Genomic DNA, 288,358 nt, shown 5'->3' on the forward strand with positions numbered 1-288,358 from the left:
TTAGTTTGTCTATACTTAAAATATTCTCTCCCTCTATTCTTATCATTTTTGCATTGGCATTTTAGAAACTATAAGAGACTACACTCTAATTATAATTATTTTGTGCTTCTCCTATGATCTTTTTTTTTTTTTTTTTTTTTTTGCAAACAGTAATTTTTCAAAGACTGTTTAGGGAATTTTTTCCCACTCTAGTTGCAGCAAAAGGAGATTCTTAAAAGGTGTTTAATGAGCTAAATCTGTACAGGCCCAAAATGCTATGGTAAATGGTAAATAGTTGGGCTTAAATTTGCAAAAGCTCCTTATTCTTTATTTTCTTAAATCAACCCAAAACAGCAGTGCTCTTGCATTCACAAGCACACCTCTGTCCTCCCAAATGCTATCTATTTATAAATAAATACCAATTTGTTAACTAATTTTTCCCCTGAAGCACACATGAGTAACACTTGTAAGTAATATTAATCATTGCATTAAGAGAAATGCAAATCAAAACCACCCTAAGATACCATCTCACTCCAGTAAGATTGGCAGCCATTATGAAGTCAAACAACAACAAGTGTTGGCGGGGATGTGGGGAAAAGGGTACACTTGTACACTGCTGGTGGGACTGCAAAATGGTGAGGCCAATTTGGAAAGCAGTATGGAGATTCCTGGGAAAGCTGGGAATGGAACCACCATTTGACCCAGCTATCGCACTTCTCGGACTATTCCCTGAGGACCTTAAAAGAGCGCACTATAGGGATACGGCTGCATCAATGATTATAGCGGCACAATTCACAATAGCTAGACTGTGGAACCAACCTAGATGCCCTTCAATTGATGAATGGATAAAAAAAATGTGGCATCTATACACAATGGAGTATTATGCAGCACTAAGAAATGACAAAATCATAGAATTTGCGGGGAAATGGATGGCATTAGAGCAGATTATGCTAAGCGAAGCTAGCCAAGCCCTAAAAAACAAATGCCAAATGTCTGCTTTGATATAAAGAGAAAAACTAAGAACAGAACAGGAAGAAAGAGCATGAGGAAAAGACTACAGTAAACAAAGACGAATGGGGGGAGAGAAACGGAGAGAGAAGGGAAAGCATATGGAAATGGTAGGAGACCTTCAAGGATACATAAAATTATAAGAGGTTATGAGGGGCAAGGGGGAGGGAAAAAAAAAAGGGAGAGAATTGAACAACAGCAGGGGAGGTAGAGAGGGAAGATGGGAGGGGAGGGGAGGGGAGGGGGGATAGTAGGGGATAGGAAAGGTAGCTGAATACAACAGTCACTAATATGGCATTATGTAAAAATGCGAATATGTAACAGATGTGATTCTGCAATCTGTATTTGGGGTGAAAATGGGAGTTCAAAGCACAATTTGAGTCTAATGTATGAAAGATGATATATCATGAACTATGTAATGCGATAAATAATCAATAAAAAAAAATAAATAAAAAAAAAATTAGAAACACAAGAAAATCAGGAAAAAAATGTTGATGAGAAGGTGAACAGCATTTTTTTAAGTGTAAAAAGCCCCTATATAATAAATTCCAGTACTTAAAGAAGAAAATACAACATTATTGATTCCACAATGCAGTATTGTTGAGATACTAACTATATTCTTCAATAAATGAACATAGACCATAAATCATTTTACCAGAAGAATAGCACTCACTATAGATCTAAATAGAACATATAACTGAAGTTTTTATAAATTAGCTGCAGTATTGTGTAAAGAATCTGAAGTCAGCTCCAGGCATCTATTCATGCCCAAACTTTCTACAACAGTCACAATGGAACACTTACACTCTTCCAATTGTTCCCCGATCTCTTTTCCTTTTGTTTTACCAATATCTGCTCCTAAAACTCTCCCATCCACTTTTACATATATATGAATGTTTACATATATTTTGATGCCTAGATAACTCTAACAAAGTCAATTCCAATAGACTCCCTGAGTCCCCTAGTGGAAGTGAGGCTATTTCTACTACTCTTTGTTCCTGTGAACTTGCATTTTTTCATGGGAGAGGGGAAAAAATAAAAATTTTAACAAGACCCAAGACTGCTTTCTTAGACTGATACTCAGATCCTGTCTATGGGTACTTTTGCAATGTGACTTTGTGTGAAATGTGGGCAGGAAAAATACAACATACATTCTTTAGTTCCTTAAATTATATCCCAGTAAGCTGGTAGAGATCTTGATAAAAACAACAAAACCCTAAGCTAACAGAAATAACTTATGATTGAAAAATTATAGAGATGTTATCTTCAGCTTTTAAAAAATCAGTCCAGCAACTCATGTTTCTAAAATGACAGCAGAACCAAGGAAGCGTGGTACCCCTAGGAAATCTCTCTTTGGTTCTATATTTCTTTGCTATTTCTAACACACCAAATTAAAAAGAATCATAAGTTAAATAAGAGGTTTTCTATTTGAACCACTTCTCAGACAAAGGAGTAAGCAGTTTCCTTCCAGATTGTACTCTCGTGATCTCAAAGAGTTAATCCCTGAGCTATTAAGGAAGGTGATTCTTAAAAGGTGTTTAAGAAGCTAATTCTATCTGGACTCAAAATTATATGATAAATGGTAAATCAATTGGGCTTGAATTTATGTGCTCTCATGGGCCAATATAAATAGACTGGAATTATTTCTAACATAAAAAAAGCCCTTATTTAATCGTTTTGTGAACTGGAGGAAACAATTTCCCACAACAAAAAATATTTAAAAATCTAAGAATAAAATTATATTAAAATGCCTTAATGCATGCATTTGGCAACTTGCCAAGGGTAGATACAGACTTCTGCAGATTTCTCTTTCAAGGAGACACCCAAGCATTCCGACATTTCTAATCATTTGATAGTCAACTGCTGGAGGCAAAAAAACTGTACCTAGTAATTCTGTACTGTCAATATATTTTAAACTATTTCATAAACAGTGCTCATACAGTATGTCTAATAGATTTTGCATACTTTTTCTTATCAGAAACTTCTTTAACACATATAATCTACTGAAATTCTCCAACTAAATTAAATCATAACAGGAACGAAACTGACAAAATCTTTTAGTTGGCCCATTTTACCTGGAGAAACCAGTAAAATGTAGCTCATGATTCTGAATCTCCATATACATTGCAAATAAACATGATTAATATTCAAGTTATTTAGTTAGACTTTGAGACTGATAATTTTTATAACTTTTCTATATGTAAAAATGCAAATGTGATACAGAAGCATAATAACATTTTTAAACACATTGTTTTAGAATTATGTACTTTCAATCCAAATCCACCAGCACCAAGGAATAAAGGCATCTAATTTACAGAACAGCGCTTCATTATTAAAATTTCACAAAAGTTTTTAAGAAAGTACCGAAAGAAGACCCAATTTTCCATATATTTTGATATTTTCTAGTCAATGATACCTACCAATGACGGACTGAGGAATATAATTTGTGATTTGAAAAATATGTATAATGTTTGGGTCATAGATTAGTGGTAGAGCACTTGCGGAGCATGCACAAGGCCCTTGGTTCAATACCCAGCACTACCGGTCAGATTGATTTCAACTTCTGTTATTGCCAAGTTAAAAACATACAACAATCAACATATAAACAAATGAGTTGGTAAGGGCAATCCATCTTATTGTCTCAGAGAAGCAATCTTTGAAAAATGAGAATTAAATCTTTCTTTGAGTCTCACAAACCCAGGCTTTGGGGTTGTAACAGCCAGACTTTAAAGGATCAAAAGCATTAAAAACTAAAGTTACATGGCTTAAGTAACCACACAAAAGATCCAGAAGACTTCTGGAGAATCAGTCATTCCTCCCATGCCTAAGACTTTCCCCTAAGCTGCCCCATAAGAGGAGGGGAGAGAAATTCAGCAAAGCAAGGTACTGCAGTGGTACACTGGAAGTGTAGGCTAGATACCCCAAACTGAAGCACAGGCCAGAAAAGAAAGGCCTTAGTCTGTTTCTATTGATCCACAACACCTTCAACTGGTTACTGTATAAATTTGTTTCTCCTAGTTCTGAGGCTGGAAAGCCTAAAATTAAGATTTGGTATCTGGTAGAGGCTCACCATCTGCTCTTCAGGTAGTGTCTTGTTGCTATTTCCTCACAAAGCAACAGGGACAGGGCACTCCCTTCTACCTCTTTTATAAGGGCAATAATCCCATGACTTAGTGATGTTCTCAAAGGTCCCACCTCTTAATACTATAAAATTGAGGAATAAGATTCAACCTACAAATTTTGGGGGAAAACCAATATTCAGACCAGGGCAGACAGTGAAGAGCTCAAAAGATTTCTGACACCCAACATGAAGTGGAAGTGGAAACAGTAACTGCTGAAACAAACACATACTCCTCTTTCTCCTACCACACTGCACCTCTCCTAGCATCACAGTAAACTGAAAGGACTGTGTTTAGAAAAAATTGGCATAAATATACTTTTGGTGACTTTCCTTCACAAGAAGATGGAAAAAAAACTCACTCTAACCTTTCATAAACAAAGTACAAACATTTACAATTTATTGAATTATATTTTTCATATATAGAATTCTTTTTTTACAAATATTACTTTTGGCACTATAAATTATATATTTTGGGAACTTATTTCTGACTTTTCTATATAAGTTTTATAGTTTTATTCTTTCTTTTAAAAGAATTTTTCTTAAAATGAAATCCATACCCACTGTTTTTATTTTTCTCTAAAGGATGTTCCTGTTTCATTCATTATATGCATTCCTGAAATTGAATTATTTTTTAAATATAAAATTATTCAGCAAGTCAAGTTTAATAAAATACAAATGTTTGCAATTTTAAATAAAGTGGTAAAGCTTTTTAGTGTAATGATAGTGAATGTGTTTGATCAAACAGATTAATATTACAGATTAATTTTAATAGTATTAATATTATTAATACTAAGAGATTATTTGACATAAAGTTACTTTCCTATCTAATACTCATTGAAATTTCCCATTAAAATTGAGAAGAAAGAAGATGGGAAAAATACATTGAGTTCACCTCCAATTGGAGGAGTACTTTTAAAAGATTTAAACTGAGATAAGAGATGACAGCTACATAAAAGGAAAAAGAGGTAAAGCTTTTAAGTTACCTTAATATTATCTAAAATTATTAATCTATATCTTAGAAAATAAGAGATTTGTTTTGCTTTTCAAAATAAAGCGTGATATAGGGCATTTTGTCAAACTGGTGTGTGGATTCAGCTTGCAATGTCTGTAGTCATCTTACACTATGATGACCCCAGCATAACTCATCCAATTTTCCTGCATAGTTTCCCAGCATACTAATTGACAGACGAAACCATGAGAGTGGTAAGTGCAGTTTTACCAGTGGACCCTGGCAACAGACATGTACTTGACTCTTTTTGGTATTAGCTTACAATAAACCAGGTCCATTCCAGCTAGGATAGAGTCACTTTTTTATTAATCAATACATACACCCTCTCCTTCTGACCCAAATTGTGTGGGTCCACCTGGTCTTGCTACCACACATTTCCTGCTTTTGTCAGCAAACCCTCCAACAAATTGAAATAGGGAGGGTAACCATTGAAAGAACACATAGAATGTATGGCTTCTAAACAGAGAAAACAAATCAATGTCAGAGAATACAAAACAAACTAGAAGCATGAAATAAATTAAATATGAATAACACAAATAATATAAATCTAATATTTTAGAAGTCCAGTATGTTAGAAGTTAGAAGTCACATAAATGCAAACTAATTAAACTACTCAGCTAAAATTAATATATCAAAACAAAAAATGATATGGTTTATTAATAGACACACACAAACACACACACACACACACACACAAAAAAATGCCTTGAATGCTGACATATACACTCTGCATAACCAATCTTTACTTAGGATCCTTTGAGTTAGGTCGTGACCTTTACCTTCCGTTGTCCATCCTGTCCTTCCTGGGCTTCCTAGTCTTAGCAAGAGTCCTGTTAAATAAGTGTAGCAAGATTCCTCTCACCCATGATATCTGATCACTCTTGCTATCTGATTGATTTTTTCATCCCCCCCACTACATATCTTCAGCAAGAATATCCATACCCATGATGTATCCTCTTAGTGATTTTCCTTCCACTGACCTCTTCACCCTTCTCCTTGGCTATAGATTCCCATTTGTCCTTAATATATTCAGAGTTGGGTACAATCCCTTTCCCCATTCCAATAATCTTAAATGAAGTCTTCTTTACCATTTTAACAAACATCAGAATAATGTTATTTAACAAGGCAAACAGCATAGGTTAAAAAAAAAGGATTACTATGTAATGATAAAATATTCTTAACAAAAAATTCAGAGATTCTAAACTTGTAAGAAAGTAATACCACAGCCTCAAAGTAAACTTAATTATGCAGCAATAGATAAGAAAAAAAAAACTGTCATCATTTACAAATGTTGTGGTTGTCTATGTAGAAAATCCCTCCAAAAAGCTACAAAAAAATAACTACATGAGGGGCTGGGGTTGTGGCTCAGTGATAGAGAGCTTGTCTAGCACATGCAAGGCCCTGGGTCCTATCCTCAGAACCACATAAAAATAAATAAATAAAGACATTGCGTCAAACTACAACTAAAAAATAAATATTTAAAAAAATAAATACATGAGTATAGAAAGTTGTTGAACATAAAAATAAACATTAAAATGCCCATTGGATTTGACATATCATCCACAGAAAAATCTTTTTTCAAAAAAATGCCATTTACAATAGCAAAGGGAATGATAAACGTGATAATTATTAGCTATTTATGAGGAAAATTATAAAAATTATACTGTTAAGACTTTTTTAAAAAAAGACCCACATAAATGGAAAAGCATGCTAACTAATCCAGGAAATGCAAATAAAATTACAGTGAGACTTCTTCAACCTCACTAGTTTGAACAATTAAAAAGCTAATCTCACAAGTGTTTATGGGAATACAGGACAAAGGGATTTTCATCCATTGCTGTTTGAGTATATATTTGTACAATCACTTTGGAAAACAGTTTAGCAATCTAATGGAAAATGGAACTTGTACAACCCTAAAATTCAGCTATTTCACTCCTAGATACATGCCCTTCAAGAAACTTGCAAATGTGCCTGGGAGACATAGATAATAATACAGTCATGTACCTCATAAAATTTTAGTCAATGACAGATGGTATGTATGATGGTTGTCCCATAAGATTATAATGGAAATGAGCAATTCCTATGTCATAGTTATAATATTGTTTCAGTGTACTGCAGTATTCATGTTTGCTGTGATGCTTGGGTAAACAAACCTATTGTGCTGCCAATCATATATAAGTACAGCATATAAAATTAATTACAGTACACAATACTTGATAATAAATGACTATGGTTGGTTTATGTATTTACTACACTATACTTTTTATCATTACTTTAGAGTATACTTCTACTTCCATAAAATAAAGTTTACTGTAAAACAGTATGCCCTGTTATACTTGCAGCAGCCTCATGCATTTTGCATTTACCAAGGCTCTTGATTACATCAATAGGCCATACTGAATGACTGACCTATACCATCTAGGTTTGCATAAGTACCCTCCAAGGCCAGGTGCATTGGCACACACCTGTAATCCCAGATATTCAGGAGGCTGAGACAGAAGGATCCTATGTTGGAGATTAGCCTGAGCAACTTAGCAAAACCTTGTCTCAAAATAAAAATAAATTAATAGAAAGAGCTGGGAAAATAGCTTACAGTACAGCAACTTGGAGTTTGATCCCTCACTACTGCAAAAAAAAAAATGCTTATTTATAGGTGTCCTCTAACATTTGAAAAACAATGAAATCAACTAAAAATGCATTTCTCAGAACACAGCACCATTATAAAACAATGACTATATTCATATGAGTAGCACTACTTATAATGGTTATATAGTTGGAAGTAATCCAAATATACTACAAAATTGTAATATGTTAATTCAATCTATCAATACCTAGACAACAGTAAACTCCCAATTACATACAAAAAGATGGATGGATACCAAAATATAATTTTGAGTGTGTTAAAATAATATTAGAAGGTTATTAGAATGAGGCAGTTCTAGTGCCCTGAGTTCTTATATAAGCAAACTAAAACCCAATTTTGTATAAATGGTTAGCCAAAATTTAAGCTTAACCAATCAGAAACCACCAACCAACCTTTAACTAGGGACTTCCACTACCATAATCAAAATAAGGTAAATGCTCCACTCTAACTAGTCAGATATTTTTCCTTTACTTGCTTCCACCTTCACCTACAAGAGCCTTCGCTCATGATCTTTTGATGGAACTCCAAAGCATCTGTGGTCTAGAAGTACCTAACTCATAAATCACTATCTCCTCAAATGAATTCTTTAAAATCTTAATGTATCTCAGTTTATTTATTATTAAGCAAAAGAAGCAAGTCATGGAGAAATGCAATAGGATTTCATCTTCATAAAGAAATAAAAAGGCAAAAATAAATTATTTATATAGGATTATGTATATAGTTGATAAAATGTGTGAAAAATGTGCCAGATTGAGAGTTGTGGTGAGGTTGAGGCAAACTTTGAAAAGTTAGGTAGGTATTCACATTCCAGGATTACAGACTAACATGTCAAGGAAGTCTCAAAGGAAACATGAGGTCAAACCATTTACTCCTCTACCTTAACCTATGTAATACTAATATCTGACACTAAATGACACAGATGTTATAGATTCTGGCCAAAATATGAAACTGAACTATGTAATATCATTAAAGTTGTCATAGTTATAAAATCTGAATACTCACTTAAAACTTTCTATCAAAATCTGTCTTAGAAGTATATAGGAGATGCAATGAAATGATTGTGGAAATAGATGGTCCAGGTGAAAATTCAAATATATTGCTACAATGCCCAACCAATCTTGCCTTGTGTTATGAATTAAGGATCTACCTACCATAAGCTTGTTAACAGGACAAGAATAATTTATTAAAAAGCTGAATGGCATGATAACTACAATATTATTTATCACTACATTCAAATGTTTTTATGTTTTATTTGTTCTTTTTAGATACACATGACAGTAGAGTATATTTTGACACATTTATATAAACATGAAGTGTATCTTATTTTAATTAGGATCCCAACTTAGGGTTGTACATGCTGTGGAAATTCATTGCGGTATATTCATATTTGTACATATAGGAAAGTTTTGTCAAACTCATTCCACTGTCTTTCCTATTCCTATCTTCCCTCCCTCTTCTTCATTTACCTTTATCTAATCCACTGAACTTCTATTCATCCCTTCCTCCCCTTTTTTGTGTGGTATCACCCACATATCAGAAACAACATTGACCTTTGGTTTGGGGGATTGTCTTATTTCACTTAGCATGACAGTCTTCAGATCTATATATTTACCAGCAAATGTCATAAAGATATTCTTTTTATGGCCAAGTAATATTCCATTGTGTGTGTGTGTGTGTGTGTGTACATACACACACTGTAGTATGCTAATATTAACTCCTTTGGACATATATCAAGGAGTGATATTACCAGGTCAAGTGGTGGTTCCATTTTAAGTTTTCTGAGGAATCTCCATGCTGCTTTCCAGAGTGGTTACACCAATCTGCAGACCCACCAGCTAACATTTAAACTTTAAGAGAAACTGTCATTTGAAAAATGTCTTAGCCATAAATTTTTGCTTCAAATACAATTTCTGACTGGTACTTAGTTTCTCATTGCTCTGATGTCTCACCACCTAAGCAGACTTCACATTTAATTTCCTTGGTCTCCACTTTGAAGTCTGACACACATGTGTGAAACATAAAAGAACTAAGCTCTAGACCTGGTTTCTTTTACTACCCTTGACACAAATCTCTTTGGATAGTCCATGGTAGTGGCTTCACAAATCCTCTCCCACTGTCTTATGTACCTTACATTACTGTGGGGACAAGTGCATGGAGTGCTGCATACATGGCATACTTGTTAAGGGCATCTGAGTGGCAGGCTACTTCCCTCCTGCTAGGTGGGTAGGTGGCAGGCCACTTATCCCATAGGCACAACCCTGAGCATGAGGCCATGTGTTGCAGTCCCTGTGCTTGCTCCATGGCCCACTCCTCAATTGGTCACTGCAAGGACAGTTAGCAGAAATTGCATTGTTGGCTGCCTGTAATCTGCTTAGCTACTGCCTGAGTATATATACATGGTAACTGCACAATAAAATCAGACCTGTTTCCTGCTTGGTCTCCTGAGGTCTTGATTAGCAACTCCACAACACACTCTCCTCTACCCTGTTCCATGGACCTCCTCGCTGGACGAGAGAGAGCCCATGCACATTATATGCCAATCTCAGTATAGTAAACCACACTCTTTATTTTGACTTTAAGTCACATTTTTTTTCCTTCTCATAACAAGTCCAAATTAATTCTGCATTAATTTACTATGAATGGAACAAAGCAGCCCTAACTTTAAGATACATATGTTTTCTGTTTTCTTATGTACCATGTAGCTTATGATTTTGAAATATTCCCTTTTATCTTGATTATTTTTTACTTCTATCTAAGTTCAATACATAAGAAAAAGAAAACTGCTAGCAGATTACTCTTGAGAGATTTCCCTTAATTTTCTGGGCCTCTTAACTTTGAATGTGGTTACAGACCTAATGCTTATTTCTTTGATTTTTAAACTTTTAATCTTGAAAATTTTCCAACATGCAGAAAAGAAAGAGTAGAATATATATTCAAGAATCTTTTTCCATTTTATCAATTATTAATATCTCACCACATTTGCTTCGTTGTTCTCAATATACATTTTACTTTGCAAAACAAATTCATAGTAAATTTCAAATATCATATAATATTTTATACCCATTCAATATGTAACTCCTATTTAATAAGACATTCTCTTATTAAATCACATGATACAGCATTATCATACCCAAGAAATTCAATTTTTGATATAGACATTTTAATATAGTCTATTTCTACTTGTTCCAATCATGTTTCCAAATAGGCTGTATTTGATGATGTTTGTTTTTATAGATCTAGGAACCAGCAAAGAACCATGCACTGCATTTAACTGCCATGGTCCTTTAACTTTTGTTTCTGCCTTTCATCACATAAACAATTTTAAAAAATCTTTAGTTATAGATGAACACAATATCTTTGTTTGACTTATTTATTTTTTTATGTGGTGCTGAGGATCAAACCCAGTTCCTCATGCATGTAAGGGGAGTGCTCAACCACTGAGCTACAACTCCAGCCCCTCAAATAAACAATTTTGAAGAATCCATATTAGTTGCCTTATAGGATGTCCACAATCCTGATTTATCTGATTGCTTCCTTTCGATTAAATTCAGATTACGCATTTTTGGCAAGAATGCTTTGGGAGATGCTATTCTTCCCACAGAATTATATCTGAAAGTACACAATATCCATTTTATCCAGTATTGGTGGTGATGTTTGGCCACTTGATTAAGGGGATAACTGTTGGATTTCTCTATTGTAAATATCATTTTGCCCCCCATAATTAATAATTTATGGGACAATATTTGATACTATGAAGCTATCTTTTCCTCCAATAACTTGGCACACATATTTTAGCATTGATGATGAATTTGACATTCTTAGTCTTTATCTGAGTCCCTTATCCATTCTGGTTATTATATTAACTAATCTGTCTTTCTCAGAATACTTGCTTAAGTTATATACCATAAGGCTCCCTGAATTAGAACTTCAAACACAATATTTTACATAATAGTTATCTCATTGTTCCTATAGGACAAATTCTAGTGTATCTGCTTGCCTTACTTTTTATGAAAAGAGAAAAATGACAACCAAACCAAGCAGAACTAAACTAAGCCCATAAAACTTAAGACTGTCTCATTGGTTAATAAAGAGAATTCTCTTTGCTTCATAAATTACAGGACAGTCTGTCACTCAAACTCTTACCTTGTCTCCTAAAAGATTTATATCAGGTTGTCTGTCACATCTTCAGTATTCTATATTTGCTATGGATCTTGCTTTATCAGCTCTAATGAATCAAACTACATAGGAAGGTGAGATAAGGTTTCTATCAAAATCTTAATTCCCAAATCAGAATTCAAGAGGACAATTCAATGAAGAACACAGCCATCTGTAGACACCTATAAGAAACTTTGCTAAGACAGATAATTATAACAGTGGAACTTTCCATGAAAGTATGATCTAGGCTCAAATGTTACTTATAAAAATCAAAACTAAACTTTCTATTATGCAAAATAGAAATGCCATTTAAATAAGAATACCTATTTTTCTGCTTGCATTTTTTTCTTTGTGAAAATCCTAGCAGGTTTTTTAAGTAAGTGATCTAGGATAAGTAATATGCATTAATGCTTCAAAGAATAAACAATTATGCTTCAAAGACATTTTTTAATCCTCAAGAATTTTGATATCAAAGGTAAAAAGAGTATTTGAGTTAAATGATGCATTCTTCCATAGGAAAACCTAAATGGCCAGCAGAAATCAAAGTAAACAACGAATTCTGCTCTCAACTTTGCTACTGTGATCATCTTACATTTATGAAGAAAAGAACTTGAGTTCAAGATATTGTATTCAGAGTTATCTGTATACCTGAATACATAGGCAACTAAAATATAAAAACATAAGTAGAAATTAATGTAAAATAATTTCACTTATTCCCCCCAAAAGATGTAATCAGAAGCACAAAATTAAAGGGAACATGAAAAACACTCAGAAAAAAAGATAATTAATGTTTTAGTAATATTTTTTAAAAATTAATACAAAAATTCATGATGGTCAAAATATAAAATTTTACATAAAGATAGGTCATTTTATTTGTTTTGTGATAGTACATTAATATGCAATGACAATAGTAATTTCTGAAAAGTTGGTAGCTCCCAATATACGAGGCTGTCAAGTCTCCAGCAGGAAAGTTTATAAGGGTTGACTAAGGGTTGACAAAAGGGCAATTTGGATCCTGATATATTGACATACTTTCTGATTATAAAGGTATTATGGTTTTTTTGTTTTTGTTTTTGTTTTAGGGGTGTTAGAGATTGAACCCAGGGGTTCTTAACCACTGAGCAACAACCCAAGCCCTTTTGAATTGATTTTTTATTTTGAGACAGGACCTTGCTAAGTTGCTGGGGTTGGCCTTGAACTTTGTGATCAGCCTGCCTCAGCCTCCCAAGGTGCTGGAATTGCAGGCATGCACCTCAGACCCAGATGACTGTAGTTAACTTTCACTGATTTATCCCCCAACCCTCCTCTTTTTTCTCTTTCACCCAGAGCTTTATTTATACATGTTAGGCAAGCACTCTACCACTGAGCCATATTTCCAGTCCTCCTTTTTACCTCAGGCTCCATTATGGTTCAGCAGGGCACTGAATTTAAGGATTCATCCTTTTAACTGATGGAGATCCAAGATGTTTAAAATTAAATGACTCTACATCAAGAAATGAAGATTCAGTTTTATAAACCAGTAATGTGAAATACAAAATATTATAAATAAAAAGTCCCGGAAGTCAAGGAGTATCAGAGATTTCTCTTTTGAGAGGAATGAGAATTAGGAAAGGATCCCTGAAAGTGATACAGAGCCGCCATAGTTAATAAATAAAAATATAAACAAATCAGATAAACTCAAAAGTATTTGAAGTTGGTCTGAAATTCAAATTGAACCAGGAATCCTATATTTTGTCTGACAATCTTCAAGTGCTACCATATAAAAAGAATCTTGAAATACAGATCTAAATAAGAAGTTCCTATTTTACTATTCTGAAACTACTATTCAACAAATAGGAAGCATTATGACACAGGCACAGAACTGAATTGAAATTATAATTGTGATCCAAACTAGATGGATAATACTAAATGAGTTACTTCTGTGAACTTCAATTTTTCCACTTAATATAATGTTATTATTTGTCCTACATATCTTGCTGAGTTGGTAGGCTCAAGAATACTAATAGTTATGGAAAATACCTATGGATGTTAAGTAATGATAAGTAAAAATTTAAAGTAAAGCAATGTTTTTATATTGCAGGTTATACTTTACCCTGCTCACTTATTAGATGATAACACCACAGTAATATATATATAGCACTTGGTTCAGGGACCATTGTATCTATGACTGAGAGTTGGGAAATTTCATTGAAAAAATAACAACATTGGGCCAGCTTGCTTCTTGAACATGGAGCTTCATTTAAAGTCGGGACCATCCTCTTATAAAGAGTTTAATTGAAAAGAAAACTCACCACACTTTTGTCAAGATTAGCTACAGATGATTAATTATTGTGTAAAAACTATTTTTAAAATATCCAAAAAAGAAAAAAGAAAAAGAAAAGAAAATATCCAAAGTGCTCAACTATATTTGATACAGATATTTCTGTGCCTAGTGCATGTGTCCATGTTAATTTGTGCAATTTTCTTCTTGCAGACAGTGTTTCCTTCTTGGGACTGTGTGGGAACTTCCACATATCCCAGAAATCTACTTGTCAAATCTGCTAACTGGAAAATCAGGTAAATGAAAAGGTAATGACAGTAACAAGTAATTTACTAACCTGTACTATGTTTTCCACCCAACATCAGAGAAGTGAACATTGATTTCAATTTTAGAAGACATGATGATCTTCACAATGGGAAGCAGACAAAGAGGAGATAAAGGAATAATACAGAAATAGAGAACAGAGATAGGTAATTTCAAAGTAGGAAAGAAGAAAATCGTATGAAAGGATCACAGATCATCTCAAAGAAGAAAGGCAGGAATTAGAAAAAAGGGATTATAAAAAGATGAAGATAAATAGATGGACTGAAAGAAAGCATAAAGGAGATGGAGCCAATCATAACCCCTGAACAAATCAAAGAATGCCAGAGAAACCAGGCACCTAATCCTTAGGGACTGCTCTAAAAGCAAGAAGCCAAGAAAGGAGTCAATAAAAAGAATTTCCAAAAATTTCAGCAATGAATCAGAGACTAGCAAGAAGTCAGTTCCTTCTTCAGACTTAACAAAAGACACCTAAATTTGCCACTTCTCTCTAAGTAGCTGCCAGTAAAATTAATCTAATAAAAATAGTATTTAGCTGGGCGAGGTGTAGCCTGCCTGTAATCCCAAAGGCTCAGAAGGATGAGGCAGGAGGATCTCAAGTTCAAAGCCAGCATCAGCAAAAGTGAGGCACTAAGTAAGGAACTTAGTGTGATCCTCTCTATAAATAAAATACAAAATAGGGCTGGGGATGTGGCTCAGGTAAAGTGCCCCTGAGTTTAATTCCCAGCACTCCCAGAGAGAGGGGGGGAAGGGGGGAAGGAGGGGGAGGAGGGAAGGGGGAAAGGAGGGGAAGGGGGGAAAGGGGGAAGGAGGGGGAGGAGGGGAGGGGGAGGGGGAGGGGGAGGGAGAGGGAGGGAGAGAAATGAACTAATATTTATATAAGCCAGTTAAATCCTTCTGTAACTAAGTAGAGAAATACAAATACACACACTCAATTACATATACAATAAATTCTCCATATCCATGTGTTCTGAATCTGCAGACTCAACCAATCACGAATTGAACATATTTTGAAAAAAAAGTACTGAGCATGTACGAACTCTTTTCTTGATATTATACTATACAATTTTTCTTGTTATACTAAACAACATAGTATAACAACTGTTTACATTGTACTTACACTGCTATGAGGTAGTATTAGTAACCTAAAGATAGGTTAAAGTGCATGGGAGGATGTGCATGTTTTATGTAAATACCTTACAATTTTACATAAGGTATTTTCGGTATCCATAAATTTTGTTATCCAAGAGGAGTTCTGGAACCAATCCCCCAGAGACATCAGGAGACAACTATATATATTTTAAAGATGCACTGAGGTAAAGTTTCCCAGAAAAAAACTGAGGGGGCAGGGGTCTTGGCTAAGTAGCAAAGCAAGGCTTTCCTAGCATACACGAAACACTGGGTTCCTGGGTTCTATCCTTAGCACCACATAACAAATAAAATAAAAGCATTCTGTTCAACTACAACTACAAAAATAAAAAAAAATAAGGAAAAAAACTGAGACAAATGAAAATAAAATGGGTTCTTACAGTTTGTGATTTCCAGGCACTCAGGTTTCAATTATAATTATTATCATCCTTTTCCTGCATTTTGTTTTTAATTTAATTTTTAGCTATTAAAATTACATAATTCTTAAGTTACTTCCTGAAAAGTTAGAGGATTGAAAATAAAAAGACTACTTTTTGTAAAAATTAATTAAGGATATACAATTCCTAGAAGAAAATGTAGGGTCAACACTCCAGCACATAAACACAAGCAGAAGGATATTCTTAATAGGACCCGAAAGATCAGAAAATAATGCCAAGCATACATACATGAAACGGCATCAAATTAAAAAGCTCCACACAGCAAAGGAAAAATTAAGAATGTGAAGTGAGAACCTACAGTATGAGAGAAAATCTTTAATAGCTACACTTCTGACAGAGGATTAATATCCAGAAACTATGAAGAACTCAAAAAAATTAATAAATGAGTAAATAAACCCAATTAATAAACAGGCAACTGTATTAAACAGATACTACTCCAAAGAAGAAATACAAATAGCCTACAAATATATGAAAAAAATATTCAACATCATCAGCAGTTAGGGAAATGCTATTAATCTCAGTGTTAAACAAAATAATATCGAAGGTCAATAGTTATATGTGGAAGCTAGAGAGGGAAAAGGAATGGGAGGGTATCAGGGAGATTTCATGAATATCGAAGGGAGAAGGATGAGGGAAGGGAAAAGGGAAATACTGGGAAATGAATTACACTGTTACATTGTGTGCACATATGCATGCACAAGGCCCTGGGTTCAATCCCCAGCACCATAAAACAGAAGTAGGGGAAGGAGACTGAAGATGGTGCATTTGAACTCTATTAAAATCCTTAGCTGGACTTGGAAAAGCACAGGGCAACCTCCAAAAGATGCAGAGGAAAATTTATGTGGAGACCAAAAAAGCTGAATCAAGATGTCAGAAGTTACCCACAGCAATGAGAATTTCAAGTTCCAGTTTACAATTGAGAAGGTTGAAGGAAACATGGAGATTTTCACTGAATACTTAAAGGATCTTACTTCAGGAGTAAGAAATGCATCTCAACAAAGAGCTGCACTAGAAGGAAGAGCACAATTAAAGCAGACCCTTGCTAAAGATGAAAAACCATGTCTTCCCAAGGTCAAAGTCATTATCCAATAATTTAAGTAACTGCTAAAACAAACTCAGTATTCTTCAGAAGAAAATAATGTACAGAGAACACAATATATAAACAATATCTTATATGCTATTAAAAATTCTTATTTTGACATAAATATATAACACTATAAAATTTCCCCTCCATGTGTTCATGTATATCTTAAAAAATTTTGCATATTCTGTTTTCATCATTGAGGACAAAATTAATTGAGGATGAAATCTTCTATAAAATGTAAAATGTAAATATATTCAATCCAGGAACAAAATCTGGGTCTTTAATATACACACATAATTTCTAGAGAAATAAACAGTAATGTGATATAATTACAAAAGCCTACTTGTATATGGTAGATATATAGACATTAAAAAAATAAAGAAGATAGTTGTATTTTACACAATGGGAATTAAAACTTTTTCTGGAAAAGAAAAAGTATCAAAGTTGCTGAGATTTTAGTGGAGTCAAATCCTAATTATTTTTTCCTTTGTTAAGGAAATGATAAATGGGGGTTGGGGTTGTGGCTCAGTGGCACAGCACTTGCCTAGCATGTGTCAGACCTTGGGTTTGATTCTCAGCACGGTATATAAATAAATAAAATAAAGGTCCATAGACAACTAAGTAATAATAAAAGTATTGTTATAAAAATGCTTGGTATCAACACATTTTAAGAATCACTTTATTATTGTATCTAAAATTATTCTTAAATATATTTCTAGTGCTATATATCAAGTAAAAAAGAAAAGAATAGCAGCAATTAAACTCTGGCTTTAATCTGAATTTCCAAGAATAATAATTTGTTTGTAATGCAAACATACTAGCTTTTTTGCATGGCAAACAGACACTGAAAAATTAAAATAATTAAAGTAACAGAAGCCAACAGAATTATACAAAGTATTAAACTAACAATCTTTATATAATTTTATTTCTAATCATTATTTAAATGATCTATATTATTCAAATTAAGAAACAAGATTTTTAATACATGTATTTTATTTGACAAATCCAAACATAAGAGTTAGATCTAGCTGTTAGATATGAAAATGCCCACCATCTGATAATATGCATCATCTAGTATCTGATTTTTTGGTTCATGCACTTCTATGCATGGCATTGAACAAACTAAAAAAAGAATAATCAAAGGACAACATACCAATTTGATATGATTAGTGGAAATCTTTTAAATAAATGAAAGGGGATAGGTTTATTCCCAAAGATTTTTCCATTTTAAATTCATTTTGTTTGGCTACAGAGGTGTATTTTACCATATATTATCAAAAGTATTCTAAAATTCTAAATTACTACTAAAGTACATTTTCCATAGATCTAGTCATGAAAAATATGCCAAGGTATGTCTCTCTTACAGGAAGTTTATTTCTTTTTACTTTTTAAAGAGAAAATACAAAAAACCCCACAAATAACACATTTTTATTTGGGAAAAAATCAGATATGCCATGTTCTATGAAGTTTTAGAAACAGTACATGAAGACTCCATAAGCAATGAACTCAATTTTTCTTTTAATCTGAATTTCCAAGTTTATAATAAGTTTCAGTTTATATAAGTTTCAGTACATTGTATGTAAAATCAATTCATATAATAGTACTTTATAAGAATAGCTATATTTTAATGTGGCCACTTAAAAGAATATAAATATTTTTTGAAAAACCCTAAAAGCCAAGAATTTATACTTGATAGAAATAAAAAAAACCAAAAAACAAAAAATATAGCTCAGTTTAGCATTTTAAATGCTCAATATTATGTAGAATGAATGCACCAATTATTTCTGTATACCATCTTTCAACCCTAATTACTCAAAGGTAACTTTCCACTAATAACTGTTGCTATTTTATTTCATTCTATATATCTGCTTTTAAAAAAAGAATAAAAAGAAAAAAGTGGATGAAAATTTACAGAAAAAGCAAGGAGTAGATTTAAAGAATTAGGCTGTAAGTACAAAATTTGTCTCTTGTAGTTTTAGAAAAACAGATATATAAAAAATATAAAGGCAAGATTTTTTTGGTTTTTTTAACATGAGCTCTATTATTATTATTATTATTATTATTATTATTATTATTAGCATTACAAATCTTAATGCACCTTTATACCACAATTTATCATATCTCTGTATACAAGATATGTTGACACCAAATTCACATCTTCATACATGTATGTATGAAGATACCAAATTTCTACATATAAAAGTATAGCTGTAAGGCAATAACAACCATTTCTAATATTGTGTATGTGTATGTGGGTGCACATGTACTCATGTACCCATGGGTGTGAAGATGAGAGGAGACAGGAATTCAAATATTGTTAAGTACAGTCAGGCAGAAAAAGCAGAGCCAAGCACTGTATACAAGATATGTTGACACCAAATTTACATCTTCATACATGTATGTACAATGGTGAGGGTCTCCTTCCACCATCCATGCAATTCCCCTTCTCCCTCCCTTTCCCTCCTACCCCTCTTCCCTATCTAGAGGTAATCTTCTTCCCATGCTCTTCCTCCCTACCCCATTTTGAGTCACCCCCCTTATATCAGAGAAGACATTTGGCATTTGTTTTTTTTTTAAGTGGGGATTGGCTAACTTCACTTAGCATAATCTGCTCTAATGCCATCTATTTCCCTGCAAATGCCATGATCTTATTATTTTTTAGTGCTGAGTAATATTCCATTGTGTATAAATGTCACATTTTTTTTATCCATTCATCCATTGTAGGGCATCTAGGTTGGCTCCACAGTTTAACTGCTGTGAATTGTGATGTTATAAACATTGATGTGGCTATGTCCCTGTAGTATGCTGTTTTTACATCCTTTGGGTATAGTCCGAGAAGAGGAATAGCTGGGTCAAATGGTGGTTCCATTCCCAGATTTTCAAGGAATCTCTATATTGCTTTCCAAATTGGCTTCACCAATTTGCAGTCCCACCAGCAGTGTACAAGAGTACAAAAGGCAAGAATTTTAGAGAGGGCAAATATATTATTTTCAGATGTCTATTTACCTCTAAATCCAAGACAATCATCTAGAGAACTATTAGAAACCATGTAAGTTCAGAAGGCCAATTATAAAATATTCAAAATTACACTTAAAAGTGCAAAATTTCCATTTTTTTAGCTACAAAATACTGAACCATCACCATTCCCAATAGCAATAAAATTGCTGAATACATAAAGCTAAATTTAGCATGAAATATATAGTATCTTTAACAAGAAAATAATAAACCTCAAAAAGAGAGGATTAAGCAAATAGTAAGTACTATCTTGTAAATTTTAAAGATATCAAATTTCTACATATAAAAGTATAGCTGTACGGCAATAACAACCATTTCTAATATTGTGTATGTGTATGTGGGTGCAGATGCACTCATGTACCCATGGGTGTGAAGATGAGAGGAGATAGAAATTCAAATATTGTTAAGTACAATCAGGCAGAAAAAACAGAGCCAAGCTCTAGTCCAGCGACATACAGATCCAGGATTAAAGATCCTAAAATCAACTCAGCACAAAATGTGATTTCTAGGGAGTCAGGATAGAAGTTATTGACTGTAGATAAGTAGAAATGTTTTAAGCTCGCATTTGACTTAGTGAATAAGGTTTAGGAGGGAGTTTAAGATAATGCACCATGAAATATTCAGATTAGGAAATTAAAGACAGTGGCATCTGGAAGCCAAAACAACAAAAAAGACTATAATAATATTTTTTAGTTTTCTCTTAGGTATAGAAGATACTGGAGGAGGCAAAGGTAGCTAGGAGGAGCTTTACAAGTCTCAAGGTACACCTTGAATCCTACTAAAACAAGGAAAAGGGAACCAAGAAAACAATGAAGCCCCCCAGGAAGTGAGTGGTGGTATTTCAATGTGTAAAGCAATCTTTTTGATGTATTTATTATAAGAGTAGCAGAGAATAAAGATCAGAATATCCCTGAACTACTATCACATATTACTACTCTGGATAGGAAAACCTACAACTTGACTATCAAGTTGAAGAAATTTTCTCATATCCCTTGCAAGTCTAGGCCGAACTCAATTTTTTCACCCTTTTCCTTGATTCAAAACACTATGAAATTTGATCCAAAAAATCCTAATGCAAAAGGACAACTTGGGAAGATAACCTTTCAAATTAAAAAAAAATCTGTTGACATGTGATATATCATGCATATGATATACTATGGTCTGAATGTTTATACCCCCCCTTAAAATTCATATGTTGAAATTCTAATTCCCAATGTGAAGGTATTAGGAACTGGGGCCTTTGGGACGTGATAAGATCACAAGGATAAAGTTCTTTCATTACTGCCCTTATAATAGAAGATCCAGAGTGCTAGCTCATCTCTCTTCCATGTGAGGATGCAGTGTGAAAGTACTATGAACAAGAAAGCAGACCCTTACCAGACTCCACCCAGAACGGCACCCTGATCTTGAACTTTCTAGACTCCAGAAAACTGTGAGAAACATTTCTGTTCTTTATAAGAAACCCAGTTTAGGGTGGTCTGTTACAGCAACCCAAATAGAATAAAACAGTGAGAAGAGTTCAAAATTTAATAATTAGTAAAATTAACAAAAATATTTCATTTCCATCATATTTTCTTAGCTTGTTTTAAGTCTATGATGTCTTTTCATGAGCTAAAAACCCTAAATACTATATAAAGATATAAAAGTGAAAAATAGCAACATTAAGTCAACTTCAATTGCAGCATTATTTTCTTATTAGGGTAGTAAAAGTTTATATACTTTTCAAAAAGAAACACAATTGCAATGAGAATTTTAAATAGAGTATCCCTGTTGGGAGGGGGAAGTTTATAAACTAAATTTCAATAGATTATTTTCTTTTGTCCAATTCCTAAAAATAGAAGGGTCAACCAGTGATTTGAAATTTCTATTTCTACTTATGGTGAGGTATTACAAAACCCAGAGTCCTAAAATCTACGAGGAGTCACAATGAAAGAATGCACAATTAATAAATGCTGCCTGCAATAATCTCTTCCAGACAGCACCAAACCCTTTAAGAGGGTAAGTGTAGCATAATACCAAGATTAGATTTATATATCGTAGAAAATGGTTACATGCTGATGAACAGCATTAAATTGACATAATGGTTCTTAGTGGTCATAAATGTAACTTTTCCCTACTTTAATTGGCAATGACTAGACTGACCTTTTTCTCTATAACTGTAACTATAGTACAGTAATTAGATAAACCACTACTTACTTGTGAAATAAAAAGTAGAAGGAAAAGGTCTCACTCACTGGTTTTGAGAATGTAAAATTGTGCTAGTATTGTGTTGGGGTAAAATGAGTTACCGAAGGAAAAACAGATTTTCATAAGTTATATTTTATGTTGGGTTGAATATCTAAATTACAGACCAAAATCCCATGGGAAAGCCTTTTCATATACTTAGAGTCAGTTCCCCTGAAGACAAAACTCAGATCTGAAAACAGGTTTGAAAGTTAAAACTGAATTGATGTTATTTGGGACAGCCTGATAAGAGGCCAGGAGTAGAGAGAATGTTTTCTCCAGAAGATCTAAAAATAGTAATAACAAAACTCTTAATTGTGATACATGTAAGCACATCTGCTCTGGTCCTATATATTTCCATGAGGAAGTAAGAGTATTGACAATATCCTTGGGGGAAAAGTCAACTTTCAGTCATCCCAGAGGACTCATGGTTGAGGCTGTGCAAGGAGACATTTCTTTTGCCTGAGTGCAAGAACCCTTCCCTCTACCTTTCTGTTGAGCCTCAGGGAAGTCAGCAGTCACTTGGCCTTTAAGACATCACATAGAAAAACACTAGATCCTTGGAGGAAAGGCAGGAGAAGTATATATTCTTTTTTAAAGAATTATTTTAAAATATTTTTGTAGTTGTAAATGGACATAATACCTTTATTTTACTTATTTATCTTTATGTGGTGCTGAGGATCAAATCCAGGGCCTCACATATGCTAGGCAAACACTCTACCACTAAGCTATAACCCCAGCCCAGGATATCTTTTTTAATAACCAGGATTGTGCAAAATGACTGCCTGCTAGAGACACCTTGGGAAAAACCCATACAAACTCAGACAGCAGGTTAGTTTTTGTCACAAATTGCTACCCACTGGCATCCCAAAAATTCTATGTAGTCCAACTCTTTCCTATCGGCTGCATTACTTGGCAGATCACATTACTGGGCAATTCAATTCAGGATCTAATACTATTTTCTCATTAGGATAATAAGAGATTTATCATTTCCTCTATCTATAAAAAGAAATATGATGACAATAGAAATTTAAGTTAAATAGAATACTTGTTAGGCACTGAAAATCAGTAAGAAGATATAAGTAAGAGCAAGGGATCATCTTCCATCAGCTAGAGTAATGAAATTAGGCATACAATAGCCAGATCAGGGAAGTTATTGTATAATATGTGAAAATTCAGGTTATATAAAAACACAATATATAGTAATTAAAATCTTCAGACATGCAAATTGGTGACCATTATAGAGACAGCAAATAAGATTTCAGAATATGTTCAGCAAAGCTAAAAATGGTGAGTAGAAATAATGAAAACAAAATATGGCAAAAGTGTTAACAAAATTATCCAGCAATCCCTTAACTATATCAAAGGCAAGTATTGCAAATCTATAAACTCTGTGAGTCAGGAACCCAAATGTTCTACTCACTGTCTATCCCAAATGTCTGGTCAGAGTAGGTGCTCAAAAAATATCTGGTAAGCCTGGTGTAGTGGTGCATGCCTGTAACCCCAGCAGCTCGGGAGGCTGGAGACAGGAGAATCTAGAGTTCAAAGCCGACCTCAGCAACAGCAAGGCACTAAGCAACTCAGTGAGACCCTGTCTCTAAATAAAATACAAAATATGTCTGGGGATATGGCTCAGTGGTCAAGTGTCCCTGAGTTCAATTCCTGGTCCCCCCCCACAAAAAATCTGTAAATGGGAAAATGAACAAAAAATGAAATTATAATCTGTTATTTTATCTCACATCTTCTTGGATCAGATAAGTAACTACTTCTCATAATGTTTATCAGACACAAAAATGTCAATAATTCTTCTGAAAAGCATTCACTTAGAATGGAAAACTATATTCGACCTATGTAACACTAGACAAGTTACTTAATCTCTTGCACCTTGGTTCCTTTATTTGAAAAACAGAAATAATAATAACTTCACAGGATTGCTGAAAATTTAATATATGTTAAGCACTTGGAACAATAACTTGCAGAGTCAATGCTAAAAAGTGTTAGTGGTTGCTGCTATTATTCTGGAATGATATTCAGGGAGATTTCTGAAATCCTAGGTAGCTATTCACTGGTTAAATTAACTCAGGGTAGAGTCCATTTCTGATTCAGTAATATGTCACCAGTACTAAACATAATACCTGGTATGTAAAAATGATTTTTTAAAGAAGAAATACAAATTGTATTGGATCAAACACCTATATTACAATGCTCTCAATTAAAAAATAAGTCATCTAGGCCCATTATGATTCACAGCATGAATATCCTATATAATAAATCCAGGTGTGACAAGCATTTACCTTCAGCTTTTGGTAATATCTAATTAAAAGACAGTTATAATAAAAGAGTTTTATATGTTTCATTTTTGCCAGGGCTCATCAGAGAGTCAGCCTCTCCACTTTCATATTCCTTCTTACCATTTATTTATAATTTTAAAACTAAGGTTTCAATTCTTTAAATGTATTATGTGACACCAAAGTTAAAGAAATACATAGGAAGGTTCAAATGACAATCAAATATTGGAAAATGGGATAAGATGTCAAAAATGAAGAACTTTAAAACATTTTTAAGAATATGTACTGAAGATACAGAGAGACCTACATATTGGTCAAAATGTGCTCCGCATTAAGAACATTGTGGGCAAAATCATATTAGAGCTCTAAGAAAAACTAGATTTGTTTTTGTTTATGAATTTAAAATTTTCTACCTAGGTGTCTTAAATATCTCTCCCTTTGGTTACAGAAAAATAAAGTTTCAATTTGTTATTTTGATGCAACATGTTGAATCATCTAGAACCTGACAATAAACTATTTTTCCAGACATTTATAAGAAACAAATAAAAGACAAAAATGAGCTTTCACCTAGTGCCTGGAAAGACATGGATTGAGTGTATCACATAAAAATTCACACGCTGAAAACCTGGTCCCAATAAGGTGGTGCTGAGGTGGCAGGATCTTAAGAGATGGGCCCTAGATTAAGGTGTTTAAGTCGTTGGGTCATTGCCCTCAGAAGGGATTAATGTAGCTTGCAGGATCCCAGCAGGTCCAGAGACAGCAAACATACCTGCCTGAATCACTCTGGTTCCAACTTCATGTAACCCCTTCTGCATCCCTTTCCTCTCCCCCACTGTGTTGCTGTAATAGAACTAAGGAGGCCTCACCAGAGGCCAAACAGATGGAGCTATTCGAACTTCAACTTTCAGCCTCCAAAACTATGAGCTAAATAAACCTCTTTTTTTAATAAAGTATTTAGCCTCAATGATTTTGTTATACCAACAAAAAACAGAATAAAATTTCCACTAAATTAAAATGCAAAATTAATCTAAAAATAGAATAAAGAAGCAAAGATACCTTTAAGATCAAATTAATTCCTGGATCAAAGCAAGAATTTGATATCACATTACCAACATAATGACATCCATAAAAGAAGATATCAAGCAGAAATAAGATAACTATATAATTTATCATCCAAACATGACATTTAACCAGATGCTAACCAGGACTATGCAGTACCAACTGGGACATAAAACTACACAAATCATAAGTGGGTTTGTCCTTTTAAGAAAGAAAGAATACAAAGCAGTAGAGAAAACTTCTGTATTGCTCTACTAAGTATAAAAGTACTGTTTCATGAATACTCAGTTGATAATTAATCAAATTTAGTCCAACACTGTTCTTATGCTATGTTTTATATGTTATTTAACTTGATTATATTATTTCTCCTAATGCATGGTAGATCTTTTGACCACTGATATAATACCTCATATTTCTTTTTAAACCCTATATTCTGACATTGTGTACCATAAACTGTAGATAGAAATCAATTCACACTGACTGATAATAATGATTGTTATTAGTTTTATAGCTAATATATACTAAGTAATTAATATGCTAGGAGCTATTCTAAGTAATTTACATATATAATCATATTTAAATCACACAATAACTTTATGAAGTAATATTACTGCTGCCCCCATTTTACAGATATGAAAATGAGACACAGGGAGGTTAAGTAACTTAACAAATGATAAATAGGTAGGAAGTGGTGGAGTCAGGATTCAAATCCAGATTGACTCCAGAACCTGTACTCATAACCACCATATTATACTGTTTCTTAACGAAAAATACATTGGGTCTGAATGACTTATTTTGGGTTTTTTAGTTCTTAAATCTTAACATCTTTTTTTCAGAGCTGGGAATATGGTTCAGTTGGTAGAGTGAGTGCCTTGAATGCACAAGGTCCTGGGTTTGATCCCCAGCACCACACATACATAAAAGAAAAGGAACTTAACATCTTTTTTCTTTGTGTGTGTTAGGGTTTAAAACCTGACCCTCATGCATGCTAAGTATAGACTCTAACACTGAACTACAACCCCAATCCAATATCATTTTTAATGCTTCAAAATTGTTGATAAATTTGGATACCAGCATCCAAAGCTGGCGTAGCTATGAAGAAATACAAACTCTTCTACAAAGATGTGGAAGACTATATTAGTATAATCTCTCTAGAAGAAATTACGCAAGATATATAAACATTCTCAAAAAGTATCTCCTTGAATGCAGAAATTCCATTTTAAGAATTTATTTCTAAGAAGACATATATAAAAGTATACAAAGAAACAGACTACAAAATATTAAGTCACATATGCATATGTGCATATCTGAAAAGATGGTCACATAAACATAAATGGTGGAAATCTTTAGATAATAAGATTTAAGTAGCCTCAATTTTATTTTTTAAATACTTACTAAAATCCTACTGTGTGTACATCTCTCTCTCTTTTTTTTTTTTTTTTTTGGTGTGTGTGTGTGTGTGTGTGTGTGTGTGTGTATTGTTTTGCCATTCAGAGGAGCATAAAAGAGATAAAAGCTTACAACCCAGAGAGACTACAGTCAATTCTAGGCCATAACAGAAAATAAGTGTTAATAAGAAATCCATGTCTGGTAAGGAAAGGTGAAAGAGGGACTAAAAAGTAGCATATAGCAGCTTCACAGTGGAGGGAAAGAAGCAGTCAATGTCCACTTTTGCCACTAACTGGCAGTGTGAACCTGGACAAGACACAGATTATCTTTGAGTCTAAGTTTCAAAACTGCAAAACAAAGGTGTTAAATGGATGTCTTCAAAAGTTCTTAACAATTCTGAGTCAGTGGTTAAAATTTTCAGAAAGTTTTGAATGTCACAAATCCATCTCCTGAGAGTCACAAGTGGATTATTCTGCAGTTCATCAGTTTATATTTTAATTGGCTTGTACAGGATGTGAAATTCTTTAGTCCAGAAAATATGAACAATAGTAGAAACCTCAAAACATGCTTGGGCAGTAGTTATTAGAACTATGATTCAAGGAGTAGGATAATACACTACCCTTTAAGGAAAGAGCACACATCAGACACCTCACTGTCCCGCTTAAAGTTCATTTCCAAGCAGTTGACAGTTCCCTTATAACAGTTCACTTTACACAGATTAAAAAAAATACATATGATCTCTCTGACACTGTGATATTTATCTTTCTACTGACAAAAATGTAAGGAAGGAGTCAAATGAGACTTTGATGGTGCATTCCACTGTGATTCAGACACACCAATAAATCAAATTTGGAGAGCTGTCAATAAAAATAGAATAAACATCATTAGCATGTTAATAACCTGAAAACCACAAGCCTGAAAAACCACAGCAAGATAGAGCAAAGGAAATCAACATCTTTCCCAGTCTTACCTCTAGGACTTTGCCCTTAAGCAGTCCACTGGGTCCTGCCTGCTCCACTCTAGCAAATATATATATATATATATATATATATATATATATATATATATATATATATCACCCGTGGATATCTCTGAATTTAAAATCTCTGTAATTTAAAATTAAGGGAATGTGTTGTAGTCTTTTTAAAAAATGAGAATAAATAATCTGATTTTAAAAATAACTTTTAAAAAGTGTTGATCTTTTAGTTATAAGAAACATTTTGAATGTGAAATAGTCAGAATGTGATTTAACATATTAACCAAGTGGACCCAGATGAGTTAAAGAAAAGTTCAAAGAAGATGAAAAAAAAAGTAAAAACAAAACCTCAAAACCATATGCCACACATGAAGAGTCCAAAGTTTATAGGTAGAAGGCTGAAAAGCTGCCTTTGCCATCACTTCCAATCAGATTACTAGAATACAAAAAAAAAAACTCAAAATTACATATAAGCACTGAAAGTAAGTGATTCATCTTCTCAACTAAACAAGAAATTAGAAATTAAAGCTATGCTTCCTGGACAATTTTTAATTTAATTCACTCTCCTATTACTTATTATGATTGTGTATATATGTAGAAAGTATGTTTTTAAAATCATGACTCATCAAAATATATTTTGAAGAAAAATCCAAGTGAAAAGCATTTCATAAATGTAAAGTAATCATACTGATAGATCTTATTTTATGGAAACATAAAATGTAAGTGCAGATTGCTGGATTTTTCTTTTTAATCTTTACTTATAAACCTGAATGTAGGTGAGGCAGAATACAACAATTACTAATAGGGCATTATGTAAAATTTTGGATGTGTAACCGACGTGATTCTGCAATCTGCATTTGGGGTAAAATTGGGGGTTCATAACCCACTTCAATCTAATGTATGAAATATGATATGTCAAGAGCTTTGTAATGTTGTAAACAACCAATAAAAAATAAAATAAAAAAAATAAACCTGAATGTACCTTATCCATTTAATCTGGGAACAAAGATGTTTATGAAAACACACAGTAATGAGTATACTGTAATTACCTTATTTTCCTCAGATAATTACCAACACGTCAGTGTTACCATATGTTAAGTAGTAAATAACCTTCAAGAATCTGCTACTGTCTTTACAAAGTTTGATTTAAGACCTTTACTGTCAATTTACAGGAAACCACAAGGCTAGGATGGTGATAAAGCACTGATGATGGATGCTTCCACCCAAGCCACCATTCTAATAATGAACTAATCATTCATGCTCAAGGTGCTTTTGAAACATGATTAAGTCTCCAAACATTTCACTAAGGTGGGTTCCCATTACCCTGATAATAAAAGAGAACTCAAATAAGTTTGCCAAGGTTATATAGTGAATGACCCAAGTTTGGAAAAGAATGAAAACAAAAACATAACAGACCCCAGCCTCCCAACTGCCATTGTAAGCTCTATTCATTAGTATTCAGAGAAGCCTTTCAGAGTAATTTATTTCCTTGCTCTGAGTCTATCTGACCTTCTCTGGTGGCCACTGGCAAGTGTTTGCCAAAATGTCACTGACCAAAAAGCTCTTCACAATGCCATGTTTTTTCAAATGAATATGTCGTGAATCAGATGAAAATGTCATCAGTGATTTTGACAACAATAAAAGAAAATATTGAATGGATTTAAGAAAGAGAAGATCTCAATTAAAGAAGTAAAAATTACCAGAGAAAATGTCATCAGTAACCATCAACAAATAAGTAAGCAGAGTACAGCTTTCAGAAAGCAAAGGAGCTACAACCTAAAGGGCAGGGGCGGGGGTGGGTGGGTGGGGAATCAGCCAAGAAGCAAATGTTCTTTACTGGATCAAAGAGGGAAGAAAGACTCTTTTTACAAAAGCTTGTGAGAAAATTACTCTTTCTTAGAGATCAGACTATTGTTCCTAGGGGAAGAAAGAATGAGAATATGGGAGGCAATGTGTCTAAGCACCTGTGAGGAGCTCTTCATTTTCTTATTTGCATGTCAAAATGAATGACATAATTTGTGTATATCAAAAGTAGTCATAGAAAATTAAGTAGAAATTAAATAAAAATTTACTCCTTGATGCCCTTAAAATAGAATTGTCAAAAGTTATTGATTTTTCACTTTGCAGTAAGTTTCACCTGTACAACTACTTAAAATCAAACAACCCAGTTGGATATATCTATTCTTTTAAATTTTAAAAAAAGGGAGAAGGGTGGTCTCACTGAGAAAATTACTTTTGTACTAAGTCTTGGGAGCTTTATCAAAAACGGACTTAACTTGCAAATTCTACTATTAAAATAAATAACTGCCACTTATTATTGATGAATAGAATATATTTTTTATGTTCTGGAATTTTCATCTGTATATAATTGGAAAATTTTAAATAATAGCTTTAATAGAACTTTCAAAATAATATATGCATAGGCTTTTCATTACCTGCCTGAGGATTAACTATTTTGAAAATTAACTGTGGTCCAGGTTTAGTCCTAAGCAGTTTACTTCACCTAAACATATAAAGAACATCATTCTTCGAACAGTCAGTTAAAGTGAAATCAATGTTAATATAAGCAGTAATAAAACAGACAGTTGCATTTTAGGATTTCCCTCTATATTGGATTATTATCCCATATTCTCCCCCATAAATTTTCCTAAGTCGAGATCAATATGGATCATCACAGATTCTAAATGTTTTATTAAATGCAATGTTCACATGTAGAGCCTACTTAGAGGACTAAAATACAGTGTACAACTAACAGTGATAAATTAGTAAAGATAAATACAACCACTGTAATTAAACATTAGAAAAATATTTTAGAAGAAAAATCACAAGGAAAATATATGTGCATATAATAAATAACAGGAGAATAGCACTATAAAATTACTGTGACTTTGTTTCTATTTAAAGTTATGTTTTTCACAATGGGAGGTGACCATCATGTAGCAACATTGTCTGTGTGGATGTCTAAATATCCCTCAGGGCCTGCTGGGTAATACTTTATACTTCTCCTCCTCTAACAAGCTTCCCTGTTATCTCCTACTTGGAGATGGATGGCTGCCAAGAGCTATCACACACACACACACACACACACACACACACACACACACACATACACACACATAAAAAAAGCTGTCTGAGTACTGTGAATAAACTTGTGAAAGAAAAATCTTGGAAACAAAAAGAAGACTGGTATCTATTTATAGATTAATTACTAAAAGTTTCTAATTCTAATGAGATAATACTATAAAAAACATTAACTGTATAGTAATGTATATTTCTTCAAAGATAGCCATCTCATAAATATACAGAAATCTGCAGAAAGAAAATTTTTTTCAAGTTCGTAACTAAATTAAATAAAAATGACAAGGCATTGTCTTATTTTGTCATTCCTCTTCTAAATAAATTGCTGCCACAAAAATATCATGTTACTTTGGGATTTTTCTCCCTCTGTTTGCATTCTATTTTTTTAATCCAGTAAGGTTAACATGTTGTCAGTTAAATTAAAATGACATTCATACCCACACCATGTACAATCACAAGAATAGGAAGTTATACTCCATGTATATATGATATATCAAAATACATTCTACTGTCATGTATAACTAAAAAGAACAAATTAAAAAATTGCATCCATGTACCTCACGCATAAACCACCATTCTATGTTGGTGAATTCAATGAGTGCCTGTTTAACTCCTGAATTACAATTATGGAACATTTTTAAAAGTTGTATCTACAGTGCTTAAATGAACTTGAATATTTTGACTCACTTATTTAATTTGTTCCATTTCTTATACAATTTGAGTAGATCTTTTCTGTTCACTATATTGCTTGCCATCCAACTAATCAATCAGTAAGCATTTCTCTAGCTCTGGGTAGGAGCTTATTACTATGGAAAAGTCACAATTTCTGGACATAATTTTAATTTCAATGTCACTAATATAATACTCTTAAGAAATTTGTGACCCATCTGAGTGTAAATCAAAACAAACAAAAATATGCAACTTATTCTTTTCCTCCTCTACTCAAACAAAAAATAAGACTCTTAAAATATACATTCCCCACATAGAAAAATATTTGTGTGTATGTGTATTATAAGCAATGCAATAAAATATTAAAATACATTGGCAATTTATTAAAGGAGAAAAGATTAAATCAAAACCAAAATAGAAATTCAGTTTAAATTCAAGTTAGAAGAAAAAATGAAAACTATTTCCCAAATGAAATCAGTTCTCAAAATACTATAATAAATCATGAGGAAATGCTCCAAGGCTTTATTCAACAGGCAATAAAAACCCAGAGGCTGGTCTGATTAGTGTGCCGCTATGGTAAATGGTAAGATGAGCAATGATATATATGTCAGAATCACCTACTCACTGTGACCGGTTTATTGATGCATGGTCAAGGAGCAGTTAGAATTAAGAATAAATGCATTTCAAAAATGAAAAGATTCCCACTTCTATTTGTAGGGTATTCTGGCAGATATCAATAATATTATTACCTATAAACCATAGAACCTAAGTCCTGCAAGACTTATTACTAAAGGTATAGATGTTAAAAGGCAAAAATAAAATGGTGATTAATTCTCAGCCATAACCACTCTAATGCAAAGTCTCCTTTCTTTATTTCTCCTTAATGTAACAATAGAGAAGAAAAGGACAGATATTTAACCTTTAGTATTAATATCTATTTAATATTAATATCTAGATATTTATTTCTAGTAACACTAGAAACAGCAAATGGGCATCATTTTATTGTAATACTTTATTTGATGATATTTATTTTACTGTTATGATATTTTAATGCTGTGTAGCTAATACTTGTATTCAGTAGACTCCATTGGTAGGCTTAACTGTTTATTGTAACCAAGAGTATCTTTATACTCAGAATAAGCTGTTGGTAGTTCAGATGGACATGCATTCAATCCTAACTCTACCTACTAGATGTGATCATCAGAAAGAGAGATTACCTCTTTGTGCCTTGTGTTATCTACAAAATAGGGCATGATGATAGCTATGTCACAGAAGAAAAACTCTTAGCACCTTGTCTGACTTAATATAAAGTCCTCAACACAGGGAAACCACAAAGTATCTTAGTCATCAATTGCTATATATGAACCACACCAAAATTAAGTAGCTTTAAAAGTGGGACTTTTATTTGCTTTCAGTTCTGTGGGCCAGTGATATGACTTTAGTCCAGCTGAAGTTCTGCTGATTTCACTATATGAGATTACAGGAAACTGAAGGCTTGACTAAGACTGGATGGTCGACAAGGATCTCACTCACATGTCTCACAGTTGGTCCTGACTGCTGGCTAGACTTCTGTCTTCATATGGTCTCTCATCCTTAGAGAGACTGGTCTGGGCTTATTCACATGTTGATGGAAAAAATCCAAAGAGGCAAGAACAGAAATTGAAGCCAAAGCTTAGAAATCCCATAACATAATTCCCACTATAGCTACTATTAGAGCAAGTCACAAAGCCAGCCCAGAAGCAAAGGGATAGAGAAACAGACTCTACTTCTTGATGGGAAAGCCGGCAATGTCACATGGCACAAGGGAAGTGCATATACAAACAGGAAAAACTTGTGGCTATATTTTGCAATCTCTTATACTTTGAAAAATGAGACGATTTTTTATAGCACTTAGGTTATCTTTCAACTATAAGTAATTGTGGAGTTCAAGTTGTAAAGGGCAAAAAAAGAAGTTGTAGGGCTGGGGATCTAGCTTATTGGTAGAGTGCTTGCCTCCCATGCACAAAGCCCTGGGTTCAATCCCCAGCACCACAAAAAAAAAAAAAAAAAAAAAAAAAAAAAGTACTAGTTTGTATTTTCCCCAAAATGGAACAACACTGTTCTGCTTCCTTCAGTGACAGATTTTAAAAGAAGACCAAGATCCAAAACCCATGACTCAGTGGTTGTTTGCTCAGTTTGTTGGGTGGTTTTTCTATATTCTAAAAGTCCTCAACACTTACCTATTTGATCTTATTAATATATTTATTCCTATCTGATTTGATAGTTTTACATTTAACAAGCAGCTTTCTAATTGAACATACAATAACAAATAGCATCACTAAGAAATCTAGATTGAGTATATAGTACTTCTAGAAACTATGAAATTCATAAAGTAGTAAACATATCATTGTAAAAAATCACACACTTTTGTTCTTCTCCATGAAAATGGTCACTAGAGAAAAAGTTGGCTTTTGTGATGCGGTTAATTAGCTAGGATGAACAAACTAGTCATACTGATTTAAGAAGATAAAACTTACAGTAAATAATTCTTAGGGCTGGGGTTGTAGCTCAGTAACAGAGTGCTTGGGTTCGATCCTCAGCACCACATAAAATGAATAAATAAAATAAGGGTATTATATCCATCTACAACTAAAAAATTTTAAAAAATTCTTTATATCTACTAACAAACAAAAAAGGAGAAAGCTAAAAACTTGAACTTTATCCTTAGTTTACTGTATCAAATATCATTTTCCTCAATATATTTCTAAATTTCTTGTCATAATCCCAGAAAGTTACAAAATGATAATTGTTACCAAGACTAATCTTTAACATGTGTGCCTCTGAAGGATTCATTTCTACATCACAGTCCTCAAAATAACTAATCGATTTGCTTTGGACAACCACACAGGACAGAATATACCACAAAACACACTACATAGAAAGAATCACTCCTTACAAAGGCAGAGAGGAAAAGGAAAAATCTACTCACTATCTGTCAATGTGGTGAACAGAGAAGCAGTTTGTGGAATGGTTAATTCCATCACTAATGGCATCTATAATTTTCAATGATTCCAAGAATTGCCATTATTTTCAACTTAGGATCTATTATAGCATTATCTTCATTGAGAAACAGTTGGAAACTGAAGTAGTTTTTAATTTTAAACAGTGCTGGCAAAATCATAATACTCAATAACAAGGAAAATCTCAAAAATGTTAAATGTGCCTAATCTGGTTTTTAAGTCATTTTAAATTTTTGATTATAAGAAGTCAAATAGCATTCTTCTAGAGGAAATGTCACTAGCCAGTGCCTCTTTTGGTGGCTATTTCTCTTCACATTGACCAAGGCATCTTGGCATGAATTACTGAAAGTAGATAATTCAAATTGATAATTAGTGGTTGTTAAGGTTTAGAGAAGAGGAGTCTCCCAAAAGCTCAAGTGTCAGACTATGAAAGAAAGTTCAGAAGTGAAACTGTTGAGTTATGAGTGCATTAATCAATTGAATGGATTACCTGGGTGATAACTATAGGCAGGAAGAGATTGGTTACTGAGGGTATGCCTTTGGGGTATATATTTTGCCCCTGGTGATTGAGAGTTATGTCTGCTTCCTGACTGTCATGTCCTAAGCTGATTTCCTCCTTCTGCTGTGATGTTCTGCCTCATCTCAGGCCCAGAGCAATGAAGTCAGCTATCTATCGACTTAAGACTTAAACTGTGAGCTCCAAATAAACTTTTCCCCTCCTCTAAAATTGTTCTAGTCAGATTTTTTGGTCAGCAGCAAAAAAAAAAAAAAAAAAAAAATTAAATTAGGGGTTAAAGGTTACCCTATCCTACAGTTCAGGAATAGGTAATCTACTCCTCAACTTATTTTGTAAGAAATCTTATAAATGTCTAAAATAGCCTTTTTGTTTAATTATTTCAAAGTTTTACATGGGTGATAAATACACTATATGTTATATGGAATAGTTACCACTTTTCAAAATAGTGACTATTCTAACATTTTTTAATTATATTCCTAACTAATCTTAATTGCAAGGATTCCAAAGAGCATCTTGAACAAACAGAAAAGCAATTAGCCTAAATTAATTGCTTTGCTGATGTGATTTGCAGTAGGTATGCATAGTGGTTTTTAAACTCCTGCCAGTGCTTTCACAACTTGATGTTTTGATGATTTTTTTAGCCTATTTTTGCACCAGAGCAATTAACCGGATAATTGTTCTAATGTGAATCTGAACTTAATCAGTATGTTTAGGTTCACAGTAGCAATTAATCAAATACTAAACATATATTTAAAGAACATTACTTAAAAGTACTACAAGAAGAGCTAAGAAAAAACTTCCAACATTTTTTTCATATAGCCATACCTTTCTCACCAAGGAGAATAGCAAATGCTGTAACTATTTCCTTTTCCTTTTTTCAATTAATAAGAAAGGCAAGTGAAGTTTCTAGTTCTTCATTTAAAAGTATTCCAGTCCCTAATGAACATTAAAATTCTATTTATTGTAAAAATAATGAGACTATAGCTTTCAAATAAAGAGCATACAATACATAAAGCAATCTCTATCTGAATACAGACAATGACACCAAATCCTTATTAAATATCAGCTTCATTTAGAAATAAATAAATCTGGAAGAAAGGGAGCATTTGAACCAACTCGCTGAATTTCAGCCAATGTTTGAAACAAATTTAAAAGAAGATTTATTCATCCTACAAAAGCAGAATTTATAATTCTCTTAATACAAATGTATAAAAATTACTTCTCAGAGCAGTGGCCCGTGCACAGTGTTGGGGGAGGGGATGAAATAAAAGTAAGAGGCCCAAAGATGAGGACACAGGACCTCCTTAAAAGGAGAGAGACTTGGGCTGGGTTTGTGGCTCAGTGGTGGAGTGCTCACCTAGCATGTGCGGGGACCTGGGTTCAATTCTCAGCATCACATAAAAATAAATAAAAAGAAAATAAGGTATTGTATCCAACTACAACTAAAAAATAAATATTAAAAAAAGGAGAGAGACTTAAAACGGCACATGGCTACACAATGATATATGCCACTAAAAGAGGGATGTGCAATGAATTCAGTTAGACAATAACATGATGCAGCACTTCATTATAATCACCATTATTATTTCATCTTTTCTTTAAATATAAAGTATTTCATATTCATTTTAACAGAGATTATTAGTTACAGTGTTCCTATAATCGTTAATGTTGATTTTGCTTATAATCATACTTCAATAAGTAAGGAGTTATTTTATAGTGCTTTAAAGTAAATATTTTATCAATTAAAGAATTATATACATGAGGCAAAGGGGTCCAAGCTAAAAGTATTCTGTCATTCTTCATGTTTTCAGGAAACCACCCCACATGTATGTCAGGTCTGCCATTTTTAATTATCACCAATCAAGTCCCAGCAATTTCTTTTCTGGTTAAACATGTGTGTACCTATTTTATGAGATATTTCTTTATGCCACTGTTCATAAACTATTTTAGGATGAAGTCAAATCTCTTGCACTAAATTAATAACTAATCACAGGAGATATTTATCATCTCAAGTCTTTTACATGAATTGTCAGATTTAATCACCTTTCTCATATTTTCACTATTTACTGGGCTTCATTTATCATACATTTTAAAATTTTGACAACAGTGAGTTATTTTAATTACTATTTCTAGTTTGAGGGATTAAGCATAAGAGAACTCCTAGAAGAAGTTGGGGTGGGAAAGATGGTCAAATTCATCCAAGCAGTCAATAATAAAACTACTGTTTTCATAAAAAAATGAAGATTTACTTCATTATTGACAATTTTAAAAAAGATTTGAGCCAAAACCATAGGCTCATAGTACTACATTCATTATCATATAAAATGCATCACATTCTTTCCCAAAATTTAATCATAATTTTTTATTTCATATCATTAGAAAACATGTTTTGTTTTCTTTTGTTTTAAATTCTGCAAACTTCACTGGAGGTGTAGTTTGTAGAAGAACACATGCTTAGTATTCATGAGGTCAATCCTAGCACCAAAAACAAACAAACAAAATTTTAAAAACAAACAAAAAAAAAACCCTCCTACTAATGCCCACTATGTCTGTTTATTCATGTTTATATTGCCTGGAAAACATAAAGTTAGTAGCAATATTTAAAGTAACACACTCAAGAATGCCCATAGTATAACTCAAGTGAAGCTCTATTATTATTGGTAGAGGCATTCACTTGCACATTATTGCTCACTAGATTCCAAAGAAATATAAAAATTAAAATTATCATTACAGGTTAGTACTATAATAAAAATTCACATTATTTTGTTAGACAACATAATATGAACATGGAGAAACACTAGACCAAATTCATTCACAAAAAATCTAATTTCCTTCCCATTTCCAGAACTGGAATTAAGAAATCAAGCAGGCTGGGATAAGATGCATCTTATATAGATTTTCCTTTCAAGTCATTTCCCTAGGTTAAATTCTTTGGGATTACAGGCTAATTAGTATTTCCTTAAAAATTATATTAGTAACTAGAAATACTGAAGGAATTGGTAACAACTGATATCCACTATTACTACTATTGAACAATTGACAAATTCCTTTAAATTCTAATACAGTAAGAATCTTACGTGAGAATAAATATATACATTGTTTTGTCAAAGAAATTTGACCTGTTGTAGAAAAATACCATCCGTTATTTGAAAAATCACATATAAAAGAAAAAGTGTATAGATTAGTCACATCAATCATTTCTTACCAAAGGTACTAAAACTATTAATGAAATTAACTTCCTTCTCCTTAATTGAAAAACAAAGTATATATCCAGTATTCTTCTTTAATTGGCAATGGTTATTTGCTAAAAGTGAAAAGAAATATTCACAGAAATCGAAATAAATGTGTGCCATTACATACTTAAATAAAGACCTGCACAAAATTCATGAGAAAATTTTGAGACCAACTGTGAGTTTAGGTGTGATATAAAAATGGACAAGACTTTCTACTTTTCCTCAAAAAATTTCATAAGAAATGAAGAATATTTATAAATGGAATTGTTTGAAAAAATACTTTTTATTACAAAATAAGCTGTTTAAAAAAATCTTCAACTGCGTGTATACAATGAAATATCCAAAATTTTTCACCTTTTATACATGCTATAGGGAAAAGAGAAGACAACCTTCTAGTGATGTTCAGAATTCTCAAGCATAGTCTGCTGAAGTCAGATAACCTTACTATTTAAGGTAAAACATTTAGAAATTCAGAAGGGAACAGCAGCAGCACAAATGTTAAAACTCAAAGAATACCAAGATGACAGGCATGGAGTGGGACTTTCCTGAGCCTACCAGGACATATGGTCCCCCTTAGGTTTGAAGGAGAATAAGGTACTGGAGACAATGAGCCCTTAGTGAATAGAGCTTGGATTTTGAAGGCATACAAAAATAAGTTCTGTTCCTGTCTTCACTTGGTGCGAGTGGTCCACATCTCTGGGCCTTAACTCCTTTGTCTGGGGTTCATAATTTCTTTCTCAGGGTATAGCTGAGATTAAATGGTACAATGTATATAGACACTCAGACCAATGTCTGATACTGATTGTAATAAATCGGTAGCTATTATTAGTTATTGTTATTATCCTTGCTCCAGAAAAGAAGAAAACTGTGGGAGAATATTACACACTCTGACCTCAACTGGCACTTCAAAACCAAGTACAGTTTTAAAGAGAGGGCTAATGGATAGAAGAACACAGAAGACATCACTTTTGCAGATGGGTTGGAAGCCTAGCTACTGGTTGCTTCAATACCATACTATCATTCTCCGTATGGTCTAACAAATAATTGTGAATATGTAAATATAAGACAATGTCAAAAGATGCCTACTTCAAACTAACATCACTTGCTCAGAAAGATGCCTAAAATCTTCCCAGGACTCAGTAAACTATATTTCATTATTCTTTTGGCATAAATATGAATGAATGTTATACAATAAATACAAAAAATATTCAGTAGATTATAGAACTAAGTCAAAACTCAGTTTTACTAAAGCTCCAACTAGCCAGCCCGGCCACATTATTAGGTACCAAAAGTATTCAGTCAGACAGCTCAGCCTTTTACTAAGGAAGGACAGTGCGACTGAAAATATAATCAGGAAGCTGCTTTAATAGTAAGCATTATTATTGTTTTGTTTTGTTTTTTCTTAATGCTGAGATCTCACTATGTTGCCCAGGCTGGCCCTGGACATCTGGGTTCAAGTGATCCTCATGCCTTAGCCTCTGGAGTAGCTGGATACAGGCAAGCACAACCATGCCCATTAAAATAATTAGCATTATTTTGCTTCCTCTTTATTTCCAAGTTTTCAGACTTTTATAGGAGAAAGCTGGCCATACTCTACTCTCTATACTCTAAGATGAAAAGTATTCCTCTCCTCTAGACCACTTAACTTTAACAGAAATCAAACTCAAATTCAACTATGCCTGCTGGATTCAATGGATAGGTTTGTCCCCCTTGGGCAATCTTTAAATCTGAGACTCTAGGAGAATTAAGTAATATTAGGGGATTGAAATGAAATAAAATTCTAAGTGCACTGTGACATGACATTCACTAGAAGATGGTAGATTATCTACCCAGTCCTGGAACACTTATAAATACAATATATAGCGTATGTTCACAAAACAATTCTGGAAATAAAACACAATGGGCACTCAGCAAATATTTTATTATACCAACACCTGCTCAAATCCTTTCTGAACTTTATTTCTAAATATCACCATTTTTATTGAATAAACGGAAATTTGAAGAAAGAAACAGAATAAACATTCAGAAATGATCAAGGGAGTTAGAAAAATCTTTATATAAAGCCTCATTGAGTTTTACATGAGCCAGAGTACTGTCAGTCTCACTGAACAAGGTGGAAGAGTAATCTGTCATGTTACAACAGTAACCTGAATAAACTTAAAAGACTAAACAGGGCTTTTCCTATAAGGAAAGAGAAAAATAGTATTAAGATTTTTAACACTAAAAACAAAGGAATCATGAATCAAATACTAAGTACCACCAATGAATTCATTTAAAAATAAACAAACTTAGGGGCAGAGGTTATAACTCAGTGGTAGAATACAAGCTTAGATGTCCAAGTCCCTGTGGTCAATATCCAGAACCAAAACAAATAACTTTAAATGACAGTTTTGAAGTTGAAGGAGTCTAGTAAACTAGTCCAACCCTCTTTATCTTACATGAGAGTGAGTTTTCCATCTTAGAATGTCATCAATGAAAATAAAAGCTTTTAACTTATTGTAAACTAAATTGTTTCCTTTTTTTTAACTCCCACCTATTGGTCAAAGTTTTAGTGTCTGAAATAACAAAAAACTAATTCAGGTAGATCAATTAACTCTCAGTTATCTGTCATACATCTTACTATACTCTAAAAGAACTATCTGGCTTAAAATATGAAATATCTAAAAATCTCTACATTCTGGGTTTTAAAGGAGAATTCAGGTTGTAGACTATGTGGAAGACAGCCAGATAATATGGAAGCATGGTCGTGCCTGGTGAGAAGAATAGAGAACTGGAGCAAATTCCAAGAAAACAGCCCATTCCTTGTCCTGCAAAATTGTGTTGCAAGATCCAAAACTTTTTCAACAGAAGATCCAAATTCAGAATTCTTATGTGCACTGTCCCAATTTTTAAAGTGCTAACAACTGTTTCAATTTTTAAAAACACTGTATATGCCAAACAAAACACCTTTGTAGACTGGATTCAGATGTGACCTATCAGTTTGCAACTTCAAATGGTCTTATTTAAAAATCTTTTAAAGAGAAAATATCTATAGTTATCACCCTAAACTTCAGCACATACAAAGGGAATTAGCAATATGTTGTTGACTTTATTATATAGTTAAACTATCCACAACAGTCTAAGATTTAAAATTGTCCAATTTTTGAAGTATACACTGATATAACAGCTCCCTGCACATAAAATATTCACACACCAAATTATGGCATCATAATCCACTTCAACAACAACTGCTATGGTTTGGATGTGGTTTAAGTATGTCCTCCAGAGACTCATGTGTTAGGAAATCGGTCCTCAGTGTGGCAGTGTTGAGCTGGTGGAACCTTTAACAAGTGGAGTCTACTGGAAGCTGGTTAGGTCTTTGGGGGTGGTGTGCTCAAACACACTATGGTGGTTCTCATGAGATCTCAGTTGGTTCCTACAAGAATACGTTGTTATAAAAAGGCAAGTCTGATCCCTGAATTTTTCTCCGGCTTCCTTTTCTCACCATGAGACCCCTTCTGAAGGTATGTCTCACACTGTGATTAGGACCTCACTAGAGACTAAACACATGGGCCACTTTATTTTAGATTTCCAACCCTAGCTAAATAAAATCTTTTTCATTATATATTACCCATCCTCTGATATTTTGTTATAGCAATGAAAAACCCTGGTTTTTGCTATGCTTTCTGATGTTAGCTAGTAGATGCTAAATAATCTTTCATTTCTCTTATATTATTATGCTATAATAATTGGTCCTAATTCATAATTAAGTATTGTCAACTTTCAAATGAAAAAATCATTTGATAATGAGTATACTGATAGTAGGACTGGATTAAGGTTCCCCTCCCCCAGGATCAATGTCAAAAATTGAAAATGGGGAGATTATCTTTTTGATAGTAGATTTAAAAATTAAAAGTAGCTTTTATAAAGATCTATTAAAGATAATTATATTTCTTTTAATACTTATTGTCACAAAAAGAGCTATTATAAGCATATTTCTATAAAGATGCTCAGAATCATTCAGTTTTCACATATCAGTTTTTTGCATACAAAACATGCTGCTTTGGGGCACTGTGTCAAACATACAAATATGTTAAAGATCAAATTAGATTTAAATTGCAAATGATTTATATCAAGTACAAAGAAACATTTGAATAAACTTATAGTCAGAGACAGGGAAAGAGACATAATAATCTTATGTTTAATTTAAATCACTGATAGAAATAGTCAGTGTTCTCTTTTCATATAACACTGGAATTTATTTGTATTCAAAAGCAATGGTAAATGTCAAATGACTATAAGACCATCCTTCTGAGTACAAGAAAATATCATGCTGTTTAACTCTCACAACACAAAAAGTGCCTTCAGAAAAACAAAAGATAAAGAACAGCATGTCTCAATCAAACAGATCAATTGCAGTACCACAACATGCTAGCAGATAACCATGAGCATACAGAAAAGTTCCTTAATTACTATATACTTTTAAACATTTGAACTTCAAAAATATTCAGATAAGAACTTTAAAAATCTATAAAAGTAACTGAGATTAGTATGGAAGTTAATCTTAATGTGAGGAATGCTTTATTAAAATTAGCAACATTTAAGATGAATCTTTAAAATTGCTATTATATAGGCTACTATGTAATAAATAGAATATAGGTTCTAGTGTTGAAAGAAAATAATGAGTTCAATAAAATAAAAAAAGCTAAATGTCAATTGTGTATGAATTTCAGCTATCAAATAAAAAAACTGACTCAATAGCCACTTACTTTTTGTTGTTTGTCCTCATTCACTTGTGTGTGTGTGTGTGTGTGTGTGTGTGTGTGTGTGTGTGTGTGTGTGGTGGGAGGGGAGGGGAAGTAGTGTTCTGGAGATTGAACCCAGGGCCTTATGCATCCAAGGCAAGCACTCTACCAACTGACCTATAGCCCCAGCCCCTCATTCACTTTTTACTTTATCAGTGACAAAAAAAAAAGCATCAAAAAGCCAAAGTCAAATAATTGGTCTAAATTTAATAAGACTAATCTGACCTTACTCTGAAAGAAAGACTTAAATGAAAACATGTGTAAAGTGCCTATCAATTACCTGGGTAATAAAGGTTACTTTTGTCCCCACTATCCTCATTATTACCATTAAGTCTTATATAACCTAAAAACAGCAACCTTTGAGAGCAGCAGGGTCTCAGTGTCCCCAGTCTGAGACATAGTACCAAGTATTTAGTAGGAGGTTAATAAATGCTTTCTTGATTTAATGAAGGATAATAATAATAAATGAATGTAAAAGAGAAGCTAATTGATAGTCTAAAAGCATTAGTACATTCCAGCGGCCTCTATATGAAAGGTTACTAACCCACCTCAGCTAAGTGGTGAAATTATAATTAGGTCTGATAGGAAGTCCCAGATTTATACCAATATAATTACAAATATTACTTAGCTTGGTAATATAGTATGGCAAGAACAATGAGATGAGTAATTTAGATGATACTGTAAAGTGGGTTTTAATGTTTAAAAGTTCTATTATAGTACACAGGATAAGTGCAAGTAGTATAATTAAAACCTAAAAGAGTCTGATCTTTAAAACTCTACTGGTCAACCTCATTAACATGCATGTTTTCTCAATTAATCCAAACTTTTCCATTAAAAACAAAAATATACTTTTATTCTTTGAGAATAAATCTGCACAGTATATATATTTAAGATCAAACACCAAATAACTGTTACAGTTAAATAGAAAAGAAATGATTGAAACTGCACAAGGTTTGAAAACATGAAGACTAACAAAGACAAGGAAAGGCACTGTGAGGGCTGCCCACGTTTTCATTCTGTAAGTCACCCTGTTACAGCTAAATAAGCATTTAAAGATCTGGAAGACTGGAAGTTCCTGGACTTCTTTGTTTCAATGATATAAACTTATGCAATCCATAAAATCATATATGGACTGCATCATATTTAACAATTATAGTATCCTTCAATTAATGACTCTCCTACACAGGACAGATACACAGAAAATTGTGGAATATAATCTTTTTTGCAGAAACAGTTTTTTTTCCCTTTAATTCAATGAATTGCTAAGAAAGTTATCTCAATAGTAAGCTAATGTTAAACAACTAAAACTACAAAATCATTTTATTTACTTAATTTTATTATTATGAAAAGCTTTTTAAAGATTATTTTAATCATTACATAATTGCCTATATAGAAAAATGTCAATTATAGAGAAAAAATTTAACTTTTAAACTACTATCAATTTTCCCCTAGATTTTGATATGCTTCATATAGTGAATATTACTAGAGAACAATAAATGCTTTTTATAAATGATGACCATATGTCCATGCTATATTATAAAATTTTTCAAGAAATTTGAATATTTGAAATATTAGTAAATATTATAAGAAAAATGTTATGGATTAAAGACTTAAACATAAGACCTGCAACTATAAAACCACTAGAAGAAAAAATTAAGGGGAATGCTTCATTCCACTGGAATGGGCAAAAATTTTTTGAACAAGATCCTAAAAGTACAAGACATAAAAGCAAAATCAGACTACTGGGATTATATTAAACCTAAAATCTTCTGCACAGCAAATAAAACAATCAGAGTGGAGAGATGACCTATGAAATGGGAGAAAATATTTGCAAACTACATAATTAATAAGGGGTAAATTCTCTATATATCTAAGATATATAAGGAACTCAAAGAATTCAATAGCAAAAAAACCCAAATAACCCAATCAAAAAATGGACAAAAGACCTAATTAGACATTTCTTAAAAGAAAACACACAAATAGCTAACAGGTATATTTAAAAATCCTCAATATCCCTAATCATCAGGGAAATGAGCTATCACTTCACTCCAGTAAGAATGGCTATTATTAAAAACAACAACAACAAAAAATAAATTCTGGCAAATTTGGGGAGAAGACAATCTTTTCACACCATTGGTCAGAATTTAATAGGTACAGCTGTTACAGAAAACTGTTTGGTGGTTCCTTAAAAAATTCAAAATAGGATAACCATATGATCCTATAATCCTACCACTGGATATATATCCAAAGGAAATGAAATCTATATGTCAAAAAGACATTTGCACTCCGAAATTTACTGAAGCCTATCATAATACCCAAGATATGGAAACAATTAAATGTTCACCAACTGATGAATAAAGAAAATATAGTATATATGTATGCATGTATTTATTTAAAAATAAGTACTAGCAAAATAAATACTAGTATATATATCTCCACTAAAAGTATTAAATCCTGTCATTTGTAGAAACATGGATGAATCTGGAGATCATTATTTTAAGTGAAGTAAGCAAGGCACAGAAAGACAAGTTCTGCATTATCTCAATTATATACAGAATATAAAAAAATTTGATTTCATATAAGAATCCTATGCTCATTGCCAGAAGCTGGGCAAGAAGTTGATCAATGGGTAATAAGTTACAGTTAGACAAGAATAAGAAGTTCTAGTGTGCTCTTGCACAGTAGGGTGATGATAAATAATGATAATGTACTATTTCAAAAATCTAGAATAAAAGGATTTTGAATGTTTTCACCATGAAAAAATAGGTTAATATTTGAAGAGACAGATATCTTTAACCTGACTTAAGCATTAAACAATGTGAACAGGTATCAAAATATCACATGGTACCCCACATATATGTACAATTATTACTTTATGTATCAGTTAAAATTATAAACATTAAAAATAAATACTAGCAAATATTTATTAAGAAGTAAAGGCTATCATATAATATAAAGAGTTATTTGGGATAATCTAAGAAAGTTTCACTAGAAATTCCCATAATTGGGGAAAATGAGATCTATATGATTTCATTATTGAAATATAAAATGAATTAGAAGTGGGGAGAGGGAGTCTGTAAATAATTATCTGATAAAAACAACAAATTATTTCTATTTATAAAAGTATTTCAATCTAAATAGGTTTTAATTTTAGCTAAAATAGTGCTTTATATTTTGAAAGCAAAATATATTTGGTGATCTATCTTTTAAAAAAAATTCTTGAGGGCTGGGGTTGTAGCTCAGTGGTAGAGCACTTACTTAGCATGTGTAAGATATTGGATTCGATCCGTATCACCACATAAAAATAAATAAAGTTATTAAAAAAATTCTTGAAAAGTTAGTGGGAAAGAATTCTGTCCCATGCCTATATTTACAAACCTACATCAACTAATTAGTATTGCCAATACAACTATGCAGTTGCTTTCAATATTAAAATCTACTCCTGAGAGTTTGTCTACATCTTTTTATTCCTTCAGGCAATATTTTAAAGAAGAATGGATTTATCATTATTTATAGGACTTTCCACTGTACACATTTTTACACTACATTTTAAACTGTTCATCAAATAACTTCCATTTTCAAAACAAATTATTCAAAGAACAAAATTTCTTCAAGAATAGGTCTAAATGTTTTATGTTTGGGATGATTTCTCAGAGTCGTTTTCCTTGGTAAATATACAGTAAAATCAACCACAAAAAAATGCAAAAATATTAAAAAGACAAACAATATATCCTAGACAGGTAACAAAGAAAAGAATGAACAGAAAACTATTGCAATTATTTAGGCAAACATTTCCATTAGAGCACATAAAAACCTGCTGTGTTTGTAAGCAATGGATGCATTAAAAGTATAAGCCTAGACAGTTTTCAAAACTTAAGCCTATCAATTTGAAAAGGCACAGCTGCAATCAGTTTTACTTAAAGTTGACATACCTTGGTATAATGGCAATTAGTATTTATTACATATTTTCCTCTGTTGTTAAGATGTTACAACAGTTACCTGTCATTTATGATCCAGTTCAGACAGAGATTGAGAGAGCTAAGATTTTTGCACCTCTTGACAATTTCCATCACAGTTTCATTATCCAGTTCAGTGATATGACGTAAGTCCAAGCTGGAAAGGTTTCTTAGCTAATAAGATAAATAAAATGAAAGATAAAAAGGTAAATGCTACATGCATTCTCAAAAACTATAGTACAGTTCATTACAAAGTAGAGTATCACTGTATAGTATTTAAAACAGATAATAACAGTCCAGAATTATCATCTACATAATATTTTACATACTAAATTAAAAATTAGTGTGGAACTCTATGATGAATATATAAATAGCATCAAATGCTAAAACAGATTTTATTGATAAAACAAAATCAAATATTAGAGAATTCTTATCTAATAGGTGAGGGAAAGCGTTGAATACATTATAAAAAGTATCTACAATTGGGTAAACTTATTCTTACAGTGTTAAATTTCAGATATTTATCTTCATAATTATAATGCCATTTCTGAATAGGTTTTCTCATTTTTGAAAGATGAAATATGAGTAAATGCTCAGGGGAAATAGGACTAACTTTCTTCCCTATTTTAGGCAGATTTATCTGTCCTTGAGTACATACCCACCATAAGAATGATGGTTGTATACCAGAAAATCTCAGAAATGACTGTCTCACAAATTAACAAGTGAATTACAACTCCAGAGGACACATGGAATGTAGCCTTTAATCACCTCTTTAAAAGCCCCTGTTGCTGCTGATGGGCAGAATCACAGCCTTTGGGACAGGAGTACCCTGTGTTTCTCCTCTGCTAGCAAAGCAATAAAATGTTTTTCCTTTTTAAAAAAAAAAGAAATATGATAAATGGTTAATTCCGAGATATCTTGGTGATATTTGATCAATGTACTCCAAATTGTACTATTTTATCAATATACTTCATCCTGAAACAATATAAAGCACTTAAGAAGCAAAATTTTCTCTACATTCCACCTCCCACATTTCTTCATTTTCTTGATTCCTTTCTTCAGGTTTCCTGTCTTCCCCTAATGCATACTCTCCAAAAGCAACTTAACAATATCATTTACTAAAAGGTGGAAAGATCTTAATTATCCTCTTCAGATAAGGTACATTTCAAATAGGTATTTTTGCTTAATAAAATGCAAAGAATCAATCTGGAGGAATGTGGTAGATAACATTACACTCTACCACCCTAGGAAAGATGTCTGTGCCCTAATATCTTACTTACTTCGGCAATACAATCATATATACATGATTGAAGTTATGGACCCAAAAATGAGAAGGTTATGCCAAATTATTCAAGGAGGCCCAATTTAATCTCATGATCCCTTGAAAAGATTCTCCTAGTTAAGCAGAGAAACTCAATGTTAGAGAGATATGACCAAAGAGATAAGAGTCATGAAAGGAATTTAATGAGACTTTTTGTTTCTTTTAATTTTTTCTTTTTAGATATACATGACAGTTGACTGTATTTTGACATATTATACATACATGGAGTAAAACTTATTCTAATTAGGATCCCATTCTTGTGGTTGTACATGATCCATGTGCCTTTTAAAAGCACTGAATGTGAGGGAAGAGAACCAGGAATCAAGGAATGTGAGTAGCTCAAGAGCTGGAAACAACACAAGCTTGACAGCCAGAAAGAAATAGGGACCTCAGACCTACAACCTTATAGAACTTAATTCTGTCAAAAACTTGAAGAGGAAAAAAATTTGACTATTTTCTTAAGTTTTCAGGAAGGAACACAATTAAGTCAACACCTGGAGTTCAGCCTGGTGAGATGGACGACAAGCAGATTTCTAATTTACAATGTTAACATTGAGATTCTAAATTTGTGCTGTTTTAAGCCATTGAGTGAGTGGGGACTTGTCACAGCAGCACTAGGAAACTAGTACACAACATTTCCAGCACCTTAAGGGAGCTTACCCAGGACTATATGTCTCACAGTTCCTGGTCTCTGATTTAGAGACCTCTGTCAAAAGCCTCAGAGTGGTGAAAGAGCCAAGACCTCCTTGGAGTCAGTTCAATTTAATCCCCCAAAGAAAAGCAGACACTTGAACCTTTACTGTAAATGTTCTTTATATCTGCTGTCCAATATGGTAACCATTAATCACATGTAGTTACCAAGTACTTCAAATGTGACCAGCATGGCAGGGACATAAATCTTAAATTTAATTTTAATTCCTTTACACAATTTTATATCTGTGTGCTGCCAGTGGCTACAATGTTGGACATAGCTCTCCTAAATATGAATGGTCATTGGAGGAATGGGAAGTCAGTCAGCCAAGTAAACTCTTTTCACCTCAGTTCAAAAAGGGAGAAACTAGTTCCCTGACACCCATGAAGCACAGGCAGGTCCAGATCAGTCCGGCTGACAGTGGCAGAGCCCCACAATGGGTCCAGAGACAGCTGACAGCCACAACACTGAATGCCACAGAGCTGTATCTTTGAACACATCACCCAATGCCACAGCCCGGTGTCCCCCATGGGACCTGAGACTCCATTACTGAAAGCAACCACCTCAAGCATGGGACACCTTCGTTGCCATCTTTAGTTGGGGAACTCCCAGCTTGGAACACTGGCTGGACAGGTAGTCCCCAACTCCTTCCTCTCCCTAGCAGCCACTAACTCCCCACAAATACAAAACAGCTCTTGCCAATAAAAAACATCTCTCCAAGACAGGTGTACAGCCCTTGTAGCGCAAACTACAAGACCTCTGGAGAGAAGGGTCCCTGATTAGGAAGTAGAAAGAGAGGGAGTAAATGAAATACAGTTTAGAGACTAAATTAGAGACCAGGAACTATGAGGTCTATAGGTGATATAAGGAGAAAAAACCAGGTACCCACATCACACGAGCAGGCCCAAAAGGAGATCCTTGGGAGTCTTTTATCAGAGACTGACTAGTGCCATAATTCCAGGTACACTGTACCCAAGACCAACCCTCCCATCCTGGTAACATTTACCATTCTGAGGGTGGAGATACCAGCAAATAGCAGACAATACCACCTATTATATGAGAAGGGAAGCAGGAAACTGCTGAACTCCAACCAAAACAATCCTTGTTTCTTCCTTTAAGACTTTTTTTTTACCCCTTACCTCTTTATTCTCCTGCCCTCTCATCCCCAACATTTGTGAAACCAAGTACTTTGCATGAATTAGGATACTGAAGACTAGGATGTCTGAATAGTATATTACTATTGTGTTGCATATTGTTTTATCTCCTATTTTTACATTTTTTATTTTTCTTAATATTTATGTGTGTTTGTTATATATACTCTATTGTCTTCCCAATTACTTGTCTCCTAAAATCACTTCCTCTCTCTTCCCCTGCTAATAACCATCTTCTTTAGATTCCTCTTTCACACTTCCTAAGATCTAATGACTCTATATCCTTACCTCCTACCCCTTCAACATCTAACTTTACACCTCACCCCTAGGTTCTTCTTCCACCATCAGAAATTGTAAACCCTTTTGCAAATCTACTGCTTATATTGTAGATAATAATTAAACTCACCATTTCTGTATGTTGCGACAAAACTGTAAACACCTTAATAATAACTATTTGGTTTAAAGTTGTATATTGTTTGTATTGGGATCTGTAAACATTGTTCTTCCCCTCAAAGGAGAGGTACTGGAACCCTGCAGGGGCACTATAAGCCTAAAGTATAAAAATGGTAATATCCTGGATCCCCAGAGCTAGAAGGGAAGGCACACGAACAACATGAAAAAACACAAGGGAAAAGAGTGCCTCAAACAAATCAAGACCCTAAATTATTAGAATCCATGTCTAGAACATCAGAAAAAAGGACAGAGAAGGAGTACACAATATACATAATTAAAATGTTCTGTGAATTAAAGGATGATATAAAAGAAAAATAAGGCAGCAAAAGATAATTTCAATAAAGAGCTACATAAACAAATACAGGAAACAAAAGATTATTTCAATAAGAAATGGAGGTTCTGAAAAAAAATCAAACAGAAATCCTTGAAATGAAAGAAACAATAAGCCAAATTAAAAGCTCAATAGAAAGCATCACCAACAGATTGGACCACTTGGAAAATAAGACCTCAGACAATGGAAAAATATATAATCTCCAAAAGAATGTAGATCACACAAAAGAATGTAGATCTTAGATGGTAAGAAACCATGAGCAGAACATTCAAGAAATATGGGATGATATAAAAGGACCAAATTTAAGAGTTATTGGGATAGAGGAAGGCATAGAGTTCCATACTAAATGAATGAACTATCTATTCAATGAAATAATATCAGAAAATTTTCCAGACATAAAAAATGAATTAGAAAACCAAATACAAGAGGCTTACAGATGCCAAATGTACAAAATCACAACAGATCCACACTAAGGCACATTATGATGAAAACATCTAGCATTTAGAATAAGGAGAGAGTATTAAAAGCCACCAGAGAAAGGAATCAGATTATATATAGCAGGAAATCAATTAGAATATCTGCAGATTTTTCAGCCCAGACCCTGAAAGCTAGAAGATCCTGGAACAACATATACCAAGCTCTGAAAGAAAATGGATGTCAAACAAAAATCTTATATCCAGCAAAATTAAGTTTTAGATTTTATGATGAAATAAAAACCTTCCACGATGAACAAAAGTTGAAAGAATTTACAGCTAGAAATCCTATAATACAGAACATCCTTGGCAAAATATTCCATGAGGAAGAAATGAAAAATGACAATAAAAATCAGCAAAGGGAGATATTATCTAAAGGAAAAATGAATCAAAGGAGAAACGAAGACAATACAAATCATGTCTCAATAATAACCCTGAATGTTAATGGCCTAAACTTACCAATCAAAAAACACAGACTGGCAGACTGGATTTTAAAAAATGACCCTCTGAAAGACTCATCTCATAGGAAAAGACATCCATAAACGTAAGGTGAAAGGTTTGGGAAATAACTTACCACTCACATGGACTGCGGAAACAAGCAAGGGTCTCCATTCTCATATAAAGTAGACTTCAAGCTAAAGCTAATCAAAAAGGATAAAGAAGGACATTTCATACTGCTCAAGGGAACCATACATGAACAAGACATAACAATTATAAATACATATACCCCAAACAATGGAGCATCTATGTTCATCAAACAAAGTTTGATGACTCAAGTTCAAGAGTCAAGTAGACCACAACACAATAATTCTGGGTGACTTGAACACACCTCTTTCACCACTGGATAGATCTTCCAAACAAAGTAACTATAGAATTTACTAAAACAAACAATAACTTAGACTGAACTGACATATATAGAATATTTCATCCATCAACAAGCGAATACACTTTCTTCTCAGCAGCATATGGATCCTTCTCTAAAACAGAACATATATTATGCCACAAAGCAACTCTTGGCAAATACAAAAAAGTAGAGACACTGCCCTGTATTCTCTCAGATCATAATGGAATGAAACTAAAAATCAATGTCAAAATAAAAAATGAAAGTTACTACAACACCTGGAGACTCTAAATATTATACTACTGAATGAACAATGGGTTGCAAAAGACACCAAAGAAGAAATTTAAAAATTCTTAGAGGTAAATGAAATCACTGATAAAACATCAAAATCTCAAGGAAACTCTGAAGACAGTACTAAGCTCTTATCTCTCACTATGCACAAAACTCGGAATTAAACCAGAGACTCTGCACCTAATAGAAGAAAAAGTAGCCCAAATCTTCACCATGTCTGATTAGGCCCCAACTTCCTTAATAAGACTCCTATAGTGCAAGAATTAAAATCAAGAATCAATAATGGGATGAATTCAAACTAAAAAGCTTCTTCTCAGGAAAAGAAACAATCAGTGAAGAGAGAATTTACAGAATGGGAGCTAAGTTTTACTACATGCACATCAGATAGAGCACTAATCTCTAGAATATATAAAAAACTCAAAAATCAAAAAATTAAAAAACAAATAACCTAATCAATAAATGGGCCACAGAACTAAACAGACACTTCTCAGAAGAAGATATACAATTAATCAACTAAAATATGAAAAAATGCTCAACATCTCCAGCAATTAGAGAAACGCAAATCAAAACTACTCTAAGATTTCACCCCACTCCAGTCAGAATGGCAGCTATTAAGAATAAAAACAACAATAAGTGTTGGAGAGGATGTGGGGGAAAAGGCACACTATTACATTGCTGGTGGAACTGCAAATTGGTGCAGCCAATATGAAAAGCAGTATGGAGATTCCTTGGAAAACTGGGAATGGTACCACCATTTGACCTAGTTATCCCACTCCTCAGTCTATACCCAAAGGACTCAAAAAACAGCATACTACAGGGACACAGCCACATCAATCTTTATAGCAGCACAATTCTCAATAGCTTAACTGTGGAACCAACCTAGATGCCCTTCAGTAGATAAATGGATAAATAAAATGTGGTATATACACAATGGAATATTATGTAGCATTAAAAGAGAATAAAATCCTGGAATTTGCATGTAAATGGATGAAGTTGGAGAATATAATGCTAAGTGAAATAAGCCAATCCCTGAAAAACAAATGCTGAATGTTTTCTCTGATATAAGGATGCTGATTCTAACAGAGATAGGGAGGGAACATGTGAAGAATATACAAACTTTAGATAGAGCAAAGGGGAGGGAAGGAAAGGGAGGGGGTATGGGGGTAGGAAAAGTAGTGGAATGAGATGGACATCATTACCCTAAATAGATGTATGAAAACACAAATGGTGTGACTCTACTTTGTGTACAACCAAAGACATGAAAAATTGTGCTCTATTTGTACAATATGAATTGAATTGCATTCTGCTGTCATATATAACAAATTAGAATAAATAAAATAATTTTTTTTTAAAAAAGGAATAAACTACATTCAGAGAATTCAGACAGGATCACTATTCTATTCTATTCACTACTCTATGAAGCATGCTACAGAACTATGGAGATAAAGAGAAATGGCTAAGAGACATAGAACAGTCAAAACTATAGACAAATTTTAATTGTGACAGTAAACTTCTGTAATGGCTTCTTCTAAGTACTAAATTCTGAGTATTTGTAAAGACAGAGCTGTGCTGATCTTGGTGGTATACATCTGTAATCCCAGCAACTCAGGAGGCTGAGGCAGGAGGATTTCAAGTTTGAGACCTGCCTCAGCAACTTAGTGAGGCCCTAGACAACTCAGAGAGACTCTGTCTCAAAATAAAAAGGGCTGGAGATATGGCTCAGTGGTTAAGCACCCTGGGTTCAATCTCTAGAACCAAAAAAAAAAAAAAAAAAAAAAAAAAAAAGCTGTAGGAAAACCTATCTATTACTGCTATCAGGTCATATGTTCAAGGAAGATCAACCTACCTATCAAGGGACTCATGAAAATAACACTCCAGAATGGAGGCAGGACTAGAAAAGAAGAAATGGGTTCTGACAAAATTGTTTTCAAGTCACATGGGTACTAATATGACCGGTATTTAGAAAATCAAAGCATATTGTTACAGAAGGGCCTCAACCCTTGTTAACATATTTTAGGTTGTCTCACTCTTAATCTCAGGAAGTGGATTTAACAGAAATACTTCAGAAAAAATGTTTGCACAGCGACTTTTACTGAACTCATATTTTGTCACATGCTCCCATATATATTTTAGTATTATGGTTAACTGTATTTTCATTTTCCTTAAAATTTTTATTTTTCACACGATTTTGTGAAAAAGCTGGAGAAGTGACTACACTAGTTTCACTGGTCATATTTTCTTATTCTTAATGAAGCAAGATGAACTCATATATAACAAGGATCAAAGCTAAATTTCCTCCTATTAATGTTTTCCTTGGTAATACTCTTGACATTTCTATTTTGTAACTAAAAAGTATTTATTTATTTATTTATTTATATATTTTAGTGCAGTATGATAAACCACACTATTTTTTTTTGAGTTTCACTCAAAATGGTTTATTGATAAAAATTTTCAAAAAATAAAATTTAGAAAACACAACTTTAGACTATGAAAAGGAAGACAAAATCAATGCCAGTGTAAAATTTTTTCTCCCAGAGTATAAGGGTAGCTATTCAGACATCTTGGCAGACTTCTGTACTATTAAATTTGTAGCAATGCAGTTCATGATATCATCTACATACTGAATTGAATTAATGTATACTCATAAAAGACTAATAGGTCATTGATCAATAAACCACACTATTTATATAGTTAGCCTTCTATACATTTTTTATTTCCACACCCAAAATATTTTTTACTGCTATTGGAGAAGTTCTGCTTTGAATATATATGAAGAGCTGAGCAGCTTCTTTGAGCTGCATGTGCTGGTGGCTTGTAAAGCTCATGTCCTGATAGCAGTGTGAATTCCTACATCTCTTAGCTTCCTTCTCTGTACAGTATGTCTTCATCACAATAGTGTGAATGTACTTAATGTCACTGAACTACACACTGAAAAGTAGTTAAAAAAGAAAAGCTGTTATATGTATTTTACTACCATGTAAATATCACTTCATCAACCAGAAGACAGTAAGCGCGCATGATAAAATGCTGTGGAAAAGAAAATTTAAAATTGTTTGTGTCAGTTCAGTCCTTGAAAGTAGGGAAGAAAAGTGAGGAACAACAAAGTCTGAATGAATATCTTTAATTAAAGTGCAGATAATCGGAAGGAAAATATTAGAAAATCTAAACTACTTCAGAGACTTATGAAAGAAGGTATCTAAAGATAGCTTCTAGAACTAATCTATAGCAAGAAGTAGCAACTAAAGCAACTATCTATCTATACGTGATAAATTTTAATTCTCATTGACTCTTGAACCTTGAGAAATCCTGAATTTAGGTCTGCTTAGTACAAAGTGAACCAGATGATGTCCTCAAGCCACTTGTGACTATCACTGCCCTTTATTTAGTATCCACATTGGAACACTTCTTACTCTTCCAAGGGAGCACAAATACATATATGAGGAAACAGGGTTACCTTGGCTCTCACACTACAGGATTTTACTGGAATTCTGAAGAGTACTCATTAGGTTTATTTTTTTTCATGAATTAACAGTCCTTGACTATGTTCACATGGCCTCTCCTGTGACCACTGTGGCTAGCAGAACAGAACCCAAAGATGGTTCCAGGAGACTAACACTCCCAGTAAGCAGAATCATTACAAGTTACAGACCCAGCTCCTCAATGAAATGTGGCATTTTCACTCAAAACTCCACAAACAGCTCTGTCAAATCCATTACATTCCTTCCCTTGCTATGGGAATATCATATTAGTGCCCTCCAGTGTTTTATATCCTTTTCAATCCTTCATTGTCTGAAACAGATAATTACACCTAGGAAACTGACATTTTAATTAAACTTACTTTCCTTGTAATTCACTGGTAGTCTTGGGTTATACAAATCACAAAGGATTTAAATAAGCAAAGCCTTACAACTAAGATCTTTTAAGTATTTCACTCTGGTTTTCACTTACTAAGGCATTTTAAAAGAAACCCGAGTCAGAATATAGAATGTAGGGAATCCCCTTTCAGTTTAATACTTCTCTTATTGGGGAAAAAAATATGTAACTTCTAGTCATTCATGTTAAAGACTAAAATTAGTCAATGATTGGTATGTCCACATATGTTCTTATATGAAAAATGAGACACTGAATATTGAAATGTTACATAAGAAACTCAGACTTGATGATTATTAAAAAAAAACCTCAAATGATTTCCAAGTCTTAAAATTCCAAAAAAGAAAAATAAAAAAGCCAAAAAACCAAACAATCAAACAAACAAAAACCAAACTGCTCAACTATACATTGCACAAGGTAACTACAGTGAATGAGTCAACAAAAGAGGAATCAAAGTGGGTTGGCAAAGGCAGGGATGAATGTTCCACAATTTCAAGCTAATAAGGAAAATTCATGTGAAACCAGTTGGAGGTGATGATTTTTGAAGAGAATAAAACTTATTTATGTTTAAATATGTTCAAATATCAGTTAGGACCCAAATTATTTCTAGTCAGCACTGCCAATACTGACTTTACTGTGATGAGTTGTAATCTTTGGGGAGCAAAGTCAAGCATTAAGATAGCATGCCTTGCTGATGAAGGGATTACTGGAGCTACAGAACAGTACCACAATCTGCCAGACATCCATCAAGCTGACAAAAGGAGAATAGCGAAGAGCCCAAAGGTACAGGAGGCCGAAGGGTCAGAGAAAGGCAGTTATTAGAAAACTAGGGGAAACCTCCTTTTAAGGAAGAGAGAGAGACTCAAAGAAAAAGGGAAAGGGGTTGTAGCACAGTTCTTGTAGAGTAAAAACAGAAAACAAGTAAAGAAACCAAGGCTTCTGGGAATGGAATGGGAAAAGGACAGAGAATTTATATTCAAGCAAAGGAAGACTTCCACATCTTGATAAGGTCTGATATCTACACTTAGAGAAGAACTTGGCTGGATAAGAGAAGGAACACAGTGCATCCTTTTTACTCATCCACTAGGATGGCACCTCCACTTAGCTAGGCATTCCTTCTTAGAAATTTTAATAAAAAATAAATAAGTCACATTTAGGACATCAGACAAATACTTCCCATCCTATGGAACATAATGGTGGAATTAGAAGGCTTTTACATTGCCTAAAAGAAGGGCACAGACAATAAAAATTATTGATACTAACCATGAAAACAGGACTCCTGTCTTGGAATCCAGAGTTAAGTATCATGTTAATTCTCAGGCACCTTCTCTATATGTTTCCTTTCAACAACCTCATTCTTTACTGTCCTGCTTCTCCTCAGAGCTATCCCTTTTAACGCCTTCTTGCTACCTCATTAGCCAGATTAATCTATCTTAAGTCATTCTGGTCCTATATTCCATAGTCGCCAAAGCGCCTAGGAAACGAAAATATTTTTCCTGCCAAGAGGAATCTAAGAACTTCCCTATCAAGGCCCATCATTTCCATCCCTACCATCCCCTGAAATCACTTAAGCTAGCTTAAATCTATTTCTCCAATTTTGAGAAGTTTTCTCACTGTGCAGAGTGAACTGTGTTTATTAGTTAACAACTGTCTCACTTCACTCACTTTACTCTGATAAATTAAAAGTTTCTCTTCCCTCTCTTCCATTTATTAAACTCTGATTCAAATCTTGTCCTCTCTCCAAAGCCTTCTCATTTACTTTACAGAAGAAAAAATATGTCTTGGAAATACAACATACTTGCCTTCATACAAATTATTAACTAGGAAGTTCCCAACTCTATGCCTTTTAAATGGGAATCATTAATTGGTAATAAGAGTTTTGCCAAGGACTAGGGCACAACCTTTCCTTTCTGTAATAACTATTTAGGAATCCCCTCTTTGACTTCATCTCCTTAACCTTCCTTTCCCCATTCCCTTCTTCCTTCCTACTATCCCTTCCTAGGCTGGTGCTGCTCAGACCAATGGCTCATCACAAATATTTGAAATATAATCTGAATGCCTGAGCTAGCTAAATCTAGGTCTCTGATCCAGTAGTTGTGGTACCTCTTCATTCATTCATTCATTCATTCATTCACACTTGTTTAAAGCTTTCTTGAGCTTCTGGCTCTAATTTTGGCCATACATTTGGATCACCTAAAGAACTTCAAAAATATTGATGGACAGGTTCCATTCTTAGAAGTTATGATTTAATTGACTTAGGATGGAGGTCAGCCATTAGTATTTCTGAAAAAAAAATTCAGTAAATCCTTGCCCCATCTGGGAACCATTTCTCTAGTGGAGAGTTTTATTTAAACCCAGTTACTGAAAACATAAAAATAATTAGTAAAGTTCAGCCTCTTTAATCACTCAAAAGAGAATCCATATAACATTCACATAGTCAATAACTATTTATTCGGCAACTATTATATACCAGGAACTTTCTAGATGCCAAAAATACAGCAGTGAAGAAGACAGACAAAAATCTCTGTCCCTAAGTGCTTACGTTCTTAATTGGGAGTGGAAACAATAAAATAAATAAGCAAATTATATACTATGTTGAAAAGTTAACAAAGCTTTCTCTATGTTAAGTACCATAAAGAAAAATAAAGCAAGGCAAGATGGATGGAGAGAGAAAAAAGGAAGATGGGTTGTAATATTAAATAGGCAGTCAAGAATGATCTAATTGAAAAGGTGATATCTGCACCAAAATTTGAAGGAGATGAAGGAGATAACAAAACCATGCTGATATCTGAGGTAAGAATGTAGTGCAAAGGTCCTAAGATGGACTCTGGCCTAGTTTTTGAAACATTACTAAGGAACTAGTGGTACTACAACAGAGTGAATGGAAGAAAGAGAAGCAGAAGACATGGACTAAGACATAAGCAAGAAAGGGCAGATGACATGGGGCCTTGTGGGCCACATAAAGGACTTTAGTTGTTGCTTTGAGGAAATGGAGAGTTGCTAGAGGATTCTGAACAATTGTGTGCGATGATCCTACTTATACTTTTAAATGATGATTCCTGTTCCTTATGTTGAGTCTAGAATAAAGAAAGAGCAGAAGCAAGCAGAGCTTAGTTGAATTAATCCAGTCAAGAGACTAGAAGGGATCTTCCTCACAATTAAGGCAGTTAGAGATGGTATAAAGTGATCAGATTCTGGATATATTTAAAAGTAAAATCAACAGTATTAGTTGACAAATAGATTATATGGCATAATAGAAAAAGAGAAATCCAAGATAATTCCAAGGTTTTTGGTTTGAGCAACCAGAAAGTACTGTTGCAACTAAGATAGCTTGAGATAAGGTAGAAAACACATTTGAATATACCATGTCTGCAATGCCTAGGAGACATATCAGATAAATTTAGGAGTCATCAGCACATAACAGTTATTTTTATTTCTTAATTTAATATATAATTGTAATATATATATCTGTGTGTGTTAAATTCATAAGGTTAGCTCAGTACAAACATTAGTCTCACATTATACAGTGAATAAAAATAACTGATTAACTTAATATGTAGAAATTCATACTTATTGTAATAAAATAGCACAATCCTAAAAATAATACATTAAGAGAAATAATGTCCCCAAGCCACCTGAGGTAGTTATAGGCTAGTTTTATGTCCTTACGCTAACAATGCATAATAATACAACTTTCCTATTCCCAGCACATCTTCTCTACTTAGGAACAGACACAAAGAACAAGAGACTTTGCTCTCTGTAATACTCATTGGTACTGTTCCTTCTTCTATCATAGTGTTAACCATGTGTTATGGTTTGGATGTGAGGTATTCCCTAAAAGCTCATGTATGAGACAATGCAAGATGGCTTAAAGGTGAAATGATTAGGTTAAGAGAGCCTTAACTCAAACTGTGGATTAATCCCCTGAGAGAGATTAACTGTGGCTAGAAGAAATGGGTCCCTGGAGGTGTGTCTTTGAAGTATATATTTGGTGAGCTGAACTCAGTCTCTCTCTTTCTTTCTATCTCTCTACTTCCTGATCATCATGTGAGCTGCTTTCCTCTCCCACACTGTTCCACCATGATGTTCTGCCTCACCGCACACCATGAGGGATGGATCCAGCTCTCTATGGACTGAGGCCTCTGAAACAGTGAACCACCAAATTTACTTTTCCTCCTCTAAAATTGTTCTTGTCAGGTCTTTTAAACACAACAACAAAAAAAGCTGACTAAAACACCATGCTACTTTATAATTTGGTTCAATATAGTGTATGTAGCTCCAATCAGACTTGAATTAAAAGAATATTCTGGCATATGCTTTTATCTTCTAACACTCCAAAAAATGTATACAAATGTTTTATCTACTCTCTAAAATAAACTGTTTGGGGCTGGGAATGAAACTTGTTAGTAGAGTATGTGCTTAGCACATGCAAGGCCCTTGAATTCTATCTCCAGCACCAAAGGGGGAAAATAATTACCTTTTCTTTCTTGGTTTAGAAAATGCAACTAGGACACACCTTCACATAAAAAATCTGTTAGCCTTACATTCTCATGTATGGGCCTCAGCCTAAAGCTGAGAGAAGTATAACTAGACCATGTCTTATTCATCTTTCTGTCACCATGCTTAACATAGGATTAGGTGAATCAAAAGCATCTATTAAATGAGTAAATTTGAAATGAGGATCAAACTTAAGAGATAATTTCATTTAATTAAGTTCCCACAAATCAGTTTTTCATTCTTTTAACTATATAAATCAAAACCAGGATCTATAACACTGAGTTAAATTCTTTTAAAAGTTGTCTATTTAAATATAAGCTTCAGTGATATGTAAATATTATATAAAATAAAACAACATTCTCATGCCAAACAATTAAAGGCTATTTGAGAACAAAAAGCATAATGAATTCTCTATTTACATATTTGCCCTTAAAATGCAAAACATTTAAAAAAAGCCTCTGTAAGTTGTCAGGATTTTGATGTGTGTGGCAGGAATTTTGAGCAGTTCACCAAAATTTTAATCACTGTCTTCTGCTGCAGAAATGTGAATTTGTTAATTGGATTTCTGCTTCTGAGTATACCAATTCAGAATGTATATTGTGCTCCTCTTTTTCACTCTGCCAGGCAGTACAGTCCTAATTGACTTTTTTCTAGTACTTTTCTTTCCACCAAATCCCTTTCTTTTCTCCACATAAGATTTCTAAAGCTTATAACAAAGTGCACTTAGAGTTAGCAGCACTAAGTAGCCCTGTCACACATTTCACTCAGTATGAACTAAGAAGCAGAAATTAAGTATCCACCTCACTAAGAAAAAAAAAAGTTTAAATAAATTAAAGGTGAAATAAAGTAAGCAAAGATAGACTGCTAGCATGCCTAATTGGACTACTTGTATAATTCTTTCATTTCCTCACACTAGGTCCAAAGAGGAAGGAAGGAAGGAAGGAAGGAAGGAAGGGAGGAAGGGAGGAAGGGAGGAAGGAAGGAAGGGAGGAAGGGAGGAAGGGAAGGGAAGGGAGGAAGGGAAAGGAAGGGAAGGGAAGGGAAGGGAAGGGAAGGGAAAGGAAGGGAAGGGAAGGGAAGGGAAAAAAGAGAAAGTGAAGAATGAAAGAAAGTTCATGGAATCTTGAACCAATTTCAGTCATCTGCATCCATGTATCACAGTTTAATGAGATGAAAACTTTTGAAAAATATATTCTAAATTAAAGTTTTACAATCTTATTCTTAAAAGTAATAAAATAACTAAAATGCCATTATCCCAGGACAAAAGTTTATTATATCCAAGCCAACTAACTTGTACATTGGCTTCTGGATTTCATACTGTCCATTAATACAAATAGTTTTATTCTCTATTTCTAAATGTGCTAAGTGGAAAAGCAAAGGAATGACATTAATGATTTTTAACTTAAAATAATATTCTGATTTATATTTTTATTTTCTAGCACTCAAAAAAATATACACAAGGGTTGCATCTACTGTCTAAAATAAAATGTCTTGGGCTAAGGATATACCTCAGTATGTGTTTAGTGTGTTCAAGGCCCTGAATTCTATCCCCAGCACAAAAGATAAAATTAATTATCTTTTTTGTTCTTTCTTGGTGTAGAATACGCAACTGGGATTCACCTTCACATTAAAAAATCTCTTAGGTGTATATTCTCATTTATGGTTCTCAGCCTAAAGTCAAAACTCAAAAAGTACCTGCACCTTACTTTCAAAAATTATTATTGTTTTATGACCAGGTACTGTTCCAAGAAATCGAATTCTATATTGATTGAGCCAAAAAGCTGTGGGTATACAGGATGATAACCACCAATTGAGCTGCTTCCCACCTTTGGGCCTTCTGCAATGCCAGGAAAAGATTCCATAATATGTGGAGAAATTCCAGGCCCCTGTCAACTGGTCCCTACAACTTTTCTCCACTTAACCACAGAGGTCTGGAGTGCCCTAAGTTATCCAGGAAGAAAACCAGATGACTTCGATTCAGAGACAGCTTTCTCTCCTTACAAAAGTTATTTTTTTTATGAGAGGAAACATTACAAAATGTATATATATATATATATATATATATATATATATATATATATATATATAATTCTTATCCCTATCCTTGCCCCAAAGTCTCCAAAGAAATCCATAAATCTGACATAACAGTCTAAAAATAAATCAATTAGATTGTCCACGCTAATGAGCAAAGAGTCACAGAACCTAGACTAAAAAAATAATAATTATTATATTTCTTCCATAATCTCTGGCATTTATATTTAATTTAACTATTCAGAGTTATTAAAGAAGTGCCCCCAATTACCTATAATAGTAAAGAAATGAACACTTTCCAGGTGAGAAAAATCTTAGAAGTCAAACTTTTGAAGGGCAAATGAGGATTCATATTATAATTCAAGTCAGGAACTTTCTGAATACTGAATTATCTTGTTTTATAAAACGGTTTCAAAAAAAGTATTTAAATTTGGAATTGATAAATTTTAGTTCCTGGTTCCTCTACTCACACTAGTGTTAAGAGCTGGAAGTAAATGAGTTAAAATTCTAGCTTAATGACCATGCCATAGGCAGTAAATAAAATATCAGTACAAAATGGTAATCAGAAAGGTGTTATGAGGTTTCCCTTGATATAAATAATGTGGAAAATGTAATTATGCTATCAGTATATAATAGAAATTTTTCAAAAATGAGTTGCAAAAATTTATAACTAATTTTACATATTAAAAGTACTACTTTCTACTAAGTTTGGTGGTGCATGCCTGTAATCCCAATGGCTTGGGAGGCTGAGGCAATTCGCAAGTTCAAATCAGCCTCAGCAATGGTGAGGCACTAAGCAACTCAGTGAGACTTTGTCTCTAAATAAAATACAAAACAGGGCTGGGGATGTGGCTCTGTGGTCAAGTGCCCCTGAGTTCTATCCCAGGTACCAAAAAAAAAAGCACTCCTTTCTGATACAAAGAACTGTCCATCTGAAATCCTGTTTACTCAACCAATTTTGCCCATCCATAAGTTCAAAAGCTTCAACTAACTGAAATAAAACTTAAAATGACAATATCTACTGATAATCTAGAGTAAAACTTTAAATTTCAATATTATGTATTTTGGGTTACATATATCATCATATCAATAAAAAGCATGACAAATGTTTTTGAAAACTAAGATATTAACAGAAGTACAGATATATCATATATATTGTTTAATTATTAACCAAAACTATCCAAGACACAATTTTAAATAATTAATACTAATAACAAATAACTCAAATAAGTAGATTATAATAGTTAACTTCTTTAGTGAGCTCTTTTTGAATTTGCCTCTGTGTATTGACATTATAGATCAAAGCAATAAAAATACAACTCAATTTTATACTTACAAGGAAACTATGTTAAAACTATCTTTCTATAATCAAGCAAAGAGCCATTCATCTTATATTCATCTTATTCTTGGAACTCAATAAAGCCTGTGACCTCATTATTCTTACTCATCATATAACTGGCCTCTCTTATATCTCTAATAACAGCCTATACAGATTTAGGACATAAAGATAGGCAGTAATACTCTAAAAAAGAGTCAAGTCTGATTTAAATTCTATGTCCAATTCTCTATTTTGTACTTTGATCTGAACTGTTACAAGACTCCTTGAAACAAATAAATAGTTCTATTCTCTTAAATATACTCTCATGTAAGAAATGCGGAATGATGGTGAAAGAAAGATGTTATCCATCTGATCAGGATCTAACCAGGAAAACAGAAACTATTATAGGGATTAAATTACATGAAGGAAATTTCATTGGTTATTCGAGTGAAGAAGATGCTAAGAAGACAAACCGGATTTGGCAATATAAGCTAGAGGTTTAGCAAGAAAAAGAAACCACCAGCACCAGCACCAGAAAGCTGGACAGACAAGAGGAAGAGTCGGTGTTATTTGAATCCCCAGATCAAAGTCAGCCAATATAAACTGAAGCTGCAGGAGTTCTACACAGGACTGGAACCAAGAAGGAAGTTGAAGGGTGAAGAAATGTCATAGCATCTCCTTCTCTTTACCTTTCTTGTCTTGACTAAACACAGACTGCCAAGTAAAAGCCCTTATGTGATATAGCTGTAGAAGCGCATGCGGAAAGAGAAGAAAGATCTTAGGGCAAACAGGCCTAGGACCAACTTAAGGTAAAAGAAAAGAAGAGGGAAGAGGGTGTGGATTTCCAACAATGAAAAGAAGTATAGCTTAATGAGAGTTCTTTATAAAAACCCAGAAGCAGGAATATTTGCCACAGTATTCCTGTACCTATACCTAGGCACCATGTGCCTAGAAACACATGGTGCTGACCAAGTTTGTTTTTTTTTCTTGAACCAGATTAAAGTTATCAAAGTTATAACTTGAGCAATTTTCTCAGGCACAGGGTATTTGTTTCATTGTTAAAGATCCAAAGATTGATGGCCAATTGCATGATGAAAAAGAATCTCTGATCAAACATAATAACCAAGCATTTCCTCTAGTGAAAATAATAGAGAAGCTCCAGTGGAAAGCTTGGGGGGGAAAAAGTTAATGGTCTATCATCTCACTGGGATACAATCAATTGCAGGGAAGTCTTTATGGTGAGGGACAGCTATGCTCCTAAAGGGTTTGTAAACACACTATGATCAACAGCTTATGTGCAAATGCCTGTGATACCTCTGGACAGGAGAGCAAACATATGTGGAGCTCAACTACCTTTAGACAATGTACTCTACTGGACTCCATTACTGGGTGAATGTGTCTGGAGAAGGGGGAACTCAGAAACAAACCCTAATCCAAAAATTATTGTGGAAAATAATAAATGATAAATGGAAGCATAAATTCTGGCTAAATGTTGAAGTTCCCAGCTAAATTTTCAGAACACCCTATTGTTTCTTAAGTAACTTAACTCTGACTAACAGAGAGCTACTTTGGAAATGAATTTCCCATTTTCAAAGAACACAACAACAAAAAGGACATAATATAATTTAGCTTCCTTTCTGCATCTAGGAGCACCTTAGAATCATTAATGTATTCTAGATCATCATTATAAATATCACACAATGTTAAAATTATAAAGAAAACTTAGATTCTCTGGAGTCTCTACAATTGACAATTGGCCCAGTGTGGGTACTGTGCCAAACCATATGTATATGTACACACACAGGCACTTCCCTGTGGCTGACAATTCCCACCCAAGTACAGTAAAAACAGTTTTTAAATTAAAAAGTTAAACTAATTAAAGTAAAATGCCATTAAGTTAAAATTTGAAACTATTAAATATAACTGTCCATTTTTAATCAATTTTTAAGACTGCTTTATTTATTTATTTATTTATTTATTTATTTATTTATTTTTAGTTGTAGATAGACACAATATCTTTATTTTATTTATTTTTATGTGGTACTGAGGATTGGACCCAGTGCCTCACACATGCAAGGCAAGCGCTCTACCACTGAGCCACAATCCCAGCCCTAAGCAATTATTTTTAAAATTAGTCTATTTAATTCTATAATTCTCAATGCTTACTTTAATCAATGAGACATGTTTCTTACTAAATTAATCAATTTTTTCTCATTATGCCCCATATCTTTTCTGCTGACTCAGAAACAGGACCCCACCTATTTTCAATATCACTATTTATGTATAAACCACACGACTGAGTGAATCAGAATCACACTAATCCTCAAATTTTTCTTCAAAAAGGGAAATGTAAATGAATTTGAAAGTATAAAAGAAATGAAAGCAACATCTCACAAGCTGTCTTGGATAAAGACTGACTTCATATGTGAGACCAGATAAAAGAAAACTGAAATCCTTTATATTCTATAAGAATATTTGCAACAAAACCCACAATTCACAAACAAGTATGTGATAAAAATTCAAGGTGTGAACTGAAGATATTATAAGCAAATAAAAAATATTTAAAGTATAAATTCAAGATCCAAGAAAGGCTTTTCAAAAAACACTGTCAACACTCCTCATTTGATATTTATATCTTTATATTAAAGCCTGAAGCAACCATTCTATCAAAGGATAGGTGCCACAAAGAAACTCATTTGTTCATTTTATTTGTTAGGACTTTCACAAATTGAGTCATCTGAAATGAATTCATTTATTTTACTAGTGCCATATTGATACATTTGTAATTGCTCTTGCTAAAATGAAAATGTAGCACAAATCTATATTACAACTAGAGTGTAAGAAATAAAGTTATAAAACATGAAGAGTAGCCTCATTGAGTAGGTATTACCAACTTAATGAAGTGAAAAAAATAAATGTGATAAATCAGTATAGCTTACGTAGACATTGGTTACACTCATAAAGAAGGAAAATCAAAGTCATTATTATTTGGACAATAATAATAACATTGAACGGTATATTCATTCCCTGATTCAGTGTACTGCCACAAGAATTTTTAAAATAAAATTTAAAATGCTATTTTAGTTTTCAGTGTATTAATTTAAACAAATCATTAAATGACCCTTAAGGGATCGGCAAGGAAAGGGAACAAAAACAACAAAGAGAATGCAAACATAGTTATTAATTTTAATGTTCACCACTGGCACTTAGGTAGAAATATGGTCATTGAATTTTTCAATAAGATTATTTTCACAAAAATTGTCTTACTTTACTATTCTAATGAAAAAATATGAGTAGATAGTGACTAAAGTGTTATAAGAAAATTTTGTACATCTAATAAATACTTTTCTCATTAATTTATTTATAACTTTAATTTCCAACTTCCTATTTAGATGTATGCCATGCATTCTTCCTTATAAAACTCCAGGGATAGGTAAATACTATTATTATCCTCATTTTACAAGTAAGGAAACCAAGGCAGTGGAATTAGGTAATTTGCTCAACTTAATATAATTAGGTGTCATACCATCAGCTTTGTTAAAAGCAGTAAATAGTTTGCAGCCTTTGTAAACTTCTAAGAAAAAAAATCAAAAATGGGTCATATCAGGCCTAAATAATCCTCACTTATATTCTCAATAATCAATTTATTTCTCAACTCTTTACTGGTGAAAGGTTAAGAAGAACTAAAAACACAGTAATCTAACAAACACCATTTAATAATATCCACTGAGTCACTTCATTAGGGAATATTTCAGAGTTGAATAAATTTTAAAATGTATTTTCCACATCTGAGACTTACTCAAGCAGCCACAATTTATTGAACATGAATGAAGTCATAATCAAAGACTAAACAGCAATCCCATCCTTAAGTAGTAAAATAGTATGTTCTTCTATTAGAATAAGATATTCTGACTGACCAATTGTTCAAAAATTTAGAAGGCAAAAAGTTCGTATTTCATTTCTAGACTCTTGTAAAAAAAGGAAGATGAAAATCGAGTTAACTGCATGAATGATCATTCTTTCAGTTACTTATGTTAAATCGACTGAAAAAATCAATTTTGTTTTTCTTTTAAAACATTTCATATTTCCAACCACAAGCACTTTTAAAATAATTGTTTTTATAAGTTCTTTAAATGTATTATGGTCCAAGTAAATATCAGAAGTTTGAGTGTTTTATTCAGCTGTTGATTATTTTCCTAAGAAACTGTTCTTTAAAATGAACAAAACTAGACCTATTCTCAATATATCTCAAGAATTCAATTAACACTTATAAACTGAATAACTGAAGCAATAAGATCTAATGTAGCACCAGAATTAATATTAGTAATAAATAAATACTTGCAACTTTAAAATACATCAACAGTGTTAAAAGGAAATACATATCTACCTCTAACTTAAGAAAAACATCAATTTTTTAAAATATCATATAATAAGCATTAATAAACTTTCTGATCCCTTAAAATGTATTTAATTATTATAGAAACTTTCAAATGTAAATAAAATTATTGAGAATAGTATAATGATCTCCCAGGTTCTATAACCCAACTCAAATATCAATATTTTACCATTTTTGTTTCCTTTCTTGGCCTACCCACTTTTTCTGTATCCTCTTTTTATCCCCTTTTGACCAAATCCCTAATATTGTACCATTTCTCTAATAAATACTCAAGGAGTATCTCTTACTGTTGAAGTTTTTAGAATCTAACAAACATGCCACTATCATCTGCAACAAAGTTAACAAATAATCCCTTAAGATCATCCGATGCCTGGTTCATATTCAAGCTTTCTCAAAAGTCCCAAAGATACATTTTTAATGTTTCTTTGCTTCAGTCAGGATCCACGCAAAATCTTATTACATTTGGTGGTTTTGTCTTAAGTGCTTTCTATCATAATTTCTCCATTTTTTTCCTTGGTGTTTTTTCATTGCCTTAGACAAATCTGGATTCAGTGGCTTGTCTTTCTGTGGTATCGCTTAAAATGTTCCGGTACTCTAAATCTACAAATTTCAGGTAAATGGGTAATTAAACACAGAGCCATATGTAATTTATTAATTTGTTATTAAGTTATTTGTTTGCATTATACTTTGGCTATACTATCCAATAAATCTTTGCATAATCCAAGATCATGAAAGTTTTCATCTCCTGTTCTTACAGAATTTTTTTCTGTAGAGGTAAAATTTACTTCCCATAAAAATCATCCTTTTAAAATGTACAGTTCAGTGGTTTTTAGTATAATAACTGAAGAGTACAACTATCATCAATTCCAAATTTCAGAGCTTTTAATTTTTTTTTGTTTTATTTAGTTATATATGACAGTAGAATGCATTTATTCACTTTGATATATAATATATAGTGTATTGTAGTGACACCCCCTTTCTCAATAGAAAAGTCTTAACTGGCTTCTCTAGACATCTTCACCATGGCTGATTTTAGGACTGTCAGCAAAAGAGTCTCTACAAAAGAATTCATTGTAGATAAACTTCCAATTTTCGTGTTTCCCTGGCCAGGAAGAAATCAGTACTCCAGGTGTTGAACATCCCCTTACTAGTTTTTCACAAACAAGTATCCAGTATAGTAGTTTGTAGAAATGTGTAAGCAAGGTTTCTGGCCTTCAGCTGGGGCTTCACAGAGATGTCTACATTTTTAAGATAAGAGAAGTTACCAATTGGGCTCCATGGTAATAGCTGGCAGGGGGAGGGAAGAAAGGGGAGAAGAGACTCTCCCTTTCTCAGGTATTGTACTTAAAGGGTTAACTTGCCCAAAACAGTGAAAGAAAAAGCTGCTTTTATGTGAACTTCTGAGCCTCTCCTCTTACATGTTGGGTATAAAAGTTCTGAAACTACCTGAAATCAGGGTTCAGGGGATTAATTGATTACAGCAAAAGCTGTGTCCTCTGAACCTGGCTGCAGCCAAATAAAACTGTTTCCTGCTATCTTTGGTGCCTTGTCTCATTTGTCCCTACAACAGTATAATTTCTCATTTTCCTAACTGTAAATGTTGCAGAATCACATTGGTCATGTAGTCATATATATATATACATAAAGTAATAATGTCTGTTTCATTCTACTATCCTTCCTATCCCCACTTTCCCTCCCCTCCTTTACTCCCCTCTACCTAATTTAAGGTAACTCTATTCTTCTCTAGTATCCTCCACTTATTGTGAATTAGAATTTGCATATTAGAGAAAATGTTCAGCCTTTGGTTTTTGGAGATTGGCTTATTTCACTTAGCATGACATTTTCCAATTCCATCCATTTACTGGCAAACACCATAATTTCATTATTCTTTAAAGCTGAGTGATATTCCATTGGGAACACACACACACACACACACACACACACACACACACACACACCACATTTTCTTTATCCATTGAAGGACACCTAGGTTGGTTTCATAGTTTACCCATTGTGAATTGAGCTGCTATAAACATTGCCGTACTGCATGAACATTTTTATCAAACCAAAAAGAAACACTTTATACACATGCCTATTCTACACATTTCATATAAATCGAATCATAGAAAAATGGTCTTTGTAACTGGCTTTCTTTTCTTAACAGAATACCTTCAAAGTTCACCCATGTTGCAGTATGGATCAGATTTCTTTTTCTAATTTTTTAAATTTTTTACTTTTTCTTTTTAAATATACATGACAGTAGAGTGTATTTTCATCTATTATACATACATGGAAAGAAATTTTCTCTTTTTGTGGCTGAATAATATTATGTATGGACATACACATTGCTTATCCATTCATCAGATGACAGGCATTCAGCTTGTTTCCACATTTTAGCCATTGTGAATAATGCTGTTATGAACATTTGTGTCCAAGTTTTTGAAACCTATTAATTCTTTTGGTGTTATGTTTAGGATTGGAATTACTGGGTCGTTCAGCAATTCTATAACTTTTTGAGGAACTACAAAACTGTTTTCTACAGAAGCTATACCACTTTACATCCTTACCAGCAATAGACAGAGGTCCTGTTACTCCACATCTTTGGCAACACTTACTATTGTCCATCCTTTGATTATAACCATCCTAATAGGTGTGATAGTGGTATTTCATTGTGGCTTTGATTTGCATTTTCTAGTTATGCTCATGACTAATAATGCTGAGCAGCTTTTCACATGCTACCAGTCATATATGTCTTCTTAAGAGAAATATCTACTCAAGTCTGCTGCCCATTTTTTAACTGAGTTATTTCTCTTTTTGTTGTTGTAATATGAGTTCTTCATATATTTTGGACATTTAACAGGTATATGATGTGCAAATTTTTATAGATTGTTTCTTTGTGTTCTTTTCAGTATCCTTTGCTGCATAAAAGTTTTTAATTATAATGAAGTTTAATGTATTTTTTCTTGTCTTGTTCATGCTTTGGGAGTCATAGCTAAGAATCTATTGCTGAGCCCAAGGTCATGAAGACTTGCCGTGGTGTTTTCTAAGAGTTTTATAATTTTAGCTCTTACATTTAAGGCCCTGTCTTTAAGTTAAATTTTTTTATATATAATATGAGTAGAAATTAACTTCACTCTTCATATGTGGATATCCAGGTGTCCCAACACTATTTTATACCTATCAGTACCATATTGTTTTGATTCCTGCAGCTCTGTGGTAAGTTTTGAAATTCTGAGTCTTCCAATATTACCTTTTTTGAGATTGCTTTGGCTTTTAGTATCCCTTCCAATGTAATAGTAACATTAGGAACAGCTTTTCCATTTAAAAAAAAAAAAAGGTCACTGAGATGTTTACCGGGATTGCATTCACTCTATTAGTCTCTTTTTGAATTTTTAAACATACTTATTAAACTTACTCTTAAGCATTTTATTCTTTTGGATGATAATGTAAATGGAATTGTTCTTTTAATTTTATTTTCAGATTTTTCATTGCTAGCATATATAAATAACTGCTATTTTATGTTTCTTCAAATTTTTTCTTTAATATTTTTAATTAATAAATGAAAATCATATATACTGATGGTACATATGATGTTTTAATATAGGATACATTATAAAAAGGCTAAATCCAACTAATTGACATACACATTATCTCACATATACATTTTATATCTACTCTCAGCAATTTACAAACATACAATATATTCTTTTTTTAATGAGAGAGAGAGAATTTTTTAATACTTATTTTTTAATACTTATTTTTTAGTTTTCAGTGGACACAACATCTTTATTTCATTTTTATGTGGTGCTGAGGATTGAACCTAGCCAAGTGAGTGCGCTACTGCTTGAGCCACATCCCCAGCCCGCAATATATTCTTAACTGTAGTCATCATGATACACAATAGATCTCTTAGATTTATTCCTCCTAACTGAATAAATTGTAACCTTCGACCAGCATCTCTTCAATCTGGGTTATTTCTAGACTCTCATTTACACAGTTACAGCAGTTTAGGAAGAAGGACTCCAACTCCATTACTGTTTGACATTAACAGAATCTACCTAATAGCAACGATGTGTCATAACAAATATTAAGTATTATAATAAGGGTCCAGAGAAGACTGAGAATATCAAAGTGAAATTCCGAGGAACTACATTAGTAGATATTAATATATTCCATCCATTGTCTTTGGTCCTAATCTGTCACAAATCCCCAGTTTCTCTTTCCAGTTTATTAAAGACTTTTGACATTTCTTCGCTTCAGTGAGAGACCCTAACTGTCCCTTCCAGCACAATGACTCCTAAATTCATAGATTCTTTTGGAAACAAGAAACTCTAGGTCTAAAGGTCAAATCATTTAATCCATGCCCATGGTTTCATAGATGCCAGGCAATAAAGGCATAGAGATTTTATACCACTTGCCTATATTTGCAAATTTAGAAAGCCATCAACAGTAAAGTCATATGTTAGATAGACTTCCTATATCATGTAAAAAGTAAACATATTTAGGGTGATAGCTCTCAATACTCAGTATTTTACATATCTCTAATCATTTATTTAAAAGTTGCATACTATGATGATAATAGGAAAACAATTTTTAGGGGAATTTATATATTTACAAATATTGAGTGAATATATTAGTAATTGTTACAACACTACCAGAATTTAAATATTTTTTTAAAAAGCTTTTAGGTTTATTAAAACCAGCATTTTCTCCTTGGTTTGCAAGAGAGAAAATAATTAAAATAGCTTTGTAAAACCTATGAATGATTAAAATGCCACCTCTCTTTTATGTGAATCCAGGAAACTAAGCAATATACCACAAACAAGTCTTCTCATCAAAACAAAGACTTTGTTCAGGAAAAAAAAATTTTCAGAACTTTGTGTACTAGCTTTAATATGAGTCCACTAGATTCTGATTGCTGGCAGGCCAAACTTGCAAACCTTGCCTGTAATCTTCAGAAGAACCTTCTCAGCAAATTGAGCTTTCCAACCCAGACATTTGCTGTCGCTGCTGTTCTGTCACAGAGACTAATTCTATCTTTTAAGTACCAGTGAACCATAATTTCTGGCCATCTCAAAATGCTCAGAGAAGCACTTACTGACCTAATAAGTCTTGTTTTGTATTTAATGAATACAATTTTGAGTGATCATAAAAATCCCATATATGGTTATTACAACAGTTGTACACAATCTGTTCATCCAATGTATTTCTACTCTACACTATAAACAGCATTGGATGGGACTAGAAAAACTTTCACCTACCAAAATGTTCAGGCCAAGGTTACAGGAAATGAGTAAAAAATTATGGTTACATAAGGTCTTGGTTACACTAAGATGTTCTGATAGAACAATAATTGAGAATAACAGTCCTATCCTTTCCTCTAATTGTAGGCTCTGATCCTCAAAATAACAATTAAATCTGATCAGTCATTTATGACACAGCACAACCATAGGCTCTCTTTTAGATATATTACACTGGAAAGGAGATTAGATTTTTTTATGTTTATATATTTTTTGTTGTTGATGGACCTTTATTTTATTCACTTATTTACATGTGATGCTGAGAATTGAACCCTGTGCCTCATACATGCTAGGCAAATGCTCTACTACTGAGCCACAACCCCAGCCCCTGATTTGATTTTTTAAAATCAAAGTTTACATAGATTTTCTGTGGTCTTAAGACTGAGTCAGGCACCTGCTATATACTGCTACAAACTGCTTTATTCAATACCCTAAAAAATAATTTTCCCACTTAGCTAATAAGTGGCAGCACCCAGAATTAAACTGAAGCTCACAATGATGCCCAGGCTTCTATTCACTGTCCCCCTCAACCACAGTCCAAAGTAACTTATAAACATTTGTTCTTTTACCTGAAAAGAAAGAAAGGCATTATTACCTGCTAAACTGTAATACTGAAGAGGACAGAAGAGATCAAGCCCAAAGAGATCTGGGATATCATTTGGTTTGTTTCAGGATTGTGCTGCCACAATAGCAGTTTTCTAATTGTTATAGAATGGAGGAAGTTTGAATGAAAAGTTTTACTTAGCTATTAAGTAGAAAAGGCAAGACTCATTCTCCTAAGTACTATATGTGATATAATTACAAACAATGAAATAAATAATAAAATTTAGAGAAAATGCAGGTAAATTTTATAAAGCCAGTTTTTCTATTACATGAATGTAAGAATTAGCTCCTAATTATCTTACAGCTTTGAAAGCAGTAGAGAGAAGACATCAGTGAGAGATTATACAAGAACCAGCATTTTCGTCACTGCTAAAATATGAGATCACATATTTGGTATTAAGTGATCTCTGAGTTATCAGATAAATTTTGACATATATTCACCTCTCTTCACTTTACATACTCAGCTTAATCATAAGCACTGGCTATATTCACTTTTTAAAACCAAATGCTCATAGGACCTAGTGATATGTGAGCCACAAAAACTCAATATATCTTCCAAATACAATGTATTAAGTTAACACTTAAATGATTCTTGTTACACATATCAGTATATTTAATGCATAATTTCAAAATTTTTAACAATGAAAAAGCAAAAACATAAGTTTCTTGTTTAAATTGAGTATTCCATTTCAGAAAAGACAAGTTTTGGCACTGTTTTTTTTTTTTTAACTAGTTTTAACTTTATCAAATACTAATACATTTTTATTGGTCTAACTATTGCTCATTAAAGTACATTTAACACTGCTAGAGAGCTAAGTGCAGTGGCACATACCTATAGTCTCAGCTACTTAGGAAGCTGAAGAATCACTTGAACCCATGAATTCAGGAACGGTCTGGGCAGCACAGTGAGATTCCATCTCAAAAATAAATAAAAACAAAAACTAAACTAAACCAGCAATGTGGGGCCCATTACCTTAATGATACACAGAAACAACAAGGAGATGTAGCCATGGCACCTACCTTAGTTAAGTGAATTACTCCTTTAGAGGTTACTGAACAACCCATGAAGCCAACATACTGAAGTTCAGGACAGTGCTCAGCAAATGCTTTCACTGACTGGTCTGTCACCTAGGGAAGAGATGAGAAAAAAATTATTGAAAGTGATATTATAGTGAACTAAAGCATTACACCCTCCTATAATTTCCCTGTGCTTCACCTTGCATCATTACTATTTCTCTTACCAATGAAGCAGTTGAATCTACATACAAACATGCTGCAATATTTGCTGTGTCTTTTTTTTTAAAATCCTTCCTTATCCCAAATCCCCTTATACCTATCACCCATGTTTTTTATATCTTCATAGAAAACACCTCAAAAAGATATTGGCAGTCACCTCTGCTTCTTCCTCCCTGTTGCTGGCCTCCTCTGTCTCTTCCTCTATCTTTATCTCCCTCTCTCATTCCCTCTTGCTCATCTCAATCCTCAGCTCACTTCTTTTGTTTCTGTCTTACTTCATTCCCTAACTAGTCTAATCTTATCTCATGACACTTAATATTACTATGTAGTAATGGGCCTCAAATTCCAGTCTCCAGTCCAGATCTCTGCCCTCTACTTCAAACTTCTATATTCAATTGCTTATGCACTCCCTTTGTATGTCTATAGGCATCTCAAACTTAACATATCCAAAGGAGACATTTTATATTCCAAATAAGCCTGCTTTTCCTCAGGGTTACCCAGTTCAATGAATAGCATCACTTTTCAACCAGAAATTTAAAACTTTTTTCCATTCAAAATGCCATCCAGCAAACTAGAAAATGTTTTCAGTTCTTCCAAATAAATTCTACATCTAAACTCATTTCTCACCTCTGCCACCACTACCTTCTAAATCCACTGTTAGTATTATACACCTGAAGTTCGGAAAGAGCCTCCTAATACCTTTGATTCCTTGCTCCTCTATTGTTTATTCTGTATACAGCAGCTACAAGATCTAACTAATATTTATTTGCTGTTCAAACTTTGATTATTTCTTATTTATAACTCAAGATTCCTTGCCTTGCCCCACCCATGCTCTTGCTAATTTGACCCTAAACAGACTTCAGCTTCTTTCATTTTCCTCCAGACCTCCATTTCTCTCATTTACTCCATCCAAAATGGTCTCGAAGACTTCCTCCAGCACACCATGTTTCTCTGCCTCAAGGTCTTTATATTTATCCTTTGCCCTAAATGCATACCCTCTAGTTGGTCACATGGCTCACTGCTTCAATTCATTTCTGCCTTTGCTTCACTGTCACTTCCTGAGATTCTTGCTGACTGCCAACTAAGATAACACCAAATAACTTCCCCTAGTTACTTTCTTGTCGTGCTTTTTCTTCATAACACCCATCACTACTTCATTATGTTACACAATTGCTCACTTATTAGATTGTTGTCTGTCTTCCCCTATCAGAATAACTTATCATATGCTCCCTCCACTAGAGGAACCAATCATTCTGGTTGACTTTGGACAATTTCAGTCTTAGCACCAAAAGTCCCAGTACCCCAAAAACTCCTCAGTTCAGGCACTGGGACAGTTGACAATCCTAACCAGGGTGATCAATCACCCAGTCCCACTCAAACTCCATTAGAACCTAGAACAGTCCTTGGCATTTGGTGGGGAGAAAATGAATACTTAAATGAATGAATGTTTTTTTATTACTCTTTCTCCATAAATTCTATCATACTTTTAATTTCTGGTCCTTTTATTTGCTTTTAGACAGAGGTATATTTGTATTGTTTTTAATATATTGATTTTTAATAGCATCATCCTATTAGTTTTATTTATTCTGATATAGCTGGTGTGTTTTATGATTTTTTTTCCAAACAGGATCTCACTATGTTGTCCAGGCTGGCCTCAAATTCCTGGGCTCAAGCAACCTTTCTGCCTCAGCCTCCCGAGTAGCTAGGACTATAAGTGCACACCATCACACCCAACTCTGAAATCTTTTCTCAAATAGAGAAAAGGGTGCACATTTTCACATCAGTGGCTCTTAGCTTTGATGCATCTCATGGTTAATTTTATATGCCAACTTGAGCATGCTACAGGTTATCCATATATTTAGTTAAACATTTTTTGAGGTGTATAGAATGTTTCTGGATAAGACTAACAATTGAACCATTAGAATAAGTAAAACAGATTGTCTTTCTCAATGTATATGGGCCTCATTCATCCATTGAAAGCCTGAATGGAATAAAAAATTCAAGCAAGCAATAATTTGCACAGTCTTGCCTTATAATCCTCCATCTGGGATACTGGTCTTCTTCTGCCTTCAGACTCAGACATGGATTGGCATAAAAATATTGGTTCTCTTGGGTCATCAGATGGTCAACTGCATATCTTAGGATTTCTCATTCTTTGTAATCATGTAAGTTTATTCCCTATAATAATCTCTGGGTAGAAAAATAATCACCTAACAGTTTTCCTTCTCTGGAGAACCCTAATACAATGCATATTATAATCCTTTAAGGAGTTTATTAAAAACTCAAGAGGTAAAAGGGATGGAGCTTGAGGATCTGCATTTTTAACAAGCCCCAAAGTGGCTCTTGGGCATTTAAAAGTGTGAGGCCCCAGTACTGCAAAGAATTTACACTGATAACATTTGGCATTTCTAACTGCACATTCTTTAAATGAAAGGCAGAATTAAATTTGTTTTTTTTTTCTCCCCTACCTCTGAAATATTTCCATGTATAAAATTACCTTTTTGTAATTGTGCTAAAATTTTCTTCATGGTTTCACAAAGGTATAACTTGTAAAAGAAAGTCCAAATATTTTCTATCATATGCTTAACTTCAGATTCACTTTCCACACAGTCAAAATGAAATCAACAAGTTAAAAAAACCTCTTGTTGGTTTTTCAAATAGCAGCAGCTTACATCTCTTTTGCATTAGCTTTAGTGTAGGTGACTTTTATTTTGTATCTTTTTTATGCTAAACAGACATTGGAAAATAGAAGTATGTGAAGAGCATTCATTCTAAAAAAAATCATAAGACCATTTTCCTAAAATAATGAAACCAATAGCACCCATTGCAAGTCTGATAAAAGATTAAGTTTTCCCTCAAAAGCAAAGTATGCTTAAGCATATTAAGACTAAGGGTGCCATTGATAAATTAAAAATGGACTTTCCTGACATGCAGCTTTCTAAAGACATTATATTAACAAAGGATATTTAAAGCATGAAAATTGCTGTAAGCCTCAATCAAACTCAGTATCTTATTAAAAACAAAAAAGGATACCAGAGGTTAAGTACATGGTCAGTTAGTTAAATACTCTGCTAAATCTCAGTCTAACATCAAGTCTCTTCTATATCTGTCTTCAAGTAAGGGAGAGGAACTCAGATAAGAATTCAGAACACAACTGATTTAAAACTTAGTTCCAAGGATCCAGGGCTTTCAGAGAGAAAAAAAAGAATATTAAGATCTTTCTCTTTTAGCTCAAGCAATAGAATAAGACAACTCAGAGGATCCCGCAATATCAACAAAGCCCTGAAAAGGCAAGGCACAAGTAAATCCTTAGACTTACTAAGAGTAGAAACACTCTTAGTAGGCTCAGGTATATAGTAGAAAACTGACAAAAAAGGTCCCTGAAATTTTAGAAAGTATCCAGCTCTACTACAAAGAATATAGCATTTAGGGCTCTGGAGCAAAAGCTCTGACAGAAACACAAATGTAGATTGCACGAAGCAAGTATTGATCGATTTCAGCCTCCCTGGGACCCTGCTGTCTGAATGCCTAGTTTTTAATTCAGGATGGACCACTTACCATCTGTGTGATTTTGAACACATAATTTCATTCCTCTATATTTTATATAAAGAAAATAACAGTACCTGCTTCACAAAGTATGCTTGTAAAATGTTTTGAACAGTATATGGTACATTGCTATCGCTCAATAGATTTTAGCAATTGTCATTACTCCCCCTGTTCCCTTTCTTCTGTATTCTGATTCTCAGGCAGGACTAAGGAGTTGGCATATATAAGAGAATAATCCAAAACCAGAGGAATTAAACCATGATTGCTTATTCTCCTGGTTAAAAAGATTCAAATCATAATTTGGGAGCTCTACATCATGAGCTAAACTGTGGAATGGAAGTAAGGGAGATAAGTGAAAGTTTATTACTGATTGATTATGGTTGAAGGAATCCCATTTTGTTAAGATTTTCAACTAGTTGTACATTAGAATTACCTGAGGAATTTTCTGACTTAATTTCTGGGTGGAGATTTGTACCCATTTTTTAAAAATCTTTTATTTATTAATGTATTATTTATTTGTTTGCTTACTTATTTATTTATGATACTAGGGATTGAACCCAGGGTGCTCCATCACTAAGCTCCAATACCAGCCTCCCCCACTTTTTTAAAGTCTCACCAAGATGCCCAGGCTGGCCTCAAACCAACAATTCTTCTGACTCAGCTTCCTCAGACACTAGGATTACAGGGTTGCACTATTGTGCCTGGCTGCACCCAATTTATTTTAATGTTCCACAGGAGATTCTAATGTTCAGACTGGGTTATGAACAAGTTCTAATGCCTTCTTCTGCTGGTCTGAGAACCAGCAGAAATGACATCACCTTAGAGCCTGCTAAAAATTGAAAAATCTAAAGCCCCTCACAAACTTACTGAGTCCTAATTTGCATTTGAATAAGATCCTCAGGTTATTCTTATTGGGGGGTACCAGGAATTGAACTCAGGGGCATTTGACCACTGAGCCATATTCCTACCCTTGTTTTGTATTTTATTTAGAGATAGGGTCTCACTGAGTTGCTTAGCACCTCACTGTTGCTGACTCTGGCTTTGAACTCAGGATCCTCCCAAGCCTCTGGGATTACAGGCATGTTGCCACAGCTTCTGGCCTCAGATGATTCTTAATGCACCTGAAAGCTTGAGAAATACTGTCACAGGACAAGGGAACATATCATCTTTTGGGGGTGAAATGAAGCAAAAATTGAGTAGCTATGTCAAAACCTAAGAACTATAACAACTTTATTAAAGTATAGTCTGCATGCTATAAAATTCATCCATTTTAAGACTATATAGTTCATTGAGTTTTAATGAGTTTATACAATTGTACAATCAACACCACAATTCAGTTTTTTGAATATTTTTATTGCACCAACCCCAAATTCCATTATATGGATTTATTACATTTTATTTATTCACCAATTGATATTTAAATTGTTTCCAATTTGAGGCTTTGACAAATAATGCTGCTGTGATCATTCACATGTAAGTCTTTGGGCATATATTTCCATTTCTTTTGAGAAATATTTAAGAATAGAATTAATTAATCAGGTAAGTGTATGGTTAGGTTTTGAAACTATTTTAATATTAGGTTGTCTAATTTATAAAATTTTTTATATATTCTGGATACAAACCCTTTATCAGATATGTATTTCATGAACATTTTCATCTTACTCTATGCCTGGATTGTTTCAGAAGGGGCTTTTTATTCATTTTCTTAACAGTGTTCTTGATAAGTTGCAAGGTTAACCTCAAACTTGAGATCCTCCTGCATCTACCTCCTGAGTTGCTGAGATTATAAGACTGCCCCACCATACCTGGCTCAGTAATTCTTCTTGGAGTTATTGTTTATAAATACTATGCTTCTAAATCTAGAGACTCTGTCTCTAGACATAGTTCACACTCATAGTTGAGGTTTGGGGTACTCATAACCAAGGAGTTAAAGAGGGAATAGACAATTAAAAACAGCCAAATTTACTGAGGTTAAACTAAAAACTCTCTATATATAATCTGGGATCCTCATCATAGCCTTGAGAGGCATTATTATCTCCATTTAATAGGTGGCTAAAATAAGATTAACTTCATCTTGAAAGAAAAAATCAAACCACTAGCCTGTGGCAAAATGGTAAGGGGGGGGCATGCCAGACATCAGACTCAAGGCCCTATATAAAAAGTGCTCTACCACTGAGCATTCCAGCCCTGCCCAAGTGGAGTTTAAAACTACAGTCTTTTAGGTTTTCAAACCCAGTTTCTTCATATTATACAAATCAGGATATGATTCTTTTCATGGTACTAATCTTCCTCAAATGAAAGAGCTAATTCAAGGCCTTCTCTTCATCCCTAGAGAAGTATACACAGGCAGTGATCAAGGCACAGTGGTTCTACTTTATAGGGAATTTTCAAGGAGGAGTGCTACCCTTTGGTTAGTTTTTCATCTCCTGCAGATAGAATGGATGCTGATAATTTTGTGATGGTCTTGTAGCTCCACCCCATCCCTGAAAGTAAGATGCACAGTAGAGGGCAAGGGTAATTCAGAGGTTATGAAGAGCTTAGATTAATCGTAATAAATTATAAAACCAAAGATGTATTAGCTGGAATCCAAGAAAGCACTTTTATCTAGAAAAGATTACAATTAAAGAAGAAAAATGTGAAGAGATTAGATTTTATATAAGTTTCAGGATTATAAAGAGATGCAACAATCTTATTTCAAGACATGAAGTTTTCTTAGATGATAAAAAATCTATCTTAAGCAGAATAAGACTGATTCAACAAATAAGTGTTATGGTTTAAAAATGCAGTGTCCCCCAAAAGTTTCCATGTAAGACACTACAAAAATGTTTAGAGGTAAAATGATTGTATTATAAATCTGATTTTGAGAATGATTGCTAATATATCTGGGGATGCAAATAATGTGTACTATTAATTCTAAAAAGGCGGAACAATCTTTGGACATTTTTATTTTGTTGGTACTATTCTGTATTCTGTATTATTCGATTACAGCAGTTGCATTAAGTGTATATATGAGTCCAACAAACAATATAATAGCATTTCTTGAGAAAAGTTTTCCTATGCTTCATCCTACACCTACAAGTTTAGGGCTCAGAAATATATTCTTTTAAAAGTCCTCTTAACTGGGGCTGAGGATGTGGCTCAAGCAGCAGCACGCTCGCCTGGCATGAGTGCGGCCCGAGTTCGATCCTCAGCACCACATACAAAGATGTTGTGTCCACCAGAACAACAACAACAAAAAAGTCCTCTTAATTATTTTTACGGGATAAAACAAAAACAACACCATGAATAAATCTAATAAATATGGTTCCCTGGACCCACACTAAATCTAATAAATGAAAAAGGCCTTAAGTATGCATTGGAGTTATCTCTTGGCCATCTCCACTGCCCCTTCCATCGTCTAAAGTATACCGTCCCTCCTGTGGAAATTGTCAACAGTTGTTATGGTTTTGATCAGTAATGTCCCCCTAAAGTCTCATGTGTTGGAAGCATTGTTCCCAATATAGCAAGCTTCAGAGGCAGGAGTTTTTGCAACAATGTGCTGCCTCACCTTGGGCCCAGGGTAATGAAGTCAGCTAACCAGGAACTGAGACCTCTGAAACTGTAAGCCCAAAATAAACTTTTCCTCCTCTTAGTTGCCTTTGTCAGGTATTTTGATCCGAATAATAAAAAAACTAACACAACAGCCTACACACCAGACCCCTTCTGCCATTCTTGTCCCCATCAATCTATTTTCTACCCGTCAAGACAGAGTGTGCTTCAAAAATTATAAATCAGGGGCTTGGGGTTGTAGCTCAGTGGTAGAGTACTTGTCTAGCATGTGTAAGGCACTGGATTTGATCCTCAACACAACATAAAAATAAATAAAACAAAATACGAAAAAAATTTATAAATCAGTTATGTTAGACTGCTATTCAAAGTCTTCCAATGCCACCAATTACTTTTAGAATAAAATCCAAATTCCTACTGTAACTTACAAAGCCCTGCATAATTTCACTCCTCCCCTATCTCTTCTATCTCATTTCATCCCATTCTCCCTTCTTGCTCCTATGTGAAGATCTCCGCATTCATACCATTCATTACTCATTCACCCAGTGGGTGGTACAGGGCCTCAAACAAAAACAGAGCTCCAGAAATAAACCTGAATGAGTGAATGAAGCATTGTTCTGATACATACCAGTGGCTTGTTGGTTAAATATTGGGAAAAAATTAATGCCAAGAAAAATTGAACTACTGATCTTATGGCTTCCAAGTGGCACAAAGAAGGGACTAAGAACTAACCTTCACAAACCTAAAGTCAGGATTCTAAAAGAAAGCAACTGTAGTACTTTGATTCTTCACTGATATATTTGGAGTCAAATGAAAAACTAGTGTGAAAGAATCAGCAAAGTGGCTACCTAATCTAATTCAGGATCTCAGGACCGATTCAAGTTCTTCTTTCCCTTTCCAAGGAAAAAACAGGGATCAAGGACATAGTGAGGCTACTTTCTGGGGCATCGTCCAGTAGGAACACCAATTTTTAATTAATTTCTTCATCCTCACATCCTGAGTGGTCAGTGGGTCTAGAAGGTGCCCTAATCTTCTAATAAAAAATGAAGTCAGAATGAAGCAATCTGCTTAGTGCTAGATGCTACGCTTAGCTTATACCTGAAGAGAAAAGCACCTTCATGAATTCCAGTTCAATAAGATTCAACAAACTAGAAGAGCCAGACAGATTCTGGGCATGAGGCAGTTGAAACAGTTAGGTATCTGAGTATCTCTTCTACCATGTAGCTGTTGGTATTTAAGGAGAATACAGCTAAGCATTTGAATGGATTATAATTTATTTATTATAATTTATAATTATAATATCTAATAAAGAACTTATTTCACTGAGAACTATTCATTATCATAAATCACTTAAATTTAACAAATATTCGAATATCTCATTTTAGTGCTGATGATGTATAAAGATGAGACATAATCTCCTCCCACCTCAAAAGCAGAGGCTAAAAGATGGGATGTGAACAAGCCCCCATCCCAAAACTACCAGTGAGAGTCTGTCAATATTAATCTGTACATCATATCCCAGTTCCATTTAGTTGAGTTTCCCAAGGCCTTCTGACTACATCTGAAGCCAAGTTTGAAGACATAAGCAGATTATGGAGGACTGAAGGCCAGGCAGAATGGTTGTGACTAGATAATGAGGTAATCTATCTTATTAGTAATATGAGAAATGTATGGGTTTAAGAGATTATAAACCCCCTTGACTTCCAACATACTGACTTGTTGGAGTCTTTCATTAATGGCTCTGAAAGATGGGTGATAAAGGGAACGTTACACTTCTAAGTCCAGCAGGTATACACAGGACTAACTAAAAGAAAATGCTGGCCTCTGGAAATCTGACCAGGAAGTGATGGCCATAGCATAATCCACGTTCCCATAGGACAGTATTAAAACTACACCACAAGGCATCTTCCTCAGCCTAGCCATGTACCAGTATGGGTAAGCACCCATATCTGACAACCTACAAAAATTATGGGAAATACTGTGCTGACAGAAATCCCAAATGGAATAAATACATTTCAAAACACAATAAATATAAATATTCTTTTAGGCACTTTACAAATGAAAAATCTCAGGATCAATTCAAGTTTTTCTTTCTCTTTACAAGGAAAAACTATTAAATTTTTCTATTGTTTTTTCAATTCTTCAAAATCAATGTAAAAACATCTCTTCTCCACCTTCCTTTGCTTTTATGTATTATATCTTTCACAAGATGAAGTGTGTACACTTACTATTAATGCAGCAGGAAGACTTTTCATTTAAAATAACATTATAAAAACAAGCAACAAATTGGAACTTATCACATAAAAGGAGACAGCTAAATATGAAGATAAAAGAATTGGTATTGATTCACTTTACAAAATTTTTTTTTTTAAAGAGAGAGGAGAGGGGGGGGGAGAGAGAGAGAGAGAGAGAGAGAGAGAGAGAGAGAGAGAGAGAGAATTTATTTATTTATTTTTTATTTTAGTTCTCGGCGGACACAACATCTTTGTTTGTATGTGGTGCTGAGGATCCAACCCGGGCTGCACGCATGCCAGGCGAGCGCGCTACCACTTGAGCCACATCCCCAGCCCCCACTTTACAAATTAATTCAGTAAGACTTTCATCACTGTATTCTTCATTCAATAAAAACTTCATAATTAGTAAATTTTAAAAGAAATCTGAAAAAAATTATTTAAAACAAACACTTCTTTTAAATCTTGGTAGGACATTTATATTTACTGAAAAAATATCAAATGACAAATACTATGTTACATACAATGATTAAGACAGACAAAATGCCCTTATGGAGCTTATAGCAAAAGGAGGACATGTTAAACAAACATTTATTTCAAGTGTGATCATTATTTTACATAATCATTTGCAGGAGTTAACGAATTATTATTTTCTACATATGCCTTAATTATGTAGATGATGTACAAAGGAACCAAAAAATAACTAAAATTATGCTCAATTATTATAAACATTTTTCTCAAACATCTGAATTCTTAATTACATGACTGATAAGATTTAAATAGAGAGGTATAATAAATATTGTTTATGTCATGAGAAAACAGGATTATGTAACTCATATTTATTAATACAATTTTAATTAGCACTGTAAAATTATTTCATCAGACAAATCAAAATCATAAGGCAGTGCAACTTAATTTTTTGTTGTTAAAATTTCAAAAATATATAATGTAGGCAAAATTGTAAAATAAGCCTCCACTTATCAATCTTCTTAGTGTCATATCTAGCCCTCATCCATTTCTACAGCATCATATTTACCTCTGAATATTTCTGTATATTACAAAACTTCTTTTTAAATCAAAGTAATTCAGCAAAAGTGTTCCGGTAAAACAATATAACCTATATATAGCTTTTAATGGAGACAATCCAACATAGTGATTTAAGGATTTCATTAAAAATTTACCACAATTTTATAAAAACTGACCCTTTGTCAACAAGGGCACTAAAATTCATAGCTAATCATTTTCTAAATGTCTAAAATCCCATTAGTGTCCAATGAAAATTTGATAATTTGATTGCTTATTTGACCTTTCCTTATTTTTGCTCATTCTATCTTGCTTAATATTAGTCTCCGTATGGAAAAGTCAGATTGGCTGATAAAAAGAAGGTTTATAAGTTCTGCATCAAATGTATTGTGAATGGCAAAGACATTGGTCCACAACTAATGGCACAGAGACCTGTCCCTATTAAAAAGATCTATAGATTAGGTATGACTTTCCTTCAACTTTCTCAGTTTCTTTGACTAATAGTATTAGTTTATTGATACTCAGTATTTGTATACTCTAAATGAAACAGAAAAATTAGTCTATTCTGTGCTTATTCTTTAATTAACTAAAGGGACAATCTAAAATCTATTGGGGAGGGGGGATAGTAGGGGATAGGAAAGGTAGCAGAATACAACAGTCACTAATATGGCATTATGTAAAAATGTGAATATGTAACAGATGTGATTCTGCAATCTGTATTTGGGGTGAAAATGGGAGTTCAAAACACAATTTGAGTCAAATGTATGAAAGATGATATATCATGAACTATGTAATGCTTTAAATAATCAATAAAAAAAGACAAAAAAAATAAAGAAAAAATAAAATAAAATTTAAAAAAAAATAAAAAAATAAAATCTATTAATTTAACAACCAAAGGTGTATATAAGAATAATTATTCTTACAGTCTTTGCCTTTCACAATACATTTGATACAGAACTTATATTTACAAAGTACTTTCTAGCAGACACATATATTTGTTACACTAGCCCAGTGACAAACCAGCAGATGCAATTTCCATTTATATGAAGAAACAGAGCAGTTAAACTGTCCAAGGTCACATGTGGACCTAACAGTTGTTTCATAAACATACAGATATCTTTGGTTACATCACAGGAAAAATGTTTTGTTCTCTGAAAGTAAAGGATCCCTCTTCCATTTTTTTCAAACTTTATTTCCTTTTTAAATAAATCCTTTAAGTGAACAGATATGGCTACTTTAAGAATTTGTTTAAAAAAAAAAAGAAATTCACAAGGGTATGATTAAAGACTAAATTAAATCTACCATGTAGATCACTTGCCAAAATTTGATTGTGTTTATGTACCATGTGTTATGTAAGAAAATAGGGGGGAAAGCAGCAGTATATACAATTTGAATTCTGAATCATCAAAGTTTGAATGACATTTCCTTAAAAATGTAGGAAATGAACTTAAGTCCTAGAAGGCTAACAAAAAGTACAGTGAAAGAGCTCTGAACAGCAGCACAGTTAATTAATATTTTTAAAAGTACGCTAAAATTCATAAAGCAAAAGGAAAAGCAGACATGAAAAAAGTAATTTACTTGGACTTCCAAACTGTCTATGGCTCTTTCCTTACCTATGTAATAGCATCTCTGCTTTCCCTCCCTTTCTTCTGCCTAGATAGCTTTTCCCCTCAGTGCCATTTGTTGCCCTGTCCTTTATCTTGTGTTTCCATCTGTCACCTCACCTCTTATCTCCTGTTCTTTCCTTCTCTTCATGTTTCTGAATCCCTTTGCTCACTGTCATATCCTTCATTAATTGACTAGTCAAAATATTGAATGAAAGCATTTTAAATATAATTATTAGACTAATTTAAAATCAGTGATATTAAACTTCTAGCAGACTGCCTGGATTACAATCCTGCTCCATTTCATATTAACCTTAAGGAAGTTATTATCTGAAAAGTGTGAAATGAGATACAAACCTAACAAGATTCCTGTGAGAATTCTAAGAGAATACCCATATACCAAATTCATACTATACAAAGTGCTCAATAAATTCTAGCCACTATTCAATGTATACACATTTCCTTTCTCTACTTCCTTGGAGCTGATATATTGAACTTTATTGTACAAATTAAACTTATTCCTATCATTATACTTGAAAGAATATAAATCAGTATTTAATGAAAATCTGTTATGATATGTTGCATCTATGCTCCCAAAAGCAAACAGAGATGACAATAATACATAAACTGTTTTATGCTATGCTTGTTCACCAGGATGAAGTTATACACAAAGGAGAAAAAAGGTACAAGTTAAACAAAACATTGTTAGTAAAATATCAGTAAAAAGTTTAATTTATGTAACAGGTTAGTCAGTACTTTGCAATATTTGTAAAATTATAGTCAAGATGAAATCCAAATAACTGTTTTGTTAAAGTATAATAATTCCATTTTTAATGTTCTAACTTGATATATTGTTTTACCTTAATATCAATTGAACATGATGTATCCTAGCGTTATAAAGTCTTTAGAAAGCACCACAAAGTACATTTGCCCTAAATTAAATATATGAGGTCTTGGGTAATAAGTAGGTAGCAAAATTTCATTTGTAAAGGAAATAGATAAGGCAAGATATTTAAATCATACTGAGTATAAATAGACTTTATTTAAATGTGTAGCATTCCAAAGCAACAAATATACCCATCCCTAGAAGGCTGATAATGCTTCCCAATATGAACAAAATCTAACCAATGTATAAAGCCTTAATAATCTGTTTTAATCATAAATGAAAGGCAATAATCACTTTTTAAAAGAAACACAAACACCAATGTATGAATACAGAACATTTCTTTTTTTTATTGTTGGTTGTTCAAAACATTACATAGTTCTTGACATATCATATTTCACATTTTGATTCAAGTTATATATTTATGTTAACATTGTTTAAGAAAACCTATCATCAAAAAACAAAACCTAAAATTAGGTTCTATATTTTTCATCACATCAGACAAATATGTTCACAGTTCACTAAATATTAATTCTTATACTTCAAATAGTTCATAAAATCCCACTTCCTTTAAATAAGGTTTCCACAATAATTGGAAGAAAGATGCTATCTACCCTAATCCAGTCCCCTTGGTATACACACTTACCCTCCACAAAGGAAGTCATAGAAATAACAGGAAAGGAAAGAGTGCATTTCTTTCTCTTTTTTTATTAGAGCTTTATCGCTCTAATATGTACTACTATATGTAGTAGTTGGGTTCATCCCAACAAATTCATACATGCATAAACTTCAATTTTGGTTCATGATTCCCACACCCATTTTCCTCCTGTCTTCCTTCCCCTCTTCCATTCTCCTTCCTCTAATCTACTAAACTTCCTTTTGCTCATCTATTAATTTACATTTGATTGGTTCTTTCTACCTATACATATTAAGTTCTCTCTATATATTTATATATGCACAAAACATGATTTCTTAAGAATTCATTCTGCATTGCCTCCCCTTATGCATCCCTCTACTCTGCTTCTTGATCACTTAAAGAAAGCATTTTATATTTCAATTTTGGCAGAGGGGGCAAAAGTATGTTGTACAAATCTCTTACAGGTTTTACGTTAGAACTTCAGGGGTCAGACATAAGGTCATGCACCTTAATCCCAGCAACTCAGGAAGCTGAGATGGGAGGATTGCAAGTTTAAAGCCAGCCTCAGCAACTTAGTGAGACCCTGTCCCCCCAAAAATAAAAAATAAAAATAGTTGGAGATATGTCTCAGTGGTAAAGTGCCCTGGATTCAATCCCCAGTACAAACAAACAAACCAAAACAAAAACTTAAGAATTGGCACAAAGTTTCTGTTATACAATGTCAAGACATATTCATCTCTCCAGGTAGGGGTTCTTTGTTTTTAGGAATTTTCATGAGTAAACTACTCAAGTCCAAGTTAACACAATAGATAGTAAGTACTCAATAAACATTTATTGTATACAAAAAGAAATGAAAACAATTAATTCATTAATCCAGGAAAGGAAGATAATGAAAAAAAACACATCAATAAAGACAACCCAACAAATTCAATTCAGAATTTCCATCACTAAGAAAAAGCCAGTATTTGAGTGCCCATTTGCCAGGCACCATGTTAGATAATTTTTGTTTATGTTTATTTACACTAGGATAGAAAATCTTACATATGTTTATGTCTTAACCCAGGGAGGGCACTTATGAGGCTTTCCACAAAGTAGACTAAGCAAAGAAGCAGACAGATTTGTAGACCAGACTGCTCACTTCAGCACTATTTATACTAATGAAAATTTTGAAATCTCCCAAATGCATTAAAATAGCTAAATGATGGTGTATATTTTGATAGAGTGCTATGTGACCACAAAATAGTATATTTACTAAAAATATTTACTAAAGTAGAAAATGTAATATAGTTTAAAAATCCAGACATAAAATTATTAGGGGTATAAACATGATTCCATTAAGAAGTATATATTACAACCCAGGTGTGGTAGTGCATACCTGCAATCCCTGAAGAGGCTGATTCAGGAAAATGGCAAGTTTAAGGCCTGCCTCATCAATGGAAGACCCTGTCTCAAAATAAAAAATAAAAATAGTTGGGGATATGGCTCAATGCTAGAGCACCACTGAGTTCAATCCTCCATATTGAAAGAAAGAAAGGGACAGAGGGAAGAAAGGAGGGAGGGAGGAAGGGAGGGGAAATAAGAAGGAAGGAAGAGCAAGCAAGCAGTCTGAGGGCGTAAGATGTTAATAGTGGGAATATAAAGTATGATTTAAATTTTTTATGCTATTCAAAGTTTCCAAAGTTCTACATCAATATTTCTCACATGCTTATAGTCACAGAAAACACATTCTAAAAAAGGGGGAAAAATTAGAAAAATTTTTCAAGTTTATTCTCTTTTTAAAAATTTCTCTTATTTTAGCTTAAGTAATTTTCATAACTTGGCAAATTTAAGAAATTACAGGCAAAATTTTCTTGGAAGTTGAAAAAAGTTATTAAGAAACAGGAAGAATACTATCAGCTAGTTAAAATATGAATCTGGAGTCATAAGCCCTGAATTTGAATTACTCATTTTGCCACCTACAAATCACATACTTTATCTTTCTGAATCTCAATAATCTCATCATAATTGAGTTGTTATGAGGATAAAGATAATGCCTATAAAATATTCACATAATACAAGCTCAGTATTAGGCAAAGAGTAGAAAATTTTATATATCAATATGGGGGAAACCCCACATTCTCAGAATTTCATAAAAAAGAAAAAGCATGAAAACATCAAGAGAAGTATACCTTCATTCAATGACATTTCTAGAGATACTTGGTAGCTTGAAATCTTGGACAAATTGCAGAATTTACTATATTCAGAGTAGATAATGGAATATGATCAAGTAAGTACCTGACTTGGAGTCAAATATATATATATATATATATATATATATACATATATATATATATATATGTATATACATACATATATATATATGTATATATATATATATATATATATATATATATATAGAGAGAGAGAGAGAGAGAGAGAGAGAGTCTTTATGCTTTATGCAGTGGTAGTAGTTGGGGTAGGTAATATGTAGTAATATGCACAGATACCTATACTAACATGAGACAAATGTGAAAACAGTTACGCAAAAATTACTCTGGGATAAAAGAAGAGAAAGCTATTAGTTTTACGTATTTGTGGGGAATCAAAGTGTATCCATATCCTGAATGTTTCAAAAGGAGAGACTGTGAAAGATCATTTCAGGCATGGAGGTGAGGTAAGACCACTGTTAAGAAAAGGAGGGGGGGGGAGAGGGAATATAAGTGCAAGGGTTCAGAGATGTGAATGTCAGAAGTGTATAAAAGGATAAAAGATCAGGTATCAAATTCTGGCTTTACTTGACAGCCCTGTGACTACCTTGGACACATTATTTAACTTTCTGTACTTCAGTTTTATTATATGTAACATAAAGATAACACTATCAACTAAGGCTTTCTCATAATAAAGTCATACTCAAAAATAATATGGTCTTATTGTTAAAATATAATGTTTACTTCTAACCTCAAGTTTTACCTTTTTAAACATAATGTGCCCCATAATTAATAAATTAGTTCAAAATGTTTGTCATATTTTAATTTTTACACATAGCATTTAACTTTACTGCCTTTTAAACTTCTTTCAGGAGATCCATGGCTTTGGAGGTTTTTTCATCATTCATCTATTTGATGCTAGTGAATGACATAATCCATATCAGCAAGACATTAAGGATTAACATTCAAATCAGCACTTCTAGTTCCACTAAGTAAAAACCCTGGATATTTTTTTTTAAAGAGAGTGAGAGAGGAGGGGGAGAGAGAGAGAGAGAGAGAGAGAGAGAGAGAGAGAGAGAGAGAGAGAGAATTTTTAATATTTATTTTTTAGTTCTCAGCGGACACAACATCTTTGTTGGTATGTGGTGCTGAGGATCGAACCCGGGCAGCACGCATGCCAGGCGAGCGCGCTACCGCTTGAGCCACATCCCCAGCCCGCTGGATATTATTTATAAAAATAATCAATGAAAACTCTTTTCTTGAGGCTGGGTCTGCGCTCATGGGTATTTTCTCAGTTGTTGGCTTCTTTAGCACCTAGTCTGGGATATATGAAGCAAAAATAATATCCAGGGAATGCATCATTGTATTCCTCCTTAGGTTCCCAGGAATATCTCATCTTGAATAACAAAAGAAAATCAAAGGACATCAAAATCAAAATAACAGAATGTTGGAATTATTTGACTAAAACAGCCATTATATAGAGAGTGTGCATTCTATATAGTTGACAGCCATTTGACTAAAACAGCCATTGAGAGTGTGATTCTGTATAGTTGACAATAAACATGAATTATGAATTGTATTAAATTTAATATCTGACTCCAAGTCAGGTACTTACTTGATCATATTCCATTTAAACATGTCTGTACTTGTTTGCTTCAACAAACAAGTTTAGACATGTTTAAAGCAAATGAAAAACTAGAAGTTCTCAGTAAAGAAACAGATGATATAAGAAGAACCAAATGGAAGTTTTAACACACACACACACACACACACACACACACACACCAAAAAAAAAAAATCAATAACCAAAATAAAAAGTCACTGGATGGTCTTAAAAAACAAAAAAGGTAAAAGAGGAAACAATCAGTGAACCTGAAGATAAAAGGCGGAAGGGATTTCAGTTTCATCTCCTGCTGGGGTGGGTTTTTTAAAAAAGCCAGGAATGCATCTAAGACCTCTGCACATGATGTTTAACCACAATAGGAAAAAAAACATTAAAAGTGAAGGCTAATTCCTACTTATAAACTGGCCCCAAAGCAATTAAATATACTGCTTTATTTTGTATAAACATGTTAATTTACAGAAACATATCAAGTCAGTATTTAAAAAGCATCATGCGTACTTTAAGATAAATTAGGAAAACTTGACATTTAATTTATTCAAATAATAAAGCTTGTTTCTCTGCCACCTTTAAAAGGACATGAACTTGGGTAAGCATTCAACTTAGAGTGTAACAGAAATAAAAGGGAGGTTTGTACCTTTGCATTCAGGAACATTATCTACTCTTATTTGGCTTCAGTTCATATTCCAGTGCCCCCAGCAAGATGTCGTGAGTAGCAATGCAATGCTGGGAACAAGACATTTGTGACCTCTATTTTCTAAAACATGCTATTAGAGGTCACCTGCCCACAATTAGACATATTCTTGTGCTAACATATATGAATGCAAAAAAAAGTCTCTGGGGCAACCCCATTAAGGCAAAAAAACAAGTTCTTCCATCTACAGAAAAGTAAACAAATGTAAATGAAATGATCATTAAAAAATAGGAAGAGTTGACAACTCTCCTCCTACATGTAGAAAACACATTTTTGGCATGCAAACAAAAAGTGACCTCATTATTTTTTAAGAACTGTTTCATATCCAAGATCCCATATAAATCTCTTCAAAGGGTTTTAAAAGGTTTAAAAAGCAGGAAATTTAGATGTTTCAGCACCATTAATGCTAACCTTGGAACTGCAACTGCTACCAATCAATTTTTTCCTTTTAGAAAAAATGCATAATTTTGATGAATGCTATTGCAAATTATACAGTAAAAACATAATTTTTCATATGAACGGGGCCAATGTCTTTTGGCATGCTTGTCACCATCACAATATAATGGCTAATCTTCAAATACAGTTATTATCAACTTCAGAAAATCATTCAGAAGACCAATTCTCCTTTTTAAGGTCAATGATTACCAGTTAATGACCAATTGGCTTTCACCATCACTGTCCTGACCTTTATATCATGTTTTATAGTAACAGATGATAAACAACTATTAATAATTACCTATTTTGAAGAGTGTTTTTCAGTAACCATCTATGCTCACTGAAAACATAATTGTTTTTGTGTTATATATGCACTCAGTCAATTGCTGATGTTTGCTTATTTTCAGGGGTAACTGGTAGTGTTTTATCATTAAAATAAAAATAAGAGTGGAGTTTGAAGAGACAGAAAATCTGAAATAAACTCAAGCATTTTTAAAAATACCTGTAAAAATGTACTGATTTAGAAAATAGGATACTAAAAGGTATAATTTGAAAAGTAAAAGCCATCTTCCCTCCCCTTTCATTACCCAAAAACACTCACTGTTGCTTCTTGTAACTGCTTACAAGAAAAAAAAAAAGTATTCAATGCATATGGTTATGTATAGTTTACACACTGATTTTTCCTTTTCATTTAATACAAAAATTCATACTTGATATATTGTTTGACGCTTTTTTTCCGCTTATAATATCTGTAAGATCCACATTAACATGCATAGCTATATCTCATTTACTTAATAGGTACACAGTATTCTATCACATGAAAATTTAATTAATCCCATACTGATGGATATCTAAGTCACCTCCTTTTTTATTGTTTTGTTTTGTAATTATAAACAGTGCTTCAATGAACATCATTGACTACATAATGTGGAAAATTTGTAGGAGTTTTAAGTGCAATGATATTCTGCAATAGGACTTTTGGGGTTACAGGATATGACCTCGTTAATTATAAGAGATTTGTTACACTGTTTTCCAGAAAACCTGTACTGATTGATACCAACCATTAAAGAGAATGTTCCTTTCACATCATCAGAAATTATAAAACTATTTTTGCCAACCAGCAATGTAAAAAATATATGGACAGTGTTGCTATTTTCAGTTTTTTCACCATTAATAAGATGTAAAAGTTCTCATGTGTTTATTCAAAGATGATGTTTTTAAAATTTATTATTCTTATCTTACTTAGAGCAGAAAAATCAAGTCTAGACCCTTTAGTTTAGGGCCTGCCACCTAACAACCCCTCAATAAATACCTGTCTCCTTGTTTAGATGAATCAAACTTAAATTCAATAGAAATCTTCCTACAGTCAGTCTTCATCATTCTGACACAATCTAAGGTCTGCTTTTCAAGGTTCACAAGATTCCTAAAATTGAGCCAAGAGAAACTGGCAATACTTTAGAAAAGCAGGTTGCAAACTGGACATATAAACACAACATGTAGTCACTTTCCTGTGGCTATACTTACAGGCCATGTTCTACTCCTTATATATGACACACATTTCTCCACATTACATAAAGCCTGTTAAAGCTAAATAATATTTATCACTCCTATATAATTTGTTTTATAGCTCTCTATTCTTTATATATAAATATTCTATTGTATACATTCTTCTACAATTTGGTTTTTGTTGTTGTTGTTGTTGTTTTTGTTGTTATGTTGCTGAGATAAAAACAAGTTTGTTGATACATATCAATCTATACCATTCATTTTAACCACTTCCAATTCTTTAATATATACCAACTTACTTATCGGTTGTCTTACTGATACTTAATTTATTACAGAGATGCAATGAATATTCTCCCACATGTCTCTTTCAACATGTGTGTATGTGTGTGTGTATATATATATATATATATATATATATACACATACACACACAATATATATATAATTATATATATATAATATATATAAGATACATATATTTACACACACGTGTGTACCTAGAAGTGGAATTGTCCAGTCAAGAAGCTTTTATGCAAGTATTAGAGAGGATACATAGTGAACTGTTCTATTATTGTGAGAGCACAAAAAGTCATAATCATCTTGGAAAGCAATTTGGCATTATCTTATAAAGTTTCTTCTTCTGTAACTATAAACTAGTTTATCCCTAAGTTCCTAACACTCTTGTCATTTAAAACTAAGGCATTTTTGTGTTATCAGGTATTCAGAGAAAGCAAGGTGCATGAGAAAGAAATCAATATATACTAAAGAGCAATGCTTGACAGAATTAAAAAGAAAAACATCATAAGTACAAAATCAAATCAATAATATGTTTAAGACATAATATTATGTTGGTAAAAATAAATTAAAAAAACCAGAATTCTGAAAGGCTGTTATTTTCAAATTACTCCTAAAATATCATCACAAATGAATAAAAAAATAAAGATACAGTAATATATATTGGTGTGAATCCTTGCAGTCATGTGTTAACTGAAAGTTGGCAAAGCATATATGCCTAGGAATTCAATAATCCTTGAGTATATTCTACTATATATAGAAAAATACATGAAGCACATACAAGATTGCTTGGCTTTGATATGGGGACAAAAAGTTACAGAAATAACCCTAGGCCCAAGACAGCTTTAGTGGTATCAAGTTTCACTAACTGCAGAAAGGCAAACACTATTTCATTCACAAAACTGAGAAACAGGAACTACTACTGTTTCTTATGTCCTAATTGGAAAATTCTCAAGTTCTCATTATGTATAGTAAATCTGGATCACTACCCAGATAAATCCATTATATACCTTACTCTTCGAGAAGGCATAGGCTGTTATGAAGATCTTTTGAAGCCCTAAGTCAAGTCCCTGGATCTTAAGAATTTACTTCTATATCAATGATCTAAGAGATTCAGAAGAATCATTAATGTGCTAAGCAAGTAAAACTGGATCACCAAATAATAAAGCATTCTCAGAAAAACACATTCAAAATTCTTACTGTGTGACCAAGGAACTGATAAAGAAAAGAAAACCATTCCCAAGCTGTTATGTGAAATTTTCCTTTAAAGACAAGACATATATGGGCTGGAGTTGTAGCTCAGTGGTAAAGCACTTGCCTAGCATGTGGATTTGATCCCAAGTACTACATAGAAATGAATAGATAAAATAAAGGTTTTGTGTCCATCTACATCTAAAAAAAATATATTAAAAAAAGACAAGCCATATAAATTACAGAAAGGGCATTTTATTCTAGGAATAAAGGTGAGGTTGTTGTTTTGTTTTAAATCTTAATTTCTATGCTTTTATAATGGTAATTCTGGTATTTATACATGTGGAATGGCTCTTTGAAAATTGTCTCTAAATGATTCACAACTACTAAATGTATCACTTTAAATCTTTACTCATTTTTATATTTGTTAAAGCATAAAATACCATAAGTCCTTAGTAATATAGAAGTGCTATTTTATCATTTAATGGTTGTTACAGAGTCCATGTAACTTACCAATATAACTCATAAAATTCAATTCCTTTCTGTTTTCTTTACAAGAAAAAATGAATAAGGTAGCTCATATCCTGCTACCACCTGCCCTCACTACTCAGTCCACCCGCCCTAGTTTTACCATACATCATGAACCATTAGAGATAATTAGAACTAGCAATAATTTAAGAAGTAATTAGAGAACAGACACATCGACTAACCCACAGGACAAAGAGACTAACCCACAAAATTACAATTATCTTATATTAGACAAAGGTGCCAAAAACATGCACTGGAGAAAAGATAGCATCTTCAACAAATGGTGCTGGGAAAACTGGAAATCCATATACAACAAAATGAAATTGAACCCCTATCTCTCACCATGCACAAAACTTAACTCAAAGTGGATCAAGGACCTAGGAATTAAACCAGAGACTCTGTGTCTAATAGAAGAAAAAGTAGGCCCTAATCTTTATCATGTGGGATTAGGCCCAACTTCCTTAATAAGTCTCCTAAAGCACAAGAATTAAAAACAAGAATCAATAAATGGGATGGATTCAAACTAAAAAGTTTATTCTCAGCAAAAGAAACAATCTGTGAGGTGAACAGCGAGGCTACATCCTGGGAGCAAATATTTATGCCTCATACATCAGATAGAGCACTAATCTGTAGGGTATATAAAGAACTCAAGAAGCTAAGCACCAAAAAAACAAATAACCCCATTGATAAATGGGCCAAGGATCTGAACAGACACTTCTCTCAGAAGATATACAATCAATCAACAAATATATTAAAAAAATGCTCATCATCTCTAGCAATCAGAGAAATGAAAATTAAAACTACTCTAAGATATCATCTCACTCCAGTCAGAATGGCAGCTATTATGAAGACAAACAACAACAAGTGTTGACGAGGATGTGGGGAAAAGGTACACTCATACATTGCTCGTGAGATTACAAATTGGTGCAGCCAATTTGGAAAGAAATATGGAGATTCCTTGGAAATCTGGGAATGGAACCACCATTTGACCCAGCTATTCCTCTTCTCAGACTATATCCAAAGGATTTAAAAACAACATACTACAGGGACACAGCCACGTCAATGTTTATAGCAGCACAATTCACAATAGCTAAACTGTGGAGCCAACCTAGATGTCCTTCAGTGAATGAATGGATTAAAAAATGTGGCATTTATACACAATGGAATATTACTCAGCATAAAAAGAAAAAATCATGGCATTTGCAGGTAAATGGATGGCACTGGAGAAGATAAGGCTAAGTGAAGTCAGCCAATCCCAAAAAAACAAATGCCAAATATTTTCTCTGATATAAGGGGGATGACTCATAGTGGGGTAAGGAGGGAGAGCATGGGAGGATTAGATTAATTCTAGATAGGGAAGAGGGGTGGGACGGAACGGGAGGGGAAAGGGGATTAGCAAGGATGGTGGAATGTGATGGTCATCATTATACAAAGTACATGTATGAAGACTTGAATTGGGTGTCAACATACCTTATATACCACAGAGATATGAAAAACTGTGGTATATATGAGTATTGAATTGTAATACAAAAAAAGTACATGTATATAATGGCATAAATTGACGTGAACATACTTTATATACAGAGATACAAAATATTGTGCTCTATATGTATAATAAGGATTGTAATGCTTCCACTGTTGTCGTCTATTTAAAAAATAATAAAATCAATTTAAAAAGGAAGTAATTAGGCAAATATGGCACACAATTAAAACTTTGTAAAGAGTCAATTGACATACAAGTAATAATACATGTGAAATCACCTTTCTACACAGTATAGGTATCCTTACAGAAATTCATGGCAATAATTAAATAATGAATTTACAGAATCTAGAATTTCAAATTTTTAGAAGTTTCAGTTGCATCATATTGAAGAAATCTCCTGGTAAATGAAATAGATACTATACTTTTTAACAAACATAAAATATGTTTCTAGAATTTCGAATTTTTGGAAGTTGCATCATATTGAAGAAATCTCCTGGTAAATGAGATAGATATTATACTTTTTAATAAACTGTGTTTCTATTAAAGGTAGAATAATAAGGATTTTTTTTTAATTGTAAAATATTCAAAATGATTGCTTCAGTTGAGCCTAAATTAGACAGATTATATATTCTCTGGTATTTTAGAGGAGACAACACAGCGATTTTACTAATCTCTAGACCTTTTTGCCTATACATAGTTTCTTCCCTAACTCAATATGCACCTGGAGAGTAAACTCTGTCCCCCTTGCTTTTCTTCTCCCCACCACTGTGAGCATGTTTGCTGATCTGGCAAGAATCAGAAATCATCATCAGGACATATAACAGATATCACTTATTCCTAAGGGATGAACTGAACACTGACAGAAAATAAATCATAAATGCCTCTAATTTCTCAAACACTTCTTACAACTGTGATAGTTAAGAGTAAATAAAGAAGCTACAGTATGTTGATTTGCAGAATACTTAATAATTTATAATAAGCTATAACTTAATAAAAAATTCCCCCCATAAAGATGAGCTAAATAATAATGATAAAGGAAAAAAGTATAGCCCTAATCTCTGCCTTTTCCAAACAGACTATCAGAGGCACCACGTTATGTCATCCAGAAAATTATTAAGTCTCAATGTTTATGTTAACTCTCATGTCCTTTTTCTTTATATACATATCTCTGATGTTTCAAATAATTTAGTTTGGCTTTAATGAGTATATGAAGAACTCATGTAATTTGATGGAAAAGAGTATTAGGTATTATCTCCATCAAAGAGATTATTTAAGCAATCTTTAAAAAAAGTGAATATACATATATATGAGTACATATTTACAGGTTATTCTTTGGCATACTGAAATGGATCTTTTCCAAATCTGAAGAACATTAAGATGCAACATAATCATTGCAGAACACAATTATACTAAAAATAGAAGTGACTGAAGGCTTAGCATTCAGCATATTTTAATATATATATACATCATAAAATAAATTTTAACTTTTTCATTTAGTTGTTTCTATAATCTTTTCTTTGCTGTATTTTATAAAATCATAAATCTAGAAACTGATATAAGCCTCATGATAAGCTTATTCACTGATTCTTACATGTTGGCAGATTCAAAGGTACATTTATAAAAGAGAAAGAATAGGTTTCAGATGTCTTTGTTCTTAAAACAACTTAGTAAGTGATTTTTCATTCATTAACAATAGGTTTTACTAGTTTGTGAGAATTTAAGTGAATTCTGAGCTGGTGTCCCATAGTTTTACCTACCAGAAAACAACAAAAACAGGATGTCATTTCTAACATGAGACGTGTTAAGTTTACTTCCACACATTAAGTCTATTTCCACAAGTTTTGTGACTTTAAACTGGTTGAAAATCAGATAATGGGGATTTATAACATAAATTCTTCCAAAGTTTTTATAAACAATACCTAACTTTTTTCCTAAAGCCTCTTTCCAGCAAGGCAACCTTGAAAAAAATCACTTAGCTGAGCTTTAAATATGTTACTAAAACAGAAGCCAAATTTTTTATCTTCTTGTTGTGGAAAGGTAGAAAGTAATATACATTGAGTGTACCTTATTCAAAATACTTAGGACCAGAGTGTTTTAAGTTTTAGAGTGTTTTGGATTTTGGAATACTTGCATAGATTTTTACAGGCCAAGTGCCCCTAATCCAAAAGTCTGAAATCTGAAATGCTCCAAGTCCAAACCTAAAAAGTTTCACATTCTGTAGCTTTCTAGATTTTGAACTTGAGAATTAGTGATGTTCAACCTGTACTGAAAAAGTCAGAGGGGGCGGTGGTGTTAGATAATAGGGGTGGGATTCTATAAAAAATTTCTTGGCAAAAAAATCAGACTCATGATAAGCAAGCATGCACAAATTTTAGCAAAAACTTCAAATACTGGCTTCTAATTCTGAAAACAGCAGAGCATTTGGCCCTCAGATAAAGGCTCATTTTCTCATCTGTAAAATTATACTCCTGGATTCTAACCCTTCCAGCTATAAGACTCTCACCAAAGTACTAGTCTAAAAAGAAAGCTAAGAAATATCTGGTTCCTACCTCATGTAAATATTAAATATAAGCTTGCAGCACCCTCTGTCCCATTGTAGGTACTTGGAAAAAAATCTGTTGACAAATGAAGAACTATTTGTTCTCACATAAGAGAATTAAATTAAAAACAGAATTATTGATAAAGAGACTGTTCCTTCCTATCAAATTTTTCTAACTGGGCAACTGTTCTCTTAGATGTAATCCACCAAAGAAATGCTAAGCAGATCAAGTCATGAGAATAGGATCAAGATGACTAAGACTGGCAATAGACTAAGATCTAAAATGAGGCCAACTCTGCAAATCTTAAATAAGACGAATATCACTGGAAATATAAGGAGTACTATTAACCCAAGGTCTGAGGCTAAGCTTGGAAAGTCAAGAGGCTCAGGAAAGCCTGCTCTCTGGGTATTATATACTAACTTCCATTTAAGTTATTTGCATTATCTCTTATCTTGACAGGATCACAACTTCCTTAGAAGCAAGGATTATTGTCTAATTGACATTTACATCCCTTGCTGTGCCAAGCACATTGCAGATACTCAATTAATGTTAATCAAATTAATTACAATGCCTTCTAAAGAAAACCAATGTTTATCTTGACATTCAAATAAAATATCAGCTAAGTTAACGACAAAATATTTATCATTAAGCAAAAGTTTTTCTTTTAGCTTTCATTTTATTGATTACATATGCACCTGACTTGGATTATCAAATAACTCCAGATTTATTTCATTAAAAAAAATAGCAAATTAGTTTTCCCCCACCACCTTCACCTCATATTCCCCTTCTGAGAGATAAGCATTTTAAGTTCTTTCCTATGATTAATTTGGAATTTAGTTCCATATCTCCAAACACATGCTTATATTCCTATTTCTTGATTTAAAGTTTAAAGCATTTGACTTCAAATAGTAAGGACTGAACTCTACTTCCTCTACCCAAATACAACAAACACATAATCTTCCCTTCCTTGTTGTATTATAGTTTGAGTTAGATTTTTATTTAGTGTTTACCTAATTATGACTATATAAGCAGTATCAGAGCTGAGCCATGTAGTGAGCTATAATTACTTCTTTCCCATGCAATTCTTTGTTTACCTAAAGTTAATAAGTGTCTTGGGGTTTGTTGTTTTATTTTCCTTGCACAATTCAATACCAAATTCTTCACTAAAGAATACTTTATAAATTGTCCCGCACATGAGAGCTATTGTGTTCCTTTGGCATTTTCAGAAGCAAAAGAAATATTTGAAATTCTTAAACTGTGTTTCAGTTACTAGCCTCTTGCTTTACCAAACAGGAGTCTGTTAGGCTTGGGTCACAAAGAACTTGGAGGTTTTATATTGATTATAAGTATTTCACATGTTATAGAACATTATGATGATTAGATATCACTTAAAAGTGTTAAACTGTTTTAATATAATATTATGGAAACAGATCTGGTGGAGAATTCTGACTCCAAGCCAATTGAACAATTATTAACTTCTTTGATCCTCGATTTCCTTATCTATAGAAAAAAGTTGTTGAGAATATCATAGGTTGATTTCTAATTTTTCTACCCCCTTGAATAATTTAACAGTAACAAAAAGCCTAATAAAATCTTCTGTAAGTATACAACCATAGAATGGACTGAAGCTTATCAAGGCCCTAAATGACGAAGAATCTTTGGGGCTAGTACTTGGAGCTAATGAGGTATAATCAATTAGATCCTCAAATTTGTTAAGAGTATCAAGTGACTATGATAGTAGTGATTATCATTAACTGAATACTTACTATTTTGAAGTGCTCTCTCATGTAATTCTCAGTGTCAGCTACTGTGAGGTAATCTTTTCTACTTTACAGATGAGAAACTGAGGCACTAAAAATATTTCCAAGTTCACAGGTACAAACTGGCAGAGCCAAGATTCTAAACTAACAATTCTAACATAAAAGTATGCACACATGTAGACCCAAGCATAGAGATATAAATGGGTGAAATGATTCGAAATTGCTCAAACACAAATAGTATTACAATTAAAAAAAAAACAAACCTATTTGTACCTGGAATGGGGAACTGGGAGCAATCATATGAGGTAGTATTTGCTTTCTCAAAGATAGAAGAAATCAGGCATGCATCAACCTGCATCTTCTCAGACCAGTAATACCTAGATCTGAAGTTTGATCACATTAAGGATGACTTAATCAGCATCGGTGAGGAAAGCTATTTACATTGAAAGGTTCTGATACACAGAGCATACTATGGAATGAATTGTCTCCCATAAATTCCTATGCTAAAGTACTAACTACCTCCACAATGTGACTGTAAGGAGAAATAGGTAGGGCTGTTAAAAAATAATTAAAGTTAAAGGTAGTCATTGGGGGTAGCTCTAATCCAATAGGCCTATTGATTCATAAATTCTGTTATGTGAGGACATATGAGAACATAGTATGAAGTCAGCCATCTGAAACTAAGGAATTCAGCCCTCCCCAGAAATTGAATGCTGTCAGACCTTGGTCTTATACTCTCCAATCTCCAGAACTGTGAGAAAATAATTTTTTGTTGTTTAAGCCACCCAGTCCATGGTATTTTTTATAATGCCCTAAGCAGACTAATAAAGCAAGAACCTAGAATAAACTTAATAATGTTAGTTCTCTTTTTCTTGCTTCCTACCTTTTCAAATGTTGGAAGAAAAAATAGCAAAAAAAGCATTCAGTTGTTGAAAAGAAAACCAATGTGAGATTTTTAGAAGGACAGATATTTTTAAATTTAGTTTAGCATTTATTAAGGAGATTAAGTGGTAAACAATGAACCAAAGTTGGAATCAGAATATCTGGGCTCTTGAAAACTCAGTCTCTTATTAGTTTTGTGGTTTTGGCTAATTTCATTTTACTTTTTTATCTTCTCAGATATAATCAAGGAAGTAAAGATAGTCTAAGATACTATCTAGGTGGGAGAAAAGTAGTCAACATTAAGACTGCCCAGGATGCATTCTTCAAGTAGTAACACAAAGACAATTGTTTTTATTTTTTTATTTTTTTTAATTATTTTATTGTTGGTTGTTCAAAACGTTACATAGTTCTTATTATACCATATTTCACAGATTGATTCAAGTGGGTTATGAACTCCCATTTTTACCCCGTATACAGATTGCTGTGTCACATCAGTTACATTTCCATTGATTTACAAATTGCCTTTCTAGTGACTGATGTATTCTGCTGTCTATCCCATTCTCCACTGTCCCCTCACCCCTCCCCTCCCCTCCCCTCCCCTAGTCTCTCTCCATCCCCTCTACTATAAATCGTTTAAACACAGAGAGAACTTAAAAGAAATTCTAGTGATACAAATTAGACCCCAGAAAATAAAAAAATAAAAATTGTGGTATGTTACATCCTGCCTCTCAGTCTTATAGTTTCCTCCATATTGTATCAGTTAGAAATGAATGCAATTAACAAGTGAAGGGGCTTTGTAAAAATGTTGCTTAAAAAAAAAGTGAAAAGTTCTCAAAGTCCAAGACATGTTCAATTTCTCAGGGTCAAAAATGTATATAAGACATAAAAACATAAGAAAAACAAAAGGCAAAAGGAATTCCCAAAGCAAAAGAAGCATATAAGGATATGGAGTACCTAAAAGGATATTTTTAATAGCTAGTATAATAAAAATTTAAATACCAGAAGGCAATGTAACAAAATACCATTCTTAAGTTTATCTATTTGTTACTAATAGTTTTTTAACCTCAGTGAAGATGAAACTTGCTTTGAAGTTACCTGCCAAGATGATAAATTCTATCTACTACTGGCTTTCTCCACAAAAATCAATCCCTCCAAAATTGTAGGTTTGTGTGGAAAGTAGTTATAGTACACTCAAAAGAAAAAGAAAATGGGCTGTGCATGTAGCTCTATGATACAGCATGTGCTTAGCATGTGCAAGACCCTGGATTCAATATAAAGAACCAAAGGGGGTTTAACAAAAAAGGACAAACAAAGTTATATATGTTGGTGTCAAGGTGCTACAACCCACTTTGGGAGACAATAAATTTTTGGAAAACTTTTCCATGTACTCTTGAGTGTCTTCTAAGGAAAAGCAAATAATATGGCATCATCACACCATGGAAATTGTATAGCAGAAGTTAATGTCAGCAAGGTAACACAGAATGATTAAGGGACCTTATAAAGTGAAGGTGAAATCCACAGAGAAGACATGGAATGATCAACAGGGATTCAGTAGTGCCAGGAGTTCTCTGCCAGATTAACAATGATAACAGGCTGGACTTTGGCCCTTGCCAATTCACATTACCATGCAAAGTAGCTACAGCATAAGAATAAGAATTAATCTAGAAATCAATTAGGAAGAACATCAACCTATTTCAGATAAACTCTAAATATGTAGGTAGAAGTGAGGACAGGACAGGAGACAGAAAGCAGAGAAGATAGAGGCAACACCTTTTTTAGAAGCAGAGGGGGAGACAATGGGCTCTTATACTCACAAGTTTCTCCCAGACCAATTATTCCAATTAGACCCACAAAACAAAAGACAATTAAGCGAGAGACTCTTGTAATTGCAGCTGCTATCCTGGATCTCAGGAAAGAAAATTGTGCAGATGGAAATTTAAGCCAGAGGAGGCAATGGCCACTAGATGGCACCATACCACAGCAAGGCTCAGGACAAATCTAGTGCTAAACTCAACCCCCTGAACTTGTCTGTGGCTAGTGAGCTACATAAGTTTGCTCAAGTCATTTCATCACACAGTGTTCTCTTTACATAATTGAAAAATCAAACTATATATTATCTTGTAAAGGGTTTTGTATATCTTTTAAGTATAATTATTGAAATAGATGTAACAATAATTTAAAATAAGCATTTAAAAGCTAAGCAAATAAGGAAAGATATCAGCAAAGTATTAATAAAAAATCAGTAAAATTAATGTAAAATATTGGCAAGAAAATTTGACAAATGTGATTTAAAAATAAAATAGATGAAATGAATAGCAGAATGGATACAGGTAAAAGATAAATTATTGATTTAGAAAACTATGATGTTTTTTGAAATGCAAAGGTAGTTCAATATCATCATCATCAATACAAGAAAAGTAATAAACTTTATTACTTATTTACAATTGAAAAATAAAGCCTTAAAATATAAATGCAAGATAACTTCCTTAAATTGGTAAAAGCTATATATACAATAATATTTTCTATCTGAATTTAGGTGAATATCTGTAATGGAAATAAATAACAAAATTAATTCAAAAATTTTTTCAGTTTTCAATTTTCCTCACTATCTCACCTCTCACAACTCACTATCCAAAATTCCTAAACCATATATAAACAATTAAGAATCTTGATACACCAACTTACTATGTATTTTATGGCTCCATAATGTTAGATAGCAAAAAAATAGCTGTTAACATAAACCTACATGAACATTATCATTAATAGAGAACCTGTATTTCCTTTTAAGATCAGAAACAAAAGAAAGGACACTACTAGGATCAATTCTCTTAAATACAGTTCTAGAGGCTTTGGCCAAAATAAAATGGAAAAGAAAATTGGTGGAGATTGTAAAAAAGCGGGGGGGGGAGGGGGAATCATTATTTTTAGATGATACACAACTATCCTCCTAGAAAAAGAAGTTTTTATATTTCAGAGAGAAAAAAAAAAGTTCAGTGACATTGCAGGATAAAGGGTTTTTATTCTAGAGTTGTAAACTCTAACGGGTCAATAAATTTGGATGGGAAAATAAGCTGTTTTTAAAATCAATTTCTATTTGAAACATTTGTATTTATCCAACCTCCATTATACTTTTACCTTCACTAATCTCTATTTATATAATTTCCTTCAATTATCAATGTTTGACACTAAGTGACAGAAGTTATCACCAATAAAAAACAAAAGTGTTTCCATATCATATTATAGTTGTTGCAGATAACTGTTTGTTTGTTTGTTTGTTCTGTTTTTTGTTTTGGTACCAGGGATTGAACTCAGGGGCACTCAACCACTGAACCACATCCCTAGCCCTGTTTTGTATTTTATTTAGAGACAGGGTCTCACTAATTTGCTTAGCCCTCACCAAGACCAGCTGTTACAGATGTCTTGAAATAGCTTTAATGTTCATTGCCACCTCTAACTTACCATAGTTATTACCCAATGGTATTATTTAATTCAATAAAAGAGAAGCACATTTACGAATTTTAACATTACTCTGGGAAAGTTCCTATAGACTTCTCCAGGTTGCCGAGACTCCAGGAAAATTAACTCTTCAAAAATCATGATGAAGAGAAATAATTATATTTGAAAAAAAAAATGCCCCATGCAACTTTCAGTGTTTTAAAGAATCTCTACTTTAGCTCTTCCTGTATGCAGCCTGAGGTGATCTGTGAAAACAGTCTGCTACTCTTTTGACCTAGAAAACCCCACAAAATCGTGCAAATCAAGATGTTCATATCTTTGTGTTCACTTTGCAGGCCTTTAAAGATATGCATATCCGAAAAGCCAACCACCTGAAACATATCACTTTAAAGAAGCAATGTGTGCCATTCCAGCATCACAATTGTGGAGTTAGGAGATATACCCAGGCCAAACCGTAGGGCTAGACAAAGGGACAGTGGTCCAAAAAGAATGCTGAATTTTTGCTGCAAATGCTTAAAAATGCAAAGAGTAGGGCTGGGGATGTGGCTCAAGTGGTAACATGCTCGCCTGGCATGCGCGGGGCGCTGGGTTCGATCCTCAGCACCACATAAAATAAAGATGTTGTGTCCACTAAAACTGAAAAATTAATATTAAAAAAATTCTCTCTCTCTCTCTCTCTCTCTCTCTCTCTCAAAAAAAAAATGCAAAGAGTAATTCTGAACTTAGAGTTTAGATGTAGATTCTCTGGTTATTAAACTTACCCAGGATGAAACAAGCACCCAAGATGCACTGCCATACTTAAAAAATTCATGGCTAGATTAACCCATGCATGGTTCCCCTCCCACACTGAGATGATCCTCACTGAAAGGAACAAACAATTCCTAAATTAGAAGAGGAGGTTGCACATAAGAAAAAGATAGCCCAGAAACAAAGAAACAAAAATTTATGGCATGGGAATAAATTCAGAATAGAATAAATGCAAATGCAAATAAAAGTAAATAATTTAAAAAAAAGACTCTCTCAACTTTATACACCTCATTATCAATTAACTCTTTTAGTTCCAACCAACTCAGAAGAAAGACAAGTACTCTCATCCCACTCTGGTCTCTAATTTAAAAGGACCCAAAACATCCAAAGGGTCAAGTACTCTGTACCAATAGATCAAAAGATAGAAAAACAATGAGGGAACTAAATTATTTAAACTAGCCAAGAGAACATAAATGAAAATAGTCAACTTTACAAATGATTATACACAGTAGCAAAATGATTCCTATTGGTATACTAGCTCTATTTCCCAATGTTTGTAAATATACAGGAATAAGTGGGCTAATAATGAAAATAAAGGGGTTTCAATTCTTGATAAGTTGAAATTTTCTGACACTCAAGTGAATTAAGAGCTATTCAGGATTTTCATCTAGAAGTCTTTCTGAACAGATATTCATTTGTTAAAAAAGGTTCAAGGATAAGTGCAAAGATGAGATTAGCTCTCCATATCTTGCCAGCTCCTTTATTGGCCCTCGGTCATTACTTTAGTAGAACAAATCTTAATAAATATCGATTATAACTCTTGTAATTTCAATTAAAGATGAATAAACCAATTACTTTCTACTTTCTAATTTCCCAGTTTGTATTTCCTTATGCTATGTAGTATCAGTAAACACCAAAAAAAAACTTAATTGTAGCAATATTCGAGAAATATATTTTCAACTTTTATTGACACTGTCATAATCACAGACCTATTTCTTACACCCATGATCCATGAGTTTGTTCTACACTAAAAGACTATTATATATTAATGTTGTCAAGAACACAACACTCTATTAAGAAACAATACTTTAGGGGATTTTTTTTTTAAATCAATGATTTGCCTCCATTAAAAAGATCTTTCCTGTTTTCATAGCTGGACACTGATTATTCCATTGACCTTTTAGTTACTTTGATATGACTAACCTTAGAAAGCTCTTATTTTGTTGTTTGAAATAATAATTTATCAGTCATTCTACCTAACTAGGGAAAAATGAAATTATTTTTACTTATCATAAGGAAAGGAATTACAATTGCTGTTTAAAAATGTCAATATAGACAACTGACTCAACTATATATATTTTCAAATGACAGAAACCAAAAGCCATCATTACCAATACTAGTTACCCTTCTCAACAATTCTTATACCCAGAATATATAAAGCACAATACTTAATATATGATTTAATGAATAAAATCAACACCTACAAAGAAGATCCTGCTTAGGATTTCCCAACATTCCATTCATTTTTGTTCTCCAGGCCATGCATTAAGAGATTATCAACCATCACTCTCAGGGCTCACATATACAGTAATATGTTTATTTTAACCAAGACTTACAACATTTGCACCATTATTAAAGATCTTAATAATCTTTGAAAAACAATAATCACTATAATGTCAGAATTGTTTTTATTTTTGTTTGAGCAATTTATTATAAACTAGAATATCTCAAACATTAATATGAATGCAAATCACACCTTATTAAAATACAGATCCTCCCTCAGCAGGTGGGACCTGATTGCCTCAATTTCTACATTTTTTTTCCTAAAGTTATCTATAGTGTTTTAAAATTTATTTATTTACTTATTTATTGGTGGTGCTGAGGATTGAACCCAGGGCCTTGTTCATGCAAGGCAAGCACTCTACCAACTGAGCTATATCCCTAGCCCCTTAAATTTATTTTTAATTGACATATAATAGTTGTACACATTTATGATATACAATGTGATATTTCAATTCTTGTATACATGATATATTGATCAGATTGAGATAACTGGCATATCAATCACCCCAAATATTTATCATTTCTGTTGGGAACTTTCAAAATCCTCTATACCAGCTATTTTCAAATATTCAATTGTTGTCAACTATAGTTATCCTACCATGCTACAGAACATTAGAAATTATTTCTCCTATCCATCTGCATCCTTGTATCTGTTAACCATCTTCTCTCCATCCTCTCTGCCTCCCCACCACCAACTTTACCATTCCCAGCCTCGAAATTACTCTTCTGCACTGTATTTCTATGAGATCAATTTATTTAACTTCCAAATGTTAAGTGAGAACATACTGCGCCTGACTTACTTCACTGAAGATAATGTCCTTCGGGCTCATCAACATAGTCATAAATGATAGGATTTCATTCTTTTTATGACTAATATTCTTTGTGCATAATATTCTTAATTTTCCATTTATCCATTATGGATACCTAAGTTAATACCATATCTTAGCTATTATAAAAAAAAATTGCTGCAAAAAACATGGGAGTACAGACATCTCTTTGACATACTGATTTCATTTCTTTTGGATATTCACCCAGCAGAGAGAAAGCCAGATCATACGCTAGTCTATTTCTAGTTTTTTGAAGAGCCTCCATACTACTTTCCATAATAGATATAACTGTATGCTGCTGGTCCCCAGATCATATTTTGAGTAGTAAGTTTGACTATAATCAAGCCTAACTCTTAGAGAAATGCAATATAGTTCTTCATATAAATAGATATAATAATCCCTTTTCTCTAGTATATACATTCTAATACCCCCACTAGATGCTTTAAACCATAGATACAACCAAACCTTACATATACTATTTTTTCCTATGTATACATAACTATGATGAGATTTAATTTATGAATTAGGCAGAGGAAGAGATTAGTAATAACAAAACAATATACTATAATAAAAGTTTGTGAATGAGGTCTCTTTCAAAATATTTTATTATACTTTGATCAACTTTCTTTTTGTGGTATGAAATTACACATGATGGGTCAAAATGAAATGAAGAATATAGACATTGTGATGCCGCATTAGGCTACAACATTGGGATAACTTGAACACAAACATTGTGATACTGCCACAACCTGTTAAACAAGATGGCTTCTATGTGACTAACAAGTGAGTGGTGGAATAGCTAAGGGCTAGATATGCTAGGAGAAGGGATGATTCAGGTCCCAGGTAAAAGGGATTAGAACACCACAAGATTTTATGAAACTCAGAACATCAAGCAATTGAAAACTTATTGTTTATTTCTGGAACTTTCTTTATTTCTGGAACTTCATGGTTGCAGACCATAATAACTGAATCAACAGAAAGTGCATCCACAGATAAGGATAGAGTACCTAGTTGTTCTTAAGCTTTTTCTTACTCAAGTAAACTATTTTCAAATCTTTCATATTCCTGGACTTTGAAAGTGATAGGTGAATGGCAGGGCTGGGGCACAGATAAAAAATATAAAATATCGGGAAGGGGTTCGGATATCAAAATCAAGATCAGTGGAGTAGGAGAACATGCTAGATACATATATAAATGTACCAAAGAGACTATCTCCATTATCTATATGTAGAAAGTACCAACCAATACAAATAAATAAAAGAATGAAAGGAAGGTCAGTAGAGTAGAGGAGGGAAAAAAGGGGGAAGGAGGAAAGAAGAAATATAAGAGGGAGAATGGGGGCTGAAATCAAATTCCTGGCACATATGAGTTTGTCAAAAGGAACTCAAATATTATGTACAGTTATAATTATCTAATAAAATACATATAAAATATTTTAAAAATAAATATAGCCCAAATTTGCTTGAATCTCATCTTGTAGCTTTAGGTAAGGAGTAATTATTAGCAAGAACTACATTACTAATTTTAAAGTTTGAATAATAAAAAATAATTTTTAACACTCCAGTGATTGGGAAAATGTAGATTCATTCTATAGCATAAAAGTTGCTTAAAACTGGGCTGGGGATGTGGCTCAAGTGGTAGCGTGCTCGCCTGGCGTGCGTGCGGCCCGGGTTCGATCCTCAGCACCACATACCAACAAAGATGTTGTGTCCTCCGAGAACTAAAAAATAAATATTAAAAAAATTCTCTCTCCTCTCTCTCTCTTTAAAAAAAAAAAAAAGTTGCTTAAAACTAAGGTTTCTACCCCCCAAAAAAAAGGTATTCAAAAAGGAGTCTTCTAACTATCAAAGGTATTTAACATTAAAAATATATTCACAATTTCCTAGTAACATATATCAGTAAATATTAGAGTGCTATTAAAAATCTAGTTGGCACCCAGGTTCACTGGCACACACCTATAATCCCAAGTGGCTCAGGAGCCAGCCTTAGCAAAAGTGAGGCACTAAGCAACTCAGTGAGATCCTGTCTCTGAATAAAATACAAAACAAGGCTGGGGATGTGGCTCAGTGGTCAAGTGCCCCTGAGTTCAATCCCCAGTACCCTCCCCTCCCAAAATCTAGTTGGCAATAAAGAACCAGTTTCCCTGAATAAAAATACTGAAAATCTGAATTAAGAAAAACTAAGGCTTTTATCAATCTTTATATATCTAACATTATATTATATAGTCTCAATAGCAAACATCTGTAACTGCTAACATCTAAATAGACAAAGCATTTCCAGAAAATCCTGCATAATGTGCAAAGCTAATCTTATTCTTCTGGGTTGGTATGGGTTATCAATTCCTTTTTTTTTAAAAAAATTTTGTTTAGTTGCAGATGGACACAATACCTTTATTTTATTTATTTTTTTAAAGTGGTGCCAGGAATCAAACCCAGTGCCTCACAAATGCTAGGCAACCTCTACCACTGAGCCACAACCCCAGCCCCAGGCTATTAATTCTTTAAACAGCACTTGGAAATGCTACCTTGAAAATAACTTTTAAGTCTGGGAATGTAATTTCTAAAATGTTTACCTTCCTGTTATTCCAAAGTTTCTACATTTATACAAGCAAATCTAAATTTTTTTCCCAACAGACTCCTAGTATTTATGTACAACAGAAAACCTAAGATTTTTGAAACAGCTATCCATAGAATTCTCCAAATATAACAAAGACAATATTTCAGACATGTTTTGGAACACACCTATAAAACAGACCAGATTTTCACTACTGGACTAGAAATAAACTATGAAATTCTGTGTGTGTATTTGTGTACATGTAATTATATATAACCACAAAATATCCAACTTCTAGTTTATATAAAGATTTTATATAATAAAATTTAGGCGACTGGAAATTCTTAATTATGAAAATTGTCAATGTTTTGAGTTTCACATTATAAGATGCAGAGTGTTACTTAATCCTATACTTCCTAGTAATTAGTAATGTAAATTTGGTAAAGTTATCTTTATAATAATTTCTCATTTCTATATCAAGGAGTAAATTGTTTCCCTTGCCTTTCTTTTTTTTATTAGTTGTTGATGGACCTTTATTTTAGTTATTTACATGCAGTACTGAGAATCGAACCCATTGCCTCACACACACTAGACAAGTGATCTACCACTGAGCCACAACCCCAGCCCTTCTCTTGCCTTTCATTCAACAAATACTTTGTGCCTACTCTGAGGCAGGCACTATGCTGAAGTGAACAAGAGCAACTACTCACTACAACACTTACAATCTAAACCAAAACACTGACAATGTAAAGGTGGATGCACATGTGAGTAAATAGTTAAAGTAAGTGCTATGAAGTCATTTAGGTTAAGAGCAAATGCAAATCAAAACCACCCTAAGATACCATCTCACTCCAGTAAGATTGGCAGCCACTATGAAGTCAAACAACAACAAGTGCTGGCGAGGATGTGGAGAAAAGGGTACACTTGTACATTGCTGGTGGGACTGCAAATTGGTGCGGCCAATTTGGAAAGCAGTTTGGAGATTCCTGGGAAAGATGGGAATGGAACCACCATTTGACCCTGCTATTGCCCTTCACGGACTATTCCCTGAAGACCTTAAAAGAGCGTACTACAGGGATACTGCCACATCGATGTTCATAGCAGCACAATTCACAATAGCTAGACTGTGGAACCAACCCAGATGCCCTTCAATAGATGAATGGATAAAAAAATGTGGCATCTATACACAATGGAGTACTATGCAGCAATAAAAAATGACAAAATCATAGAATTTGCAGGGAAATGGATGGCACTAGAGCAGATTATGCTTAGTGAAGCTAGCCAATCCCTAAAAAACAAATACCAAATGTCTTCTTTGATATAATGAGAGCAACTATGAACATAGCAGGGAGGACTAGCAGGAAGAAAAGATTAACATTAAACAGAGACATGAGATGGGAGGGAAAGGTAGAGAAAAGGGAAATTGCATGGAAATGAAGGGAGACCCTCATTGCTATACAAAATTACATATAAGAGGTTGTGAGGGGAATGGGAAAATAAACAAGGAGAGAAATGAATTACAGTAGATGGGGTAGAGAGAGAAGATGGGAGGGGAGCGGAGGGGGGATAGTAGGGGATAGGAAAGGTAGCAGAATACAACAATTACTAATAGGGCATTATGTAAAATTGTGGATGTGTAACCGACGTGATTCTGCAATCTGCATTTGGGGTAAAATTGGGGGTTCATAACCCACTTCAATCTAATGTATGAAATATGATATGTCAAGAGCTTTGTAATGTTGTGAACAACCAATAAAAAAAATAAAATTAAAAAAAGAAGTTAGAAAAAAAAAGAAATTTATAGCAAATACCCATATACCAAAACCGCCTACATTTATCACTGACATGCTTCACTTCTGTTAGCATGGTTCTGAATAGCTAAAGTCCGGAAACAACACAAAATGTCCTCTACAGTATAGTAGGAAAATCATGAGGGAAATTCCAACAAAATGTTTGGAGGCCAGTTTTTGTCTATGCCTGACTATCCTAGACTGAATGACCTAAAAATACAGGTGTACGATTTTATCATATAAAGTTAGTAACAGGTGAAACTATTCTGTAAGGATGTATAAATGGGTAATAAAACTATAAATAAAAGCCAAAAAAAGTCAAAAGTCATAATTAGCCTAATTATATTGAATGCACATATGAATATTAACAACAAAATCTCATCATTATGCACAACTATAATGCACCAATAAAAATGTGCAAAAAATAAAATAAAGTCATAATAGTAGTACTATGATGAAAAGGTATTATCAGGGTTACAAAGTGTCTCTCCACCATATGTTTATTAGTTGTAAGGGGAAATTATTTCTGATTAGGAAGTACGTACCAATACACAATAAAGGATGATAGCTTTTCATCACTGTGATTAAAATGCCCAACAAATAGAACTTAGAGGAAGAAAAGTTTAATTGTGGGATCAGGGTTTCAGAGGTCTCAGTTTATGGTCAGCCAACTACACTATTGGCAAATTCAAATGGCATATTCTTCAGTGGGGGGAAAAACAAAATAGGTAACAAGTACTATCTGCAATATTCCATTTTGTTTAAATGAGAGTGGCAGTGACTGAAAGGTGGATATGGAGCTCAACAAGTTGTTTCAAGGAGTTTACCAAAATGTTTACCACTTATTTCTGACTAGGATCAATGGCGTTTTTCTTTCAACTTTCCATTATTTGTTGAACTTTCTGAATTTGTCTTGTAACTGAAATTTATTTATTTGAGACAGGGTTTCACTATGTTGCTCCTGCTGGTTTCTGGAACTGGAGCTCCTCCTAACTCACTCACTGGAGTATCTAGGAACACAGGAGTGTGCCATTGCACCAGGCTTTGTAATGGAAAACAAAAATTTACTTTCAAACAAAATAATCCAATGGCTTCTCAGTACCTGAGTCCAACCCTTTCATTTCTACTTCCATCACTACCTTAGAATCTTTGCTCCATTCCCACCTGCCCAGTCTATCCCATTCAATCTACCAAATCTCCCAGATAACTCCAACTTTGTTCTTCTTTTGATTTTCCTCTAAAATGCCGTATAATTACGTTCCAGCATTCACACAAATGAAGAGTACAAGATACTGCCCTCCATGAAGTATCCACTTCCTGGAATCCAAGATTCCACGTTGCTCATGGAGGGCGTCAGCAAAGCCCAGTTCTACTAAAGGGAGCCTCAACCCCAGTGGGCACCAGATAGGTTCAGCCCGCGCTTCACTGCTCAAATGCAGAGAACTACACTTCCCAGAAGCCTCTAGTCTCGAGTGTACTACATTTCCCAGACACATCAGCGGCCAATCCTGTTCCACTCCGCAGTCTTCTAGATCTTGGCGGCTTTGGAGTGTCTGCTGTTGGGTGCGCGACTCTAGGGTCTGAGGTCGCTCGCTGGGCGGGATCCCGACGCCCGGCTCCTGGCTGGCAGGGCGGTTCAGAAGCCTCCCGCCTGTGGAGTCCGGCTTCGCAAGGCGTCGCCCAGGGACTTCCGAACCTGGGGAGGTGAGCAGCAGAAGGCGTCGGGAAGCCAACCTTGGGAGGACGCTGCGCCCGGGCGTTGGGAAGAGGCCCGCGAGGTGCGTGGAGAAGCCTTTTTGATCAGGGCGATACCCCAGGACTGTTGCCAGTCCCAGCTTGCCATCCCCCGACGTCGCCCCTGACGTGTCAGGTGGTGCACTTAGCCCGTGTTTGCAGCAGACCTGACTCCTGCGTTCCCAGGTCTTTCCATAGTACCTGCCCTGCCCTGTCCTACCCTGCCCTACCCTGCTGCTCTTTGGTTTGCTGCCCGCCTCAGTGGAACGAAATGAAATTCTTCCCCATGGCTTCAGCACTGTACAGTTGCAGGCTTCGTGACCTGTCTCACCGAGATGAGCTCAGCTCCCCGGATGACACAACCAGGTCTTTGATTTCTATTCCTGATCTCCTCCCTCCATAGGAAAGCCTTTGTTTTCCTTTTCTGGAAGAGCTTTCTCTAAAATCTGGGAATTTATTCCTTGATAGGAGACAGAGGAATTTGGGTGGAAATTTTGGAGAAAAAATGCAGGGGGCACAGTGAGATTAGAGGAGATGCTGAGGAACCAGAATCCTGGTGCCATTCTCACTGGCTGTGTGAACTGGTGCACTCTGTCCTCAGTTTTCTGATCTGTAAAACGGAATGCTGGCAATGCCATCTGAATCTGGGACCGATTACCAGGAACTACTACCATGATCTTGAACTTCCTAGCTCCCAAAAGTGACCCATTCTGTGGTATTATGTTATAAAGCAGAAAATGAACTAAGACAAGCAATAGTTATAAAATGTGACAAGGCAAAGAGACTTCAACTAGGGTAATTTGGTAGACAAATGATTAGGAAGTTAAGGGCTCCTTTTAAGAAAAAGAAGGAAGTACAGAAGGACAACCTGCTTTCCAAATGCCTTTTACTCAAAAAGAGCATGCCCAAGTGGCATATTTTGGGGTGGTGGTTCAATTCTTTCTATATTCAGATATGCTCTCAGTCTTTAATTTAGATCAGAACCATAATCACAGCAAAAGTACTGAGTCCATTATCTCTTGAGATAATCTAAGGAAAATATAACTTGAAGAATTTAATGAGAAGAACATACACAATGATTAACTCCATTAAAATTTACAAATATTGGACTCAGATTAGAAAATGTGGAAAATTCTCACTTCTTTTTCATGTCAGCACTGGTCTAATATAATCATAAAACTGGTGCATAAAAGTAGAATCTCATTATCCATACTTGGACAAATATGAGATTAGGCATGAATATGAAAATCCAGGAATGGGATTTCCTCCTCACTATCTTGCTCCTCTTCCACCACTCAGAAAGACTGTTAAATTCTTCCAAAAATGAGGACTAGTATTACTAATCTTGGAATCCCTAACATCTAACACAGTGTTGCCACAAAACAGATATTCAACTAATATTAGCTAAAATCTTTCATATGAGGATTGTTTTGGCATTGTTTTTTTGTTTTGTTACCAAGTTTCTATATTAGAGGAAATTGCAAATAAAACTTAAGATACTGTCCTGAAATGCACTTCCCCCTAACACTGTTGGAAACACCAGTGTAAAGTGGTGTTGCTATATCCCCCTCAATAGAAAACAGCCAGAGCCTGATAGAAGAAGATAAAAGCAGCAAGTGTTTGACCTGCTCAACATCTTGGGAACTAAGTTTTTCAAACATGTAGATTAAAAGGCATTAGAGAAGTAAACAATCTTCAAACACCTAAAAAACACGAATAAGAGATTTAAAAGGAGGGATGCTGGGCTGGGGTTGTGGCTCAGTGGTAGAGCCACAACCTAGCATGTATGGGGCATTGGGTTAAATTCTCAGCACTGCATTTGAATAAAATAAAGGTTCATCAATGTCTAAAATATTTCTTTTAAAAACAGGTGGGATGCCAGGCATGCTACCACATAAAGACTTACATGCTAAGAAAGCAGAAGCTCATAAGAATAAAAATGAACCTTAAATACTGAGAAACTTTCAGTGGCTATTGACACGCTACCAAAAAAAAAAAAAAAAAAAAGACAGTCTCTCCAATAATCTATTCCAGTGTTAGGGTAGGAAGAGACTGCTTCCCTCAGATATTTTAAAATGTAGCCAAGTCATAAATTTAACAGACACAGAAATGAAAAAATATAATCTTGGGTTGAAATGTTCTCAAGGTAATGTATCTAGTAAGAACAAAGAAACAAGGCATCCATTAGTCAAATATTTGAGAATGAGCACCATTTAGGATTTTCTTCAGAATAAAGTTTTTATTTTTATGTTATATTATTTCTCCCATATCCCCTCATAATATAAAGAAGGAAATCACATAAAATACAGATTGATGAAATTCACCCCACAAAAGTTTATTTATTCATGGCTAACAATCACATTTCTCCCTCTCTCCCTTTCTCCTTTTCTCTACCTCCCAACCCCATGTGCACACACAGTGTATCTGTTCCCAATAATTTCATCAAAGAATAGTGAAAATGATGAAGACAAATGATAACATTAAGAAAAAAAAGGAAATAATAGCAATAGGAGAGAATATGATTACTAAAAACTAGTACTTTTACCTAAGCAAGTCATGAAATCATTGACACCTGATGATGTCATTTTCTCCAATGAACCATTGAAATAAATCACTAAAATTGAAAGTCCTTTCAATTTTATTTGAAGTCCCATGTTCTCAGTTCTTCAAATATTCAAGTTACATTCATATGTGAGTGTTTCTTGTCCTCTACTCCTCACCCAACACCTGATGGACTGTGATAAGTGAAGAAAGTACAAGCTAAGGAGAACAAGTATTTAACCCATTTGCTTAAATTTATTCACCACACGTTTATTATTAACTTTTCTAAGGTGCATGCCCAAAAATTTATGCTAGAAAATGATCACTACTGAAGGAGAACAAAAAACAAAGAAGAGTGTTTGCTCCAAACTCAGGACATATTTTGTGAATAAGTCACTGTGCTCTCTCATGCTTTTCCTGTTTTTCCTCTACCCACTCTCTAATCTGGTAGGAGGTATGAATACATACACAGAGAGCGTGTATAAAGCAGGTTAACCAAGAAGCTAGGAATCTCTGACAGCTGGAAAAGACATAAGAGTTCTCTTTACTCATTATAACACAGACTTGAACAGTGAAGAATAAATGAGAAGGTCCTCAACCACGTGAAGGATGAGCCTCCACCATGAAGTAAACTACAACATGATTCATGAGTTGAGAGATACCTGCCAATAAATTAGAAACTATAAAACAATACTGGAAGTAACATGCTCAGAGACTCAGTTATAAATGCAAGGTTTCTCCACATATCTATCTATAATATCCTAAAATTTCATGAATTTTCTTTCAGTAGGAAATAACTGCCTAAGTATTTAGTAAAAAAAACTAGTTGAGGAAGCATAAATAATAACTCTTCAAAGATATCCAAAACAGGGATTTCTGACTTCTTCATTTACTACCAATTTGATCTTGAGCAAATTAACCTTCTGTAAGTCAGTATTCTTATTTACAAAATGAGGCCAATAACAATATGCACTTCATAGGGTCATAGTGTTAATATTGGCACTGTGTGTGGCACATAAAAAACAACCAACAAATGTTAATCATGATTTTTGTAACAAATTATATACTTTCCCAATAACAGGGTCTCTGAGTTCATTTAGGATAAATCAATATTCTGTTTGATTTTTCTCAATACCTTTTACATATGACTTGTAACTTAAATATTAAGTCACATTATGAATATGGTTATATCAATAAGAACTACTCACATATATGTGTGAGTATGCAAGTGAGTATTACATGAAAAAATAATCAGTTAATAGTTAACATTAAGTGCTTTATGTCAGGCCTTTAGTATATATTCTACTTTACATATACTTTAATTAAAATAGAACTCCAAATGTGAATACTATTATTGGCCTAATTACATGTATAAAGAAATAAAAAAACAAAGACTAACTGCTTAAATGTACATGAAGGAAGTGACTAAACCAAAATTAAAGCCCAGATCTAAGCAACCCCAAAACTAGAACTTCTCACCAGTACGAATACAAATAACTATCAACCCATTCAAAATTCAATTTTATATATATACACACAGCAATTATGACCTATAGGATAATTTATAATGAAAGCCAAATGAAATACAAATGTGGAATTCATAAAGCAGATGACAAGGACACTCCTTCACTTAAGACTGCAATGAGAGTTTTGGTGACTAACACATTGTCTATGACACAAAACTCCAACAAACCACTTATTAAATAGACAGTTGAGGGTTTTTGTTTTGACTTTGCTTTAAATGGGTTCTCTTTAATATTTTAAATCACAACAGTTACATGAACTTATTAGAACATTTTTTTCAACATACCAAAGTTTTCATCTTTTAGGTGGTAAGCCTACTATTGAGTTACCCTAAATATTTCTTTCGAAATGTAAAATAGTAATCATGACTCCCTTCCACCAACCACTAAGGTTACTAAAGTGGTCAACTGTTTTAAAATCTTTGCTATCAGAAGGAAGAGAAGGAGAAAAGGAATGGACTAACGTCTCGGAAGTGCCACTTTTTGTCAAGCACTATAAGATCCCTGCAAATGCTAAGGGTAATCTCCACAATCATCATAAGAAGAAGACTGTATCATTCCCATTTTTCAGATAAGAAAATGGAGACAAAGAGAGACTGTGTCTCTTGACAAGATCACCTATTCAGTAAAGGACAGGGACTGAATTTGAATTCTAATTCTAAAGCCTACTCAACCAGGATTCCAGAAATAGCATCAGCTATGTTATATAGACAACACATATTCTCACCTTCTTTGCTGGCTATAATCTCCTAACTCAACACTCTGCTTATTAACCAACATGGATGGAGAATCTGAGTAGGAAGTAATTTATATATACTGCATAAAGACTTCTCATTAAAGAGAACAAGAGAAAACAATTTGAAAAGATGTTAAATATAAAATTTTTAACACTGTATTAAAATTCGAACATAAGAACCAAGAAAGTGTTATCCAATACAAACTCATTCTTTATGCGTATTCTTTTGCCAGAGACTAAGGAAATTACAGTAGGGGGAAAACCACATATCTAATTCCAAATGTGAAATAAAATGTTTAATTAGCTGGATTTTTTTTCAAATTTTCCAACTTTTTAATCCTGTATATCTCATTGTTTCATTTTTTTAAGAGAGAGAATTGTTTTTAATATTTATTCTTTAGTTTTCGGTGGACACAACATCTTTATTTTATGTGGTGCTGAGGATGGAACCCAGCAGTGCTTGAGCCACAACCCCAGCCCTCATTGCTTCATTATAATACAGAACTTTACGAAATAGACATAATAGATTTTAAATACTTGAATTGCTTTGTTAGAATATGAAAACATTACTTTCAAAGAAGCTATCAAATGACGATGATGATCTAGGCAACATTCATTATAGATTGGTAAACATTTGTGAAAATCCTTGCTGTTATGATTGATTGCATTTTTCCTTGCTTCAGTTACCTCAAACTAAATTGCCTATCGTTAAAATGATGACTTCTGTCAAAGTAGTTTCTTAATCCTTCCTTGGTCCTTTTTAGCAATGACAACCTCAGAATAAGTCTTTACGGATCAATAATACTCAGTATAAAAAACTGCAATCAACCATCAGGATTTTTATCCCCCTATTTATAATGATCTCTGACAAGGTAACTAGCAGTAAAATTTCTTATGAAGGAGAGAAAAAAAAACCTAACAAAAAAGTCGAATACAATACTATAAACAGCATATGCCAATCTAAACAAGTTAAGAATTTAGAGTGGAGTTCAATGTTAGCAAATGTTTTTATCCTAAAGTAGTTAATGAATGGTATGTCATTTGAAGACTATTTAAGAAAAAAAATTATTATTCAGGACCTTAGACTTTTTGAAGTGATTTGGGGGAGGTTATTTATGTGAAAGGCTTCTCTATAATGTCAAAAACCGAAAGCTTTCCACTTAAAAGGCATAAAACAAAAACCAACATTGTTATTTTTTTCCATAGGCAATTATAAAAGACTTTTTTTCCAGTTAGTTGGTATGTAAAAATGTACTTTAGGCATCTTTGAAAACTAGATTATAATTGCTTTTAAACAATAGAATTTCAATATTTTCATTCATACCAACATTACTTAGAATAAATGCCATTGAATCAGTAAAAACAGAGCCATGATACTGCTTTATAATTGACATTGCCTCTTTTATATAGGGATTTGCATTAACTATGCCTTCTCTCAATCTGCATATATTTCATCATTTCATTAAACCCAACTAACCTGAAATCTTTGACAGCAGTGAACAGAAGGGGAAATTTTCAACAAGCTAAAGGTGAATAACTATTGGATAACATGGAAAAAAAATCAAAACTTTATTGGATTTAAAGAATTAACTCTACTTTCCCTCATCAATTTAGAGCAAACTTTAGGTGCCAGGGATATCAATAACTTCTGTGCATTCTTTCTCAAGAAACTACTGGAGGAATTAAAATTGATGAAGTAAAACAAGTAGAAGAAAAACATACCAAGAAAAGCAAGGATCTAATACAGAAAAGAAACAAATAAAATCTAAACTGAAGCAGGAAGGCTAAAGGTCCCAGAGGAATATCTCTAAAAACAAAAACTGTGTTATTAGTTTGCTCATATTGAAAAGCGTTTAGAATACTGTCAGAGCTAGGAATAAGAATTAGTAATTGGTACAAAGAAAAAAAGGAGTTATTAACTTCCCACAAAAGGTAACCAAAAGTAATTTATGTAAGGGGGGAAAAACTGAATATAGTATCATATAGCTCTATTGCAAATGTTTACAGAAGTCATATAGTGTGATATAAATATGTTGCTTTTTAAAAAAAATCAAAAGATTAAAAATAAGCAATGCACTAACAACTCAAGGAATTAAAAAAGCAACGACAAGCAAAACCCAAAATTAGAAGGAAAAACCTTATAGAGATGAGGATAAAATGAATGAAACAGACACCTACACACACACACACACACACACACACACACACACCCTAAGATCAATGAAACTAAGCAGTTAGTTTTTTAAAAAGGTAAACAAATTTGACAAATCTTTAGTTACATTGCCCAAGGAGGGTTAAAAGAGACAAAAAAAGAAAAAAGAAACAGAGAAGACCCACATACATCAAATCAGAGATGAAAAAGGAGACTTATAACTGACACCACAGAAATGCAAAGGATTATTTGGGGTTATTATGGACAACTATACGCCAACAAATTAGAAAATCTAGAAGAAATGGATGAATTTCTAGACATAAGTGACCTACCAAAACTGAATCATAAGGATATAAAAAACCCAAACAGATCAATAATAAATAATGAGATTGAGCCAGTAATAAAACTTCTCCCAACAAAGAAAAGTCCAGAATTAGATGGCTTCACTGCTGAATTTTATCGGATTAAAAAAATAAATAAACTTACACCAATACTTCTCAAATTATTACAAAGTATTTAAGGGAAGAAAACCTTCCAATATTGTTCTACAAAAGTAGCTTTACCCTAATACATAACCTATAGAAGAACACAATAAGAAAAATATACACCAATACCCCTGATGAACAGACACAAAAATTCTCAACAACAGTCTAGCAAATAGAATCAAATAACACATTTTTTAAAAGATGATACAACATGATCAAGTGGGATTTATTCCAAGGATACAAAATGGTTCAATATGTGCAAATTAATACAAATATCTGATCAACAGAATGAAGCATATATGATCAGCTCAATAAACACACACAAAAATAAAATTTAACATACTTTCGTAATAAAAACCATCAAAAAATTAGGTACAGAAAAAAGTGTAACTCAACACAATGAGGAATATATATATATATATATATATATATATATATATACACACACACACACACACACACACATATAAAATATATATTTATTATAAAAATATTTAAATATGTATTTATTATAAGTATATGTATGTGTATGTGTGTGTATTCAAAATATATATATATATATATATATATATATATATATATATATATGTATCAAACCCATAGCTTATGTCATACTTAATGGGAAAGGCTGAATCATTTCTTCTAAGATGGGGAACAAGCCAAGGATGTTCATGTTCATGACTAGTATTCAATATATCATTGCAAGCCTTAACAAAGCAATTACAATAAGATAAAAAAAGGGGGGGCATCTAAATAGGAAAGGAGGTCAAATATTCCTCTCTGTAGATGATATGATTTTATATATACACAAATTTAAAGACTCAAACACTATTATAACTGATTAAAAAAATCATCAGTTACAGGATATATAACCAACATAAAAATAATAGCATATTTATACATCAATGGCAAAATTGCTGAGGAAAAAAAGAAACCTAATTCATAATAGCTACGAAAACAGTAAGCACCCAGAAATGAAATTAACCAAGGCAGTGAATGATCTCAACAATGAAAATTTTAAAACACTGATAAAAGAAATTGAAAAGGACACACACATACCAAAAAAAAAAAAAAAAAGAAAAAAGAAAAGAAAGACATCCCATGTTCATGGACTAGAAGAATCAATATTTTAAAAAATCACCAAGAACACTCTATATATTCAATGCAATGCCTATCTAAATACCAATGACACTCTTCATGTAAGCAGAAAAAAAAATTCTAAAATTTGTATGGATCCATAAAAGACCCTGAATAGCCAAAGTAATCCTGAGTAAAAAGAACAAAGCTGGAGATATTACAATACCTGACTTTAAAATACAATACTATACTAGCAAAAACTGTACTGCCATAAAAAAAGACATATAAACTAAAGGAACAGAATACAGAACCCAGAAATAAATCCATTATTTATAGCTAACTGATTTTCAACAAAGGATATAAAAACATACATACACTGGAGAAAGAAAAGTGTGCAATAAACAGGGCTGGGAAAATTGGATATCCATATACAGGAGAAAGAAACTAGACCCTTATCTCTTCCCCTATACAGAAATCAACACGAAGGTAATCAAAGACTTAAATTTAAGATCCAAAACTACTGAAGAAAAATGGGAAATTCTTTATAACATTAGTCTGGCAAAGAAAGATTGTTTTTAGATAGAATGTGGATAGCACAGGCAACAAAAGCAAAAATAGAGAAATAGGATTACATCCACTAATAAAAAACATCTGTATGACAAAGAAAACAACCAACAGCATAAAGAAACAATCTACAGAATGTGAGGAAATATCTGAAAACTATTTTAACAAGGAACTAATTTTCAGAATATACATGGAACTCAAAAAAACAGTAGTTGGATTTTATTTGGAAAAATAATAGGCAGATGAGCTGGAGGTGATGGCATATGACTGTAATCTCAGAGACTTGGGAAGCTGAGGATCACAAGTTCGAAGCCAACCAGCAACTTACAAAGGCCCTAAGTAACTTAACAAGACCCCTTCTCAAAAACAAAAAATAAAAATGTCTGGGGATGTAGCTCATAGTCAAGTACCCCTGGGTTCAATCCCCAATACTGAAAAAGGGGGTGTTGCAAATGACTGGAACACACTTTTCTTAAAAGAGAATATACAGGCGGCCAACAAATGTATGAAAAAAAATGTTCAATACTAATTATCAAGGAAACACTAATCAAACCTACTATGATATCATCTTATCTCAGACAGAATTGCTATCATCATAAGGAAAAATAACAAATACTAGCTACAGTACAGAGAAAGGTGAATGTTGAATACACTGTTGGTGAAAATGCAAACTAGAACAACCATTATAGAAATTATTTCCTCAAAAAAACAGAAACAATGTTGCAATAAATCCCATTACTGGATATTCATCCAAAGGAACTGCTATCACTGTATCACTGAGACATCTGGACTTGCATAGTTTACTGCAGCACTATTTATATAAGTTAAGATACAGAAGCAACCTAGGTGTCCATCAACAGATGGATGAATAAAAATAATGTGACTTTATATACACACACACACACACACACACACACACATACATATACATACACACACAGAGAGTGAAATATTACTCAATCAAAAGAATAAAATTCTATCATTTGCAACCACATGAATGGAACCAAAGGATATAATGCTAAGTGAAGTAAGTCAACACAGAAAGATAAATATTGTATATTCATTTATATGTTGAAGAAGAAAACTTGACCTCAAAGGTGAGAACAGAATAGTAGCTACCAAAGCTTTTGAAGAGATTGGGGGAGAGAGGAATGGCAAGAGGATGGATAATAGGGTATAGTCAAGATGGAAAAAATAACTTCCAATGTTTTACAGCACAGTAGCATAACTATGATTAACAGTAATTAATTGAATATTTCAAAAATAGCTAATAGATAAGATTCTGAAGGTCCTCAACACAAAAAAATAGTCATATGTGTGATAGATGGGATAGATATTCCAATTACTCTGACCTAACCATTATAAATCATACACATGTAATGAAATTTCACACTGTACCCCATAAGCATGGGCACTAAAAATGTGTCAATTAAAATAAAAATAAAGTAAATAATTATAAGTTACATAACTTTTATATTTTAAATGATACCAAGATGCAAAACATAGGACCCAACTCAACAAAGAATCAAATTTCTGTTTAATCTATTATATGAAATACATTTGATAATTCCTAGTTCTGTGTTCCTAAAAATACTTGTTTTATAACCTAATATTAATATTACTAAGTGATTCTCAATATTTTTATGAATTTTTGAGAACTGTATATAGCATATACCTCAAAGGAAACTTTTAAAGTTCTTACCAATATCTAATGATGAATAAAAATCTCTAAATTAAGAAATCAACTTTAACTAAAACTATAATTCTCCATCAATCTATCTATTCTCCTGAGATGTACTTATGCACCCATCCACATCATCCCTCCAAAAAAAACCACTAAAAGCAAATCAGATAAATCTTTCCTTAGAACATTGCTAGAAGTGATGAAAAAAGTCATCCAACCAATAAATATGAAAAAAGCAAAAGAAAAAATAGTCATAGAAACACTGAAAACTGTGGATCATAAACAATAATCCTATAATCCTTGTTATCGGATGATTTAGTTTAGCTATCTCACAGTTGTCCTTTAAAAGTCATCTTCTAACATAACTAATGGTTAGCCTATCTCAGGAGAAAAGGAAAGCCTACAATAGCTCCTCATTTTTAAATTTAAAAGTCAATCCATTAAGAGCCTGTCCAAGACAAGGACTGTCCTTGGTACTTGGAATTCAAAGATCAAACAAACAAGCTAACAAAAAAATAGAATTAATGTTTTCAAAGAGTTCATAACTACCTTACATATATAACTAATAACGCTTATGGTGCCAAGACTTTCTAGCAGATTCAATTGTTGGTAGAGTTCAAACCAGTATGATTAATTCTTAAAGTGACTCTTTCACATTTGGTCTGTGACTCAGGTCTCAAAGGGTGAGAAAGGGAAAAGAGAAAGAAAGGCTAGAAAGATCAACTGAAATCAGACTTATAAAGACCCAGTGAGTGCCATTCTAAGAATTCAACTGTGTAATAAGCAATTGAAAGAAAGGGAGAATCTTTAATATGAACAAAGTGTTACAGCAGAAAAATTTTTTAAACTTTTAATGTCATTAAAATACGCATGGAATAAAAAAGATTAAAGGCAATAACAGTAATTAATAAGTTCTCTGGAATAGTAACAGAGATGAAGAAAGTTGGAGTAGGAGAGTACTAAGGAGAAAGAATGAAAAGTCATTTCCAAAGCTTAGAAACTGAATTTTTAGGGGAAAAATGAGAGAGAGGGAAGCATGGAGGCCAAGTCTCAAGTGTTAAGCATAAAAACTCAAGAAAGAAGTTATGACATTGAATGGATAAAGAAAGAAGCAATAAGATTTTAGGGAAAATGAGATATAATTTGTGATTTAAGACAGTCTAATATAGCTCACACTCTCAGTCTTGACTTTTACATTAAAAAATCAGGGCTGGGGATATAGCTCAATTGTAGAGTGCTTGTCTAGCACACATGGAGCTCTGGGTTCAATCCCTAATACTACAAACAGAAATCAGTTACTTTCTGTTATGAAATATAAAAATATAAATTCAAATTTCTTAAGCTTATTTCTTTTGGTCTTATTTATACTATTTTCTTGCAAAGAATACATCTAATACTAAGCAATGAATGATTTCTACTTAGAAAGTAAGACCTAAAATAAAAAGATCAACCTCCCTAAAACCCAAAAGCACTGATTTATTTACTATACGTTATTAATGTATGAGGGTTAAGACTTTGATACAGCTGTAGCACTCACTTTGATGTCAGGAAAGGAAAGAAATCCAAGAGCTGCTTTCGATACCTCAGCTTTAAAACTACATATTTTTAATATCTTTAAGATCACCAAATGCCACTTCAGGTTTATTTTTTGGTTTGTTCTGAAAAAAGTAATTATTCAGCTTACTGTTATTTTTATTAATATCTACTATAAAATTAGCATCTTTAAAATACTTTGTTTTATTAATACCTACTTCTAAAGTATTCATTTTAAACAAAATAATACATTCAGTATGATAAAAGTTCAAAATTATAAAAAGTATATATAATAAAAATTAAACTGTCTTATTGTTTTCTTGTTGCTCAACAATCACATAATTTACTTTCTAACTTTAAACTGATATTAAAGAAAACAAGGTGATTTTCTTCAAAATTAAATCCAGCATCATTCAGGTAAATTATTATTATTATTTTTTTTTTAAAGAGAGAGTGATAGAGGGAGAGAGTGAGAGAGAATTTTTAATATTTATTTTTTAGTTATCGGCGGACACAACATCGTTGTTTGTATGTGGTGCTGAGGATCGAACCCGGGCCGCACGCATGCCAGACGAGCGCGCTACCGCTTGAGCCACATCCCCAGCCCCTCAGGTAAATTATTAACACAGAAATTGCCTAATTATGCTTCTTCAATTTGATGATTCCTACACATGGCAAATAATCATCTCCTTTAATAACTATATAATTAAACAAAGTTTAATTATTCTTAACACAGTTGGTTAAGTCCATTCACCTCCCTCAAAGGATAACTTATATTTCATTAGGAAAAGGCAACGTTAGGAAAATTTAAAGAGTAAAAACAGAAAAGATGGATCATTTTATAATCTACAATAATAAAAGCATTCTGGTGAATTTTTTGAGAGATATAGCTTTTAGAAACATACCTGTATTGTGAGAGAATTATATAATATATAAGATCTCAGTAATTAAAGAATACAAACATTTAACAACAAATTTTGTCTGAATTCACAAATTAAAATACTTCAGACTGACCAACAGATGGTGCTCAATCTCCATTTATAGAGAAAATAAATATTTCCAACAGCATTTCCAGTACAATGAAATAATTTTCAGAATGTGTGTCAATTTTTAAAAAGCAAATACCAGAAAATCCAACATATAAACATCAAAATAACTCTTTCTTCTATACAGGGGAAAATAATTTTGGCTATCTTCCAAAATAATTTTAATACCAATATTCACTAACCATCTATAATAGACTGCTAACACTGTGCAGTACTGCAAAAATTTGGAAACAGCTCAGAAATAAACTTCAAAGTATTGTTCATGTTCATTATAAATTAAGCAATAATTAATTTGAAATCATTTTATTCCAAGTTAACTCATGCTTCAGAATTCTTCTAAGTAAGCATTTAACATTCTAATTATTCAATAGGAAGATAGTTTTTAAACTAAGAAATTTGATAAAATTAAAACCCATATATTTCAAAAAATTCACGCTTTTATATTACACTATATTCTTCATTTATAAAAAATAGTTTATGACCCAACTGTCTGACTGAATTCTAAATGTCAGTGACTCTCATCAAAAGCAATGCTATTACTTCTTCTAAAATGATGATAAAACAATTTCACCCCTGAATTGCCACAAATATCCAAGTAGCAATTCTACTGCAAAACTTTATTATATAACTAATTTTTTTCTTCCTACTGTAGAAGAAACTTAAAGAACATAAATATTCTGGAAAATATAGTTTCATGTGATAAAAAAATGTCCTGACAACAATTTTTAGTTATTCAAACTATAGTCTTGTTCATACTCAATGTAAAGATAAGAATGCACACAGTATTTGGCTTCTAAAAGCCTAAATGAAGAATAGAATTTACACTAAGGAAAAAAAAATTGTGTGTGTGTGTAAAACCCATGTTGTTTCTTTCTACTCTATTGGTCAAAGAAGATTTGAGATCAATAGACAAGTGTTTGTTTATACAAAAGTCTCAACAGAACAATTTCAGTGGGCTTTTAGTTTTATTGGAAACATCTAAAACCTTAAGTTTTCCTTTTCAAAAATTAAGTACCGCTAAACTGGCCTAATAGTGCTAAGAAGAAATCAACTCAAATTCATTCTGAGAAATGAAAAATAATGTTTTAGCTCTAGAAAATACACATAACTTTTTTTAAACAGCAAAGTTCTCCTTGAACACAAAACAGTTCGTCCCTTGATAATATACCATCTTTCTTTTTCATACAGAATATTAAATAAAAGTATCAGGGCCTTACAATTCCAAATTCATTCTATTTGTTTCATTGTTAGACCCAAGGTAATTAAATCAGTTAATCGTTAACTAAAAACCTAATTTAGTTCTTAAATGTCTTAAAATGAAACAAAAAGAAAGGAAAACCTAATACTTCAGCATGTAAAATATGTATTTATTCTTACAGTTTATAAAATGGGTCTTCCATATCTACACTGAAATTCTGCCACATTCATTTAAATAATATTAAAAGTTTCAATTTTATGTAGTATAAATAATTAAAACAGAACATCTTTTCCTTTATTACTTCCCTCTATATCTAATTGTGAATACTAAACTTAATTTTAATGTAAGTACATAAATCTGTAAAAGTAGTCCCAATTCATGTTGTTATTTTAAAACAGTCTGATAAGTTTTTTAAATTCTTTAAAATTATTAAAATCATTTATTTAGTCAAGATACTGCAAAAATCATGTTTTTCTTTTAATGGTAGGTGGACCTTTACACCACTATGATATATAGGATTACTTCAATTTACACCTAATTTAAAACTTCTTAAGCAAATCCCTTTCATACTTCCTTACTTAAACCTAATGTTCTCATCAGTCCTTTTTCCCCATTAAAGTACATTTTGTACAAATATAAAACAGTTTTCAACTGCTTTTCCATATCTACACAAACAGGTTAATATTATAAAAATATGTACTAGAAAACAGAGACATCCCAGTTTATAGAAAGAAAAAAAAAGGAAAGAAAATCCAGCAAGTAGGCTCTTCTATATAACCCCTCCATTTTAAATGATATACATTTCTAGAAAAACTCATTGGCTTTTTATTTTCCAATAACTTGCTATAATGAATACCTATACTTTGAAATGTAAAAATATATATAAATTAAAATTTTAAAAGGTGGGGGGGGAAGAACCCAAGGCCAGTATGCCCCCTTGTTCATGATTGGCTGCTGTCCAGTAAGGCCTGGATCCCTAGGTAAGTTATCCACTCTGCAGGAGCTGATTGAAGCAGTACATGTGAAATTCAGAAGGCTCCAGGAGGAACTAAATAGCGTGGACACAAGAACATGATAAAATGTCAGTCGAGAATCTGAAAAAAAGGGTAGATGTCATGGAAAAATCATTAATACTTCTTCCCAGAACATCTGAAACGATGGGTAAATGAATGTAAATGTCCAAAATTTAGATTGGATATTTAAGAGTTTTCAGAAAATTAATTTCTTAATGGTCAAAAGAAATGTGTCCATTCTTACAAAGAACTAAAATTAGCGTTTTTCATTTATGTAATCCATAATTTCTGAAACAAGAAAAAAAAATCACATATGAGCATCTCCTTTAGGACTGCAAAAAACATTTTAAACTAATCATTGGTTGTGCTAATGATTAGATTAAGTGGTGTTTACATCCCTCCATCAAAAATTTTAGGAACAGAAACACTAAAATAATTTTCAAAAGTTTCACTCAGTTGATACTAAAAAATTCCATTTGATTAAAAACATTTCAGCATGGAAAATACATATACTCTTTAATATTCAACTATATTAAAGATGTAAATTTAACCCACTCAACTCTTGCTTTCTACTACTTGTACAAAGCATCCAAATCTACAACAAATGACTTCTGATTGTTCTCTCATGTTCAATTTTTAGAATTATACAGCAATAATTCTAAAAGCAAAGACAAATGTTTTAATTAAAGGGGTGAATCAAATTATCTACTGAATTATCTGGGCAATTTTTAAAAATAACTATAAAATTTGTTGTTTTTTTGTATTAATTATCTCCATGAAGAGATGTTTTGACTGTAAAGTTTAATAATGTTCTATATACAAGAAATATTAGTTTTATTTTGCTGTGGAAGCAACTGGAGAAAATGTGGAGGGCAACTCCTAGACCTAAAACATATTCATTATCACGATATAACTCCCTTAGGCTCTTTTACACATATACCAAAAAAGCAACAAAGAGGGAAAAAGAAGATCTAAATTTCAGGCTATATTTTTATTATCTTGATTTTATATAGTGAAGGCCTGAATTTTTTTATATGAGTAAATTTCTGCTAGTTCCAAAAAATTAATGATTCAAAATTATTGATATTATATTCAGAGAAAATGAATATTAAATGTGTGTATGTTTATCATCTAAAATAGTTTAAAATACAGTCCATAATTAGATCAGAGAGCAAAATATAGTGTTTGTGTATATATATAGATATGTGCAATACACACACACACACACACACACACAAACACACACAAAATAAAAAGCAACAAACCTACTAGAGGATTTCATTTAATTTAATTGTAAAATTAAAACTGCACTTTTGGTGTCTACTGAAAAAAAAATAGGGATCCCTGTATTATTATTCCTATATCTTAATTCTATGAAATTTGGCTTTACTTGGTTGATCAGTTTTCTATTAGCCAATCTTAAAATAAAGGAGACAGAGACACACAGACACACACACAGAGATGAATTCAACAACAAAACCTAAGATGAGTTTCAGAGATATAAAAATAAAAGGGAACTTTAAAAACAAAGCAACTCATTTTTTCATGGAAAACTATTGACATTGATGTATAAAACAACTTTATTATTAATTTTGCTAAGTTTATTTCAGCATAAATTTATAATAGCTTATCTCTACTGCAAGATCCTTGTGTGTTTTGGGTTTTTTTCTTTGTTATTTTTGTTTTTTTGGTAGAGTTAGGGACTTCACTACTGAGCTACATCTCCAGCCCTCCTACATCTTTCTTATGTAGCATACTCTGAAGCTATAATTCTAATAAATAAAAATTTTAAGGTTAAACTAATTACTATTTGAATGCTACAGAAATTAACTGTGGTTAAGTTTGGGGTTTTCATTTTAAGTTGCAGTACCATGGGTCCAATCACTAAAAAAGACTAGATAAGTAGCACTTATTCTTACATGGCCTAAAAAACTTCATTATTTTGGGAATATGTATATGTTATTATCACAAATAGAATATGACAGTTACCAACTAAAAGACATTATTTTCCAATTTAGAAGAACTGTCAAAAAGTGGTAATTCAAAAAAGTTTGGCACATTAATTTCTAGAATGACATTTCTATGAAATGTATAGATGCCTACCACGATTTTTAATTCTGATAATAACAAAATGTAGATATGTGTCATTCTTAATGGGATATATATGTATTGCTATAGCAGGATAACTAATTTTAAGAATACCTCCTAGTAGGACAGGCAATCCAACCATTTCTCATGTCGTGATTGGAATGTGACATTTCTGTGCGCCAACCCATGAAAAACATGCCACAAATTTGGACCAATCAATAAGGCAGTTGGTCAAGACTAATTTATCTAAAAATACAAATGTCATCCAATGTAACTAAATTGATACAACCAAGGAAAAACAAAGTCTATGCTAAAATACAGAAACAGATAATGCAATTTATAAATATAAGGTCATCCCTAGTTACAAATACTTTCCCAAACACCTCAATACAAAAGGAAAGGGGGTTCAATGCTAGTTTAGGAGGTAACTGTTTCAAACAAATTCCCACCCAAAAAGTTAGGAATACACATTATTACTTCCTAATTCTATCCAGTCTTTACGTAGATGCCTCTCTAAATAAGCTTTTAGCCTGAGGAAAATAAATAATCACTTGAGGAGTAGAGGAAGGGAAACAAGGGGGAAAAGGAGTCAAAGGGCAAATACTGGGGAATGAATTGGAGTGAATTGTTATGTTTATGTATGATTATGTCACAAGGAATCCCACTACTATATATAATAACAATGCACAAATAAAAACATTTTTAAAAAGGGAAGTCTGGGCACAGTGGTGGAAAACTGGAATCCCAGAGACTTGGGAGGCTGAGACAGGAGAATTGTAAGTTTGAGGTCAGTCTTGGCAATTCAGTGAGATCCTGTCTTGAAATAAAAAATAAAAATGACTAAAACTCAGTGGGAAAGTATTCCTGGGTTCAAACCTCAGTATCACAAAAATAATAAATAAATTTATTAATTAAATTAACTTTTAAAAATTTTAAAGGCAGGAAAATAACCTCTTTAAAAAAGAAAATTTGCCTATGATTGCCTAGGACTGAAAAAAAAACCTTGGAAATTTTTAAAATATTTACAAAATAAAATTCTACATACAAAATCTTCAAAATTTCTTCCAATTAAACAATAAATTATAACACAATTTCCCTCACCAAACCCTTAACCTAATTGCTATTTAAGAAACACATTCAGTATTTTAATTTAACTGTGTTTAAACAATAAGAATTAGGATGTTCTCTATTTTAGGGATACTCTAATAAAAAATGTTCAGCACTGACATCTTTTATATATACACTAATAGCTTTTTGTATAACATAATCTATGATATTCACATATTGATATGCCTCATTTTAAGAAAATCTTATGAGGAAAGACAAAGTAGTGATAATTCACTGTTCAAATATTTTCTCATTTTATTACAAAGTCACAAAATTTCCTCATGCCAAAAAAAGTCACAATTAACACGTAATTCAATGTACAAAAGGGAATTTATAATCACTTTCTAATAAAAGTACCTAATATACAGCTTCAAATACTATCATTTTAAGAAAGCAAATTGTATATGATATTATATAGCTTCACCATTACATTCAAACTGTTGTTTCAAGTCTAGCTAATGTTAGTGACCTGACAAAAGATTTCATATTTACAAAATAAAATTCTACATACAAAATCTGAAAAAAAGATTTCCATATAAACACACCAACAACTCAGAAATATTATGAGCTTTTCTCATATATAAAAGTGCTTCGAAGTTTAGTTTCCTTATGGTCTCTCAATTAGCATGCATAGGCTCAAATAATAGCCATGTAGTAAGCCATAATGTATGGCTAAAAATGGACAGCAAAATAAGTACATTATTACCATCAGATATTAACTTAATGTATATACACAAAACACATTTCTAGTCTCAGTTCAATTCCAAATGATCATATCACTTCACTTAATACACAGATAAAAAAAATCAACATTATTCATTCATTTTTTTTTCATATAATGGTCATCTAAATGAAGACCAAATACAAAGAAAAGTCAATCTGCTTTCTTTACTGTGGAGAATAACAACAAATTTGAGGGATGAGTTTACTGAACTACCACACTAAACATGTGTTTTAAAACCTGTTGATTTTTTTTTAACTAAAAGTCACTGTCATTTAAAAGTGGAAGGAGTTTAATTATAGGAGAAGTTTTCAAGCTCTAGGGATTCTCACCTGAGACCTGTCCAGCATATCTGCAAAGCCAAAACTATTTTAATAATAAATACTAACCTGTTTTCTTTTTCTACTCTGAGTACACAACGGAATCTTTCAGAAATTACATGACCTGTGATAACATCTTCTGATAGCTAATAAAAATATACTTGCATATTCAAATTTTCTATTAATTTCAAATACAAGAAAATCAATAAAGATAATTTAAAAAGCTCCTTGTATTTCAAATAATTTTTAAGAGTATAAGTGAATTTACTATAGACCAGAGTTTGAGAACCACTAAACTAGAGGAAATTTAGTCTCCTCAATGCTTTTAATTGGAGGGGTAGTGTATCATATACACTGTTCCTTCCTTCCTACTAATTTAACTTTCAAAGCTTAAAGGTATGCATTTCCATTCATTTTAACTTTATTACATTTTTAAATCCAAAACAATCTATTATGGACACTAAGCAGTTTTCATAGTTGTTTAAAATAAATTTGAAGCAGCCAAATTTCCATGAAAATTTGTATTTAGTATAGTATACTCCTTTAAACCTACTTTTTTTTCTAAGTACCAACATTCCAGTAAACCTATTTTAATCATATTTGAGTTATTGATATTGCTCTAATAATTGTATTTCATTGGTGTTACTTATTACTATTTCATTTTAATATTTATTAAAGGTTTATTCAACATTTACAAGATAACCAATGAAGATAATTATCATATATAATTATTTTCAAAAGAAATTTTCAGAATTCCAAGTAAATTCATAAATAAACTTGTAAATAAAATTACTCTTCAGTAAAATTTTTCTCTACTTAATTGAAACTAATCTTAGCCAGAGAAATAAATACACATATCTATTTTGATTTTGCCCTTTAGATTGCCAAGAACAAAAATCAACTCAAATGAACTCCAGTGAAGGGAATCTCTCACAATTACCAACCCAAGAATAAAAAGACCTAGACACCAAAAGAGCTCCTTTCTCCCTGTCAATATTGCTTTTCTGTTGCCTTATACATTCTTAATTTAAGAATACTTCCCTCCCTTGTGGGAAAGGAGACCTCCTCCTGATCCTTCTTTAAACAAGAAAGAATAAAACTTTTGTATTAGGAACCAATTCTCTATTATATGTCAATAATAAAAGTTTTCTATTAATAAATGATTTACTTTGCCAATTTTTTAATTTTAAAGAGAGGAATCTGATTGATTCCTGTGAAAGGTAAACTTCTTAAGCTTCAATTTCCTCATCTGAAATAGGGACACACAACCCATCTCACAAAGTTGTCATAAATCAACAAGCCTGGTGGAAAGAGGGGAAAGACAATTTTGAGCAGGAAGAAGTGAGTGTTGAATGGCATGTTCCAAAAATAAATGTGAATTCAAATAAAGCAGAGTAGGTTTGTAAGAACATAGGAAGAGTGAGGCTTACTAAGCAGAGTTCAAGCCAAGAAAGACAATGTCAACTATGCTAAGGAATATGGGGCTTTACCCTATATGAGAAGAAAAACCACTGAAAGGTTTTACCAAAGAATGGGAAGACAGAAGAAAGATATTATTATAAGAAAAGGGAATAGACAAAATCATGATGAGTTCAGTTCATTTGAGTTTTGAGCATACTCAATTTGAATTGAAAAAAAATTGAACTTGATATCAAAGATGACTAAGAAATTTATTCAGCAATTTCAGCACACAGGAGTAGCTAGGTAAGAACTCCAGCAGTTATTAGGAGATTCTTTCAAACTGTTCTGACCAATCTTGACAGAAAGAAACATTCACCCATCTGTTTTATCTATCTGGGTCTGAAATTAAAGTTCCATAAAACAATATTTACACTACTAATGTGTAACACATCTGGATAGCTTCCACGAAAAAAGTACCATTTTGATTCAAATAAATTTATATCAAAATTTAGTACTGTAGACATTACCTGAAACTTTTCTAGGGTCCTGTTATTCTGAGTAGACCCTAATATTAAAGACTGTTGTTACATCTGAATGTTAAAACCTTATCTATAATTGTCTACCTTAGATAGATGGGAAAATACATGAATTTGTGTATATTAGGTGGAAACTTTATTTCAAGCATAAATTTTTATATATTTTGGGGGGAGTATACTTATTGATAGTATCATTCTTTGAATAATTTAATAGGGGAAAATTTACTTCAAAATGTGTCAAGTAGGCCTAAAGATTTATGATGCTGTGAGATAAATGAAAGAAACTGTTGGTTTTGCATAGTGATACATGTTGTAGTAAGTTGGTAGCTGAAGGAGATTGGTTCCAGTTTCCTCTGCAGATACCAAAATCTGCAGATGCTCAAGTGCCCTTTAAAAATGTCACAACATGGGGCTGGGGTTGTGGCTTAGTGGTAGAGCACCTGCCTAGCATGTGTGAGGCACTGGATTTGAACCTCAGCACCATATATAAATAAATGAATAAAATAAAGGTCCATCAACATCTAAAAAACTTTTTAAAATAGCACAGTATTTGCATATAACTTAAACATATTCTCCTATACACATTAAATCATTTCTACATTACTTATAATATCTAAGGCAATGTAAAATCCTATGTAAAAAGTTGCTATTCTACATTGTTTTTAGAATAATGCAAGGGGAAAGTCTGGGCAGAGCAATTTTTTTTTTCAAATATTTTGACCCACAGTTAATTGAAGCTGCAGACATGGAAACTGTATATAAGGAGACAATCACACTAAAGCATATAGGTTTCTAAAAGAGCAACTTTTACTATTTTTTAACCTAAAACAACATTATGTTCAACTATCTGCTACAATAGAGGTAGTACACAGAGTAGAAGACCACCTTCTTCCATAGCTGCAAAAGGACTTCAAGGTTTAGAAAACAATTCTACCATACTCTCTACTTATCCCAACCTTAAAATATGACCTAACCACTAACATTTCTTCTTCTATGCAAATATTTCCCCATGACAAAATTAAAAAGTTGCTTCATTTTTTTAATCCTCTACCCCAAATATGTTTAATTTTGTCAGAATTGTCCAGTGTGCAGCTGAGTAAATAACCTAGCTATGGATATAATAGGTATAATTTTAAATATTCTGGTATATTACTTACACGAAAATTATTTTCCATTTTAACTTTGAGAGATTTTTAAATGTTTCAAAAACAAATTTACAGATAGCTACTTAAAATTAATAAACTGTGTGTATTGCAATTATTTTCAACTTTATTGTAGGACACTGCTTTCATTTGCAATTGTTAGAAAACTCCTTCACCATTATTTAAGCATACATCTGTAATTTAAGCTTCTTTTATTATAAACAAAAGGTAACATGTAACTTAAAAGTATCCTTTACTTACATATCCTACATACAGGAATGGCCTGTTTCCTAACACTGAAAGTCCACAGATAATTTTCCCTTACTGTTATTGCCAGTTGAGACTAAAACCTTCTTAACTTTCAATATTACCTCTTGGCCAAATTGTCAGTAAATTTCTTTGGATAACTCCAGGCACTGCCATTTCTGGCTTCTAACAGAAAACAATTCAGAACCTTTCAACACAAATAAAATATGCATTTTAAAGGGAAAAGCCAATGAAGGGATACTAAGCACTACTGAAATCACTGCATTTTACTTTCAGTTCCCCACTGCAGAAAAGTCATACTTTTTAATCACTAATTCTCTTCATACTCTTTCCTCTATATGTGCTCCAAGAACATCTGAGAATTCTCCCAAATGTATTGTAAATTACTTCTGGTCCCTAATTTTCCCTAGGAGTCTTTTTATTCCTTACCCAGATTCCCATTTATTATTTGCATAAATTCTTAGAAAACCTCAAAAGATAAAAGAAGACTTGCTCTGATGACAGAAAAAGAGAAAGAAATGCTAGATTTGTTTTATGTCTTAGTAAGCTGAAGAAGAAAGAAATTCTAATCACAAAAAAGAGTATGTGATAATAGGAAGCTAATAATAAACCTATGGAAAAGATGAAGAGTGATGATGGCCTGGTGCCAGGAAATGCTGAGTTTACTCTAATTATTTACAAAGAAAATTCCAGGGCTGGGGTTGTGGCCCAGTGGAAAAGCACTCGCCTCACACGGGTAAGACCCTGGGTTTGATCCTCAGCACCACATAAAAATGAATAAGTGAAATAAAGATATTGTGTACAACTATAACTAAAAAATAAATATTAAAAAAAGTTCCAGTAAGTTTCCTTATCTTTCAAACTACAAATGTGTTCCCCAAACACTGACTCGCATTCCCATGGAACCAGCTAGCATATTACTGAAGTGCCTGTTCAGGTCATTATAATTGCCATCAGAAGATAGACTGTGTGTCCCTTGGATACCCTAACATAGTGCTCTGAAGAAATTTTTCAATAGAAACATACTTACAAAGGGAGGACAGGCATAACATCAGCAGCATTACAACTCACCTAAAAGGCTATTTCAGACTACCTTAGGGACCCAGTATGTAAAACACTTCTAAAGCAGGCAAAATTTTGAAAAATCAACGCTTGCATATTGCTCATTTGCATTTCATGAACTACCTCTACTTTTGATACAACCAGAATTACTACAGTAACAAATCAACAAAGAAAACTAATTCCCTTTCTTCCTATTAAAAAAAAAAAAGAATATCCTTTTTCTAATCTTACATATCCTGAGTAGCAGATTGCCTGACTGTAGCAGTCCAAGCCATTGCTGGAAGGCAGCCACCTTGGTAGGATGAGAGTAATTTCACACATATCTTCTATTTAAGCAGTCACACATGTTATGACACTGCCCATGTGCCAAAGTATGAGAAAAAAACTATATGACTTTTATAAACCTAAGTTTCACTTGAAGAGCACCTTAAAACTTGAGGAAATAACCTGATATATGAATTATAAGTCTGTTACCGCAAAGGTAATAGTAAAAACTTTGTTCTTATAAACACAATTATGCAAATTTTTCACTATTTTAAGGAAATACAACAAGATGATTCTTACTCTTTTACTATCTGCAAGCCAACTTAATTTTTCTACATAACATACAAAGAAATGTGATTCTTTTCTTTAGGCTCTCTAAAATGCTTCAGTACTGACAATTTCTAAGTAGGTGCATAGTCATTTCAGCAGTTAAAATAAATTCTCCCATCTCACTACGATAAGCTGATGGAGGAAATTTTGATTTCCTAACTTTAGGTCAAATCCAAGTTACTCATATGAAATAAAACAATTTAATCAATTACAGATTCCAACTGATAATTTCCATTTTATTTTTAAGTGAAGAGAAACATTTCACATGCAACCAAATCTTAAGTTACTATGGATCTAATTGTCCAAAGCTCATGCAGCTTTTCCCCCACCCCCCAACTTTTACTTTTGATTCTTCTTTGCCTTTTATCTATTGAAAAGACAAGAAAAATATGATGAATAACGTAGACAATTCCAAGCTGTTAGAAAAGACTCATCTAGTTCAACTTTCTAGCTGATGATGACCCTTCCAACAATATTAATACACATATAGGCTCTTGTATTCAAAGAAGTACCTGAGTTATAACTTCTCTGGAAGATGTCCTACCTATCAAATTTGCATCCAGCCTTGGGCCTCTGGACTGGATACATATCCTTTGGGAATAGATATTTCAATTTGATACTTGACAAGCCAAGTATCTTCAAAAAGAAAGGCTTAAGGCCATTTAATTTCAACTCTACCTTCTGCCACATAGATGTTCACCACTGTGTTGGTAAGGGAGGAATTAAATACAAAAGACCTAGTTCTGTCATTCATTTATAGCAAGCCAACAAATGCAAATTGTACCCTTAATAGCTAAAATATTCTACTGATTAACATTTCAGTAAGTGTGGAATAGTAACAAAGAAGGATTAAATTATAGGTAATATCAGGTTTCAAGGCTATTTTTTAATTATTTAGATTTATATATTATTATATTTATTTTCTATTATTCCTTACCCAGTACTAAAATAAGGATTATCATTTGACTCCTCAGCCTTAGTGACAAGGAATACCATGAACATGTTAATAAATAAACATCACCATTTAAAACTGTACACTGTAATCATTTAATGCTTATCAGCTCTAGTCCCAAAGCACATCTAGAAACCATTTTTGAACATTCAATAGCATATTCACTTTATTTTACTACATAATAAAAGGTTCAAACAGCATAGGTAATGGAAAACCTGATTTTTAAAAATATCTAGACATAAAATTCTTAGTAATATGAATAGTTACTATAAAGAAAAACATGCTTTCCCAATCACAACAGATGATACAAAAAGCATTATTTGGTAGTAAAATGTTAAAAATTAGCACATGTGAGTAAAACACAAATATAATTTTTGCACTACTCTTGCAACATCTCTATTTTGAAATTATTGCAAAACAAAACAACTGACAAACAACTAACATCAAAGTAAAATGGACCATTATTCAAGGCATTTTCTTTAACACCAATATTTAATAAGAAGTTATTAAAGCTATCATTTAAATGCTAGCATTTTTCCACATTCTTCTGAATCTACTTTCTGTGAACTGTGACCAAAAAGAAAGAAATCTATCAACCCAAATATACTCTTAAAACTAACTAGTATTTAATTATTTGCTAATATTAAAATAGAAAAGAAGTTTTAAAAGTATGTTTACAAAGACCAGATTTATAAGAAAAAATAAATTCTCTACATTACATAAAATTTCTAAGAAATTCCCATAGAGCATTTAGAAAACAGGGGAATAATTTATAATTTAACATTCCATTCATACAGTTGGCACATGTGTTCCAAATGCCATATTGACATTATTCACATTAATCCTAAATTTTGTTCCTACCTTGAATATTTATTCTTCCATATTACAAAATGAATCCAGATTAATACAGTATTCAAAAGTTAAACAATCTGTCCTATACTACCTACAAATTAGACCACAAAAAAGAACAATCAAAATAAAAATGAACAAAGTGTCTGAAATTATTGCTTATAAGAATGATATTTATTTCATTTTACTATTTTAAAATCAGGCAACAAAGTCACTGCTACCCTAAAAAAATAATACTGTCATCCTGTATTTTTGTACCATTATCTACTTTTAAAACTACTTCAAAATCTACAGCCTTAGTCTTGTACAACTTTGCACAGTAGGTAAAACAGGCATAATACCAATTAAATAAGTAAGGTTTGTGCCTATTGTAATATTAAATTTAAGATTATTTATCATCTTATTTTCAAATTTTAAATAAGTTTTTCCATTAAATTTTCTAACAAATGCCAGTTAATATATCAATTATGTTCACTATAAAAAACTATTCTCTAGAATCAAGAATGATAATCATTTTTAGAATTCACAAAATTAACATGATTACAAAAATACAGCTCATTAACCAAGGAAAAATAATTGAAATGTTGGGAAGCAACATATTAGACCACTCTTATTACTGAAAAGATAACACAATCTAAAAAAGAATTCTCATGTGTCTTTTTAGACTCTACCTAAATCCATAAGATCAAGATAGGATAAATAGAAAATCAACTTCAGTAATTCACTTGCAGTTTTTCTTTTTTGAAATGTTATTAAAAATAGAAATATTCCAACATCAAAAAGATTCTTTCATTTATAATTTAATATTCTGTGCTTTTGACTGGCAAAGAGGAAATATGTAATTTATGTGTAAATCTAGTTAACACTGCAGATTGTTATTTGTTAAGTATACATAAATAGACTATTTCAAAATATTTTATGTCAATAAACTAAACATACTACTATTTACCCCAAAGTTGCATAATAACCAAATCTGGTAATATTTTTCTTTCTCTTTTTCTCTCTTTTTTTTAATTTTTGTACTTGAATTATTTTAATTTTTTTTTATTTTTTTATTGGTTGTTCACAACATTACAAAGCTCTTGACAAATCATATTTCATACATTAGAATCAAGTGGGTTATGAACTCCCATTTTTACCCCAAATACAGATTGCAGAATCACATCGGTTACACATCACATTTTTACATACTGCCATATTAGTGACTGTTGTATTCTGCTACCTTTCCTATCCTCTACTATCCCCCCTCCCCTCCCCTCCCATCTTCTCTCTCTACCCCATCTACTGTAATTCATTTCCCTCCATGTTTGTTATCCCATTCCCCTCATAACCTCTTATATATAATTTTGTATACCAATGAGGGTCTCCCTCCATTTCCATGTGATTTCCCTTTTTTTCTCTCTTTCCCTCCCACCTCATGACTCTGTTTAATGTTAATCTTTTCTTCCTGCTCTTCCTCCCTGTTCTGTTCTTAGTTGCTCTCATTATATCAAAGATGACATTTGGTATTTGTTTTTTAGGGATTGGCTAGCTTCACTAAGCATAATCTGCTCTAGTGCCATCCATTTCCCTGCAAATTCCGTGATTTTGTCATTTTTTAGTGCTGTGTAATACTCCATGGTGTATAAATGCCACATTTTTCTTATCCATTCATCTATTGAAGGGCATCTGGGTTGGTTCCACAGTCTAGCAATTGTGAATTGTGCTGCTATGAACATCGATGTGGCAGTATCCCTGTAGTGTGCTCTTTTAAGGTTTTCAGAAAATAGTCTGAGAAGGGCAATAGCTGGGTCAAATGGTGGTTCCATTCCCAGCTTTCCCAGGAATCTCCATACTGCTTTCCAAATTGGCCGCACCCGTTTGCAGTCCCACCAGCAGTGTACAAGAGTACCCTTTTCCCCACATCCTCGCCAGCACTCGTTGTTGTTTGACTTCGTCATGGCTGCCAATCTTACTGGGGTGAGGTGGTATCTTAGGGTGGTTTTGATTTGCATTTCCTTGACTGCTAGAGATGGTGAGCATTTTTTCATGTACTTGTTGATTGATTGTATGTCCTCCTATGTGAAGTGTCTGTTCAGGTCCTTGGCCCATTTGTTGATTGGGTTGTTTGTTTTCTTATTGTCTAATTTTTTGAGTTCTTTGTATACTCTGGATATTAGGGCTCTATCTGAGGTGTGAGGAGTAAAAATTTATTCCCATGATGGAGGAGTAAAAATTTATTCCCATGATGTAGGCTCCCTATTTACCTCTCTTATTGTTTCTCTTGCTGAGAAAAAACTTTTCAGTTTAAGAAAGTCCCATTTGTTGATTCTTGTTATTAACTCTTGTGCTATGGGTGTCCTGTTAAGGAATTTTGAACCCGTCCCCACAATCTGTAGATCTGAGCCAACTTTTTCTTCTATCAGATGGAGAGTCTCTGATTTGATATCTAGCTCCTTTATCCACTTTGAGTTGACTTTTGTGCATGGCGAGAGTAGGGGATTCAGTTTCATTTTGTTGCATATGGATTTCCAGTTTTCCCAACACCGTTTGTTGAAGATGCTATCCTTTCTCCATTGCATGTTTTTAGCTCCTTTATCAAATATAAGATAGTTGTAGCTTTCTGGATTAGTCTCTGTGTCCTCTATTCTGTACCATTGGTCCACCCGCCTGTTCTGGTACCAGTACCATGCTGTTTTTATTACTATTGCTCTGTAATATAGTTTGAAATCTGGTATCGCTATACCACCTGATTCACACTTCCTGCTTAGAATTGTTTTTGCTATTCTGGGTCTTTTATTTTTCCATATGAATTTCACGATTGCTTTATCTATTTCTACAAGAAATGCCATTGGGATTTTGATTGGCATTGCAATGAACCTATAGAGAACTTTTGGTAATATCGCCATTTTGATGATGTTAGTTCTGCCTATCCATGAACAAGGTATATTTTTCCATCTTCTAAGATCCTCTTGTATTTCTTTCTTTAGGGTTCTGTAGTTTTCATTGTATAGGTCTCTCACCTCTTTTGTTAGGTTGATTCCCAAGTATTTTATTTTTTTTGAGGATATTGTGAATGGAGTGTTTTTCCTCATTTCCATTTCAGAAGTTTTGTCGCTGATATACAGAAATGCCTTTGATTTATGCGTGTTGATTTTATATCCTGCCACTTTGCTGAATTCATTTATTAGTTCTAGTAGTTTTTTTGTAGACGCTTTTGGGTCTTCTAGGTATAGAATCATGTCATCTGCAAATAGTGATAATTTAAGTTCTTCTTTTCCTATTTTTATGCCTTTAATTTCTTTCGTCTGTCTAATTGCTCTGGCCAGTGTTTCGAGAACTATATTGAATAGAAGTGGTGATAGGGGGCATCCCTGTCTTGTTCCAGATTTTAGAGGGAATGCCTTCAATTTTTCTCCATTCAGAATGATGCTAGCCTGGGGCTTAGCATAGATAGCTTTTACAATGTTGAGGTAAGTTCCTGTTATCCCTAGTTTTTCTAATGTTTTGAACATAAAGGGATGCTGTACTTTGTCAAATGCTTTTTCTGCGTCTATCGAGATGATCATATGGTTCTTATCTTTAAGCCTATTGATATGGTGGATAACATTTATTGATTTCCATATATTGAACCATCCTTGCATCCCAGGGATGAATCCTACTTGATCATGGTGCACAATTTTTTTGATATGTCTTTGTATCCGATTTGCCAGAATTTTATTGAGGATTTTTGCATCTAGGTTCATTAGAGATATTGGTCTGTAGTTTTCTTTCTTTGAGGTGTCTTTGTCTGGTTTCGGAATCAGGGTGATGTTGGCCTCATAGAATGAATTTGGAAGAGCTCCCTCTTTTTCTATTTCCTGAAATAACTTGAAAAGTATTGGTATTAATTCTTCTTTAAAGGTTTTGTAGAACTCCGCTGTATACCCATCCGGTCCTGGGCTTTTCTTGGTTGGAAGTTTTTTGATTGCTTCTTCTATTTCATCTATCGATATTGGTCTGTTTAAGTTGTGAGTTTCCTCCTGCCTCAGTCTAGGCAAATCATATGACTTAAGGAATTTATCGATGTCTTCACTTTCTTCTATCTTATTGGAATATAGGTTTTCAAAATAATTTCTAATTGTTTTCTGTATTTCTGAAGCGTCTGTTGTAATATTGCCTTTTTCATCCCGTATGTTAGTGATTTGTGTTCTCTCTCTTCTTCTCTTCGTTAGTATGGCTAGGGGTCTGTCGATCTTATTTATTTTTTCAAAGAACCAACTTTTTGTTTTGTCAATTTTTTCAATAGTTTCTTTTGTTTCAATTTCATTGATTTCTGCTCTGATTTTAATTAGTTCTTGCCTTCTGCTACATTTGCTATTGTTTTGATCTTCCTTTTCTAGGGCTTTGAGATGAAGTGTGAGCTCATTTATTTGTTGGTTTTTCCTTTTTTTGAGGAATGACCTCCAGGCAATGAATTTCCCTCTTAAAACTGCTTTCATTGTGTCCCATAGATTCCGATATGTTGTGTCTGTATTTTCATTTATCTCTAAGAATTTTTTGATTTCCTCCTTTATGTCTTCTGTAACCCATTGATCATTCAGTAACATATTGTTCATTGTCCATGTGATGTAGGATTTTTCCTTCCTTCTTTTATCATTGATTTCCAGTTTCATTCCATTATGATCTGATAAAGTGCATGGTATTATCTCAACCCCTTTATATTTACCGATGGTTGCCCTATGGCTTAATATATGATCTATTTTTGAGAAGGTTCCATGTGCTGCTGAGAAAAAAGTATATCCACTTGATGATGGTTGATATATTCTATATATGTCAGTTAAGTCTAGGTTATTGATAGTGATATTGAGGTCAATAGTTTCTTTATTCAACTTTTGTTTGGAGGATCTGTCCAATGGTGAGAGAGGTGTGTTGAAGTCACCCATGATTATTGTGTTGTGGTCTATTTGATTCTTGAACTTGAGGAGAGTTTGTTTTATGAACGTCGCAGCGCCATTATTTGGTGCATAAATATTGATAATTGTTATGTCTTGTTGGTGAATGGTTCCTTTTAACAGTATATAATGTCCTTCCTTATCCCTTTTGATTAGCTTAGTCTTGAATTCGATTTTATTCGATATGAGAATGGCCACGCCTGCTTGCTTACGAGGACCGTGTGCTTGGTATATTTTTTCCCAACCTTTTACCTTGAGTCTGTGTATGTCTTTTCCAATCAGATGAGTCTCCTGGATGCAACATATTGTTGGATTTGTTTTTTTAATCCATGTTACCAGCCTATGTCGCTTTATTGGAGAGTTTAAGCCATTAACGTTTAGAGTTACTATTGATATATGGTTTGTACTTCCTGCCATGTTTGATTATTTATCTTTTTTTTCCCCCCCTAATTTAGTTTGTTTCTCCATGGTTAGCTTTCCCCCCTTCCTCTGTCTTTACCGAGGCACTTCCCGCTGATGGTTTTGGTTATTGTTTTCCATTTCTTCCTCATGTAGAGTTTTGCTCAAGACGCTTTGCAATGCTGGTTTTCTGGCTACAAATTCTTTTAGCTTTTGTTTATCATGAAAGATTTTTATTTCGTTGTCGTATCTGAAGCTTAATTTTGCTGGATACAGAATTCTTGGTTGGCATCCATTGTCTTTCAGTGTTTGAAATACGTTGTTCCAGGATCTTCTCGCTTTCAGCGTCTGTGATGAAAAATCCGTTGTCAGTCTTATTGGTTTACCCCTAAATGTAATCTGTCTCTTTTCTCTTGTAGCTTTTAATATTTTCTCCTTGTTCTGTATATTGGATAGCTTCATAACAATGTGTCTTGGCGTTGGTCTGCTGTGATTTTGTGTGCTCGGTGTCCTGTATGCATCTACAATTTGTATATCTGTTTCCTTTTTTATTTCTGGAAAGTTTTCTGTAATTATCTCATTCAGCAGGTTATTCATTCCCTTGGCATGAATCTCTGTGCCTTCCTCTATCCCGATGACTCGTAAGTTTGGTTTTTTTAAGTTATCCAAAATCTCTTGGATGTTTTTCTCGTTATTTTTACCAGCCTATCTGAGCTGGCTAGACTCTTTTCAAGTTGATATATTTTGTCTTCATTATCTGATGTTCTGGCTTCTACTTGCTCCACTCTGTTAGTGATACTCTCGATTGAGTTTTTAATTTGGTTTATCGTTTCCTTCATTTCTAGAATTATTGTTTGATTTTTTTTAATAATCTCTATCTCCTGATAAAGATGCTTAACTTCTTCTTTTATCTGTTTTTGTAATTCCTTTTCAATGTGATCTTTAAGGTTCCTTTCCATCTGTCTAAGGTATTCCTTGAGTTCTTTATATGGCCATTTTTCTGATGACTCCAGGTCCTCCTGAATATTTAGGCTGTCCTGCATTGTTTGTACTCCTTTTCTTCCTTGCTTTTTTATGCTCATGATACTTCTTATTCTGTTTGACTGCTGAGTTACTGTTTACTCTTATAAATTTATTTGATGCTTGGGAGGAGAGGTATTAGAGGGGATGGGAAGAAGTCACTAAAGAGAGTGAGTGTAGGCAGGTGGGGTTCAAGAGAGGGGGAATAAGAAAGTTGAAAAGAAATGAATAGACAAAAGAAAAAAGTGAGAAGAAAGAGAGAAAAAATGAAAAAATAAAAATTTAAAACAAACAAAAAAAATTATAATGGTATTAAAAATGGAAATTAAAGTTTAAAAAAATAGTAATAATAATAGAATAAAAAGAATTAAAAAAAAATGAAACCATTGATAAGAAAGTTAAAGAACAACAACAACGTCAACTACAAAAAGTGAGAATAAAAAAAATACTAATAATAATCATTAAAAAAAAATAATAATAAATGCAGTCAAGAGCTCGATTAACTTCTCTTCCAGTAGGTGGAGCTATGCCCACTGGGTCAGGCTTCTCCTCGTGATAGGTGGGAACCAATCACTGTGCCTCAGCTCTTCTTCCCAGACCGTGCGAGTCTCCAGTCCTGAGTGCCTGGGTCCTTCTCTTGTGGTTCCTCAATCTAGGCCCCACTCACCTGTGATGCTTACCACAATACTGGCTACACGCCGGGTCTGCTGCTCCTGGGAGCCCTGTTTTCACGGATGCCTGGGCACATCCTTTCTGTTTGCCTCCCTCGGACCCTAAGTTTGTAGGGTTTCGGGCTGAGGACCCCCAGCGAATTTGTTTGCCCTCAGGTAGTGACTCCCCTGGTAGCTGGTGCAAGGGACCTCTGTTGTCAGCCCTGGTGGGAGCGATAGCCGGGGGTTCTCCGCTGATAGTCCCACGTCACTCCTGATTCCCTGGGTCTGGCCATGGTGCTCAGTTGGCTTTTATCTCTGTGAGATCAGGTGGGCCGACTAGTTATTTCAGCAGGATTGTTAGTGCTGAGTCACGAGAAGCAGGGGATCTGGGGCTTAAATGCAGCAGCTTCGTGCTCAGTGTGTGTTTTCTGAGGGGCCCAAAGTGTACGCCCTAGCTCCACGTCAGCTCAGCATTGCCTAGTGATCCTGAGCAAATAGGCTTTAGATAATTTACAGCTCCCTATGCCCGCGCAGTTGAAGAGGTCAGAGATTTGGTCTCTCCGCGCCTGCCGTCATGTTAGACCTCCTCAATGATATTCATGTTACCCTTACAGTTTCCTGGCATAAGCAAGATCTTGGGGTTATACCAACTGCTGCTTCTGTTTCCAGTCCAGTTTTCTAGAACTGAAACCCTGCTGCCGTCGCCTCCACCTCTGGTCCGCGCTCTTGGGCGCTGCACTTGTCAGCGACTTTAGCAGCGTCGCCGCGAAGGGCCCAAGCGACTGCCGCCGCGGGGGGCCCAAGCAGCTGCCGCCGCGCCTCTCCAACCGCCGCGCCTCTCCAACCCCGTCCTCCGGAGCACGGGTCCCCTCGCAGGGGGATGCCGAACGACCCCAGAGCAGGCTCTGCCCCAAGGTGCAGCAGGGAACAGGCAACCGAGGCACTTGAGGCTGTGGTCCAGCCTTCGGAGGACAGGGCTCGGCACGCAGCCCAGTTCTAGTCTCTAGATGCGGCAGCTGGGCCGTGTAGACAGGGCCATCAAGACAGCATGCAGAAAGCAAATGGCGGCTCCCGCGGAGTGGATTTTCAGCCCCAAAACTACAGCCCCGCCAACAATTCCAATCCACTAACTCTCCCTGTATAGACAATATTAAAAAAAAAAAAAAAAAGGAAAAAAAGGGCGGGGTGTACTGAGCTTTCTTTGCCTCAGGTACTTACAATCCACTGCTGATTACCCATTCAGCTTCTCTGCCGGGAGCGAAGTGAAAGAGGAAGCAGATGGGCGCAAAGCGCCGGTGGGTCTGAGCAGGAAAGCTTCCGGGAGCCAAGCGTCTCTTTTTCAATCTCTTTGTTTTTTCTGCTGCTTGGCCGGGTGGTCCACTACAGATTAATGGTGAAAGGAGCTCTAACAAGCTGGGCGAAGTCTCGGTTAAAGCCGCTGTTCTGAGCACCAGGCTCAGCACTTCAGCAACCCCCTTACGCAGCGGCCATCTTCTTCTCTCTTTTTCTCTTACAATTATAATACAACTAGAATTTTTATTTTCTTCTAAAACAACAAGCCTTATTAAAACAAAGAAAGCATTTTTTAAGCAATAAAGTATCAACCATATGTTACCATATATAAATACTTCAGAACTGACATTGTTAGAAAACATTATCTTTGATAATGGAAAATAAACGCTAATAGTAAATATTCTTCATTTTTTTAATAGCTCAAATAGACACAAAATATAACAGCAATTCTGCAATTGCAATCTAACTGTAATTCTGTCCTGCAAAAACACACACTTTGCTGACAAGGCTATCTAATGTCACCTACTTGAGAGGAGTCTTCGGTAAGGAGCCCACTTTGAATGAATCCACACAGATCTATTCTAATCATGATATATTATGATTTGTGACAAATTATATGTTATAAATCCAATAAATTCTACCCTTAACAATGATTAAGACCTTCAGTAAAATCTATCCTCGCATGCCTCTAAAAACTTTAAAGGGGGAAAACATGGTGACGTAGACAAAGTATTTTTAAAAGACCACCAACAATGGAAGAATTATATTTTAAATATAAAGTTTTATATGGCAATGCCAATTTTTAAATTCTAATTTCTCTTGAATTAACTCTTACAATAAATATTCCTGTTCTAGATCAACAATTAAACATAAAAGACACAACATATGATTAATGAAATCCCATCATTCAAAACAAAAGTGCTAGACATCATCATATAGAACCTTTTATGCAGCAAGTATGTAAAAGTACATACTTATATACAAAAACGTTCTTTTACTATGAACTAAAAACTGTTTCACACTGAAAATTATCAAAACAAAAAAGTAAGGGACATTTTTAAATTCAAAAGACAAAAAATTATTTTCTGGGTTTAATGAGGCCTGTTCATTATTAGGCAGACCAGATGCAATACAGCTTCAGCCTTGTCAATCAAGTAGTCAAATTTAAAAGGTACAATAATTTTTTAAATACAAAGAACAAGAAGTCATGAATTAGCTAATGGTACAAAAAGTAGAGACCATAAAATAGCAGTATATATTAGAAATTATACTTTTGATTTTTTAGAGATTAGTAATCATTAAATCACACCAAATTATTAAACCATTAGAAGCCCTGCAGGCTTTCTAAATCAAATTAATTACATTATGAGTTTTAAGTCAATATAATTTTATCTACTCTAGCTTTTAAACACTTATTTGTATATTTATCTATCACATTTTAAATTATTTATAATAATAATTACAAAGTAAGTCAGATGAAAATTTTACATTATTGTCTCGATTTCTTGTTCAGAGTTATGCTATTATCAAATCCCATCAGGCGTTATTTAAATAGAAGAGGTAGAATTCTAAATGTTAAACTTTTCTGCATTATGTTTTCCATTATAGGATTTTCAAAAACAGATGAAAGGTTAACATATTAGTTCTCAAAAAATTATATCTATATCTATATCTATATCTATATCTATATATATATTCATTTATTATTTTAAAAATATGATCATAACTTTTAGAACTGATTAATGATGATATTAATTTTTCTGCTAAAAATAATCACCCTAAAAGAAAATAAGTATTATACAAATGAAGATATGCTGAAGGCTAACCACCAAAATAAGAAAATATCACCATAATAATAAAACATCTGCAAATATCTTAGTATGCTAAATTTATAGAAAATTAAATAGGCACATAATACACTCATTTAAAATATTATCTTAAAAATATGAGTAAAAAGAGACTGGGGTTGTGGCTCAGTGGTAGAGCACTTGCCTAGCATGTGTGCAGCCCTGGGTTCAATCCTCAGCACCACATACAAATAAACAAATAAAGTGAAAACTCCATTGGCAACTAAAAAATATTTTTTAAAAAAGAATGTGAGTAAACATCAATTCTAAGTCCTATATAGAATTTCAACTGCCAATCAAATGGAAGAATATAATTTAGTGTAAAAGTATGTGCACTTATAAGTCTAGCTAATAAAAATGAAAAAGCATTTATAGTTAAATATATATGTGTGTATGTGTGTATGTATATATTTATGCAAATAAATAATCACATCAGATTCAATTGTTTTGACTGGAATTCTTATTTGTCAACATAAAAAATTTAATAGATCATTAAGTAATAATAAGATTATACACTTCTGGCCTAAAATGACTTGGCTGAAACAGTTCACAAAATATTCTAATGACTAAATATAATATAAAATAATACCATTCCTAAGAAATAAACATTCATAATACAGAGGAAGAAAAACATAACCCATGCACATAACAAAAGTATATTGTATTTTTAATAATTATCAAATGGTTTATTAAAAAATTAGTCATAAGCTACACTCAGTATATCACAATAATAGAATAACAATATAGTAACATGGCCTTACACATTAGATTTTCACTCTTGCTACAGAAACAGTCAAGATACACAGATTCCAACCAAAAAGTATTTACAGAGCTCCTATTATATGCCTTAGACTCTGCTATGTCTTAATATATTTGTAATTATTTTCATTTTTATTCTAAATAGATTCCCAATAATATGCCACTGTTAAAAAAATGCATACAGGAAAAAGAACGTTTCTCAATAACCAACATACATGAAAGCCCTGAAATTCTGAGGTAAAATGTGAAAACTAGCTTTAGAAACTAGTAGATTTTAGTATATTTTGCTATTTGTACATGAAATTTTTAATATGAAAGGTATTTTGATTCACCCTTACCAAACCTATGTTTAAGTTTTTATGAGCCTGTATGCGATCATAAATAAGAAAAAGAAAACTAGCCTGATTTTGTAGGCTTTAGACACTTTGAATTTAGGTATACAGAATTAATACCACACAAGATAAAGATACAATATGAAGTTCTCAAATAGTTAAATGTTTTTAATATTCCCATCCATGGCATTCAAAATTCTAAGCAAAACAAGTGATGATTGTGAAAACAACTGCCAAACCTCTATTATATTATAGCACAATGATTACAATTAGTATCTTAAAACCTCTTTTAGCTTTACGATTTTAAAAATCACAGTGGAAATCAAATATTCATTTAAAAAATAAATTATAACACATCACAAAATTAAGGCCAAATCCAACTACAACACATTATAACTCATTTCACACAATGGAACATTCTCCTTTGTCTACTTCCCTAAAGACACAAGGTGGAAACACGCAGCTCCGTCTTCCAATGATTTTATTCTATGCTTGCAGACAACAACAACAAAAATATTTTAAATAAGCCATTACACTTAAACTTATCTCTATACGTAGTAGGGTTAAAGTTATAAAATTAACCTAGTTCTTCAGATTGATCATTCTAAATGCAAACAGGCAAAATTAGTAATAGAAAAAAATAAGTTAAAGAAAAAAATCATTTCAATTAAGATATGTTTTAAAACAACATTAATTTCTTTGCAATTTTTTCTGAATATGAAAATTATCAGCATGGAATTACATCTATAGTAAAATATCTTTTTCTTGGATTAAAGCATTAGCAATTTGGTTCTAACAACCAACTACCATTATGGGGAGGTTACACCTATGAATATTAACCACATACTACAATGCAAAATGTATTAACAAATGAAACAACTTGAATTACTTAATAATTTGCTTTGTAAGAATTTAAAACATGATGAATTTAATGTTTTCCTTTCAGAATTAAATACTTCTGAAATGATTAATTAAAAATATTAAAATAACTAAAATATAAAATGATTTAAAAATATTTAAAAATAACTTTTTTGATAAATAACTTTGAAAATAATTACATACACTACCAAGATATAATGTTTTAAGTAGATAAAAATCAGTAACCTATACATAATTACCTTAGAAAAAATTACCTCAGAAAAATAATGTAATTTAATTTTTTTATGGATTACTGTTAAAATTTAGTACTGTATTTTAAACATATAACATCTATTAATATGACTACCAAAATCACGACAATTATCTCTAGACACCACCAAAAAAATCAAGAGTAATGTTTTTTCTCAAATATGTATCTGAGATGTATGCAGTAAAAGAGTTATCAAACATGAACTGAAATTGTTTCCTAAAGTCGAAAAGTGACAGGCCTTGAATATTATTTATATGTCATGAAAAAATATTCAATTGATATTTATTTTTTAAGAAACTATTCTTACCTCTTTGTATTTTCTATGATAAAAATAATCAGATCATCCTTTAGAACATTTAGCATTGGAAATTTACCTCTTCTTCCTACCTTATATTTATTTCACTATTTTAAAATCCTCAATGTTCTCCTTTTCTTTTACCTTTAGCTTTGTTCTTTTCCTTACCTTTATTTTATGCCCTTCTTTGGATATGTCTTTTCAAATTTCATTCTTTCTTTAAGCCAGCAGCATATAATGTCAAAGTGGCCTATGTCAGCCAGTCTGAGATGACTATAAAAAATAAATTTTTACTATTTTTAAGCAGAGAAAAACAAGCCAGTTATTATCTGGGAGAGGATGAGGGTATTTTAACCCACCAGACAAGCCTGTCCAATAAAACTCAGACTTGGATCAAGTGATTATAACTTCTCATGCACACACATAGAGCTCTTGGAAAGCATCCAAAAAAAAAAATTTTTTTTTTTTTTTTGGCCTCTGCTGTCTAAGAAAGAGATTGAAAAAAATAATTGGACTATAATAATTCAATCTATTTTCATAATTCTATTAAACATGAAAATGTCTCAAGTGAAATCTTCATAAGCCAGGTCTTCTGACAATTTTTAATTTAACTTAATCACTTAAATTAAAGAAAAGATATACCGTTTTCTACTTCAACACAAGGTTCCAACTAATAAAAATATTAATTGCTAAATATTTAATTTGTAGATTAATCAAGAATGAAAACCCTAATATTTATGACTAAAAAATTAAGTAATTAAAGTAATTTTATAAGTCTTTAAAACTTTGATTTAGATTTGAGTAGGCGATTTTCAAATAGTTTATTTTTTTCAGTTTAACATTTTTTGCAAATCTTTTTTTCTCCTTCCACATTTTTTATTGATGCACTATAGTTATATGTAACAACAAATTCCATCATTATATATATGTACAAGCACACAATATAACAATTCAATTTGCCCAATATCACTCCCCAGAACTACTTCCCACTTCCTATCCCCTTGGTTTCTTTCATCTACTGAGTCCATCAGTTTTGGTTTTTTTGGGGGGGAGTTTTTTTTTAAGGGATTAACTTTACCATTTTAACTCCAGGAAAAAAAAAATTATTTAAAGAAGTAGTACAAACAAAATCTTGTGTCAAATATCTAAAGGAAAATAAATGATCCAAACTGATACATCTAGGCAGAGTGTCCTAACAGTATATACTAAACAATATCTTAACAGTATTTTCATATTGCCAAACAACTTATGCTTATAAAAATATTACTATTAACAACTACTACTACTACTCATTTTACTCTATTATATTATATGCATGCTTATTTTCATGTTCATATCTACAGTAATATTTACATTTAAAATCTTTAATTACTAAATATATAGTAATATTAAAGCACTAAATTGGAAGAGATTGTCTATAGCTAGAGATATATTCACAACTTTAAAATATTTATTCTGCTTCTCCTTTAAGGGCAGAAGCAGAAAGTGACTTCTTTCCAAGTGCTTACAAAATCAAATGTGTATCATTTATTGGTACAAACTCAAAAGAAAGGCCTGCCTATTTCACAATTTCTTCACATAAGAAGTCATCACTGACTTACAGAAAATAGAAATGGTGTTGAATGATATTCTGTATGGAGAGTCCATCTGCATACAATCGTCCTACATGTGTCCTTGACAAACACAGAGTGTAGTACAAGTTATGTTGCTATTACTCCTACAAACTAAGGATATTCAATGTCCATTCTGAAGATGCTGCTTCTACCTTTCTAATTATAACTCAAAATCCAGAAGTCAAAAAAGCAAAAAGTGATGAATGTAAACACATTTTAAAGCAGAAAACAAATTCTGTAGAGTAAAAGTGCTATAGGCAAAGGCTAAAGGCAAATGACAAACTAGAAAAAATTTACTTACACCTCCTACCACATGAAAGAAACTTATATGTTCAATATTTAAACCATACCTAGAAATGCAGAAGAAACTCAGTACTACAAAATCAGTAGAAAACTGGGCAAAGTATGAACAGTCAAAGAAAAAGAAATTCAAACAGTTTTAAATATATGATGCCCAATCTGATTTATAATGGTAAAAAAAAAAAAAACTAATTCAGATTCCATTTCTTAATTACCTATGGCAAAAAAAAAATCAAATAGTTTAAAAAAACAATATTGGCAAAGGTGTAAGAAACAAGCACTCTTAATCCCATTGCTTATGGGAATGCAAAATGGTGTAACTCCTAAGGACGGAAATCTGACGCTATTAACCACAATGAGAGGTACCTTTATACCCTTCAATCTAGCAATCCCAAATCTCTCCTACAAATACACTAAATTTGTACAAAATAACCTATATGTAATTAAAAGGACAATTCATATAATAGCAAAACAATGGCACACCTTAAGTATCCAATAATCAGTTGAGTACTGATTGAAATAATTATGCTACTTTCAAAGAATGTACTACTACATCACAGTTACAGAAAAGAGGAAAAAGAACAGCAACTTTATGGACCTGTCCTGAGGAATATGTTAAATTAAAAAGAAGAATATAATATCTTATACTAACTTAACTTGTGTGTAAATAACATGCTATCATTTATATAAATACCAACTACTTTTGTATATGAAAAGAATATATCATTGTTTATTCTCATGTTTTCATAAAGAAGCATGGATTACACATAGAAAGCAATGGAACACAAATGGGTAAGAACAAGATTTCTTCTGGGTTTTTGTTGTGTTTGGGGGAATTTTGGTATTTTGATTGTTTGTTTTATTTTGCAGAGCTAGGAATCAAACTCTGCACCTCATGCATACTAGGCAAGTGTGCTAATAAAGCTACAATTTTGAAATACAAACCCTTCCAAAAAAATAAAAGGTGTTGACTTTGCCATATATTAACAATAATCTTATCTTTCCAAACCATTTGTCATATTGCAATTAATTTAATAGATATTCACACATAGGGGGATGAATTACCAAGTGCCCTATCAATGCCTATATGGTCACTGACAATATTGAGAATGTACTGTATGTAGTGTTTCTGAAAAAGAGATTTAACTCCAAAACTTTAGTTAATGCCAGTACAGCCTGTCAGTTTATGGATAGAAAAGTATACTGTGTATGTTGCATATGACCAATAGTGCTTAGTAAAAACTCATAGAAAGGGTTCACAATTAACACCATGATGAAAGACTAAAAACTTTTACTCTAAGACCAGGAAAAAGACAAGGATGCCCACTCATGCTACTTCTATTTTAACATAGTACTAAAAGTATTAACTAGAGTCAATTAGGCAGGAAAAAGAAATAAAAGGCATACAAATTGAAAAGGAAGAAACAAAATATTTCTGTTACGATCTTATAAACAAAACCCTATAAAGATGTTACTATTTACATTAGAACTAATAAATGACTTCAACAAAGTTACAGAACACAAAATCAACATGCAAAAATAAGCTACACTTCTAAACACTAACAACACTGAATAATCTGAAAGAAAAAAATAAGAGTAATTCTATTTACATTAGCATCAAAAGGACTAAAATACTTAAGAAAAATAATGAAACAAAACACTTGCATAATGAAAAATACAAAATATTGCTGGAAGAAATTTTTAAATATATATATATAATAGGGATATATAATTTTAAAAACATCCTATGTTGGGCTGGGGTTGTGGCTCAGTGGTAGAGTGCTCACCTAGTATACATGAGGCACTGGGTTCGATCTTCCGCACCACATAAGTATAAAATAAAGATATTGTGTTCACCTAAAACTAAAAAATAAATATTAAAAAAAAATCGTATTTTCATGGAATGGAAGACTTAATATTGTTAAAATGTCAATTCTATCAAAAGTAATATGCAGATTTAATGCAATGCCTATCAAAATCCCAAATGATTTGTTTGCCGCAAAAGAAAAATTCATCCTACAATCATATGGAATCTTAAGGAATTCTAAAAAGATAAAAAGTCTTGAAAAAGAACAAAGTTGGAGGTCTAATACTTTCTGATTCCAAAATTTATTACAACACAGCATTAACAACAGTATGGTACTGGCATAAAAACAGACATATATATGAATGAAATGAATAGAGAATCCGGAAATAAATTCTCACTTATCTGATCAAATATTTTTCGACAAGATTTCCTTTCTGACAAATACTGCTGGGAAATTACATATCCACATGCAAAAGAATGAAGCTGAACCCTTATCTTATTCCATATATAAAGACTACCTCATAGTGGATAAAAGATCTAAACTTAAGAATGAAAACTATAAAACCCTTAAAAGAAAATACCAGACAAAAACTTCACAATATTGAATCTGGCAATGATTTCAATGACACTAAAAACACAGATAACAAAAGTAAAAATAATTAGAGAACATCAAAACTTAAAACTTCTGTATATCAATGTACATGGAGTAAAATGGCAAGCTACTACGGAACAAAATATTTGCAAATCAGATATCTGATAAAGAGTTGATATACAGAATACATGAAGAATTTCTACATCTCAAGAACAGTCCAAATTTAAATTCAGGCAAAATCAATCCAATTCAAAATAGGCAAACCAATTTAAAACCTGGGCAAAGAACTCAATTTAAAAACATGCAAAAAATTGAACAGACATTTCTCCAAAGAAGGTCTGACCAAGTACAGGGAAATAGAAATCCAAACAAGATACTGTTTCATATCCATTAAAATGGCTATTGTAAAAAAAACTATAATAGCAGGAATATCACTAGAATAAAGGGAAAGTAACAGAAAGAAGGAGGAGGGAAGGAAAAGGGGAAGAACTGGGGACTGAATTAGAGCAAATTATATTCTATGATTTTAAAATTATGTCAAATGAACCCTAATTTTATGTATAACTTTTAAAAAACATTATTTTTTTTAAAAAGCTACTGTCAAAAACACAGAAAATAACACATTTTGGCAAGAACATGGAGAAATCTGAACTCTTGTACACTATTGGTAAAAATGTAAGTTGGTTCGTAGAATTGCAAATTGGTTCAACCACATTGGAAAGCAGTATGGAGATTCCTTAGAAGACTAGTAATAAAAAGCATTATATGTCCCAGGTTTCGCATTCATTGGTATTTATCCAAAAGAACTAATATAATGACACATGCATACCAATGTTTATTGCACCTCAATTCACAGTAGCCAAATTATGGAATTAGTAGATGAATGAATAAAGAAAATATAATATATATACACAAGGGAAGTTTTATTCAGCTGTAAAAAATAATGAAACTATGTCATTTGCTAGTAAATTAAGATAACTGGAGAACATCATGGTAAGTAAAATACGCCAGATGCAAAAAGTAAAGGTTGAATTTTTTCTCTTGTTATGTGGAAGCTAGAGAGAGAGGGGGGAATTAAAAAGTAGGGAAGACTTGATTAAAAACAGAAGAAAACCCCAGAATAAAGGATAAACACAGAGAGAGAAGAGGGCAGGAGGACCTGGGGAAGTTCTGGGGTATAAAATCTACCACATTATGCTATATACATGTATGGAAATACAATGATTTCTGCTGATATATATAACTAAAATGTACTAATTAAAATAATAAAAATAATAATTTGAGGGCAATCGGTATTATAGAGCAAGTGAATCAGGGAGGAGAAAGGAAAGGGGAAAAGGAGGTAGTGGAGAATGAGATTTAGCAAGTTATATTATGTCCATATATAAATATACATAACAAATCTTATTACTATGTGTAATTATAATACACCAATGAATAAATATATGTTTATTCCACTATGGAAAACATTATGGCAGTTCCCCAAAAAATTAAAAATAAAATCATCTTGTGATACAACAGTTTCACTTCTATATAAATACATAGAACTGAAAGTAGGATCTTATAGAAATACTTGAACATCAATGTTATTTGGCAGCATTATTCCCAACAGTCAACAAGTAGAGGCAACCCAAGCATCCACTGACAGTAAATGGATAAACAAAATGCAGTATACACATACACTGGAATATCATTCAGCCTTAAAAAAGAAGAGAATTCTGACACATCTTACACATGGATGAAGCTTGAGAACACAGTGCTAAATGAAACAGGTCAGTCACAGAAAGACAAACGCTGTATGGTTCCACTTACATGAAGTACCTATAGGTCAAAGTCATAGAGACCATAGAGACAGAAAATAGAATGGTGGTTACCAGTGGATGGGGGAAGGAAAATAGTGCACTGTTGCTTAATGGGTCTAGAGTTTCAGTTTTCCAATAAAAGAGTTTCAGAGACTGGTTTACACATCAATGTGAATGAATTTACCACCATTGAACTATATACCTAAAAGCAGCTAAGATGCTAAAACTTTTCTCATAGATATTTTACAATTAAAAAAAAATTCAGAGGTCAAAAATTGATAGGAAGATATATATACTACCTTCCCTTGAAACAGCATCAAATTCAGAATCTATATTCAAAACTTTATCAAAGAAGTAGAATACAAGGGTTCTTACTTCAAGAAACAATTCAGAGGGGTCCAAAATAGAATACCTGTGAAATATTCAACAAAATGAGATAGGCAAAAACTTGATCTTAAGAATAGGACCTGGAAGACCTGAAAAATTAGTGGAATTTACTTCAGTGGGATGAAAGGTATTCCAGAAAGTAGAAGGAGGAACGTAGGTAGAAAATAGCATGAAGGGAAAAATAATTATTAATATGAAAGATCCTACCTTTTAATAGAACTTTTTTTTTAAGAGAGAGTGAGAGAGGAGAGAGAGAGAGAGAGAGAGAGAGAGAGAGAGAGAGAGAGAGAATTTTTAATATTTATTTTTTAGTTCTCGGCGGACACAACATCTTTGTTGGTATGTGGTGCTGAGGATCGAACCCGGGCTGCACGCATACCAGGCAAGCGTGCTACCGCTTGAGCCACATCCCCAGCCCGTTTTTAATAGAACTTTAATCAGTTCCCAAAGTAATATCATAAAGAAACAATAAATACCTGAGTTATAGGTAAACCTAAAGGGGAAGTAGTAGCATCTGACATTGGAGTTATTCCAATTCAGACATAAAAATAAAGGAATTAGGACAAAAAATTAGTAATAGAAAAACAAGGTATCAACCAGGAGGAATTTTTTTTTAATAATGAGGGATTAAATACATAGGACAGAAGTAAACAGGACATACACAATGGCTAAAGTTTCTGAATCTATAAAAGAGCCATTTGGGGGCTGGGATTGTGGCTCTGTGGTAGAGCGCTCACCTAGCATGTGTGAGGCCCTGGGTTCGATCCTCAGCACCACATAAAATAAATAAAATAAAGATATTGTGTCCAACTACAACTAAAAAAAAAGAAGAAAAAAGAGCCATTCATTCAAAAATTACTTTGGGGCTGGGCACAATGGTACATGCTTATAATCCCAACAGGTGGGAGGTTGAAGTAGGAAGATAACAAGTTCAAGGCCAGTCCTAGCAACTTAGCAAGACCCTATGTCAAAATTTAAAAAATAAAAAGGGCTGGCTCTATGGTAGGGAACCTTTGAGTTCAATCCCCAGTATTGAAAAAACAAATTACTTTAGGAACCAGATGTACCTAAAGTTTCAGCTACTCATGAGGCTCAAGCAGGGAAACTGCTTGAGTCTAGCAGTTCGAGACCTGTCTCAGAAAAGAGACAAAAAAGAAAATTTACTTTTGAATAATTGCCATGTACCTGGTACTCTTACAGGAAGAGAACAAAGCAGTTGAATAAGGCAAATACCTCCCTATTTCCACTGAGTTTACATTCTAGTGGCAAAACATAATAAATACTAATCAAGAAAAGTTTCTGGAGGTATAACTCAGTGGTAGAGCATTTGCCTAAATGGGAAAGGCCTTGGGTTCAATCCCCAGTACCACAAAATAAGAAACCACCATCACCACCAAAAAACATCAATATTAAAAAATATTTTAGATAAGACACAAAAGCACCTACCATTGATACTCTGTACTTCATCAAAATTAAAACTTTCTGCTCTTCAAAAGAAACTATTAAGAAAATGAAAAGCAAAGACACATGGAAAAAGTAATCATAAGAAAAACATACACCTGGCTTAAGAACTTGAAACAAAACCCATATAAAGAAGTCGTATAACTCAACATGAATAAAATCAAAGTTTTTAAAAACAGACCCAAGATATGTATAGATATTTCACAAAAGAAGAGACAGGTGTAATATGCACTTAAAAAGATACTCAACATCATTATACATCAGGGATAACCAAATAAGCAACTACTGAATACCCACTCAGAATGGCTAAAATTAGAAAGTCTAATTATACCACTTTTTGGTGGGGATGTAGTGCAAATTGAGCTCTCAGACATTACTGGTAGAAGTATAAGGTGGTACAACCACTTTTTAAAACTGTTTAGCAATTTCTCATAAAATTAAAGCTAAAAATATGCTTACTATATATAACTAAGCCATTCTATTCTTTGGTATTTATTCAAGAGAAAATGAAAGCCATTATCCTTTTAAAAACTTATTCATGAATGTTCATAGTAGGTTACAATCGCATCATTAAAACCTGGAAACAACTCAAATATCCATTAGTAGGTAAATAAACAAAACATTCCATATCCTTAAAATGGCATACTGCTCAGCAATAAAAAGCAATGAACTATCTATCATACATAAACAACATGAACTTAGGAACTGGTAAGAATCTTTGAATCACAAGTGGATCCAGCCTTAAAGGAAACATCAGAAAACTATGCCAAGAGGACTGGGGTTGTGAATCAGTGGTAATGCACTTGCCTAGCATGTGTGAAGCACTGGGTTTGATTCTCAGCACCACATACAAATAAATAAAATAAAGGTCTATCAACAACTAAAAAATATTTTTTAAAAAGAAAGAAAACTAAGCTAATAATCAGAAAGAGCAAACTCCTTAAATGCAAAGTGGAAACACTTAATTAAATCAAACCTAAAGCCAGAACAATATAGTTTAGTTCTACATAATTCAGTTATAAGCCAATTTCCTTCTTATTGTTTAAACAAACTGAGTTGAGATTTCTGATACCTGCAATCATATTATAGACACAATGTAGCTTATATTGTATGAGTTCAATATTCCCCATTTAATAGCAACATAATTTAACTGCTAAGAATGACAACTTACAGCAAAGGAAATAATAAGATACCCAAGAAAACAACGGTAATGGACTGATAACCACTGAGGACAAGTTACCATGAGTAAAAAGTATGAAAGATGTTAACAAGTGTAGGCAGAGTTTTGAAAAACACAAGCAAGTACTACTGGTTGAAGATGACCCTTTCACAAATTACCCATAAAATGAAAGGCTCACAAAGAGGAATGAAGAGAAGGTAGGGGGGATGGGAATAGAAAAGACAGTAGAATGAATCAGACATAACTGTTCTATGTTCATATATGAATACACAACCAGTGAAACTCCACATAATGTACAACCACAAGAATGGAAAGTTATACTCCATATATGTACAATATATCAAAATACATTCTACTATCATGTGTATCTAAAAGGAACAAATAAAAAAAGTTGTTTAAACACAGCATTAAAAAAAAAAAGATGAAAGGCTCACTGGGCCCTCTCAAATATATAAAGCAACTCTCCCCAGTACAATGCCAAATTCTTAGTAAAAACCATATTCACTACACGCAAAACTCTCAGTTTCCTTTGGTTATTAAGAAAGAGAAGACAAATAGCAGTTGGGACGTCAACAAGAAAAGACACAGGGGTTGGGGACGTGGCTCAAGTGGTAGCACACTCGGCTAGCATGCGTGAGGCACTGGGTTCGATTCTCAGCCCCACATAAAAATATAGTTATTGTGTCCACCTAAAACTAAAAATAAATAAATAAAAAGATAGAAACTAATATTTTGTGACCAATGGCTGTTTCCCAAGATGCTTTGGGAAATAGCTGTTTTTCACAAAATGTAGAAGATATCATCTTCAATCTATACATAAAGAAAATAAATGCTCCAAGAAGTTCAATTAAGCGCTTAAGAAGAAATCCACAAGTTGTAAAGTGAAAACAATGTAATTAGTGACTAGATACCAGTCTGACAAAAAACTACCTTTTTACAACTTCATGATAAAAATAAGCACCAAGAAGTCAATCATGTGTGTATCTTTTCCTTGCCCAAAGGAAAGCATGAGATATTTCCCACAAGAACAGTAAGTTCCTTAATGATGTGACAGAGTATCAAACATTTTTTAATCTAAAGTTTGTTTATTCTTATCCCTGTCTACAAGGAACTAATGAGATGATCTCACATGGTCACTGATGAAATTTTTTTAAAAAATAGACCCAGAGGTAAAAGGTATTATGTAGAGAAAACAGGTTTCTTGGTTTTATCTAAAATTACCAATAAGATAACAACATAAAAAGAGAACACAGAAAAATACATTCTTCTGATACAAAACCACTGAAGTTTAGAGCCAATGTTGTTGTGAGTTAATACTGAAAGCCAAAGTGTTCATCAATAATGAAATATTATAAAAGAAAATTATACTATAGATAGTATAATTTAGTAAAATTATACTATAGGTAGTATAATTTAGTAAACGGGATGGATACAGCATTTTGGCATGTGCATTAAATTTTTTCTGAAAATAAAATTATGTGAAGCAAAATAAGCCAAATTCAAAGGGATTTATAGGAAGCTTTATTTTCTAATGTCCTATAGTATATGACTTATAACCCCACATGTTTTTATAAAAACAAGTTATTTATACTTCTTCCTTATATTTTTAAATATGTTACAGAATTCTCCTCACCCCTTAAAAAAATGTATGTATGTGATTTTTTAAAATTATAAATAACCTTCAATGTTTATCAACAAGCTTCACAGGTAACTGACAAAGGAAAAAAATCATACATACATATCACTTAATATGTGACTACCACTTTCACATAAACTACCTGACTTAAATAGAGTAATAATTTTATTTGCATGCTACAAATTGAAAACTACCTCAGAAACACTTACCAAAAGTTACTCAACTAAGGGACAGAAGTTATCTACATACACATACATCTTCCCACTTGGGCTCCAAGGCATTTTCCATTATATTACAATTGCCTATGCAAAGAAGAATGTATTTTAAAATTCAATGTATGTAAATAAGTAATTTGCTTTGTATTTAGGTAATTCTGCCTCCCCTACAGAAGAAGAAAGATTAGAAATGAAAATCAGAGCAAAAGGAAAATGAGGTTTTATAGGAGTTTTTTTGGGGGGAAGGGGGATGCCAGGTACCAGGAATTGAACTCAAGAGGCACTCAACCACTGAGCAACATCTCCAGCACTATTTTGTATTTTATTTAGAAACAGGTCTCACTGAGTTGCTTAGCAGCTTGCTTTTGCTGAGGCTGGTTTTGAACTTGAGATCCTCCTGCCTCAGCCTCCCAAGGCCCTGGGATTACAGGTGTGTGCCACTGTGCTCAGCTTGTGGGGTTTTTCACAGATATTCCATGATGAAGATGGGGCATTCTGAATATTTTTCCCTAGATGGATTACTCTTTATTCCTTTGTTTCTAAAATGTCAAGCACAGAGGGAAAATAGAGCTATATATCTTTTATAAAATTCATAGTATAATATAATAAAGAAAGTGATTACTTAGAATTCTATTTTCCTATACACTCTTTCATATTTATCCCAAAGAATTACTCATCATACTATAGTAATACATGCACACCCATGTTTATAGCAACATGATTCACAATAGCCAAATTATAGAACCAGTCTAGTTGTTTGTCCATTGATGGATAAAGAAAATGTAGTAGACTTATACAATAAGTTTTACTCAGCCATAAAGAATGAAATTATGTATTTGATGCAAAATGAATGAAACTTGAGAACATTATGTTTAGCAAAATAAGCCAAACTAAGAAGGTCAAGGGTCATATGTTTTCTCTCATATGGAAGCTACAGAGGGAAAAGGAAAAGAAAAATGGGACTGGGAGGAATCTCATGAAAATATGAGAGACATCAGAAGGGTAGAGGAAAGGGACAAGGGGACAAGGGGAAATACTGGGGACAAAGGGACAAGGGGAAATACTGGGGAATGACACTGGCCAAATTATATTGTTATACTATGTGTATGTACAAATATGTAATAACAAATCTCATCACCATGTACAACCATAATCCACCAACAAAAAATATGGGAAAAAAGAAAAAGAAAATTAAAAAGAAATGCCTAATCAATACTCTTTGAAACTGTCCATGTTATCAAAAATAAGCAAAAGTCTGAGAGATTGCCACAGCCAGCAAGAGCCTAAAGAAACATGACTACTATATTATAATGTAGTATTCCAGATGGTAGCCTGGAATGAATAGTAGGATTTTAGAGATCAAATGAAGAAATCTGAAAAAACAAAAAAGAAGAAGAAAGAAAATTAATAATGTATTTATTTAGTAATTGTGGCAAACATGCCATATTAATGTAACATGTTATTAAGAGAGGAAATTGAATCATGTGTAAAAGAACTCTGAACTATCGTTACAACACTCCTCTCTAAAATGTTCTAAAGTAAAAGAATATTCTTTGAAAAAAGAAAAAGGCTGGGGTTTTGGCTCAGTGGTAGAGCACTTGCATAGCATGCGTGAGGCACTGGATTCAACCCTCAGCTCCACATAAAAAAATAAATAAATAAAGTAAACATATTGTGTCCATCTACAACTAAAAAAATATTTAAGAAAAGAAAAAGAAAAAGTCCACAGCTTTCCCAAGTACTAAGACCAGAGGCAATAGCTGAGGGTTCTCATAAAGGATAACTCCATAGGACATGGTAGACAATGTCCTCAAAAAATATCCTGATAATTAATAAAACACCAACCCAATGGAAAAATGCCCAAACTCAGTTCAGTGTTTATTTCTTCAGGTACTGCTACCTATATACTACCCAAGTACTCTTACAGTTCAAGAGAACAACGTTTTAACAACAAGTATTTCATATAAAAGTATCAGAGCAAGTCACTGTAATGAGTATACCACGTTTTGTACTATAAAATAACTCCTTTAATTTTAATCTCAAAAATATTCAGCTAAATTAGATAGCTATGATGAATTTAGAGGTTATCATAACAGGAAATGAAATACTGTGTAAATGTCACTATCTTTAAACTCTTAAAATACATTATTTGGTACATGAGAAGTTAAAAGTCCAGGCTTTAAAACACTAAGGTTTTACAAAAAGTCATACTGTCCTCCCAGCAAGCACTTAGAAGTAAATACAAGAAAGAAAAATACTACCATTAATTAAGAGATACTATGAAGTAAGTAGGCTAGTGTGATACCTATAGAAAAAGGGTTGGAAATCACAGTGCTTCTTGTGTGGTTAGTATGCAACAAATGTTTAATGATGAATGAATGGATGGTAGAAGACCAGACTTAACTGATCCATGTAGATAATTAATCAAAAGGCAGTCAAGAAGACTATATTTCCTAGGAGGATCATGCTATCTATAACTATAAAATCATATATTTCCAAAGGCTTCAATGTATTTTCTTAGGGTATAAAATAATATTACACCACTCTAATTTTTACCTCTAGATTTGTTTTCTATTCTCCCAAATATCATAATTTATGAATGTTGTAAACTAAGTGATAACTTCTCTTCATAAAATTATCCAAATGAATGGTCTAAATTTAAAAAAAAACTATACCACCGTATCTTTATAAAACTATTTAGAACTGCTTTAAAAGTAAGAAATCACTGTTTTCAATATCAGGTATGCCTCACATCTGAAAGCACTGAATAAACCTCAATGCAATAAACTACGTGAAGCTCCTGCAACTACAATCCTAAACACTATACTTACTGCATTAATCATACATAAGCAAGTTGACCAGGATTATTTAGAAAACTAAAACAGATCAACACTCAATATGGGTCTCTTAGAATTTTCATGCAGCACAGTAGTCCATTTAATAAGGAATCAAGGAAACCCCCCCAAAAAAATCGTTTCCCACTTTTAAACTCATATCAATCTGAAAACACTTTACCCAATTTATATTATTTTGTATTCACACAAATGCATATGCACACGTGAGTTCTCCATTTAGATTGAAAGTCTCTTGAAAATGGAGACTGGTGAATCCATTATAAATTATTAAAAATGTATTCTGAATACCACATTCTTATAAATATGATTGATCATAACTTTATTTTAAAAACCTGTTGTATTTAAAGTTAAAATGTACTATTTATTTGTGTGTGTGTGTGTGTGTGTGTGTGTGTGTTGCTGGGGAATAAACCCAGGGCTTTGAGCATGTAAGGCAAGCACTCTACCAACTGAAGTATATCCCCAGCCATAAAATATACTAATTTTATCACCAACATTTTATCAATTAACTCACTGAATTTTGAAAAACCATTCATCATTCCAAGAACTATTCATAATTATAATTTAACACATTTCCAAAGGATTAACAAAGTATGATCATTTGTTTTTATTTTATAAAGACTACATATTAAAAAATGAAACCTGGGGCTGGGGTTGTAGCTCAGTAGTAGAGCTCTTGCCCAGTACATGTGAGGCACTGGGTTCAAACCTCAGCACTACATAAAAATTAATAAATAAAGGTATTGTGTCCATCTATAGCTAAAAAAAAAAATAGAAACTGGAAAAAAACTCCATCTGTAGTAAAAGCAAATTCAGTTATGGGCTGCCTAACAATGGTCTGGTGAATGTCCCATAAGATTATAATTCAGCTAAAATATTCCTGTCATCTAGTGACATCACAGACATCACAATGTTGTGATGGAAAATATTATTCATATGTTTGTGGTAATGCTGGTGTAAACAAACCTATAGCACTGCCAGATGTATAAAAGTATAGCACATATATTGAGATTCCTCAAAAAACTAGGAATGGGACTACCATATGACTAACTATCCCACTCCCTTTTGTAGTATATATACAAAAGAACTAAAATTAGCACAGTATACTAATATGTTTATAGCAGCACAATTCACAATAGTCAAATTATGGAATCAACCTAGATGCCCATCAATAGATGACTAGATTAAGAAATTGTGGGATATACACAATGGAGTTTACTCAGACACAAAGAATTAAATTATGGCATTTGCTGATAAATGGATGGAAATGGAGAACATCATGCTAAGTGAAACAAGCCAGTCTCAGAAAATCAAGGGTCAAATGCTTTCTCTCATATGTGGAAGCTAGAACAAAATAAGGAAAAAAAGGGAAGGATCAGATTTCATAAAGATATATGAAAGATCAGAGAAGTAGAAGGAGATGGAGAGGGACATAGGAATGGGAAAGGAGAGGAAATACACAATTAATTTTTAAATCATGCTTTATGCATACATAAATATATCACAGGGAATTTCACCTTTATGTATAAGTAGAAAGATAAAATAAAAAATAGATGAGAGAAAGGAAGATACCTACAGACAGAAGAATAAGGGAGGGAAGGGAAGGGGAGGGAAAACAGGGGTAACATGAACTGAAATCGAATTCCATGCACATATGAATTTGTTGAGATGAACCCAACTACTATGTGTAACTATCATGCTCTAATGAAAAAAAAAAGGTATAGCACATTACTCACAGTACACAATACTTGATAATAAATGACAATGCTACTGCTTACATATTCTTTCTGGAATTACAGGCATGTGCCATTGCACCTGGCTCACCACATTTATTGACTGCATGAAAAGGCCACGTCAAAGTGCTAAAACATCCCTAGGTTCAATGACCAGTAACACACATGCGTGGGTGCATTTGTGCACGTGCACACACAAGGCTATGTAGAATAGTTGACCTATATTATCCGGATTTGTATAAAAATACTGATATTCAGTGTACAAATATCAGTGTAGTTACACAAACAAGATGGCTATGATGTGACTAGGCAATACAATCTATCTTTTTTTTCTTTTTTTTGGCGGGGTATGGGGTGGGGGGAGTACCGGGGACTGAACCCAGATGCGGCTCAACACTAAGCCACATCCCAGTGCCCCACCCCCCCCTTTTTTATTTTGAGACAGGGTCTCCCTGAGTTGCTTAGAGTAGGTAATACAATCCTATAGGACTACTGTAGTATATATGCAGTCAGCTGTTGACTGAAATGTAATTAGGCAGCACATGGTTAATTTTGTTTAGTTTGATTTCACCAAAACTGCATATTAGATCAATGCTGATTGATTCAGTTAACCAAGAAATTGGGGAGGGTTTTGTTTGTTTTGTGTTTATTTTTAGATGGTATAGGGAATTGAACCCAAAGACACTTAACCACTGAGCTACATCCCCAGCCCTTTTTATTTTTTATTTTGAAACAGGGTCTCACTAAGTAGCAGAGGCTGACTCTGAACTTGAGATCCTCCTGCTTCAGCATCGGGAGAGATGCTGAAATTATAGGCATGTGCTACTACACCTGACTGAAAGTTTTTAAATAGTAATTTAATGTGGCTTTTCTTTTTCCCCCCTGAAAAGCCACTATTAAATCAATGGTATTTCTGCCATAGAAATTTAGTACATTTTATCTTTATAAAAAAATACTGGTTGATTGATTAAATTACTAATTACACACTACAAACTGGTAAATAAAACATAACAGTAATTTGGTAAGCTTAAAATTCATTTACCTCCATATTAAATTGTTAATTGGTTACATATTCCTAACCAACTATACCTATCACCTAAAAGTATAACTTTTCTAACCTGCAATCAAATCAGGAATTACAATAGTAGCAAACCAAACTTAAAAGAAAAAAAAAAAGGACCTTTCTCCACATAAATGATTTAAAAACAGAAGATGCAAAATGCAAAGGAACAACATACAGATACTACATACTAAATTTAAAAATCTGAAATAACATGAAAATACAGTAAAGAATAATCTTAAAAGTTAGATTTAAATGATATCAAGTTAAAATCCAAAAAATATATTTTCCTTAAATTAGGAAATTATATTCATCTTAGGTTATATATTAATAAAGCAGTATTTTTACCAGTTCATCAATGACTCCTTAAACTTTTTTTACTATTTTTAGTTGTAGATGGACACAATACCTTTTTATTTTATTTATTTATTTTTATGTGGTGCTGAGGATTGAACCTAGTGCCTTACATGTGACACTCAAGGGTTCTACCACTTAGCTACAACCCCAGACCCCTCCTTAAAATTTTATTTGCTTGAAAATAAGAACAATTTATTATTTGGGCATACATACATATGTAACAAAACATGAAAAACTGATAAACAAATTCAGGATAGTGATTACTCTATCTGGTTGCCTCTTATTACCTCTGAAGAGGTAACACATGATACCTGTGCATTCATCTACCTATATGCACAAGTAGATAAATGCTATTAATATTCTAGTTAATGATTTTGATAGAAGGTTCTTGAGTAAATAGTAAATATTTTTTTTTACTTTTAAATAATTTTTTAAATAAATTAAGTTTTATAATAAAATAAGATCAAATCTGAACCAATTATGATAGTACATCATGAATCAAAATTCATGACTAGTAAAATTCTATGCTTGTATTAGGATCCATTTTGAAAAAACAACCAACATTTACTTTAAAAGTTCATCTTTCACAAATGTTTCTTCTTAACATTGATATTAAAATATAAGCAAATTATTATATATATATATTTTTTAACAAATATTCAAGTGAAAGGGAAGGAGGGAAGGCTGAAGGAAGCCCTTAAATCATCAAAATCCAATCCAAAATCATACTCTTCCCTAAATGACATATGTGACATCAGTTTCAACTTACAGTCCTTCAGAGACAGTTCAAAGCAAACATATTAAAAAAAATCAAAAGCAAAAAAAAGCCTAATTATAGTTAGATTACATTTGATAAATCTATATTGATCATTTTTAATTCCCAAAAGCTTCAAAAATAGATATAGAATATTAATTTATGACATTTTATTCCAAATACATGTAAAAATTACAACACATCTTACAATTCCTCAAAAAAGCTTCTAAGTCAAACTACTCTAAAATGAAAGTAGATGCAAAATATTCAATAACAACATATAAGCACATTTTAAAAGTCAAACCAGAAATACCAGTAATTATAAGTATGTTCAATATATAATTCTAAAATTTTCCAAGTTCAAAATATACCTAAAAGTATATAAGTCAAATATCAACATAAAGACAATATGACACTTTTTATATTTTAAATGTGTAAAGGAAGATTTAAGTTACCTAAAAGTATTTTTTAAAAATAGGGCTTCATGCAAAGTTGAATAGATAGACAAACTAGGTTAATAATTACTTTTAAAAGGCTGAAGCACTAAGATTCTTTTAAGTTTCTGACTGGAAAATAAGTGATTTCAAATAAATCCTACAATTTGAGGACAAAATGACTGCAATTATTTGTGAACCTCAAAGAAATTCAGCAATATTTAAAATATCAAAAGTTAACATGGTAAAGTCAAAGCTTTACTTTGCAAATATAAAAGAAAAAAAAAAACCACAAATGTTTAGAAATGTATCCCAACTGTCAATTTATCTACAAACCATCTAATAAAAATATCACCCTTCTTCTGAACTTTAATCAAATACCTGTAAAGATGAAAGGACAGAGAAGAACCAGTGAAGAATCTTTGCCATATAAAACCTCAATTAAAATAAACCCACAAAATCATATAAAACCTCTATGAATGTTTCTTTTCTTTCAACTAATTTGATTAGAAATGGCTTAAAAGAAAAAATATAATTAATTATATTACATATTATATTAGGTACAAAGGACTAATTCAAATTTATTTGAAATTATTTAGTATTAGTAAGGTAACTGTAAAAAAAAATTTTTTTGAGAGAACTTAGTATGTTCCAAGTTTAGAATGCACTTTTTTTTTGAGAACCTAATATGTTCCAAGTTTAGTATGCACTATAACTACACATACACAAATGATCTAAAACTACCCTGAGATGCATGAGAAACTAAGAGTTTGATGACTTCTAAAGACTGTCTATACCATGTCAAAATTATTTATTAGCACTATCTCTAAATATGTAGTAATAACAAAGTCAATATAAGTAAGCTTTAATATTTTATTCAACAGAGAAAGACTTCTATAACTTCTAGGTAATTAAAGTAAAAAATTTAAACACTCAATTGCCCAAGAACTAGGAAGTAAAAATCTTCTGTACTCCAGTTAAGCTTCCATTCTGACTTCTAATTCACTGTACATCAAAGACAATCAACTTGCCCTGACACATAAGGACTATTCCCTTCAGTGATCAGGCAGGTGTTGAGGGCCAGAATGAGAGCCTATTTTCCACAGCCCTTTACCTTGTTTGATCACTGGTTACTTTTGATCTGACACTGCCCTCTGTCTAGTAATGACTTCCCCCTCATAGACCCTACCTCACATTTGTCAGAAAGAATAAAGAGCATCAAACTGAGACCTGACACGCCTATGGGCCATGCGATGTGCTGCCAACAGAATGTTCCCTAGCTACCACAATTTTCAATTCAGTTTCTTTTGTTCTGGTAGGTACAGGGTTAGGGTACCAATGACAGCAGAAAGGATTATGCAGCAACTGTGAAACCAAGCCTTCTTGAATGTGTATCTTTTATCTTTCTTCTTCATCTTCTTAAACGCTTCAAACTTCATGGTGGTTACTATGAAATACATATTCAACAACTGCAATAGAAAGTTTGTTTAAATCCTTTTCCAGGAGAAAACAAAGGATACAATGTATTGTAATTCAACTATAAAGCTTTAAGGAAAAAGTTTCAAGCTATGGTGTGAGATTAGTAAAGGCCAGCTGTCAAACAGCATGTTAATAATAAATGAAACCACAGAAGTTTTGGAAGGACCAGTACTTAGTGGATATTGCCATTTACTGCCTAAAGATAAGATACCATCAATTTAATTGTTAAAAGACAGATTCTCAAAACTAATTTGGTGGAGAATGAATTAGTATTAAAACTAAATTCTACTGGTCTTGTTTAAATAATGTAGTAAGTACATGTATGCTCTTTTTAAAGGCATTAATAACAATCTTGTTTTAAATTTTTTTATACTTGTCAGTGCAACTCTTATTTATTTGTATGTGGTGCTGAGAATTGAACCCAGTGTCTCACACATGATAGGCAAGCACTTGGCCACTGAGCCACAACCCCAGCCCAATAATAATCATTTTTAAATGTTAAGAAATTAGAAAAATCATTTAAAATACCATTTTGGTATTATTTCACTCAAAATTTTTCAACTATCATTAAAAGGTTTTATGAGTTCTTTAATATAAATACTACCCCTGCACACACACACACACACACACACACACACACACACACACATATATATATATATATATATATATATACACACAATGAATGGATAGCTCATTAACAGGCATGCTATACAGGAATTTGCAGAAAGCAGGTTTCAAATCTTCTAAAATCACTTTATTTTTTTTATTAGAAAAAGGACTTTTCTCAAATTTTTAAAAGGAAGGATCAGAAGGAAATGCAAAATCAGTACGATAATCATGCAAGTTTAATGTAATATAGTATTATAGTGCATAAAAATGAAAACTAACCTTAGACATGTATAAATATAAGAAGCTTAGAGGTGGAGAGTAAGCATTAAGGTGATTGATTAATAAGTTGATTCTAGTAACTGGAAGAAGTTTCTAGAAGATTCTACAATAGCTGTAGAAAGGTGTGTCCTTATGGAAAGAAAGGGGGAAGCTACCCCTATTAACATGTTATCACTCCAGACTGAAAATGATTTGCCACTCTGAAAGACCAAATGTAAAATATTTCCTATTCTTATACTGATCAGAAATTGACAAAATTGTATCCTTAAAAAAAAACTGTTCTTGACTCAAATCTAAAAACATTATAATACAAAACACATTAGAAAACTGATTATTTTAAATAGATTTGAACATGAAGTAAATTATTTCCATATACTTGGACTAATTTTATAAAAGAAAGCTATGTGTATATAGAAAAAGATATCACTTCAAAATGGGGAAAAAATGCAACTTAAAACTAGGTAAACAATATAGTTGGCAGAACCAATACTTGTCCAAGTTTTCTTTCCTCAAGTTGTCCAAGCTTCACTTAAGCCCTCAAAAAAATGAAGAATCATTATTTAACAAAATATCTTCTCTTGGGGTCTTTCTTCCCTCAATTTTGATTCTATAAAAGTGTTAGATCATATTAAGCAAAAATATGTAATAAAATTTAAAATTAAATAATAAAATTTAAAACCCAAAATTTTACATGAAGTATTTTTTAAAAAACAGTATAATTTCTTCATGGTATATTTACTCTCAAGATAGCAATGTCAATGTACTGAACTAAATTTAATGTTGATCTGCATTGTATGTTTCACAGGTACCAAGCAATGAAAATATGTATCAAACTTATTTGTAGTTCATTTCTTTCTAATTGCCATGATAAAGGCAAGTTCTTCTAAACAAACTCAGCCTCATCTTTATAAGAATCAGTAACTAAAGTATGACTTAACAGTCTTGAGAGATTTTTGTTGGAGTTGTGTAAAAAGGAGGAAAATACATTGGTAGGACAAGAAACCAAATATCCTCAATGGGATATAAGCCAAGAAATGAAAATATATAATACACAATTCGCAATAAAAACAATTTAAAGTCAGGAGCCTCAACATTTACTTTTTCAATTAATTTTTTATTTGTTCTGTTTAGATATACATGACAGTTGAATGTATTTTGACATATTATTCATACATGGAATATAACATTCTAATTATGATCCCCTTATGACTGAACATGATGTGGAGTTACACTGGTCATGTATTCATATATAAACATAGGAAAGTTATGTCTGATTCATTATATAACATTAAGAAACCATTTTCTAAAAACTTGAAAAGGACAGATTTACTTAGGATTATACTTCTTTAAACTATCAGTGCCATTCTTTTGCTTTGAACACTAACGAACAATCATTTGACTTCACTATAGAATGAAGTATACTTCACCAATTCAGTAAAACGAAATCTTATATCCTAAAGCTATACTTTTACGTAAATATTAAAGCACTCATATTTAAGATAATGATATGTGCCCCACTTAAAATGTGATTTTGAAATAAATTAGCTTTCTTCCTTGTCTCAAGAATTTCTCCAGAACTAAATAAGAAAAACTTCAGTATTAAATGTTCATCTTCATTAAGTCTTTTCAGAAAATTTTTTTTGTTTTTTTAAATATTAGGGGCTGGGGATGTGGCTCAAGAGGTGACACGCTCGCCGGGCATGCGCGGGGCACTGGGTTCAATCCTCATCACCACATGAAAATAAAGATATTCTGTCCACCAAAAACTGAAAAATAAATATTAAAAAATTCTCTCTCTTTAATATATATATTATATATATATAATATATATATATATATATATATATATATATATATATAACTAAATATATATATATATTTAGTTGTCAGTGAACCTTTATTTTTATTTATTTGTTTATATATGGTGCTAAGAATCAAACCACAGTGCCACACACATGCTGGGCAAGTGCTCCACCTCTGAGCCACAACCCCATAACCCTAGAAAAATTACATTTCTAAGAAGTCCTACCATCAATCCACTTAATCAAAACACTTGAATATGTTCTCAGTTACTACATACAGGTTAAAATAAAAATAAAAATAAAAATCTCATCCCCATTTTATGAAGTACATTGGGAGACATGACTAAACTGAGACCCTCAAATCTACAACTAATTATTAATGAATAAGAATTAATTAAATACAGGAAGCTGATAAAATATGGAAAAGTAAAACATGGTAAATTTTTCAATGAATATTTAAGAAAAAATAATATATAACTGAGCTTGAAGACAATAAATGCATAATAAATGAAGGCAAAATGATAAAAAGAAACATAGAATACATGTACAAGTAAAGAAAATGATGACATGGAGAATAGCAACTGAAGAAATCTTTCAAATAAGCACTATAGATTTTGTAAATGATGAAAATAGTGTTTTAGCAACTGCATTCCTGGGTTGTGAATATAAAAATAAAAGAAAGTTAACATTTAGAAATATTTAGGTCAAGGGTGAATTTGTTGGAGTATACAATATATCTTTATCTTACATATTGTTTTCCATTAAGCTCTTCAATTATCATAAGCTTAAAACAACTGTAATTGATAGAATACATACTACACAATGGAATTAATTATGATGAAAAATTTTGTTAACCTATTAATGAAAGGAGTTTATGTGTGGGTATATATATATATGTATATGTATACACACACACACATAGAATATTATATCCTGCAACAACTTAAAATGTATGAAATATCAAAAACTACAAAATTGTTTTCAAATAGTTAAATATTAACTATCTTATAAGAAAATGAAAAGCTAGAAAAACATGAGGCAAATAATTTTATAATCTCCAGGCATTTACAACACTAATAAACATATTTTCTAAATTCTGAAAGACACTGAGTAAAGGGAAAATAAAAGATGAATAATCACCCAAGTACAGTTCAGTTAGGAGAAGTCATACTTATAACGGTTTTATTTGATTACAGATTCTTAATATAGTTATTTATACATCTTATTAAAATAAATTATAAACACCTAGATTTTACACTCAAACCCAATTCAAAGTCTGGTAATAGGCACTACAAATTTTTATCCCCAAACTCTACTGAAATAACCTGACTACTTCTATCATATTTTGGAAACCAAAAATAAATTATGCATCTACTAAAGAAAAGTATAGTATTGATCTCTTCTACAACTAAGATATAGCTATACAAGATAAAATACAATAGGACGAGGGCTTAAAAAAAAGATCAAAATGCTACAGACTTTGTCTGGCTTTTAAACTTCTCAGCTACTAAAATTGAGAAGTTATAGGAAAAGGACAGAATTTTCCCCCAGAATCTCATGACTATTAATCCTTTTACTGACCATAAGGCAAGTCACACTCAGACCTTTAACAAGAATTTCATGAAACAGCAAAGGAAAACAGCCTGCAAAATATCAGTAAGCAAAATCTGTAACACTGATAGGAACAGTACTTAATACAAAGATTTAGATAAGAACACAAAATGTATAGATTTGGGCTGAAGAAAGAATCTCCTTTGAAAGCCTAAGTGGCACAGATATTTCACAGTAATGATGGAAAAGGTGCACCCTATGAATCAGAAGCCAGATCTCACTCTATTTTGTAAGCCATATTCAGAAAGGCAAAACATTAAAGAAAAGGAATAAGAAGAAGGGGGCGGGACTAATTCTCCAATTCTTTCCTTAAGCCTAATCACTAAAATAATAAATGGAATTAAGTCTTGGATAACATAAAAACCCAGCACCTCATTACTGCAGATAAAGAAAAGCATTACCCAAAACTTCTCCTTCATCCAACTAATATTACCTCCATTGTTGACAGGTTAGAAAGGAAGTTGAGGAATATGCACTCATGACACGATTAATGTACTCCCAAGCATCCCATTGACATCTAACCTTATAAAATTTCTATTTGCTAAGCCTAATGACTCAACTTTTTACCTCAACCACTATCCCCTACTGTTAACATTTGAACACCAAGTCTGAGATAGCACTTCCACGCTTTTTCTTGGAGATAATGTGATTTGTTCAAATCTTCTGATTTTTAAAAAATATACAAATATCCTAAAAAAAGGTAAACAAAAATTACACAAATAACAGGACTTAAACTATAAAATATACACAAGTGGAGGAATTAAAACCTGAGGAATAGCCAGGCACAGTGGCACATGCCTGTAATCCCAGTAACTCAGGAGGATGAGGGAGGAAGATCACAGTCCAGAGTCAGCCTCAGCAACTTCAGAAGGCCCTGCCTCAAAATAAAAATAAAAAGAGCTGGAGATGTAGCTCAGTGGTTAAGTGTACCTGGGTTGAATCCCTGGCCCCCAAAATCATCATCATCATCATCATCATCATTACTGGGGGGATAGATATAAATAAAGATCACTAAATACTTCCTGCCCTCAGAAAGCTCCTCTACACCGTAATTTCAATTAACTAAGTTTTAAAACCAAAACAAGTAATTTAGTAAGGATATAAGTAAGTAAACAATACTGAAATACTATTTGGAGTTTCCTATTTTGACAATAATAAATTCTGCATTATCCACATTGGGGTATATATATCAGAGTTTTTAATACTAAGATAATTTCCTCCTGAGATCCTGTTTGCATTTGAATATCTTCTATCATTAGTTGATGAGTCCCTGGAGTTTGTGAACTAATTTTAATATTACTAAACTAATATAATTAAGCAAGTAAATCTGCAGAGTATAAAAAAAAATAATGTATTCCAAAGAAAAGTTATTTGGATAATATCCAATCACAGCCTGTCCTCCATACAACAGTGGCACATAGAAGAAAAATACACACATACATACATATATGCACATATTCATTCTTTATTGTACTCTATGTCATTTAAATGATAGAATGCATTAATTTATATCCATATCAAATTAACTGATAGATAAAGTTAGGCTTAAATGAAAGATATTAAAAAGAGAATTACAGGGTAACATCAAACAAAAACTTAAAATGAGTAAAAATGTTTATTCTTAGACCGAATTTATTCTGTGTATAAAATAAGTGGTATTTTTAATTAAACTGAATCTTTCAAATACTATTTTAACAAAATAAAACCAATTTATTAACAGTAAGAATATACAAATCAACATAATTCTGACCAAAATAGAAATTGTATCCTAGTAGATCAGAATCACATAATAAGGACAACTATCACTCAAAATATTCCTTTTGAAACTAATAACTTTGGCTAAATAAAATTGATAATCAAAAAATGGTATCATTAATATGGTAACAAATCAAAGAAAATTTACTTTCTTGGAAAATCGAAAAACTCTTGACTGTCCACCTTTAAACTATTTTAAGCCTTTACTCGTATACTCAAACATTTTTTTTAATAGTCATTTTTTAGGTGTAGTTGGACACAATGCCTTTATTTTATTTATTTATTTTTATGTGGTGCTGAGGATCGAACCCAGGGCCTCGCACATGTTAGGCAAGCACTCTACTACTGACCTACAACCCTAGCCCCATCAAACACATCTTTTTAAAGTGTGTTCCCAAAATATTTGAAGAAATCTATTTTTAAATCATGTGCAATTCAATAGTAACTCAAGTCACTAAACCAACATTTATTTAATATCTATTTATTTTATGTCATTACTAGGGGGGATGGATATAAATAAAGATAACTAGATACTTCCTGTCCTGAGTGGACAATCCATCATTAAGAAACACCTCTCCAACATAATTTCAATTGTTAAGAAAGAGCAATTTAGCATGATTTAGTAAAAATTTGAAAAATGTACATATCTTAGCATTTGTACATATATACCTAGAGAAATGCTTGGACATAAACAGAAAACATACACAGGATTTGATTACAACACTGCGTAGGAGAGTAAAACAACAGATGCAATATAAGTCTCCTTCAATAAAAAACAGATTAGCAGAAGATACATACCTATTATAGAACAACAGAATTGGCCAAATTATATTGTTATATTATGTGCATGTATGAATATGTAACAATAAATCCCATCATTACCCACAACTATAATGTATCAATTAAAAAATGTGGAAAGAGAATAAATTATATATTCATTGTAGCTATATCTCAAAAACAAAATTAAAAGCACAATGTATAGATTGATACATACTTTGCAAGACCAAACACTTACCCATATGACACCAGATATAAACTATGTGTGAACAAAAATAAAACAATACCACATATTGTTCCTGGTTATTCACATGTATGTTAAAATATTTTTTAAAGCATTTTAGATCATCATTACAGTCACCTTTGGAAGGAACAATGAGATGACAACAAAGAAAGACAACTAAAAGTTTATTTGTTTTATTAATTTAATAAGTAGCAGCAAATTTAACAAAATGTTAATAATTTCTGAGTGAAGGGCATATGGATTTACTACTTTTAGTATTGTATATTTTTAATTTATCAATATTTTTTAAAAATACAAGACACAAAATCTGATCACATTTCACATTTGCTGAAATCCTATGCTATAATCATTATTACCTAGAGACTTCAAAATTTCTTAGCATATAAGTCAAGAAACTTAACACTTGACCCCAAAGTTTCTTTCCAGACCACAATATAAACACTAATCCCACATGTAAACCCAATGTCACTGTAATATCTACCATTTATTAAATATTTCACATATTTTCCTATGCCTATCTTTGTTGATGTTGTTTCCCACAATTGCAACTATCTTTCCCTTAAGAAAAGATTTGCTTACATAATCATTATACCACTATACATCATTCAAGATCCTATTTAAATTTCACCTACTATTTATAGAATTTTCTGATTCCTTCCCATCCTTCAAATATAACTTTGGTTTTTCTTTGTTCTTTTGTTTTGTTTTGTTTTGTTTTGTTTTTTGTTTTTTCAATTATTGTTCCCATATCACTTATCACTAGCCAGGATTTCTTCTTTCAGTACAATTTTTCTGTAGGTCTCTCACCATGCCTGGTACACAGTAGGTGTTCAAATGTTAACTGAGCTGAATGAACATAACAAGTGTTAAGGAACAGAGAGTTCATGAACTCATTAAAATTTTTATTAAACTGTTGAACAGCCTGGCTCAGTGGCACATGTCTGTAATCCCAGTGGCTCAGAAGGCTGAAGCAGGAGGATCACATTCAAAGCCAACCTCAGCAAATTAGTTAGGCCCTGAGCAACTTAGTGAGACCTTGTCTTAAAATAAAAAAATAAAAGGGCCTGGGAACATGGTTCAGTGATGAAGCACCCCTGGGTTCAATCCCTGGTACCAAAAACAACAACAAAAAAGTCTGCTAGACAAAATTGAATTGAAATTTAAATCTAAATGTTACAATATAAGATACTATGTTTGCAGAATAGCAAAACATATAAAGAATGCAATTCTACAATAAAAATGAATTATGTTCATAATTGTACAGGATTAAGATAAACACTATCCTGAAGACAGCTTCCCTCTTTGATAATTTAACCAAGTTCCTAGAAAGATTATTAATGTGTCTACTTAGAGTTGAAGCTTCCCCTGAAATATATTATCCTCCTAGCAAAAACAATTTTCTACTTTTGCTAATATTAACTTCAACCTTTGATGTCTAAGAGTGCCTATCCTTAAGTGTGTTAGAGGCAAATAATATCTATTGGAAATTGTTGCTTGGTACAAACCTATGTGGATTAGTAACATCTATGAAGTATACATGCAATCAAAATGGTTAGGAAAAAAAGATTTGGGAATCTTAATAGATTTGAGTTAGAATCTTGACTTTGGCACTTGTTTGCTATTAACCTCTTTGGGCCTCAATTTCTTCATATGTAAAATGGGATAAAAACAATACATTACATAGTGGTTGTGAAGAGTAATCATATAAAGCAGCATAGTACTAGTACTTGAAACCCAAAAGAAGGTAACTACTATGAAGTATTTTAAAATATCAACAAATGATAGCAAAATCCTGAAATGTAGTTGTCTTAATGTTTCTGTTCCTTCCCCAAAATTCATATTTTGAAATTCTAAACCTCAAGATAATAGAATTAGAAGTGGGGAGCCTCTCTGAGGTGACTAGATCATAAGGGTTGAGCCTTAATTAATAGGATTCATGAATTTACAAAAAAGTGGGCCCTTCCACCATGTGACAACACAGAAAAAAAGCACCTATGAATGGATAAGTGGGCTCTCATCAAACTTCAAATCTGCCAGCACAGTGATCTTGGACATCCCAGCCTCCAAAACTGTAAAAAAATTAATTTCTGTTGTTTATAAATTATCTAGTCTATAATATTTCGGTAGAGCAGTCCAAAGAGACTAACACAGTGGTATGTAATAATAAGATGAAGTTCACTACCTCTCTGTTAGTTCTTTAGAATGGTACAATTAAATATAACTGTTCACTGGAAACTACTACTCTGGATTTAAGTAAATGTTCCATTATTAAGAGGGAAAATTAAAAAAAATAAAGGCAAGTATTTACCATAGTAGATTTTAAAGGCTGAAGTCAATATTTATTAGAAACAGAATTTCTTACAAATGTGAAATATTTATGTCAGGTATTACACATAAAATCACTCACAAGGAGGGCTTGAGAAACAAAATACAGGAGTACACCAGGAGAACTGGGAGTGAGGAAAACCAATCTCCTGAATATATTAACCCTAATTTATAAAAACACTGAATATAATATCTCTGTGTTGAAGAGTCTGGAAATGTAAGTTTCATAAAATGCCATTTAAATGTTTATCTTATATATTAACCTAGTTGATGACCAACATGGACATCTGTCTACCTAATTACTATAATAGCCTCAAATCAGCAACAGCAAAATGAATTATACTATCAGTGGTGTTATACATTTGATATTATACTTCTTAATCTCAGTCTGAACCTCATAAGAAAATGTTTGAAGTAGTATTACATCCTTTCTGAAAAGAAGGAAATGAAAGCAAAAATTAGGACAGCTCAATCAAGTCAATTGGTTAAAAATAGCAGGATTCAGGTTTCAATTGGTTCACAGGGATTCAAAAATGTCATTTGCCTCTATCTTCTCTTAAAATGCTTCCAAACTAGAGGAAGAAATCCTGGAGGGGTAAATTTAGATTCTACTACCTCATGTAAGCCTCCAAAAACAACATCATTACAGCAGCACCTAAGATCTCTAAGTATCATAAAATTATAACACTAGTCAAATATCAATCAGAAGATTGAAAAATATAAGACCAAATTAACTTTCAGCAGTCAAGTTTTAAACAGGATATCTTTATCATTTCCCTAAAACTTTCTAAAATCTATTCATAATACATTAAAATTTTCCTGATAATTGAGAAAACTGTATTAGTTCACAGCCTAACTCTTCAGAGTAGGTGTAAAAAAAATAGACAAAATACATAATAACACAGATCTATATCAAATATCCTGCCTCAGAGTGACCACAGAAGTTATTTTTAAAATAAATCATAAAATCCCAGTACTTTAAAAAACATCAAGTTGTATAGCAAATGAGAGATAATATATCTGACCTTATAATTTTACTACCAAATAAAAAGCCAGCCAAAGAACTTCTGTCTAAAAAAGTACAGAAGCAGAATCTGATACAGGGAGAACAAAGAAGCAGAAAGAACATATATACAAAGGTTTCTAGATCATCAATAACAATACAACTACTATGATTTGAATGTGTCCCCCAAAGTTCAGGTGTTGAAAATTTAATCATCAATGCAACATTATTGGGAGGTGGCTTTTAACAAGAGGTAATAAGTCCTTTGCCCTCATTAATGAACTAATGTCATTATCCTGAAAGTGGGTTTGTTATCAGAGTAGATTTGTTATAAAAGTCATTTGACCCCCCCTTCTCACTTGCTTTTGCATGCTTCTTTTTCTTTCTTTCTTCCCCAAATTCCCTATTTCCCTCCCTTCCTCCCTCTTTCCCTTGCTCTCCAGCCTTCTGTCACGGGATGACAGACACAACTCACCAAGACACATGCTCTTGAATTTCCTAGCCTCTGAACTATAAGACAAAAAAATATGTTCTTTATGAACTACCCAGTATCAGGTATTATGTTACAGTAGCAGAAAATGCACTAAGACAATGCCCTGTCTAATCTGACTTAAAAATAGCTTTGTCACAAGTACTACACAGAAATGATATAAAAGCTATCATTAGAAAGGAGACACATGCATGCAACATGCTAGACTCTTTCCAATAGTTGAATTCCTTAAATCTGTTTCTATACACGTGGGTGCAAGGCATTTCTAGCACTGAAAAATGAGAGGATTCTACATGTAAGTTCTCAAATCTGTGCTTCACCACAATTCATTTGCATCTTAAAATTTCAAATCATCTTCACTTTCCATGTGATAAAACTTCTCCCTCTGTTGAACACAGGAATCATTCCCATATTCTAAAGTTCATCGTATTTAATCAGGGCCACAAGTAAGAATATTCAAATATCTTGCTACTTCATATAAAATGGCAAATTCATTCTGTAGCCTTCTAGACATAATATTTCAAATGACTTGAAAAGGAAATTTTCCCATTAAGAACACCTAAAGGACAAAAATTTAAAATGAAGCATAAACCATATAAGCATAAACTATATAAGCATTATATCTTCATAGTTACAGAAGGAAACAAAAGCTGTGTCACTGAAATACACAAAGACAATGCTGCCATCTAAAGGCCAAGATATAATATGAAAAGATGTGTACTCAGTCAAAAACTGCCAAGATATGTAAAAACCAAACAACTTGTTAATTCAATTCAGCAAACTTTATACTTTACAAAAACTACTCTATGATTATTTTTAGACTTTTTTAGATTCAATTTACTAAGAAAATTAGCAAAACAATTTGGCTAATTATATTTGTTAAAGCACAGGTCAGGTTCTAATGGTATCTTTTCAGACACGGTGTTTTTTGTAAGTACCTCAATTACTTGCTAGTATAAAATTTTGTAAGTACCTCAATTACTTGCTAGTAAAAAATATTCTTAAATGATAAATAATACTTATCAAAATGAAAACTGCCAAACTACTTTTAAATTGTAGCTTTGCAAGTAATTTAAATATTTCTTTTTTTAAAATATGTTTTTAGTTGTAGTTGGACACAATACCTTTATTTTATTTATTTTTATGTGGTGCTGAGGATCAAACCCAGTGCGTCACGCGTGTTAGGCGATAACTCTACCGCTGAGCCACAACCACAGCCCAAATATTTCTCTTTATTTCATAAATTTTAAAAATAAAGAGTAAAGCTCCTATAAAGGTTTAGTTATCAATAACTAGTTATTAATAGAATTTAATTTATTCTAAACTTCCCTAAGAATCTAAAATGGGAAAAATTTTTTATTGAATTTACCTTTCCTTAGGACTTTTCAAAATTACTTCAAATTTCCAATAAAAATGTTTAATGAATAAAACTAAATCTAGAAATGATTTCTTTAGGATTTAACCATACATCATCTTTTTAATGCACCATAATATCAGGGGAAAATAAATGTGAAAATAAAGTAGAACCTTTAAACATACACATAAACAGCTGCTTTCATTAAGAACCATTGGCTAAAAGTTTCTTTCAGGGCTTGGGTTGTCACTCAGGAGTACAGCGCTTGCCTAGCACATGTGGGACACCAAGTTTGATCCTCAGTACCACATAAAAGAAATAAATAATTAAAGTTATACTTTTAAAAAAGGTTTCTTACAACGCCAATAAAGATATTACTCTGTGTTTAAACAACAAAAAAATATTAGTCAAAATCAATAAATATCCTATTACTTAAGTTGGGATTACTATTCTTTAATTTCTCTTAAGTATAAAGTAGAAATGAACAGTTTAGTAATTTTAATTGTGGTATTATAAAAACTACTATATGTTTAATATCACATGGTACAGAGTTTATACAAAGGAATTTGGAGATGTCATTTAATTCTCAAAACTACAACTCATCAAAAGACAAATATCACAGCACCAGTTACAAATAAGGTTTAAAGACCTTAAGTAGTTCTCCCAAGGTCATGATACAGGTGGATAAATAATCAAAAGTTCAAAATTCAGTCTCTGACTCATAAGACTTAATTCTCCTTAAGAGTCATACAGCCTCAAATGATTACATTTATATTAAATGTAAGGAGGAGCATGACTTTTTTTACTTTTTTTTTTTTTTTTTTGTACCCGGGACTGAACTCCGTCACTGAGCCACATCCCCAGCCCTATTTTGTATTTTATTTAAAGACAGGGTCTCACCAAGTTGCTTAGCATCTTGCTTTTGCTAAGGCTGACTTTGAACTCATAATCCTCCTGCCTCAGCCTCCCAAGCCACTGGGATTACAGGTGTGCGCCACCACACCCAGCTGTGAAGTATTTTTACTACATATTGCCAGGGAAAAAAAATATTCTATATATAAGAAAAAAAGCATTTATTTTCAGTTTATAAATGTTTCAAGTTTTCTAAAATCTTTAATAATAGTATTATCCCACTGAAGTGCTAATGCTTCAAGAAACCTTTCAAATTTAAGTTTATTTATGAGATCTATTTATTAAATATCAGTTTTATAAACTGACTCAAAGGGACAAGAAAAAGACCTCTATATTTTTGAGATGCAATTTTTTAAAGATTTTATAGATTTGCTATTTCAGTTTAACCTGCAAACATTTTCCATTAGACTATTTTTTCTTTTCTTTTTTTTTTTTTTTCATTAGACTATTTTTCAATGTTGAGAACTCCTAAGTACCTCCCAGGTGACAATTTTTTTCTGTTAATTTGTACAATATACCTACTAAATTAAAATTAAATGGTTTGGAATGTTATTTGGACATAAAAAAAGAAAGAAGTTATGATACAGGTTGCATGAGTAAATGTTGAAAATATCCATGTAAAATAAGCCAGATACAGAAGACCACATATTGTGTGATTCTATTTATATGAAATGTCTAGGCAAATTTATAAAAAAATAAAGTAGATTAGCAGTTGCCTGAACTAGAAGAATGTACTAATGGGCACAGTGTTCTTTTAAAGATAATGAAAATGTTCTACAATTAGTTAGTGATGACTACACAATTTTGTAAATAAAAAAAAACCCAATGAATTATATATTGTAAAACGGTAAATCTTGGAATAAATGAATTATGTCTTAATAAAATAAAATCGAATGACTTTAAATAAATACATTAAACGTATATGACTATATGTGTATGTTCTTAAAATATAAAATTTATGCAATTATCAATTTACTGAATCCCATTTTCACCATAGTAAGTAAAAAGTTCTATTTCACAAATGTACACTTTTCTAGGGATTAAAAAAAATCTCAACTCTCTAGAGTTATTATAATTCCTAGGGGAATCAAAAGGAACCACAATCACAGGCATGTTTGGCCGATAAATTTTATATATTCCAATTTACCGGAGTTACTTCACTCTCAGAATTTAGAAAAGACACATCATGTTAAGACACATCTAATAAGTTAAATGATCAATTTATAAAAATTATCAGTTTGAGAGGATTTTGCTTTTAATTATTTGCCTCTCAATTACCAAAAGAAAATACATATAAAAAATTATAAATGAAGTTTAAAGAATTCAAATCTTAGAAACAAAATTGAAAACAGGTACTTACTAATTTGTTTTCCTGCATGTATATTCTTTGTAGTTTCAGACATCCCTTAGCTATGACGATCATGCCTTCATCTGAGATCTTGTAACACTGGCCAAAATGAATATCTTTGAGTTCTCTACATTTTGACCCCAGCTGTAAACAAAGAAATTTGGGTAAATGCTCATAAAATAATGAGGATAACATATTTCTAGTGGGACTTTCATATAATATTTGAATATAATCACACTATAATTAAAGGATTATTTATAAATTACTTTTAAAACAAGAATGCAACCAATTGATAACTTTCAACAGGTGTAAAAGAAATTGTAAAAGTTTTTACCTTTTAACCTCGTTCCCTACTTCAACTACTTCACACTACATGTCCAACAAGGTACCTAGATTCCTTAACAGTTGAAATTCACATCTTTATTTCTTCTGAGTCTTACTAGTAAGGAGCAACATAAAGGTATAAAATTATGATGTTTCTGTAAAGTTGAATATTAAACAGCAATTAAAACTGGAATAAGGGCTGGGGATGTGGCTCAAGCGGTAGCACGGTTGCCTGGCATGCGTGCGGCCCGGGTTCGATTCTCAGCACCACATACAAAGATGTTGTATCCGCCGAAAACTAAAAAAAAAAATAAATAAATAAAAATTCTCTCTCTCTAAAAAAAAAAAAAACTGGAATAAGCTTTTGATTGATTTTATATATGAGATTTTGGAACATAATCCAATTTTACAAATAAATGTTTTGTTTTTGTTTTGCAGTGTCAGGGATAGAGCCCAGGGAGGGCCTAATGCATGCTATAAACATTTCAAATGTATATTTACATGCTCATGCACATATACATAAGAAAAGAAACCAAAATGTATACAATGTGTTAACTAAGGTTATTTTTTATTAGTGACTGGGAATTTTTTTCCTTTCTGCCTATGAATCTTCTCTAATTTTTTAAACTCACATTTTAAAGTTCTATTTCAAGTAATGATATTAGAAGGATATGCAAGCTTTTTTTCTTTTTTTTAACATTTGTTTTTATTGGTTGTTCACAACATTACAAAGCTCTTGACATATCATATTTCATACATTAGATTGAAATGGGTTATGAACCCCCAATTTTACCCCAAATGCAGATTGCAGAATCACGTCGGTTACACATCCACAATTTTACATAAGTTATTTTTCTAAGGGTGGTAAGACATACAAATGATGTTATCTACATTAGTCTGTACTCTATCCAGTTATATATTCCTTTAGATATGTAAACTCCATGACAACAGGATGGCTTGGGTTAAATAATATATCTCTAGTTTCCAATGTATTACACTAACTCAATATTTGTTGAATGTATGAAAATGTTGATCAGGGTTGTGCATATAAATAAGCCTCTTTAATTTTTTTCTTCCCCAGTGATGGAGATGAAACTTGTATGCCAAGTAAGTGCTCAAACACTGAGCTAGAACCCCAGCCCAAGTAGCCTCTTTAAAAGGGACAAATATGAGCTGGGGTTGTGGCTCAGTGGTAGAGCCACATATGTGAGGCACTGGGTTCGATCCTCAACACCACATAAATAAACAAAATAAAGGTATTGTTTGTCCATCTACAACTAATTTTTTTTAAAGGGACAAGTACCGGAAACCATGATTGTGGACTTATATACCACTATTTCCTAGTTAATTGAGGAGTTCTAAACTGGGCCCATGGATAGAATTCAGTTTTCCAAAAAAGTGGACAATACATATTCTATTTCATACTATCCACTGACTTTATCTTTTCCTTCACCTAATATAAGCAAAACATCAAACAGATGGGCACAGTGGCACATGTCTATAACTCCAGTAACTCAGGAGGCTGAGGCAGGAAGATCACAAATTCAAGGCCAGCCTCTATAAGAGAGAATCTGAGTGGGGAGCTCAATGGTAAAGTATCCCTGGGTTCAATCCCTAGTACCACAAAAATAAAAAATAAAATTTTTTAAAAGACAGCTATTTAGCTGCACTTGTGAATTTGTAAACAACAGAAATTAAAGATAATTTCATATAACACTGCTATTGCAGATACCAAGAAAAATCATTTTTCTTCATTATTATTTATCATGTTCAATATTAGATAAGCTATCTTGGCTCTTATTTAATTCATTAAAAGAAGCACACATATTTATAGAACAAATGTACAATGGTATATGACACAAACCAGAGAAAGCTGAATCCAAAGCCTGTACTAGGAAAAGCAGAAAATCAAATACACTATGGAACTTTTTTTTTTTAAAGTTGCACATGGACACAATATCTTTATTTTATTTATTTACATATAATGTTGAGGATCGAACCCAGTGCCTCATATGTGCCAGGCAAGTACTTTACCACTGAGCTACAACCCAAGTATTATGGAATTTTCAACAGGTTCACATATTTCTGGCAGTGAGAGTGAGACTGGAAATTTAAAATACCAGGATTCTTAAAAGTATGATTAAGTAATAAACCATCAGATCACCACCATCATTCTACAATGAAAAAATACTAGAGTTCTCTGCAGGGAGTAAAATAAGGTTTTTAACGAGGGTGTGCATATATAGCTGAGAACAGAAATACATTGCTGAAAATGCAGGGACTGTGTGTATATTCATAATAGTAAAAATGGAGGAATTTAAAGAAATAATTCAAAATTAAAATTTCTAGAATGAAAGAATATGAACATTCAGACTGAAAGTTCCTCCACATCTCTACCACAGATAAAGAAATAACAACTTAAGTCCTAATATTTTATAACTCTAAATTCTAGAGCCTTTCAGAGAAAAACAGATTTCACAGAAAGAATTTGGCTAAAAAAAAAAAAAATCAAACTTCCCAACAACACTAAAAGTAGGCAAAAAAGCAATGCCACCAAATCTTGAAGGAAAATTCTTTCTAATATAGAATTCTGTACTCATGATTCAGACCATGAATTAAGCCTGAAGGCTGAATTAGAGATATTTACTGACATAAGTTCTCAAAAAATTCATCTCCCGTATACTTTTTGTCATGATGCAATGTCTATGCTTTTAACAAAACATGAGATCACAGCAAAAGTTGACATGACATTTGGATAATAGGAGTTCTAATCCAATAACTAGATGAAAAAAACCTTAAGGATGCTAAGATGCTAAGATGAACACTAATGCAACAGCACCTACATATAAGAAGCCAAGACTAAAAACCTGCTATCTCAGACAGATCTGCTTTAAAGAAGTAAATTTGATTAAGTATCAACAAGCAGAGAAAACTTTAAGCTCCATCAAGAATATAAAAATTAACAAAAGTTGGGGGGGGGGAACGGTTTATTAATTCCAAGGAAAACAAAATACTACAAGAAAAAAAAAGGTAGATACACAATTGTAAAATGTGAATATAGAATACATTTTTTTTAGTAAGAGAGAGAGAATTTTTAATATTTATTTTTTTTTAGTTCTTGGCAAACACAACATCTTTGTATGTGGTGCTGAGGATCGAACCCGGGCGGCACGCATGCCAGGCGAGCACGCTATCGCTTGAGCCACATCCCCAGCCCAAGAATCCTTAATTTAACAAAAACTATAGTTGAATTATGTTAGAAGGATGACAGGATAATAGAAGGATATATGAGAGCCAAATTTTTGTCTTCCATGGCAATAAATCGCCTACCTAGCCAAAGTATGTTAATTATAAAATTGCAGACAAACCTACTAGGAGAAAATATTTTCTGCTCCTAGAGGAAGTTCAATTAGTCTAATTCCTAGTCTCTCTACTGATTAGTTTGTATTTAATAAAGAAGAGACATTATGCTCATCACTATAATTCTTCCTCTTAGGAACATATTTCCCATAGGGAATATCATCTTTACTTTTCTAATTGGGGCCATTGTGGTGGTTTGGCCTAGACAATTACTAAGTCAGTTGGCCAAACTCCAGAGTCAAATTTAACAAGCCCATTTAGCTCTACTGCTAAGCAACATTCTTCACCTTAAAACCTTCTGAGTAATAAAGTTGGTATATTTTCATCTATTACTAATTTCTCTGTCATATTTCTCAATTCAATTAGATCCTGCATAGTAAAGGGCAGACCCCTTGCCAAACATTTAGTGTACCAGCAAGAAACACTAAGAAAGAAAACAACAGAATTTTTTTACATAAGGAGTGATTAAGGTTTTGGGTGGAAATTTAGGCATTACGTTTTGCACAAGTTGATAGAACCTCAGGTTAAGAATATACATCCCATTACAACAGATCGAGAATGAGAATGAGACAATTATCTTAAGATAATTTCATGGTATACAGACACTTGAAGATGGTTTTGGTGGCTTTATCCACTAAGAAATGACTTTTTTTTTTTTTTTTTTGGTACCAGGGATTGAACTTAGGGGCACTCAAACACTGAGCCACATTCACAGCCCTATTTTGTATTTTATTTAGAGACAGGGTCTCACTGAGTTGCTTAGTGCCTTGCCGTTGCTGAGGTTGGCTTTGAACTCGTAATCCTCCTATCTCAGCCTCCCGAGCCTGTGTGCACCACTGCGCCCAGCTAGGAAATGACTTTTCATAGAGGTAAGGGTCATGTGGGTAACCATACAAAGAAAAGGATCGACCACTGCAGACATTATCAGCACATGAGTTCTTGCTAGTAATTGAATAACTCAGGACACAAGGTATTATGACTCATTACTATTGAGTTTAAATGTCATTTTATCGATTGAAGCCTGCAGCTTCAGGTGTGTGATCCCCTAGCCTTCCCTCTCCACACATCGGGGAAACCTTAAGGGCCCCTCCCAGCTCTCCCGTAAGGGCCCCTCCCAGCTCTCCCATGAGTGCTACAGCCAGCCCGAGGGAATCAGAGGTGGTGTGGGACCTATGGCACGGGACTACCGCTCCCACCAGGGCTGACTGCTGAGGTTTCTTGCACCAGCTACGGGGGAGTGGCTATCGGAGGGCAAGTAAAATCCGCTGAGGATTCTCAGCCCCAAGCTCTACAAACTTAGGGTCTGAGGGAATGGCAAACTGGAAGAGTGTGCCCAGTCGTTCATGAAAACAGAGCTCCCGGGAGCAGCAGACCTGGCGTGTAGCCAGTATTGTGGTGAGAGGGGCCTGGCTAGAGGAAAAGTGGGAAGTGACTAGACACAAGAGGAGGCCCTAGACACTCAGGATTGGAGACTCGCCCAGTCTGGGAGGAGCTGCTGCACAGTGATTGGTTCCCGCGTATTGACAGGAGAAACTTGACCTGGTGGGCACAGCGCCACCTACTGGAAGAGACGTTAATCAAACTCTAAGACTGCATTTATTAGGTTTTTTTTTCTTTTTCTTTTTTTCTTTTTTCTTTTCTCTTTTTTTTGATTTGAGTTTTTCTTTCATTTTCATTTTTCTTTCTTGTTTTATTAATTTTTTTACAAAATATTTTTTTTTAATTATTTTTCTTCTAATTTTAATTTTAATTTTTTTAAATTATTATTATTATTTAAATATTTTTTCTTTTTTTAGTTCCTATTTTTTTCTTCTTTAGTCTTTTCATTTTTCTTATCCCCCTTTCCTTGAATTCTACCTGCCTACTCTCATTCTCTTTAGTGACTTCTTCCCTTCCCTTCTAATACCTTTCCTCCCAAGCATCAAATTAATTTATACGAGTAAACAGTAACTCAGCAGTCAAACAGAACAAGAAGTAACATGAGCAGCTTCAAAAAACAAGGAAGAAAAGGAGTACAAACAATGCAGGACAGCCTAAATATTCAGGAGGACCTAGAGTCATCAGAAAAATGGTCATATAAAGAACTCAAGGAACACCTTAGACAGATGGAATGGAACCTTAAAGAGGATACAAGACAGCAAATTCAAGCAGCGAAAGAACACATTGAGAAGGAATTTCATAAACAGATAAAAGAAGAATTTAAGCATCTTTATCAGGAGATAGAGATTATAAAAAAATAATCAAACAATAATTCTAGAAATGAAGGAAACGATAAACCAAATTAAAAACTCAATTGAGAGTATCACTAACAGAGTGGAGCAAGTAGAAGCCAGAACGTCAGATAATGAAGACAAAATATATCATCTTGAAAAGAGTCTAGCCAACTCAGAAAGGCTGGTAAAAAATCATGAGAAAAACATCCAAGAGTTATGGGATAACATAAAAAAAACAAACTTACGAGTCATCGGGATAGAAGAAGGTACAGAGATTCAAACCGAGGGAATGAGTAACCTGCTGAATGAAATAATTACAGAAAACTTTCCAGAAATAAAAACGGAAACAGATATACAAATTGAAGATGCATACAGGACACCGAGCACACAAAATCACAGTAGACCAACGCCAAGACACATTGTTATGAAGATATCCAATATACAGAACAAAGAGAAAATATTAAAAGCTACAAGAGAAAGGAGACAGATTACATTCAGGGGTAAACCAATAAGGATAACAACGGATTTTTCATCACAGACACTGAAAGCAAGAAGGTCATGGAACAATGTATTTCAAACATTGAAAGACAATGGATGCCAACCAAGAATTCTGTATCCAGCAAAATTAAGCTTCAGGTATGACAACAAAATAAAAATCTTTCATGATAAACAAAAGTTAAAAGAATTTGCAGCCAGAAAACCAGCATTGCAAAGCATTTTGAGCAAAACACTACATGAGGAAGAAATGAAAAAACAATAACCAAAACCATCAGTGGGAAGTGCCTCAGTAAAGACAGAGGGCGAGGGGAAAGATAATCATGGAGAAACAAACTAATTTTTTTTTAAATTATTTTATTGTTGGTTGTTCAAAACATTACATAGTTCTTATTATACCATATTTCACAGATTGATTCAAGTGGGTTATGAACTCCCATTTTTACCCCGTATACAGATTGCTGTGTCACATCAGTTACATTTCCATTGATTTATAAATTGCCTTTCTAGTGACTGATGTATTCGGCTGTCTATCCCATTCTCCACTGTCCCCTCACCCCTCCCCTCCCCTCCCCTCCCCTACTCTCTCTCCATCCCCTCTACTATAAATCGTTTCTTCCACTTATATAATTTTTCTCCTACTCCTCCTTTCCTCTTATATGTAATTGTGTATAACCCTGAGGCTCACCTTCCAGTTCCATGCAATTTCCCTTAACTCTCACTTTCCCTCCCGCCTATCATCCCTGTTTAATGTTATTCTTCTTCTCCAGCTCTTCGTCTCTACCCTGTCCTTGGTTACTCCCCTTATATCAAAGAAGACATTTGACATTTGTTTTTTAAGGATTGGCTAGCTTCACTTAGCATAATCTGCTCTAATGCCATCCATTTCCCTCCAAATTCTATGATTTTGTCATTTCTTATTGCAGAGTAATACTCCATTGTGTATAAATGCCACATTTTTTTAATCCATTCATCTATTGAAGGGCTTCTAGGTTGGTTCCACAATCTTGCTATTGTGAATTGTGCTGCTATGAACATCGATATAGCAGTGTCCCTGTAGCATGCTCTTGTTAGGTCTTTAGGGAATAGACTGAGGAGGGGAATAGCTGGGTCAAATGGTGGTTCCATTCCCAACTTTCCAAGAAATCTCCATACTGCTTTCCAAATTGGCTGCACCATTTTGCAGTCCCACCAACAATGAACAAGTGTACCCATTTCCCCGCATCCTCGCCAGCACTTGTTGTTGTTGGATTTCTTAATGGCTGCCAATCTTACTGGAGTGAGATGGTATCTTAGGGTGGTTTTGATTTGCATTTCTCTGACTGCTAGAGATGGTGAGCATTTTTTTATGTACTTGTTGATTGATTGTATGTCCTCCTCTGAGAAGTGTCTGTTCATGTCCTTGGCCCATTTGTTGATTGGGTTATTTGTTATCTTATTATCTAATTTTTTGAGTTCTTTGTATACTCTGGATATTAGGGCTCTATCTGAAGTGTGTGGGGTAAAGATTTGTTCCCAGGATGTAGGCTCCCTGTTTATCTCTCTTATTGTTTCTTTTGTTGAGAGAAAACTTCTTAGTTTGAGTAAGTCCCATTTGTTGATTCTGGTTGTTAACTCTTGCGCTATGGGTGTCCTATTGAGGAATTTGGGGCCTGACCCCACAGTATGTAGATCATAGCCGACTTTTTCTTCTATCAGACGCCGTGTCTCTGATTTAATATCGAGCTCCTTGATCCATTTTGAGTTAACTTTTGTGCATGGCGAGAGAAAGGGATTCAGTTTCATTTTGATGCAAATGGATTTCCAGTTTTCCCAGCACCATTTGTTGAAGATGCTATCCTTCTTCCATTGCATGCTTTTAGCCCCTTTATCAAATATAAGATAGTTGTAGTTTTGCGGATTGGTTACTGTGTCTTCTATTCTGTACCATTGGTCCACTCGCCTGTTTTGGTACCAGTACCATGCTGTTTTTGTTACTATTGCTCTGTAGTATAGTTTGAAGTCTGGTATCGCTATACCGCCTGATTCACACTTCCTGCTTAGCATTGTTTTTGCTATTCTGGGTCTTTTATTATTCCATATGAATTTCCTGATTGTTTTATCTATTTCTACAAGAAATGCTGTTGGGATTTTGATTGGGATAGCATTGAACTTATAGAGAACTTTTGGTAATATCGCCATTTTGATGATGTTAGTTCTGCCTATCCATGAGCAGGGTATATTTTTCCATCTTCTGAGGTCTTCTTCTATGTCTCTTTTTAGGGTTCTGTAGTTTTCATTGTATAGGTCTTTCACCTCTTTTGTTAGATTGATTCCCAGGTATTTTATTTTTTGGGGGGATATTGTGAATGGAGTAGTTGTCCTCATTTCTGTTTCAGAGGATTTGTCGCTGATATACAGGAATGCATTTGATTTATGCATGTTGATTTTATATCCCGCCACTTTGCTGAATTCATTTATTAACTCTAATAATTTCTTTGTAGACCCTTTTGGGTCTTCTAGGTATAGAATCATGTCATCTGCAAATAGTGATAATTTAAGTTCTTCTTTTCCTATTTTTATGCCTTTAATTTCTTTCGTCTGTCTAATTGCTCTGGCCAGTGTTTCAAGGACTATGTTGAACAGAAGTGGTGAGAGAGGGCATCCCTGTCTTGTACCAGATCTTAGAGGGAATGCCTTCAATTTTTCTCCATTCAGGATGATGCTGGCCTGTGGCTTATCATAGATTGCTTTAACAATGTTGAGGAATGATCCTGTTATCCCTAATTTTTCTAGAGTTTTGAACATAAAGGGATGCTGTACTTTGTCGAATGCCTTTTCTGCATCTATCGAGATGATCATATGGTTCTTATTTTTAAGTCTATTGATGTGGTGAATAACATTTATTGATTTCCGTATATTGAACCAGCCTTGCATCCCAGGGATGAATCCTACTTGATCATGGTGTATAATTTTTTTGATATGTTTTTTAATCCGATTCACCAGAATTTTATTGAGGATTTTTGCATCTAGGTTCATTAGAGATATTGGTCTGTAGTTTTCTTTCTTTGAAGTGTCTTTGTCTGGTTTAGGAATCAGGGTGATGTTGGCCTCGTAGAATGAATTTGGAAGTTCTCCCTCTTTTTCTATTTCCTGAAATAACTTGAAAAGTATTGGTGTTAGTTCCTCTTTAAAGGTTTTGTAAAATTCTGCTGTATACCCATCCGGTCCTGGGCTTTTCTTAGTTGGTAGTCTTTTGATGGTTTCTTCTATTTCCTCTATTGTTATTGGTCTGTTTAGGTTGTCTATATCTTCCTGACTCAATCTGGGCAGATCATATGACTTAAGAAATTTATCGATGCCTTCACTATCTTCTATTTTATTGGAGTATAAGGATTCAAAGTAATTTCTGATTATCTTCTGTATTTCTGAAGTGTCTGTTGTGATATTGCCTTTTTCATCCCGTATGCTAGTAATTTGGGTTCTCTCTCTTCTTCTCTTCGTTAGCATGGCTAAGGGTCTGTCAATTTTATTTATTTTTTCAAAGAACCAACTTTTGGTTTTGTCAATTTTTTCAATTGTTTCTTTTGTTTCAATTTCATTAATTTCAGCTCTGATTTTAATTATTTCTTGCCTTCTACTTCTTTTGCTGTTATTTTGCTCTTCTTTTTCTAGGATTTTGAGATGAAGTATGAGATCATTTATTTGTTGGTTTTTTCTTTTTTTAAGGAATGAACTCCAAGCAATGAATTTTCCTCTTAAAACTGCTTTCAATGTGTCCCATAGATTCCGATATGTTGTGTCAGTGTTTTCATTTATCTCTAAGCAAACTAATTTTTTTTAAAAAAGGATAAACAATCAAACATGGATGGAAGTTCAAACCATATATCAATAGTAACTCTGAATGTTAATGGCTTAAACTCTCCAATAAAGCGACATAGGGTGGTATCATGGATTAAAAAAAAAAAACAACAACAATATGCTGCCTCCAGGAGACACATCTGATTGGAAAAGACATACACAGGCTGAAGGTGAAAGGATGGGAAAAAAATATACCACGCACACGGTCCTCGTAAGCAAGCAGGGGTGGCCATCCTCATATCGAATAAAATCAACTTCAAGACTAAGTTAATCAAAAGGGATAAAGAAGGTCATTATATACTGTTAAAAGGAAGCATTCACCAACAAGACACAACAATTATCAATATTTACGCACCAAATAATGGTGCTGCGAATTCATAAAACAAATTCTCCTCAAGTTCAAGAATCAAATAGACCACAACACAATAATTATGGGTGACTTCAACACACCTCTCTCACCATTGGACAGATCCTCCAAACAAAAGTTGAATAAAGAAACTATAGAACTCAATACCACAATCAATAACCTAGACTTAACTGACTTATATAGAATATATCAACCATCATCAAATGGATATACTTTTTCTCAGCAGCACATAGATCCTTCTCAAAAATAGACCATATATTATGCCATAGGGCAACCCTCAGTAAATATAAAGGGGTGGAGATAATACCATGCATTTTATCTGATCATAATGGAATGAAGCTGGAAATCAATGATAAAAGAAGGAAGGAAAAATCCTACATCACATGGAAAATGAACAGTATGTTACTGAATGATCAATGGGTTACGGAAGACATAAAGGAGGAAATCAAAAAATTCTTAGAGATAAATGAAAATACAGACACAACATATCAGAATCTATGGGACACAATGAAAGCAGTTTTAAGAGGGAAATTCATCGCCTGGTGGTCATTCCTCAAAAAAAGAAAAAACCAACAAATAAATGAGCTCACACTCCAACTCAAAGCCCTAGAAAATGAAGAGCAAAACAACAGCAAATGTAGCAGAAGGCAAGAAATTATTAAAATCAGAGCGGAAATCAATGAAATTGAAACAAAAGAAACTATTGAAAAAATTAACAAAACAAAAAGTTGGTTCTTTGAAAAAATAAATAAGATCGACAGACCCCTAGCCATGCTAACAAAGAGAAGAAGAGAGAGAACTCAAAAAACTAACATACGGGATGAAAAAGGCAATATCACAACAGATGCTACAGAAATACAGAAGACAATTAGAAATTATTTTGAAAACCTATATTCCAATAAAATAGAAGATAGTGAAGACATCGATAAATTTCTTAAGGCATATGATTTGCCAAGACTGAGTCAGGAGGATACACACAATCTGACCAATATCAATGTATGAAATTGAAGAAGCCATCAAAAGATTACCAACCAAGAAAAGCCCAGGACCGGATGGGTATACAGCGGAGTTTTACAAAACCTTTAAAGAAGAATTAATACCAATACTTTTCAAGTTATTTCAGGAAATAGAAAAAGAGGGAGCTCTTCCAAATTCATTCTATGAGGCCAACATCACCCTGATTCCAAAACCAGAAAAAGACACTTCAAAGAAAGAAAACTACAGACCAATATCTCTAATGAACCTAGATGCAAAAATCCTCAATAAAATTCTGGCGAATCAAATACAAAAACACATCAAAAAAATTGTGCACCATGATCAAGTAGGATTCATCCCTGGGATGCAAGGATGGTTCAACATACGGAAATCAATAAATGTTATTCACCACATCAATAGACTTAAAGATAAGAACCATATGATCATCTCGATAGATGCAGAGAAAGTATTCGACAAAGTACAGCCTCCCTTTATGTTCAAAACATTAGAAAAACTAGGGATAACAGGAACTTACCTTGACATTGTAAAAGCTATCTATGCTAAGCCTCAGGCTAGCATCATTCTGAATGGACAAAAATTGAAGGCATTCCATCTAAAATCCGGAACAAGACAGGGATGCCCTCTATCTCCACTTCTATTCAATATAGTTCTTGAAACACTGGCCAGAGCAATTAGACAGACGAAAGAAATTAAAGGCATAAAAATTGGAAAAGAAGAACTTAAATTATCACTATTTGCAGATGACATGATTCTATACCTAGAAGACCCAAAAGGGTCTACAAAGAAACTACTAGAACTAATAAATGAATTCAGCAAAGTGGCAGGATATAAAATCAACACGTATAAATCAAAGGCATTTCTGTATATCAGCGACAAAACTTCTGAAATGGAAATGAGGAAAAACACTCCATTCACAATATCCTCAAAAAAAATAAAATACTTGGGAATCAACCTAACAAAAGAGGTGAAAGACTTATACAATGAAAACTACAGAACCCTAAAGAGAGAAGTAGAAGAAGATCTTAGAAGATGGAAAAATATACCCTGTTCATGGATAGGCAGAACTAACATCATCAAAATGGCGATATTACCAAAAGTTCTCTATAGGTTTAATGCAATGCCAATCAAAATCCCAACGGCATTTCTTGTAGAAATAGATAAAACAATCAGGAAATTCATATGGAAAAATAAAAGACCCAGAATAGCAAAAGCAATTCTAAGCAGGAAGTGTGAATCAGGCGGTATAGCGATACCAGATTTCAAACTATATTACAGAGCAATAGTAACAAAAACAGCATGGTACTGGTACCAAAACAGGCGAGTGGACCAATGGTACAGAATAGAAGACACAGTAACCAATCCGCAAAACTACAACTATCTTATATTTGATAAAGGGGCTAAAAGCATGCAATGGAGGAAGGATAGCATCTTCAACAAATGGTGTTGGGAAAACTGGAAATCCATATGCAACAAAATGAAACTGAATCCCTTTCTCTCACCATGCACAAAAGTTAACTCAAAATGGATCAAGGAGCTTGATATCAAATCATAAACTCTGCGTCTGATAGAAGAAAAAGTTGGCTCCGATCTACAGATTGTGGGGTCGGGATCCAAATTCCTTAATAGGACACCCATAGCACAAGAGTTAATAACAAGAATTAACAAATGGGACTTAATTAAACTAAAAAGTTTTTTCTCAGCAAGAGAAACAATAAGAGAGGTAAATAGGGAGCCTACATCCTGGGAACAAATTTTTACCCCACACACTTCAGATAGAGCCCTAATATCCAGAGTATACAAAGAACTCAAAAAATTAGACAATAAGATAACAAATAACCCAATCAACAAATGGGCCAAGGACCTGAACAGACACTTCTCAGTGGAGGATATACAATCAATCAACAAGTACATGAAAAAATGCTCAGCATCTCTAGCAGTCAGAGAAATGCAAATCAAAACCACCCTAAGATACCATCTCACTCCAGTAAGATTGGCAGCCACTATGAAGTCAAACAACAACAAGTGCTGGCGAGGATGTGGAGAAAAGGGTACACTTGTACATTGCTGGTGGGACTGCAAATTGGTGCGGCCAATTTGGAAAGCAGTTTGGAGATTCCTGGGAAAGCTGGGAATGGAACCACCATTTGACCCTGCTATTGCCCTTCTTGGACTATTCCCTGAAGACCTTAAAAGAGCATGCTACAGGGATATTGCCACATCGATGTTCATAGCAGCACAATTCACAATAGCTAGACTGTGGAACCAACCCAGATGCCCTTCAATAGATGAATGGATAAAAAAATGTGGCATCTATACACAATGGAGTACTATGCAGTAATAAAAATGACAAAATCATAGAATTTGCAGGGAAATGGATGTCACTGGAGCAGATTATGCTTAGTGAAGCTAGCCAATCCCTAAAAAACAAATACCAAATGTCTTCTTTGATATAATGAGAGCAACTATGAACAGAGCAGGGAGGAAGAGTAGGAAGAAAAGATTAACATTAAATAGAGACATGAGATGGGAGGGAAAGGGAGAGAAAAGGGAAATTGCATGGAAATGAAGGGAGACCCTCATTGCTATACAAAATTACATATAAGAGGTTGTGAGGGGAATGGGAAAATAAACAAGGAGAGAAATGAATTACAGTAGATGGGGTAGAGAGAGAAGATGGGAGGGGAGGGGAGGGGAGGGGGGATAGTAGGGGATAGGAAAGGTAGCAGAATACAACAATTACTAATAGGGCATTATGTAAAATTGTGGATGTGTAACCGACGTGATTCTGCAATCTGCATTTAGGGTAAAATTGGGGGTTCATAACCCACTTCAATCTAATGTATGAAATAATATATATCAAGAGCTTTGTAATGTTGTGAAAAAACAATAAAAAAAATAAAAAAAATAAAAAAAAAATAAATGTCATTTTATCTCACTGCAGAAACTATAATGTTCTATTTTAGACAACATCACCAGACAAAATAGGCAAGTACCATCTGTACTAATTACCATAACCTCATCCATAAATAAATACTTTAAGTTCCAGACTATCTAGACAATGTAAAGTCAATCATTAGACCCAATGTATTTCCCAATTTTGCCGATATTCTTCAAATCTCATCTATACAAGACCCACAGAAAAATACTGGGGTTGGGCAGGGGTTGTATTTGTAGCTCAGTGGTAGTGTGCTTGCCTCACACGTGTGAGACACTGGGTTCAATCCTTAGCACCACATAAAAATAAAATAAATAAAGGTATTGTGTTCACTACAACTTTAAACAAAAGCAAAAACAAACAATGCAGAGGGCATTGACCAAACCCAAATAAGACTATTAATGTTTGCATTCCCTGAATTCAACATAATTAGCAGAATTAGCATATGACTCTACTAAATACAAAATTCTTCATTCAGGGAGAATGCTAGAATAAGAGCACTGATCTTGCAAAAGGGAGAAAGCTTGATAAGAGCCCTGGGATCCAGTTGAACCACCAAAATGTTGGTAGCCTGTGAGTTTAAAAAAAAAAGTGCCCTAGAGAAAGGCCTATTCTAGTCTGTTTAAGTTAGAGATATTTGGAAAACACCTTGAGCTTTCCACAGATCCACCAATAAAAAGCATAAAATTAAAAGTGAAAAACACAAAGATCATACTCTAGTAATTGCAATGCCTGTTTAAAAGAAATTGATTTCTGCTCACTAGTCTGGCTGTGTGAAACTCTTGTTATTATATCCTAAAAAAAATAAAAAAAACAAACTGTAAACTCATCAGAGAAATGATAACACAGTAAAACATTGTCCCCAGAATGATAGAGAAAGGCAGACACAGAATCACAACTAACCAAAACACAGAAACCTACTAGTAGAAACAGTAGAAACCAGGAACTGGAATAGGAAAATCTGAAACTGTAACTGAAAACATTACCCAAGGTTCAGTGCAGATGCCTCAGAGACTTAAAAAAAAAAAGTCCTAGGGGACCCAGGAATTGGAGGGCCCCCTTGACTACAGAAGGTTTAAAAAAGATCTCAGAACATCAGAGAAAAATCACTTCATGATTCTGGCAATGGGAGGGGAAAAGTAACTGTTTTGAAATATACCAGAACATTCTGTTCCTAACAAGATTTGCCCTCAGACGGGTATTTTACCAGAGCCTAATGTACTGGAATTTTGTCACAGTCTCACGTTCCTTGAGAATGAAAATACTCAACTCCGGTTCCTCTAACCATCCTATCCCACAACTAAGTTGAAAAAATTCAAAATACCAGGAAAGTTAACAGTCCAAGTATACAGACTCACTAAAAGATTAAAACCTAATAATAAGACTATACAACACTTCTCCATATCTCCACATCTTACCATCACTTTATTATAGGCCCATTTATAGAAGCTCCATTTCCCAGTATATCACATCTACTTTTCAAGGAAAAATTATAAGGCACACTAAAAGGCAAAAAAATATAGTTTAAAGAGACTGAAAAAGCATCAAAACCAGTGTCAGTCATGACAGGAATATTGGAATCATTAGACCAAGAATCTTTAAAAATTACAATTAATATGCTAAGAACTTTGATGGAAAAAGTAGACAACATGCATGAACAGAAGTACGGGATGGGATTGTGGCTAAGTGGTAGAAGGCTTGCCTAGCACCTGTGAGGCCCTGGGTTCAATCCTCAGCACCACATAAATAAATAAAATAAAGGTATTGTGTTCAGCTACAACTAAAAAATAAATACTAAAATAAAATTTAAAAAAAAAAGAACAGAAGAACAGCCAACACACGTTTCGGTTATTTTGTTTTAATAATGGTACCAAAACCTGGAAACGGGAGGTTTATTTGGATCCTTTTTACCCCTCCCCATTCCAATGAACCTCCCTTTCTCCACCTCCTTTACCTTTTTGCTAACAGTTATTTAAATGGCTAATGAGACCAGGAAAGTGTGTGTTTATCACCAAGCATTCCTATGGTTCTCTTAGGTTGGAGAAGCCCTCAGCCATGCAGGTAAGGCTGAATCCCCAGACTGACTGTTCCTTCTCCCCTTCCATGAGATGTCTGGAACAGTGGCAAGTTTTTGCCATTTTTTTCCTGCATGCAACATGAGCCATCTCATTCTTCAGAGATGTAAGACACCCTTCAAGTCTCTCACAGAGTTGCCCTAACAAAGACCCTAGCCTGTTGGACCATCTGAACCCTGGGGGTTCCTCCATCCTGCCTGAGAACTTTGCCTTTTGGTTCATCTAGACCCTGAGAATCCTCCACCATTGATTGTAGAAGGGGACACCTTCTCTTTCTCCAGTGGAACTCTTTGAGTGATGAAAGAGAGACATCAGGAATACCTTGATCTCTATTACCACCAGTCAAACCTCTCCAACATGGGGATTAAACAGTCTATCCCATGGGACTAACCCCCTAGTTTATCTCATTAATCTGACCTCAAAAGCAAACACCTTATTAGGTTGAGTACCATATCTGGCTGCAACATAAATCAGAAACCCTAATTCAAAGGTAGGAATATCCATCCACAGGATTCCCCTCTAGGTTGTCTCATTAAAAATCTCAAATTGGGACCTTTGACCCAAAAATTCTCCAAGACTTGGACAGTTTCCTCACTGACTCACAACTCTCTTCTTTATTCACTTCCCCCAAAATAGCAGGGGAACACCTTTCCTCTGCTCCCTTATCCTACCTCCCCAAACACCAAATCCCCACTCCCCCTCCCCCTCTTGCCATCACCTCCCTTTACCCAATCTAAAATTCTTCCAATGAAACACATGTTCTCTCTTCAGGAGGTGGCAGGAGCTGAAAGGATGGACCAAGTTCATGTTCCCTTTTCTATGACAAATATGTACCAAACAGAGGAGAGATTAGGCTCATTTTTTTGAAAATCCTACTACTGAGGCTATTAGCAAATACACCACCCTATACCTCAATACTCCTGCAGGTACTCTCTTTGTCCATATTCAATTTGTCGAAGGATCTGCACCTGATATCCATAAAAAATTTAGTTAGAAAACAGGCCCAAAACTCCTCAACAGCAACTTTTAGATGTTTCTTCCCAAGTTTTTAACAATCAGGAAGAAGAGACATAGAAGGAGAAAGAAAAGTATCCCAAAGCTCAATATCAACTCTGGCCTCAGCCATCCATAATCCTAAAAAAACCCTGAGATGCTCATGGCCCAACCAGACCCTCTAATACACCTCCTGGGGTCTGCTTCCAATGTGGGCAGACAGGACACAGGGCAAAACCTGCCCTAACCCAATGTTCCCCCCCCCTCGCCAAGCTCTGTCCTAACTACAGCCAAGGGAGACACTGGAAGAAGGACTGTCCCCAAGGAAAGACATCCACCCTCCCCTTGGTACAATCAGCTTCCCAAGCCCTGTACACTAAATTAATGGAATGAGGGGCCCAAACTCCTCTGCCTCTATACCAAAGCAAATACCCCTATTATGGGAGTCTCCAAATTAAAAGTCTCCATCATCTTATTTTTTCAACATTCCAGCCCAGATCTGATCACTGCACTCCTTAAGCCTTCTAATTATTCCTTACTCCCTGGGATTGACCCCACAGTCAATCCCAGAGACACCTTTCAATCCAACGTTGCTAAACATCATCCCCCTGTTCAAATCTGACTAAAAGACCTCATTCAAATCTGGCATGAAGCCAGGCCCGATGATACACACCTATAATCCCAGTGGCTTGGGAGGCTGAAGCAGGAGGATTGCTGAGTTCAAAACCAGCCTCAACAACAATGAGGCACTAAGCAATTCAGTGAGACTCTGTCTCAAAATACATAATAAAAGGGCTAGGGATGTGGCTTGGTGGTTGAGTGAGTGTAAATCCCCAGTACCAGAAAAAACTAAAAACAAACAAAAAAAAGACCTGGCCTGACTACCAGGGGAATAAAAATGGTTAAAATTCCCTAGTTGTAGCTCAAACTACAAATTCCTTTGGCTTCTGCCAGACCTCGCCAAGGATTGCGCTGAAATGTAAATTGCAGAGGCCTGCCCAGCTTACAGGATTAGGACCAGAGGGCGGGTGCGAAAATGTGCCCCTCATAAATCCAAGCCACTGTTTTCTATACCTTGAGAATCTTTACCTAAGTATTTCAGAGCTCTCTCTTATTCTTTCAATATCTGAACTCACTCTAATCTAAGCCAAAAGTAACCTCTGATTTGATAAAGATGTTCTGCATGCTCCTTTACTAATTACAGCCGTGTTATTTTTTTTCCTAGGACACTTGTTTCTTAAATTCTATATTTTTGAGCTCATGGTTTTATGGTGAATTCACATTTGATACTGCATGCCTAAATGAATATATTTTTCTGACCAATCTTTTTTTATCTAATTATAGAGGTTTTTACACTGTTTTTGTTCAGAGGCCAAATTTTTCAAGGGTTAGCTCTTAATCTAATAGAGGCTTTCATAAACATCTGTAATATTGCAGCAGAAATCTACCTACCAAAAGCTACCAGGTCTTTATTTAGTGTTTGTGTATGTATGCACACCTGTGTATTGTGCATACATATGCTATGTGCTTATATGTCTACATGTGCTTATGTTCATATATCATGTACATGGTATCAAAATTGGTATATAAATAAATGATTGCTCATAAATTAAAATTTAAATGAAAAATGGCTGCAAATACATAAATAATTTTAAAAGTTCAATTTAAATCAATTAAACAGATAAAATAAAGGTGTCTTTAGAATTACTAACTCACAAGTATTTCTAGGTGGTCAGACAATTAATGGAGGTGTGAATTTCTACAAAATGTCTAGAATGTAATATCCACTGTTTCTAGGATTTTTCTTCAACAATGAAAAGATGAATAATGCTGTACACTACACCTGTCTGATACCTTGGTTTTTAGTGTTAAAAATAAGTAGATTAGGCATCAATGGGATTAATCTGCATGAATATGTTTGTTAGATATAACTGATCAACTTACAAAGTTAAAGTGCTAACTGCTAAATATAAAATCAAGTGCTCTTTGACTTCTTGAATTCCACAGGATAATATATCAAAACACTATGTGTGTTGTCACAAACTGATAAATAGAAAAAAGATTTAGGATTGCTTTGTCTGTGTCTTCACTGAAAACAAACTACTCAGAGTTATAACAGGTATAAAAAGGGTCCAAAAGTAACTGTGCTTTAATTAAAATACTATAAATAGCACAGAGTATTTCATCTTTATTAAAATGAAATAATTCATCTAAATTCAGAAATTTAATGACAATTGTTTCAGAATGAAAAAAAGGTGGTTAACAGCTAAGAAAGAGAAATAAGAAGGTTCTAGGTATAGAAATATATTTTAATATAGAAAGTAGAGGGAAAAAGAAATGTTTCTAGATAAGAAAGCCTTGTGTGGTAAAGTAGAATGTCTAAGTAAGCTACAGAAAGTTTGTGAAGGGTAAATTTCAAAGTTTGTGTGTAACTAAATTATTCATATATTTATAATTAGCATAATCAATTAAAGCTATTCAAGACTTTTTCCTAAGGTCAAATATTAATATACTGGTATAAACCAAAGTTTTATCTATGTTAAAACATGATTTTAAAGGAATTAGGGTTTATACAACTCTAGTTAAACAACAACTGTTATTTTAAAGTATTACGCTATATTACAGAGTTTAGAAATTTCTTTAAAAGCTAAACTTGGTTAATATAAAACATCAATATAATTGTGGTTGCTAATATTGACACTTTGGTATAATAAATGTATTCATATCTTCCAGGGATAAAAGTCTTTAAAGTATGAGGTTTAAAAGAGCATTTAATCAAGCTGATATTCTCCAAACTAAAGCTGTCCATAGTGGTAATTTTTGACTAATGAAAATAGGATATTTAACTGAGGACTTCTTTATACCATTTAATGTTCTGTAAATGGACCTGTTATCAATAAGATATACTCAAAAATTTATGTTATCTTTTACACTGGGATAAAAATTTAAATGTATTTTTAAAAGATAATGAGAGCCTGATCTGTTTAAAGGTTAACATTGTGAAACATAAAAACATTATGCTACTTTCCCACAAAATGGGGTTAAAAGCTCTTTTAGCTTTTGATTCATGTTTCAAATGTAATGTTGCATTGTGTTATCTAACATATACTTAGGAAATGATATATATAAACCTTATAAAATGACATTTGAGAAAGAGGCAAAGATAAGCTTCAGAAATAAAACACTTTACCTAAGATATGCCAAGAGCCCCACCTCACCAGAGTTATGATTCTGCCTCTCACCTTACTTCACGTTAAGATAATTTCAAAGTAGGCTAGACTTAAGCTCATTTGAAGTTATGTTCAAAAGATAAATTTTTATCATAAAGATTATTGGGATCTCAAAATAAACAAGAAATATAATATATAACTAAGTAATGTTTAATATTATAAAAATTACATTTCTTTTTTTGTATTTAAGGACAATTATTGAAAGTGAAAGAAATGATGGCATTTCTAAATAAAGATTTCACTGGGTTAATACTACATGTAATGTACTTTTCTAGATAAACATGAAAAAAATTCATTAGTGGTATTCTCACCAAAATCCAAAAACAAAATGATAGTCCATAGTAGATCCACACTAGTACAATTAATGTTTGTCAAATGTATATACAAACAAATCACATTTTTAGAGCTGATTATTACCAAGTCATAAAGTGTAGTCACCAAACTATTGTACCATGTGCTCAAGTAACAGTGTAATAAATTAAAGCTTCACATAAAAGCCCACTTTCTGAGACATCTACTTCTCTAGTTAGAGATATTAAGCTCAGCTTTGCAGATTTTCATCGCCAATGAAAACAAGAAGTTGTTCAGTGGGCAGGGATGGTTCAACATATCACAAGATGAAAAGAAGCAGTTCATCAATCCCACATGCTTTTTCACCTCGATCTATACAGCTGGTGCTAAATGTTTATGATTAAGACAGAGCTTTTGGGCTAGGGCTGTCACTTAGTGGCAGAACACTTGCCTAGCATGTGGAGGAACTGGGTTCAATCCTTAGCACCACATACAAATAAAATAAAGGCATTCTCTGTCCATCTACAATTATTAAAAAAAAATTTAAAAGAATTGCAATATTACAGATAGCATCAAGTCTAAGTTAGCCTGTAACTTAATACATAGTTATTATACAAACTCAATTTGATTTTACTCATTAATTTCATTTTGTATTTTCCTTATAAACTTTAACTGTTGTCTGTTAGTGCCTTACAGAAGTACAACTGTCCAATATAACAACCTGAGCTAATTTGAGATAGTAAGCCATCATCTATAGACAGGATATAAAGCTAACTTCCAGTTCTAATACTGACCCCAAAGGGGTAAATGACTGTAAAGTTATAGACATTAAAGTTAAAATCCAGTACACTGACTTTAATATTGGTGAACCTGATTTGCTAGGTGTTTAAAACAAAAGTTTAGAGATTAAAGTTTGGAAGTAAAAGGATCAAGAAAAAAATAGCCAATATTTGGCTCTGGCCCTGAGTCAGCTTAAATTCAGAGAATAAGGGGATTTCTCTAAAGCCTTTGCAACTCTGGGCCACATGACCTCCAGATCAAGGGGATCCATGAGAAACTGGAGAACAGAAGGTGGACCAGTGCACATGCTGCAAAAGAAGAGGGTCATTAGAGAAGAGAGACATCCTTGATGTTCCTAAGGGAAACCACATTGGCAAGGAGACACTGACCCATCCCGGCTGATGGTACTAAGAGAGCTAAGTGGCTGCTCTCAAGTTCCAAGAGTGACCCCCTGAAGGAACTCAGCTGATTCTTAACAATTGATTAGAAGAGCTTGGTCATGAATGCCTAGCAAAAACAGTTACAAGCAAAGTACAGCCATTCCTGGGCATTTAAAAAGAAAAGACAATAGTTGTTTTAATACCAATTAAGACAGAGTTGGTTAGCCCCACAGCCCTGGTGACCCCCAAATTCTAAGGCATCTTTTTTTTTTCCTTTGTGAGGCTCATATTTACCCCTGCCTACCAAAAATTGAACTGGCCTCTGTACCCTCAGTCTTTCTTACTCCACAATTTGGTTTTACCTACCAACCAAAATTTTCCCATCCTGATAAGAGAGCCCTTCAGTTTATTCCCTTACTCAAAGAGTTAGAAATATCTGCCAGGGTTGGCACAGGAGCAGCAGGATTCGAAACCTCTTTTCACTACTATAAAAATTGTCAGCACAAGTTATTAAAGATATACAACAGGTCACTGATTTGGTACTGACTTTACAAAATCAACTGGACTCCCTGGCATCTGTCCTCCTGCAGAATCATCAAAGCCTAGATTTCCTTATTACCAAACAAGGTGGCCTCTGCCTATTCCTCAGGGAAGAATGTTGTTTCTTGTCAATCAATCAAGATTGGTAAGGGATAAGGTTAAATAACTAAAGAACCAATTGGAACAGCAGAGACAAGAAATAGTCCATTCCTTCTCCCTCTTTTAATTCAGCTAATACTCACTTTTCTTGTGTTAAACTTTTTTACTGCTTTGTTAACTTTATACAGAAGCAACTTCTTGACAAGGTGACCCATTTAGCCCAGATCACCTCCCAAGAACACGCAAAAGCCTCCTTCACTCACAACATGACTCCTGAGCCCCATAAGGAAGGAATCACCCATGACGACATCCAAGTTCCACCTTCCTCTACATGCCCCTCACACCACAACCACAGGACTGTAGAGGAGCCTCAAATACCTCCCACTTCCTTATCCTCTTCCAGATCTCTGATAGGGGATTTCCTTCTCTGCCCCTCTCCAGCAGGAAGTAGCCAGATATGATGATGTTGCCCCAAGTCATCATATCCCTATCAGAATCTGGAATGAAGGATACGGACAACAGGCCTCAGGGAGGGAGGGAACTTCCCCTAGAGTTCCTCAACCTGCCCTCCTGACCTACCCTAAATTAACCCTGTCACCAAAACTCCTTCCATGACTTGGCCCTGCCTAAAAAAAGCACTGCCAAAAGTAACTAACTCCTCGATGGCCTGGTTCTGCTAAGGCCCTATAAAACTCAAACCTCTGTGGTGGCCCATGGCCATTTTATCCCTGAAAATGTGCTCCTCTGCTGCTGAAAAAAGTATCACTGGTCCAGAAGGTCTGCCTCCATTTTCTTTTTATATACTCTTTCATGTGCTTTCATCCCCAACATTAGAGACAAAGACAGGAGGACTGCAAGTTCAAGGCCAGCCTCAACAATTTTAGCAAGACCTTAAGTACCCCTGGGTAAAATCTCCAATATCTCACACACACACACACACACACACACACACACACACACACACAGAGATGGAAATTCTAGAGAGATGGACTTTCTCAAAAGAAATCAAAAGAATGTTAGAAATAAAAAAACATTACAACCAAAAGGAAGAATGCCTTTGATAGGCTCTTTGGTACACTGGAGGAGGCTGAGTAGTCTCTGGGAATTTTATAATATGGTAACAGAAATTTCTAAAACTGAAATGCAAAGAGAAAAAAAAACTGGAAATAAAAATGTCCAAGAACCATGGGTTAACTAAAAAGGTATAATATAAAGTCAGACTCAATGGCACACACCCATAATCTCAGCTACTCAGGTGGCTGAGGCAGAAGGATGGCAAGTTGGGAGGCCAGCCTGGGTAACTTAGTAAGACTCTGTCTCAAAATAAAAAGGTCTGGGAATATAGCTCAGTGGTAGAGTGCCTCTAGATTCAATCCCTGAGAGAAATAGTGAGACAAATCCTCTGAAATGGAAATGAGGACAACCACTCCATTCACAATATCCTCAAAAAAAAAAATACTTGGGAATCAACCTAACAAAAGTGGTGAAAGACTTATACAATGAAAACTACAGAACCCTAAAGAGAGAAATAGAAGAATATCTTAGAAGATGGAAAAATATACCCTGTTCATGGATAGGCAGAACTAACATCATCAAAATGGCGATATTACCAAAAGTTCTCTATAGGTTTAATGCAATGCCAATCAAAATCCCAATGGCATTTCTTGTAGAAATAGATAAAGCAATTATGAAATTCATATGGAAAAATAAAAGACCCAGAATAGGAAAAGCAACCCTAAGCAGGAAGTGTGAATCAGGTGGTATAGCGATACCAGACCTCAAACTATACTACAGAGCAATAGTAACAAAAACAGCATGGTACTGGTACCAAAACAGTCAGGTGGACCAATGGTACAGAATAGAGGACACAGAAACCAATCCACAAAGTTACAACTATCTTATATTTGATAAAGGGGCTAATAGCATGAAATGGAGGAAGGATAGCATCTTCAACAAATGGTGTTGGGAAAACTGGAAATCCATATGCAACAAAATGAAACTGAATCCCTTTCTAGATGCCCTTCAATAGATGAATGGATAAAAAATGTGGCATTTATACACAATGGTGTATTACTCTGCATTAAAAAATGACAAAATCATAGAATTTGCAGGGAAATGGATGTCATTAGAACAGATTATGCTAAGTGAAGCTAGCCAATCCCTAAAAAACAAATGCCAAATGTTTTCTTTGATATAAGAAGAGTAACTAAGAACAGAGTTGGCAGGAAGAGCATGAGAAGAAGATAACATTAAACAGGGGTGAGAGGTGGGAGGGAAAAAGAAAGACAAGGAAAATTGCATGTAAATGGAAGGAGACCCTCATGGTTATACAAAATTACATACAAGAGGAAGTGAGGGGAAAGGGAAAAAAACAAGGGGGAGAAATGAATTACAGTAGAGGGGGTAGAGAGAGAAGATGGGAGGGGAGGGGATGGGGGATAGTAGAGGATAGGAAAGGCAGCAGAATACAACAGACACTAGTATAGCAATATGTAAAAGAGTGGATGTGTAATCGATGTGATGCTGCAATCTGTATATGGGGTAAAAATGGGAGTTCATAACCCACTTGAATCAAAGTGTGAAATATGATATGTCAAGAACTATGTAATGTTTTGAACAACCAACAATTAAAATTAAAGAAAAAATAAATAAAATGCAAATCTTGTGGTCAAAAAAAAAAGAAAATTCAACTTAGAAATAGAAATAATAAAAATTGTACTGTGTAAAAAGTACCACCTTAGGTAATGGACTTTAGCAATTCTGCAGTACTGTGAATACTGGCTGGGTCTCTAGATGATGCTAATGTCATCAATAGGTCATAATATGCTGCTGAGGTCTTAGTGATATATAGTCTCATAACAACCCAGATTTGTACCCAGCACTATGATAGTAATTCAGTGAATAGGTAACCTCTCAAAATTTCATTATGAAAGACAGATTTTATTCTTACTTATCAAGTAAATCTCTGAGTCTTGAGTTTTAGATTGACCCTCCAAAGAATTGGGCCATAAAGGAAAAGCAAAAGAAGAAATATCTGGAAAACCATTCATTCCCCATCCTGGAAAGAAGTAAAGGGGTATGTGTTATCATCTTCTTTGGGCCTAAGGTAACCAGGAACTGCCTTTAAAAAAGTAGAGGAGATAATTTCTAGTTAGTAGCAGAAAAGGGGAGGAGAGGTGAAGGAAAAAAAACAAGAGCAATGACAGAAGGAGGGAAGAAGAGAGAAATGTGTGTTTTTCTGTACAGTTTTCATGGTCTTCCTGAGAATCCAAATTGAGAGTAAAGAGGAAATTCAGATGATCCAGGTCTTGTCTCTGTGGCTTTGGGCCTAGGTCACCTACAGAAAGTCACCATGTGTCTCTCATAGACATAGTGGTTGGTCTAGACTGGATATCCTTAAAAAATTACATTGCCTTTCATTAGACTTCTTCCTAAGGGAATCATGAAAATAAATGTTGGTATAAATTTTCTAATACTACTTTTTCTTTTTAATGAAGATGAAAGTGGCTCCTAGGCATGAGTGAATAATGAAAGCAAATTCTAAACTTTGAAACTGGCCATGCAGTGATGAATATAGTTTATGTAATCAGTAGTAAAAACTATTTGTTTTGTTAAATGGAAAATGTGTGGCTTCTATGTGAAACATAAAGAAAAAAAGGACACATACACAAGCATATACAAACATTGTTTAACCATGATTTCTAAAGTGAGGAGAGAAGATTTGATTCTGTATGGGATATGAGAGAGTGGTGATAAAAATGGAGAGTAACAATAGACAAAGTATTCCTATGAAACTGGACATTGTTCACTAGTGCTAGGGGACAAATTAGAGTCATTGCCAACATCTAAACAATAGTTCATATTTCTGAGGACAATCTAGTATTCCAAACAAAAAATTATAAGGATAATCTGTAATTTCCAACAAAGTTTGGGGCTTATGCATTTCCTGATGGTCCCGTGGAGAGACTTGGAGAGTGAAGTTGTCCTCAATCATCTTCAATAAAACAATACATATTCAAGATGTTATTGATCATAACCTGAGACATGTGAAACACATACATCTATTTATATCAATCCGTATCCATATGACACACACATCAAACACAAAAATAGCAGAGGGATAGACACATTTACATCTATCATGATTATCCACTTAATTACATACCAGTTCAGGCATTTGCCAGTAAAACAAACAACTAATGAAGATAACTTACATAACAATATGAGCACAGGTTCAGGTGAAAATGACAAGTGTCTCCTGTGGTATAACTCATGATTTATTGACTAGGTGGAAGAAAACTTTGTCATCATATACATAGAGATTTCAGGAAAACTCTGATTTAATAACAATCCAGTCATCTAGAAAAACAAAGAGCATGGAGAAGTATAGATATTTGTATGGCCATGCCTGACAGTGGCAAATATCAATTCTACACATTGTCCAAACTGAAGTACATTATCAGAGCTATGTGAAATGGAGTTTAATAAATATAGTAGTATGCCTAGGTCAAAAGGAGCTAACTAGCAGTAACTGCTATATTTACAAATGACACACTGTGCAAATACAGCCATCAATAGCATGATTTGACAAAATAAATATTGTTCTATGTTAAAAACATTTTATATTAGAAATCAATTTAATTTCCATGCAGGAGAAAAAAATTAATGTTCACTAAATGTGCCACATATCAGATTCTTGCTTTATGCTCATTTATACGGAAGTACACATGAATATTAAGCAAGAATCGCACATCTTACTTCTATTTACTTTCTCAGGTAAGTCAAATTTATAGAAAGTTGCTCTGGAGAGGGAACAAGAGATAAACTGAAAGGACTAGAGTATTATATTACACACATATGAACAATATGGAGCATGAACCAGCAGAATGTATGTTAGATTGTCAGGGGGTGTTAAAGTACTAACAGATCTAAACAGGCTCATAGTGGTAGGATATTCTAGAACTGGACCAGATAGGTCAATCCATGAAAAGACCATATTTATGTATTTTCATGGTTAATATCCTCACAATGATTCTTGCAGATACTTCTCTACTCCCTATCCTTAATCCCTCAGTTTCTGACAAATTTCCACATGGATATGAAATTTTTATGCTCAGTTTCTACATAAAAATATACTCTAGAGAACCCAAATTACTAGCATATGGGATGAAAAAGGCAATATTACAACAGACACTACAGAAATATGAAGACAATTAGAAATTATTTTGAAACTGTATACTCTAATAAAATAGAATATAGTGAAGGCATCAATAAATTCCTTAAGTCATATGATCTGCCCAGATTGAGTCAGGAAGATATACACAACTTAAACAGACCAATATCATGTGAAGAAATAGAAGAAGCAATCAAAAGATTACCAACCAAGAAAAGCCCAGGACCAGATGAATATACTGCAGAGTTTTACAAGAACTTTAAAGAAGAACTAATACCAATACTCTTCAATCTATTTCAGGAAATAGAATAAGAGGGAGTACTTCCAAATTCATTCTATGAGGGCAACATCACCCTGATTCCAAACCAGATAAAGACACTTCAAAGAAAGAAAACTTCAGACCAATATCCCTAATGAATATAGATGCAAAAATCCTCAATAAAATTCTGGCAAATCAGATACAAAAACATATCAAAAATATTGTACACCATGATCAAGTGGGTTTCATCCCCAAGATGCAAAGCTGGTTCAACATACGGAAATCAAAAACGTAATTCACCACATCAATAGACTTAAAGATAAGAACCATATGGTCATCTCAATAGATGCAGAAAAAGCATCCCTTTATGTTCAAAACACTAGAAAAACTAGGGATAACAGAAACTTACCTCAATATTGTAAAAGCTATCTACGCTAAGCCTCAGGCCAGCATCATTCTAAATGCAGAAAAATTGAAGGCATTCCGTCTAAAACCTGGAACAAGACAGGGATGCCCTCTCTCACCACTTGTATTCAACATAGTTCTTGAAACACTAGCCAGAGCAATTAGAAAGATGAAAGCAATTAAAGGCATAAATATAGGAAAAGAAGAACTTAAACTAGCACTATTTGCTGAAGATATGATCCTATACCTAGCAGATCCAAAAAGTTCTACCAAGAAACTTCTAAAACTAGTAAATAAATTCAGCCAAGTGGCAGGATATAAAATCAACACCCATAAATCAAAGGCATTCCTGTATATCAGTGACAAATCCTCTGAAATGGAAATGAGGAAAACTACACCATTCACAAAATTCTAAAAAAAATACCTGGGAATCAACAAAAGAGGTGAAAGATCTATACAATAAAAACTAGAGAATCCTAAATAGAGAAATAGAAGAAGACCTTAGAAGATGGAAAGATCTAACTTGCTCATGGATAGGCAGAATTAGTCTTATTAAAATGACCATACTACCAAAAGCATTCTACAGATTCAACTCGATCCCAATCAAAATCCCAATGGCATTCCTCACAGAAATAGAGAAAGCAATTATAAAATTCATCTGGAAAAATAAGAGACCCAGAATAGCTAAAGCAATACTAAGTAGAAAGAGTGAAACAGGTGGTATCGCTATACCAGATCTTAAACTATACTACAGAGCAATAGTAACAAAAAAAGCCTGGCACTGGCACCAAAACAGGCTGGTAGACCAATGGTACAGAATAGAGGACACAGAGGCCAACCCACAAAATTACAAATACCTTGTATTAGACAAGGGTGACAAAAGCATGCACTGGAGAAAGGATAGCATCTTCAACAAATGGTGCTGGGAAAACTGGAAATCCATATGCAACAAAATGAAATTGAATCCCTATCTCTCACCATGCACAAAAGTTAACTCAAAATGGATCAAGAATCGGGAATCAAACCAGAGAATCTGAATTTAATAGAAGAAAAAGTAGGCCCTAATCTCTATCACATGAGGTTAGGCACCAAGTTCCTTAATAAGACACCTATAGCACAAGAATTAAAACCAAGAATCAACAAATGGGATGGATTCAAACTAAAAAGTTTTTTCTCAGCAAGAGAAATAGTATGTGAAGTGAATAGGGATCCTACATCCTGGGAGCAAATTTTTACCCCTCAAACATCAGATAGAGCTCTAATCTCTAGGGTATACAAAGAACTCAAAAAAGCTAAACAACAGAAAAACAAATCACCCAATCGACAAATGGGCCAAGGACCTGAACAGACACTTCTCAGAAGAGGATATACAATTAATCAACAAATACACGAAAAAATGCTCACCATCACTAGCAATCAGAGAAATGCAAATTAAAACTACTCTAAGATACTATCTCACTCAAGTAAGAATGGCAGCTATTATTAAGTCAAACAACAACAATTGCTGGCAAGGATGCGGGGGGGGGGAAAGGTACACTTATACATTGCTGGTGGGACTGTAAATTGGTGCAGCCAATTTGGAAAGGAGTGTGGAAAACTGGGAGTGGAACCACCATTTGACCCAGCTATTCCTCTTCTTGGTCTATACTCAAAAGACCTAAAAATGACATACTACAGGGACACAGCCACATCAATGTTTATAGCAGCACAATTCACAATAGCTAGACTGTGTAGCCAACCTAGATCCCCTTCAATGGATGAATGGATAAAAAAGTGGCATTTATACACAATGGAATATTACTCAGCACTAAAAATTAACAAGATCATTCCATTTGCAGGGAAATGGATGGCATTCGAGCAGATTATGCTAAGTGAAGTTAGCTAATCCCCCCCAAAAAATGCTGAATGTCTTCTCTAATATAAGGGAGGTGACTCAAAATGGGGTAGGGAGGAAGAGCATGAGAAGAAAATTACCTTTAGAAAGGGAAGAGAGGTGGGAGGGAAAGGGAGGGAGAATGGGAATTGCATAGAAGAAGGAAGGAGGTCCCCTTTGTTATACAGAATACAGGTATGAAGATGTGAGGGGAAAAAAAGAAGTGGGTCACATTAGATTGGGTAGAGAGAAGTGATGGAAGGGTAGGGGAGGGGAAGGGGGGAATGGAAGGATAGCAGAATAAAATAGACATTATTATTGCTGTGGGTATAAACGTGACTGCATGACCAATGTAATTCTGCAACCTGTACACTCAGAAAAATGAGAAATTATATCCCATCTGATTCAAATGTATGATATGTCAAGATCATTGTACTGTCATGTGTAACTAATTAAAACAAATAAAAAATTACATTAAAAAAAGATATACTCTATATTCTTTATTTTCATATTTTCTTAGGAGGAAATTGAGCTAAAATAAGAACAAATCATTTGGTGATTCCATATGATATTTTAGATAATGATTAATTTCTAATATTCTGTATACTTCCAAAAATATCAGATATTAGATATCAAATTCCAGTGTTATCCATCACATACACTCTTACAATAACTCCTTTTTACTTTTATTTTGGAATTGTAAATGACAGATTTTTTCATCTTCTAAGATCTTCTTCAGTTTCTGTAGTGTTATGTGGTTTTCATTGTACAGGTCTTTCACCTCTTTTGTTATATTGATTTCCAAATACTTAATTTATTTTTAATGGGATCAGCAGAGACTACACATTTAGTTCAAGTATCAGTATCTAGATATTTGCCCAACCCAGAGCTCTTAAGAAAAAGAAACTCACAAAGTAACCCCTTTCTTAAATGAAGAAGAAATAACCATCCAATAGATGGATAAACATTCAAGCAATATGTAAAAGCAAGTGAGAAAATCACACCAAACACTGCATAGCATCTCAGACACTAAATCCATTGACACAACAGAGGAGGATATCTTACAGAAACAAATTTAGAAAGTTTATGGTTAAATGTTCAATGAGCCAAAGAAGGTGTAAAAAGTAAAATTATATAACACAGGAAGTGAAAGTTTATTTCAATAAAGGTAGGTATTCTGAAAAATAACCAAAAGGAAATCCTGTAAATAATTTGATAATCAAGTTAAAAATTCAATGGAAAGAGTCTTTAATAGATTAGAGAAAATATTTTCAAACCCTGAAGACAAAGTATATAATCTGAAAGTAAACAAACCATAAAGAAAAGAGATTAAGAGACCATAAAAAGTATATTTGGGAAAACAAATGTAAGAATCATTAGGGTAGATGGAGACATCAAACTATGAAGTAAAGGGATCACAGGCTTTCAATGAAATAATATTGGAAATTTCTCAAATTTTAGAAATGAGACGGTACTTTAAATACAAGAGGTTTATAGAATTACAAATTGACAGAATCATAATAAATCTACTTCAATACACATTACCTGAAAATGTCTAACCTACAGAATAAAGGTAAGGGTTTTGTGTTTGGGATTGGGGGCCTAATGACTTCATGTCTGTGGCATGCTTGGTGCCTTGGAAAGTTTCTGTGAAAAGGCATAGGATGCCCCATTGCTATGGTAATGCCCTCCATGCTAGAGTCTTATCAACTTCAATCTTACTCTTAGGCACATAACTCCTGGGCATAAAGAAACTTGCTTGCTTGATAACTACAATGTTTCACTAAGCTGTGGTGATCCTGGAGCTGTCCACCTAACAGTAACCTCAGACAATGGACCTTCTTGAGAACTGCACAAAGCTCCTAACATTGCATATTGTAGCTATGAAATGTAACTTCAGAATAAGCAACATTACTGATATTATAAAGAATAATGTGGTTATGGTACTAATGACCTAATGTAACCTATTGTTGTAAATAAACCTGGCCACTTGGTCACTCTGCCACTTTCTTGCCTCTGCACCTTATCTCTGTGTCTATCTTTATTATTATTCCTTAGAAAATAAGAATAGAATTTTTAAAGCTGCAAGACAAATATGACTAGCCATATTTAGAGGTTAAAAAATGAATTTCAATTGATTTCTCTACCCACAACCCCAAATCCTGTTGAGCCTTAAAGAAAATGGATTTGAGTGAAGATTATAATGCCCAGAAAAATTATCTTTCAGAATTGAGAATTAAATTAAAACCTTCCAAGATAAACAGAAACTAAAAAAAAAAAAACAACAAAGCCTACACTAAAAATACTCAGCTTAATACTTCATAAAGACAAAATGAAAAATAAAAATGAAAACCAGCATGCAGACAAATTACACTAGAAGAATAATCAATTAAAAGAGAGTTAATTCTGAATTAAATATTTAAAATGAGTTAGAATGGCAGGAATTAAAAATCATCTCTATAATAACATTGAATGAAAATGTTTGAACTCTTTAATCAAAATACATATATTAGCAATTGGGTTAAAATGTAAAACCCAACAATATGGTGTTTGCAAGACTCACCTTACAGAGAAAGACATCTAAAAACTAAGGTGAAAGGGTGGGAAAAGATATGCTATGCAATTTGTGCCCATAGAAAAATGGTAGTTACACCCATATAAGTCAAAGTGGAGTTCAAGCCAAAATTATTCAGAAGAAAAAAAGAAAATCACTTCATATTTTTCAGGGAATCATCCAACAATATCATTTAACAATTGCAAATATTTATGCCCCCAAAAATGTTTGTACCTATGTACAGAAAATAAACTCTTCTTGATATTAAGAATCAATAATACTGTTTAAGTTTAACCCACATCTCTCACTACTAGAGAGATCATCCAGATAAAATAAGTAAAGGTTTTTTTCATAACTAAAAATACTATTAACCAAATGGACCTAAAAACATCTATGGAATATTTAAATCATCATTGCCTGGTTATTTTCTCTGAAGTTCATGAAACATTTAGATCATATTTTAGGTGACAAATCAAATCTTAACAAATTGCAAAAATGGAGAATTACTTGCATCTCATCAGATTATAATGCAGTGAAATTATAAATCAATGACAAGATAAAAAAAATAAAAATTTCTCTTGTACCTGAAGACTAATTTTTAATGACAAATGGACAACAAAAGAAATGAAGGAGAAATGAAAAAAATATTCTAAGAAATGACAATAGTGATACATATATCAAAATTTCTGGGACATTAAGAAGGCTTTTTAAAGAAAAAAAATTATAGCCCTGAGCTTATACATTGAAAAAATAGGTCCTGTGTGGTGCTTGGCACAGACCGAAGGTGGTCCTGCATGGTACTTGGCACAGAACGCAGGGTGTTTGCTTGCAGGTCACCAGACCAAGCTCTGGACACAGCAAAGATCACCCCAGCACCCTCCACCTCACCAAACACCCTCCACCTCACCCTATGGGGGAAACATACAGAAAACCTTACTTGCCTCTATCAGTGGGCATGGTTACCAGCGCAGTTCTGTGGTTGATCAGGTACCCAGTTTCCAACTCCCCTACCCCCAGCTGTGATAACTCAAAATTTTTCTCACAAATTTTGAGGGGCGTAGCTATCAACTTAGAACAGGCACTTGGTTTCCAACTCAGGCTAAGAATAGGGAGGCTCCAGATAGAAGCTCAAGCTATCTCACTAGCTATCTCCACCACCCTGAGTGCAGACCCTAAAGAAAAGAGTTTAAGAGACCATAAAAAGAATATTTGGGAAAACAAATATAAGAATCATTAGGATAGATGGAGACTTCAAACTACTAAGGGATCACAGACTTTCAATGAAATAATATTGGAAAACTCAAGCTTGGAATAAATAATGCCACCTATTGTAAGGAAAGAAAGCAGAGTTCTGATAGACTTTTTTTCCTTCTTTCTTTTCTCTTCTCTCTCTACTCATCCATTCTCCTCTACACCTCCCCCTCTTCCCTTCTCCTCTACCTGTCCTCACAACCTCAATATATGAGAAACCAAGAACATTGCATGAAATAGGACCTAAAAAACTGAATCACCAGAATATAATATAGAGAAATTTTATATGCCCCAACTCCCCCCCGCATTTTTCCTTATTTTATTTCTTCCTATCTCTTTTTTATTTCTTTTTTCTTTTTTATTCCTCCCTCTATCCCACTTTCAACCTCCTAACTTTTACTATTTATACATAGGGTAATTTTGTAAATACAGACAGGAGTTTGAATTTATACATTCTTCCATAAATTACCCCTGTCTATTCATTAGATTTCTCCTCCAAAGTTGCTAAGTTAGATTAACCCCATATCCTCACTCCTTTCCCCTTAACATAACATCCTAATGTGACCCTCAGTTCTCTATATGACACCAGAAATAGTATGCCTTTTATGAAACTAATGACTATATTCTAAATAATAATTGAAGTCAACATCTGTAGACTTACAGTCTAACTATATATGTATTAATAATGAAAACTCGCTCATAGATGATGTATTATTGATATTGGGAACTATTAACATTGTCTTTCTCCACAAAAGAGAGTTTTTGGAACTTCACAAGAGCAATATAAATATATAGGGGAAAAACTTTAACACAATACTCACACAGGGTTGGAAAAAAATGTGGGCAGTATAAAAAGACAAGAAAAGAAGGGACCATAAACAATACAGGACAATTCAACATTAGAAGAGGTAACATCTGCAGCAGATGGAATGTCAGGTAAAAATTTCAGGATATACATGGTTCAGATGATCTGGAGTCTCAAGGAAGACATTAGACAACAAATGCAGACAATGAAAGATCACTTTGAAAATGAATTACATAAACAAATCCAAGAAGCAAAAGATCAACTCTACAGGGAGATAGAAGTCATACAAAAAAACAAAAACAAAAACAAAAACAAAACAAAACAAAAAAAAAAACAGAAATCCTGGAAATGAAGGAAATAACAAACCAAAATAAAAACTCAAATGAGAGTATCACCAGCAGAGTAGAACACTTAGAAGATAGTACATCAGACAATGAAGACAAAGTATATCGTCTCGAAAAGAGTGTGTACAGCACAGTAAGACTGATAAGAAACCACAAGCAGAACATCCAAGAAATATGGGATAGCATAAAGAGATCAAATTTAAGAGTTATTGGGATAAAATAAGGTATAGAGGTCCAAATCAAAGGAATGAGCTATCTGTTCAATGAAATAATATTAGAAAACTTCCCAGACATGAAGAATGAAACAGAAATCCAAATCCTAGATGCTGAATGTGCAAAATCACAAGAGATACACACCAAGACACATTATAATGAAGATGCCCAACATACAGAACAAGGAGAGAACTTTAAAAGCCACAAGAGAAAGGAAGCAGATTACATTTAGAGGTAAACCAATTAGGTTAACAGATGATCTTTCAATACAGATTCTGAAAGCTAGAATATCCTGGAACAACATATTTCAAATGCTGAAATATAATGGGTTCCAATCAAGAATCTTGTATCCAGCAAAATTGATCTTCAGGTTTGAAAATGAAATAAAAACATTCCATGATAAACAAAAGTTAAAAGAATTTGCAGCTAGGAAACTGGCACTTCAAAACACCCTTGGGAAAACATTACATGAAGAGGAAATAAAAAATAACAATGAAAACCAACAGTAGGAGGTAGTATAGTAAATGAAAAATTAATCAAAGAGGAAAAACAAATCAAGCTAAATAACAAAAATAAAGAAATATGGTTGGAAATACAAACCATATCTCAATAGTAACCCTAAATGTTAATGGCTTAAACTCACCAATCAGAGAGACATAGGCTAGTAGACTGGATTTAAAAAAATCCAACAATATGCTGGCTACAGGAGACTCATCTGAAAGGAAAAGACATACACAGACTAAAGATGAAAGGTTGGGGAAAATCATACCATTCACATGGACCTTGGAAGCATGCAGGGGTGACCATACTTGTATCAAATAAAACAGACTTAAAGCCAAAGTTAATCAAAAGGGATAAAGAAGGACACTACATACTGCTAAAGGCAACCATTCACCAACAAGACATAACAATCATTAATATATATGACTCAAACAATGGTGCAGTTATGTTCATCAAACAAATTCTTCTCAAGTTCAAGATTCAAATAGACCACAAAACAATAATCATGGGTGATTTTAACACACCTCTCTCACCACTAGACAGATCTTCCAAACAAAAGTTGAATAAAGAAACTATAGAACTCAATCACACAATTAATAACTTAGACTTAATATAGAATATAGAAACCAACATCAAGTGGATAACACTATTTTCTCAGAAGCAGATGAATCCTTCTCAAAAATAGACCATATATTATGTCACAGGGCAATTCTTAGCAAATACAAAGGATTAGAGATACTACCATGCATTGTATCCAATCATAATGGAATGAATGGAAATCAATGATAAAATAAGGAAGAAAAATTCCTACATCACATGGAGAATGAACAATATGCTACTGAATGAACAATTGGTTACAAAATACATCAAGGAAAAAATTAAAAAATTCTTAGAGGTAAATGAAAACTAAGACACAACATATCAAAATCTCTGGGACACTATGAAAGCAGTACTAAGAGGTAAATTCATTGTATGTAGTTTATTCCTTAAAAGAAGAAAAAGCCAACAAATAAATAACCTCACACTACATCTCAAAGCCCTAGAAAAAGAAGAAAAAATAAGCAGCAAATGCACTAGAAGGCAATAAATAATTAAAATTAGAGCTGAAATCAAAGAAATCAAAACAAAAAAAATGAAAAAAAATTGACAAAACTAGAAGTTGGTCCTTTGAAAAAATAAATACAATTGACAGACACTTAGCCACGCTAACAAAGAGAAGAAGAGAGAGAACCCAAATTACTAGCATACGGAATGAAAAAGGAAATATCACAACAGACACTACAGAAATACAGAAGATAATTAGAAATTATTTTGAAACGTTATACTCTAATAAAATAGAAGATGGTGAAGCCATTGGTAAATTCCTTAAGTCATATGATGTGCCCAGATTGAGTCAGGAAGATATACACAGACCAATAGCAAGTGAGGAATTAGAAGAAGCCATCAAAAGATTACCAACCAAAAAAATCCCAGACCAGGCAGATATATAGCTGAGTTTTACAACACCTTTAAATAAGAACTAATTCCAATACTCTACAATCTATTTCAGGAAATAGAAAAAGAGGGAGTACTTTCAAACTCATTCTATAAGGACAATATCACCTTAATTCCAAAACCAGACAAAGACACCTCAAAGAAAGAAAACTTAAGACCAATATCTCTAATGAATATAGATGTAAACATCCTCAATAAACTTCTGGCAAATCAGATACAAAAACAATCAAAAAGATCATGCATCATGATCAAGTGAGATTCATCCTCAAAATGCAAGATTGGTTCAACATATGGAAATCAATAAATGTAATTCATCACATCAATAGACTTAAAGATAAGAACCATATGATCATCTCAATAGATGCAGAAGAAGCATTTGACAAAATACAGCATCCCTTTATGTTCAAAACACTAGAAAAACTAGGGATAACTGAAACTTACCTCAACATTGTAAAAGCTATCTATTCTAAGCCTTAGGCCAGCATCATTCGAAACAGAAAAAAAAAATGAAGGTGTTCCCTCTAAAATCTGGAACAAGACAGGGATGCCCTCTCTCATCCCTTCTATTCAACATAGTTCTTGAAACCTGGCCAGAGCAATTAGACAGATGAAAGAAATTAAAATGTAAATATAGGAAAAGACGAACTTAAACTAGCACTATTTTCTGATAATATGATTCTATACCTAGAAGACCCCCCAAAAAATCTACCCAGAAACTTCTAGAATTAGTAAATGAATTCAGCAAAGTGGCAGAATATAAAATCAGCACCCATAAATCAAAGGCATTTCTGTATATCAGTGACAAATCCTCTGAAACAGAAATGAGGACATATACCCCATTCATAATATCCTCAAAAAAATAAAATACTTGGGAATCAACTTAACAAAAGAGGTGTAAGATCTTTACAATGAAAACTATAGAACCCTAAAGAGAGAAATAGAAGAAGACTTTAGATGGAAAGATCTACCTTGCTCATGGTTAGGCAGAATTAATATTATTAAAATGACTATACTACCAAAAGCACTATACAGGTTCAATCCAATTCTGATCAAATCCCAATGGCATTCCCCATAGAAATAGAAAAAGCAAACATGAAATTCATCTGGAAAAATAAGAGACCCAGAAGAGCTAAAGCAATTCTAAGCTGAAAGAGTGAAACAGGTGGTATCACTATACCAGAACTTAAATTATATTACAGAGCAATAGTAACAAAAACAGCATGGTACTGGCACCAAAACAGGCTGGTGGACCAATGGTACAAAATAGAGGACACAGAAACTAACCTACAAAATTACAACTACCTTACATTAGACAAAGGGGCCAAAAGCATACACTGGAGAAAGGATAGCATCTTCAACAAATAGTGCTGGGAAAACTGGAAATCCATATGCAACAAGATGAAATTGAATCCCTATCTCTCACCATGCAAAAAAAGTTAACTCAAAATGGATCAAGGATCTAGGAATTAAACCAGAGACTCTGCATCTAATAGAAGAAAATGTAGGCCCTAATCTCCACCACATGGGGCTAGGCCCCAACTTCCTTAATAAGACACCTATAACACAAGAATTAAAACCAATAATCAACAAATGGGATGGATTCAAACTAAAAAGTTTTTTTTTCTCAGCAAAAGAAATAATATGTAGGGAGCCTACATCCTGGGTTCAATTTTTACCCCTCACACATCAGATAAAGCTCTAATCTCTAGGGTATATAAATAGCTCAACAAGATAAGCACCAAAAATGCAAATAATCCAATCAATACATGGCCAAGGACCTGAACAGACACTTCTCAGAAGAGGATATATAATCAATCAACAAATATATAAAAAAAAATGCTCATCATCTCTAGCAATCAGAGAAATGTAAATTAAAAGTACTCTAAGATACCATCTCACTCCAGTAAGAGTGGCAGCCATTATGAAGACAAACAACAATAAGTGCTGGCAAGGATTCGGGGGAAAAAGGTATTCTCATACACTGCTGGTGGGACTGTAAATTGGTGCAGCCAATTTGGAAAGCAGTATGGAGATTCCTTGGAAAACTGGGAATAGAACCGCCATTTGACCTAGCTATTCCTCTTCTCTGACTATACCCAAAGGACCTAAAACCAGCATATTACAGGGACACAGACACATCAATGTTTACAGCAGCATAATTCACAATAGCTAAACTGTGGAGCCAACCTAGATGTCCTTCAGTGAATGAGTGGATAAAAAAATGTGGCATTTATAAACAATGGAATATTACTCAGCAATAAAAACGAATAAGATCATGGCATTTGCAGGGAAATGGATGGCCTTAGAGCAGATTATGCAAAGTGAAGTTAGCCAATCCACCCCCCCAAATGCCGAATGTGTTCTTTGGTATAAGGGGGGTAACTCAAAATGGGGTTGGGAGGGAGAGCAAGGGATGAAGAATACCTCTAGATAGGGAATAGGGGTGAGAAGGAAAGGGAGGGAGAAGGGGAATAGCATGGATGGTGAAAGGAGACCCTCATCATTATACAAAATATATGTATGAAGATGTGAATTTGGTGTCAACATACTTTATATATAATCAGAGATATGATAAATTATGTTATAATGGTGCATTAAGAATTGTAATGCAAAAATAAATAGAAATTTTTAAATAGAAAAAATAGAAATATGACCAATAAATAACCAAACACTTGAAAATATTAGAAAAAGAACAAGCCAATGCTAAAATCAATTGAAGACAAAAAATAATTAAAACCAGAGTCAAAATTAATGCAATTGACATAAAATACAACCCAAAGTATCAATAAAACAACGTGTTTTCTGAAAAGATACACAAGATTGACAAACCCTTTGCCAAATTATCTAAAATAGAAAAACAAAATTATAATTGAGTAAGGCCATATCACTGCAGACACTACTCAAATTTACTTAATCATAAGGAACTAAAATTTATACTCCAAAAAATGTTAGAAAATTAAAAGATATTTGAAAAATTCTTAGACACATATGACCTACACAAATTGAATCAGGAAATATAGGAAACATAAAGAGATCAATATCAAGAAATGAAATTAAAGCAGCTATCAAAAGCTTTAAGCAAAAACATTTAGGACTGGATAGACTCTCAACTGGGTTCTACCAGACCTTTAAAAACAACTAACACTAACCCTCCTCAAATTATTCCATGAAACAGAAAATAAGGGAACACCACCAAATTCATTCTAAGAAGCCAGTATCACCCTAATACAAAAACCATACAAATATACATCCAAGGAAGAAAACACCAGGTAAACATCTTTGATGAATATAGATGCAAAAACTTTTAATAAAGTAAATATTGGCATACTGCATCCCAAAACACCTTAAAATTATAGTGCATTATGATAAAGTTGCTTTCATCCCAGGGATTCAATGTTTCAACATACACAAATCAATAAACATAATTCAGCATATAAATATAGTTAGGGAAAAGAATCCCATGATTATCTCAATAGGTGTAGAAAGATCATTTGACGATAAACCTTACTCATTCATGTTTAAAACACTAGAAAAATTAGGGATAGAAGAAAATTACTTGAACATTGTAAAGCCTATATTTGTCAAACCCAATGCCAATACTGAATGGAGAAAAAAAGAAAGCATTTTCTCTAAAAGAAGGAAAAAGACAAGGATGCCCACTCTCACCAGTCCTATTCAACTTAGTCCTTGAAACTCCTCCCAGAGCAATTAGGAAAAAGAAGAAAACAAAAGTATAGAAAAAGGAAAAGAAGAACTCAAATTATCTGTTTGGTGATGACATGATTCTATATTTAGAATATTAAAAAAAACTCTATAAGAAGACTTTAATAAATTCACAAAATACAAGATCAATATAAATCAATTTCCCATGCTTCAATAATAAATCTTCTGAAAAAGAAATTAAGAAAACCAACCCTTTCATAATAACCTCAAAAATACTTGGGGAATAAAAAAAAATAAAAAAAAATAAAAAAATAAAAAATAAAATAAAAAAATAAAAAATAAATAAAAAAATAATAAAAAAATAAAAAAATAAAAAAATTAAAAAATACTTGGGAAATTAATGTAATAAAGGATGTGAAGGGCTTCTGTAATGGAAACTATAGAATTCTGAAGAAATAAATTGAAGAAAAAATTAGAAGATGGAAAAACCTCAAATGTTTTTAAATAGGCAGAAATAAAGGACCATATTCCAAAAAGGAATATTCAGATTCAATGCAATCCCCATCAAAATACCAGTGTCATTCTTCATAGAACTAGAAAAATCAGTTCTAAAATTTATTTGGAAAAATTAGAGACCCAGAATAGTCACAGTAATCTTGAGCAAAATGAGGAATGCTGGAGGCAATACAATACCAGATATAAAATTGTACTACAGAGCTATAATAATAAAAACAGCAGGGTACTGGCACTAAAACAGACATAAATAGAAATGAATAGAAGATGCAGAGACAAACCCATGTAAGAAATTTAGTTATCTGATACTGAGATAGGGCAAAGGACAGATAGTATAGATAATGAAAGAATGGGTCAGGAAAATGGGGACTAATACAAAAGGAAGTAAAATTCTAATATCTTCAGAAAATTTCTCCCTTCTCAAAATCTGTTTCCAAGCTTACCTCAGCCTCCAGGGAATAGTTCATTGTAGAATAAATTGTTAATGAGTACCACCCAGGTGACTCCTTCCCTGCCCTTTGATCACATAAGCAAGATATAAGGAGATTGGACATGAGAATAAAGGACAATTTAAAATGTATAAAGGGGAAAACCACCCCCCACTCCCTCTGGAACTAGGGAACTAGCTCTGGAACCCCTCCTTTCTGAAGGCATCTGTGTGTGTGTGTGTGTGTGTGTGTGTGTGTGTGTGTGTTCTATCCTTTAAACAAAATTTGTTTTCTTGCTTTGTGTTTTCTTGGATGTTTAATCTTCAATACCAGGGAAATGATTTTCAAGATCATTTTAATACTAGAAAAAGGTGCACAAAACAAATCTTGAAGTAAAGGTAACCTTTTTTTAACGAATGGTTCAGGGCAAACTGCAAATTCATATGTAGGAGATTAAAATTTAACCATTTTCATTCACCTGGCACAAAACACAAAGTGGCTCAAAGATATAGAAATTTGACCAGAAATATAGGAATTTGACCAGTCTACAACTGCTAGAAGAAAATGTAGGCCTAACACTCCAAATGTCAGTACAGGATCCAACTTTCTTTATATGACTCCTAAAGCACAAGGAATAAAATAAAATTTAATAGTAGGATGGCAAAAAATGAAATTAAAAAGCTCTTGCATAGCAAAGAAAACAAATGCATAAAACAAGAGCTTACACAATGCTGAAAGATCTTTGCTACTGCTCCTCAGGGTGTTGATATCCAGAATGTATAAAGAACTCAAAAAAACTTAATAGCACAGAAAACCCAATTAACAAATGAGCAGAATAATTAAGCAGACATTTCTCAAAAGTAAAAAATACAAAGTATGTATGAAAAAATATTCAACATCTCTAGCAATTAGCACATACAAATCAAAACTGTATGGAAAATGAAATAAAAGTTATTCTTAAAAATCATACAATTTGGGCTGGGGATGTGGCTCAAGCGGTAGCGCACTCGCCTGGCATGCATGTGGCCTGGGTTCGATCCTAAGAACCACATACAAAACAAAGATGTTGTGTCCGTAGATAACTAAAAAATAAATATTAAAATTCTCTCTCTCTCTTCCTCTCTCACTCTCTCTTTAAAAAAATCATACAATTTTATTTTATTTTTAAAATTTTAAAATTTGTTTTAATTAGATATACATGACAGTAGAATGCATTTATGCACCTTGGTATATCATACATAGATGGAATATAATTTCTCATTTTTCTGAGTGTACATGTTGCAGAATCATATTGGTCTTGTAGTCACATATATACATGCATTTATAATAGTTGCTTTATTCTACTGTAACTCCTATCCCCACATCTCCTCCCCTCCCCTCCTCTCCCATTGCTTCCTTCTACCAAATCTGAGGTAACACTATTCTTCCCTAGTGTCCCCTGCCTTTTTGTAAATTAGCATCCACAAATTAGAGAAAACATTTGGCTTTTGGTTTTGTGGGATTGGCTTACCGCCATTGACCTAGCTTTCCCACTCCTTGGTTTATACACAAAGAACTTAAATTCAGCATACTGTAGTGACACAGCCACATTGATGTTTATAGCAGCTCAATTCACAATAGCAAGATTATGGAACCAACCTAGATGTCCCTCAATAGATGAATGGATAAAGAAAATGTGGTATATATACTCAATGGAATATTACCCAGATTTAATGAAGAGTAAAATTATGCCATTTGCAGTAAATTATTGGAGTTGGAGAATATCATACTTAATACATTTAATACACTAAATGTAATTGTAATTGATTTTGTTGGTAAAATAAAATTGGTAGAAATCTGACACTATGGTTAAACTTAAAATGTTTCATAAACACTAGTGTATTAATATTTAAAATCTATCCTTTAAGTAAGGAAAATTAGATTTAAAATATTGAGATGGGTATGAGTCATTCAGAGAAGTATAAATTTAATCCTGTGATTAGTGATAGATATTAACATATTTTTGCCTTCTTTCTCTGTGTATATCTTATAGTTCTTGTAGGTATTTCTACCTTTTAAAACTTTAAAAAAATTACATTCCCTTCTATAATCACAATCTCTCTAACCCCCCCCCCCATTTTTGTATATAAATGGATTCATGCTTATTCTAGTTTTCAAGACAGAAAGAACAAGTGGGGGAAAATCACAGAGGTGAGAGATATCATATGGAGATACCATGGGAATTCAGATGGTGCTGGAGCAGGATGGAAGAAGAGTCTGCAGCAGCAGTTCCTGACCAGGGCTTAAAGTGTCTCAAGCCCCTTAGTGGACTTTTGACCTCAAGATCTATGATTTATATTTTAAGTGATGAATAATTGATAAGTTTCTATGAAAGCAATAGGGAATTGATACAAAAATTAAACCTTATTCCCATAGATCTGATCCTATGAGTCATTTGCTTTGGGAAAAATATTTTTTGACTTGTTAATATCCTTATTCTAACATGGCAGCCTATTCATGAAAGCACATGTAATTATTTCATTGAATCATATTTCCTTTTTGATCCTGATCACTGGTCCCCTCTTGATTTTTCTTTGCATGGCATATTTTACTCAGCTTGACATATATCCTTGGAAATGAATTTAATAACAATCACCCACCAAAGTTTGTTTATTTATTCTTTTCAATTCGTCTTAAAATCCAAAATGTCAAAAGATGTAATGCTAGGGATGCCATCCTCATAAGTGTTCCTTTATAAAGTGAGATTACATAGTAGTAGGTTATTTACTTTTCTTGTTTTATAAAATATTTTTGTTATTATCCAATATGGCCACATAAATCAATCTTTTAATTAGTGAACATTTCTCATTTGGTTGTATCCAAATAAACTTTGGGTATAGTTTACATGTAAGATAGTATTTGTTTGCAACTGTTACATTTTAAGAATAACTTACTAACTAAAATTATATTAATAAATGTCCCTCTAATTTAGTGGCCTTTGTAAAAAAAAAAAGAAAAGAAAAAAAAAAAAAACACCCAGGAGAAGGAGCCGATGGAGGTAAAGAATAATAAAGGAGGCTGAGCCATGATAATAAAGACTCAAATGTGGACCCTAAAAAATAAGGGGTATTCCAAAGTGGTGGGACATAATATAATGCTTCCTCAGAGCTTAACTTTCTATAGAACTTAGTTTTCAGAAAACCAGTTGGGCTGAAGGACAGAGTTAGTAGAGTGAAAAATATGGCTTTTACAAGAACAAAATTCCTGAAAAAGGCTAGGTGTGTGGTAAACCTGTGGGTTATCTTCTTCCCACCAACGTTGAAATGATCAGGAACAGCGCAGAAGAGAAGAGTCTGGCTGTGAAGATACAGGACACTGTTGCCATCAGCAGGGAAAATTCAATAACTGATAAGGGTGGGTGGAAGGAAGAGATGTTTTCAAAATCACACCTATGTTCCAACATGCCTCTCATCTAGGTTTCTACATACTTTAAACAGTACTTATGAGATTATACCCTTTACTTTTTCATGAGTCATACATGGTGCTGAGACTGACCCTCTCTGATACTGCTAGATCTTCACCACTGTGAAGACTGAGTAATGCAGTGTTCATAGACATATAGAAGGATTTCCTTTGTTTAATCTATAACATTTCTAGATTTGGTATCCAGTGCTATGTATGAAAGTTCAAGTTAAAGATAGAATTTCCACTGTCATTAAGGTATCACCTTATTTGATGAGCTTTAGCAATGTTGCAGTACTGTGAATACCAACTGGGCCCTGTACTGTGCTGATGTCATCAGTAGGTCATAATACACTGCTAATGCCTTAGTGATAACCTGTCTCATAATAACCCTGATGCTGTACTGAGCACTGCTCAGGAAAAAAACATTTAATGAACAGATAGCCTTGTTCAATTTTATATATTGTTTCTTCAGGTACAGATTTCACTCTACATAATGATGAGCTAACTTTTACAGAGCTGGGATTCTGAGAGAAATTTATCTGATCTGAGTAATCTAACAAAGAGCTTAACCATGAAGATAAGGCAAAAGTGAAAACATTTGGAAAGCTTACTCATCTCCCAGCCTGTTAAGAAGTCAAGGGGTATATGTTGGCAACTCTCTGGGCCTAAGATAATGAGGAACTGCCTTCTACAAAAGGAAGAAGTGAGATTTCCAGTTAGTGGAAGAAGAGAGGTGGAAAGAGAATAAAAAGATCAAGAGAGGTAACTGAAGGAGGGAAGGGGGAGAAAGGGGTGTTCTACTTTATGAGGTCTTCCTGAGGGCCCAGGTTGTCTTAAAGAAATTGTTTAGGTGATCCAGGTCTTGTCTCTGTATCTTTGGACCCAGACCACCAAAGAAAGTCATTGTTTATCTGTCAAGTTTGTATTGTGAAACTTCTTTTGAATTAAAATGGCAAAATAAGTAGTGTTATAAAAATTCTAAAAGTATTTTTCCTTTTAATCTAAATTAGAATAAGATATGTTCCATGATTATATATGGAATATAAAATGGATTCTACTGTCATTTATACATTAAAAACAATAAACTAAAATTTTTAAAATGAAGATGAAAGTGATTCCTAGATATGATATGAAGGAAACAGTGAAAGCAAATTAAACACTTTAAAACTGGTGGTACAGGGGGTGTATATAAAATCATACAGAATTTAAATACTTTTGATTAAAAACTGTTCTGTTTCAGAATCCACCATAAAATGTGTGGATTTTATGTTCAATGTAAAGAAAAAAATACACAAAACTAAAAATACTGATTAAACATTATGGTTAAACTGAAGTAAAATTTGGCTATTTATTGAAAATGAGATTGTAGTTGTAAATTATAGACTAACAGTAAACAAACCACTCCTATGAGATAGAAACATTGTTCAATGGTGGTAGGAGACAAATTGAAGTCAACCTGAACATTCCAAATTGTGGCTCATATTTCTGAGGACAATCTGATATTTCCAATAAAAATTTCTAAAGATAATCTGATATTTTCAATGATGTTTTGGGATTGGGTGTTTCCTAATGGTCACTAGGAGAGGGAAGTTTTCTTCAGGAAGCTTAAGTAAAATCAATACATATTCAAGATGCTACTGAGCATAAGCTTAGACATGCCAAGCACATACACTTATCGACATCCATGTGGATACAAACACATCACACACACAAATATGCCAGGGGAGAAACATTTTCATATCCATTTAATATATACCAAATGAGATTATTTACTCCTCAAAAAATTTACAATGTGACTTTATAGGAGCAACCCAAGCTTTAGTAACAATTCAGAGCATAGAAGCAAGTGGTAATAAGATGTGAACTCCATGGTACACTTCACAATTTATGAACTGAAATTAATGAAAACAGTCATCGGGACCATAGAACTTTTTAGGCATAATGGATAAAAAATATAATAGTCTATCTTGGATAATCTATATCCCAGAAAGTTAGAAATGGAAAGAACATGGAGAAGTGTGGAATATTGTATGTGTATGCCTGGCAGTAGCATGTGTAAATTTTTTCTTGTAGAAAGCTTAATCACCTAAGTAGAGAACTACAAGGAAGCCTGATAAATATAGTACATTAGGATGCCTAGGTTTAAAGGAGATAGCTAGCAGTGTCTGCTCCATTCACAAATGATATATTGTGCAAATACAGTCATTCATAGTATTATCCATGCAGATGGAACCCATGAATAGATTCTTACATGTGCCTTAGGATAGATAAATGCACATGGACACCAAACAAGAACCACATCTCTTAAAAAAACTTTCTTAAACAAGTCCAATATATAGAAGTTTGTGTGTGGGGACAAGTTCATGGAGTACTGCACACATGGCATACATTATGGGCATTTGTATGGCAAAACTCTCCCCCATGCTAAGCATGTGGGCAGCAAACCGCTCACCAAGTAGACACAGCCCTGGACATGAGGTCACATGTTGCAGTCCCTGCACTCGCTCCATGGCCCACTCCTTGATTGGTTGCTGCAAGGAGAGTTGGCCAGAAATTTCATTGGTGGCTGGTAGTAATCTGCTTAGCTACTACCTGAGTATGTATACATGATAACTGCACAATAAAATCAGAACTGCTTCCTGCTTGTTCTCTGGAGGTCTTGATTAGTGACTCCTCAGCTACACTCTCCTCTACCTTGTTCCATAGACCTCTCACTGGATGAGAGAGCCCACACATAAGTGTAGGTAAGAAGTGGAATGAGGGGACTATTGTATTATAAGAGACACATATGAACACCTATGAACAATGTGGCAGCATGAGTCTACAGAAAGCAAGTTGGATTTTCAGAAGGATGGGAAAGTACTAAGATTTAAACAAGCTTATAGTGGTAGGACCTCCAAGAGCTGAACTTGACACACCCAGTCCAAAAACACACCAAATCCATAATCATTTTTTTCATAGACCCATCTACATTTCCTACCCTCATGACTCATTTCTCAACAAACTATCACTTGTGTAAGAATTATTTATTCTCAGTTTTTGCTTCTATCTTAAAGCAAGAAACAATTACTTTGGTTTCTAGATGATCCTAAATTAATTGAGTCTTTTTTACTTAGTTCATAGAGAAATACAATGTGTATATATTGTGTCTTGTTCCTTTCACACATTATATGTAAAAACAGGCAGCCACCAATACAATTTCTGGTCAACTGTCCTTGCAGTGACCAATCAAGAAGTGTGCCATGGAGCAAGTGCAGGGACTACAGCAGGACTACAACAGTCCAGGGTTGTGCCTACAGGATAAGCGGTTTGCCACTCACATGCCTAGCATGGGGGAGTGGTTTGCCACTCAGATGCCCTTAGCATATGCCATGTATACAGTACTCCATGGACTTGTCCCCACAGCATCCCCCTCTGACTATACTGCAGAACTTTAGCTGGCATTACTGTTTTTTGTTTGGTGGCCTTGTCATGGTTATATAAGTGTCTCACAACACAAGAAAATATTATCATTATTATAAACAGTAGGGTCAGGGTAATAGCATTATAAGGATTAGTTAATTTGGCTGTCAAGTTTTTCCAATTTTCAGTCAATCCCTGGAAGAAAACAGAGGTTGTCAAGATTGACACCTTAGTCTGATTTATTTTCACTATTGCCATGGTAATATTATGCTGTCATAATATAGTTTACATCCAAAGCACCCTTAATGTACTGAGAAAAATTGGGGAACGTTACATTTTCAGATACAGAATATTGGGTGATACAATACTATGAAATTCAGAGTCACAAGTGAGCCTTTGCAACATAAACAGAATATCTAGTTGTCTCTGGTGGAGGTCTAGTTCTTGCTGAATGACTAAAATAGTGGCTCAGGACAGTTTATTTTAGTCATTTTGAATGGCAAAGGCTTCTGCCATGGCAGTAGACAAATTGTTTACAGTCTGAGCAGTCTGGATACTTTGAATGAGCAAAACAGCCATAAAGGCTAAGGCAATGATAGTGGCTACCAGGGCAATAATTCCAGTGATGATGAGGCTAATTGCATGCCTTGTCCAGTGCAGGATCTCATTCAGACGATTTTTCATCTCCATGTCCCATGGACTCTTTTCACTCTCTGGACAGGTTCAGTGGAAGCCAGATTGCTGGGCACTCTGAAGATAAACATACATTTAGCTTTCATAGCAGGGGTTAGACAGTTGGTGAACAAGCAGGATGTATTAACTATACAAGGGATCTCTGTATGAGTTGTATTCATGCCATCAGTATCATTATTAGCATAGCAAAAGGTGGCATTAACAAAAGCTTGTGTGTAGTGTGTATGGGTATAATTTGGCACAAAGGCAAATCCATGGTCAGGTCTGAACTCAATATCAACCCATTCATCCAGCTGGCTGCTGCCCATTTGATGGTAAAGAATTCAATACACATAGATATGTGTCAAACAAGCACACAGTAAAAACTACATGGATAATTTCTATTCAAATAAAATTTTTATATGAACATATAACAACCAGCCAGTCACACATTAAACCTTACCCAATTTTAATCACCATGCTATGAACTAATTCACACCAAGCTCACTCATTTACCACAAAACATTTGACTGCAGTGTGTGCATAATATACACACCAGAAGCATTTATGAGAGGTCTTGATAATCTTGAACAATATTGGGTGGTGTTTAAGAATTCTGTTAAGAAGTTAAACAGACAATGACACGAGATCATGCATATTTAAAAACAAAATTTTACTAAATATTTGATTAAAAGTTTTAAATCTAGGATTTTAGATGAAGAGGATAAAAGTATGAAAATAGAGGATAATGTGAATAGTACCCAAGATCTTAACAATGGTTGATGGGTACATGGAGCCTTGGGGTCAGGGAACAGACAGAAACACAGAGTATAGAAACATAACAGTTCCTTGCTCAAGCCAGAGGTATCTTTATAGGAAAAAAAAGAAAGTAGTTGTGTATATAGGGGGTGAGTGGAGAATAAGAATGAGGAAATTAATACTAGGAAGTGAGCAATTGTTTGGGCTGTATGTTCTTGTTCCTGATGGAGCTCTAGAGTTTGCCCAGGAATCTTGTTCTGTGTATGCAGTTGTGCCCTGAAAACCAAGAACTGGGTGGGATTCAAAATGTCAAAATGAGAAGGAGTTTGCATTCCTTGTCACTTCATAACTCAGGATTCAAGCAGAATAAATATTCTTTCTCTTCAGGGTAGCCCTCACTGCCCACTGGTCCCATGTTGTTTGCCCTCATTTATATGCCCTGATAACCCAATGTTTGCCAGCATAATGCCTGACTTTTGAACATAGATGACCCACAGACCACCCATGGATTGCCCACTGCCCACTGCCCACTGCCGCCTGAAAGTCCACTTTCAGGGTACCAGAAGGTTTGAATTCATTTGGCTGCTATCATCTTGGGACAGCAGCCAGGGCCTGGGTGTCCAGGCCCAAGGGGCCTGCAGGTTTTCTGCTGCCACTGCCATCTTGGAGAATGGCTGCCTCAGTCTGGGAACACTGGCCAGGGCCTAGAGCTATATTGTTAGGGTACCTAAAGGTCTGGATGCACCTGAAGTCTTCCTGCTGGGTTTGATACTGGTCTCCAACTGGCTGTCTCTTTTGAGGGTCACTCCTTTGTGTGAGCACATCCCTGATGGTCTTTATGCAAGTTGAAACAGCATTGAGATCTTGGGACTGTAACAAGACAGAGCCTGAGTAAACTGGTGCCAAGATCTGTCAGATTACAGCTGGGTCTGTCTGGGCCAGTCTGGGCTTGGCATGACTGTGGTAAGCCAGAGACTGGGAGCAGCTCCCCAGGGGGAGCACAGTTTGGAGAAACTGGAGAAAATTGGGCTCTCTCCAATTCAGTAGTTCTCAAGTGCACAGGAACTTAAGGGGCCAGCTATAGAGGGTAGGAAGTTGGGGAGAGGGTGTGAGGGCATCTTCCTATTGGCTCACCCAGAGAGTTGGTCTGGGATCCACTGTATGGAGCTAACCACCAATCTTCAGACAACCCCACCCACCTATCAGCAGAGTAGAGAAGCTGAGAAATATTTTGAAATCCAATGGAAACCATCCTTCAATTTTCCATTAAGATTTCGTTCCCCCTCACATCTCTACTCTCTTTGAATCTAAATATTTTTAATTCATCAATTTATTGAAGAAGGGATGTCTGAATAGTATGTCACATTTTGTTGTTTATTATTATCTATTACTTTTTTAAAAAATCTGTATTATATTTTTTTCTCTCATTTACCTGTCTCCTTGGATTCTCTTTCTCACTTCTTTCATGCTAACAGCCAGCCTCTATTAATTCTTCCTTCAATCTTACTACAAATTTTTACCTCTATCTTCTGTCCTTCTCCCTCATAAACATCACATTCTATGCCACTTATGTTCTCTTTGTCCATAATGTGAAACAGTAAACCTTTTTATCAAACTTACTATTTATATTATAAACAATAATTGAACACTTAATTTCTATTTATTGTGACAAAACTGTAGACAGCTTAATAGGAGCTATTTGGTTTAAGGTTGTATATTGTTTAAATTGAGTTCTCTTAATATTGGTCTCCCCTTCAAAGATAAGGTACTGGAAGCATTCAGAGATATTATATGACTACAGAGTAGAAACTATACTACCTCAGATCCACACCACTCAATGGGAAGACACACAAAAAACTAACCCTAAACCTAACTACAACCAAAATTTTATATTGACCCTTACCTCTATATCTAAACCAAACTTTACTTAAATCCATGTACACCAATACAAATTTAAAATGTATTTTGACTTCTATTTTCAAGTCTAAATGCTAAATTTGCATACATATTTACAAAATTAGAAATCACTTGACTTTTGTATTTTATTCTTCTCTGAGTAAGAATATGTGTAATAACATTTTCATTCATATTTCCACTTTTACAATTTTATGAATACTTAGATTTCCTGATATACATATTCAGTTTTTAACCCTAATCCTAACTCAAACCAGAATCATATTAACCTTTATCTTACCTCAATATCTAAATCAATTTTTACTTGTAAAATACATGTAGAAAAATGGGATTTTTTAACCAGAGATCAAGCTCATGGGCACTCAAGTACAGAGCCACAACCCCAGCTTTATTTTGTATTTTGTTTAGAGATGGGTCTCATTGAATTGCTTAGCACCTCACTGTTGCTGAGGCTGGCATGGAACTCACAATCCTTCTGTCTCAGCAGCCTGAGAGGCTGGGATTACAGGTGTTCACTAACATGCCCGGCAACAATACAAATTTTAAAGTGTATTTGACTTCTATTTTTAATTATGAATGTAAAATTTGCATATATATTACACTGTCTTTTATAGGATATGTATCCTTACATCCCCATACTTACTAAATGTGTAATTACATGACTCACATTTTATTCATCCATGTTTCACAATATGTATGTTTATATGTGGGGACCAGTGAGAGACAGCCCAACATATGATTTATTATAGTTATCTACAATAGTTTCATTGGCAAGAGCAAAACAGAGGGGACTGTCTGGATCATAGGTTTCACTATAAACTACATAGAAGCAAATTGGCAGAGTAGGCAGGGAAATGCTGGTATTACAGGGTACAGTCACCTCCTGGATGGATAACTCAGGATCAATAAGGTTGGAATTATTAGAGAAGAGCTTAGGTAAAGCCCTTTCCCAATTAGCAACTGATAAATGTGGCCTAGTGACCAAAGCTCAATTTACCTGATGGGAGGCTTCTCTGTCAGCAGTAGATATTGCACACAATAGGACCATTATCATAGGCCCAGGGATGATGTTTCCACTAAGAAAAGGGGACAATCTGGTGGATAGATCAACAAGACCTTTAATATAACCCCATATTACTTTATGTGAGGTCCATTTGTGTTGTTGAGTCCTTTGTTTTTGAGGTTCTTCTTCCAGAGATAGGTCCTTCATTCTTGGTTGGTAGTTCTGTAAGTGTAGGGCTTGAGTTTCTGGCAGGCATCCAGAAGGGGTGAGGCTCTTGTTAACATATGTAACTCTCAACTCATGATTAGCCTCAACTCATGATTAGGAGGGGCAGGCCCCAGAGCATCCTATGCATATGTTATTGGCTCCTTCCATGAGACCATAAGTATATGGTTATGGTCTTCTTTCTGTTTGTGTAGAAAATTTTGAAATTGAAAGAAAATTTAAAGCAAATAGGTTTTGTTCAAGGCATCATGAGGGGACTTGGTATAGTTTTCCCCCTCTGTTTTGTAGCATGATCTTTAATTCCTTGTGTATTCTTTCTAAGATGCCTTGAATCTGAGGGTTATAGGGGATCCCAGTTAAGTGCCAATTATTGCAAACTGCTTGAAATGTCTTGCTAGTATATGCTGGCCCATTGTTAGTTTTAATAGACTGGGAATATCCACAATTCCAAAACATTTTAACAAATGGAAATGACCTTTTTTGTGGTTTCTCTGTGGAGGCTGTGACCATTATACAACCTAAATAGATATCAATGATTACATAAATATATTTTAAATTTCCAAAACTGCATAGTGAGTGATGTCCATTTGCCATAAAGCGTTAGACTTTAGCCCTTGGGGATTCACTCCAGTAGGTTGTAAAGGGCCAATGGGAAAAAAAAAAAAAAAGGTTCACTTTTTTTGCAGTCTCTGACTAGCTGTTTGCGAGCCTCTTTGGTCCTGATTTTATACAACTGCCATAATTGAGGCCATCAGACAAGCTTGAGCTGCTTGTGTCCCTATATCCTGGGTGGCCAAAACCCATTCTTCATCAAGGGTGCCATTTTGTACTGGTGCCATGCTGCTCTATGTCCCTTATTGAATCTTTACCATATCACTCCCTTGGCTAAGGCTGCCCTAACTTCTTCATGAGACACCTTCCCTTCTACTGCCTTGTTTGCTATGTCAATAAACTGTGGAAAGTCCTCAGTGGTTTTCTGCCTTAAGCCCTATATAAAAATTGTACCTCCCCAGCTGGTAACTTCCTCCAGTCTCTCAGAACATAGAGCTATGCCTGATCAAAATAATTTGGTGTACCTGTAGCTTGTACTGCAGGGGAACTGTAGATTCCCTCTCCCTGCAAGCATTCAGTTGAGAGGTTAACATTTGTGGTGTGGATATAATCCCCCTGCTGTTCACATTCATCATAGAAAAGTGCCTTCTACTTCAAAAAAGTGGGCTCAAGAGCTGCTCTGGCTAGGTCTTTCCAGTCTTGAGGGCAATTAAGTTCAAGACTGATTAGAGCATTAGCTCTGCAAATGGCCCCAGGGCCCATCCTCTTTTACTGCCTTCTTCAATTATTTCAGGGTACCCAATGTGTGTGAATACCAAGTGGCAGGGTGCTGTGGTGTGGGGTCCATGTTGACTGGGAAGGCTTGTACTCCCTTACCCCACTTTTCATTTCTTATCTTACATAGATCTTCAAAAGGATCTCTGGCCCCTGGAATGGTTTTCTGGGAGACCATGGCTTGGGCCTGTCCAGCTTTTCTAAGCTGTCCTAGTTCCTTGCTGGCTTTGGCATTGCCTCATAAAGGATGCGGTTGTCATTGATTCAGGGAAGGATATAATCTTCCTTGATTATATCTTCTTTGCCTGTCAGTAAAAGGCACACTTGTGCCATTTGTATTCACCTCTTCCTGCACCATAAAGGCTGGTGGTACTCTTTCCTGTCTATTTTGCTCCTGAACCTGTGTGGTTGCTTGCTTTGAAGTAGATTTTCACCCACACTTTTTCCCCTTGTCTGTCTCTCACAGCCTCATCTTCCTTGAAGGCCATCATTATATGACAAGGGTCTGTCATATAAACTTTGCTTAATGGCTGTCACAATGGAAAAAAAAATGTAGTGGTAAAGTATAAAAGCTGTCACTTCAGCTTTCTGTGCATTTTCCATTATCTTGTCCCATATCATAGAATCAAAAACATCAGCAGCAGTAATTCATAGACTAGTGTCTATCACTAAGTCCCAGAATTCCTGGGCTTCTCTTTTATTCAGGGTTAAACTTCTAGTATCTAAGAGAGTAAGCAGCACTACAGCTATGATTCTTTGGTGGAACTCTGTAGGTTTCCCATTTCCCCTTCCTCACCTCTCTATAAGGGGCCACACCCTGTCTTACAGGCTTACCTCAGGTCCCTGTTCAGGTGCCAGCTGTGTGGGCTCTCTCTTGCCAGTGAGGAGGTCCATGGAACAAAGAAGAGTGTTGCTGCAGAGTCAATAATCAAGACCTCTGAAGACCAAGCTGCAAGCAGGTCTGATTGCAGTTACCAAGTATGTATACTCGTACAGTAGCTAGGCAGATTATAGGCATCCACCAACAATGCTCCTGTCCTTGTAGCAACCCATTGAGGAGTGAGCTGTGAAGCAAGCATTGGGAGTGCAAGATGGCATCACGCCCAGGGCTGTGCCTATGGGGTAAGTTGTCTGTCACTTACACACCTAGCATAAGGTGAGTGGTTTGCCACTCAGATGCCCTTAACATATGCCATGTATGCAGTACTCCATGCACTTGTCCCCACAGAATTAGACAGAATGGAAAGAAAGGCTGACTTCCTTATAGTTTGTACTAGCAGCATCTCAGTAAGATCATGTCATGAAACATGTTGATATATTTTGTTGATTTCTATGAAAGAAATTTTTAAACATAGGGATGTAGGATGGCCATGAAAATGTCCTTGTGTATTGGTATTTGTAATGTGGGTAAATGTACCTGTGATATATGAGAATTTTGTGTCATGTGTTATCTGAGGTATGTACCTGTCACAAATATTCAGAATGAGGTTGTGATATGTCTCATGAAATTTTGTTTGTTTTCTGGTACATCTGGGTAAATATTTCTGGTGCTATTAAAATGGATGACAATGAGTGTGTGTGTGTGTGTGTGTGTGTGTGTGTGTGTGTTATGACAGTACTTAGTACATGTGTAAAGGTGCACACTGATGATGGTCATTCTTGGAACAGAGTAATCCATGGAAATTTGGATGAGAAAAATCTACATATGAAAGTATTTTCCCTTCAGGATATATGAGGTTTTTAGGGTTCAATCAATACTTACACAATGGAAGTATGCCACATGTGTGGGATGTGAAGTAATTGAGTGGCGAAAGCATTAAATCCATTAATGTGGAAAAGGGGTATATGGGAGTAGCTGCATAATGCTAATAGAGAATGAGAACAATGGCTGGAAGAAGAGATGTTTGTATGTGAGTAAAAGAAAAAGGAAGGAGAAATGGGGGCATACTTAGTAGAACTTTTATACCATGAGAGTGTGATCTTGAGTCTGTGCCTTGAGAGAAGGAAGTTTCTGATAAGATTCATATAAGCATATCACACTGTTCACTGTCTCACCCATAGCTGACCCAGTATTCATGTGGATGTTTGTGCTGAGAAATTGTGTCCTATTTTTGAAGGCTCATTCCCTACTTCTCTCTTCCTCAGTGGTAGCTTCTCTTCTTTGAATCCCTGTTCTGTTGATTAGGGATATGAAATGAGCAAGCATTGAGGAAGCAGGACAGGTGCAACACTTTTTCCAGCTCAGATCCCACCTTGGAATCTGTCTCACCATGCTCATCAATAGGAATGAGCTTGTATACTGAAGACACACTGATAAAGTAAATTGAGGCAGAGAAGTTTTCTCCTGCTGCCTCAGTCCAGGCTGGAACACAACACATGGCTCAGGAGCAACTTCTTGAGACTTCTGTGTTTCTGAAGAAAGAACAATAGCAGAAACAAAAATAAATAATTTTCACAGGATTTATCAGGTCTCTCTGTGTTAAAATACATATTTGATTCACAGATATTCTGTTTTAAACATTTTTACCAGTCATGAAAATTACTCTAAGTTATTTATTCACATACTAAGGTGACTTTCCCATTCTAAATTCCAAAATAAAAACACACAGTAGTTTTTATAATTGTGGGTGTGTGCACACATGCATGCATGTTGTATATCTCTGAAATAGGATTTCTTGTATCTGATAGTTTTGTAAACTATATGAGTATTGGATATTTATTCATACCTAAAGTATTATATGCAAACACTACAGGTAGGATACTATTATTGTTGTTAACCCAATTTCCTCCTGAAAGGTGAAAATTAAGGAAATGGAGTATAAATTTATGAAGAAATATTTCTCTCTTCATATATATATATATATATATATATATATATATATATAGAGAGAGAGAGAGAGAGAGAGAGAGAGAAAGATAAATACATCTATCTATGGAGAAAGAGACAGTGAGAGATGTACATGAAAACATGTATAGATGACATCTAGCTAAGGATTAGAATTGTCTAAGGGTCTGCTAGGAACTTCATATAGTGCTGTTATTTGTTCAGCTCCATCTGCCAAAGAGTCACAGGAGTTGTTTCCAAAGTCTGTGTCTTCTGCTGTTGGTATGTGTTTGAGCCAACATGGAGAGCCCATATTATGTATTGTATATATCTGAGTCTGATATTATTGAAAAAATGAGAATCAAATGTGCCATATTTTCAACTTTCAGTGATCATCCAAATATTCCACATGCAATACCACACATGGCACTTGTCCTCATGAGAATTATGTTTTAAATTCTTTTCAAAGTTTGAAACCTAGGCAATACAAATATATTTACTGTAATGATGTAACTGGGTAGGACTGAATTCCCCATAATTGGTATTCGTAGTATTGTGTAATGCATGAGCAACTCATACAGTTTGGTATAGTTGTGCAAGTAAAGTGCTTTGTTTTGTCTACCCTAGATTGTTATATGAAAGTTCTCAAAGACTTGGAAAATTTAGTAAAGAATCAGTTGGCTTCCTTTTCCCCACTGCTTTGTCTTTCAAATATATACTCATGTGACTCCTGTTACCAGAAGTATCTAAAGGATCAGAGCCTTGTGAGAATTGAAGAGTTCTAAGTTTGAGTAGGAGATTCCATTGGGATCTCTGACAATTGTTCCAACATTCACCTCCAATAATAGAGTTCCCCTCTGAGGTGTGCCTACTTACTCCCAACTGACATAGCTTGGCCTGGTCAGTGGTGACCATTCTCAGTGCTCCTCATCTATACAGGATTCTAAGCTTGTCCTTTCTAATCATCACACAGGCATGGGAATAAGTGCATGGAGTACTGCATACATGGCATATGTTAAGGGCATCTGAGAGGCAGGCCACTCCCCTCATGCTAGGCATTTGAGTGGCAGGCCAATTACCCCATAGGCACAGCCCTGGGCATCAGGCAATGTATAGCAGTCCCTGCATTTGCTCTATGGCCCACTTCTCATTTGGTCACTACAAGGACCATTGGCCAGAAATTGCACTGGTGGCTGCCTGTAATCTGCTTCGCTACCACCTGAGTATATATACATGGTAACTGTACAATAAAATCAGACCTGCTTCCTGCTTCATCTCTGGAGGTCTTGAATAGCGATTCTGCAGCCACACTCTCCTCTACCCTATTCCCTGGACCTCCTCACTGGACAAGAGAGAGCCCACACACACAGAATTCTATGTTTGTCTTTTTTATCATAGAATATCTTGATATTCAGAGAATATTTTGGAAAATTCCTGATATAAGAGCACATTGTGAGTGGTTGGGTGTTTTTTGTTTTGTTTTTTTCTTGTATATTTTGGGTAACATTGAATCAAATATAACGGTATCAGAGATTTCAAATATACAACAAAATCTCTTAATTTTCTGATTTTATTTTTATCTATATTATATACAGAGGGATGGGGCATATTTTTTAATTCACAGTTTTATAAAATGTTAATTGAAAGGCAGAATATTTTCATCTCTGAAGTCCTATTTAATCCACATTTTTGACCATAGACCAACCATGCAAGGAGTTGTGGAGTGTTTTTAATCATTCAAAAATTATGAATATATTTTAGGCTGTTCTTACTTATTTTTAAAACCACTGATTATTTTTTAAAATATTTTTAATAGTATTTTGATTATGTTTTATATCATCACAATGTTTAAACATACTTACGTGGTGTTAGTCCAAAAAAAGTGTAAAAACATATCATACTATAATTTATAATGTTTTCTTGTGTTTTGAAGGATCTACCTTATACTTATATTATTTGTAATTTTAGATTGCTAATGCATATATATATATATATATATATATATGTATATATTGCTAATAATATATAGAGAGAGATAGATAGATACATAGACAGGTAAACTGGGGATTGAACTCAGGGGCACTCAGCCATTGAATCACATCTCCAGACCTATCTTGTATTTTATTTAGAAACAGGGTCTTATTGAGTTGCTTAGTACATTCTTTTGTTGAGGCTGGCTTTAAACTCATAATCCTCCTGTCTCAGCCTTACAAGATGTTGGTATTACAGGCATGTGCCACCACACCTGACTGCTAACTCATATTTGACAAGTTATTGTCTGTAAGATTGTTGAAAGGATTGTCAATGACAATTCTTGTTTTTTACAAATTCTTACATAACAGGCATTACTGGGTTACTACTAGGCATGGTTTAATTTTCTTTATTTGCTTTTAGTTCTGACTTCCAATACAATTTGAGAACATTGTTCTCATTAATTCACCTATTCTCTCCTCCCATATGATTTTTTTCAACAAAACATAAACACAGAATTTCTTTCCTTCCTCCCACATTGAAGATATTTTTGATGATTTCCTATTGATGGGACAGAAACCAAGATCCATACACTGAACAAAGGAGAGAGGTAGTGAAAATTAAAACTGGATACAAAATACATCTTTCTTTCAGAGATTGAGTAGAGATACTGGGCTGGATTTCTTCAGGTATGCTCAGATTCCCACTTTCCTACTATACCTAGACATTGTTCTTTTTCCCTTCACCTTTTCAGTATGAGAAAGAGAGACTGTAGAAGAAGAGTCACAAGAGAAATTACTTGACTCAGAATGAACATTTTCCTCAAGTACCAATGCTTTGTCCTCCAAAGAGAACACAGGATGTGAATAATACATGTATAAGATTGAAACTACAAAGAAGGTAGAACAAATATCTTGGTGCTGTAGTAAGAGTTAATTCATTTATTCAAACAAAATTTTTTTCTGAATATTATGTGCCAGGCTCTAAAAATAGATACTTTGCATAACTTTGTAGAAATTGCATATGCTGCCAAAAAAACTATATGAAAATTATATTGTCATTGCATATTGTGGTTTGAACTAGACTTCCGTCATTTGAATTGGCTGTCTTGCCATCCAGTAATCTCTATTTCTGATGTTTCATAGTTTATAAAGTAGAAAAATAGTTTGCTTTGATAATTTTTGTAAGTTTTTCTTTGTAAAACCTCCTAATGTGAGGATGGGGCTATGGCTCAGTGGTAGAGCACTTGCCTAGCATGTGTATGACACTGGGTTCAAAACTCAGCAGCACATAAATAAATAAAATAAAGGTATTGTGTGCATCTACAACTAAAATTTTTTAGTTGTATTTAATGTATTTAATTTTTTTAAAAAACCCTACTGATATAAAGCCTGAAGGCTTACACACACTCTATTGCTTAGTTTCAAGAGCACAGTTTCATTCAGGCTAGAGTCAAAATATCTGATCAAAATCTAGTGTTGCATTAGTGACTATAACCTACAATTAAAAGAGCTAATCACTTCCTAGCATTTGTTTTTCAATCTTACTTTTCCAATCTCACACATTAAAAAAATTATTTGTCTTGTACAATTACCTCTGCTTGAACAATAAATTGGTATGTTTAAATAATCTGTTCTTTTACTTATTCCCTGCCCTCATCACTGTGCATAATCACTAATCTTAGTTAAAATCTTGTCTATTGTTATCCTACATTTTCACTTTCCCCATCTCATATCCTAGAGATACACAACCTGAAACCTAACATTTGTTAAAATTTTGTTTTTGAAGTCACTAAATATATATGATCTTATTTTATGCTGTTTAAAATGTTAACTAAGCACTCTACCCTGTATTTAACTGTACAGGATTACCAAAATCACTCACGAACACTTCTGTCATGTATATTTTGCAAACACTGCAGTCCAATGGTGTGTGGTGAATGAGTGTGCTTGGGTAAATAAGTTCATAGAACATTAGTTAAAATTAAGTCAGGGATTAATATTTACTAGGTAATTTAAATGTAAATATGGAAGCTTCCTTTGAAAAGGAAAGATGTGCTTTTTCCCCTCTATGAATAAGGAATTTCATATTTCTGTGTATAACTAGTGTGTTTTTCATTTTTTATGTGATCTGATTGTTCATGTAATTAATAAAAATACTCTCTTTCAGACTAGAGCAATTAATTCATTTTTGAAATATAAGGGAACAAAAAATATGAGGATGAGGCAATCATGAAATTTGGACAAATAAGAGACCCAGAATAGACAAAACAATCCTTAGCAAGAAGAGTGAAGCAGGAGGTATCACAATAACACTCTAAACTGTATTACAGAGTTAAAGTTTTTAAAAAGGCATGATATTGGCACCAAAATAGGCATATAGCATGTAGACCAATGTACAAAATAGAAGACAGAGTCCAACTCACATTAATATAGTTACCTGAAACTAGACAAATGTGCTAAAAAATACATTGGAGAAAAGATAACCTCTTCAACAAATGGTGTTGGGAAACTGGGAAACCATAAGCAGCAAAATAAAACTAAACCCTTATCTCACCATGCACAAATCTCAACTCAAAGTAGATCAAGGACCTAGGAATTAGACCAGAGACTGCACCTAATGGAGAGAAAAGCAGGTACAAATCTTCATCATATTGGATTAGGCCCCAATTTCCTTAACAAGACTCCTAAAGTGCAAGAAATAAAATCAAGAATCAGTAAATGGGATGGGTTCAAACTAAAAAGCTTCTTCTCAGTGAAAGAAACAGTGTGGTGAAGAGAAAGCCTACATTTTGGGAGTAAATTTTTCCCACATGCACATCAAATAGAGCCCTAATTTCCAAGATATATAAAGAACTCAAAAAACTTAATACCAAAAAAACAAACAATCCAATCATTAAATGGGCTAAGGAGCCTGAATAGACACTTCTCAGAAGAAGATATACAATTGATCAACAAATATATGAAAAAAATTTCAACATCTCTAGTAGAGAAATCCAAATCAAAACTACTCTAAGATTTTATCTAATGTCAGAGTGGCAGTTATCGATAATACAAACAAGCATTGGTGAGATGTGGTGGAAAAGGCACATTCATACATTGCCAGTGGGACTGCAAATTGGTGCAACCACTCAGGAAAGCAGTATGGAGATTCTTAGAAAACTTGGAATGGAAATACTATTTGACCCAGCTATCCCACTCCTCAGTCTACACCTACAGGACTTAAAACCAGAATACTGTAGTAATGCATCAATATTTATAGCAGCTCAATTCACAATAGCTAAACTGTGGAACCAAATTATTGCCCTTCAATAAATAAATAAATACAGAAACTGGTATATATACACAATCAAAAATCCTCAGCATTAGAAGAGAATAAAATTATGGCATTTGCAGGTAAATGGATGGAGTTAGAGAATATCATGCCAAGCAAAGTAAGCCAGTCCCCAAAACTGAAAGGCCAAATGTTCTCTCTGATAAGTGGATGCTGATCCGTAAGGGGGGTGGGCATGGGGAAAATGGACAAATTTTGGATTGGGCAAAGGAGAAAGAAAGGAGGGGAGGGACATAGAAGCAGGAAAGATGGTGAAATGAGATGGATATCATTACCCCAGGTTTATGTGTGATTGCACATATGGTGTTATGCTACAAGGTACAAAAAGAGAAATAAGAAGTTGTGCAGATTTTAAAATTTCAGATTAAATGAAAAAATCCATCCCAATAAAATGAGAATATAAAAACCAATGTGTATAACCAAATCATGTGAGTTTTGAAAACACAGAGCTAGGTGTAAAACATGAGGCATTCAATATTATTCATGTAACATACACAGTAATGGGAATGAACAAACTAGAGTCATACATGATGTGGGTGACATTTTCACATATAAGAGGTGAAAGAAACCAGGTGCAAAGTATGTGTTTTATTTCTATTTGCACAAAGTTTAAAAAGAGTCAATAAATTTAGGGTCATTTTGAAATCAAAGTGACTTTGTCTGGTTTTAAGTTTAAATGATTATGTCTGGTTTTAAGATTCATGTGCATGTGATAGTTTGGGAAATGAGAGATGAGGGTAGGAAGGGCAACTGGTTTGTGAAGATATAATGTGAGCATATAACTGATGAAAATATGTTTGTGTTGGGTGTTCTTGGACTGTGCCAAGTTGAGCTCTTGAAGATCTTCCCAGTATGTGCATGTTCGAAGCTATTAATAATTTCACATCCTTCTGACATCTAACATGCTTTCTGCTAGGTCCTGCTGGCACTTTGATCATAGTTGTTCACATATGTCTTATATAATACAATTTTCCCTTCAGTCCACCTCCTGTGCAACCTCCCAAACAACTTTACTTAAATTTACCTTGCTTGAGAAAATAAACCCAAGTAAGAAATGGGGGTTTTATTTGAAGTTCATGTTTATCTATTCTTAAGCACATAGTAAGAGTCTATTCTGTGACTATTTTAATGAATACATGATTTCCATTCATGTGGATAATAAACTGGTTCCTACCAGTAATTTTTAAAAAATATATTACAATATTCATTGTGTCAGTACATGTTCTGGAAGAGCGTATGTGCACAATGTGTCATATGTCTATGGAGTATAGACTGTAAGCTATATCCTTTCAACCTGGGCATACTAGTGTTATATTTATCAATTGACCTCATAGTTATCTCTAGTATTTGTTTAAGCTTTCTAAAAGTGAAAAAGATGTGAAGAGAAATGTGCCACTGCCAGGCATGGCCATACATACTTCATGCTCTTTTCTTTTTAATTTTTCTGGGATATTTATAAGCTAAATTTTCCCAGAAAGCTCTATGCTCATGATGACAAATTTTTCTTCCTTCAAATTCCATGAATTGTGAATTATGCTATGGAGTAAATTAACCATTTTTACCTGTACCAATGCTCTCTGTGTCTGAATTCTTATTTAAGAAGAAGATTCCTTGCCTGGGTTACTTCTATAAAGTTATGGTGTAATGTTTGGGGGTGTTTTTGTTTTTGTTTTTGAGAGACAAGTAGTCTCACTTGGTTTATAATAAGTAGATAATTAAGATTAATGTAAATATTTATCATCCTCTGACCTATTGATGAGGTTGCTGTTTATGTATCCACATAAACATACAGATTTGTATGTGCTTGGCCTGTCTGAGTTTATACTCAATAAGATATTGAATATGCATCGATTTTATTGAAGGTGCCTGTAGACAACATTCCTGTCCAAGTGACCATTAGGTAACACACAAGCTGAAAACTTTATTGAAAATATTAGATTATATTCATAAATTTTTGTTGGAAATATCAGATTGTCTTCAGAAATATTAGCCACAATTTAAAATGTTGTGGTTGGCTCCAATTTGTCTCTTACCATCACTAAATATTGTTCTATCACATAGAAGAGATTTGTTTAGAGTTAATCTAAATATTTAAACCACTATCTCATTTCCCATAAAGAGCCAAATTTCATCTAAATTTAGCCATCACTGTTAAGAAGTGTGTGTGTGTGTGTGTGTGTGTGTGTGTGTGTGTCTTTTTCTCTTTATATTTCATATAGGGTACCCAGATATCTATCTTTGAGTTTTAACCAAGGCAGTTTTTTTATTCCTGAGTATATAAATTCTATGACTTTATATACATCCCTGTACAATTAGTTTTAAAGTGTTTATTTTTTTCAATTTTGCCTCATTTCTAGGAGCCAATTTTATCTTCATTTTTAAATTTTTATTTTATTTGTTCTTTTTAGTATATATGACAGTAAAACCTATTTTAATATAATTATCTATGCAGAGAATATTTTTAATTCAGAGTTTTAAAATACTATTACAAAATTTATAATATTCACTTCCCCAATTTAATTAGAAATAAATATAACAAGAGGAAATCGGTAGATACATAGTGTTGGGTCCAAAGCCACAGAGACAAGACCTGAATCATCTGAATATTTTAACTCTCAGACAACCTGGGCCCTCAGGGAGATGTCAGAAAGTAGAAGAACATCCCTTTCTTCCTTCTTCCCTATTTCAATCACTTCTCTTGCTCCCCTCATTTTCAACTAAATAGAAATCCTCCCTTCTTCCTTTTTGAAAGGTATTTCATGGTTATCTAAGCCCAGAGAAGACACCAACACATACTTGCTTGACTTCTTTGCAAGATGAGGGATGAATGGGTTGTCCCAATGCTTCCTCTTTTGCTTTTCTTTTATGGTGTAACTCTAGATTCTTACTCAAAGCAAGTAACTTTCTCTCAGAAGCTTAACTCTCAAAAAGTTAGCTGATTATGAGCAAGAATAAACTTTCTACTTAAGGAAACAACATATAAAATGGATCAAGTCTATGTATTCACTAGATCACTGTCTTGAGCAATGCTCAAGACAACATTAGGTTGTTGTGAGGCCAGCTATCACTAAGGCCTCAGTAGTGTATTGTAACTGATTGATGACATCACAGTCCATGGACCCAGCCAGTATTCATGATACTGAAGTATTGCTAAAGCCCATAATCTAAGGTGATTCCTTTATACAGAGAATATTTTATTATTAATTTAAATTTTTATTCTTGCACTTGAAATTTGAACTTTTATTCTTGCACTTGATAGCAAAATGAGAGCTGATATGGATTAAACAAAGGAAATCCTTCTAATATATCTATGAACACTTCATTCCTCAATCTCCCTAATGGTGAGAATACAGCTATACCACAGAGGGTTAGATTAAACACCATGCTTGTCTCTCATAGAAAAAGTAAAGACCATATCTCATCACTATCATCTACAGTGTATAGAACCTTACATGATAGGCATGTTGGAATGTGGGTACAGGTCTGAGGACCTCTCATTCATCCACAAACACCTAGCACTTATTGAATTTCCTTGCAGCTGGCAAAAATCTCATGTAACTTTCCGGCCAGAATAATTATTCTGTCACTTTTTCTCACCATTTCCATGTTGGCACCATCATATCACTTAGATTTTTTTAAGGATTTCTGTTCTCATCAAGCCCATATTTCTCACTCTACTTGATTCTATTCTTTAGCCCAATTTGATGTTGAAAAACATATAGGTCCTATACAGAGTTCGAGCTCTGAGAAAGCCATATATATATATATATATATATATATATATATATATATATATATTTTTTTTTTTTTTTTTACTCCTATCAACTTTGGAATGCATTTTGTCTTTGAAGGTCCATATATTTTATCATTATTCTTTTGTTGTTGTTTTGGGACAAGGGATTTAACCCAAGGATGTTTAAACTCTGGGCCACAATCTTCCCCTTTTTATTTTTTTATTTTGAGACAGGGTCTTGCTAAGTTGCTTAGGTTCTTGCTAATTGCTGAGGCTGGCTTTCAACTTGTGATACTCCTGCCTCAGCTTCCTTAGTGCTGAGATTACAGGTGCATGCTACAATCCTCAGCGTCATTACTCTTAATAATTATCATAGCTTAGCCTTATTCATTCTCCTTTACCTACATAGGCTCACTACTCTGGGTGTTCTTTCATTTACCATGGCCACTGAACAGGAGGAATATTTATCAATAAAAATTGTAGCCTCTAATTTAAAATGTAAAATACAAACAGTTACTCTCTTACATGTGACACCATGATTCTCAGTCACACAATAAAAAATGGTAAATGCTAATCAATTCCCAAGTATTTTCCATTGAAAATCTATATAAATGGTTAATTGTGCAAATTTATTTATTTATTTATTTATTTATTTATTTATTTATTTATTTATTTCACATTTTGAGATAGGATCTCTTTGTTGCTTTTGACCTTGATAAATTTCTTAGGGGCTTTGCTAAGTTACTTATGGCCTTGCCATGTAGATGAGGCTGGCTTTGAACTTACGATACTCCCGCCTCAGCCTCTCAAGTTGCTGAGATTATAGGGTGTGTAACCAAGTTTATTTTTTGTGAATGATCAGTCTTCATGATTAGGGTAATGCCAGCCTTTACTGGGATAGCCACTGCATATGGCTCTGGGCTTTGTTTTCATATTGTGAAATATATGCACAGATAGAAGCACATTTATTTATTTAAAAATAAATATTAAAAAATTCATGTAAAAGACCAGATATTTTAAAGGAAAAGAAATAAAGCTAAACCTATTTGTAGATGATATTACTTTCTATACAGAAAATGACCAAAAACTTATAAAAAGCAAAACAAAACAAACAGAAAGCACAAAACACTCCTAGAAATCAGCAAGGAAACATTTCCTATGTCAACATTCTAGTAATGAAATACTGAAAATAATTTTAAAATACACTGCATAATAGTATTAAATATCATGAAAAATTATTAAATTCAACAAAATGTGCACAAAGTCTTAATGCTGAATAAAAACAAAATATTTTTTGAAAGAAAAAAAAAAGATGACCTGAACACACAGTGTCCATGACTTGGAAGACTTATTATTAGTAGGAAATCATTTACTCCTCAAATAATGAATAGATGTATCATAGCCAAATGAAAATATTTAAAGGAATTTGTTTCTAGAAATTGATAAGCTTAGCCTAATGTTGAATATAAAACAATTTGGAGAAATAAAAGTTGAAGAATTCTTACTGATTTTTAGACTTACTAAAATTTTTTTTTGGCCAATACATAGATATAAAGAGCAATAGAACAAAATAGACCCACTTCATGTGTGTAGAAATATGTCAAAATAGACTCTTCTGACATGTATAACTAAAAAGAACAAGTTAAAAAAATTTTTAAAAATAGGCCTATTCATAAATGGTGAATGGAGCCTGAAACATTGGTGTATGACTGTAATCTCGGCTACTTGGCAGATGTGCACAAGAATTTCAAGTTCAAGAAAAGCCTAGCCAACTTAGGAAGACCCTGTCTCAAAATAAAAGTGCAGGGTGTATAGTTCAGTGATAGAGTCGCTCTGGGTTTAATCCTAGTATATACAAAAGTGAGTTGATTTGAACCTAAGGTGCCAAAGCAATTCACTGATGGAAAGATGATTCGTTAAATGAATGATAATAACAATTAAGTAACCATATTTTAAAAAATCATTAAATAAATACTTACCTCAGACCATATGTGAAATAAATTCAAAACACATCATGGTCATGAATAGAGAACTTAACATTATAAATTTCAGGGAGAAAAGAGAGTACACGGTTATAATCTTGGATTAGGCAAAAATTTTGTATATAAACTAAAGAAGGCAGAATCCATAAAAATTTTTTTGATTCAAAAACTAGACTAAAGTTAAAATTTTTAATTTTAAAATTAGAAACGTTTCCCTTCAAAATATGTCTTTAAGAAAATGAAAAGAGGAGCCACAACCTATAAAGACTATATTTGATAAATAGTAATACATGAAGAACTCTTCAAATCTTATTTATTTATTTATGTGGTGCTGAGGATCAAACCCAGTTCCTCACATGTGGTAGGCAAGTGCTATACCACTGAGCCACACCCCCAGCCCAGAATTCTTCAAATCAAAAACAAAGAAAACTACCAAATTGACCCTCAGGTAGTAGACTTCCATAGACACTTTACTAAAGAAGATATGTGGGTGGAAGGCAAGCTAATGAAACAATACCCAACTTCACCAGCTTCAGAAATGCAATATTTAGTATTTGATTAAAAGTAGAGATTTTGTAAAATTCTTCCTTATTCTCATAGTTTTAAGTTTTTGCTTGTGCTTGTTACATTTTTCACACAGTTTATCAACTGGTAAAATATTTTTGTATATATTTTATCATCGCAGAGCATCCCCCTTTCTCCTCTCTCCTGTCATTGATTTCTCAATATCAGACTAAGAATATGGAATTGAATGTCCATGACTAGGCAACAAGTAAATCCACAAGGACTGAGTTTCTGACAATTTTATTTTTGGTGTTCAGACAGAATACAAACAAGGAGCACTTAATACGTATGCTTAATAAGGACTCTGAGGAATGAACTCTAGGGATAGAAACTTGGCTAAAATCCTCATGGAACTCCAAATCTCCAGAGATGGGGTGTGTATGCCAATTATCCAAGCATAACCAGAGACATATGAGTCTGTCTAAATGTTCTCCTCCAGTGAGAACAGGTCATTAATTCTCAGCTGCAGCTGTGAATTTCCCATCATCCAACATTCAGTATGGAGCCAACAGAGATGGAGCTTTTTTGAAAATGCCTGACAGCAGCAGAGAGCAGCCAGATAACAAGGGCTGAGGAACACAGGTGAGAGCACAATTACCTCCAACATTGGATTGATTCACATAGACACAAACACAGTGAGTCACCTTAAGTGAAACATTGTGTTTCTTCATATAACCAAGTTTAAAGTGGGAAACATCTTGTGGTCTGTCAGGTACAAGATTTTGGGGTCAGGATATGCTTGTCTATTGTAGAACAGAGCAACTACATTACAAAGACAAAAATAGAGAAGCCTGTGGTGGATAAGAAAAAAGAAAATGGGACTTGGCAGTGCTAGGTCCAGTTATAATAGGATATTCCTAGATTTAGCCAGAATAGTAGAGCCAAAAGCACCATTTTGCTACAACCCAAGAAGAGATACTCCTTTGTCAGACATTAAAGACTCTGCTCTTCTGCCCTTAGCTTCTATTTTGTTCCAGTTGCCACTCCACATCCAATCAATGTGGTCTGTGACTTCATGCATCACACTGGAGGTCAGAGGTAAGGCTTTATTTTAAGGTTCAGGAACACAAACATTCAGCCATGTGGATATGTCAGACATACACAGTCAAACAATTACCAGGACTCACAAAAGATTAGTACATGAAGCAGCATACTTAACTTTAGAAACTAAGGATTCTTCTCATAGATAGGGGTAGTTGCTCTCTCACCCTACAAGAAAGCTGTGTGGGAGGATTAATTAAAATCTAGAAGTAACAGTTTTCCTGACGAAGCTCAGCTTGTTAGGATCTAAGTCATAAAGTGGTAACATCATTTCCAACAACTGACCATCCTGATGCATTCACATACTGCAACCCAAAGGCTGTAACAGGAGAATACAGAATAATTTGAGCTTGATGTTCTCAGTGTTGGGGCTTACTGGCAAATCCAAAATAAGTGGAAAAGTCCTTGTGGACATCCTATTACTCTCTCTCTCTCTCTCTCTCTCTCTCTCTCTCTCTCTCTCTCTCTCTCTCTCTCTCTCTCTCTCTCTCCTTCCCTTATGGGGAACTATCTGTCCTGGAAACCAAAAGATGCACACCTATTGGTCAAGGCACTCAATTCTCTTGCTTGTCTTGCTGATATATTGATGACATATCTCACATTCTCTCCCACAATCCTCAACTTCTAAGATCCACCATACACATGTCTCATTAGGAACATCTTCTAGCTTTATCTTATACAGTTTTACCTGAGATGGTTCTGCAAACTACTCCAGGTAAAATGAAATCACATCTCAGCATTGCATCCTTAATTTCACTAAATTGGTTCTCATGGTGATCATCATCTCACTATTCCATAATATGTATATCCTAGAACCCAAATCCTCAAAGTATTCCCTAGAATATCCTTAACTTCAGAAATCAGATAGCAGTTGATGTCTCTCACTCTTCCTTTTTCTTAAGATTTTTATCTCCCAGGGAATGCATCTCCCCTCCTTTCCTACTAAAATACCATTAATTCTTCCAGAGTCATTACATTCACAATGTTTTACTTGACCCACGGCCATGGTGATTTCTTAGTCCTGGGATTATCATTCAGATGCACCAGGTGAATTTGTTCTTTATCGATTAGTTCACGTTCCTCCAACAGAAAAATAATCCAGATACAATAAGTATCTGCTTTTCTTCTTCTGAGGGAAAAAGAGGAGGAAGAAGGCTGCCCACAGCTACCTGCTCCATGATCAGGTCAGCAGACCCAACAGCTATGATCTACAGTGAAGACATCCTAAAGGTAGATGAAATATTGGGGATAAACCACCAAGAAGGTCTATGGAAGCCTACAAATTTCCCACATTCTGAGAAAAAAAGCTTTTTTAAAAAGAAACCATATATCTAATTTGTAGGTTTATAGTATAGCACTTAATACAGAGTTTGCAACATGGTAAAGTTTTAATCAATTTGACTGGAGGTATAACTAAGTGGTATAATAGTAGCCTCAAGTCCATGAGGCCCTGGGTTTCACCTTAAGCAATGCAAAAGAAAATAAAAAGAAAAAGAATTTTCGTAAATGTAGCTAATCAAAATACATCCTGAAGGTAACTAGGTGTGGCATCACATGCCTATAGTCCAAGATACTCCAGAACCTGAGGTGAAAGAATCTAAAGATCGGAAGTTTTAGGTCAGCATGAGCAACACAGCAAGAGCACATTTCAAAAAGAAAGAAAGAAAGAAAACCACATGCTTGCTTTATATAAAAGCAAGAAAAGAAAAGGTTCAACTTATTTTGAACTCTGTCTTCTATTAGTTTTGTGAATATGGGTGAATCACCTAACTGTCTCACTCTTCACTTTCTATTGTGGAAGATAATGCCTCAATTAAGAAACTAAGTTAAATATTGTATAAGAAAGAACTGAGAAGCAAAAGGGAATGGAATAGAGTGAATAAAACTATAGCCATTACTATTTAAACATCATTGAAATTAACTAGGCTTCTTCTATAAAGATGCACAATAAGATAATCACATTGCAGTTAGTACTCAATCTATCAATGTTGTTACAAATTATACAATGTTTTGGCTCTACTGCTATCATGTAATCTTCTTTCTTTGATAATAGGAATTTTAAATTTATTTGTCTTTTCTCTGATTATACATAACAGTCGAATCTATTTTGATAAATGATCTTAAGGTATGACATTTTTTCCCCACAGACATGGATGGAAAAAATCAGACAATGGTCACAGAATTCCTCCTCCTGGGACTGTCTGGGAAGTCACAGCAGGAGGAGGTCCTCTGTGGGCTGTTCTTGGGGATGTACCTGGTCACCATCATTGGGAACCTTCTCATCATCTTGGCCATCAGCTGTGACCCTCATCTCCAAACACCCATGTACTTCTACCTGGCCAACCTCTCCATTGTTGACATCTGCATTTCATCAGTCACAATCCCCAAGATGCTGGTGAATCACATAGTGGGGAGCAAGTCCATCTCCTACAGAGAGTGCATGTCACAGATCTACTTCTTCATCACTTTCAGCAATATGGATGGGTTCCTCCTGAGTGTGATGGCCTATGACCGTTATGTAGCCATTTGTTGTCCACTTCACTACACCTTGATCATGAGGCCCAAACTCTGTGTTCTGATGGTGGCTGTATCTTGGCTCATTACCAACCTGCATGCTCTCTTACATACTCTTCTCATGGCTCAACTCACCTTTTGTTCCAACAATGCTGTGCACCACTTCTTCTGTGACCCTTACCCTATTCTCAAGCTCTCTTGTTCCGATACCTTTATCAATGACTTGATGGTCTTCACTGTGGGTGGTTTGATATTTATGACACCATTTACATGTATCATTGTTTCCTATGCTTTCATCTTCTCTAATGTGCTGAAGTTGCCATCAGCCCAAGGGATAAGGAAAGCCCTGTCCACCTGTGGATCCCACCTCACAGTGGTCTCCTTCTTCTATGGGGCAATCTTGGGGGTCTATATGCACCCTTCATCCTCCTACTCAGTTCATGACACTGTGGCCACTGTCATCTTCACAGTGGTGACACCGTTGGTCAATCCCTTCATCTACAGCCTGAGGAATCGTGACATTAAAGGAGCCCTTAGGAAGCTAATTCTTAGGTCCTAGAAGTAGAATATTTTAGAACCAAACAACTCCTGGACATCATGTATTTCTTGTCCTGTTACAAACAGAGAAATAAGGCCACATAGGTATAAAAGCCACCCATGACTATGTGATCATGCTCATGCTTTTCAATTTGTGGAAAACAGGTACTCATAGTTCTAAAGCAAGTAATTTGTTATCTGATTCTATGATATTCTGATTCTATGATATTCATTTTATATACAAGAACAACTAAGGAGATAAGTATTTAGATCTGTGTGTTTGGATAACTCTGGCAACACTCTAAGACACTGGCCATCACAATGACCTGGGAATTTCAGATGACATTAGAGTCAACCCTCCTCAGGATCAACTGCCCTCTCTGTATAAGATGAGCAGATGGTACATGAATCTTGGTTGCTGATTCATAGTAAGGGCACAAGACTGTGAGCCACACAACTAATAGATCTTGTTTACAAATGGTACTAACTGCCCACTGTTCTGGTATTTCCTTATTGCCATGAGAGGTAATTCTTCCTCTGTCCCAAGCCTAACTCTCTCCCCCTACCTCAGAACACCACTCTTTGCCTACCTTCCAACAAACTTTCTGGAATTTTATTACATAGCATAGTTCACAACTTTTCAGAGCCCAGTTGTGCTAGGGCAGTGGTACAGGTTGCCTGGAGATGACATCTAGGACATAAGGTTTATTAAAAACTGCTTAAGAGAATATCCAGTAGTGAAAAGAATAGGTAGCCCTCTGCCCTCAGGGTACTTCACCTAGTAGTGCCTCATGTCTCCTAATGCTTTGTCTGGTGGCAGCCAGCTGGATAAACATTTTTTTTCTCCACAGCGCTGAGTTGTAACCAGTTACCACAGGAAGGAGGAATATATAGATTACGTTTACATTGTCCCATTGTATGACCAGCATTCCAAGGGACTTGGTAATGCAAGAAATCAGTATCTATCTACAAAAACACAAAGTTGTCCTAAGCTCCCTGAATGTAGGACAGATATTCAATGCCCTGCAAGATAATTCTTATCTAGACATTCCAGTCCAGGCCTGCTCTTATTGTTCCCTTGACTTGGATAGAGCCCTGGGAATGGAAAAGGGACTTTCAAGGACACAGTGTTTCATAGTCTTTTTCTACAATGATGACACAATATAAATAGAGTTCTTATTCTCCTAAGTTATCATGTGTTGAAGAATGACTGATGATATGTTAGGTAATTAATGGGTGAAAGAAACCAGAATGTCTTCCTACAGTCAGGATTTTTAGCTCAAAACTGTTAAAGAGGAGATGCTCCCTCTGCTTTTCCCTCTTTTTGCCTGACAGCAGGACAAATATTCACAAAGGGAATGGGTCTGTCTATCCTTCCCTGCTCCCACCAAGCCCCAATGCTGAAGACTTAAATCTAAGTTCACTGGAGAAGATGCTTATCAAGAAAGAGGCAGGACTAGAAGATGCCAGAGAAATCTGGGAGCAGACATGGCAACTTTCTCAGTGATTTCCAACCTGGAAGCCAGTAACATTTGGTCCTTTGTATTGTCACCCTCAGATTAATTGCTCTTCCAAGCCACTGCTTTGAGAGAAGGTTACTTTCCTGGGAGAGTTGTTTCTCTTATGTGTGACACATATGGTGTGTGAATTTAACTTGCTTTTTAAATATTTCACCTCTTATTGATCTGCCTTTTGTTAAAAGGAGTCAATACCAGCTAAGAATATTTGAGGGGGGCTGGGGTTGTGGCTCAGCAGTAGAGCGCTCACTTAGCATGTGCAAGGCCCTGGGTTTGATCCTCAGCACCATATAAAAATAAATAAATAAAATAAAGATATTGTATCCAGCTGTAACTAAAAAATAAATATTTTTTTAAAAAGAACCTTGAGAGCTAGGACAAGAAATTATGTTTTTCTCCCCTTCATGAGACACTGGGAAACAACATTTTCAGATATCAAAATTCAGAGCAGTAAAGTGTACAATCTAGGAAACTTGAGGACTGACAGTTTCTGCAGAATGTGGAAATGTTTCATTAAATTCTGAGTCCAAACCAGGAAGTAGGTTGAATGGAAGGAACACTCATTTGGGGTATAGGTCTTATGCCTAAGTCTTTCTTTTCCTCAAGCCTCAGTCAAAATGGGTGTGAAGAGGTAGATGGAGATAGAGACTGACCATATCCAAGTGTTCAGAGTAACAGCAAGTCATTCTCCATGTCCCCTAGTGTCGCACTACTACAAATTCATTACAAAAAATCACTATTCACTGTAGAGAAAGGGGTAAAGAATCTTGCTGAAAGGGGTAAAGGATCTCCTGCAAGCTCAGTATCAGGGAATGAGTAGAAAAAGGAAAGGCCTCTGTCTAGCTTGGCTTGTCCATGGTGGTTCTGCACTGGCTACTTTTGCAATAGCCCAACACCTGTCATCCTCTGCTGGCTGGGCACCACCTTCCCCTGCATCTTCCCTGACTCCCTGCTTCTTTTCTCATGGCCTAGCTACATAGAGGGAGCTCAGGGGAATTCAAAGCTTACCCCAGGGGCCCAGATTATGGTGCCCCCACGTTAGGAGCTCATAGGACACAAACTGCTCATAAATTAGAGCAAAGTATCACGAGGGCTTTCTAGTACCTTCTCTGCCTAGAAGCAGATGCCATCCCAGGCTTACAGAGTGCTCTCCTGTTAGAGTCTGTAAACAAGTCTGGATGGCACCTGGCAAATGTTAGAGTCTGTAAACAAGTCTGGATGGTGCCTGGCATATTGCCAGAGGGAATGGTTTGTGAAGTAACGCCAGCGAGCCATTAAGTGTGGAGATTCCTTATTGGTTGACTGCTGTATCTAGTTTATGTTAATTAAGATAAGCTGTGTGGAATGTATAAATACCTCTGTTGTCCTACAATAAACAGCTCCCACTCCTGCTGTATCAATGTACACAAGTTCCTCGTCACCCCCTGGTTATTTTGCTGCAGCCGGACTGCAGCACTCTCCTGGGTCAGCCAGGAAATCAGAATTGTGTCTGGTGATTTTCCCTCCAGGGTCTGAGATAGCAGATACCAGGCCTGTGCCAGGAGCCTCCTTTCCTGTAGCCTGAACTCCTGGGAGCCACCACACCCTCTTACCTACAGGTAGCTGCCTCCTAGTTCTAATGTGCCATTAGAGGCCAACTCTTTGCAAGGCAATTAAAACAATTTTGAGAAAAAGTTGAACTTGAGTTTGCTGAATGTTGAAATAGAGGGTCATTCCTCAAGCCTGCTTCAGATACTGCTCTCCCCAGAGGGACCAGGGACTCTCCCATGCCATGGCCAATGGAGATATTTTTCAAAGTTCATGGAATCACCTCTTATCAACTTGTCCTTCAAGTTTCCACTCCAAGTCTAAGCTCCGGTTGACTTCCAAAAGATCCTGGTAATGTCACTTATGAGATGAAGAAGCCCTTCCGGTTCTCTACTGGTTATTGTACCCATCTAGAGGTGGTTGTTGTTCTCTTTTGTTATTTTGTCTCCATTCTTCAGTGCAGAAGCTCAGCTTTTAGTACTTTATCTCTCACAAAGTCAATGGGACTTCAGCAAATGACTTGGTTGTGGCCATTGGCCTTTTGCCACATGGACATTCAAAAACTGACTTTATCTAATTGGCAAGCTCTAAGTACTAAAAAATTCTGGCTCTCTAGACCAATTTCTCATGTATGAGTCTCCAAGCTCTGTCAAGTCTATTTTTAAATAGGCCACATATTACTTGCTCTTGACTTCCTGCCTAATGTGTTCCTAGTCAAAATTACTTGTTTTGGCTCCTAAAAAATAGCTTGTTTTAGGCATGAAAATGGAAAATGAAATGAGCCAGGAGCATCTTGTAGTGTAAGAAATTTGGAAGTGACTGCTCCTCCCCCCCCAAAAAAAAAGAAGAAAAAAATGTGGAATAATGGAATACCAAAGAAACACAGCACTCAAGCTGGAAAAGCTCCAAATGATCAAAGCTGGAACAATTAAAAAACAAGAGTATTACAGATTGAACATCTCTGATCTGAAAATTCCTAATCCAAAATTCTCCAAAGACCAAAATTTTTGAGTCTGACATGACCTCATGGAGTTGCAGTCAAAATCCAGGTTCACTAAAAATATTGGATAAAATTACCTTCTGGCTATGTGTAAAAGAGACATATATTTTATGTTTGTGTTTATACTATAAACATACGTTTTATGTTCATGAACATGAATTTTGTGTTTTGACCTGCTTACCATCTCTAAGATGTCTCATTATATATGTGTAAATATTCCAAAATCTGAAAAGTCTCAAACACTCTGGTCCCTAGTATTTCAGATAAGGGATATTCTTGCTGTACTGCATTATAACTCAAAGTATGAAATAAATGTAAATAAATCCATACTGATGTAAACAAGTGATTGGTTTAGAAAATAAATTGGAGGAAGAAACAAACTTTATTTTCAGAATATTTCCAAGTAATATATGTAGATACTTTCCCCACCTCCAACCACACCCTCCAAAATGTGAAGTTTAACCCTCTCCTGTCCCCTTAAGGGTTCACTGGATCTAGTAACTTTCTGCCAAAATCAGATGTAGAAAAGAAAAAAAAAATTTGCAGTGTTGAAACTTGATAAATATTCATTAGTATGAATTTCTTGTCTGTGATATTTCTTTTTTATCTTTTATTGATTTTATTATTTATTATTTTTATTTTTTTATTTTTTTATTGGTTGTTCAAAACATTACAAAGCTCTTGACATATCATATTTCATACATTCGATTCAAGTGGGTTATGAACTCCCATTTTTACCCCAAATACAGATTGCAGAATCACATTAGTTACACATCCACATTTGTACATAATGCCATATTAGTAACCCTTGTATTCTGCTACCTTTCCAATCTTCTACTATTCCCCCTCCCCTCCCCTCCCATCTTCTCTCTGTACCTCATCCGCTGTAATTTAATTCTCTCCCTTGGTTTTTTTCCCTTTCCCCTCACAACCTCTTATATGTAATTTTGTATAAGAATGAGAGTCTCCTTCCATTTCTATGCAATTTCTCTTCTCTCTCCCTTTCCCTCCCACCTCATGTCTCTGTTTAATGTTAATCTTTTCCTCATGCTCTTCCTCCCTGCTCTGTTCTTAGTTGCTCTAATTATATCAAAGAAGACATTTGATATTTGGTTTTTAGGGCTTGGCTAGCTTCACTTAGCATAATCTGCTCTAATGTCATCCATTTCCCTGAAAATTCCATCATTTTGTCATTTTTTAGTGCTGCGTAATACTCATTGTGTATAAATGCCACATTTTTTTATCCATTCATCTATTGATGGGTTGGTTCCATAGTCTAGTTATTGTGAATTGTGCTGCTATGAACATCGATGTGGCAATATCCCTGTAGTACGCTATTTTGAGGTCTTTAGGGAATAGTCCGAGAAGGGCAATAGCTGGGTCAAATGGTGGTTCCATTCCCAGCTTTCCCAGGAATCTCGATACTGCTTTCCAAATTGACTTCACCAATTTCTAGTCCCACGAGCAATGTACAAGTGTACCCTTTACCCCACATCCTCACCAGCACTTGTTGTTGTTTGACTTCATAATGGCTGCCAATCTTACTGGAGTGAGATGGTATCTTAGGGTGGTTTTGATTTGCATTTCTCTGACTGCTAGAGATGGTCAACATTTTTTCATGTACTTGTTGATTGATTGTATGTCCTCCACTGAGAAGTGTCTGTTCAGGTCCTTGGCCCATTAGTTGATTGGGTTATTTGTTATCTTATTGCTTAATTTTTTGAGTTCTTTGCATACTCTGGATATTAGGGCTCTATCTGAAGTGTGAGGAGTAAAAATTTGTCCCCAGGATGTAGGCTCCCTATTTACTTCTCTTATTGTTTCTCTTGCTGAGAAAAAAACTTTTTAGTTTGAGTAAGTCCCATTTGTTGATTCTAGTTATTAACTCTTGTGCTATGGGCATCCTATTAAGGAATTTGGAGCCCGAACCCACAATATGTAGATCAGAGCCAACTTTTTCTTTTATCAGGTGCAGAGTCTCTGATTTGATATCAAGCTCTTTGATCCATTTTGAGTTAACTTTTGTGCATGGTGAGAGAAAGGGATTCAGTTTCATTTTGTTGCATATGGATTTCCAGTTTTCCTAGCACCATTTATTGAAGATGTTATCATTCCTCCATTGCATGCTTTTAGCCCCTTTGTCAAATATAAGAAAGTTGTAATTTTGTGAATTGGTCTCTGTGTCCTCTATTCTGTACCATTCGTCCACCCACCTGTTTTGGTACCAGTACCATGCTGTTTTTGTTACTATTGCTTTGTAATATAGTTTGAAATCTGGTATCGCTATGCCTCCTGATTCACACTTCCTGCTTAGAATTGCTTTTGCTATTCTGGGTCTTTTGTTTTTCCATATGAATTTCATGATTGCTTTATCTATTTCTACAAGAAATGCCATTGGGATTTTGATTGGCATTGCATTAAACCTATAGAGAACTTTTAGTAATATCACCATTTTGATGATGTTAGTTCTTCCTATCCATGAATAGGGTGTATATTTCCATCTTCTAAGATCTTCTTCTATTTATCTCTTTAGGGTTCTGTAGTTTTCATTGTATAAATCTTTCATCTCTTTTGTTAGGTTGATTCCCAAGTATTTTATTTTCTTTGAGGATATTGTGAATGGGGTGGTTTTCCTCATTTCCATTTCTGAAGATTTGTTGCTGATATACAGGAATGCCTTTGATTTATGCGTGTTGATTTTATATCCTGCCCCTTTGCTGAATTCATTTATTAGCTCTAGTAGTTTCTTTGTAGACCCTTTTGGGTCTGCTAGGTATAGAATCCTGTCATCCGCAAATAGTGATAATTTAAGTTCTTCTTTGCCTATCTTTATGCCTTTAATTTCTTTTGTCTGTCTAATTGCTCTGGCTAGTATTTTTTGAACTAAATTGAATAGAAGTGGTGATAGAGGGCATCCCTGTCTTGTTCCAGATTTTGGAGGGAATGCCTTCAATTTTTCTCCATTCAGAATGATGCTAGCCTGAGGCTTAGCATATATAGCTTTTACAATGTTGAGGTAAGTTCCTGTTATGCCTAGTTTTTCTAGTGTTTTGAACGTAACGGGATGCTGTACTTTGTCGAATGCTTTTGGTGCATCTATCGAGATGATCGTGTGGTTCTTATTGTTAAGTCTATTGATGTGGTGAATAACATTTATTGATTTCCATATATTGAACCAGCCTTGCATCCCAGGGATGAATCCTTCTTGATCATGGTGCACAATTTTTTTGATATGCTTTTGTATTCGATTTGCCTGGATTTTATTGAGGATTTTTGCATCTAAGTTCATTAGAGATATTGGTCTGTAGTTTTCTTTCTTTGAAGTGTCTTTGTCTGGTTTCGGGATCAGGGTGATGTTGGCCTCATAGAATGAATTTGGAAGAGCTCCTTCTTTTCTATTTCTTGAAATAACTTGAAAAGTATTGGTATTAATTCTTCTTTGAAGGTTTTGTAAAACTCCGCTGTATATCCATCCGGTCCAGGGCTTTTCTTGGTTGGTAGTCTTTTGATGGCTTCTTCTATTTCTTCCTTTGTTTTTGGTCTGTTTAAATTGTGTGTATCTTCCTGACTCAATCTGGGCAAATCATATGACAAGAAATTTATCGATGGGGCTGGGGATGTGGCTCAGGTGGTAGCGCGCTCGTCTGGCATGCATGCGGCCCGGGTTCGATCCTCAGCACCACATACCAACAAAGATGTTGTGTCTGCCGAGAACTAAGAAATAAATATTAAAAATTCTCTCTCTCTCTCTCTCTCTCTCTCTCTCTCTCTCTCTTTAAAAAAAAGAGAGAGAGAGAATTAAAAAATAAAAATAAAGATTTAAAAAAAAAAAAGAAATTTATCGATATCTTCACTATCTTCTATTTTATTGGAATATAGGGTTTCAAAATAATTTCTAATTGTCTTCTGTATTTCTGTAGCATCTGTTGTGATATTGCCTTTTTCATCCCGTATGTTAGTAATTTGAGTTCTCTCTCTTTTTCTCTTCGTTAGCATGGCTAAGGGTCTGTTAATCTTATTTATTTTTTTGAAGAACCAGCTTTTAGTTTTATCAATTTTTTCAATTTTTTTGTTTCAATTTCATTGATTTCCACTCTGATTTTAATTATTTCTTGCCTTCTACTACATTTGCTATTGTTTTGCTCTTCCTTTTCTAGGGTATTGAGAGGAAGTATGAGTTCATTTATTTGTTGGTTTTTTTATTTTTTTGAGGAATGAACTCCAGGAAATTAATTTCTCTCTTAAAACTGCTTTCATTGTGTCCCATAGATTCCGATATGTTGTGTCTGTATTTTCATTTATCTCTAAGAATTTTTTGATTTCCTTCTTTATGTCTTCTGTAACCCATTGATCATTCAGTAACATATTGTTCATTTTCCAGGTGATGTAGGATTTTTCCTTCTTTCTTTTATCATTGATTTCCAGTTTCATTCCATTATGATCAGATAAGATGCATGGTACTATCTCTACACTTTTATATTTACTAAGAGTTGCCCTGTGGCATAATATATGGTCTATCTTTGAGAAGGATCCATGTGGTGTTGAGAAGAACGTGTATCCACTTGATGATGGTTGATATATTCTATATATGTTGGTTAAGTCTAGGTTATTGATTGTGTTATTGAGTTCTATAGTTTCTTTATTCAGCTTTTGTCTGGAGAATCTGTCCATTGGAGAGAGCAGTGTGTTGAACTCACTCATAATTATTGTGTTGCGGTCTATTTGACTCTTGAACTTGAGGAGAGTTTGTTTTATGAACGTTGCAGCACACTTTTTTGGTGCATACATATTGATAATTGTTATGTCTTGTTGGTGGATGGTTCCTTTTAACAGTATATAGTGTCCTTCTTTATCCCTTTTGATTAACTTAGGTTTGAAGTTGATTTTATTCAATATGAGTATGGCCACTCCTGCTTGCTTCTGAGGACCATGTGAGTGGTATGATTTTTCCCAACCTTTCACCTTCAGCCTGTGTATGTCTTTTCTATCATATGAGTCTCCTGAAGGAAGCATATTGTTGGATTTGTTTTTTTTAATCCAGGTTACTAGCCTATATCTTTTGGTTGGTGAGTTTAAGCCATTAACATTTAGGGTTACTATTGAGACATGGATTGTATTTCCAGCCATATTTGTTTATTTTTGTTATTTAACTTGACTTGGTTTTCCTCTTTGTTTAGGTTTTCCTTTAAGGTACTACCATCCTCTGCTGGTTTTCATTGTTGTTTTTCATTTCCTCTTCATGAAGTATTTTGCCAAGGATATTTTGTAGTGCTGATTTTCTAGCTATAAATTCCTTTAATTTTTGTTTATCATGGAAGGTTTTTATTTCATCTTCAAATCTGAAGCTTAATTTTGCTGGATACAAGTTTCTTGGTTGGCACCCATTATCTTTCAGGGCTTAAAATACATTGTTCCAGGATCCTCTAGCTTTCAGGATCTGTTTTGAAAAATCTGCTGTTATCCTAATTTGTTTACCCCTATATTTAATCTGATTCTGAACTTATTTATAGGTTGGGCATTTTTATTATAATGTGTCTTGGTATGGATTTGTTGTGATTTTGCACATTCGGCGTCATGTAGGCTTCTTGGATTTGGATTATCATTTCATTCTTCATGTTTGGAACATTTTCTGATATTATTTCATTGAACAGTTGCCCATTCCTTTGGTTTGGACCTCTATGCCTTCCTCTATCCCAATAACTCTTAAATTTGGTCTTTTATTCTATACCATATTTCTTCGATGTTCTGCTCATGGTTTCTCACCATTTTTGCTGTGCTGTCTACGTTATTTTCAAGATGGTATACTTTATCTTGCTTGTCTCATGTCCTAACTTCTAAGTGATCTACTCTGTTGGTGATGCTCTCATTTGAATTTTAAATTTGGTTTATTATTTCTTTCATGTCAAGAATTTCTGTGGGTTTTTTTTTTTTTTTTTGTATAACCTCTATCTCACTGTAGAGGTGATCTTTTGCTTCTTGGATTTGTTTATGTAACTGATTGTCAAAGTGAACCTCCACTGCCTTTATTTTTTCTCTTATGTCTTCATTGAGATCCCAAAACATTTTATTTATGTATATCCTGAAGTCTTTCTCTGTCATTTTTCTGCTATAGCTGTCAATTCTCCTAATGATGTGTTGTCTTTAATTGTTTGTGGTACTTTCTTCCCTTGTCTTTTTATGTTGCTCGCATTTCTTTCTTTCCAGCTCTATGGGACTGGTGTTTTTGCCCTATAGATTTGTAGTGCTCTTATATGTTTCCAAAATCCCTCCTTTGAGGGGAATGACAATGTTAACAGATCCCAATATCAACAATACATCACCTATGAAGAAATTATTGTTATTAAGACATGTATAGTTAATCTCAATGTCCAGAAATGATGGATTCAATTATTATTTGAAATATAATAAGTAGTTTCATAAAAGATGTACAGTTTCTGGTGGTGGACAGAGAACTTGGGGTTTGTCATAGGACATTATGCTAAGGGGAAAAGATGTGAGGGTATGGGGTTAATATAACTTAGGAAATTTGGAGGAGAACTCTAATCAAGAGGGTTAGTTATAGGGGAATAGACAGGAGGTAATTTAGCATAGAAAAGTTTATGGGAGGACAGTAAAGTACATAAAATCACACTTATATATTTAGAAAATTATAGGATGTAAAAATAGCAAAATTTGGAGGTTGAAAGAAGAAGAAAGAGAGGAAGAAAAAAGGAAAGAAAGAAAGAGAAAAAAGAGAGAAAAAAGAAAGGAGGGGCTTATGCAATTCCTCTATATTGTATTATACTGGTGACTCACTTCGCAAAGTTCTATTTCATGTAAAGTTCTTGGTTTCATATATGTTGGGGTTGTGAGGTCCAGAGGACTGAAGGATAGAGAAGAAAGAAAAAGGATAAAAAGGAAAACAAATACTCTTAGAATTCTGTTTCCTTCCTTCTTCTCTTCTCTTCCAGTAGGTGGAGTTGTCTATTTTAAGCTGGAGTCTCTGCTCTCAGGTTTGGTGTAGGTAAACAATGTGAGAAGACTTGAGTCTCTGGTATAGTCTCCCTCTCCTGCCTGGAGCTTCCCTAATCTTGGTCTCTCTGTTTTGATCCAGGTTTTTAGACCCCTCCCCTCTCTTGCTTATCAGGTCTCAACGGTTGGACCTCTGTCCACAGGCTTGCACCAGGTGGGTTGTGCCCTGGTCGCACTGTGCTCTAGTTCACCTAAGATTGTTTTTTGTGCTGGGTAGACACTGTGCCAAGGTATCACAGGTGGGATAGGGGAAGTTGTTCAGTCGGAGATCCCGAGCTGATATCCATGCCCCCCACCCCCTGAAAATGGTGATAAAGGTTTTCCAAGAATGAGTCAATCTGCTTCCAGCACCCACGTTTCTAGTGAGCTGAGATGTCCTAGTGCTGTGGCTAGAATGCAGCTGGGTGACCTGCTTGGGAGCAGAGTGTAGTCTGGAGTTCTGCAGAGGTGCTGATTTTGTGATTCTTGTATGCCACTTGAGAGCTGTGCATGTGGTTGAACTGGGTCTGGAGTCTGGAGTCTTACTGGAACACTGAGTTTTCTCAGCTCTGGTGGATTCTGTGAAAATCTACTGTATAGGGATCCTGTCACATGCTCTGAGGTGTTGTATTCCATTTAGGTGAGACCTTGTGGAAAAGCTGCCTGACTGCTTTCTTGGATTCATGCACAGAACAGCCAGAAATAGTACCTCCTCTATTAAACCATCTTGGGTATTATATATCCCTTGTAGGATGTAATGAGGATACTTCACCTCTGTGGAATTATTCCCCAAAAGCTATGACAGTAAAAATGAAGAAGTCCGAGATCCCCAAATAGAAAGACATGGTGCAAAATACTTGTCAAAGTTTCTTAAAAAGAGTGAATAATATGAGAAATAAAGGAAGATACATTTGCATGGAATCATAAGTAATCTAGAGGTGATTTAAAGAGTTCAGGAGGATGTGTGCTGGTTCCATGCAAGTACTATATCATTTTATAGAAGGCACCTGAGCCTCTGCAGAATACTCAGAATACTCAAATTGGATCATGCTTTAGTGAACAATGACTGTATTTTCCTCATGTTCCCCATTCTAATGAAACCAACTTGTTTTTGAAGTTCCTAAGGGTCTAGTTGTTCAGAATCTCCCAGGAAAGAAATTTCTCTATGCTAGTGGGACCTTCATCTCACTCAGTCACATTGTAGGAGCTGGTTTAGTTGTGGAATTTTCTTAGAATCTCAAGCTTCTCAAAGCATCCATGTAGTCATAGTTGGGGAAAAAGGAAAAAAAATGACAAAATTTATTTTTATATTAATTACTAAATGCTTTTGTGCTTAGAGAGGATCTATCCTATAACATGTCAGATTTTTATTTTGGTTTATTTTGCTTTTTGCCAATTTGTTAATTAATTTCTGAAAAACTAAATACATATCATTTTAAAAAAATTTAAACAGGAAAAACTTCTATTCTTGTCCTACAGTGTGAAACTCATCCTTTTTTTTCTTCCTAGGGGAGCTGATTTATTTGTGACCTGCAGAACAAACTCCCTTGTGGATTGCCAGTAATAGGGAGCTTTGGGGGTTCACTCTGTGGTAGAGAACATAAAATCCCCTCCCATGTGCAGACAGTTTTGCAGCCCAGAGGACAAGAAGACAGACTGTGTTGCACAGGACCCCAGGTATTTCCCCCACACCACAGAGCAGTGAGAAAACAGGGGGAGGCTACCAATGGGTCTGAAACCATGTGATCCTTTTTCCAAACTTGCTGACTTTTGCCTTAATTACACATGGGGGTGATTGCATTTGCTACTCTACCCAGTGGCACATAAGTTAAATCAGGTAATGCATGGGGGAAACTCTGCAGATTTTTATCAACTGAATATTTTGGGGTATTATTTAATCATGGTCTCAGAGTACTAAGCTACATCAATTATCTCCATAAGAAATAAGAAGTACAAATTCGACCACACCAGTATTTGGTACGGTAGTCCTATTATGTCCAACCTCACCTGGGTAACTGCAGATCCCATGTCGCCAAAGTCCCCAAAGAAGATCTCATCTTCCACACAACAACTGGGCCAAGTTGGCTTTAAACAACAACCCCTGGAAGGGGGGGGGGGGCTTAAATAAGATCTCAGGGACATTCTGAGTCCAAAGTCCAAAGACTTTTTGAAACATAAAGTGCACAGAGAAACAGACTGTTTGGGGGATAAGTAGGTGTTCTTTCCCCATGGTGATCACATAGTGGGAACATCACTTCCAGGGATGTTCCACCCAGGGTTCTCCATGTGTGGCAGACGGAACCACTCATTTTACCTACCACAGCCCCAACCAAAGCTCTGCTCACAGAACCTTTAGTCATCTTCCAGAGAGAAGAAATTAAGACTCCAGTGCCAGAATTCAGGGAAAGGAATTAAGATCAGCTCTGGCAGCTGGGAAAGACCAGGGAAAGCTGGGATGGGGGAGTTGCTTGGTGACTGACCCCACAAGGCTCACACCTGGTATCACATCATCTTCTATGTGAAGACTCTTCTCAGTGTGAGGAGGATCTTGTATTGGAGGTTGAAATCTCTCAGTATTCTGCACAATATGTGATGTGATCCAGAATGAAGGGTGCAGCAGCCCCAGCACTTCTATTTACCCTCTGATTTCCATTTATCAGGAATTCCAGACACCCTAAATATAACCTCTCCTATTTCTCCCCACATCACCCCATTGTATACAGCAGGAAACTGAGAAGAACAATTTGCTCCAGAATCATATCTGTTTCTAGACTACACATAATTCAAAGCAGGATTAGGAACATCAGCCCCCCTCACCACCACCCCCCTCTCCATCTTTCTTAGCTCCACTTTCCTGTCACCAGCAGAGTACAGATATTGGAATGGAGACAACAGAGGGGTACTTCAAGGTATAAAGTCATGCTCAAACACAAAGAGCATTTGATATTTATATTTGATATTACTAAGCAAAACACAAGGCAATGTGAACTTTTAAAAGAAAACCTTTCAAACACATTTTATTGCACTACATTCCCCATTATGTCTTTCCTCATAAGCCAGGCACTATGCTCTGGTAAAACTCCTCATGGATTTCCAACATGTCTCAATTTTGTTAGCTTCTCCCTGGCTTCAAACATATCCATTGTGAGTCCAGTAAGTGCTTTCTAAAATGCATCAGTATTGTCAGTAGGCAGAGTTTGGTCTGTGTTTTCTGAAGGCTGGTTTTCCCTCCCTCTGATCTACAGTGGACACAAACTCTGGTTTCCATGGATGTCATCCTCCTCAAAGATGTAGTTGAGGAAATGCTTGTGGACAGGTGACCTTGAGCTTCCCCCCATTGACATTGACTCAGCACAGCCACCACTTCACTGCACACTAAGGCCCACATTTCATGCTGTAAGTGCCAATTTTACTTCTTAAGTGTACTCCTGAACCACAACCAAACATTTCTAATGAAACACTATGGCTGCATTTTAACACTATGGCTGCATTGAGGTCAAGATGGGATGGTGACACTGCATCTGAAAAATGACCAGACTGTCCAGTCTGCAGCATGATGACTGAGAGCACAGGCTCCGGATTCAGACCACAGTGGGTTCAAAGTCCTTTGCCAATCACTATCAGTGTGGTCTTGAGCCAATTCCTTACTCTAAGCCTCACTGCCTCCATCTGAAAAAAAGGGAAATAAAAGCATTTTTTAAGGTAGGAATTAAGAGAAAGTGCATGTAAAATCTTATTATGACTGTACTTAATAAACACTCAGTAAAAAGTGGCAATTTTTATAGATAGAAAACTGTTCATTCATCGCCTTACAAATGAGCTTTGTTCCAAATTCTGAGCACACAGCAAGGCCAGGCTCCCTGTATTGTGCATTTCCATGTTATCTCCTCACGTTTCAGTGGGATGTCTAGAGGGAAGGAGAACGAGACAGGACTCAGCGAGTTCCTCCTGCTTGGCATCACCAGTGACCTTGGGCAGCAACAAGTCCTCTTCTGGCTCGTCCTGTGTATGTACCTGGTCACTGTGGTTGGGAACACACTCATCATCCTGGTCATCTGTTCTGAACCGCACCTGCACACTCCCATGTACTTCTTCCTCACCAATCTCTCTTTTGTTGACATCTGTTTCACCACCAATCTGATCCCCAAGCTCCTGGTCAACCACATGGCAGGGACACAGACCATCTCTTACCCCTACTGTCTGACTCAGATGTACTTCCACATCTCCTTTGCCAATGTGGACACCTTTCTGCTGGCTGCCATGGCTCTGGACCGTTATGTTGCCATCTGCAACCCCCTGCAGTATTACACCATCATTACCCCCCAGCTCTGTGGTGGGCTGGCAGCTCTTGTGTGGGTCTGTTCTGGCTTCATCTCCCTGGTCCACACGCTCCTCATGAGCAGGCTGACCTTTTGCTCTTCCACCCAGATGATCTCACACTTCTACTGTGATGCTTACCTGCTCATGAAGATTTCCTGCTCAGACACACGTGTCAATCAGCATGTGTTCCTAGCAGCCACGGTCCTGTTCATGACCCCCTTTATGCTAATCATGGTCTCCTACATCCGCATAGCCATAGCTGTCCTCCAGATTCCGTCTGCCAAAGGGAAGTGCAAGGCATTTTCCACATGTAGCTCCCACCTGTCTGTGGTCACCTTATTCTATGGGACTGTCTTGGGGATCTACACTCGACCCCCAGACTCATTCTCAGCCAAGGAAACAGTGGCAACCATCATGTACACTGTGGTGACCCCCATGTTGAACCCCTTCATCTATACCCTAAGGAACAAGGACATGAAGGCAGCTGTGAGAAAACTCTTCATCAGGGATTCAAGATCCTCTTAGTGGTGGTGAAAGCTGGGCTGGCACACAGAAAGAAATACAATACAAGGAAACAGAATAGACTTCACATCATCTTAACACCACCTCCTCCACACACCAACTTGGACTGTTTTTAAAAAACTAGAAATTAGAAGGGAATTTCATTGTGTTCAGAAGAGAGAATTAGAAGAGATAATTAATTGTATTTCTGGGAATCTATTTCAGCTGCAGGGTAATAGAAAAGTCCAATTACTTCAACTTAAACAAAACCAAAGTTGATCTTTGTCTTCCATAATGACACTTCCAGAGTGGAAAACCCCAGTCTAGAAATGAGACTCCCAAGGTCTCTCGTCTCTTCTGTGATCCATGGAGTAAGGCTTTTATTCTCATATTTCTAAGATTCTTGCTGAGGCTCCAACCATCCTATCCTGCCCCAGGAGAGGAGAGGATGGACAAAGGGGTTTATCATTTCTGAGGGCTTTTCTAGAAGCCCTACTCAGCACCTCCTGTTCACATCTCAGTGGTGGCCCACTTGCAAATAGGCTGGAAAGGCAGTAGCTATTTTTTGTTGCTGTCCTGTTCATTTCATTGTTAGGATTATATTTACCACCACCTCCAAGAAAGCAGTAAGAAAGGAAAAGGAAGACGTGGATAATGGAAAAAGAGCTTGCAGACAGGCCACAATACCTGATTCTCATTTTGCCACACTAACAAATGTGAAGAGGTCACCTTGTTATTTTAGAGCAAACCTTTTTCCTGGCATTAACAGACTTTAATTTTTTTTAGAATGAGATTTCATTTGGGATTTATTTTCCTCCATAAGAATATAGAGTGCTGGAAAAGATTCACAATGTTCAAACTTTGTGCATTATAAAATTAATGTATGTTTATGATGAAATAAAGCCAAAATACTCTAAATGTTACAAAAGAAGTAATAAATCACTTGAGTAAAGTATTCACATTAGAACAAATATCAAATATTTTTAAAGAACACAGATCTCTAGGTTCAACATCAATTTTTTTTTAATTGGCTGCTTTTTAATTTTTTCTATCATGTTTGAAATTGGCAGCCTCCATGATAGGAGAGGGATTACCCCTCTTCTCTACCCCTTAGCTCATTCCAAATGATAGCAAACAATTCATCCAGAAAGGTGCTTTCATACGCAAAGCAACCAATCCAGAAGCCAAACCATCCCATGTCTTCCACCAGTGTTTTATGTTCTGGTCTAATAATATCCTGCCTAAACCAACCCAGGATTAGTTAGTGGGACAAGTTGCTATGTCTAAGAATTCACTGAAATTTTTCAAACAACTTAATCCTAACCCTATTATTTCTTTGTAATCCTGAACATAACGAAAAAAATCACAGCTCATGCTTATATTTTCCTCTTTCTTCCACTACTTCCTGACCGGCCCTGGTGCTTCCCCATGCCTTACCACACATGTCCAGGCTTCTTGTTGCTAGATATGGGAGTATAGAAACTTCTTCCCTCATGGCAGTCACATCTGTATCTTTATTGATTGGCACACAGAATTTTAAAAAATCCTGGCATAGTTTCTGTACAAATAAAACAAACAAAATCCAAATTCTTTACAGAAAAAAATAAAAATATTTTTAATTGTCTTTTATTATCAATAAAATAAAGCAATTTATCATAAAAACTATTTAAAATAAAGCAATATAATCCATAAAATAAAGCAATTTTATTTAAAAAAAAAACATATGTATTGAACAGAGCTTGTCATGGCATGCCCCTTTTGTTTTCTTGATTCAGGAGGCAGACCTAATGGCAGGAAGTGGGGGGAGGGAGAAACAGCATGATGGTAGTAAGGCTTAAAGAAGCAACTATCACATAGAGCACTAATCTCTAGGTATATAAAGAACTCAAAAAGCTAAACACCAAAAAAGAAAAAAAAAACAAATAACCCAATAAAATAAATGGGCCAAGGACCTTAATAGACACTTCTCAGAAGAGAAATATAATCAGTCAACAAATATATGAAAAAATGTCCATCATCACTAGCCATTAGAGAAATGCAAATCAAAACAACTCTAAGATATCATCTCACTCCAGTCAGAATGGCAGCTATTATGAAGACAAAAAACAATAAGTGTTGGCAAGGATGTGAGGAAAAAGGCACACTCATACATTGCTGATGGGACTACAAATAGGTGAAGACAGTATGGAAAGCAGTATGGAGATTTCTTGGAAATCTGGGAATAAAACCACAATTTGATCCAGCTATCCCTCTCCTCGAGCTATACTCAAAGGACTTCAGCATACTACAGGGACATAGCCACATCAGTGTTTATACTTAAACTGTGGAACCAACCTAGATGCCCTTCAATAGATGAATGGATTAAAAAATGTGGCATATATACACAATGGAATATTACTCAGCAATAAAAGAGAATAAGATTATGACATTAGAAGATAATGCTAAGTGAAGTTAGCCAATACCAAAAAATCAAATGCTGAATATTTTCTCTGATATAAGGTGACTGATTCATAGTGGGGAAGGGAGCAGGAGCATGGGAAGAATAGACAAACTCTAGATAGGGCAAAGGGGTGGGAAGGGAAGGGAAGGGGCAGGGGGTTAGCAAGGATGATGGACTGTGATGGGAATCATTATCCAAAGTACATGTATGAAGACATGAATTGGTGTGAACATACTTTATATACAACCAGAGATATTAAAAATTGTGCTGTATATGTGTAATAAGAATTATAATGCATTCTTCTGTCAATTATTTTTTAAAAAAATAAATAAATAAAAGAAGCAATTCTACAAAGCAAACTCGAATGGAAAGAGAAATGTCATGCAAAATGTTGAAATGGGGAGCCTGAGTGGTTGTCTTCCCATCAAAACAATGAGCAAATGGACTCTACTTTTCCAGAAGTCTGGAACAAAATCAGATACCTATTACATTTTACTGTGGAGTATTTCAACACAGAAGATTTTACTCTTCTTTAATAAAAGACAGGCAGACATAAATTAACAACTGTCCCTCCTTTTCTCAGTCCCACCAGCATGACTGGCTACTGTTGGGGCAGAAAGTGGAGGCCTTCTCCTGGACAATTTGGGGGTTATACAGTTTAGTTGTTCTGATGGTATTCCAAACAACAACAACAACAACAAAAAAAAAAAAAACGGTTCAGGCATTTGCCTTGATTTCATCCCACTCAGCTGCAATGACTTCCCTGACCTTCAGTGACATTTGTTAGATGATGTAAAAAGATAAATCCTATCCCCTTACCCCCCCCCCCAGCTTTTTATTTTTTGGAGACATATATTTAAGAAAATCTTTGTCAAATCACTGCTGACCAGCAAAAACTTCAGTAACCACATGCAAAAAAGAAAACTCAATTTGCAAATATGGCTTGAAATAGTCACAAATCTCTGGCTTCAGAACTCAAAAAGTAAAATCAGCAATCCCTGAATACCAGGAGAAATGATTTTCAGTTATCAGATCAAAACATTCAGAATGCCCAATTCTGAACAAAAAGTTACAAAACACAGGGCAACAGGAAATATGCTCCAGTTATAAAGAGAGGAAAAATGTGGCATAAATCATCCTCAAGGAGGACCATGTAACAGAATGTGACCAAAACAAGGGCAACATGCAGTAGGATGATGTATTTTAAGTTCTGGGAGAAAATAACCTGTCATCCAAGAATTATATACTTGGCAAAAGTACCTTTCAAGAATGAAGGACACATCAATACATTTCCAGACAAATGCTTAAGAAATTTATATATGTATAAGTATGTATATGTATATATATATACAATTATGCATAATTGTGTATATATATATATATATATATATATATACAATTTTTCCTGCATAATTTAAAAGATGATTACAGAAAACAAAATCTAGGTTGATGGACATTCAATATATAAATATATATCTTAAAGCTGGGGTTGTAGCTCAGTGATAGAGGAGCAATTGCCTAGCAGGCAGGATGCAATGGGTTCGATCCTCAGCACTACATAAAAAATAAAGGTATTGTGGATGGCGGCGGGCACGGAGGTATCAAGTCTCTGACCTCTCCAGCTGCACAGGCATAGGGAGTCTTAAACTGTCTAAATGCTGTTTGCTCAGGATCACTAAGCATTGCTGAGCTAACGTGGATCTGGGGCGAATAGTCTGCTCCTCTCAGAACAGACATCCAGCCTGGAGCAGCCGAATTCAGGCTCCCGTTTGCCTGCATCTAGCAGACAAACCGCTGTGATTCAGTGCTAAACAATCCCGCTGAAACAGCTTGTTGGTCCGGGTCCCGCCTGATCCTGCGGAGGTTAATACCAACCGAACCTCCATAGGCAGTGGCCACAGGATTGAGAAGGGGCTTGGGATAGCCGGTCAGGACCCACCCATTGCTTCGGTAACCCGGCAAAAGGAATGAACTGCTGCCATTCGCTTGCCATACCAACATGGCAGAGAATTGATGTCACCAGAATGCACTGGAGGAGATAACTTCATTGAAACCAGCAGCGGACAGGTGTGTAACCCTCTAGCCCCCCCTCTCCACACAGCAGGGAAACCTCAAGGGCCCCTCCCAGCTCTCCCTTGAGTCAGATTGAGGGATTCAGGAGTGGCGTGGGACCCGGGGTGGGGGACCCCCAGCTACCACTCCCACCAGCGCAGACAACTGAGGTCTCTTGCATCAGCTCCCGGGGGCATGGCTACCAGAGGTGAAGCAAAATATGCTGAGGGCTCTCAGCCCCAAGCTTCACAACCTTAGGGGCTGAGGGACTGGCAAGCAGGGAGAGTGTGCCCAGTTTTTCAAGAAAATAGGGCTCCTGGGAGCAGCAGACCTGGCACATAGCCAGTATTGTGGTGAGCGTCACCTGTGAGCTGGGCCAGTGGGGAAAGGACTAGACACAAGAAAAGGCCCGAGGCACTCAGAATTGGAGACCCGCCCAGTCGGGGAGGAGGAGCTGCTGCACAGTGATTGATTCCCGCACATTGAGAGGAGAAGCTTGACCCGGTGGGCACAGCTCCACCTACTGGAAGAGAAGTTAATCGAACTCTAAGACTGCATTTTTAAAAATTTTCTTTAATTTTTTAAATATATTTTTATTTTTTTATTTTTTATTTTTACTTTTTTATTATTTTTTAAAAATTTTTCTATTTTTATTTTCTATTTTTTTCTTTTGTCTTTTCATTTCTTTTCAATTTCCTTATTCCCCTTTCCTTGAATTCTACCTGTTTACTCTCATTCTCTTTAGTGACTTCTTCCCTTCCCTTCTAATACTTTTCCTCCCAAGCAACACGACACTGTTTATGTGCAATTTACTAAATATGTATAGGTCAATGTTCCAAGACATTATATAGTGCTACCAAGACCCTAGCTTCCCCCAAATACTCCTGTTAATATCCCTTGTCAGTAGAGCAACCTTTCAAGATTGCCAAGAGATACCAACCTCAATACCATTACATCATTCGACCTAAATATAAGTCCCAAGACCAAACCGCAGACCGCTATATGCCATCAGAATCTGTACACAGTTTAGGAAATGAATGAATCTGCACTAAAGTGCATCAAAACTCGTCATCTCTAGTCATAGGCTCCCATCACAAAAGAGAGACCCCAGAGACACACAAAACCATATAAATTTATAGGAGGAAACAGTAACTCAGCAGTCAAACAGAGCAAGAAGTAACATGAGCAGCATGAAAAAGCAAGGAAGAAAAGGAGTACAAACAATGCAGGACAGCCTAAATATATAGGAGGACCTAGAGGCATCAGAAAAAATGGTCAAATAAAGAACTCAGAGGGAATGGAATCTTAAAGAGGATATGAGACAGCGAATTCAAACAATGAAAGAACACATTGAAAATGAATTACACAAGCAAATAAAAGACGCAAATAAGCATCTTTATCAGGAGATAGAGATTACAAAAAATCAAACAATAATCCTAGAAATGAAGGAAACTATAAACCAAATTAAAAACTCAAATGAGAGTATCACTAACAGAGTGGAGCAAGTAGAAGCAACACATGGAAAATGAACAATATGTTACTGAATGATCAATGGGTTACAGAAGACATAAAGGAGGAAATAAAAAAATTCTTAGAGATAAATGAAAATACAGACACAACATATCGGAATCTATGGGACACAATGAAAGCAGTTTTAAGAGGGAAATTCATTGCCTGGAGGTCATTCCTCAAAAAAAGAAAAAAAAACAATAAATAAATGAACTCATACTTCAGCTCAAAGCCCTAGAAAAGGAAGAGCAAAACAACAGCAAATATAGCAGAAGGCAAGAAATAATTAAAATCAGAGTGGAAATCAATGAAATTGAAACAAAAGAAACTATTGAAAAAATTGACAAAACTAAAAGTTGGTTCTTCAAAAAAATAAATAAGATCAACAGAACTTTAGCCATGCTAATGAAGAGAAGAAGAGAGAGAACTCAAATTACTAACATACGGGATGAAATAGGAAATATCACAACAGATGCTATGGAAATACAGAAGACAATTAGAAATTATTTTGAAACCCTATATTCCAATAAAATAGAAGATAGTGAAGACATCGATAAATTTCTTAAGGCATATGATTTGCCCAGACTGAATCAGGAGGATACACACAATTTGAACAGACCAATATCAATGGATGAAATAGAAGAAGCAATCAAAGGACTACCAACCAAGAAAAGCCCAGGACCGGATGGGTATATAGCAGAGTTTTACAAAACCTTTAAAGAAGAATTAAAACCAATACTTTTCAAGTTATTTTAGGAAATAGAAAAAGAGGGAGCCCTTCCAAATTCATTCTATGAGGCCAACATCACCCTGATTCCAAAACCAGACAAAGACACCTGAAAGAAAGAAAACTAGAGACCAATATCTCTAATGAACCTAGATGCAAAAATCCTCAATAAAATTCTGGTGAATCAGATACAAAAACACATCAAAAAAATTGTTCACCATGATCAAGTAGGATTCATCCCTGGGATGCAAGCATGGTTCAATATATGAAAATCAATAAATGTTATTCACCACATCAATAGACTTAAAGATAAGAACCATATGATCATCTCAATAGATGCAGAAAAAGCATTCAACAAAGTACAGCATCCCTTTATGTTCAAAACACTAGAAAAACTAGAAATAACAGGAACTTACCTCAACATTGTAAAAGCTATCTATGCTAAGCCTCAGGCTAGCATCATTCTGAATGGACAAAAATTGAAGGCATTCCCTCCAAAATCTGGAACAAGACAGGGATGCCCTCTATCACCACTTCTATTCAATATAGTCCTCGAAACAATGGCCAGAACAATTACACAGACGAAAGAATTTAAAGGCATAAAAATAGGAAAAAAGGAACTTAAATTATCACTATGTGTGGACGACATGATTCTATACCTAGAAGGCCCAAAACAGTCTACAAAGAAACTACTACAACTAAAAACAGATTTCAGCAAAGTGGCAGGATATAAAATCAACACGCATAAATCAAAGGCATTCCTGTATATCAGCGAAAAAACTTCTGAAATGGAAATGAAGAAAAACACCCCATTCACAATATCCTCAAAAAAATAAAATAAAATACTTGGGAATCAACCTAACAAAAGAGATGAAAGATTTATACAATGAAAACTACAGAACCCTAAAGAGAGAAATAGAAGAAGATCTTAGAAGATGGAAAAATATACCCTGTTCATGGATAGGCAGAACTAACATCATCAAAATGGCGATATTACCAAAAGTTCTCTATAGGTTTAATGCAATGCCAATCAAAATCCCAATGGCATTTCTTGTAGAAATAGATAAAGTAATCATGAAATTCATATGGAAAAATAAAAGACCCAGAATAGCAAAAGCAACTCTAAGCAGGAAGGTGGTATAGCAACACCATATTTCAAACTATACTACAGAGCAATAGTAACAAAAACAGCATGGTACTGGTACCAAAACAGGTGAGTGGACCAATGGTACAGAATAGAGGACACAGAGACCAATTCACAAAGTTACAACTATGTTATATTTGATAACGGGGCTAAAAGCATGCAATGGAGG

The 288,358-nt window shown here is 34.0% G+C and overlaps 2 protein-coding genes and 1 long non-coding RNA gene across 3 annotated transcripts; 2 read left to right on the forward strand and 1 right to left on the reverse strand.

Annotated features, from left to right (window-relative positions):
- Positions 1 to 47,400: 47,400 nt before the first annotated feature.
- On the reverse strand, positions 47,401 to 190,972 carry LOC308652831. The gene is made up of 3 exons (XR_014022906.1): positions 190,837 to 190,972; positions 75,941 to 76,048; positions 47,401 to 47,527 (listed from the first exon to the last, which is right to left on the reverse strand). It is a non-coding gene; the product is annotated as an uncharacterized lncRNA (long non-coding RNA).
- Positions 190,973 to 263,557: 72,585 nt separating this feature from the next.
- On the forward strand, positions 263,558 to 264,484 carry LOC308656799 (olfactory receptor 1f45-like; the record flags this gene model as incomplete). Its single annotated transcript, XM_081308156.1, has 1 exon — positions 263,558 to 264,484. The coding sequence occupies exon 1, from the start codon at positions 263,561 to 263,563 to the stop codon at positions 264,482 to 264,484; it is 924 nt and encodes a 307-aa protein (XP_081164282.1). The 5' UTR covers positions 263,558 to 263,560.
- A 14,915-nt stretch (positions 264,485 to 279,399) lies between these two features.
- LOC308652147 (olfactory receptor 1M1-like) lies at positions 279,400 to 280,341 on the forward strand (the record flags this gene model as incomplete). The annotated part of the gene is made up of 1 exon (XM_081299880.1): positions 279,400 to 280,341. One exon carries the CDS (start codon positions 279,400 to 279,402, stop codon positions 280,339 to 280,341), a length of 942 nt encoding a protein of 313 aa, XP_081156006.1.
- Between the last annotated feature and the right edge of the window lie 8,017 nt (positions 280,342 to 288,358).

Source organism: Spermophilus citellus (genome assembly GCF_964194105.1).
Source record: "Spermophilus citellus genome assembly, chromosome: 1".
In the NCBI taxonomy this organism is placed as follows: domain Eukaryota; kingdom Metazoa; phylum Chordata; class Mammalia; order Rodentia; family Sciuridae; genus Spermophilus; species Spermophilus citellus.